Source organism: Peromyscus leucopus, chromosome 5, assembly GCF_004664715.2.
Source record: "Peromyscus leucopus breed LL Stock chromosome 5, UCI_PerLeu_2.1, whole genome shotgun sequence".
NCBI classification, from domain to species: Eukaryota; Metazoa; Chordata; class Mammalia; order Rodentia; family Cricetidae; genus Peromyscus; species Peromyscus leucopus.
This window is the reverse complement of record NC_051067.1, coordinates 32,520,893-32,807,606: the sequence shown is the minus strand read 5'-3', so window position 1 is coordinate 32,807,606 and position 286,714 is coordinate 32,520,893. Positions and strand designations below refer to the sequence as shown.

General features: G+C 43.2%; 3 protein-coding genes across 8 annotated transcripts; 1 reads left to right on the top strand and 2 right to left on the bottom strand.

Moving 5' to 3' along the window:
• Positions 1-38,296: 38,296 nt before the first annotated feature.
• Irf4 (interferon regulatory factor 4) lies at positions 38,297-55,297 on the top strand. Of its 3 annotated transcripts, none has more exons than XM_028881071.2 (9): positions 38,297-38,373; positions 39,544-39,791; positions 40,741-40,927; positions 41,798-41,886; positions 42,546-42,687; positions 44,192-44,299; positions 46,452-46,805; positions 50,303-50,415; positions 52,221-55,297. In XM_028881071.2, the coding sequence occupies exons 2-9, from the start codon at positions 39,576-39,578 to the stop codon at positions 52,359-52,361; spliced, it is 1,350 nt and encodes a 449-aa protein (XP_028736904.1). In that variant the 5' UTR covers positions 38,297-38,373; positions 39,544-39,575; the 3' UTR covers positions 52,362-55,297. The 3 variants fall into 3 exon arrangements, with proteins under 3 accessions (XP_028736904.1, XP_028736895.1, XP_037061743.1); XM_028881062.2 differs by having other exon boundaries at positions 42,543-42,687; XM_037205848.1 differs by lacking the exon at positions 44,192-44,299 and having other exon boundaries at positions 42,543-42,687.
• A 51,973-nt stretch (positions 55,298-107,270) lies between these two features.
• Positions 107,271-284,769, bottom strand: Exoc2 (exocyst complex component 2). Of its 4 annotated transcripts, none has more exons than XM_028881075.1 (28): positions 284,669-284,769; positions 248,789-248,949; positions 244,984-245,160; positions 241,703-241,829; positions 231,927-232,040; positions 230,990-231,114; positions 215,733-215,813; positions 209,175-209,320; positions 208,966-209,047; positions 208,136-208,238; positions 203,521-203,639; positions 189,550-189,675; positions 186,040-186,164; positions 174,931-174,996; positions 174,626-174,783; positions 174,122-174,243; positions 172,793-172,854; positions 165,033-165,113; positions 164,427-164,486; positions 163,650-163,711; positions 160,653-160,719; positions 157,471-157,587; positions 146,914-147,055; positions 119,396-119,451; positions 116,898-117,020; positions 114,524-114,585; positions 111,743-111,802; positions 107,271-108,807 (listed from the first exon to the last, which is right to left on the bottom strand). In XM_028881075.1, exons 2-28 carry the CDS (start codon positions 248,904-248,906, stop codon positions 108,714-108,716), a joined length of 2,775 nt encoding a protein of 924 aa, XP_028736908.1. In that variant the 5' UTR covers positions 248,907-248,949; positions 284,669-284,769; the 3' UTR covers positions 107,271-108,713. The 4 variants fall into 4 exon arrangements, with proteins under 4 accessions (XP_028736908.1, XP_037061741.1, XP_028736928.1 ...); XM_037205846.1 differs by having other exon boundaries at positions 189,580-189,675; XM_028881095.2 differs by lacking the exons at positions 241,703-241,829; positions 244,984-245,160; positions 284,669-284,769 and having other exon boundaries at positions 248,789-248,846.
• Positions 258,646-261,382, bottom strand: Hus1b (HUS1 checkpoint clamp component B). The gene has a single exon (XM_028881114.2). It carries the CDS (start codon positions 259,740-259,742, stop codon positions 258,912-258,914), a length of 831 nt encoding a protein of 276 aa, XP_028736947.1. The 5' UTR covers positions 259,743-261,382; the 3' UTR covers positions 258,646-258,911.
• Positions 284,770-286,714: the final 1,945 nt, after the last annotated feature.

Genomic DNA, 286,714 nt, shown 5'->3' with positions numbered 1-286,714 from the left:
GAGTGATGGCCAAGCAGTGTAATCAGACCTTCTCATCGGCACCACTGGCTTTCAAATAATGACGTGAAGACTTACTATTAATTATAAAAGCTCAGCCTATAGCTTAAGCTTGTTACTAACTAGCTCTTACAACTTAAATTAACCCATTTTTATCAATCTACTTTTTAGTCTCGTGGCTTTATTACCTTTACTGTGTACTGTCCATGCTGCTTCCTCTCTGGCTGGCTGGCGACTCCCTCCTTCTTCCCAGCATCCTATGTGCCTGAAAATCCTGCCTAGCTATTGGCTGTTCAGCTCTTTATTAAGCCAGTCAGAACGACACATCTTTATAGCATACAAAAAAAAGATTATTTCACAACAGGGTGGACCCAGAGCAGCTGCCTCTGGTGCCATGCAGAAGTAGAAACACTAATCCCATTTTAGGGGACAGAAGTGTTAAGGAGGAGGAAGCATCTTGAAAATAGAGAGGCCTCATTTGAGACCTGACACCTAAGTCATAGTGTCAGTTTGATGTGAAGAAAGGAGAGCCCAAGCTGGGACTGCACATGTGAATAAACCTGAAGGTGTGAGAAGTCAGTATTGGGAGCCACGAGCCATCCCCAGTAACCTGAAGGTATGAGAAGTCAGTATTGGGAGCCACGAGCCATCCCCAGTAACCTGAAGGTATGAGAAGTCAGTATTGGGAGCCACGAGCCATCCCCAGTAACCTGAAGGTGTGAGAAGTCAGTATTGGGAGCCACGAGCCATCCCCAGTGATTAGAGAGCAACAATGCAAAGGCAATGGTGAGGAGCTATAGACCAGGCTGTGAAAGGCCTGGCCTGGCCAGTCCAGCACTGGTATAGGCTCACATCCCTTACCTGAAATGCCAGGGCTGGAACTGGTTGGGATTTGGGGTGGTTTAGTGCATAGAACATTTTCATGAGCATCATGAGCTATCATAGGGACAGGGCCCTCCATAAACCTAAAATAATTAGCTTCATATGTACCTCGAGCACAGAGACATGACGTGCAGAGTCTGGAGGTAATTTCCTTATACATTATTGTCAGCACATCTGTATTTTGAGGTTGCTTTTTCCTTGAGATATCAAGTACAGGATTTTCCATTTGTGGAAAATACCAGTGCTCAACAAAGTTGGATCTGGGACCATTGGGTTTCACATTTTTTTAGGTTAAAAGCAGTCAACCTGTAGTGGCAGCCAGCTGCCCCACTGCCCCCACACTTCTCACTGGCCTTTTCTTACCTTCTGTGGCTTAGTCCTGAGCTGAGAGCATCACAAGGAGCTAAAGGCTAGAGATGCATTCCCTGGACACTGTAGGAACTCATAGAACGGTGCTGACTAAGCAGGTGTGTGATCTGTGTGCATGTGGAAGGCTCTCCAGTGTCCACACAACAAAAAAAGCCTTTGCCCCACACAAATGAAATATGAAATAGTCTGTTGTTCATGGCTCAAGAACACGATCAGGTTGTCCTGAATGATATGTTCCACCATGAAGTCAGTTACATTAATGATTTTTTATAGTTAAAAATGAAGGTCAAATTAGCGCAGATACCAAACCCATCAGCAACACCAGATGTGCAGGTTTTAGTGAAGTGGGGAGATCACTGCTGTAGCTCTCAGATGGTATCTGAGTTTGATGGAAGCTACTGATCTGCTAAATCATTTAATCCAGATGTTTTGGCCTGATAGAATGATGCCAGATGTAGAGGTGGGTGATACCTGGCTACTTCGGGGACTAAAGAGAGCCCAAGATGATTTCAGCTCTGGGTCTACAGCATTCCATCTGTCTGCCATCCGTCACTCAGTCTAGAGAATTTCATTTCTCACTCGGGTGTTGTTGAGAATGGATTGGAGGCCCATGAGGAGGCAGCTGTGATCGCCATCCAGATGAGAGAAGGTGGGCACCCTGAGCCAGGTCATGCTAATGGTGATGAGCACCACCAAGCAAGCAAGTAGACTGGAGTTGAGGGAGACGAGGAGAGACATGAATTGAGTGACTGTGTGGAGGAAGTGAGGACTTAGTGGCCTGTCTGCTCCCTAGGAGCTTGCTGCCACCATTGGTACAAACAGCTTTGCACACTAAATACTCAAGCTTGTCCACCCTCCCAGAACACAGTCCCAGGAACCAGAATCATTCACCTTCACGTACAAGTCAGTCTCTAAGTTCCTAATTATTGAGAAGGAAGTACTGGCTTTCTAAAGATTGACTTTGTCTCCTGGCCAGCTATCTCCCATTGTCAGAACTCCTGGGAGATCAACTTAGTCCTTGGGCCACTGTGCTAGTTACTTTTTGTCAGTATCACACAAGATGACGTCATCTGGGAAGAAAGTTTGAGAAAACTCTTCCACCAGATTATCCCGTAAGTAATTCTCTGGGGCATTTTCCTGATTAATGTGGGAGGGCTCAGTTCACTATGGGTGATGCAAGCCCTGGACACATGGCCCTGGGTGTATAAGAAAATAAACTGAGCAAGCCATGGAGAGCAAGCCAGTGAGCAAGGAACATTCCTTGGTTGCCTGTGCTTCAGTTCCTGCCTCCTGATACCTACCTCGAGTTCCTGTCCTGACTTCCCAGGATGATGGACAACAAGCTGTAAGATGACATAAACCCTCTCCTCCCCAAGCTGCGTTTGGTTGTGCTGTTTATCACAGCAAACAGGAAACAAATTAGGACAGGCCTGTGCAGTAAGAATGGAGAGTCGGAATGTGAGCTTGAGAGCTGGGGCCCTTGCCCGGACCTGGCTGTGTACCCTGGCCAGAGTGCTGTTGCTGTAGCCAATACTGTAGATTTGGTTGGAGAAGGGAAGACCTGCAATTTACTGAAGGCTCCATCTTCCCTTGCCAGACAAGGCTGCTTGTTCCAGCAAGACATCTCTGATAGGTTGCAGGCAGATCACCAAGTTCATGCCACATACTCTACCAAAGCTTTCGACAGTCCGTCATTTCTCAGTCGCAACCTGAAACTTTAGCATTTGCAATTTTCCCTGAGGAAAAGCTCCTACTTTTTAGTTTACTGAGCAATGATTCTTTCTCACTTCTGCCTTGGCAGGAAACCTATTATTTATCCACAGATGAATTCGGTTGATGGGGTTGGGGGCATACATGCACACTCTCAAGGTATTTGATTTTATTGGTGCATTTTTGTTTGTTTATTCATTTCAAAGAAATCCTTAACCTCTAGGGGAGAAGCATGTACCATGTTTAGGACATGTCAAGCTCAAATACCTGGACATTCAGGCCCTCAATTGGTTGGTACCTGTCAATAGCCTAGGAAGCATGTGAGCCCATATCCTAGAGCCAGAGCTGGTCACCAACTGTCACTTTGCATGCCAACCTCTGAGGGTCATAGAAATAGGGAACACACAGAGAGTCACACCCTTGCCATCCCACATCAGCTGGCTCCTCCCATCCTGAGCCTGAGTTATTAATAATTTTATTAAGAATGTGCTTTCAACACTCTGGTATTTATATACGTACTTAACAAGAAATCACCAAGACTGCAAAGGGTGGTTCCGCTTCCCTTATTGCTAGAGAAAGGGAGAAACAAGAAATGTGCCCTTGACTCCTTACTTGGAAACTTCTTTCCCTTCTTCCATTCAGTGGCATCTCCTGATTCTGTGGCATCGGAACACAACCAAGGACATGGGCAGTGCTACACATGGGCACCATCTCACGCCCTGAGGGCTGGTCACTGCTTTTTTCACTCCCTGTCTTAGCTCAAGACCTTGAGACTGGTGATACCAAGTAACAGAGTGAGAGTATTTCAGTGTCACAGTGACACTGAATCACCAATTGGTGTTGTCTCTTTTTGTAGCTCAGATTCAGAGGGCTGCAGGAAACATCTGATAGTGCTCTGAGTGCTGCGCACCGAGCCCACATCTTTCCATCATGGGAAAGACCTGCCAGCACATGTTTGAACATCTGCAAGTTGAGGTTTATTTTGGCTCCAGGTTTCTATGCAAACTATTGATCATAAGAGTTAGTAGCTCACAGTTAATTTTCCTGAAGCTTTTAGTTCCATATTAGAATCTGGTCACCAAAAGAACTATTTCAGCAGGTGTCTGAAAGTATGGGCAGTTCAATATTCTAATTGTGAGAGGTGTTGGCTGTTGACTTACAGGCTGGGTTGCTGCAAGAGGTGTTTGGAGTGGACCGTTCTTGGACATACCCATGTGCAAAAGTCTGTTTTTAAACATGGTGTTAGGGCCTGGGGAAGGGTCTTACTGGGACAGTTCCTTCAAGAAATAATGCCCTTTGGGTCATTTTAGGGGACCATGCTGACTGGTGCAAAGAACCAAAAAAAAAAAAAAAAAAAAAAAAAAAATGTGCAAGAGCCGCTACTTGGTGCTCAGCACACATCTTAATTATAAACTCCATGTGCATGGAACATGTCAGAAACAGGACATCTGACTGTCTCACCTCTCAGAATCCTCTAGCATCGTATGCCCTGCTCTCAGCCCCAGCTCTTATCCCCAGGAGCTGCTAAGACGGTCTAAACAGGAACCAGACTTTCTGCTGAGACACTTTGTCCTGAGGAAACCCAGAACATCCGTTGGAAGCCATGTTGGAAAATGGAAAATGATAATCAGAAAGCTGTATATGTGCATCAGAGAAATGCTACTTTCTGCTTTGCAAAGGGCGTGTCCTTCATGGCTCCAAGCCCAAAGGGTGCACATTTCCCTCAGACCTCGAGTTTAGAAAGAACCCTGTCATGTGCCTGGGCCCCAAGGTTAGGATCCTCCTTGGTCTTGTGTGAAGCCATACTGAGGTGGTGGCAGAAAGAAGACAGAGGTGTGAGGAGAGGGGAAGTCTGCTGAGCTGTGGGTGTGGGTTGTTTGCAGATTCAGCTCTGTCTGACATTGTGGGGTGGGGTGGCCTGAAATGGCCTCACAGCTTTCTAGTCACTGCCGTCCTACAGAACGCCCTGTTCTGGGCATTTGGAGCCCCTCCAGTCATCTTCTACCTGCCCAGGAGTGAGAGGCATCGATCGGTCCAGGCGATGATACAGCATAGTGAAAGTGCTTCCCTAGCAGATGGACTGAGACTCTTGGGGTTGACCAGATAGGCCTGGGAATCACAGGCCAGGCAGGCTTGGCTGAGGCCCAGTTTGATCCAGTTCTCTGGAACACTTGGGGGAGTCCCAGAGGAGTCCACCCATCCATGTGAGGAACTTCTACTATAGCCTGCTGCCACAGAAATTCCCTGAGAGAAGAGAGGCTGGATGATGCCCCGTCTACTGGAACAATGATGTGGTCAGAACCAGCTTCCTAGGTAACATTTGCATATGTGAATTTTCTCATCCCCAGACTCCTCCCCTCTAGAGGGCAGGAAAGTCACTGAATAATGGCCAGCTATCATTGAGCATTGAATGTGTACCCTCCGAGCCTTTTCTTCTGAAATATCATCATGGCAGTCTTGTGAGATGGGCCTTACTATTATCCTCATGTAACAAATTAAATTTAATTCTAGTGTCACAGCCAGAAAACAATGAAGTCGGGACTAGAATGCAAGCAGTGAGACTTGCTGGCTAGAGGTGCCCCCAGTCCAATGGTTCTCAACCTGTGGATCATAGCCCTTTGGGGATCAAACAACTTTCACAGGGGTCACATATCAGATGTCCTACACATCAGACATTTACATTACGATTCATAATAATAGCAAGATTACAATTATGAAGTAGCAATGAAATAATTGTATGGTTGAGAGTCATCACAACAATAAGGAACTATAGTAAAGGGTTGCCGCATTAAGAAGGTTGAGAACCACTGGTCTAGTCCATTTAAGATGCCAACACCATCTAGGGGAAGAAGCTGACTCTTGCTAGCAATGTCCAGCTGCAAAGGATGCCTCCTGCTGCATGTGTGCGTGCAAGTAGGGAGAGGGGCTTGCTTGGCTCCAGATGACCAAACAAGATTTCTGCAGCCCGTGCTCCATGGTTACTGCAAGGTAAGGAACGGATTGTAGAAACTTGGAGACTCTTAGCAGGAAACAGTTCCCCTCAGAGAACTCAAATGAAGGGACGGTTACCAAGCCAAAGGAAGCAAGGGCTGATGCAGCTAGAACCTACCTGCAGCTAGAACCTACCCGCAGCTAGAACCTTCCACCCCTGCGGCCAAGGGGAAGAGCTAGGAGACGGTGTCCCCAGAACCTGGTAAGCTCTGGCCCCCATGGAGAGGTGTCCACAGGATGCCCCTTGAGAAGTGCAGTGAGGGGGAAGAGCTGGATGGACAGAAGCTGACTGTCTGGTGCCCTCCTGTCTGCTTGGTCTGGGTGGGATTAGCAGTCTCCTGGATGGAGTCAGGGATTTGATAACAGTCTTGATTGCTGCCAGCTTCCAAGAAACACCTTGGAGTCAAACAACTAACAGTTAAAAGTGATCTGGGGTGGGGTTCTGGTCTGCTACACATTTGCTCCGGAACGTGCTCATTGGAGCTTTTCCTGTAACTGCTTTCATCTTCAGATGAAATGCATTCTAGAAGCATTCTGGTCTTAGGCCCCTCCAACCTGTGCTTTTTCTTGTACCCTCTCTGGAGTGGCGACACACTCCAGGGGAAGTACATGAGGTAAGCAGTGTCAGCCCATCTGCTGTGAACCAGAAGGCATCTTCCCAGGAAGTTCTCCCCTCCACAGAGTAGGGGATCGGGCAGTCCACTGTCTCAGTCATCCCTCCAAGTCACGCCAGGTGCAGTCTGCCACAAGGGAGACCGACTTTTTGATGGGTCTGACTGGAGAGTATTTCATGAGGATACACTAAGCTCAGGATGTAAGCACGAGGCCCTCGCGGACCTGTCTTGGGACACGCACTGAGCGTGGAGGTGGGGAACTTGGAAGAAGGGCCAAGGGCATCCTGAGAGTGGACCTCATGCAAAGGGAGAGCTCAGCATCTGGGGCACTGCCTGTGGGCCTGTTCGGAAGGGACTGTGACCCACAGGCAAGAAGGGAGACAACTGTAGGGCTCGGCGCCACCTGCCTGCTGTGAATTGCGGGCTTTTCTTTTGTGTCCCTTATCCTTGGTTTCACTTGTGATCACTGGTAACTGTCATACCGCAGGATGTCAGATGTACCTGCCGCACCTCTCCTCACAGGCTCCTTCATGAAAAACAAAAGAAACTCCGTGTGCATATGTATTACTTTCCTGTTAACCCCCTTTCTGGGGATTTTCTGGAATGGCCATCTCCCTGTTTTCATTTGCTTTTATTAGAGCTCTCAGATACCTAGGATTTGACCAGCTGGTTCCCTTGCGCTGTTTCTACAGAGAGAAATGAAAATTCTCTGACTCTTCACACGCCCTTTCATTTTCCTGACCCTTCCTCAGAGACAACTGAATATTACATTGGTTATTATGGAGACCTTGGTGAGAACACTGCCGTTGCCCTGGGCAGGGCTCCTGTGCCCTCCCCTCAGTGAAGAGAGCAGGCATGGAAATGTCTAGGTCTCACAGGAAGGAAGGCTGGCCCTTGGTCCTTTCTCTTGGTCAAAGAATTCCTATTGCTGTGGCTTAAAATGTCTATATTCCCTTGAACATTGCAGGCTCACATTTAGAATCATTCTGTGAGGATATAATTTACCTAGACTATCACTCCCGCCCCAGAAATAGCCGAGTTCCTGAGTCTGGAACTGCCATCTATGGAATTACATCTATGGTGTAGGATACCAGCCTTCCCAAAGCCTTCATGCCTGTGAGGGCAGGGCCTGGGTCTTAGCCACTACTTAGAATGGCCTGGGATGTGAGAGGAGCTTGAGAAGGAATTCCAGAGCTCGGTGCCCCACCTCCCTTTACCTATTGTCAGTTAAGGTGAATGCGCCCCGCTGTGCACGATCCCAGCCCGCCAGATCCCCTCAGCTGGTTTGTTTATTAATCAGCGGAGGCCCAGGGCTACACCTAGGGTCAGAGGGAAGCCCAGGGCCATGGGCTCCGTTTTAACAACCCCACTCTGGCTTCTCTAACTTCTGACTGAGTTCCTACCAGACCTTTGACATTCCTCTTGGCACCTTGCACTTACTTTGTGATCGCCTCATCTTCAGGGTTGTGTTCATTCCTTGCCTCTCTCACAGTCTGTGCTTAATCCTCAGAAGAGCCTGTTGCTATGAAGTTAGCTGGGAACAGAGGCCACTGTGCCAGTTCCCAGCGTTCCTTGAAGCAGCTTTTCCGTTAGGAACGCCCTGAGTTCTGCTCTGTTGGGGAACTGAAGGAACTCGGAAGCCAACACAGACGACCACACTGGCTCCTGAAGTGCCCGGTCACACAGCAGAGTCACAGGACCCCCGCAGACAGAGCTGTGCGCAGTGTGTTTCACCCAGGGGTCTTTGAGAAAAAGCCTGAATTCTGAGTTTCCTGCTATGAACGTCTTTCTGAGACTCTATTTTTTTTTTAATTTTCTAAAATAAAAGAATTCCATTTTGAGACTGAGAAAACTAATTTCGTTTGGTCCATTCTGTATGATCGGTTAACTTTTCCATTTGTGGAGCACATTCACATGTATTGATTGGTCCTTTTCTCCAACAGGCCTGTGAGCACCACACAGTTACACCTACAATCTCCAAGTCAATAAACACACACAGCAGATGAAGCCACCGATCACTCGTGCAGGGAGGGTGTCGGTGAGATCCAAGGCCGAGGAGCTATTCAGACAGGGAAGACGGAATGTGGCTTGGGTCAGTCAGATAGTAGCCCCAGCTCCAAGATGCCTGCTGGACTACCCCCACACTGTCAGAGAGAACAATGCCCTGACTATGTTTTCAGAAATGAAAGCTATCCTATCGTATGCAAAGCCATCAAATTTAACTGAAAATAATTGTAAAACCGCAGTGAATGTCCTTCTACCTTAGAGGTGACATTGTTTTGCTCAAAAACAAAAACCTCGAGTCCCTGAAAAAGAATGACTTTTTTAGAGAAATTCTTGGGTAAGAAAAGGAGCTCAACGTGAGTTATGACATGAACGGTTTTAAAGAGAAAATGGCTAAGAATGGAGAATCTACCCCTGACACTTCTCTGGGATGGCCCTTGCTAATGTTATGCCAGTGCCTGAGCACCCAGCATGCACCTCTGCCCCCTGTGGGGGTCCACTCAGTGCAGAAGGCAGGAATCCATGAAGGGAATGTGGCACTTGATAACTGTCCATGTGAAACTCTTCCCAGTGTGACCTCTAAAGCTTACAGTTAGGAGTCTCATGATGTTTCTGTGTTTTATGAGACCTTTGCTTCTAAACCATTTGAATCCTGCCCAAGAGAACAGCCATCAGCAGGAAATTGAGGCACGCATTTTCAGGCAATGCAAGGGAGAAGCCCTGCTGTGTGGAAATCATAGTGATAAGTCTTTGCACCCTTAAGGCCTCTCTGCTGACGCAGCAATTCAAATTAAACCAAATCAGATGGAATTGGAAAAGCCCAGGTTTAATGGGTAAAACATTCCCGGGTGATTTTCCGGCCCCTCAGAGGGGAGACCAGGATGAGAGACCGGAAGAACCACATGTCTATTTTCTGGGATGCAGCTTATATACCCTGTGGGAGTGGTCTTGAGCCTCTCTGAGGGAGGAGCTGTGTTTGGCAGGCTTTGAAGAGGTAGGTTTGGGGGAAGAGAGATGGGAGGGGAGTTGAGGTAGACCTTCCACCAGAACACATAGCAGCTGCTGATCAATGAAAATAAGAAAGAACACCTTCATGGCATGTTCCCAGGAAGCTGATGGGATCTGGTGACTTAGCCGATGTCCTCCTCTAACTCTAGATTTCCTAATCAGGCCTAATGAGGAATGTGTCTTACTGCATCGGCTTTTTCTGAAGTGGTGCAGACACCAGGTGGGCTCTGTGCCTCTCTGGCTGCCTCCTCCTCCTCAAACAGACCCAGAGCTGTGGGGCCCGCCTTCCTCAGTTTTAGTAACATGTCAGATAGACAGCAAAAGAAGAGAGTGTCTTTCTTTGTGTGACTGTTAGAGCTTTCTGACTTACTCTTTTCTTCAATGTCCACAAATAGCTTCCAACTGAAGGGATGAAATGAATTTTCCTTGGTTACCTTTTTGTTAAAAAAAACCTTAAAGTTTACCAAAGTGAGGTCTTGGGGGGGCAAAAAAACTCTAAGCCCCAATTGCTAACTCATTCTCACTTTGTTTAGGGATCAGGCCGAATATGCTAAAAATACTTAGTGTTCTCTCTTATGGGGAACTTCCCTCTTATGTGTCTTCAATCAAGTTAGTGTCTATAAGGAGGCTAGGAGAAGGCCTCCCAGGAGAAACACGCACACACACACACACACACACACACACACACACACACACACACACACACACTCCACTAGCATCCCAGCTATCACTCACCCACCTTGAATGTTTTTATAATAATTTTGACAACAGCTAACATTCCCCAAGACGACCTGTGCTGCACCGTTTATAGGGAGAGTCCCCAGAGTTTCTTTGAATAATGACAGCAGCTGCCATTTAAACCAAAGGACAGAGAAAGAGAAAACAACCATGTTTGGGGTTCGGTTTTGGTTTTGTCTGGCTACGGCGAGGTTTGAATGGGCAATGGGGAATTCTGCATGGCTTCTAACCCTTTTTCCTCTTCAGATATCATGTTGTACCCGATAGACTGGATCACTGGTTTGAGTTAATTCCTATCCTAACAGAGAATACAGGCTGCTTGTAAGACACACCCCTGCTGGTTGCTTGCCACCGTCCTGGCCATGTTGAACATGAGTGGCCATGCATACACACTATTTTCCATAGAAAGATGCAGGCCAGCGCTAATTAAACAGCCCGTTGGGTTGCATCAGGTGCTAACAGACTGCAGCTGTCGGACCAGCAAAAATATTGTGAGCTGCTTTTAACCGTCTTTGGGGCTGACAGAAACACAGGGAATCTGACCCCTGGTTAACAGAGACAGTTCATCATGAAGGATGTCCCTCTTTTGACCCTCTCCTTCTATGGTCAACCTCCTGTTTTCCTCACTTAAAAGAGAAAAACTGGTTAGTAGGATTTTAAATACCAGAAACCTCACCCATTTAAAGTGAAAATTCAGTGACTGCAAAAAGTCTGCCAAGGTGCTTGGCCATCTTCAGAGTCTGATTTCTGAACATATCCACCTAGCGAGACTGGCCTGCCCTCTTGCGCTTAGTTTCCAATCCTCCTGCCTTCCCAGCCAAACTCCAACTCTGTCCCCGTGGAGTTGCCTTTCAAGGACATTGCACTGCCATGGAGTCACACAGCACACGGGTGTGCAGTGTCCCTGACTGGCATCCTGTCGCCGTGTGAGGTTGCCGAGATTTTCCCTGCTGTGGCCTGTAGCAGCAGGCCTTTCCTTTGCCTTGACTAGTCTGTTTGTTTTTTACTTCACTGGATTCATGATGAGTGGGTGGAACCAGTGACTCCCTGCTGGGGCTGATCTTGCCCCCTGGGGGGGACATGTGGCAATGTGTAGAGATGTGTTTGCTTGTCACTCCGGGGCTAGGAGATGCTCTTGGCATCTGCTATAGAGGCCAGGTTGCTGCTGATTTCAGGAGTACAAAGAACAGCCAAATGTGAGCAGTACTGAGAACTCCCTGGCCCAATGTGAGCAGCACTGGGTTCAGAGAGCCTCCCCTGGGTTCCCAGTCCTCATTAGGGCTACTTCTGTAAAGTAGAGGGACCTGGTGCTAACCTTCCCGTTGAGTGGACTTGAGTGTCATCGCATTGATGTTCTGTCCGATTCTGATGTGTGTCTAAAACACAGATGCTTGGGAAATGAATCTCTTTAAGCCATTTGGGTAAGTTCTAGAATCCCTTGACATATTATTCTATTGTATATACTCATCACCAGAGGGGGAGTGGGGGGAGGTATGAATAATTCCTGTCTTCTGGTTGAGATCTTATTATTAAACTATTAAAAATAAAATATTAAAATAGCAAGTATTGGTTGGTACAGATAAAACCCCAAGATGACATGGAACAGTGAGAATTTTGGATTCATGTTATTCTCAATGAGAAAAGATAAAGTCTGCACAGGGGTGGAGTTGGAAAGAAAACAGATCTAAGAAAACAAAACTAAAGCTCTTATCACCAAGCATTTGGCAGAGCATAAAACCCTCTGCGAGCAAGAAGAAATCAGCCAGAATTAAAATATTTCTTTTATCTGAGACCAGGGACTTGCTGGCTGCTTCAGTCTTCTCTCTAGGGTGGCTGAGATGCCAAGAGGTGGAATTCTATCTCCCAGTTCTTTGTGGCTTTATGCAATGATGAATTAGCAACCAAGTACTCTGGAGCTCACTAACGTAAAAGGAGGCTGATGCGTGTGAGTCAGAACGCTGCGCCCGGCACAGGGACCTTTGGGAATCTGACGAGTAAACAGCAGCCTTTCAGCTACCCTGGGCAGCTTCTCCTCGCTCTGACCCCTCTTTTGCTCCAGTGGGCAGCTCTACCTCAGCCCTGTGAGGCTCAGTGGTGACAAGAAAACACAAGCAGACGGCACGTAAATGTGCTGCAGAGAAGCAAGAGAGCATGGATTGGGGATGACCTTTATCCCCCTCCCCTGTCTACAGCAATAATAAGCCCTGTCTGTGCAAATGCTGGAAACAGGTCTGACTCAATGGTGACCATTTACTTAATGTATACAAGGTCCTGAGTTCTAACCCCATCACCACAAAGAGGGGGTAAAAACATATCCTGGAAGTAAACTGAGGGCAATTCTCTGTCTGTCTCTGTCTGTCTGTCTGTCTGTTTCTCTCTCTCTCTCTCTCTCTCTCTCTCTCTCTCTCTCTCTCTCTCTCTCTCTCTCACACACACACACACACACACACACACACACACACACTGCAGACACCAGCTACCTGTGCTGACACATGCATGTACATACACACATTCCTACATAAGTGAAGGCAGTATGCACACTGTCCATCTTGGCCACACACACACTGCCTCTGTGTTCTGTTGAGAAAGCTTTCTCCAGCTACTTACACAGCCTGAAGACACAGAGTCTGAACTGAAAACATTTTTCTCTAAATCCAAACTCCAAAGGAAGAAGCAATACAAAAGAAACTCTTGATTTTAAAAAGATGTGGAGGAGTTGAGGGAAGGGAACCTGCAGTGGGTATGTATTGTATGAGAGATGAATAAATAAAAAGGAAAAAAATGGGGGGGAAAGCCTTCATTAAAATGTAAGATTTTAAAACAACAACTAAAAAAGCAGTATTTTTATTAAAAGGTACATTTGACATACATGTAAAACATATTGAATCATAACTACATCCCCATAGACCAGGCTGAAAAATAAAATTATAATCCACATCATTAAAAATCAGAAAAAAAGGAGCTGTAACTCTGGCCTGGAGATATGACTCTGTGGATAAAAGCAGAGGACCTGAGTTCTGTTGCCAAGACCCATGTCAGGTGGTTCATAACTGCCTGTAACTCCAGCTCAAGAGGATTTGAGGGCACCTATACTCATATATCTACACACACACACACACACACACACACACACACACACAAAAACACACGCACAACTTAAAATATACAATTCTATCAAACATAGAAAAACATTCCAGCTGTGGTTTCAGGAACTTTCAGGCCTCCTTGGGCTGGCTGCACAGTGGGCGGGGGGGGGGGGGGGGGGGGGGGGGGGGGGTGAGGTGATGACCTAATGCTCCATCTTCAAATCAACACCTTTTCTAAAACTAAAAATAGCAGGTGTGTATTGTCCGAGCAGCACGTGTGCAAATGAAACACGAGGAGAAAGCAAGCACTTTCTCCAGCCTTTCTGAGAGAGAAGCAACCTCAACATCTCGTCAGCCTTCCCCCAGCAACTTACCAAGCACTGCTTGGACAGACGGATACAGATGGACAGGTGCACACAGGATACTGTCAACGGACACTGTCCTATGGCAGGCCATTCTCACTCACCAGTGCACGTTGGCATTCGGTGTCCACATGTCTAATTCTGTGTCATTATAATGGTTGTGTGGATTCACAACCAGTATGTGCTCGATATGTACTCTCTTTGAGGTTGGAGCCATTTTTCTAGCATCATGGATTCTTCCAGCAGGTGTTGGCTGTAGCGTGGCGTCTTCTTCAGCGTGCGGGTGGGCCAGCTGGTCCCTGACCTGGTACCTACATTCGAGTGGAAAGAGAGAGGAGGTGTACCACAACACAGGAAGAAAGAGTCAAGGAGGGACTGTTGTTTGGGTGGGCGCTGGCCCGCACCCTTCTTGGAAAGGTGGCACTTTCTCCTTCAGGTAATTTTCCAGACAGAAGCTGCACATTTAACTGTCCTCCAGAAACACAGGACAGGATGAGACTGCGATTAGTGTGTGACAACAGAGCCCAACAGGCTTGTCCCTTCCCTCTCCTCTCCATGCTTGTTCTCACTCCCTTCTAGCCTCCCACTGAAAAACAGAAATGCAGCTCGGCTCCCTCCTCCCTCCTTCCTTCTATACTTTTGCTAGGAATCTGCATTTTGATTGAGGACAGGCCACAGATGTTGGTGGGTGGGGTGGGGTCGGTCTGAGAATCCTCAGCGCCTCTCTTCTCCCTCCAGAGTCTGTGGGTGGGTGAAACTCTGAGGGCGCCATGAAGGAGGCCCTGTTCTCTACAGTTACTCTATTCCCTCAAGAACTCTGTCCCTCTGTGACTGATAGGGGCAGCCTGTCTCCTTGGAAGCCTTTACTGCCAATGGAGACTAAATGGATCTCTGAGCCGGAACCCGCCTCAGCCCTATAGGAAGACGATTACCTTTAAACCCTCCCCCCAAAGCCTGGTTCCTGTCTCCTGACCTCACCCAAATTCATAGATGAAGCCAGCCATGTATTCTGCTTCTTAACCTTCCTTCCAGGGTGCCTTTCTTCTCTGGAGACATTTGATTTTGAAGATAAGAGGGTTTGGGTTACTATTATTTTTAGGTGCGACTCTAGCACTCAGGAAATGTTTTTCCCAGCTTTGGAAGAGGTCTACATTGACCTAAAGTACAACTGGGGGGGGGGTGTCATTCAAAATTGGCAAACTCCCATCTGGCTCCAGCCCTTGGCAGAAGTTGGTTCCCAAGCTGCCAAGTAAGAGGTTACACTGTCCTGTGTTTATAAACGTATCTCTCCTACTGAAGAGCACAGCACACTTTAACCTATGATTTCATTTGTTTGTTTGTTTTTAATTTGACCAAAATATTGTGTTTGAGATGTTTTGAAATATGTACATACCACGGAGTTCAAGAGATTGATCACATATCATGTGACTATAGTTAATGTACTTAAAAGTAGTAGGTAGATGAGGCGCCATGTATGCCAATTAGCTGTTTTTGAACTCTTGTCCCTGTCCTGGGAGATGTTTTCCTTATCTCTGGAAAGGGAAAGAGACGGTCTCCTTTTCGTCTCATCAGAAGGAGGGCATGACCGCGGAGGAAGACAGGAAGACAGTGCCTCTTCCCACTTCTTCCTGCCCACTGCAGGCTGAGGACTTCAGACCTTAAGTCATCCAGTTCGGTTCTCCAGCTATGTCTCCTCTCCAACCAACAGGAAACCTGCTCAGGGTCACTTAGTTAAGCATGACAGAGCAAGGACTCTACCAGAGCCTTGATGCAGAAGCTACCCGTGAGATCCTGCATCATAGCGCAGGCATTTGTGGTTTGCCTGCCCATGGAAGGGACCCCGGGACATCTCAGAGGAGTGGCTGAGGAGGTCTGTGTGCTGTCTTGTCTCCAGAAAGTCAATAGAGCAGCTGGGGGCCCACACTGTCTGCCATCTGGGTTCTCAAGCTCTACTGGATTTAAAAAAAAAAAAAAAATGTGTAGAGTGTTTTTACCTCTGTGTGTGTATGCATACCACATGCATACCTGGTTTCCTTAGAGACCAGGAGAGGGAATCAGGTCCCCTGAGATTGGAGTTATGGACAGTTTGAGCCATCATGTGTGTGCTGGGAACCAAACCCATGTCCTGTGTATGAACAGCCAGTATTCTGAACCACTGAGCCATCCAGCCCCTTCACTTGCTTGTTTTGATGAAAGGAAATATAAAATCTGTAACATATACTATTACAGTCAGCATCCTACTTTAATCACCGATCATATTTTGTCATGTTTGCTCTTTTTGTAAAAGTAAATGTGTATAATATATAAGTACAATTACTGTCAATTTCAAATATATTCTCTATAACCTTTCCTGTTCATGTTCGGTGTTTTGTGTTGTGTTTTGAGATAAGCCTCACTTTATAGCTATGGCTGGCTTCAAGGTCAGGGTCCCCTACCATAGCCCCTGGCATTACAGACATGTACCACCAAGCCCAGCGAATGTCCATAGACTCTTCAAAACAAGCAAAAGAAAGCCATATCTAGTTTATAAGTGCACATATAAAGGTTAACATAGGAGGTGTAGATCAAAGCCACTGGAGTGGTGGGTCTCAAGGCCTGGGGTAGGTTAAAGCAGGAAAGAGACTGCATGCCACCGCCCCTTCATGAGGCCTGGCTCCACAGTGCAGACTATTGGATCCCTGGGAAATTCAGTTACAAACCCCAAAGTCCGCAGGTAATTATCTAAATGAGTTGGCTTGTGCTTGTCACAGGCTTTCAGTCCCTTGACACAGGCTGCTTAGGACAGGACACCAGGCTGCATTGTGGCATGATGGAGCAGCGCCTGGAACCCATCCTGCTGAGCTCCAGCGCTCCAGCCTCCATGCTGGAACTTCTGCTCTCTCTTTAGAATGCCATGCCCACTTAGATGCCTCCCTCCCCCAGCTAACACTTGAGTTGGCCCTTGGTCTGGAGTCCTGTCTCATAGGAAGCCTACTGGCTCCCTCTTCCCCAGGGCTGAGCTTTTCAGAACTCTCTCTTTCATCCCCAGATGCATTCTTTGTTGCCCCACAGAACTTCGTCTGTGTTGAAGCAAAGAAACTCTTCTTGTATGGTACATTACCATGCTGAAGGGGGTGGGAGAACTCAGTGTTGGGAGGTAGGGATGGTGACTTCTTTATCAGTGCCAACCTCCCAAAAGATGCCTGTTGTAAATGCTGTTGAACAGATCATTCATGCAGTGAATGTGGGGCTTTCCTAAGTCTATGGGCTCTGAACCTCTACACCCAGCAGACTGTGTGTGTGTGTGTGTGTGTGTGTGTGTGTGTGTGTGTATACACATCTGTGAGCATGTGTGTGCATGTATGTATGTGAGCATGTGTGGGGGGGGCAAGTTAAGCTCCCACCCCTATCCTGTGAGACAGAGTCAATATCAAACAGTTATTGTGAGCATTTCAAACATAAGGATTGATTTTTCTTGGCTTGAATAGTTTATTTGGGGATTGTTTGCTTAAAACTGGACCCCACAGCTCCACTGAAGAAGGATACTTACAGTGTGCCATTTTTGTCCCTGGGGAAGACTCCACAGCCACCTGCAGGCCTTTAGAAGCCATCTCCTTATAGAACCTTCTCTTGGGACACATGATACCTCACAGGTGCCCATGTGAGGCCGCTGTCTCTGTCTAGTCTAAGGATTACTTCAGTTTACGTTTTAGTACTTCACATTACAACAGGGATAAACAGATGTGCAGATTCTGAGACACCTCCGCTTACTCAGATGCAAGCTCTGAGGGGCCGGTCCTAGCACGGCACGGATACTTGGCACCTGCTTGCTGAGGAAGTGAAGACTTGGGGCCGAAACCAACTTTCCATGAAGCCCAGGCTCATGTGCTGGAGGTAACACAGGCTTACATGGAGTCACTGCCTTCTAGTCACTCGAGGCCTCCAAAGTGGGGCTTCCTAAGGCCAGGAGACAAGGTCCCCTTACCTGGGTCGAAGCACCTTCCCTGTAAATTATTGGCAGAGTTAAGGGGTGTCTAGGATCTAGTCTTCAGACATGCAACAGGATCCCAGATAAAGGACTTTTCTTAGAGTTTCTTGAGTAGAGATCAGTGCCGAGGACAGAGAGCTGGTGGCCAGTGGCCATTGCATCAGAGGGCAGACGCCACAGCAGGAAGCTAGGACCAGCAGGCAGCCTCAGAACGCCCGCAGGAATGCCAGCGACAGACAGCAGAAACAGGGGAAGGAGAGAAAAGCATCAGTCTACTGGCAGAGGCCGCAGAAGCAGAGGTGACAGTGGTGGCAGCGGCGGGGACAGCAGCAGCTGTGGCAGTGAAGAGCAGCATCCCTCTCTCGACACCTCCTGCATGGCGGTGGCCGCACCGACACTAGATTATCACCTTTATGTCCTAAACCAGCCAGGTCCGGAGCCCACGCAGGCTTCCATTCCCTTGGAAGGCATCCGAGTGCCTTCCCTTGCCCCAGCCTCTGGCAGCAGTACCCACTGAGCCCCACCTCCTGGGCGCTTGCCCACCGGCACAGCCTGCGGCTCTTTCGGTTCCTCAAAGGCAGCACCCTCTCCCCTCTGCAGCTCCTTTCCACCTCACAAACCTCTCTCACTCCCCTGTGGGCCCTTCCCGTCCGTCCCGTCCCCTTGGGTCAAGCTTGATGAGTCCCTGGCCTCTCTCTCTGTAGAACCATCGGAAAAGGCGTGCTCACTGAAGGTGAAGAGCTGGCCAGGAGGCGCTCCCATTGGCAAGAATCAGGCCAAGCAAAAGCGATACCATCCCACCCCTGGGTCTGAGCTGGTAGTGTAGAAGTTCCTCAAGATCACATTGCTGTGGAAACAAATAGGCTGGGGTGTGGCTCAGTGGGAGAGCACTTGCCTGGCATTCACAAGAAAAAGTGCAAAGCCTGTTGGGACCGAGGGAGAAGGGTTTCATCTGTCCCACGGGCTGCTACTTATGGTGTCTCCACTTAATAAAGGAGTGTGTGGCAGGACTGTGTTAGCATCATGTTAAACAGACGAGGACGGAAGAAGCGCAGTGGACAGTAGAGCAGGCGGCACCTTCAAAGCCTGGTTTCCCATAAGCTTCCAGAGGTAACCCCCCCCCCATTCCCCACAGGCTTCCAGAGGTAACCCCCCCCCACTCCCCACAGGCTTCCAGAGGTAACCCCCCTGATTTCCTATAAGCTTCTAAAGGTAACCCCCTGATTTCCCACAAGCTTCCAAAGGTAACCCCGAGTCTCCATAGGTCCCCGAGTTCTTGTACTCCAGAGTGACTAGGAGGAGCACTGGATGATTTTATGAAATCCTGAAACCTATGGCTTTTTCTCAGACAATATGAATTGATTCACACTTTGCTGTGCCACACTGCAGGGATTTTTGTGACTCCAGCAGAACATCTCCGAGTGTCAGCGACGCAGTGACAGCAATAGGAGAGAAGGGGTCAGACCAATCTGAGAAAAGCTCACTCACCTGCTTAGAGAGAGGGTTTTGCCAAGCGATAACACACGAGACGCTGTTTTCAGGTGCTTAGCTTTAACACGCTGCCAGCCTGCTCCAGCATTTATTGTCCCCAGCCTGCTGAGCGCTTCCCTATCTGGCCCTCAGTTATTTGTGCATGTATTTGGTAAATACATGCTGACAAATTCTTACACATTTGTGTCCACTAGCGCCACTGCTGAGATGGATGTCCTGTCTTCTGGCTCCCTGCACTGCACTCAGCTGTGTGAGTGGCTTGCCCTGTCCTGGATCCTGTTTCCTTAAGAGCTAATTTTAGAAAAAATGAGGACAGAGGTCTGACTCCTAGCTCCAGGCTCCACAGGCTGGCAGGAGCTGGAATTGCCTCACGGTCCTTTCTCTGGCCATTCTCCAGAACTTCTTGCTGAGTGATCAAAAGCCACTAAAGGAGATGGGAGTGGCTGGTCTCAGTAAGTACTCTGGGAGCTGCTAGGCTGTGTGGGAGCTGCTCTAGGTGGTGTGTGGATTGTGGTTGGGTCCCAAGAGCCAACTCCTTGCCCTTTGGTGCTTGGCATTTCCTATGGAAGGTAAGGACAGAAACCAATGATGATGTTAAAAAAGCTCCAACACAGGATGGTTTTTTGGGAGGAGTGGTTGATGCCAGGGCTTGAAAGGGAGAGAATATGTGATGAGCCTGAGATGTTTTTTGCAGCCAGGGGATCAGGAAGGGCTTCAGAAAGGAAGGGCCATGTCAAGAGGCTGCAGAGCCAATCAGGGTCAAACTGGTGTAATTTGAACAACAAACTATTAGGGCACTATAGTCCAACCCAGGGAGTGAAATAAATGGCCGTGAGCCCCAACTGACATGCAATTGAATGAATAAGCAAGTAGGAAAATGAAGCATTCCTGCTTGTGGAGTACAGACGAGAAAAGGACAAAATCACCGTTGCATGTGACAGTAATAACTCTAGGCAGGCCACCCACAGTCACTGAATCACTAGGCACAGCACGCGGGAAAGACTGTATTTGCATAGTCTGGACTTATCTCTCCCAAGAGAGAGACCGATTAGAAAGAAAAACCCATCACTGATCAGTGGGGAAACCCTTCAGTTATAACCCTAATTGGACTCTGAAGGTTGACAGTGACACTAATGACCCCGTTACTGTCGCATGTCCATGGCCGGGATGCACTGAGAACACAGCATCCCTTCTGTGGGATTTTGGTCAAAAGTGCACTGACCTGAACGGAACCAGAACAAACATCAGGCAATGGAGAGGCATTCTGCAAAATCGCTGACTAGTGGTATCAAAAGCTTTGGCTGCACAGATGACAAGAGAGGACCCAAAACCGCCAGAGGGACCAGCCGTTAAAAAAAAAAAATCTGATCTGCTCCCCTCAAAACCAAAACGAGAGCCGTGCACAGTGGTCCTCAAAAGGCTGAGGCAGAAAGATCACCATGAGTTCAATGAGGCCAGCCTGGGCTACATACCAAAATCTTGTCACACACACACACACACACACACACACACACCACACACACTCACAGTTAAAGTCATCAAAATAATTTGGGATGTTCTGAAGTCCTGGAAGAAGCTAAGCATCACCTAAACCTCTGGATTGGTGTTGGGAGTAAAGCAGAAAAAGAGAAGGTACCTGAGTGGAGCCACTGTATGATAATGAAACCAAAAGAACATATTAAAATTAGCCTTGTTCATCCACAGGGCTACAGCCACTTGACCATCAAAACAGTGCCAAAAACGTATAGTGGAGAAAAGACAGCCTCTTCAACAAACTGTGCAAAAGAGAATGAGTGAGCCACATGTATAAGAATGAAACTAGGTCTGCTGTCTCTCTGTACCAATAGTAATAATAACAACAACAACAACAACAATGATATAATAAAACAATTCAAAGATCTTAATGTAGACCTGAAAATTTTTTAGAGGGAACCACTCTAGATAGAGGCATAGGCAAGGATTTTTCCACAAAGGACTCGGGTTGCACAGGAAATATGCCCAAGGATTGATAAATGGGCTTGAATTAAAAGCTCCCCCACAGCAAAGGAAAGAATAGAGTGAAGAGGCCGCCACAGAGCAACAGGACATCTCTGTCAGCTAAGCATCTAACACAGATTAATATCTAGAATCTGTAAGGAACTAGAAACAACAAACACCAAAGGAGAAGAGATCAAGAAAGAAACAAACTATCCATTTGATGAGTGAGCAATGGGTTGAAGGTTGGTTCTCAAAGAAGAGCAGAGGACTGTGAGGTACATGTCAGTTGTCCACAGCTTTAGCCATCTCGTAGAGGCAAAACAAAGCTCCATTGGGAGTCTCTCTCACCCCACTGAATAGCTGTAATCAAGAAAACACCACCAGATAGTGCTGAGGCTGTGAGGAGAGAGAAACCGCTATACATTGCTGGTAGACACGTAAACTGGAACTGGCACTGTAGAAATGAGTATGCAGTTCTGAAAAAGGAAAATGTAACCATTATATAATCTAGCTGTTCTACCCTGGGGTACGAACCTGAAGGAGTCTAAGTCGCCATACCATAAAAATACTTCACATTCATGTTTCTTTGCTGCATTATTCATAACAGGTATAGTGTGGAGCCAGCCTTGAAGCTTGTCGGCAAGACACAATGGGGTTTCATTCAGCCATAAACAAAAACTAAATACATTATTTGTGGGAAAATGAATGAAACTAGAGATCCTCTCTTAAAATAGAAGACTCAAAAAGACAAATACTGCATATTTTCTCTCATATGTAGAATCTAGATTTCACACACACACACACACACACACACACACACACACACACACACACACACGAGGGAAGGAGGACAACTAGTGGGATGAGGTGTGAGGCGCAAAAGAGGTAGTGGTGAGTGAATGATGTGGGGGGTATGTTGATATACATGCATGGAGATGTTATAATGAAACCCATTATTTTGTATGCTAATTAAAATACAATAAAGCAGAATTTTAAAAACAGTACACAACTTTTTACCTTTTTTTTCTTTTTTGGCAAGTAGTTTTCTCTGTGCATGATACTATTTTAAGTCTGCTTTAAAAAAAAATAAATAAAAAGTATGATCCTTGCTCTTGGAACTTCCCAGAGGGGTGGGATAAGATATAGCAAGAAAAATACACAGATCAAAGATTTTAAAGAATTTCTGGGGCTGGAGTGATCCCTCAGTGGTTAAGAGCACTGGCTGGCTGGCTGCTCTACAAAAAACCGGGGTTAGGTCCCAGCATCCATCCTACACTTACAACCACCTGTAACTGTAATTTCAGAAGATCTGATGCCCTCTTCTGGCCTCTGTAGGCCACCAGGCATGTACATGGTTCACATGATGCACGTAAGCAAACACTCATGCATAAAATATAAATAAAGAAATTTTTAAGAAAATAAGAAGAATGCCCACAGGAGGAAAAGACCCCCTGGCCCACTGATGGTGGGAAGTTAAGTTAGTACAACCATTATGGAAACTAGGGTGGAAATTACTCAAAAAAGAAAAAAATTAAAGTATGTAAGAGTCAACAACCTTGTTACTTAATATATATCCAAAAATTAAATGAGCATGACAGAGAGATAGGTACACTCCTATGTATGTTTTCAGCATGTACAATAGCCAAGACATCGAGTCAAATTATGTGTCCACCAATAGAGGACTGGATGAGGAACACAGTGAACATACATGATAGAATAATATATAACCTTCAAAAGGAAAGAAATCTGGCCATGTGTGATGATGTGGACAAATCTGGGGGCCATCATGTTAAAACAAATGCCCAAGGATAGACAGATAATTTTAAACACTCTTAGAAGCAGATGGTGGATACAAAGATTCAGGGGAGAGGGAAATGTAGGTGAAGGGATACAGAATTTGGGTTACACGGGGGGGGGGGGGTGTTGTGTCCTATTGCACAGTGTGATAAATATGGTTAATACAAGGTGGGCTCATAGGAGAATGAAGTCCTGCTGTTTGTAACAGCAGGGATGAATGTGGACGCCTCATGTTGTGAAATAGACCAGAATAGACCAGGCACAGAAGGGTAACACTGCAGAGTCACATTATGTGCAGAAGCCAAAGACATCCAAGTCAGGAGCAAAGAGCAGAAGAGTGGTTACCAGAGCCTGGGGCCGTGGGTGGGGAGGAACTGGGGAGATGTTAGTTAAAGGACACAAAATGTCAGTCAGAAAAGAAGAGCAAACTCATGGGAGCTACATGGTGACTACAGTTAAAGACAATGAATTACATACTTGAAAATTGCTGAAGAGTAGAGAAGTGTTCTTGGTAAATAAGTAAACAAGTGAGGAAATGCGGATGAGCCAGTTTAATTCAGCTGCTCCACAGTACATGCGCACACTACCATGCACCGTCAATGCTGAGGTTTGGAATGTCTCCCAAAGCCCATGTGTAAAGGCTTGGTCACCAGCTATTGGAAGGGAGCAGGACCTTAGCAGGTGGGGTCTAGAGGAGGGAAGTTGGGCCACTTATAGTTACAACCACTCGAAGGGGCTATTGACGCAGAAGTCTTTGTCTCTGTGCTTCCCAGCTGTCGTGATAGGGCCGCCTTCCCCCTACAGAACTCTGACATGGCATGCTTTGCTATCTTAGAACCAAAGAAACAGGGCCAGGAGCTATGAACTGACTCAGGATCCAAAACAAAATTTTCCTCCTTTGAAGTTAATTATATCATACATTTTGTCAAAGAAATGGAAAGTTTATTAACAATAATAAATATGTACAATTTTGCCGGGCGGTGGTGGCACACACCTTTAATATGGAGAGAGAGAGAGAATTTTATTCAGCCAGAAAGAACAATGAAATTCTGTCATTTGCTGGAAAGTGAGTGGAGCTGTAAAGTACCATGTTAAGCAAACTAAGCCAGACTCAGAAAGAGAGATAACATAATTTTCTCTCATATGCTCAGTCTAAGTAATATTAATAACTATATATGGATAGAAGAAGAAGGGATACTGTGAGAAGGTGGAAGAAGTCTAAAGGGAGTGAACAGGAGAGGTTAATTAGGAGAAGGAAGGAAGACAATATAACATATGCTTTTAAATCATTTGCAAGATACACAAATGAGCAAACATGTGTATGATCACATGAAAGCAGAAGATGAGGGAATGGGAAGAGGTTAGTGGACTGGCAAGGTAATATATATATATAAATGTATAATGGAATCCGTTATTCTATACAATAAATTTTCAAGAGAAAAAAATTCAATTTGGCTAGCAAATATTTTTCAGAGTACCCATAGATACGACATGCTCTATAAATGTTAACTTCAGGTGACCCTTAAAGGTGAGTAGGCTAGGCAGCACCATCCAGAAAAAGGAAGCTGTGGTAGAGCCTGAGCTGGGTGGTGAGAGGCCTGCCTTGTGCTCTGCAGAGAGCATTGAATCTCCAGGAGGTGGAATGGCTGGAGGCAAGAGGCAGAAGTGAGGTTCTGTGGGACAATGATGAGCAGCGAAGGTCAACAGACATGAAGACAGCATGGTGGAGATGGCAATCCTTCAGGTACTGATTCAGCTCCCTGGGACCTACTGGGCTATCTAGTGAGGCCTAGAGGTCTGAGAAGGAGGAGAGGATGTTTGGTGCTCGGTGGATCATGACGTGAGCGCAATTGAGGGTGCAAAACACCCCAGTGACCACAGTGGAGAGATGTCATGAGGGGATGACCACCTTGGCAGAAGCACTGAGAGGCCTAAAGGCTTAGAAAAGGGATGAGGCCACTGGAATTTTGCCAGAAGAATGTCACTGGTGGTTTTGGTAAATACAGTTCCTCCAAGGTAAAGAGCAGAAGAGCCACTCATGTGAGAGTGTGCTCCGGACAGGAACCACGCTCTACTACATCTGTGTTTCCCCTAACACCTAGCACAGAGCAGGACAGTAGGCTCAGCCCAAACCAGATTTCAAGAAATCCAGAAAAAGACACTCAGATGAAGATAGAATCATGGCATCTTGACGTGTTTCAGGAATCAACTATCGAACAAAAAGGAAGAGAAACGGGTTGCCATAGAAGAGGGTTCTGTTAAAACAAAGGTAGAAAAGCTGCCCTTGGGCTCCCTGTAAATCAACCTGATTTAGTTAAGCTTGCTGAGAACTAATTTTCTGCTCTGAAGAAATATCTTTATAGGCTTAATGACATTGTGTGCTTATCCTCAAAGAGTGTTAAACTCGGTGGAGGGGGGAGAAGACAAAAAAATTTATATAAATACTGTGTGACCCCCAACCATGTCGGTAACATGTTGGGGATTTCCCTAACTGCCATATCTTTTTCTCAGAGTTAAGATCACATCATGCATGCAATTTTGCATCTGCTGTCTTCCCTTCACCTCAAATCATAAGCTTTTCCCCAAAATTAACGAAAATTTTCATAAGTATAAGTTTCCAGCTTGTGCAGATGTGCCGATGCATATTTAGTTGTCCCCCATGATTCGGTATTTAAAGTACCTCTTAGTGTCACCTCAGCCAGTGCTGGGATGAGTGTCTTTGAAGACACTGAAAGAAAAATGCCCCTTTCGGCCACATGGTTATCATCTCCTCTCATATTAATGCATGTGAATTTGCTGTCTCTTTTCAATGACCAGTCACTTGTTCATTCATTCAGAGAACAGCCCTACCACATCTCCACATTCTAGTTGGAGATGACTCCAGAGGACAAGACAATCAAAGACCCCTGTGTTCTGGTCAGAGGAAGTGATTGCGGAGCATGCTTAGAGTGACTGAGGCAGAATGTGACCAGCAACCAGGGTTTTGTGGATAAAGCAGTGTGTGAGTGCTGGGAACCCCTAAAGACTCTCTCGGAAGTGGCCTTTGAGTAAAGGTCTGAAGGAAGGCAGGGGGCAGGCAGCATTCCAAAGAAGTTATGGACAATGCGAGTGGGTGTGTTTTTCTTTATTGTTCATGTGGGGGGGATTTCTTAATGAGGCATGTGGCTGGCAGAAGCTACCCTCACTCCCCAGATGGTTCTTTTGACATTGAAGAGCTTGGCCAACCCCCCTTCACCTCACTGGACTCTCTAGGATGGAATTATAATGTTCAGTTATATGAGAAATCACTGAGATTCAGTGAAGAAAGCCCCGTATCCTCAGACAAGCTACCAGGTTGATCCTTGTGCAGGTTGATGCCAAGCCTGATCCAAGATCCAAAGTGGTTAAAGCTGGTACATGGCATCCTCCTGCCTCCCAAGACTTTTTCTCGGTGATGGAACCAGACCCCAGGCTGAGCACCAACTCCAGGTTCCCTTTCCAGAGCTCAATGTCTCAAAGCCAACTCAGGGCAAGAATGCTCAAGTCATTCTCTTCCTAGGAAGACTCCTCAGCCTGTGGCCCACACCCTGCACACCCAAAGAGGATCAGTTTCCCTTTCTTCAGGCTGCTGCGCTTGTGCCTTCCAGACAGGCAGTATTTCCTTCCTGTGCACAGGAGCCTGTTACAAGCTCCAAAAGGAAGTGACCTTCGCTGTTCCAACCCTGAGTGTCTCCAAAGCCATGATGAATAGACCTGCAGGGGTGGGGGGAAGTGATCAGTGTCCATGGTCATACGGGACCTAGTTCCTCCTGACCTCCCCCTGGCCCCGACCTAACCAGTCAGAGGCAGGAAAATAGAGAAGCTGGCTGCTCACCACAGTATCCACTGTGTTCAAGATACTTCACCATCCTCGCGTTCTCGCTGTGTGTGCAGATGAATCCTAGATGCCTGTGTCCAGGCTCACAGTTTCAGGGTATTCTGGGAAGTCATGATGGCAAGAGCTTGAGGCAGCTGGTCACATTATAGCAGCAGCCAGGGAGCAGAGTAATATGCCTGTTAAGGCTGGGCTTCCTTTCTCCTTTTTGCTCAGCCCATGGAATGATGCCATTCACAGTCAAGATGGGTCTTGACATCTCAATTAACCCCCATCTAGAAATTTCTTCACAGATTGTTTTCATGGTAATTCTTTCTCCATCTCATTGGGATGACAATCAATATTAACTTTCGTGCTTCCAGTCTTCCATCCTAAGTATCATCTTTGTCACTATTTCCTTCCTCTGGTAATAACACCACAGTCCCCAGCACTCAACATCCTTAATGTCCTGCCTCCCCTTACTTTTGCCCTCTGAATCCCAGGCTTGTCCTCCTTCAGCATTGTGGGTGCCCAGCTGGGAGACTGGCTCCCACATTTTACCCCAGGGTACTCTTGATGAGTGAGGGATGTGAGATTTAGATAGAATGATAGAGGGGAGAGAAACAGATAGAAACACAGGATAGCCTCAGGAGGGACTGGATCCTTATCCACCATCCCCGTCTGTCTCTTCTAAAGGGCATTTTAAAGGACTGCCAAGGGGTGGAGCAAAAGACCTCCCCCTATCACAGCCAAGTGCAGACCCTTTCCAATCACCTAGAATTCACAAACGTGGTCAAGCAGTCCTCTAATGCAGCCCTGCTGGGTAAAGCAAGCTCAGATCTCACTAGGAACCCTTTGTGGGCCTCCACACAGCATGTCCTAACTTCCCAAAGTTTGCACCTCTATCCAGGCTTGTTTTGCAAATTTGCCTCCCTACAATTCCAGTTGAACTGTGTCACTTATAACCACAAACTTGCCACTTCTTTTCCAACTGTGCTGTTTGAAGTATGTGGTCCCTAGACCACCTGAGGCAACTTCCCACACTCCTGTCCCCTTACTGTCTAATAGAGACACAGATCCCACGTCTACTGGCCGAATCCCAGAGTCTGAGCTGGCCCCTGAGTGTTTCCTATCACCGTGATGTTGAAGAACTAATGTCCTGTCCGAAACAAATGCCTTCAAAGTTTGGAGTTTCTCCATGGTCTTCCATTTCCAGTTCCTCAGTTCCTATGCCTACCTCAGACAGTTTACTCTTCTACTAACATCCCCCGTCATACTTTAATATTTTCCACCATGTTAGTCTCAACTGGGAATGTTCTTTTCCTTCATATATTATATTGAAATCCTGAGAGTCCAAAGTTCAGAAGAGAAGTCTTTCTGATGTTTTCTTTGGTTCTTTCAATCATCTCCACTCCTCCCCTGCTTGGTACTTTTCTAGAGAATGACACCTTTTGGAGAAGAGTGATATGTACCTAGTACCAAGCTGAGTCACTGTCAGCATACTCTTTTGGACAACCCTGGGTCTTGGCCATACCTCATTGCCTCCTCTTGTACCTCCCAGGAGATAAAGAGCTGAGAGAAATCACAGAACCTCAGGAGAACATCACAGTGTTCCATGCAGGTGGCCATTCTAGCTTGAGCTTTAGACCTCAGAGTGCTATAACTGAGGGAGGCAGACCTCAAAGATATGGAGCTTTGGAGTCCCAGCAGCAGTGCCACCAATTTTAGGACTATGTTTTTTGCAAGAACTACCTCTGCAGAAGGTAGCTGAATATGGAAGACTATCTCATTGACCTGTGAAACAATGCTAAGCCCCACACAGGGCAAGGGGCCTCTGCAAAGCAGGGGCACCGCCAACAAAGAGAGGTGCTTACTAGCCCTTGCGAAAGATAATTCGTGGCATCAAGGAGAAGAGAAGGAAGTATGAAAGGTAAGCAGGATCCTGAAATCTAAGAGTGCAGGCACCTGCTTATTTATCTTTTAAAGGCCTGCTACCATAGCGAGTCTGCATGCCCCGGAAAGTTAAGTTTCTTGGAATATTGTGGCATGTTGAGATGTCTTCCCCTGCTGGACAGATGGAAAAGCCAGCAGACAGCTCTCTGTCATTTTCAAGTTTCATTTGATAACAGATGCCCCCAGGGTACCTGAGTCCTGAGGATGAAGCTACAGTGGTCGTTTGTTGAATGCATCTGTCTGGTCACAAAAGGCTGACAACACTCATGTCAAAGATAGTGCCACCTCTGCTGGGTCTTCAGGGACAAACTGTGTTCTGAAAACTTGTCTAGGCTTATGTATTAGCACCCACTGAATGCATACTGATGGAGTGAGTGGCCATCTAAGACAGGAGTCAGAATGAACACATCCTGAAACTTAACTTTGTTGGGGGGATTTGTACTTGATTTTCAATGGGGAAAAAAAAAAAAACTTTGAAGGAACCAGAAAGTTTCTATGGTGAAAATGTTGATTTACGGTTTATAAATGATAGAAGTAAATAAGCTAATGTACAAGTGACCATTCATTATAGATTCCAAGATAAAAAGTAGGAAGGAGTATGAACCTGCTCAATAAAAAAGGTGCTATAAAATTAAAAGTTTATACAAATGAAGTATTAAAATTCAACATGTTAAGTTTCCTCTGTGCAGCTCATTCCCTCTGTGCATGCCCACATGCCACTTAGAAGAATCCATTTTTTCAGCTGATCACACTACCAGGGGCTACATTGCACTATGACTGTTCCCGATCCAGTAGTGTGCATCTGCTGAAGAGGATTCATAAGAATACTCACAGCTGGTCCTCTGAGGACTCCACTTCTGTATGAATTGATTTCTTTTACACTTAGTGGATGATATCAAATAAGAACAACATATTCTGTAGCCACAAAGTAGCCAAGCCCATGTATGTATTCATAAGAAATTGCCTTTGGATGACAATTTTTGCAAAGAGTCAAGGGAAAAGCACAATGTTTAGAAGAGAAGGCGATTTCCAGGTGGAGCGTCATAACCTCAGTTGGTCTGAGCTGATGAGGGGCCAGGTTTCCTTCAGTCACACTGAAGACTTCCAACAGGCTAAGCAAAGAGACCTTTCCAAGAAGATGCTTCCAAAGGCGCATGGGGAAACAATACAAGAGACCAGGAAGGTGTGGAGAGAAGAAAAGAGTACCAAGTTGCTCACAAGTTCAGAATGAGGAGGACTCCATCTCACAGGGGATCACAGGATATATATTTTTTTAATTTGTGCTGTTGATACTGCTTGTGGCTGCTGCTTGGTACAAAACAACACATTTTATATAAAGTAATCTAAATCGCATGTTCCTTTAGAGATTGGCAAAATGGTTTGTATAGTGTCCAAACCTCTTACTATGGCCACATCACTATTAGTACTATCACTCTGTCTTAACATTTTGTATAGTGTCCAAACTGTCCCTAAAATTTGAATGTCCCCAGTATGATCTCTGTCCATGCCCATAGCACCATTGATATTGTCACTCTGTGTTTCCAGAATTCCAAAGGCTTGAGAGGAAATGCCTAAGCAACATCAAAAATGTGAACCTTGCCGAGTAGCTGGCCTGACTGTAGCAACTTCAAGGGAGACAGAACAAGCATCACTTGGTGGACTCCATAAGTCTTTTATTCACTCTTGGATTGTGGGAACAAGCTACAGACAGGCTGAATGAAGGCTCCACGGAGGAGAGTGTGAGAGGGGACACATGGGATGCTTGCCCCTCTCGTGCTTGTTTCTCTAAGGAGGAGGTCCAGGTGGGTTGTAGGTAAGGCAAAGGCATTGGTAATTGTGAACTGTGAAAAGTTAGTCAAAGAGGAAACCTAAGGGACATAATACTTCTCCACAAGTCAGTCCAAATGGATGGGCTTGGGTGGGCCTCCCAAATACTGGGGAGAGGAGCAAATGAAGGTAGACAAAGGATCCCTGGAGGTGACCCCAGAGAGGTATCATGAGCAGGCCAAAGCATCTTCCAAGTTTGTGGTGAGGCTGTCCTCAATCCCAGCTGGTTCCATGGTCTTCTGGGCAACGCCAGGTGAGCTCCCTACTCTCAACCTATTCCTTTCTAAAATAGGGCCATAATCCCCACTTGTCTCCCCCACCTGGTCATAGTAGAAACTGACTGAGGAAACTGTAGCCTGGTGCCTCACAACTCTTGGGAGTATCAGAGATGAGGCCCATCTTCTGCAAGCTGCTACTGGGCTGAGGGTGTGTGCTATGGCCACCCTGTGAGATTAGAAAGACAAGGATTCTCATCCAAAGCCAGGGCAGGTCTGTGGAGCAGGCCTCAGTCCAGTTAAGAAAAACTACACATTTCCCGACTGCTGTGGAAGGTCTGTGGAACTGCCATACCACACTGCCTTGGGGGCCTGCCCCTAGAGAACAGCACAGAGCTGAAGAAATGTCAGCCCTTCATTCAAGTTCAAAATTCAAAGTGTGAATTCAACATTTAGCTCCCAAAGATGGTTTTCCAGAGCTACCACTGGCCCTGCATAGTAGATGTCCCCCACCCCCCACGCCCCTACCCCCCCTGCCACAAAGCTAAGGTCCTGTCCTAAGAGAGCCCTGGATGCCTTGCCTATGCAACCCTCTCTACTTCAAACAGGGAAAAAAATCAGCTGCGTTCATAAATGAGAGCCTTAGGATCCTGAAGAGAAAGCATGTTCAGATGCTTAAATGTACATGGAGGGCAACTGGAAAAGAATCTGCTCTGGGCCATCTAATGCTGACATTGAAACAAGCCTTTCGACTCTCTTGCTAAAATTGGTTCGTTGTGAAAAATCATTTTAAATGTTTGTGTTACGCAGGAGTACAACATGGACTAAGTTGAACTCCAACAGTCTCCATGTTAAAATCGCCTCCCTGAGGCCTCCCTAAGAACCAGGCTGGGAAACTGGGTTATTAGCCTCCAATGCCTCTATCTGGAATTTTCCTCCACCTGCCTGGTCTGGAGAAACCCAATCAAATGTGGCTTCTTACACGAGAGTTCTTTTGCACTCTCTGAATATCCCTAATGCCAGTGTCCACTGTGTGACACATGGGGCATTTTTCTGCCTAAACTTCAGCGAGGTATGATGGTCTCACACAAATCATATGTCATGTGCTGGTACTCACTGGCTTATCACAGCATGTATAAAATAACACTGGGCACGCATGTATCAAAACACTGTACAACACCCTAGTAATACACACAATTTTCATGGTTCTTTTTTTTGTATCACCTAAAAGATAAGTTAAAATTAAAAAATGTTGATCCCTTAATGTGGGAAATAACTTCAGTTTATTTGAATGACATGAGAGCTAAGAATGCTTTGGATCACAAACCACATCCTTTGCCTCTCTGCCTCAGCAGGACCAAAGAAACTCAAGAGACCTATTTCTGTGTGCTCACAATCATCAGATATAAGCAACGAAAGTTTTAATGTAACTGTTTTTTTAGTTTCTCTTTCTGTCCCTTGTTGTAGAATAATCTGCATTAATATACTGTGTCAAGATTTTGAAAAAGATAAGTGGAGGAGAGGGGGGAGAGGGGAGAGAATGGGGAGAGGGGGGAAAGGGAGGAAAGAGAAGGGAGAGGAGAGAGAGGCAGGAGGGGGGAGAGAGAAGAGTGGGGGTGGGAGAGGGAGGAGGGGGAGACAGAGGAGAAACAAGCAGATGAACCCCACAGAGAAGACAGGAATGAAGAGATGCCCTGCACCATCCTGCATGGATGCTGGAGATACTGCCCAAGTGGCCCTTGGGAAAGAAGGGTTCTCTCTTTGGCTGCCATTGCCAGGGCTCTCAGCTCTCCCTGCTATGAAAAGGATAGTGACACTTCCCTTGTGCAAGGCACCATGCTACCATTGTCTGCACCTCTCCCACACCATCCTCGTGGATATGCAGAGACCAACAGCCAGGGTCAAGTGCCTGGGTGGTGCATCGTAGGGAGGACGGGCTGCTTCCGAAAGGAAGCACAGTGTGGATGATCTTCAATTTGTCTTAGTCTGACTTAACAATTTTTATAATGCCATGAAAATTATACACATCCAGTAGGCAAAAAAAAAAAAAAAAAAAAAAAAAAGGATTCAGGAAGAACCATGCACTGGCTTGTCATGCTGGCAATGAGCAGTATTTATAGTGCCATGTGTTCTTGATGATGTGACACCGTCTGCCATGAGGTCCTCACCACACATGGATCTAAGCATCCTTCCCCCACCGTGTATCTGCCTCCTACTACATGAGCTCTGTAGCAAGGACTGAAGTCATCTTGGTCAGCAGCTGCTCAGTTTCTCTCTCTTGGCTCTGCTTCTCTCCCCTCAACTTCAGTGTTATTCATCTCAAGCACTTTCTAACACAGGCTGAGCCTCTGTAGTCTGCAGACAATGAAACCTCGGCTTTTGGTACGGAAGTATTGCATGAAATTACCTTTTGGCTATGAGTCGAAGGTGCATATAAAACAAGGGATCACATGTTTAGAGTTGGGTCCTACAATAGTTATTTTCCATGTTGCTGTGATAAAATGCCTGACTAAAGCAACAGAACGAAGGGTTTATTTGGGCTAAAAGTTAAAATCAAGCTTGGATATCCTCAAATTTAAAAAAAAAAATCAGCCTAATACAGATAGTCCCTCACAGTCAGGCCCAGAGGCTTGTCTCTTAGATGATTCTAGATGTCATCAAATTGACAATATTAACACAGGTCCCAACCAAAAGATATATATATCCATATATTGGATATGAGACACTCAGCCCATAAAGTGAGCCTCCAACCCTGAGTCACACTTCCTCTGTGCGAGTCTGGGAAGTGGATTCTTGGTGGTACCATTTCCTAAGCTCTGCACCTGGATCTTTCGATCCAACCTCATCAGGTCTCATGTCCTCTTCCTTACCACCCCTGTTTCCCATGTGCCTGCTCTGTCTGAGACCTCATCTCTTTCTGTAGAATCTTCCCAGGACTCCTAGTCATTCCTCTCTGTCTGCCATACCCAATCACAGCCAGACAACTCCTCCTTTGCTGTGGCTCTCAGCTCCTAACAGGGGATATGGGTGATGGCACTATACATACTGCTCATTGCCAGCATGACAAGCCAGTGCATGGTTCTTCCTGAATCCTTTTTCTTTGCCAGTGACCAAGGATGCTCTGAACTGACTGGTCTGGAGTAGCCCAATGAATAAGAAAGAACTCACATCCCTAGGCCTGAGGTTGACCATACACAATGTAACATTCCCTGAAAGATATGCTCTACCACCCCAAATGCCCCAGCCTCAGAAATAATGGCACCTCTGTGACAAGTGACGGCACACTGTTTTGCAGTGTTCTGCTGAAAGAACAGCAGATAGAGTTTAGAATAATCCAGAGTCAAGCAATGTTACAAATGGGTGAAGTGAGACAATGCCATTTGCCTTTCACCCGGGGCTTCAGTTTTCAGAAAACTGTCCACAGCGATGATTGCACACCATTTGCATTTCTGTTGGCTTGGGAACAGGAGTTGGCAGAATCAAGTGGTTCCTTGCTTTGAGCCACGTCACTGTTTACGCAGCAAGCACAGCACGTCGGAGAGAAAGGAGTGTTCCAAGGAGACTTCTTAGAATGCTGATGGCAAAAGGCAACGGAAAGGGAACAGCCCGATGTTTACAAACGTGACGAAATAGAAGAAAGGGCCAATGTTGCCCCAGAGTCATAGACTTTGCGACTCCTTATTACATAATTGATTAAAAGGACAACTCTCATTTCCTATAAGCCTGAAAGTGGTTTGTTTTCTGCATAAAAAAAGAGCCACATATATCGACTCCTGGCATTAACTGTATTCACAGCAGCTTCTGCTTCTCAGTGGCTGATAGTCTGGGGGATGTTTGAAACTGGAGATGTGAAGAATCACTAAAACACTCAGCATTTTGCGATTTCCGTTAGGAAGGTACATTCAGGGCTGCATAAAAAAATAGTTGTATGAATTATTGCCCGATAATGCATCGCTTTATTAAGAATGTTCAATTCAGCTCTTGGGGTCTACCTATCTCACAGCCTTGCAATTCTGAGGTTAGACATACACAAAGCTATGCCCAGCCTTTTTACATGGGTGCTAAGGACTTGAACTTAGCGTGAATCCTTATGCTCACAGAGTAAGCACTCTTACCCACGGAGTCATTTCCCCATCCCCTAACTTTAACCCCAGGGGCAGCAAACAGATGTATAAATGGGAAAGACTGGTTCACAAAAGCTGAGCTCATGGGCAAGTCACAGAGATGGCCAATAGCCCTTTTGGATCTCTCTCCTCGTGTGCACAATTGAACTATGTGGTGCCATGAACATCACGCAGGTATGGTTGAAGGATAAAAGTCATTATGTCTGTGACACTTCTCAAGTGCTGGTATAGGATACAAACAGCCACAGTTCCAAGTGAGTGAACACTAGTGATGTACGTAATTTCATGTCAGGACACTACAGAAACGGTTGTCATCACTCTTGAACATGGGAAGTCAGATCACTATCCAAGCTTTCACTCCCATGAGCTCTAATCACCTCCTCCCTGCCACTTACATAGAGTGGTCAGAGGTCATACCTGGCATTCCCTGACACTTACCATAGAGTGGTCACACCTAGCATTTCACACATGTGGAGTCAGGATACCAGATTTTTTTTTAATTGGAAGCAACCTGCATCAAAACAATAGAACATTAAAAAAAAAAAAAACTTTCCTGTTTTAATTTTTGGTTTTTACAAATGATTAAAAACAGTTACATTAATTTTTTCCAAGGACAGAATTTCATTGTTTTTTTTTTTAAACCAATTGTTCTCATTTTAAGGAGTGAATTCATGAGAAAATACATTTATCCAAAAGAAGGTCTCGGCCTCTTGGAAGGGTGACTGCTTTGCTTTGGGTTGCTGGGTTGAACCCAGTGCCTGTCGTGAGCTAGACAAGCATTCTACTGCCAAGGTACAGACAGCCCTGGCCAAATAATGACTTTTTGGGTGTCTAATATGGGCTCCGTAATCCATTTTTCTTACATGTGAATGTATAATTTTAAGAGCTCAACTCTTAAAGTACTGAATTTAGGTCTATTCAGCTTTTCTCGCAGTCTCACCCCTCGGGCTTTCTCTTTTGTCCCACATCCTTAAGGGGTACGTGTGAATGAAAAGTTCACCCCTTTCAGACCTGCTCCCCTGCTCACTGGCTCTTTAGCCAAAAAACCCAAGTAATCTCCGTGTGGACTACAGAGTTCTGCCTTTGGGATGGGTGCTCAGTGAACTAATTTCCTATCACATTTTAGAACGACTGCCCACTACTTCACTGTGGAACGTATCGGTATTCTCGAGTCTCGGTGGGAAAGAGGATGAGGATCTCTTACTCTCAAGACTGTCCTTTTTCTGTCAACTGTGACTTGAACCTCAGAAGTCCTCAGTGAGCAGCTGGCAGCCCCTACGTGGTCACTCCTTTCTCTCCCCCAGTGACGATGCGAACGCCAAGAACTTCAGTGCTTCATAAGGAAATTTCATTCAGCCAAAAAGAGAAACAGAATCATGCTGTTCACGAGGAATAGTTGGGAAGGGACCTCAAAGTGTTGTGTGAAATAAGCCAGTTCCTCAAACATGTGTCTCACATGCGTTCACGTGTTGGGGCAAAAGTATGAAAGTAAAAGGGGGGCCCGCTTAAGGATGTGGGACGAAGGAGAAAGCCTGAGGGGCGAGTGGTAAGAAATGGCAATAGATCTGAGTATTCTATATCTGTGTATGGAAATGTCATAAAGAAACCCATTACTGTGTGCAATTAAAGGGTGCTAATAAAATAGAAAGTTTTAATGGTTCGTATAGTTTATTGTTTGCACTCACCTCATCGTTAAAATATCACTTTTAGGGCACCCATACAACAAACGAGTAAACCAGAAGATGGCGTTGAAGATTAGTAATCATATCTTTAAATGCGATAGCCATGTGAAGTCTCAAAAGGTTTCTTGTAATGACTGTTGTTCAAACTTCTGAAAACAGAGGATGTGGATGGGTGAGGAAAAGGCTGAAACGGTCTAAGTAGAGGCAGAGGATACATGTGTGAAAGTGCAGAAACACCTCTGCTCTGCTGTGTTTGCTCCCAGCAGGCTCCTCTCTGTGCACTCTTTGAAGAAAAGTAATTCCCCAGCGGCAATGCAGAGCTATCTGAAGTAGCAATCTTTACTTTGCTCAGAGATGTGTCTCCAGCGACCAGGACAGTTCCCAACAGACAGAAGGTGTTCAAAGAATATTTTTGAATGAATGAAGCTGTGAAGGAAGAAGAGGGGAAAACGGGTGTGACCAAAATTTTCTTTGAACGAAACTCTGTTGTTTACTACCCAGGCTGTGACAATGGAAAACTGACTGGGGTGCAATAAAGACATAGCATCCTGTTAATTTCTGAGAAAGCCTGTTGGTATCAGGAAAAAACATTACCTGTGGGCATCACTGTGTCTGTTTTGCGGTGGCCCAACTCAGATGTTTCTTCTAAAGTCCAGGACCCATGGTAGAAGATTAAAGGAAAAACCGAGAAATAAGTGAAATGAAAAGGCTTTAAGAACGTTCCAGGTTGTCCTGTGGTGGCTGTGATCTAAATTCATACAGAAACTGGCGATCTGACTGCTTGCCTGAAAATATCAAGTAAACAAACATCTTGCAGGCATCCAATCCAAGCTGGACTGGAGAAAGCCAGGAGTAAAAACTCCTGTTTGGGCATTCATACTCTGCTGGGTAACTGCCTCTCACGAGGCTGAGGTTAAAGCTATCATTTTAAGGTGAACTGACATCCGGAAGTGCTAACTACCTGAGTATTTAGGGATCCCCCATCTCTTTTATGTTGCCACGATTGAAACTTTGGGGGCAGTGCGTTGTCTGAGTCATCTCAATTCATCGGTTTCATACATCCTAAGGGTGTAAGCGTTTCAGACACAGTATATGGACCACGGTTTATGGACTTGCCTTTCTATTTTCTTTTTAATGAGCGTGATATTCTCTCAACACTGCGGAGACACAGGGCTCCTGGTTGACGATTCCAAGGATGCCCCCCCCCCTCAGTCTGTTCTGTCACGTGCTGTGAGAACCAAGTTGCCTGGGCTCCAGACCCTCCACCACTTCCCGCCCTGGCCACGCCGGTAGAGTTGAGCGGTTTCTAGTTATCAGCTAGTCTCGGTGCAAGTTCTAGTATCGAACAGAGATTCCCTTTGGGAGCTTGGTCCTCCACTGGAACAGGCCATAGTGACTGTCCCACTGGGCTGAGGATTTTCGAGTGTGTCAGAGTCCCAAGCTCCCTCCACTAGAGGGACTGGAGAAAGTCAGAGCTTGTTCGCAAGAGCACAGCCTCTGACCCGGTGGGCTACAGTCCGAAGCTCCTGTCCCAGCCGGATACCCTGTTTCGGCCCGGCACCCGCCAGGGATGGAGGGCCGGTCCAGGTTTAGGCTAGCCACGCCCTCGCAGGCGGAGCCGCCCCGCCCCGCCCAGCGCCGAGACCCGCCCCCGGCTCTATAAAGTTCCTCTTTCTCACCTCGCTTTCCGAGTTTCACCACTTGAACTTGGGACCCTTTGCTGCCCTCAGCTCAGAGTGCGGGTGAGGTAAGACCTGGAGTCGGGCAGAAGGAGGAGTGTGAGGCTTGTGACAGAGGACAGGGCGGGAACGAGCAGCCCATCTTCCATCTCCAAGCCCAAGCTCTGAGGGAACGTGGCAAGATAGGGGGCCCCGGCTCCCCCAATCTGCGCTGGCCCGGGACTTGTGCACTGTTGGTTCTGTGTGAGGCTACTTGAACGGGCGTTCCAGAGCATCCCCACGGGCTGGGCGGGACGAGCTAACGGGACTGTCCTGAGATCAGAGGATCACGCACTGGCAGCAGCTTGTCCGCAGGGGTACAGCCACTGACCCTGTCTGCTCCTGTTGGAAGCTCCTTTCCCAATACTGGTTCATAAGGGACCCAAGCTCACAGAGGGCTCCAGCGCGCGATTCCTAGGTCGGATGGCCAAGGAGAGCTAGGAGCTCCAAACTCGGGGCGCTGAGCCCCTTCCCCCACGCTCTCCTTCGCTTCCCGCGCAGGGGAGCTGGTGTTGCTGTCCGCAGCACCCAGTGTTCCTAGTCACGTCTTCATCCCCGCCTGGGGTCGCGCTGACCCTCTGCAGACTGGAGTCTCCCGCTTCTTGAGTCCCATACCCAGACTTCCACTTGTTGCTTCCAGGGCCCATTTAATTGTCTCTGGCTGGGTAGATAGGCCCGGTGTTATCCCGGGGACAGCGTGAGAATGTCCGAGAAAAAAAAGCCGAGGGAGAGGAGAGCTAGGTGCTTCACACCTACAAGGCATGGGCACAGGACCTGGACAGGGGCTAGTCCACGTGCCAGGTCCTTCACGCCGGGGCCGCCAGGGCAGCCTGAAGCCGGGAAAAGGCGAGATTAGAAACAGAGTGAGGTAAAAGTGGGGTGAAAGCAGCGTGGAGCGGGCAGAGAGGGGTGAGTAAGCAGACGGGACGCCCAGGGTGGCACAAGACTTGAAGTGTGTCTAGGAGCTTGCGATAGATGGGGTGAGAGGACCGACCTTGAGGATGGTGCGTGCCAAGGGATGCTCCCCACACCTTCTCCAAAGTACCTTCTTTTGGGGGACCCTGGCGACATTGGCACTGCACGCGAGCACTTCGCAGCCTCAGGGACTCCGGGGGCCTCGTGGTCACTGCAAGAGTTTGGGACAGGGCGCCCCGAGAGCGATGCGACAGTGGCTGCAGGGAAGTTTATCTCCCCCGCAGCGCGCGAGCGCGGGAGGAGGTTGGCACGCGGCATGAACCTGGAGGCGGCCAGCCGGGGAGCAGAGTTCGGCATGAGCGCGGTGAGCTGCGGCAACGGGAAACTCCGCCAGTGGCTGATCGACCAGATCGACAGCGGCAAGTACCCCGGGCTGGTGTGGGAGAACGAAGAGAAGAGCGTCTTCCGCATCCCGTGGAAGCACGCGGGCAAGCAGGACTACAACCGCGAGGAGGACGCCGCCCTCTTCAAGGTTACCAGCACTGGGGATCCCAGGGCGGGGGAGAGCAGGGAGAGGGGGGAAGGCGAGTCAGACAGCTCTGGACTCACTGTGCCTCCAGAGCAAGGGACCGGGAGGTTGGGTGGGCCCTGGGAGGCAGAGACCAGACCGTCAAGCATCAGGTCCTGCTTGACAGAAGCCGCGGGAGAAGGGAAAGAGGCTGCAAGCTCTCCGGGGATCACACAAACGGAAAATCAGGTCCCTACACTAAGTTTGTGTGGAGGAAAGTACTTCGAGCTCCAGGAGCATCCCCGGGCGCAGTGGTGCCCTGATGCTGGGGTCCTGTAGCACAGCCCGTTAGGCTGTTTCCTGTCACTGCCACCACAGACTACCAGGACCACTCTGCTTCCCGCTCCCTATTTCACTACTTTTCTGAGTTCCTCTGGGTTTTGTTTCTTTGGGCTCCCCTACTGTCTGGTTCTAGTTCTGGAAGCTTCCATTTCTGTCTCTGTTCTTTGGGTGATTTGGTCTATCCCAAGTCTTCCTCTGGGAGCTCCCCGCCTCCACCATGTGAGTCCCTTAGGACTGATGTCCCCAGAGAGCTGGCTCACTGGACTGTGAAGCCCCCAGCCTCCACCTGCCAGCCGGGCAGGGAAAGGGGACTTCCTGCGGGAATTTGTTCAAAGTACCTCAGTGTGACTTCTTAGATGTCCTCTCTGGGGCCTGTCCCTTCCACAGTTCTGCCCCTAGTCTTGTCCACACTGGATGCAGGCACTGGATGCGTATAGGCCAGACTAGGGGTCTCCCTATCTCACTGCAGGGTTCCGGGTGAGAAGTTATTTCCTTAGAGAACTCCGGTATCATCATGTTCCACATTTTGGCCAACAGCAAATCTGAGACACCAATCTTCCTTTCAGAAACACAATCCATAGATTCCTTTTGAAGACCCCGAACTTTGACCTTTCCTTCTCTTCATTCGTAGGCCTGGGCACTGTTTAAAGGAAAGTTCCGCGAAGGGATAGACAAGCCCGATCCTCCTACTTGGAAGACAAGATTAAGATGTGCTCTGAACAAGAGCAATGACTTTGAGGAGCTGGTAGAGAGGAGCCAGCTGGATATCTCCGACCCTTACAAGGTGTACAGGATTGTTCCAGAAGGAGCCAAAAAAGGTAGGGGATTTCCCCAATGTAGGTCACAGGATAGAGGCAGTGGGACACTCACGGAGCCTTAATTCCTACTCAGGGTCACTTTCTACTTCTGTTTTGAAGACTGCTACCTCCTGCCCCGTGGCCACTCCCAGCAGCCTCTTTGCCCATGCTCTCTGGGTTATAAGTGAAAACCTTGTGGTATTAATGTAGGGTTATTTCTTTAAAGACTTTAAAGCCCGTGGGTGCGTGGCTATGCACATGCAGGCGTTAGGTATTTCCAGTTACTCCATTCAATTAAGATGTGGACCAAAATTCCAAACAAAAGCTGCAAGATCCATTAAAGTTTTACTTACCTAATATCCTTTAATAATTAAGCAATTTTTAGAGGGGAAAGCACACCACACACCCCATAAGTATTCACATTTATTGTAATAAAAATGCCAGCGTTTCTTTCTATGGCCTGCTGGGGTACTCATGAAAATTTAGATCTTCACTTCCCTCTTTCAAAGATTCCGACTGGTGTGTCTAGATGAGAGGCCAGGAATATGCATTTGTTCCAATCATGCAGGGTGCCTCAACTAGGCACCAGCTCACTGCCTGAAACCACTAGGTGGATCACAGAGTCCTGTGTGGTATTGCTTTCTCTGGCTGTCGCACACAAGTCTGAGCTTGTTTAATCAGTTTAACATCAGAGACAAGTAACTGCCAGAGGGAATTGCTTTAAAAAACAAAACAAAACAAACAAACAAACAAAAAAACCCACCTGATTGGTTAACATGGCTATGCATTCTAAGAATAAAGTACTCAGGTATTTTTCTAAGATTTGCTATTCAGTTAAGCCAGTTCCTTCTTTTAGTGCTATTTCTTCTTCTTCTTCTTCCCCAAACACAGGAGCAAAGCAGCTCACTTTGGAAGACACACAGATGGCCATGGGCCACCCCTACCCCATGACAGCGCCTTACGGCTCACTGCCAGCTCAGGTATGGGGGGACTGTTGAGCTTGTGGAAGGTTAGGCTGAGTCTTTTGGTTGGCTCCACAGAGAGGGGAAAACACAAATGGAAATAGCAGGACTTACCATTTGCTATGGCTACTACAAATGCTAACAAAGCCCTGGTCACAGGAGGATGTTTCGGTTTCAAAGTGGTGTCACTCTCCCTGGTGGTTAAGTTGGGGAGTCTGATGTGTCCCACCTATGGAGATGTGCTCTTCTACTGATGGTCACATCTTCTGGGAATGAGACCTTTTGTGGGAGTCAAGGACTTTGGAAGTAGTACTTTTATCATGTGAAACCACAGGGCAGCTGACTTCTCTAAGCTTCCCCGATGTGAATTACAGTACTGTTTTATTCACTTTGGTGGCTTAAAAAGGGCAGACTTCGCTGCAGTGTTTTTGATGCCAGGCTCAGCCTTATGATGAAACCTCACAAAAATCACAGATTTACACAATGTCCTCACTGTGCTTTCAGACCCTCTATGGCTGTTTTCTACCTAGTGTGGTAGACAGTTCATGCTACTTTTTGGACAAAATGACGTGGCTGCTGGCCAAAAAAGGGGTTCCCTGAGGAGTTGGGGTGGTGAGAAAGCACCCCAACACCCACTGATGTTTTCCTCTTAGCAATGCCCTGTGCTCCGTCAGCAGGTTCATAACTACATGATGCCACCTCATGACAGAAGCTGGAGGGATTATGCCCCTGATCAGTCACATCCAGAAATCCCATATCAGTGTCCTGTGACGTTTGGCCCCCGCAGCCACCACTGGCAAGGCCCATCTTGTGAAAATGGTAAGGAATGTATCCAGGAAGGAGACAGAAGAACAACCTGGGCTCAGGGTGTGGGTGACCCTGGGTGATCCTCCCGGGCAGCACCACAGGGCTTTCCCCTACCACAGAGATGCCAGAGAGACATCACATGAAGTTGGGGTGGGGAGGGAATCTTGCCTTATCCTGTAAGATGCTGAAGTCCTCAGAGCCATGATAGGCATCACTCTGTGTGGGAACTTAATTAAAGGACCCCAGAAATCATTCAAGCAGCTGAAAATGTCCCCATTTTTAATAAATAGAGAAAAGCATGGATATCTACTAGTGTCCAATGTCGATGGATGTGAATTATAAAACTTGTCTTTTTTTTGTCTCAATTATTTGGTTAACATGTTTTCACTCTGCATAACACTCTGCTTTCTTTGTTGTGTTAGGATAGAGAGATAGATTTTGTCAGTTCTCCCTCTGAATTGTCCTTTACTACTGATGGAGAGCTGTAACTTCAGGAGATCATTGTTAGTTCATGTCCCTTGAGCAGTGATGAGTCATTTGTAGCTGTTCTTGGTACAAAGGGAGGGCCAGAGCAAAAGCAATTCACAAAACTTCTCTACAAAGGAGTGTCAGGCTCCAGAACACCCTCAGGGTCCCCCAGGCACTAGATGAGCTCCCACAGAAGAAATACCAACTGACTGGAGACAGAAATTTTCACAAACTATGTTCAGCGAAGCTTTCATTATTTGGTATTTATTTAGGCGAGTGCACTGAGCTATATCCTGCACCCTTTTTTAACTGTGTATTTTAAGGAGAGTCTTGCTGAATTACCTAGGCTAGATTGCTGTTTGATCCTCTTGCCTTGAACTCCTGAGTAGCTGGGATTGCATGCCTGTGCCACCAGGCTAGGCATAAAACAAGCTTCTAGGGGTTTCAAGTTCATTATTTAAACAGAAGTCTTGACACGGGTCACCACACGTGTAGTCCTTTTATATTATCCTGGAAATAATTTCCTTGTCACAATTTCACTGCCCTCCAGCACCTGCATGCCACCCATGCTTAGACTATTGGTTTAGTGTGATGTAACTTCTCTGATGCCAGGGAACATGGTTCAATTTCCCCCAAAGCTTACAAACGGCAAGCAGAATAAATGAGGATCAAATAGTTTATTACTTTTTTTTAACCAGCCTTATATAAATCTGAATTCTGGTCCTGCTGGGAGCTTGCTATGTGAGCTGGTACAAATACCCCCCCCCAACCTCCGGGCCCCAGTTTCCCTGTTGAGAAGTTATGGAGAAAGCTCCATGTTTCCATCCACAGCTGGGCTGTGACACCTTCCTTCATCACCCTGCATTTTTCCCACTGAACTTGGACTTTGGCCTCAGCCTCATAATCACACACTCTGTTGGTAGTGGACGTTTAGAGCCCATCAAGCTTGGCTTAGAAAGTGACAGGGCATGACTCCTCCCAACTTAAGAGCCCCCCTGAACTTGGACTCTCTGTTTAGATGTCATCTGATCTTTATTTGCAAATGCAGGTTGCCAGGTGACAGGAACCTTTTATGCTTGTGCCCCACCTGAGTCCCAGGCTCCCGGAATCCCCATAGAGCCAAGCATAAGGTCTGCTGAAGCCTTGGCGCTCTCAGGTGAGTGTAGCGCTTCCTTTAAGTCTCTGAGGGAGGTGGCATCTCTCCTCTGGGTAGGTTGGGTGAGGATTTAGACTCTTACCTTACAGGCTCTGGGGTCTGGAGTAGGCATGGCCCAGGCTCTGCAAATATCACAGCAAATAAAGAACACTATTAGAAATCTCTGCAGGAGTACCTGCTAGCCAAACACTATTTGAAAGAAGTCGTTAACCTCTACATCATTACCTGCTCAGCTTTCTAGGAATGTGTAGCCAGGCTCCTCCTCCAGCCAACATTCTTCACAGTGCAGAGAGACTTCATAGGCACAAGGGCTTTTCATTACCAAATGCAGTTTGTCCTTTCAGAGTTAGTCACAAAGAGGTGGTCCTGAACTGCTTCCAGGGACACTGGTTCTGGACCCTGGTCTCTCAGAAGTTCTTATGCCCCCAAAGGACCATATTGCTCTGTCCCCCTTACAACTTCAATAGAATTTTTGAGCATGCATGGATTTGATCTGATTTTAAAGTTCTGTTACTAATTAAGACTGCACTTAGAGATGCTGACCTGTTTTAAGGAAGCTCAGACATACTTGAAATATGCATCCTATGTCTATTTAGTCTTTAGATGATTTTTGATGCTTTCAAATGGGAATGAATATTAAAAATAACTTGCACATTAGAATTCTCACCATGCCTATGGCCACCTTAAAAGTCTGTGATTGAAAACATCAACTACATTTTGACAGTTTTAGACACTTCCCTTGTTTACTGGGAAAGAAGTCTGGTCACCTAGTTCCTTCCAAATCTGATGCTCAGGGAGACATTGTGAGCCACTTAAGGGCAGAAGAGGGACACTTCTGAGCATCAGGGCTTGTCACTGATTCTAGAAAGCTCAAGACCTTCTTCTGGAACATCTAAGACTTATATGGGTGCCCCAAGAGTAGGAAATCCATAGCTATTTATATCTCAGCAATCTTGTGATTCTGGTGACATTAAATGAAATGAAACCTGCCTTACCAGTCACCTCAGATGGCCAACGCCTCCTCTCTTTGAGTGCGTTGCCTGACTTGCTGTTTATAGAGGCAGAAATGGAAGACACCATGCTGTGGGCTGTCTCAGAACCTATGAAGAATACAAGGGTTTTGTGGGTTTCTTTTTCTGGTTTGCATAATTAATTATCAACCCGGAGTGCACTTTTCAGAAAGCTATTCTTTCCAGGCATTGTTTGGGTTCCAACCACCACCACGGGCATCGTCTTTGCCTGGGGAGCCCTTTGCACACCCAGCTTGCCCTTTAAGCCTGTGGGTGGTGTTTTCAAATGGTTTCTGAAATCAATAAAATCATCTGTCAATAAATTCCTGTCTTAAAGCTATAGAAAATAGAGTTGTTGGGTTCGTTTCAAAGTTGAACACAAAGTTTAGAGGGGGTTCAGGAGATTTAACGTTGACTATTGGCTCTTAGAGGATTTTCTCATCAGTTCTTTCCTCTGCCCCAAGAACATTGACTTAAAATAAGAAAATAAAAGTATCAGTTTTCATAGGCCAGAAATTCTTATTTCAGTGCTTACCTCCAACATATCTATGTGGGTTTTTTTTTTGTTTTTGTTTTTGTTTTGTTTTTACTTAAACAACATCATGGTGACACTTTAGGGAAGTTCCAAATGTTAGCACATTTGCTTTTCTTCTGAGATGTCTCTAGTTTTTACTAGCAGAAATTAATCTTAGGGTTGAACTCCAAAATTAAAATTTTGGCTGAAAGATGAATTCCCATTCAGTGGTGTTACTTGATATTTTAGACAAAATGCCATCACTACTAACATCATCATCCCAAAACACCTTCATAACAGAGGTGCTGTCTAGTAAAATTGGGCTGAAAATCCAAGCAATACACCCCTCCCCAAGATGAGTAAATGGCCAGGTCAACATTTGAAAATAGCCATGTTAGAAAAATAAGTGTCTTTCCAGTCTAAGAATCTGCAGGGGACAAAGGCAGCTAACATCTCCCAGACTTCCTTGGTCCTAGGACCTCCTACTTGTTCGTGGAGCATCTTGACACTCTAGTGGTCCACCTGCTGTATTTCATATCAGTGTAGTAGTCACTGAGTCTTTGGGCCTCTGAGCATTGTGGTATCTGTCCCAGGTCCATCAGCACTGATTCCAGAGTTCTCTTCACAGACTGCCGGCTGCACATCTGCCTGTATTACCGGGACATCCTAGTGAAGGAGCTGACCACGTCTAGCCCTGAAGGCTGCCGGATCTCCCACGGACATACCTATGATGTCAGCAACCTGGACCAGGTCTTGTTCCCCTACCCAGAGGACAGTGGGCAGAGGAAGAACATCGAAAAGCTGTTGAGTCACCTGGAGAGGGGACTGGTCCTCTGGATGGCCCCAGACGGGCTCTATGCCAAAAGACTCTGCCAGAGCAGGATCTACTGGGATGGGCCCCTGGCCCTGTGCAGTGATCGGCCCAACAAACTGGAAAGAGACCAGACTTGCAAGCTCTTTGACACACAGCAGTTCCTATCAGGTAATACACCTCACAGTCTGCTAGAATGGGGGTGGCAATGGGTGCTGGCCAGGAAGGTCCCATATTGTAGGGTCTGTCTACCCCAGGCAGGGGTCTTCTTCCTGAGGTCAATGAGCTCACCCAGGAATATGGTTTCTGCCTGGTTTGTGTCTTACCTTTGTCTGTTGCATGCTCCCCTTATTAGCAAAGGGCCAGAAAGAGGTCCATATGAGCTGGCCAGGATAGACTATGGTGCAGGTTGATATCTTAAGTTATTATTATTATTATTATTATTATCATTATTAGTCATTTTTTGAGGCAGGATCTCTGTAGCTCAGGTTGGCCTAGAACTGGAGATACTTTGGGATTATATGTGTGCACCATCATACCTGGCTAATGAATTAAAATGTGGGTTTTCAGCAGCACGTGCCTCTCTCCCCCAGCAAGGTTCCACTGTACTGGCTCTACGCTCTCAGCAAATTTATCTGCTGACACTACAGCTTATTAGGGGTTCCTAGAAAAATTGAGAAGGTTAGAAGCACATTGTTAACATTCTTGGTTATGAGATGTGTCACCTTATAAAAGTACCACACTGCAGGTGGGACCAAGGCTGAGAGTGTAAGGAACAGCTTTAGCAAGTGGGAAATGCTGAGAAAGCTTGGCGTTATCTCTGGCATATGAAGCCTTCTAGTCATGTTTTCCAGGACCTATACTTCTTATCGTTTGAATTTTGATTTGGTAAGTCAGCCGGGGGCTGGCTTACACGAAGCCATTAGCTTCCCTGCCTGTCTAGCAGAGGATGTCTTTGGGGGAGTAGGCTGCTCTGCTGGCTGCTGTCCATCTCCCCATTGTATCCTGAGCTTGCTTTCTTCTTGACGCCCTTTCCAAACAGCCCACACCTTGGCTTTCCCTGTGCTTTCTATTTCTTGAACCTGAACTTGTTTTGCTCCTCTCATCCATGCACACCATGGTGGTTTAGAATGTATGTGCACTGTGTTATGGATACATTGCACTAATTAGCATGTGTATCACCTTGCATGCCCATCTCTTTTTATTTTGGTAAGAACACTACTTGAAATCTACTCTCAGCTACTTTCAAGTACATAGTCCATTATTACAATCACGAAGATATACCATTGTTGAGCTTGTGCTCAGCAAACTCCTCTTGTCTTAGTGAGAGTTTATATTCTTTGACCCCCGGCTTCCTCGGCTCTCCCCACTTTGGGTGACCCCCATACAGTGCTACTTTTATGAGCTCAACTGTATGAGTTCACATGGGTGCATCATACAGTATTTGTCTTTGTATGCACGGTTTACTTCACTTAGCATGATGCTCTCCAGGCTCATCTGCATTGTTACAAATGACAGGCCCTCCTTCTTTTTAAAGGCTTAGTAATCATCTGTTATTATCTATACCACATGACAGTCTCCTTATCCGTGTATTCCTTGGTGGGCACATGGGATGACTCTTTATCTGAGCTGCTTTAACTAGTGCTGTTACCTTTCAGGAGGGCAGATGTCTCACCGACACTGATTTACTCTGCCTTGGCTGTGAACACAGAAAGAGGCCAACTGAATCTTCAGTGTGCTTCTTCCTTCCATTCATTCACAGTGAAGACATAAAGCTCCAGTGTTCTTGCTATTAGTAGCATTTCCTCAGCCTTTTGAGCTCCAGTGGCCAGGATTTGCTCAGGCACTCCTTCCTAATGCTCCTTTATTTCCCAAAGCAAACATGCTCCTTGATAAATATCCTTTCCTAAGAAAGGTGAAGGATACGTGGTGAAGATCCTTGGAGTTGGGCATGATCTAAGCCTTGGTGGGACTGTTTTGCCTCCCTTGGGTTGAGTTCTAGTGTTCATAGTCCAAAGCAAAGAAAAGCAACTTCTTGGGATGGTTGTCTGCACATCCTATATTTGCCCTGGGGTTTGGAAAAAGAAACAAAAAAAACCAAACACACATTTGCCCATGTGTTTCCCTAGAAGGCTACTGCCAATTCTCTGCTTGACTAAGGTAACCCAGAACAATAACAATTGCCAGAGACAGGGATGGGAGGTACACAAGTCTTGTTTTCCTTTTCCCAGTGGGGATCCAGGAGGCAGGAGCCATAGCAGAACGGACACCATGGGCTGGAAATTCACTTTCTAGGACTTATTGGTTATCCACAAGAAAGAGCTGTTCATCTTTGTTTCCTTCATCTGTAGTGGGACCTGTTCTTTTTGCCACCCACAGCCTCCACAGTCCCCAAGCCTCACTGAGGCTCAGGGAAGCGAACATGGCAGCTGAGAGGAACAACAGCCCCTGCACCTTGGGCTTCCCACCCAGTGTTCTTGAGTTAGCAGCTGAGGTGGGCTTTCTCAGAGACTTGTACTCACTTGCTGCTCTGACTAGCCTGTGGTGTAGGCGTCTTCCCAGCCACGGGGCTATGCACTTTACTCATTGTGACTAAACCATTTGGGTTTGATTTGAATTCTGGAAGAGGAAAGAGAAAGAAAAGCAGGAAGTCAGTTCTGTGAGCTTCTAGAAGCTCTTCAGTTGCAGAGAGGAATGGAAATCTTTGATATCTACCCATTCAGGATTTGCACCCTATTAGGGACAGTCCCTATAGGCTATAGGGTTGAGCCTTCATATCAGATAAGGGCAGAATCTTCAGGGCTGCTCTGCAAGGGCAGCTCCTTCATGTCAGTTTCATGCAGAAAAGATTCTGGGAAGCCAGCGACGGGAGGAAGAGTAAGGGTTAATGCCAATGATTGGTTGTGGCTTTCTGTTTGTTCTTTGTAGCTGTGCTGGGGATGGAACCCAGGGCCTTGCACATGGAAGGCAAGTTCTTTGCCTGTGGCAGTGCCCCCAGCCATGGGCAGGTTTCTTTTCAACAGTGTTCTTGTCTGGTTCATGTCTCTCGGGTAGGAAGAGCCTCAGGAGGCACAACCTTGCCAGAGGGGCCTCATCAGCCCCCTTCTCGCTGCATCATTCTGTCCCCAAAGTGAGACTGAAGCCTCCTCAGGTCTGTAGTTTGGAGTTTTTGACCTAGTACCAAGTGGGACACAGCTGCCAACAGCTGGTGTGGGAGACAGATGTCCTTGGTGCCCAAACACCACGTGGCCTCCATGGTTAGGCAGTGATGTTTAAAAATAACCGCAGGCCACCAGAACATTGTGACTTTTGAAGTTGAAATGTCTCCTTTGCCTGTGCTGTTTGTTTGCCTCACCAAGATGACTTTTCTTTGTCCTTTCTGTCCTCCCTCATATCTTTCTCTGACCTTGTGCATTTCTGTGAGTCCAGGGCTGCAGAACCAAGTTCTTATGCTTTGGTCATATTCCTCAAGAATAATGAAGTAAAACGAGCGTGTGAGATCACATGTGAACGCGAACATGTGGTTTTGGTTTGGTGTCTGGGGTCTGCCCTAAGGGCTGCACTTAGGGAGACAGAATCACACGTGGCTCTTGTTCTTCATTCAGCCCGATTTACCAGGTGTCTGAGCAGTTTTTTTGTTTTTTGTTTTCCCCCCTGTGGGTTCTCAGAGCTGCAAGTGTTTGCTCACCATGGCCGGCCAGCACCAAGATTCCAGGTGACCCTGTGCTTCGGCGAGGAGTTTCCAGACCCCCAGAGGCAGAGGAAGCTCATCACAGCTCATGTGAGTACCCAGTTACATCACTGCCGAGTCGCACATTGTGGAGCAGTCCCTTTTAGAGAAGTGACAAGTGAATAGTAAATGTCAACTCACCTGGGAAAATAAATGCAGCTCTTAAAATAGCACAGGAGGAAGCAGGCCCCAGTGAGCAACACAGCTCAGGGACCCACAACCTGCTCCCAGCCCAAGTTTGTTACCACTGAAGTAGCAGGGTGGATGTCTTAAACCCACAGCTGTGTGTGTCAGGGATTCTTCATCTTCCCTTTTATAGGAATTTTCAGTAGTTGGTACTAAGAGCTGTGCTCTGACATCTTTGCTTCTCGTGTGCTTTTAAAATGCTGTCTACTCTCCTAAAGCTTCCCTGAGGGGAAGAACTTGCCCTACTGGGCAGATGCCTGTTGTATTCTGTAGGTTCCCTCCAGACGGTTCCCAGGCCCTCTTTTTACTGTGGAACTTTGGGAAGTTATTTAATAACTGGACAAGTGCTCTTTGGAGGATACCTGGTCTTTTCAAGAGTCCAGGTAGGCCAGTCCATCCTCACAGCTATCCCAGTTGAAGATGGATGAACTATGGTCTGTAAATACCTTTTGCAAAGAAAAGATAACAGGCTTATTTAGATAATGTTTAGCACTCATTTAATAATTAAAAGGTAGTTGTAAATAATTAGAAAATTTTTCTTTATTACCTATCTAGAAAAGTATCCAGTACCAAGTAAATGTAACATCCCCAAGTATTCACATTATCTAAATGCAAATGAGATTTTTAGTTTTGATAGTATTTCTTGATGAAAATTGAAGGCTGGGCATCCAGCTCAGTGGTAAGCAATTGTCTGGTACAAAAGCCTTGGATTCCAGACCCAGCTGGGGATGGGCGTGGGACACTGACGTTGAACATCCAGCCTCCCTTCTTGATTGCGAAACAAAATCCAAGAAGCAACAAAACTATAATCCTGGATGTGAGCATTTTCTCAGTTCCATCTGGTGGTTGATACCAAATGAGATTGTAAGCAAGTGGGTGAGTCTAGCTTTGATAAGCAGCATTTTAAAAGTAGTGAGTAAATTCTTGCATCGATCTGATTGTAAGGATTTTTGGTGCAGTGGGACTCAAGGACAGGCCTACAGGTAAAGGGCCTCAAAATGCTGCCATGTGGTCCACAGATGGGCAAGATACTCAGGCGCATACTCATGGACTCTCCTGGTTTTCTTATTACAAACTTAATTCATATGGGTGCTCACAGAGAAGCCATATCAGTTATTATATATCAAATAACACAAAGTCTAAATGTACATATGATTGGTTGATACAGATCATTCAGCCTGCCTTGGTGAAGGCTGGCTTTGATTGGGAATGTGATCTATGCTCATAAGCATAGTTGTGCATATTGCACAGTCATCTGGTCATTCAGGGTGATCCCCTCTCCCTGTCAGACTCATGAACCTAACTTATCCTAAGTTTTATTTAGCCTTTTAATTTGATCATTTCACCTGATAATGTTCAGTCATTTAGTTAAATAAATTCCAAGAGGCAATTGGTTTGAAAATGCCATATTTAGCTTCAATTATAAAACCAAGAATTCTATTCCCAGGATATTATATTCCAGGTATTGTAAGGGCAAACAAAACTGGCTTTTCAAATGGCTCTGAACGTGAAAATGCTTTGCTATGTTATCTTATACAGCTTGTGGTTTTGCTTAGAGTCTGAGGGACATTTCATGATGTGTTAACTGTATGGCGCTAAGAGATTGGTTTTTAATGTCTACTAATATTTTAATGTCTGCTAATGTCTTTTTTAAAAATGTCTAATTAAAGGTGGAACCTCTGCTAGCCAAACAACTGTATTATTTTGCTCAACAAAACAGTGGACATTTCCTGAGGGGCTACGATATACCTGAACACATTAGCACTCCAGATTACCACCGATCCCTCCGTCATTCCTCCATTCAAGAGTGAGCCAGCCTTTGAGCCAGCCACATGAAGGATTTTGTTTCATTGTAAATACTCTGACATGGCAGCTGATTGACGCCCCTTTTCTTTGGAAGAACTAAGAAGTGGGTTCACAGTTGAAGACAACAACGACAACAGCAGGGATTTGTGAAGAAAACAGCTCTATCTGCTCAACAGAGGAGCTTGTCCCACAAGAGTGACTGTCATCCAGGTCTTGACAAGTGCTGGTATTTTGGTGACTGTGCCCTGGCTTATAACTGTGAAACTTAATCAGTGATGTGTTTACATGTACTTAAATGCTGGCTGGAGCCTGGTGTAGACTGGCTTCGGCTTGAAGACTGGAAAACTGTGTCAGTGTGAATCCCTGACTAGAGAAGGCAGACTTAAGTATTATTGGTCCATGTCTCAGGGAAGTCAAGTCTGAACTGGAGACTACTGTGCCCACCCGCAGAGAAATGTGTTCCTGGATGGAGGAGCTGTAGTTCTCCTGGATCACGCCCACTGAGTGAAGGGACCTGAATCTCAGCCCCAGTCTAGGTCACAATGTCCAGGCCATGCAGAGTCTCTCTAAGTGGACCCTGCATCCTATGTGCTCCTCTCTTTGGCCTTCCCTGACAGCCAGCTGGTGAACTCTGTGGTTACCTACTTGAGCCAAAAAGCATCGAGGATACATACGATGGGACATGTTTGTATGTCCTTCTAGCTAACAATGACTAGAAAGCATTTTTTGTGGTCTCCCCTTTTGGTTTTGCTTCTCATTCTTTAGAATTGTTGCTGGCTTTATGTTTTTTTCTTTTCAGAAATGAAAGGAAGGAAGGAAGAGAGAGAAAGAAATCAAGAGACTGAATACTAGAGATAGTTTTTTAAAGTTCTGTGACATTTCCCCTTCTATTTGTTTTGTTGGCCATCAGCAGTCTCCATGGCAACACTGGAGGGGCGGAGCCTTTGCGCAGGTTGGGAACTGTCAGGACACCCGTGGTTCAGCTGACTGTACAGCTGCAGACTCAGGGGGCTGTTTCTGCTTATTTTGTATATTAGATGCTTCCTTGTGCCAATAATAAGTTTGACAAAGCCTCAAAATTACTGGGCTTTTCCAAAAATACATTTTAGTTTTAGTTTTCTACACACATACATGAAGTTGCCTTTAAAAAAAAGAGAGAAAGAGAGAGGGAAACGTGTTGACACACTTTTATGTACCTAACTATGTGGACTTACCTCATCTTTTGAGTGGCATGTGGAATTCTACTTCAGTGTGCCTGGCTGTGGTTAGATATCTCATTAGCTACTTGTTGTGGATGCATCCCAGCAGTCCACTGAGTCTCGTGAACTGAAGTCATTTATACATCTTATAGATGCAAAACATTCTGGGGTATATTATCCCAAGGGAAAATGAAGAAAAAGTTGGGAACTGTTCTTTCCCCAAGGCCCCAAACCATAGCTAGCATCCTGGAGAACATTAAACCACACCCACATCTGGCGCTTCACCAAAGCTCTCTGCCCCATCCTGTGTGACCATGACTCTTCTTCCCCTAAGCAGATGCTTCACCCCAATTGCCATGTGAATTCTTTTCTTTTTCCTTAATGTTATGCTGCTTTAACAGTGATGCTGAGTTTTCTGGAAAATGTTTAATGGTTTGGACCACCAAGTCTTGTCTCACTTTACAGCCATGCATGCTGATGGCTTCACCCTTGAGGGATCCGTAGGAAGGTGAAGCCCAGAATGATCAGGCGAACACTCCTGACATGGGAAGGAATGGCCTCCTCATCCGTATTGAAACAAAGTGGGATGCACATACTGGAATTTAGTTTGCCCTCGTTGGAGGACACCATTGAAGAGGGAGGCTGTGGAACACTCCATCACAGGGAGAAAGTATACAAGTTTCGTGGGAGCATACTGTTAGCTTGTTTCTTGTCCTTGAGCAGTTATTAATGTCTATAGTTTCAAACTAAAAGCCCCAAACCCCTCTGTTGTTGTCCTGGACGAAGAAGGTGATAGAAACCACCTTTTGAGATGCAGCTAGACTCTGGGATTGTAGCAGCGACGGGCCTGCTTCACTGTGAAGAGGCCTGGCTGTACCGCCTGAGTGGCTGTATGCCAGGCACAAGGAATGCCAGCAGGCTGAGTTTGGCAGCTGATTAAGGCACGTGTGAGGTGCCCTTACTCTGTAGAGGAGTTGAGTGTGAGCCCCAGCAGTAGAGGATTCTGGGAGTCTGGGCATCATGTCCTACACAGGAAGGGCCTTCACTACTGCCTTAAGAACTTATTTTTGCATGGGTGACATTTTGACAACAATTCAAACAAGGTTTAACTGCCCTTTCATTCCAGTCAGTCTTGTCCTTCCTACTGGTCAATATTTTTTGTTGTTCTTGTTGGAAATTGTGAAATTGTTAAAGCCTTCCTTTTTGTTATTTATCTCCCTAAGTCAAGTGGCTGCTGCCCTACCACACACATCTTTTTGCAAGCTGCCTCTTCAGTAGCTGAGCCCTGTGCTGTAAGGGGGACTCACCTAGTCTTTGTTAACTGCTGCTCAGTCACATGAACACAGGGAAGATCGATTTCCTGGATCTATCTTCACTGCTTTAAGAAACGTGTCTTCGGGGATTACTACAGTGGACGAGAAGAGAAAGGCAGGCAGGCCAGCTCTATTAGACACTGCTGTACGCTTCCCACTCCTCAAGGTGGACCAACCTCACAGAGAAAGACACCCACGCTCTCCTGCTCCCATGCCCTGTGCACCCACTTCATAGTGTGAGAACTGTGAGGGGCCAGGACTGGCTTAGAGCCCATACTTTGGGGGTTCTGCCATGTCTGAGCCTGGAAGGCAAGGACGTCCGCCATCCTGCATGCACTGCTTGCATAGGCCATGGATTTTGCTGTAAACTTGCTTCACAAAGCAAACTGTGTGTTTTTAAATATTTGATAAATAAAGCATTTCTAGGAAGATTGACTGTGGCGCATGTTTAATGCCATCCTGACAGCCCTTGAAATACTTCCTCCATCTGCTGGGTTCTTGGTGAGGCTGTCAGCACCCCTACTTCCTTCCTGGCTGCCTGTGTGTCCTTGAAATCAGAGCTTTAAAGCATTCAGCTGAAGAGAGAGAGAGAGAGAGAGAGAGAGAGAGAGAGAGAGAGAGAGAGAGAGAGAGAGAGAGAGGAGGGAGGAGGGAGGGGGAAGACAGCACACAGCACGCTAGCTCCACAACTGTGCCATTATGGGCCTGCATCTTCAGCTGTGTTTGAGGGGAGCACCTATTCACCCCATGCTCCCTCTGCCCTGTCATTTCCTCTCTAAAGCTGTGTTCTGAAAGGCCTGGTGAATCCAGGGTTGGTTTGGTTTGTTTTTTTTTTTTTTTCATTTTAAGAAAAAAATTGATTCATAGTGCATGTGCGTGTTTGCCTATGTGCAGGTACATGCACCTGCAGGCGCCTGTAGAGCCAAGAAGGGGATCTGATCCCCCATGGCTGTTGTTACAGGGGTTGTTAGCCACATATGTGGGGACTGGGAACAGAATTCCAGTCCTCTGGAAGAGCAGTAAGTACTCTTAACGAAGCTGAGCCATCTCTCCAGCCAGTCGAAATAGTTTTTAATTAAAACAATGTTTTGTTTTATACTTCAAGTCCCTCTGAGTTTGTTGTCACAGGGGTAACATATAGTGAGCCAGCATCCTGATTTTAGGGGACAGGCACAGGATGTAGGTAGAAACCTGGGTGTTTCCCATAATAACTTGGCTGTAATTCTCTCTGAGAGGCCAAGCCAGAGAATCTCTTTCTCAGCTGAATCTCTTTTCCTGACATGGTTGTGAACTTCCATATCATCTGGTCTCATAAGAAGAATCCTGTCAGCCCACAACTGCAGCCCGGGCTGTGAAAAGCTCAGAGCTTCACAGAACTCTGGGGAAAGGTTTTTATTTTGGCTGTAGGATACCCAGAATATCAGGGTAATTTTGAATTTACTAAATGGTAACCAATTATCCCAGTACTTCTACTTCGGGAGCTCCCTGTGCCCATAAGCATCAATGGATTCAAGTCAGCACACACAGCCAGGATTTCACCAAGTAATTCTGCTACGCGAACCTACACTTGTTCGAAGGGATTTTGCTGGCTTAAGTTCTTAGGTAGTTTTATATTTCTACTGGGCTCCATGTCTTAAAGTTTTCTTTCCAGCACAAGTTTGACTGTTGGTTTGGTTTCCTGTAATCAATCAGTAGTTCCAGGACAAACACTGTTGTGCCTTGCACATGAGCAATACTCACCCATCTCAGAAAAACATGGCGCCCATGCATGCCATTTTTCTGGGAAGGAACTGTAGGGTTGGCTGTGATGTCTCACATTTTCCAGCAGAGGCATTTCTTTTTCAATTTATGTCTAGTTTTGAATTGCAGGGCATCTGAGGCCAACCAGGATGTGCCTTCTTCAGCTCAAGCCAGTGGCTAGAGGGCTGTCTTGAGGATGTCTTCACAGGTACCCTGTTCCTCTCCCCTGGGAGACTTCTCCTGCCACCTGCTCACCTAGGCAGCCCTCTCCCATGAGGTTGGAGTGTCCTTTCCGGAAGCACGTCACCTCTCATGTGTACTCTTGTTGGGTTTTGAGAAGAGTGGCATTTCTGTGCCACTGAAAATGATTTCACACTCTATCTCTGGCTTTGCCTTCTCTCCGTTAGGATCAGGGAGCAAAATGGCCCAAACATTGAGAAAGACAAATTCTGTCAGCCCTGTTGGCCTTCTCTCTTAGCAAAAGAAAATACTTAATCTAGGGAAATAAGACAGAAGATGAGACCAAGTGAGGTGTAGATGCCAGCAGCCCCTTAAAAAGAGAATTATATTCTGCCTTCTGGAAGTAATCTGAGAGAGGTCTGCTGGAAGGAATGGTGGTAACCACACGTGATAAAGGACCACAAACTCCATGGTTGACTGTTGCTGGAGGGCTTCTCTCCAGGTTCCCCAAGCCCCGCAGTCCCACAATCCACTTATAAAATAATCACTTAGATGCTTATATTACTTATAAATTGTATGGCCGTGGCAGGCTTCTTGCTAACTGTTCTTATATCTTAAATTAACCCCTTTTTTTTTTATAACTCTATACCTTGCCACGTGGCTGGTGGCTTACCGGCATCTTTACATGCTGCTTATCCTGGCAGTGGCTGCAGTGTCTCTCTCCCCTTCTTCCTGTTTCCCCAATTCTCCTCTCTCCTTGTCCCGCCTATACTTCCTGCCTGGTCACTGGCCATCAGTGTTTTATTTATATAGAGTGATATCCACAGCAGTTGACTATGTGGACCAGTAACTAAGAATTATGGACATGCTGAGATGGGTCAGAACAGAGCTGAATATGGGGCCAGAATCTACAAACACATGCACATGATGGGGCGTAGGGCAGAGTTGGGGTCCTAATAGCTCCTTCGGGGGCACAGCTTCAATGTCTAGCTTCCTCACATTAGGCCCCAGCTATCAAAGGTTGAACTGAAGATCGTCTCTCCTCCCAGTACTGCTTACCAATCATGGAAGCCGTGTAAGGTCTTTGTCTACAGCGCAGCACTGGCCATGCTTGATGGCAACTTCCAAGTTCCTTGATTTGTCCTTCTGACTGTCAACTCTTTAAAGACAGAGACTGTATATGCCATTATGGACTCACTCAAGATGGAAGGCAGTTATTTGGTTTGAACTGTTTGGGGGGCACCCAGGCAGGGGAATCAGGATCTGTCCCTGGTCCATGGGCAGGCTTCTGGGAATCCGGTACCTGCTGTATGATGCCTTGCACAGCCTTTGTGCAGGGGGAAGGAGCTTGGACCTGCCTAGGCTCAGTGTGCTGGGCTCTGCTGACTCCCCATGGGAGACCTCGATTTGGGGGATGTGGGGATGTGGAGTGTCTCAGGAAAGAGGCCTGGGGGCAGGGGAAGGAGGAGTGGGGATCTGTGGATGGTATGTGGAGTGAGTAGAAAATTTCTTAATAAAGAAAAAATTTTGAAATGAAAAAAAATAAAGCCCACTAAGAAATCATTAAAAAAAAAAAAAAGAGGTATAATCCCCACCACTGACTGCTTGGATGAGCTACATAGTAACTCAGAAAGTATGCTGCTGAACTTGGTGCAGTCTCAGGTGGATGTGACTGGAAAGAGACCTACTAGTTACAAGGGTCAACATAGGCAGGTAGGCATTCCACATCCTCTCAGAGCCTTGGTCACAGGAAGCCCTGTGCATGGGAAAGAATGACACTCTAAACAGCAGAGATGAACTTGTAATTAGAAAGTGGAATATCTCAGACTGGAGAATTCCAGCAGAGTCCCCACAGCAGAAATGCCTCTCCTTAGGAAGGACACACTGACTTATCTTGTTTGAATTGTTAAAGCCTGCAGCCACCACCCCAACCCCATCTAGCAGAGACTGCTACAAAAGATAATTAAGCAGTTGGAAAAAAACATATTATTCCAACTAGGAGGCACCATGGACTAAGGTTATCTCTATTTAATTTTTTTACTTAAAATACTTTAAATGTACACCCTTGTACTTCAATTAGTCGATTATGATTTGGCTTCTACCTTGCCTATGTAGGCATTTATAAATGCCCTTTCTTTCTTTGCATCCATGCCAGAGTATTTTCTTTATTATCTCATGCCTCTTACCCACACACATTCACACTTTACTTCCTCTTCTCTCCTTTTCCCATCCCACTTCATTTCAACACTTAGTTATTTATATCCATTAAATGATTAACCATGTCATGTACAATCAGTACGCCAGGGCTGCTATCTCTGAGACTTCCTGGGACACAAATGAAGTGCATGTGTCTTCTCTGCGAGTTAGCACCAGGACTGCTGTGAATCCGTCACCTCTGGTACTGCAGTTGGCTTCCTCCCTAAACAGTCCTGGGGAGCATGAGTTCAGGTGAAGACAGTTCACCACCAAGACTCGGGAGAAACAAAATAAACACACAAAAAGGGTGAAGGAAAGAATAAAAACTGGAGGACACATCCAACCAGGTAGATGTGTGAACCAAAACAAAGATACACAACACAGGAAACAGTTGCCACTCCGATGCCTCCACAGCTTCACAACAACTTAATTCTGGAAAACAAAAGATGAAATGATAGAAAAAGATGCCATGGTCTCACGTTAATAAAGGCCAATGACAACATAGAGGAGTCTAAAACGTAGATGAATGAAGTAAGGCAACCAACTCAGGTTCTAGATCGCAAGTGTGCAAAGAAAAAAATATTAAAAGCTGTAAGTGATGTAAAAATATTGAACGCTGTGACTAAGGATGTCTGAAAAGCCATGTGGAGACCTACTATTTTACAAGCTTCATACACACACAGGGAATAATGCTTATCCCTGAAGTCATATGCTGCCAGTAACAAGTATGAGATACTTCACCTTGAGTTGTGGGTCAGAGGTGTCCTGGAGACCCTCAAAACAATGCAGATCATTGTCATTGCTGTTGGTTGCCCACCAGAACTTCATGGGGAAACCCTGTTGCTGAAGACATCACACACATTGGTCACAGGAGCAGAGAAATCTAGTCGGTGCTGACTAGGAAACTACCTAGCTTTCATAGTACTTCAGGTTGTTACACAGGGGGAGGGGGGTGTCATAAGCAATCTCACCCAGCCATGAACCCTGCACAATATAGTCATGATTTGTATGACACAACAATGGCATGTACGTTGTATAGGCAACCAACTACTTTTTGATTGGATTTAACGTCTATTCCACAGGAGGAAACTCATGCCTGTTTACTGTAAATCTGGTCAAGAATCCATGGTAGATGAGTAAGTAACCCAGACCCAGAAAGACAAACATGGTATGTACTCACTCTTAAATGGATATTAGACACAAAGCAAAGGATAACCAAGCTATAATCCACAACCCCAGAGAAGCTAGGTTTAAAAAGGAGGACCCTAAGAGTGACACACATGGAGGGCCCCAGGAAAGAAAAATAGTTAAGATATCCTGGGTAAAGTGGGAGGTGGGAGTAGAAGGGAAGGGATGGGGGATGGGAACGGGAGGTACTGAGATGGCCAAGTGGAGGGAGGGACAGAGAGAGAGAACAATGAAAGAGATATCATGGTAGAGGGAACCATGAGGGGGCTAGGGAGAAACCTGGTGCTAGGGAAATCCCTAGGAATCCACAAGGATGACACTAGCTAAGACTCCTAGCAATAATGGAAAGGGTGCCTGAACTACCCTAATTGTCATTATAGAACCTACATCCAGTAACTGATGGAAGCAGATGCAATGATCGACAACCAAGCACTGGGATGAACTCCTAGACTTGAGTTGAAGAGAAGGAGGAGGGATCACAGGAACAAGTGAAGTCAATATCATGATGGGGAAAACCACAGAGACAGCTGACCCAAGCTAGTGGGAGCTCATGGACTCTGGCCTGTCAGCTGGGGAACATGCATGGGATCAAACTAGACCCTCTGAATGTGAGTGACAGTTGTATGGCTAGATCTGTTTGGGGAGCCACTGGCAGTGGGAACAGGACTTATCCTGGGTGCATGAAATGGCTTTTTGGAACATATTCCCTAGGGTGGGATACCTTGCTCAGCCTTGACACAAGGGGGGAAAGGCTTGGTCCTGCCTCAACTTAGTATGCCAGACTTTGTTGACTCCCCAAGGGAGGCCTTAACCTCTCTGAGGAGTAGATGGGGGGTAAGTTAGAGGGAAGATGAGAGGGCAGGAGAAGGGGAGGGAGGGGGAACTGGGATTGGTATGTAAAATAAAAAAAAAAAACAACTTGTTTTCTTTTTTTTAATTTAAGAAATTTTAAAATTCATTTTTACATACCAACCACAGATCCCCCATTCATCCTTCCTTCTGCTCCCCTCCAGCCTTCCCCCTCCCTGGCCCACCCCACAACCCCCTCCTCTAAAAGGGTAAGGGCTCCCATGGGGAGTTAGCAAAGCATAGAGCATTTAGTTGGAGCAGGACCAAGCCCCCACCCGCTGCATCTAGGGGGTGCAAGGCTTCCCACCATAGGTAATGGGCTCCATAAAGCCATTCCTACACCAGGGATAGATCCTGGTCCCACTACCAGGGGTTCTTTAACACAGACCAAGCTACACACTGTCTCCATATGTAGGGGGCCTAGTCTGGTCTCAGGCAGGCTCCACAGCTGTTGGTCTAAAGTTCATGAGTTCCTATGAGCTTGGTTCAGTTGTTTCTATAGATTTTCCCATCATGATCTTGAGCCCTCTTGCTCACAGAATTCCTCTTTACTCCTTTTCACTGGATTCCCGGAGCTTGGCCTCGTGCTTGGCCATGGAGCTCTGCATCTACTTCCATCAGTTACTGGACAAAGGCTCTATGATGACAGTTAGGGTATTCACCAATCTGATTACCGGGGCAGGCCAATTCAGGCACCCTCTCCACTATTGCTAGTAGTCTAGGCTGGGGTTGTCCTTGTGGATTTCTGGGAATTTCCCTAGCACCAGGTTCCTCCTTAACTCCATAATGTCTCCCTCTATCAAGATATCTCTTTCATTGCTCTCCCACTCTGTCCCTCTTCCAGCTCAACCATCCCATTCCTTCATGTTTTCATCCCCCACCCCCTCCCCTCTATTGCCCCCCTCAACCCCAGTTTATTAATGGAGATCTCATCTATTTCCCTTTCCTGAGGAGATCCATGTGTCCTTCTCAGGATCCTCCTTGTTAGCTACCTTCTCTGGAGTTGTATGTTGTAGTTCGGTTACCCTTTGCTTTTTTACCTCTAGTATCCACTTATGAGTGAGTACATGCCATGTTTGTCTTTCTGAGTCTGGGTTACCTCACTCAGGTGGAACTAGAAAATATCATCCTATTTGCCTGCAAATTTCATGATGTAATTGCTTTTTACAGTTGATTAATATTCCATTGTATAAATGTATCATATTTGCTTTATCCATTCTTCAGTTGAGGGGTACCTAGGTTGTTTCCAGGTACTGGCTATTACGAATAATGAGAACCCATGGTAGAGGATCTCAGAGGCAACAGGGGTGAACCTAATGCTATTATTCTATTAAGTGGGAATAGTTTCAAACTGTCCCCAAAATTTGTATCTTTATACCCACAGATCAGTGCAACTCTCATACCTCATCTAGGAAGTTTCTTCATGTAGTAGATGGTGGTTTATGTAGAAAGTCGCACATGGCTGAAATGCAGGGAATAAGTGTCAGTGGAATTCTCAACCACAAATGGGACATCCAAGTCATACCCCTCCAAAGATCAGGGACCATTAAGAAGAAGGAGGCAAAAAGATGGTAAGCTCCAGATACTGAGGAGAACCAGAGCAAAACAGTGTCTCCTAGACACAGAAGAACTCTGGCATGTGGCACTCATGAACAAGATCAAGTCAGTCAACATTATGGCATAGAAGGGAAAGATGATCATGAGCCCCCACTCCTAACTGAAGAGCTACAGACAGTTCATGGTTTCTTGGGGAGAGAGAGTCATTTTCTTTAAAAGTGTGACCTAGTAAGTCAACCAAGCTCCAGTGTATGGCCTCACATCTAGGAGTGTATGGCAGTACTAATCGGATATGATGTGTTATTTTAAAAAGAAGACAAGGAAATGGATTCATAGAGAGGTGGGAGTGGTTCTTGAAGGAGTTAGGGAAAGATCGGGGATTGATGTGTTCAAAATACATTGTATGAATTCTCAAAAAATCAATTTAAAACATTTTCTTAAAAACTGCAAGGGAAAAGTGTTTATTAGCATGTAAAGGAAAATTCACCAGAGTATCATCAGATCAACAACACCATGCCCAGCCTCTCATCTTTCAATAGGTCTCTGTTGCTGTGAAATAGAATATTTAACTATGTAAAGATGTGTTGCATTTGTTTATGTTGCAGAATAATTGTTTAGTTATGTAAAGGTGTATTGCTTTTTTTTTATGCTGCATTTGTTTAAGTATGTAAAGATGTGTTGCTGGTTCACCTTGCCTGCCTAAAGCACCTGATTGGTCTAATAGAAAGCTGAACAACCAATAGCTAGGAAGAAGAGGGATAGGTGGGGCTGATGGGCAGAGAGAATAACTAGGAGGAGGAATCTAGGCTTAAGAGAGAATGAGGGAGAAAGAAAAGAAGATGCCAGGGGCTACCCATCCAGCCAGGCAACAGACAGACATGAAAGAAGCAGGAAAGTAGGACATATAGAATAAAAGAAAGATTAAAAAGCCCCAAGGCAAAATACAGATGAAGAGAAACAGGTTAAAATAAGTTATAAGAGCTAATGGGACAAGCCTAAATTTAGGCCAAACATTCATAATTAATAATGTCTCTGAGTCATGATTTGGGGGCTGGCAGTCCAAGAAAGACTGCTACATTTGTGATGGTTAACTTTAATTGACAACTTAGTGAAATCTAGGATCATCTGGGAAGAGAATCTGGACAAAAGATTGTCAACATGGGCTTAACCTTTGGGCAAGACTATAAAGAATATCTTATTAAGTTAATTGATGTGGGAAGACCCAGCCTACTGTGAGTGGCACCATTTCTGAGGTTCTGCACTGTTTAGGAGTGGAGAAATGACCTAACCACAAGCAAGCTAGTACGTACACATTCATTTCTCTCTCCTCTTGACTGCAGTTTTGATTTGACTTGCTGTTTGATGTTTTTGCCTTGACTCTTCCACAATGGCAGACTGAACCTGGAATTATAAGCTGAAATACAACCCCATTTCCCCTTAAGTGATGTGTGTGTGTGTGTGTGTGTGTGTGTGTGTGTGTGTTGTTGTGTGTGTGTGTGTGAGAGAGAGAGAGAGTTTTTAATCATAGCAATAGAAATAAAAATAAGAGTTTCCAAACTAAGAGTAAGCAAAGAAACTTAACAACTAAAATATACCAGATATCACATTCATCTAAAAGATACAAAACATGTATTCTCATTTTCTCATAGAATCTTCCTTAAAACTAATCACATTATAAACCACAAAATAATCCTTAACAACACAGATGAACTTTTACAACCCCTTGTGCTTCATTATACCATAATAGAATAGAGCTAGAAATTAACAGCAACAGAAACTACACAAATTCTAGGAAAGTAACCAATTTACTCCTGAATGAACCATGAGTCATTGAAGAAGCAAGGGAAGGAATTTTAAATCTCTAGAATCAAACGAAAATAACATATAACCAATCAAAGAGTTAGCGTTTGAAAAAACAAACAAGTTTGATAATCCTTACAGAACAAAGAGAGATAACTCTCAAATCAAGAAAATAAGAGACAAAACAGAGGATGTTAAAATAGACTACAGTGAAATCCAAAGGATCATTAGGCGGTGCTTTGAAAACTACATTTTAAAAGCTAAAAGTCTAAAAGAGATGGATACATTTTAAAATACATGATCTGTTAATAAATCAAGAAGATATAAGCAACATAAACATGCCAAAGCAACCAGTAAGACTGAAGCAGTAATTTAAAATCTCCCCACAAAGAAAAGTCCCAAACTAGATGGCTTCACTGCTTAATACTACCAAACTCTTAGTGGAGACTTAACAGAATACTCCTCAAACTGTCCCACGAAATAGAAATAGATGGAACAGGACCAAAGTCATTTAACAAAGCCAGTAAAATCCAGATTCCAGAACTGGATAAAGATGCAACAACAAGAACTAAAAACTGTAGGCCAATTTCCATTAAAAATTCTCAACAAAATACTTGCCAACCAAATTCAAGAGCTCGATAAGACAACACATCATATTCAAGTTAACTTCATCTCAGGGATGCAAGAGCAGTTTAATATATGCAAATCAATAAATATATAATAAGCTCAAGGACAGAAATCAGATGATTGTCTCAAGAGATGCAGAAAAGACATTTGCAAATGTTCAACACCTAAAAATGTCCAGAAGAAACTAGGAACAGAAGGAACATGGTAAAGACCTTGTAAAAACCTACAGCCAATGTTGTACTAAATGGGGAAAAACTGGGAGCATTTCTTCTAAAATCTGGAAAAAGACAAGGTCCCCACTGTCTCTATTATTATTCAATATACTATCTAAAGTCATAGCTAGAGCAACAAAATAAGGGAAAGAAATAAAAGGGATACAAATAAGAAGAACTTGAGATATCCCTATTTGCAGAAGGCATGAATTTACTTAAAATCAACTAAAGACTCCACCAAAAACTTCTTAGATATGATTAAATATTTTTGGTAAAGTAATAGGATAAGGCTACAAAAATAACATAGAAAATCAGTAGCTTTTCTATATGGAAATATGGAACTAGCTGAGAAAGAAGAGAATAAAAAATAGCTATTCACAAGAGTTTCAAAAAAATCTTAAACATGAACCTAATTAAGAAGATGAATGGCCTTTAAAATGAGACTTTTAAGACAATGAAGAAAGAAATTTTAAAAAGACCTTAGAAGATGAAAATGCCTCCCATGCTTATGGAATGGCATAAATTAATATTGTAAAAATAACAACACTACTGGAAAGGAATACAGGTTTAAGTCTATTCCCAACAAGCATCTAATGTTGTTCTTGACAGAGATTCTCAAGTTCACATGGAAACACAAAAGCCATTAAACAGCCAAACCAATCCTAAGCAGAAAAAACAATGTGGTAAGCATCACAACACCTGACCTCAAATTGTAGTACAGCACCATAGTGACTCAGACAGCATGACACAGGCACAGAAACAGACTACTAAAGGGACGAGATTAGAGTAACCCGAAACAAACCCACACAGCAGCAGCCAAATAATTTTGATAAAGGTGTCTCAAGCAAGCATTTGAAAAAGATAGATTAACACGACTCATCCTGCACAAAAATAAATCTGTAATGGATCAAAAACCTTAATAGAAGACCTGAAACCCTGAAACTTCGAGAGGTAACTACCTCAAGCCAGAAGCATAGACAATGAGTTTCTGAAAAGGACAGTGTGACACAGGAAATACCCCCAAGGATTGACAAGAGGATTAAAGGAAATTGCTTCTCCACAGGAAGGAAACAGTTACTAGAGTGGAGATTCAGACTACAGAACAAAATAATTTTTTGCTAACTACACTTCTAACAAAGGATTATATCTAGGATATTTAAAGGACTTAAAAAAAAAAACAAAAAAAATCAAGTACACACAAAAACATTTTTTTCTAGTCAATAAATGGGCTAAAGAACCGGATAGACAGTTTTCAAAACAAGGAACACAAATGACCAACACATTTTTAAAGAAGTGTTCAACATCCTTAAACATCAGGAAAATGCAAGCTAAAGGTGTACTGAGACTTCATCTCACCCCAATCAGAAAACCATCGCCAACAAACACTGGCAAGCACACAGGAAACAAGACACCTTGTCAGTGTTGATGACATGAACCTATGCAGCCTCTATGGAAATCAGCATATGGAAATCAGGGCTCTCAAAACACTAAAAATGGAACTACCAATAACCCAGTCCGTTTATTATTGGAGGATGCCAAAGGATCCTAAGTACTACCTAGAGATACTTGCCCACCCATGTTTATTGCCGTCCTGTTCACTAAAGCTAAGAAATGGAATGGCCTAGATATCCATCTAGGAAAGGGAGAAGGAAAATCACCAGGACCTTCATTTGGGAATGGGGGTAGAATCTCAGAGCTCCCTTCTCTGTAGGTCCAATCCCAGGGATAGTCTGAAGGCTAGGCCACATCGTTGGCTGCCTATATCTGCCTAGGTCTCACCTGCCCTCCATCCTCCTTCCCTGCTTTTTTTATGTAACTGTGGCTAAGGAGATGCCCACACACACATATCATGAACTCCTGTTCCCACTGAGGCTTCTCTTCTCCAGGCCTGACACTTTATCTCCTTCAAAGATGGAGAGAGGGAGTGAATAAAATAACATTCATGTGAAAAACAGCCCAAGTCTTTGCTCTCACCCATGCTGCCATCACACTGTGGCTATTACCTGTCCCCACCTGGACTGAGCATGCCATCTTCTCAAGGTCTTTCTTATGTGAGTCACCTAGGCTTGGAAAAAGTCTCTTGATATTTAAGAAGTCACATAGAAACTGGGCACAGAGTTGAATAGCATTACCCCAGAGATGTGAGGAAGGTCTTAGACTCCAATTCTTTACCCCAAGAGAAGGATGGAAGCACTAAGAGAGGGGACAGGTGGCCATTCTTCTTTCCTACATTGTTCCTAAGCTTTCCAGAGTAGCATCCTTCCCCAGAAGTAACTAAGTCCAACAGGCAGGGAGCCCCTACCCCATCATTAGATATTTTCCAGATTTATTGTATGGCTACTAAGAGAGCAAAAATAATGTACAAAGGACTGTGTCAGCGAGGGCACCTGTTATGGAAGGTGTGTGACTGGAAATGAATGGAAAATATTACAGTGGGTATGCTTTGTTGTTCTACATCTTTATTCCAGTGATGCTGTCTGTCCTCTTCATTTAGACATCTTAAACTCAGCTGTTATGTCAATATTAGTAATTCCAATTTCTTGTTTAATTTCCATGCAAGATGGGGCTTGGCTGTAAAGTGCACTGACAGAGACAGATTCTATATTTAGTGAAGCAGATGCTATCTACAAATTACAGGGAAGTGATTGCATCAAGGTCCTAAGTTGGTGAAATAAACCACAATAAAGAAATGAGGAGCCGGTGAGAAGCAACATTCTAGAAGTCACTAAGCACCAAAGTTGGTTGACTCTGACTAGCAATGATTTCTTGGTCCCCAAATGTCCTCCCATGCCTGAGCAGCCTGGCCTTAATGCCCCTGGGGTTAAAGGAAGAGCAATCACATTACAAACGTCTCTCTGTACCATGAGAAAACGATTATCTTCTTCACTGGATAGTTAAGTGTCTAAACCTCAAACCACCATTGCAACCAGGGGATTTTAGGAAGGAGGAGCAACAGGGCACACACAGATCTTGTGACTTACTGAAACCCGGGAGCCGTCACAGAGCTTCATGCCACTTTCCCAGGAGAAACCAATAAATAAACAACAACAACAACAACTACAAAACATGGAGGCACAGGGCAGGCATGGGGATGAGGGCCCAGGTGTGCAGTGGCAATGCAGAACCCACTCCGGAATTGTCACCATAGACAAACACAATTCAGCTGCCTGAGTGAACTGCCTTTATAACGGTAAATTGCCCAGCAGGTCTTAAAATAAAAATATATAGATACAATACATCTGTGCAACCCAATGTCATCTTTTCAGTTCATGTTCATTTAATTATTAGGGATTCAGGCTACCTTATTTTTTGGTGGTACTTGCTACACACTTTCATGCAGACCAGCTGCATGTCAAGTCATCAGTAATCACATGTGATCAATGGCTGTCACTGTGCTGCTGGCCTGTGATGGTGAGGACTCAGGCAGGTAATCGGGAGTTACAGCTCTGAGTTCTGAGTCCTAGGGAGACTTAAGGCCACCTCCTAGCATTTTGTCCAGGTTCTCTCAGGTAAGAAATTAGCCCTGCAAAGCCCACAAGACCAGATGTCTGGCAGTGTCTTACCAGCTGCCTGCCTGTCTGTGGTACATCGAGGCCACCACTGTTGAGAGGTGTTCGTGTGGAAGCACTAGAAACATGTTTTCTTGGCTTGCCATTCAGAGGTATTCAGGACTCACAGTGGCAGAGATCATTAGTGCTCAGTAACTTTCTTCAGTGGAAACAAACACTTCTCTATGCAGGAGATATTGGCTTGACTATCACAGCTTGACCATTAAGCAGCCAGATCCTGCAGTGGGTAGAGAGGATGAACACTCTATACTGTGCATAATTGTTCTGAAACTCTGAAGCTGATCTAAAACAGAAAGCCTGCTGTCTACACTTCTTGTTGATTGTAAATAAGGCAGTTATTAGCCTGGGTGGACTAGTATAGAAACAAGACACCTCTTCTTAAACCAATTGAATAGCCAATCACCACAAAGTTGTACCAAATACATATACAAGTATTACATAGTGCAAATCAATGCATGTATGACAATTCTAGTGTAATGAAATCCCTAGACCTGTACAGTATAGACCTGCACCATAGTACACAGTGGCCCTGCCTTATCATCACTTCATTGGAAGAAAGTCTCATGAATCAGTTACTAAAGTAAAAGTCACTGAAACAATCCACTACCTGGAGAAAAACTCTCTCTCTCTCTCTCTCTCTCTCTCTCTCTCTCTCTCTCTCTCTCTCTCTCTCTCTCTCACACACACACACACACACACACACACACACACACACACACACACACACACACACACACACACACACACAAATACATGGGAAGGCAGAAAGTTAATAAATAAGGAAATCAGGCTGAGAAGAAAGATACAAAGAAAAGATGAGGAACAAAATGGGGGCCCTAGGCAAGTAACCAGCTGTGCTGTGCATTAGACACTGGCTTTACCCCACCATGGCCTTCTGATGTTTCCTGTTCTGTTCTTACTGTTCCAAGTGGGCTGAATATTCTGTTGTACCCCTGGGCTGCCTCAGTGCTGGGGACATCCCCAGGAGCCCCACAGTTTATGAAGATAAGATATCAACCTCAGTCTCCCGAGTTCCTGGGGCCACACTTACCCAGAATATGAGTTGACTCCCCAAGAGGGTATCACTACCATGACTGACATCTGAGAAACATGCTGGACTGGCACAGGGAGCCTGGGCACAGGTTAGCATGGCTATTGGGTGACTTCTGTGCTGGAGTCTCTTTGACTATAACCTAGATGTCCATAGACACATTTTAGAGATGATCCATTCCTCATTGGTGTCCACTGGACTCTATATTATGGCTTTGGCCTTAGTCCTATTCAGTAGACAAAGAGGTTGACCCAACCTCAAAGGCAGAGGGATATCACAAGCAGTTGCAGATGGTTCTTTTCTAGTGAGTTAAAATAAGTCCAGCAAGACATGCTCACTAGTGAAATAAGGGTATAAAGACATGGGAATAATCAATTACTTTTAAATTAAATTTAAGTCCATCTCCACAAGATGAAACCCATATTGGGTACATTAATCCTACTGAGAATGTACAGCTAGACAGGTCATGGGCATGAGGGCAGCACCTACTACTATTATTTCTATATATAGCATTTAAACCAACTCCTAATGATGTATCATTATACCTATAGATCAACGCATCTCTCACCCCTCATCTGAGAAGTTTCTATTAGCAGTAGATTGTGATTAACACAGAGATCCACAACCGGCCAAAGTGCAGAGATCGAGAGACTGCAGAATTCTTCATCTCTATAGGGAACATATATACCACATTTTCCCCTCCCAAGATTCAGGGATCATTTTTGAAGAGGAGGTGCAAAGACAGTAAGAACCAGAGGATGACTATAAGGAAACAGTGTGTTTTGGATTCAACAGGGTGAGGAACATATATGAACTCACAGGGGTTGCAACAGTATGCACAAGACCCCTGTAAGACCAAGCCATACCAAATCTCAGCATGATGATGGGAGTTAGGCAGAAAATCCCACCCTTATCTATGGAGCTGTTGGCAGTTGTTAGCTGTTTGGAGGAGGAGAGACAATTTTCTCTAAGACTGTAGCTCCCAGTAAGATGATCACAACCCAGTGAAAGAGCACACATCCAAGAATATTGGCGTCACACAAATAGGTTTTGGTATTTTTTAAAGACACAAAGTTGAGTGAGTAGGGATCTGGGAAGAGTTGGCAGAGGTGATGAATATGATCAAAACATGTTGTACAAAAATCTCAAAGAAATATATACATATTCATATATATGAATAAGAACTCAGTCCAAGAAGCCACAGAAGTGGACACTGACAACTTCCATCCTGTCCATAAGTCAACACCATGGAGAAAGAGCTGCCAAGAAGTGTCAGCCTTCAGGCTCATGGAGTTGGGCTGCTTCAAACCACATGCTCATAGAGACAAAAAGAGCTTTACAAAGGACTGAGAGACAGTAGGTGTGACCACATCCACCAGAGTTTAGGATCTCCTCAGCAAGGCCTGCAAAGAGAAACACATGGGGGAAAGACCCGCCCATGTGGCAGCCCACCCTTGCCCAGCATGACGAGCATAAGAGTGGAAGTGAGCCTGAAGGCTAGGCCTTAAACAGGTGGCCAGTTCTAGCTCCATTAAATATTCCCCACAAACATTCTTCTTCCTTGCCGCACTCTGAGTGCTGATATATGTAGATGCCTTTGAAGGGGGGAATGTTCAAAGTCTTTGAGCCATGCCAACTCTATAAGTAACAACAAACTCATTGTTTCACTAAGATGGACATAGATGGGACCATTTGGGGGGTGTAGCTAGAGTTTTCCTGCCTTGCCCACAGTCAGGACAAATTTTTGTCACCTGCCAGTCCCACAGCCACTCAGACCCAACCAAGTAAACACAGAGACTTATATTGCTTACAAACTGTATGGCCGTGGCAGGCTTCTTGCTAACTGTTCTTATAGCTTACATTAATCCATTTCCATAAATCTATACCTTGCCACATGGCTCGTGGCTTACTGGCATCTTTTCATGCTGCTTGTCATGGCGGTGGCTGGCAGTGACTCCTTCTGCCTTCCTGTTCTCTCAGTTCTCCTCTCTGTTAGTCCCGCCTATAATTCCTGCCTAGCCACTGGCCAATCAGTGTTTTATTTATTGACCAATCAGAGCAATTTGACATACAGACCATCCCACAGCAGGGGGGGGGACTTGTCATCAGTGCCCTCTTTGAGGTGAAGGGACATTAGTTCATATGTCCCCAGGAAAAGTCAGACCGTGTGAACAAGTTCCCAAAGCCCTGCAACATGCTCACCATAGGCCAGGCACATTCCTTTAGTCATATCTTTGCTCCATCCTTCCTGACTATACTGGCTTCTGGATGTGACAGGTGTCTAGCAGCCTCAGAACCACATGAGTATGGGGCAGCTGGCTTCTGCCCTACCTGGAGGTGTGTGCTGTAACAGTCTATATCTTACTCAGGTGATACCCTAGGGACTGCCAACTGACTGGGGAGAATTTTACTGGTGAGTCACTGAGATGAACCTAAAATAACCAAGGGGACAGTGAGAGCCCAGCTTGGATTGTCCACAACTCTGCCTCTCAAAGGGAGGGAGAGAATCTTTATATACATTAACAGCATCTTTAGGGAGAAGTCAGCTGGACCTAGATTATTTGTGTAGACCTCAGATTGTGCCCACAGAATAAAGAGTGTATCATCACAGTGAGAACTGTGGTGTTAGAAATGGTCTAGCAAGAATGCACAGGTATCATTTTTGTGTGTGTTCTGACCCTTCTTTATGAAGTGTGGTAACAATACATACCTTGGCCTGAGAAGCCCTATGGCTGGGCAGGGTAGTAAAGACACACATGAAGAGGCTGCGATCCTAGGGTCAAATAGAGGCAGAGTGGCCATGTGGAAAGGTTGAGCTATGACTCATTTCTATGATGTGCATTTTCATTCTCTGCTGATCAACTGTCAGCTTGTAAGGGGAAAACGCCCAGGTCACACACAGTTCTTCAGTTATTAGAAACGCTCTGTGGTTCCCCAGATCCTTGGCCATAGCTACTGGCATGAGCTGAAACACTGGAGGCTATTTCCCTCTAGCAGCCTCATTTGTTTTTGATTAGGGTGAGTGAGGAGAGGAGAGACACAAACCTCTACTAGCCCGAGGCACTGATGGGTGGAGGCTGGCAATGCTGCAGGAGCTAAATCTGGGGCCCAGGACCAGAGTGCAGATGGTCAGGAGATCAATACTCTCAGTTCTGCCACCTCTTTGCATGTGCTGCAACCTCCGACCTTTGTCAAGATCTAGAGTGGCACTTCGGAACAGTCTCTCAGAGGGACAGCCTAGGCTTAGTCCCACTCATAGATAGGGACACCCCCAAGTAGAACCAGTGACCTCTGACCTCTGTCTCAACCTGGCTCTGCCTGGAAGACATGTGCCATGCTACAGATGTTTCACGTGGTGGTGCAGAGGAATGTCTATCCTGGGCTTCACAATCAAACCTGGACCAATTGTCAACAGCTGACCTGTCCCTGCATGGTAGTTGGCTGATTTCCCCAGCAACTGCAGTGAAGGTCAAAAGAATGCACTGCACCCTGTCTTAGTTAGGGTTTCTATTGCTGCGATGAAACACCATGACTAAAAAGCAAGTTGGGGAGGAAAGGGTTTATTTGACTTACACTTCTGTCTCACTGTTCATCATCAAAGAAAGTCAGGACAGGAACCCAGAGATAGGAGCTGATGCAGAGGCCATGGAGGGGACCTGCTTACTGACTTGCTCCACATGGCTGGTTTAGCCTGCTTTCTTATAGAACCCAGGACCACCAGCCCAGGGAGGGTACCACCCACAATGGGCTGTGCCCTCCCCCATCAGTCACTAAGAAAATGCCCTATAAGTTTGCCCACAGCTCAATCTTATGGAGACATTTTCTTAATTGAGACTCCTTCTTCTCTGATGACTCTAGCTTGTGTCAAGTTTGAGACACAAAACTAGCCAGTACAACTGACCCCTTGACATACAAACACATCACCATTAAGCCATAACCTTTTCTTTCTTATTTGTTCCCAAGATCTCACATTAAAAGCATAAGTAACTCTAAAAGTCCCACAGTTTTACAAATTCAAACACATTAAAATTTTAGTCCCTTTAAAATAGCCAATCTCTTTTAAAATCCAAAGTCTTTTAAAATTCAAAGTCTCTCAGCTGTGGGCTACAGTAAAATACTTTCTTACTTCAATGGGGAAAAATCAGGGTACAATCACAATCAAATCAAAGCAAAACCAAATTCCAATTGTCCTATGATCCACTCACAGTCTTCTGGACTCCTCCAACGGAATTGGGTCACTTCTCTAGCTCTGGCCTCTGCAGCACACACAGCTCATCTTCTAGGCCCCTGCTGGCTCCACTCCACTGCTGCTGCTGTTCTTAGTGGTCATCCCACAGCACTGGCATCTCCAAACCACTGGGGTCTTCTGTTGCAACTAACTGGGCTGCATTATCTCCAATAATCTCTCATAGGCTCTCTTCATGGTACCAAGTCTCAATTTCTCTGCATGACTCCTTCAGTCTTGGGCCTTCAACTGCCACTGAGGCTGTACCTTCACCAATGGCCTCTCCAGGTCTCTCGCAGTGCCAAGCCTCAGTTGCTAGCCATGACCCCTTCATGCCTTCAAAACCACCTGGGTGACTCTTACACATCACCAAATCCAGCTGCCAGCACAAGCTACAACCTTGGCTGCCTTCTGGAATACAATTTCACTTCAATGCTGGTCTCTTCTCAGTCACCACTGATTTCTTATCTCTAGCTAACCAGCACTGAGTGACCCAGCAAAGCAAAAAAAGGTTTCACTTCATCGGTGCTGGTCTCTTGTTAATCATGGCTAAATCTTCAGCCACAGATGACAAGAATGACAGAATCTTAATCCAAAATAGCAAACAGCCCTAATGGAGTCTTTAAACTTCCCTCTGAAACTTCACAAGCCAGGCCCCCATCTTCTGCCCTGCTCTTAACATTCTTATCTTCCAAGCTCACAAAGAACATCCAACTGAACTCTTTTGGGAAGAACTCAATGGTTCTTCCAGCCCAAAGTTCCAAAGTCCTTCCACAATCCTCCCCCAAACATGGTCAGGTCTATCACTGTAATACCTCACTTCTGGTACCATCTTGTACTAGCAAGTACATACCCTCTCTAGAAAGAGTCAACTAAGAACTGGGCTCTGAGCTGTGTGTAGGGAACAGAAAGCTAAGGGAATGTACACTCCAATTTTTTATATATACGTACACATTAAAACGTGTCGTCTTCACCACTTTTGATTACTTAGTTTAGTGGCATCAAATCCATTCATGTGGCTGTGATGTTAACACCACCATCCACCATCAGGACCCTTACATTTTCCCAAACTAAAACTCTTGCACTAGTTAAACACAATTCCTCACCGCTCCCCCACCCCCTGAACCCTGGGGAGCTCCATTCTGCCTTGTGTTCACATGAATTTACCTCCTCTAGGAACCTCACATGAGTGTTTGTTCTTCTTTTTTTTTTTTTTTTGACAACATTTTTTTTATTGATTCTTTGGGAATTTCTCATCTTGTACCCCAATCCTGCTCATTTCCCAGTTCCTCCATATATGCCCTTCATCCTCGTAGCATCCTCCCTCTTAAAGGAAAACCTAAAAAGAAATAATAAAAATAAAACATAAAAAGTAATACAAATAAGAATATTAATTAAAAACAAACAAAAACACTTCACTCCTCCATCTTTCATTCCTTAGTAGCATTGGGAACGGTGCTGTATCATGTAGTATACTCTTTTGTCCAAACAGTTTTACTTGCATAGGTTCATTGTGTAGTGTATTGTTGGTTGGGTTCAAGGCCCTGGCTTCTGGTACACCCTCCACCATCAATGCTGGACCCTCACCAAATCTCCTCTTGAATATTCGTCTGTTTTCCCAAGTCATGGAGATCCCACATCTATGGTTCCACAGGGCCAGTCCCCTCCATGTGCTCCAGTGGGTCACAGATTGGGTAAATGCTAGGGAGTGCCAACTCAAAGCCTTGGATGTGTATGCATGGATGGTAGCTTAGGTAGTCAGTCTGGGCTGCTGGGACCACCTGCTTGAGGTGAGGGGGAGAGCCAGCTCTCCCACACCCGTGGTGAAGGGTGGGGCCAGGGTGGGGGTAGGGAGAGGGCAGCTCTCCTATGAGGGACCAGGCCAGCAGGGGCAGGGTTGTCTCTCCTACTCTGCCATGAGTGGGGGTTGGCTCTCCCTGGGCCAGTGAGGGTCGGTGCCAGCTCAGAATGGCCCCTGTACTTCAACACATGGTCCAACACATGGTTTGCATGGGCCACTATGGTAGCACCAGCAACAGACATCAACACAGACTCCAGCTGCATCAGGACCATGGATTCAGAAATAAGCATCCGCAGCTTGGGCCCAGTTGTCACCGTGGCCCTGGGTGTCAGCACAGGCCTCTCAGATCAGAATGGGTCCAGCAATAGCATGGTCCCCGGACTCCAAGGTAGTGGCCCAGACCCTGAGTGTTTGTCCTTTTTATGTGTACATCCTGTTACTTAGATCATAAATATCTCCAGTTTCATCCATTTTCTCCTCTCTCTCTCTCTTGCTCTCTCTCGGCTAGCTAGATAGCTGAACGGTGTTACAGAGTCACTGTAACTGGCTGCCACTTGACAGATGAAGGACAGAGAAGCCATGAAGATCATGGGAGGAGCTTGAGTTCATCTCTGAGCAGCCTGACTGCAGAAGGAGGGTGTTGAACAGTCCTCACCTGCTCACCTCAGGGTGCATGCAGTGGAGTTGAGGACACAGAGAGTGAATGCACACACGTGTGTGAAGTGGCACAGGGGTGTGGGTTATGCATGTTCTCTGTGAAGGAATTAACAAGGCCCATTGAAATCCCTAGATGCCCTCAAGCTTGCATACTTGCTATGGGCGGGCGGCAGAGAGATCAGTACCTTAACCTTCTCTTTCTCTATGTCTGTCTGCATCTGACAGCTTATCAGGACCACAAACTTAGACTTGGGTTAAGCCCAGTCCTCTGGATTTTATTTATTTATTTATTTGTTTGTTTGTTTGTTTGTTTTGTGAAAAACAATTCTGACATCGTTAGTCATTTTTTACCTGTACAGCAGCCGTCCCAGGGGTACCTCACACACCTTACATTTTAGTCTTTACACTCATCTCAGAAAGCGTAAATACTCTTAAACTACTGGTCACATTCTCCACCTCCCCCACCCCCCACCCCACCTCACACCTGTCACTAACTAAAGTAGAGGGAAGAGCCTGTAGGTCACCCATCAACAGATCCTGTAATTTTCAACTTACGGCCAGAGTTCTTGACTGCTACCACACACCCCCTTCCCCAGGATTGTGTGGAAACAGATGCAGACATCATGCAAATCCATTGTAAAGCACGTAGGTGTCAGCCCATTTCTTATTTAAGAGAAACATACTAAGCAATTGCAGTATCCAAATTTCTATCATTTTCCCTCGTTTGGGTTAACCTGAATTGAGCAGGAAAAACTGTCTTCCTAGTTCCTGAAATAGAGCACCGAACACATTTTACCAATCCATTTGCACTGACAATAAGATTTTTCTCTGTGCATCTGCATCACACCCCTGCCATGGCCCCAAAGAGTGTCTTACAATATTAGAAAACATGAGAAAATGGCATTTTCCCGGGAGAGCCCTGTTGATAGGCTGACAGGGTGTAGCTAGGTCACTCCTGCCAGACGGAGCCTTGGAAGCTGAGGAGCCTGAGGAGAGGGTGTTGTAGAAGCTTATTGACAACAGTTGGGTGAGACCGTCTCACTGCAGCCACACGAGACGTGTGGCTTTGTGGCAACCACCCTTCTGTGACCTGTGACCTGTGGCTGAGGTAGCAAGGAAGTATCTGACATCTGTCCAGCACTTTCCAGTCAGCCAAACACACTCTTCCTAACATCATCACACATGCATATCAGCTTCCAGCCCTTATTTGTGGTTCACAGAAGGAACCCTGTGAATCAAACCACAACAGGCTTGATAGCGTGGGGACATTTGGGACCGGACTTCCCTACTTAGGACTTCTGTTGTCTGCTGAGATTTCTGCTTCTTGTCACATCTTCCTAGTGAACAGTCTTTGCCAGCCAGATGATGTCCTCTTCTTTCAGCAGTTGAGGCTGAGGGCCAGGCATATCACCATGGCCCTGAAAAGGAATGGTGTGGTTTGGCATGTCATTCCTAGGCTGGGAGCTTAATGAGGCTACCTGAGTATGAGAAGCAGGTATTCCAACCCATCCCACCCATCCTATCCTATCCAGCCCAGCCCAACCCAGGTTTCTGTCAATCTAATAAATAACTAAGACAAATACATTTTAAAGCAAAAAGGCTTATTTTGGCTCACAATTTTGGAGGTTTATGTTGTGGAATATTAATTTAAGATGTGTTACATTCATTTATGCTATAGAATATTTGTTTAATGATGCAATGGTGTGTTACATTTGTTTGATTAAATAAAATTAACCTGGGCTCAGGAGGCTGAGTCAACAACTAGCTGACTGGAAGTGGTAGAGAGGAGCCATGTGCAGTTAGGGTTCTTAAGTGGGGGCTGAACAGAAGGACACTCTGTTTTGGGGGGAGCTGCGAGCTAGGAGAGGAGGTTAGCTACTTGCTATCCTCTCTGGACAAGCAAAAATTCACCTCATCCTTTGAATCCTGAGTTCTAATAGAGGGACAGAGATCTAGATAAAGTTCCCTTCAGCAGCTGTGATAGAGCTGGTGCCTGAGGGAACAGAATTCCTGCCTGGCTATGGCCAGTGCTGCCGAACAGCTACTGGTAGCTGTGGAGTTGTGATCGCCGATTAGGACCGCTGTTGCTTAAGGGGCAGCTACTGAGTTTAATGAAGAACAACAGTTTTAGCTCATGACTGACTGGCTGCATTGCTTTGGGCCTGTGGGAAGCAGCACACCATGGGGGTTCAGTGGAGCAGCCAGGAAGGAGAGGGAGGAAGAGGAAGGGGTGGTCCTCTAATCTTCAAGGGCAAGTCCTTAACCACTCTGAATCTTTCCCAAGGTCTCACCTGCTCAAGGTCCCGCCATTTCCAAAGCCTGCCACCCCAGGGACCACAATACCTCGGACATGCGGACCTTTGGGAGACAGCCAAACCACAACACCCTGTGTCTCATCTGACCTCATCCCATCTCCCCCCAGATGCATCAGTGTGTGTGCCTGTGACCACGATACTTGACAGGAACAACTCAGGGGAGGAGAAGGTTATTCTGGTTCTAAATCTGTCCAGGTGGAGAAGGCGTGGTGAAATTATGGTCATGGGAACATGAAGTGAATGCTTCTCACCTCACAGTGGACTGGGGAGCAAAGAGAAGGACAGAACCAGGGGCTAGGTGTAGCCCTCAGAAGCCCACCTCAGCAACCGACTTGATCTAGCCAGATCCCACTTCCTACAGTTTCCTACATTTCCAAAATAATGCCACCAGCAAGGGGGCAGACACATAAAACATTAGCCTGCATATGTTGGAAGCCATTTCAGATTCAAATCACACCATTCTTACACTGATCCTTTCTTATTCCTTCCAGGCACATCCTAACCCACCCCTTCTCTTTCTATGACATCCTATTGGATTACAACTCCCCACCCCATCTACCTACCATCATGCTGGATTCCAACATCCCGTCCCAGACTGCCACTGCCTAGGGAAGTCAGGAGGCTGCAGGCCACCAAAGAGGCCATCTACAGCTTCATTTCCCTTTGGGGATAGTCTCACGGACATTGTGGCAAGACTTTACTTCTTTGAGGTATAGCTTCCCTCTGTTACCTACTAAGACAGAAGGCATGTGAGAGGAAATGATATGTGTCATCTCATGTGGATACTTTAAGAGTAGGTCACAGTGTGCCAGTGTCTCCTTCCCCTTATCAAGGGGCACATACTTGTATTATGTGCTCGAGGATCCTGTCTGCTCTCAGCTCACGGTTCAGTCCCTGCCTCTTTACTTCCTCCCACAGTCCACTCAGCTGACCCAGAGTGTCACCACACATCTCAAGGCTCTTCCATAAGGGCAGGGTGCCCCTCTGTCTTGGTTTGCCTGGCACCAACTGAAGGCCTCCCCACACATTCTGTCTCCTCACAAGGCCCTCTTGTGACTTTAAGCTCAAGAAATGTGGCCTCTTTCATGCTCCACTGGGAAGTTCTGGACCAGCCTCTCTCCGGACAGGATGGCTGTTGAGTCACAGCCTGTGTGGGAGCAGTCAGGATGCAGGCTCAGAATGGAGGAGATGTGCCACATGTACCTGGCCCCACTCCTGGGAGTGCCCAGGCCTGGGACATGTGCTGGGCTGGCAGGAACAGCTGTTTCTGATTTTCCCCTTACTGATTCACCGTGACAGGTTATTACAGCTTTCTCCTGCTGTGCCGTGCCCCAGAGGCATTTCCTTCATTGAGGCTGCTCCGTGGAAGGAGGCGTCCAGTGCCACAGTGAAAGCCCCTTCCCCATGGGCGGGATGCTGCGTCTGCCATCACTGAGCCTCCTGGTCCCACATCTTGCAAGCCTGGTCTTCCAGAAAGTGTCCCTGCTCTATATGTGCTTCTAACGGCCCAGGGACACCTCCTGTGCTGTCAGCACCCGGGCTCAGTGGCACACCATGTATCCTTCCCTTGTGTCCAAGCCACAAGTCCACCAATGTGAGGGGACAGTCCTGGGCTCCAGGGGAGTGGGATGCAAAATCACCACTCTGAGGGAGCACTGAGTCTGAGTGTGGACATTGTCTGGCCTCCCAACATAGGGGCCCTGACTGTTTCCACTCTCCCATCAGACATACACTCACAAAAGGGGCAACCAGAGATGACCCATCATCGCGGATGAGTCCAGCATTGTTCAATGGACCATTTATGCACAGTTGTATTTTTAGACCCTTGGGAGCAAATCAAGGTCACAGATTGCATGTCTTATGAAACAGGCCCTCTGAAAAATCTTCTCTCAAAGCGTTCAGGTCACCTCCATGGCTTCTAAGCCTCTGTGATAGCTGTATTTGTCTGTGAGTTTCCTGATGAGACACTTAAGTGATCATGAAGAAAATGCTGGGGTGGTAGTCATGATGGTGGTCATTGAGGGGCATATGTATGTCTTTCACAAGTTACAACTACACAGTAGTTGTAACTAAGTCCTAAGGTCTAGGAGGGCGGATCTGTTTCTCATGGGCACCCCCACCCGCATAGTGCTGGGACATCACAGAGTGCAGCGGGAAAGGAAAGAGTGGAAAGCCAGGAGCTCATCCCTCTCTCTGTGGGGGTGCTCCTCGGCACCACACCTTTTGGGAAGGGTTCCTTAACATCGTACCCAAGTGGCTTCTTTGTTCCTTTCCAAAGCCTGTGCATATTCATGTGTTGGCTGTCATCACAGTATAAAGGCAATTTTGTTGTTTGTTTGTGACTGTGTGACAGCGAGGCAGTGTTACTAAGCACCACACTTTGTTTCTGTTGCTGACATTTAGGTTGGCTCTGTTAGTCAGCTCAAAGCATTAGTCAGCTTTCACTACTGCAATAAAATACCCAGGGCAGTTGATTTAGCTCTGTCTTGGACGTGTGGGGGCGTGGCACCTGCAACAGCTCACTTCTGGAGAAGAACTCCCACTACAGTTACAGCAAGTTGGAGGTACTTGAGCATGTGCATGCGTGCGTGCGTGCATTTGTGCGTGCGTGCGTGCGTGCGTGCGTGTGTGCGTGCGTGCGTGCGTGTGTGCGTGCGTGCGTGTGTGTGTGTGTGTGTGTGTGTAGCTTATATCTCTGGCAGGAAGTTATTGAGAAGCTGAGATCCCACAGTCCCTTCAGGGGCATGGCCCCCTGATATAAGAACCTCACACTGGGTCCCTATTCCTAAAATTTCTGCCATTTCCAAATGGCTCCACCCTGGAAACTCAGCCTTTAATGACGAGTCTCCTTGAAGGACATCCAACCCACAGCAGTTTTTGTCAACTTGACACAAACTAGAGTCATTTGGGCAGGAGAAACCTTAACTGAGACAATGCTTCCATTAGATTGCTCTGTAGGCAAATGTGTGGGGACATTTTCTTGATTAATGATTGATGTGGGAGGGCCCTGCCCACTGTGGGTGATGCCACCTCTGGAGGTCATGAGTTGTATAAAAAGGAAGCTGAGCAAGCCATGGAGAACAAGCTAGTAATCGTCTTTCTCTGTGGACTCTGCTTCAGCTCCTGCCTCCAGGTTCCTCCTCTGACTTCCTTCAGTGATGAACTATGACTGGAATGTAAGTCAGTAAACCTTTCCTCATTGCCCACCTCTGGGACCTTTGTAATATATAATTGCTTTGTCTATCTTTGCTGGGATTTTCCTTTATAAACATACTCTCTCCATTTACAGGTGCTGCATGGCCCTTAACAGTGTCTTTATTTTAGTCTTAAATGGTTGGCCTTCCATTTTCTAAGCAATAATAATAATAATAAACACTGCTGTTACTAATAATAGTAATAATAATTATTATTATAGCTGCTAGTTCACACAGCTCATCAAGCTTATGGAATTCCTAAATGTCTTTTCTATTCTCACAGAGATTCTTCATGAGAACAAGAAAGAGGTTTATTATCCACAAGGATTTGGCCCAGGAAGCCAACATTATAAACCAGTTCTTCTAATTCTTACAATAGAAATCTAAAGGGCTGGAGAGATGGTTCAGACCAGCGTTTGTTTCCCAGCACCCATGGGGGTGCTCACAACTACCTGTAAGTCCAGCTCCAGGGGATTTGATGCCCTCTTCTGTCCCCACAGGCACCTGTACTCTCGTGTGTGTGTGTGTGTGTGTGTGTGCGTGCGCGCGTGCGCGCGCGCGCGCACGCACGCGCACACACACACACACACACACACACACAATTAAAAATAAAGTAAGTCTTACTTTAAAATAAGTTATGGAGGCAATATACATAAACTCCCAAGAAGTACAGCAAGGTTGACCACAGAAAGGAGTCACTGCCAAAGCCAGCACAGGGCATTCCCACACACCTACTGCTCCCTGACTTCTTCATTGACGGTCCACTGCAGTGAGTGTAAGAACTTGCTGTCCTGCCTCCATTTCTCTGGCCACACTGCTGACGCCAGCTCACTTGCTGGATTTCCTCCTCCTTATCTTGTTGGTGGCATCTTCCATCCTTGGTTCCCCCATCTCTTCAGATCATTTAGGATCTGTGTGTGATCAAATTGCAGGTGACAAATGTTCTTTCTGCTTGGTCACCAAATAATCCCTCCTCAGCTGCTATTACATTTCCTTTCTTGTGCAGCCTTCTCACTTTATGGATTTATGTATGTGTGTATGTATGTATGTATGTATGTATGTATGTATGTATGTATGTATTTATTTTGAGTTTCTGACTCACTACTGGGGACCCAACTAAAGCAGACAAATGGGAGAAAAGCAAAAGGGAGAGAAAGGACTAGGCATACTGGTATTTCAGGTCATCTTCCTAAAGGCACTATCGACGTGTAGTGACGTCCACAGGACTTCATGCCGCACCGTAGCAGGCCCTGTCCTCCTCAGCTATGGCTCCAGCCTTGTGGTGAGAGACAACAGGGGAGCATTTAGGAAATGATTGAGCCCCACAGGCTGGAGGCACAAAAAGGAAAGAGGGGGGTTCCAACACAGACACAGGAGACCCTGGCTGACACATCTGTCCATGGAAGGAGGTTTGACCCAGCGGAGTGGATGACATTCTCTCTGGCAGGTGGAATGAAAAGAAAGGGCTGGGACAAGGGGACTTGCACATCCTTGGCCACTCTGCCTTCTGTGCTGACTGGTAATAGGTCAAGAGTACCTGACCTAGGTGGTCCCCCTCCCAACCCCCAACTGATCCCCAGGACTAGCCTATTCCTAAGGCCTGTGATGAGAGGCCCTGGTGGTCACAGTGCCCAGTGAACATGGGGATTTCTTACTCTCCTCTGGTCTTCTGCGCCAGCCTTGTGTCACTGCCAGAAACAGGGCCATCCCTCTAGTGGGAATAGGTGAGAGGGGCTGGCACTCCCAGCAGATCCGATTCCTCTTTTATTATTCTCCTTTCTTTCTTTAGACAAGGTCTTGCTATATAACCCAAGCTGGCCTCAATCTTGTGATACTCCTGCCTCAGCCCTTCTGAGGGTTTCATTGACTGAAAAAAAAAAAAAAAGACAGAAGGAGCCATAAATTAATTCAATAACAATTTACGTTTGTCTTTGCTATATTGCAACAGAATTGCACACATGTAAAAATAGGGGCATCTTATATGTGCTCCCCCACTACACCGGTGCCCTGTTTTTTAGACACCAAAACCAAATAGGCCTTTTGGATCTTGGACCCACTGCAGTGAGTGGCTTGGATTTGGCCTCTGCATTTTTGGTCCATTGCTGTGAGATGTTCTCACCTCCCTCACGTTGTGGTCAAGTCTGCACAGTATGAGTCCTGCTACAGAGCAGCTGTGCATTTGGGGAGTCCCTGCCTGACTCCCATCATCTGTTAGGTGCAGAAGGCAGAGTACACAGCTGTATTCTCAGGGCTGTAGTGAGCATGTTCTGGGGAGGTACAGGACGGTGATAGCTCATGGCAAGTGTTCATTAAAGGAAAGTCTAAGTAGTACAGCATTTTATACCCAGGGAACAAATACTTTCTGGGACCTGAGATGGGGCCCCAGCAGTGGCCCCTGCCCCAGAGGGGGCCAGTCTAGGGGAAGAAAGTGTTGGTGGCGTCTGAAGAGCTTGGCTGGACACAGAGGTCCCAAGGTGTCCAGGTGGACACACAGCAAAGCGGACTGCCAGGAATTAGCTGGTGAATGGATTTGGTAACATGCCCATTGAGATTTTGCTGAATGGAAGGTGAATGAGTTTGAAATCAAAGAGTAAACCACAACTCGTGAGGAGGAAACAAGAGATGGTTCTAGAGAGGGCGAGGCCTGCGGAGCGGCAGACGGTGGAAGGGCAGCCGCCCATCCAGCGCGCACAGAAACCCAGTGTGAGCTGCTTGGTTTTCCTTCTCAGATGACTGCGATGACTGCATTCTGGTTTTTTTTTTTTTTTTTTTCTTCCTCTGGTTTTTCAGAGTCTGAAGCAGCACACTGGTGGGTTTATTAGAATCCCCGTGGATGACTGAGCTGGCTCACTCACCAGCTACTTTGGTTCTCTGCTGTTTTAACTGTGGAAGATCAGAAACAGACACAGGTGGAAGGCTGGGAGGGCTGTCTGGGCCTCATGCCCCGGGGTGGCCTCCGCAGCTCTGGGAGGCGCCAGAAGCTACTTCTGAGGAGACACAGGCCCAGGCCCACAGGGCCCTGGAAACACAGGCGGACCATGCTAGAAATATGTCGCCTGTAATAAAATAATGACTCTCTGTTAGCCTGTAAGATTCAGGTCAGACAACATGGCCAGGTGGTGGCATAGAGATGATCAGAAGCCCAAACACAGGGTGCTGTTGATGAGCCGTCGGGAGATCTATATCAATCAGGAATAGGAAAGTTGCCTTAAAGCTGCAGGGCCCCATGTCCACAGCACTGTAGGGAGCCGGGGCAGTGGGTGCTTGATGACAGTCATAAGCTGGGGGAGCTCTTCAGTGCATCCAGCCCTGAAAGCGGGAGCAGCAAGGTCCACACACAGAAGTTTGCTGCAAAGGCTTGTCACGTGGGACCCGGGAGGTCTCTTTGGGCCTTCAGCAAAGTCCAGTACAGGGCCTGAGCCTGTGGTTGGAGGTAGAGGCAGATGGCTGGGTGGAGGAATGACCCAGGACATGGGTTTGCAGTCATCTAGATGAGGCCCTGGGTGGAACCACCCTACCCAGGACAGCCTAGCCATAGTTTATGTGCTCGGCTTTGGTGGGATCGGAGAGGCCACCTGCTCCAACGCCGCTGCATTTTCTTATGATGACGTTTTGAGCCGGTCTCTTGGCCTCCTGCCCAGATTCTGATTCTTGCGACTTCCTGAGTTTCTTGGTTAGGGCTTCCAGACCCCTCTAACACAACTCTCAGGAGCCCCCTTCCTTGCCTGGCTCCCTGAAGAGGACCAATGGAGAGTGGGAAAGCGTGTCTTGAAGGGGAGGCAGGGCTCACGGCAGAGGTGCTTCTGAAGAGGAAGTTCAAGCAGATATCACCCTCCACATGCGGTGGGGGCGATGGTGAAGGGCCCTGAGTAGGAGCGGCTTGGGAGCCCATTCTCCCCAAAGCAACGGGACAGTTGTAGTGTAGACAGAATTCGGAGAGCAGAGGATGGTGGGCAGGAGGGACGCTGATGACAAGGGGCCGTGTGCCTTCTGCACACAGTCTCCCCACTGCTTGGCTCTGCCCTCTTGTCCACCCATCATCCCCTGGACCTTTCAGCTTCCCACCTGGCATTCAAGAGGCTGGACCCAGTGGCCTCCCGAGTGTGGGTGTGATGGGCCCTCCTGAGCTGCCTCGGGTTGGGGACAGCAGCCAGCACACGCTCCTCACCTCTTTAACCTACTTAGTGAATGACTTATGCAACTGAGAAAAAACCCAAACCAAACAACAACAGAAACACAAGCCACAGCCCCAGTGACTGAGTTCCACCGGGAAAGTCAACTTTCTTGGTGGAAACAGTGATGCAGTGCTCAATCCTGTTTAGCTGGCACAGGCAGCTGCCGCAGCTCTGCGAAAAAGAGGCGCGGCCGGCCTGACTCAGTGGAAGGAAGTGGTGTGTTTCCATCGCTGAGCTCAAAAACAAGGTGGTTTGAGGAACGGCCTGCGTGTCGCTGGCATTTCCCTGTCCTGTTTATGAAACAAGGTGGGAATAAAGTCAGGGTTACTCGAATCTCGTCTTTTACAAGAAACCAAGAAGCCCTCAGTGGAAGGTAGGCTGAGGCAGGCTGGAGGCACTGGGGAAACCCAGGGGCAGTGGGCAGGCAGGGGGCTGATGCACCGCCTCGCTCTTCAACACCGCATTTTAGATGGCCAGCCAGCCGAGCCCGATCATTGCGTCCTAGGCCAAGGATAGATCTTATCTAAAGCACGTGCACACACTGTACACGCATGCACACACACACACAAGTCTCACACTCGCAAGACAAAAGAACACAGGAGCACACCGAGGGGGGGGGGACCAGGTGAGGACGCAAGGAAGTAACACCACCTCCAAGCCAGAGAGGCCTCCAGAGCAAGCGGCCCTGTCTTGAGTGTCAGCCTTCAGGACCATGAGCAGATGGACTGCAGTTCTCAGAGCTGTGCGGTCCTGGTGTTTCTTAGGGCAATGCCTCACTTTTCTAGAACCTGCCTCTTGCAAAGAAGCCTAGAGCCTATTGAACCGAACCCTCATTTTACAGCTGAGGAAATTGAGGTCCCCAAATTGGGTCCTCACCCCCAACGGGAACCAGTCATATTTCCTGAGTGTCCCATAAGGGCCTGATCAGAGGAACAACCCAGAAGCACAGAAAGGTGTGTGGCTGGGTGGGGAGGCGCTTCCAGGGGGGGCCAGGAAAGCCCAGCTGCAGCTGGAGCCCAGGAAAGGGGCAGAGGCAAAGGAGAGAGCCTGGACTGGCAGGACAGCAGCTTTGCCAGGGTGCCAAAGGTGGGCAGAGATCCAGCTTCCACGGTGGAGGGATGCCCTGACTGGTCAGGAGGCCATGGCAGGAAAGGGAGCCGCCACAAGTGCCCGTCAGGATGCCATGAGAGCAGTAGAAAATCTCCGGATGACACTGCCTTACAGAAGGATGGCTGTGACCAGGTCAGATGTGGGTAGGAGACAGAGGGGAGAATCAAGGAAGCTCCTGAGCGTGGACGTGTGTGACCACGCATCTGAGGACGGGAGGCCAAAGGAGCTGCACTGAAATACCTCCTGGAGCCGAGGCACGGCTACAACGCCTGAGGTCATCTTCGAACCCTCAGTGGGCAAGGGCAATTGAGATCGGAGGACAGCACAAAACAGGGCCAGGGAGAAAGGGAGACGCAGGCTTAGGGGTGAGGAGGAGAAGCCCGGGAGAAAAAGTGACCGGGAAGCCAGTGAGGGCTAGAGTTCATGGAATGCGGCCAGGACCCTGAGTCTGTGATCTTGGCAGTTTGAGGGTGACGGATGAACGTCAGTGAGACAAGATGAATTGTCAGGATGACGAGTTTGGGTGATTCAAGGAGCGACTGACTATAAGGGGGGGGGGACTGAGAGACTCAGCAAGTGTTGGGGTGTCCTGAGTGGGGAGAATGATTTTAGTGGGAACTAGTGAGGCTTGCACACCTGTGAGAAGGATGCTGTGCAGAGCACATGTGCTCATGTGAGGGGGAGCGCAGGACCAAAGTTTAGATGACAGCCTGGAGGGAGGGCCACAGGCAAGTGCCACCTGCTACTTCTTCACCACTAGGAAGACCCAATTCTGTTCTCCTTCCAAGAAGCCATACCACTTAGGGAAGGCCCCTAAAGTAAGTGAGTTCTCACCAAAAGGAGATGTGACACTTACTGGCAGATGAAGTGGGTTCTGGAGGGGACTCCACCCTCCTATGAGCAGAGACACTGCAGGAATATGCCCTTCCCTCTCTTGGACCTGAATTTAGACACTTCTTGCTGCAGCAACTGTCTTGGGATCTTAAGGAGACTATTTTAAAACAAGAGCAAGCAAGCAGAACATGACAGAACATTGGGCCCTTGGCGTCCCTGTAGCCACTGGGGACCAAACTCTAGCCTCTCATTTGGTGAGACCGTGAATCCCACGCGAGTCAGTAACTTTCTTTTCTTCCGTACATCTTTGATCTTAGAACTAGAGAATGAGTTGCAAAGTGTCCTCTCCTGTGTTCTGAAAGAGAGCTGATAGCATTGCATCACATCAAGAAACACTTGAAAACCAATCCTATTACAAAGAAGAAAGGTTTTCCCCGGCTCACTTTGGAGGGCTTAGCCTGTGATGAACTGGTTTCCACTGTAGTGAGTACCTGTGAGAGCCTGGCACATGGTGGAAGAATACCATTTCCATCATGGCTGGGGGTGGGCACAGAGTCAGAGACAGGTTGGGGGGCTATAATCTATTTCAAGGACACACCAATAAGCCCTGCTGTTTAAGAGTCTACCACCTCCTTGGGGAACCAACCATCTAGTACATGGACCTTTGGGGTTCATCTCAGATCCAAACTATATTGGAATTTTTATTTCAAAATAGTTTAATTTTTCTTTAAATATTAAAAATTTGTGAGGGAAGAAATCTATGTCTAGAAGTTTCTTTGTGAGAGGAATGTTAACTGATGTTAATGTTAACTGTATCTAATTCTCCTTTGAGATAGGATCTCACAATATAGCCCATAGTCTCTAATGTACGATGTGCCCTGGGCTGGGCAGGAGAGGCTGAGGTGGGTAAGGGAAATGATGTGAGACTTCAAGAGCCCCGAGAACCTAAGGAAACTTTGGCCAACGGAGATCTTGAAGGAAAAGGACAAAGGGAGACATGGGACCTGGTTTGCAGAGCTTGGCTCTGACATTCCGAAACATGACATTCTCTTGGATAGTGGAGACAAAACACTTGTCACTAGAGAAGAGGAGGCCCCATGAATTCCCTTAGAGAAGTGCTTCTCAACCTTCCCAATGCTGCGACCCTCGTGTTGTGGTGACCCCCATCATAAACTCATTCTGTTGCTACATCATAACTGTAATTTTGCTATTGCTATGAATCATAATGTAGGTATCTGATATGCGACCCCTAAGGGGTTCATGACCCACAGGTTGGGAGCTGCTGCGCTACAGGTTGCTGGGTCACTGAGGGCCACAGGGCTCCCAGAGTCCAGGGCTCTTCAAGCTCACCGGAAACCATGTGAGAGCACCTGCTCATCTCCAGGTACTTTTCTAAACCATCCCTCTTGCGGCCGGGACTGGTCCCGATGAGGCACCCATACTCTAAAGCTCTTTAGGGGTAGAGCTGCTTAAGCATCGGTTTAACTTCCAACATGCTTAAATGGCACTCAGTTCTTCCTTGCAATTTATTTTGAGATACATTTAGACAAACAGAATTGTGAAGATCACAGAGGGTGGCCACACACTCTTGATTTCCTTTCATGTCAACATTTTTTTTTTCCCCACAAGCATTGTAGAATCATGGGAACTGGAGCCAATGCAGAACTTAAATACAGACTGTGCATTCAGATCTGTATAACACTTTAATGAAAGCCACTATGCCATTTGCAGGGGGCAAGTTCCAGCGCAGCCACCAACAGGAGGCTTGACTTTACTGTCCCCAGATCCCAGTGCACTTGGTACTTGTTGAGACTGCAGGCGCTGCTGAGTGGGATGGAGGAAGGAAGCCAGTCAGGTGGGAAGCATGCTCTGCCACCTCTGCTCTGCATCTTGACGGCCCTCTGAGGGTGAAAGTGCCAGCAGAAGAATTCTGTTGTGGGTTGTTGTGGGGAGAGACCAGCTATCCGATAGAGAGGGAGATAATGGTTGTGGGATACTTCATAGTTTACAGAGCTCTTCACAAAATGACTAAAGGCTGTCCAGAATCTGGAAATGACTCACCTTAAGTGGCTCCTAGAGAGAGCTATGGCAATGACCTGCTCCATCCCCACCAGGCACAGAGACTGACTTGGGGTTGGTGCTGGGACTTGCTTCTTCGGGGTTAGAGCTGAGGAGGGAAGGCCTGCTTGGACATTGCAGCTTCCAGTGTTGTCCTGTTAGACATTTTCAGCCATAGCTTCAGACTACCAGCTTCTGCAGCAGAACTTCCAGTAAGACAAAAATCCGACGGCCATGCTCCGCTGTCCCGATGAAGAGTAAAGGTATGTGCACGAGAGGACTGCAGACATGATGCCCAGAACATCCAACGCTTGCCAGCCCAAGAAGCAGAAATTCTGCCAGAGCCAAGGGAGGCTTAGGGAATCTCTAGTTTGGGAATACGAAATTTTAATTCTTTTCCATGTTTTTCTGAGGGTTCCTACTCATAGAGCTGACAGAGTTTTGTGAAACCCTGTTTTTACTTAAGACATTTTTATGCTTAATGGCTTAATGCTCCTTGGGTTTTTTTTTTTTTTGTTTGTTTGTTTTGGTTTGTTTTGTTTTGGTTTTGTCTGTTTTTCAAATAAGTATCATCATGCTTTTAAAATATTCAGAATTACTTGAGATTGATTTGTAAGGCAAGTTATCAAAGGCATTGTCTTTTTTATTTAATAAATAAACACTTTTCGGAGTGAAGCAAAGTATTTATGACATTTTCTTCAGATGGAACGCCACTGAGGTCTTCTGAAATGAAACAGTAACAGTCCACTCGACCTGGGGGTAGGGAGGAACTTGGAACCCATCGGCATGGCGGTAGAACCACTTGCTTTGGGGACCAAACAGCACATCTCTCAACCTGGCCTTCACTGTCTCCATTAGGTGGTGACCCTCACAGCTGGCGAGCAGGAGTGTGGGTGGGGTAGTGGAGGCCAGGCTTGTCACATATATTGACTGCATCTTAACAAGCTTAATGGCTCATGGCCTGAGTGACTTTCCTACAGCAAGAGGTTAGCTAGAGAGAGTACTGTAGACAAAGACAAGGTGGTAGGTTGCACTGAATTATAATCCATAAAGACAGACTCTTCCCCCGAGTGGAGAGAGTGTGCGGGTTGGCCCGTAGGCTCTGGGGCTGACTTCTTACATGTGGTAAAGCTGCCCCTACTGCCACTGGGGGTGACTTGGAATGGTCTGAAGGGGATGCTTCAGCATACTCTGAATTTTCTCTGAGTTGTGTTTTTCCTGAAAAGGAAAAGCAGGAAAAGCAGTGCCTCTTATTAGCAAATGTCTTTTCTCTAAAACTGTAGGGAGCGTGAGAGGGGCAACTGTCAGCTTAATGCCTATCCGCAGAACCCGCTGGGTGTTCCGGGTAAGATCCAAGTCACCAGAGGTGAGGGTGGTCTTGGGACACCTCCTCTTCCTCTTTCCTTGCAGGCAGCCCCTTCTACCTTGCTCACTTCAAGCTCTGCAAACAAGATGAGCCTTCATTTAGAGACATGATCAATGTCCCATGACCAGCTGTCCTCAACAACCCCCTCAACCCTGCCACTCCATCCTCTGGGTCAATCTGTCACTGGGGAACCCATCATGGTCCCACACAGTGAGCTCTGGGAGTCAGGTGGCTTCAGGAACACTGGTGGAGCCTTGACCATGGGATTTAGAAAAACAAGTTAAGGAAGCTCTTAAAACATCAACCCCAGAGGTCAGAACTGTTGGTCTATTAGAGATGATGTCTCAGACTTTGGTCCTTCAATGGCAGTGGCTCCTTAGTGTAATAAGCAATAAGTAGCTGTTTACACCCAGCCCAGAAGAACTGTTTACTGGTAAAGTGTGATGTTTCTTTGTAGTTCAAATCAATGTTCAGGGAATTTCTGAAAAAAATCAAAATATGCAAAACACAATTATCTGACATTTAGGAAGCAAAGTTGCCATCTACCAAGGATGTGTAATTGATCTCCATAGGCTTCATGCTGTCGCATCGTCACTGACACAAAGCCAAACGCCTGTCATTTCATGCCTGCATACATGTAGCACATGGAGAATAAGGCTCCATGCTCATGTGACAATACCATTATGACATGAGACTTGAACTGACTTCGACATATCATTAACCCCCAGTCCATGTGTAAGCTTCCTCGGATTACATCCAAATCCTCATTGCATGCTTTTGCTTGGCAGTTATAATATAGACTCAAACTACAGTAAAGACACAACCCATTCAGACTATGAGTTCTGATGTGGGTATGGCCAGTCCCCCCAGAGGCGGGAGAAAGACTCAGTGGGCAAAGTGCTTGCTGCACATGAGGACCTGACTGCAGACCCTCAGGGGCACATAAAAGCTGGATGAGGCAGTGTACACCTGTAATCCCAGCACTTCTACACAAGGTGGGAGACAGGAACAGAATTCTTGGAAGCTGTGGGCAAGCTAGACTGGCATACACAGCAGAGGACATCAACAAAAATCCTGTATCTCAAATAAGGGGGAAGGCAAAGACTCATACCTAAGGCTGTCCTCCAAGCTCTATTCTGCCCTCTGGCATGTACACACACACACACACACACACACACACACACACACACACACACACACATCTTCCAAGGAATACTCCTCCTTCTAGACTTCAGGTTTGTGCAAGAGCTAAGGGCAAGCAACTAATCCCAAGGAGACCATCAAGGGGAACTCTCTCTTGTCCTCTTCAATCAAGCTCTAGGCCCATGGTAGGAAAGGCTCCATTAAAGTTTACACCAAGATTCCACGAGTTGTGTTTTTTTCCTCTCATCCCTTTCTCAAATGAATTGGTGACTGATTATAGGTATTCTCTTGGCCTGTTTCCTCTGTTCAAAAATACAGGTGTTAAAAATATTCTGATGAAATTTGGTACCTGGAGGTTCTTGAAAAAGTGCCATGTGCTACACCTATGAGGTGCTGTCCCAGTCAGAAGCTAGGATAAATATAGGTACACCTGTGCAGACATGTAGGCCAGGAGCGGCTTTGGGATGTCAATGGTGATGGTATCTGTATTGGGACTTACACAGCTGAGTAATTAGCTTGTTTCATAAGACACATTGCCATCACCAGCATCTTCTTCAGTTGCACGGTGGCTCTCCTGCAAATACCAGGGGTTGCACTGTTGAAGCTAAGGTGGCATCCACTGGAAAGGTTGGCTTGAAAGATTTTCCCCTAAAAACCTGTTCAATGGCTGTTTGAGCTCCTTTCTAAATGCTGGACTGTGATGCCATGTGTTCCTTCTACCTCTGCCCTGACACCTCTACACTGATTCTGTCCCTTGCTATCTTAGTTAGGATTTCTATTGCTTCATGAAACACCATGACCAAAGCCACTTGGGGAAGAGAGGGTTTAGTTGGCTTATATTTCCTCATCATTGTTCACCAACAAAGGAAGTCAGGACAGGAACTCAAGCAGGGCATGAACCCAGAGGTAGGAGCTGATGTAGAGGCCATGAAGGGGAGCTGCTGACTGGCTTGCTCCCCATGGCTTGCTTGGCCTGCTTTCTTATAGAACTTCAGACCACCAGCCCAGGGATGGCACCACCCACAATGGGCTTGGCCCTCTACCATCAACCACTAATTTAAAAAAAAAAAAAAAAAAAAAAAAACTGTACAGGCTTACCTACAGCCTGATCTTATGGAGGCATTTTCTTAATTGAGGTTCCCTCCTCTCAGATGACTCTAGGTTGTGTCAAGTTGACATAAGACTATCCAGTAGACCTGTCTCTGTGAGCTGCCCCTTCAGCCTAGGCTGTCTGGAGTCCTGTCCCATGCCATCTCTCTAGTCATCACTTACAAGCACAATCACATCCACTCTCCATGGTTTCTGCTAGCATCTGAGTAGAACCCACAATTTCTTCAAACCCCAACAGGAAGTTCAGAAAGCTGGGAAAATAACTTCAGAGTTTCTAGCAGCCTCACTCTCTGGTTAAATTGCTTCTTTCCTTTGAAATAATGGACTTGCCAACAGCAACCAATCCAAGGACCAAGAATGGACGCTTTGTTTCCTGGGAGGCCTCCTCAGCCTTCTGCACTTCTTATGAGCAGAGCAAATGTGATCCGTCTCCAGACCTCTGGAGCCAGGGACTCACCCACCTGCCTGGGGCTGCCTCTCGCTCTGACCAGGACTCCATCAAGCCCAAACACGTGCTCTGTGCTGGCCCTTTGCCACCACGGGAGACAGCTTCCAATTCAGCAAAGCTTCGCTGCGTTAAGGTCACTCCGAGCCAGAGCAGAGGGCTGCTGGGTGACTGGGCTGTGCTGCAAGCCTCCTCAGAGGCTGCCTTTGTTCCTTACTGTTCCGGCCTTGGGCGGGTCATTTGACCTCAGTGTACTTCAGTCTCCACGTGTAAAGCAAGGACTGCACTGGAGACCTGGAAAGACCTGAGTGTGAATGCTCATCGGCGTCAACTTGGAACAATGCTGCTTAATGTCAGCAAGGTACCAGGGGACACCCTAAGGTGACACATCACAGGGGCGGGAAAGTGGAGGTGCTGAAGCCCTCCGCTGTGCACATCTCAGAAGCCCTGGGAAGTTAGCAAAAAAGCACAGAAGCCGGGGCTTCTCCGAGTACCAAGACTTGATGCTGTCCAGTGGGTAATTCCAGTCTTGGTGTCCATGTTCTTAGATCATACTTCTGGATCGTTCCCCTTCCCTCGAAAAATAAAGCAGGAGAAATAACCGGGTTCCCCTCCCCTCCCCGCTTCCTTCATCAGTGAATGTCTGTGGAGAAGCTGACCCATAAGGAGGGTTAGGGGGCATATGAATGCAGCTCCATGCATCTGGGCAGGCCATCATCTGCATGCCAGGAGAGAGAAGAAGCAGGCAGTTACGGTCTTACACATGGCCCCATTTTCCCAAGGCTCTGGCTAGGAACTTACATTTTTCAAGAGCCATTTGTTATTCAAAATGCCACCTTGATAATATCCTACCCATCAGCTCACATATAATAGGGTTTCATGTTGTGACTTGGCACTGTCAAACACAGGATAATGAACCTTCAAAAGAAAAATCCCACATGGCAGCTTCTCATTCTCAAAAGAACCCCTTTCAATGAGGACCTGCAGTAAGCTCTAGGTGGCTGTTTGCAGTGGTGTGGGGGAGGGGCTCCCTGGTGAGGCAGCTGAGTTTCCTGTTCTGTTAGGATGGCAAGAAGGTTAGGAGATAGTCGGTGGGGAGAGAGGTGGCTCACTGGTATCTGTACTTCCTGCCCTGCCGAACTGGCCCAGGTCTACAGCCTGCTCTGATGGAGATCTGTCTAACTGGGAATGCCATCTTTAAGAAGAGCTTCCGGGATCATTTCTCTCCTCATCCCAGACATTTAGCCTCAGCCTCTACTTTCCCTCCTTTGGCCCACCGTGCCAAATGTGGTCCCTAGTCTCCTTTAAGATGTGGTCAAATGTTTTATCGGCCATCACCGCTTCATCTTTCCTTTGCACCGCTGTCTTTAACTCCCTCCCTCTACTTTCTTTGTACTCACTCTTGTAATTTTTTTCAGGTTTTGTGTTTGACACCCAGCTCATGTTCACTAGCTTCTCCTCTTGCATCTTAGCAATGAAAGGCGCACATTTCCCCGGATGGCTTCGCTTGATTCACACATTTTCCTGAGAACGTGCGTGATTTTTCTCTTTGTAAAATTCAATGCTGTGTCTATCTGTGTTTTGCATAGTTACACCACGTTTGTGCCCGGTGCCCATGGAGGCCAGAAGAGGGCATCAGATTCCCTGGACTTGGAGTTAGGGATGGCTGTGAGCCACGGTGTGGGTGCTGGGAAGTGAACCCAGGTCCTCTGGAAGAGCCGCCCCCCAGTGCTCTTAACCGCTGAGCCAGCTTTCTAGCCCAGTTCTTGATTCTCCTATGTTTTGGAGGCTTCTCTTTTTGGCTCCTGCAGTAACCGGAAGTGGGTTCTGAAGCCCCCAGATGTGCAGGTTGCAGTTCCTGTCTGTCTGTCTGTCTGTCACTGGTCTCTAGCGTGCTGTCACTATGGCAGGAGACTGCACTGCTCTCTTCAAGACTTGCTGTGTGGCTGCTGCCCAGTCACTTGTCACTGAAGACCCTGGAACTTCTGCCACATCGAGCTTGCTAACTGCTGTTCAGATTTTCTTCCAATTAGATGATGATGATTTTTTATTTTTATTTTATTTTATTCTTTTCCAGTTTAACTCATCAATCCTGAGGAAATTTTGTTAAAAATCCACTAATACAAATACTAATTGCAAATTCCAGAAATTTAAAAATTTTCTACCGAGGTTACATTAAGTCATTTTATCTCTTAGAAAATTGTTTTTTATCGATGCGGTAGCTTTTACTCCTAAGTAATTTTGCTTTCAAATTTCTTTTGTGCCATGTTGACTCTTAGCTCTCTTATCATGAATGTCCTTGATACTCATGGGATCTCAGCTAGCAATAACAAAGTGGCCCTAAGGCAGTGGGTCTCAACCTTCCTACTTCTGCCACCCTTTAATACAGTTCCTCATGCTGTGGCGACTCTAACCACAAAATTATTTTCATTGCTTCTTCATAACTAATTTTTCTGCTATGAATTATGCTATACATATCTGATATACAGGATATCGAATGTGCAAACCCTGTGAAAGGGTTGTTCAAACCCCCAAAGGGGTTGAGACCCGAAGGTTGATAACCACTGTCCTCAGGGCTCTGGTGAGTCAGTGCATCTACCAAGGCCTTCCTTCCTCTTTCCTCAAACGCATAGGCTTTGTCTTCATGAGGGATAGGTAGGTACATTATGCTCAGACTGATCCCATCTGTTCCTTGTCCTGTAGCTTCATGAACTAGGTTGTGAGACCTTCACTCATTTCTTGTTTAAGAGTATTTCCCAATTCCATGCCAGGTGTGGTGGCATATTCCTTTAATCCTAGAACTTTGGAGACAGTGGCAGGAGAATCTCTAGAGTTCCAGGCCAGCCTGGTTGGTGAGTTCCAGGCTAGCTAGGGACTGTTTCCCCATTATCAGTTTCCTGGGCCAAGACTGATGCTCCCCTTTGCCAGGAGTGCCATGGGTTTTCCCTTCCTCTGTACTGAAGGTCAACCACGGGGGGTTGGGGGGGCTAGGGGGGATGTATCTTCTGTCACTTCAGCCCTATCTTGTCCTCACTGCCAGTTCTTCCCAGGAGTTTGGGATCCAGGAGGGCCTATTTAGCACAGATCTCATGTGGACTGTTTCCCTTTTGTGCTCCCCCTGGCCTGGCCACCAAAAATGGCAAGCTAGCACCTCATCTCATTCTTTTTACTTTTCATTTTCCCATCAGTTCAGAAGCTATTGCCAAAGGTAGCACCTGCATGTCTTCATCTCATTGTAATCCACCCCCCTTGAGGGAAAGTTCTTTTGGGGAACACAGCCGAGCCTCAACTGCATGTTTTGTTGCTCGTAGAAAGGGCCACAGGACTGAAGCTACACCCTGTTTACAACCTTAAAGTGTCATTTTTAGGGACTGTAATAGATTCTCTAGTCTGCAGTTTGGGGGACATCCCCTATTTGTCAAGATGCTACCCCACCCACATAGAAGCAGCCGGCCACCCCAGGATTCCCAGCCTGGACACTCCTCCTCCAGGCAGAGGAGGCTTAGCTGCCTGTCTTTTCTCCCACAGCAGGGTCAACAGAACTGCCACCACAGCAAGAAGGCATGCTATTCCGGGACCCACCAGGAATGGCCATATTGGGGTTGCTCCTGCAGAGGCTCCACTGTATGCACACCTCGTCACCCACAGCGGGGGTGCCCCTCCCAAACTCAGTGTTGCTTTGGTCATGTCTCACAATCAAGTGCCAAGTTTTGTGAAGAACTCTTTCCTAGGAAGATAACGAATATCTCTTCGCCTCAGATAGGTCACTAACCACAGACCAAAGAAAGAATTCTCCTCAAGTCTAGCTTCGTGAAACAGTGAATTTGATTAGGGCTCTTTACAGTAACAGATAGCTTATCCCACTGAAGCAGAAACCTTCCCAGCAACAGTGAACTGTCTAGACATCTGCAGTAGTGAGGGGCGTAGCCTTAAGCCCGTCCCTTGGCTATGATGGAAAGTTAATGGACAGTTTTGTGGGGGTCCCCTTTGAGCAATCGGTTTCTGACAGTTCAAAGGAAACAATAGCCACATTATGTCCAGAGGACAGGAGTTCCACAACTACTTAACTCCACACAAACTGCCTTATTTCATAAACTATTTTTCAGTTCCAAATTTTTCATTATCTTTCTACTTTCTGCTGAGATTTTCCCACTAACTGATGGCTAGAATATTTTACTTTACTTCATTATGGACAGTTAAAATACTTCTTCTAAACAACAATTACTTACCCTTATGGTCATCCCTGAAAACATACACACAAGTAACACTATCTAGGCTGAGCAGGTGGTATTTCTGTGTTTAGGAATACATATGTATACACATATATGCATGTAACAACAAATGATGAAAAATGAAATCGTGAATTTGAAAGAGAACAAGAAAGGGCAAATGGGAGGGTCTGGAGGGAGGAAAGGGGATAGAGCAATGATGTATTATAATCTCAAAAATAAAAATAATAATTTTTTTTTTTTTTTTTTGGTTTTTTTGAGACAGGGTTTCTCTGTGTAGCTTTGTGCCTTTCCTGGAGCTCACTTGGTAGCCCAGGCTGGCCTTGAACTCACAGAGATCCGCCTGGCTCTGCCTCCCGAGTGCTGGGATTAAAGGCGTGCGCCACCAAGCCCGGCTAAAAAAAATAATTTTAAGAAGTCCCTTGCTAATTCCAACATCTGGATCATTTGGGGGTCAGTGTCCATTGACTCATGATTATTTTGAAAATGTGTTCCAATTTTTCCTTCTATTCTGCGTGTGCCAGGTGATCTTGGCATTTGTCCTTGACACTCTGAATGGCAAGTAATGGCTGATCTGGCTCCTGCTTTCTTTGCAGTCACCTTGTGTCTCGGATGCGGCTTTTCAGCTCAATCACAGCCTTTGTCTTCAGCTAACCTGTTCTGAGTCTGCTGCACGCAGGCATCCTCCAGAAACTGCAGTAGACTTTGGGGATCTTTTCCCTTTCCTGAAAACCATCTCCCATGTCACTCCAGGAGCTGCTGTTTTCTGGATTCAGTTTTCTGGGACCAGAGACCAGAAGAGCAATGTCCCCTCTGGTGCCTCTGGCACCTTTAGCACTGGGTCCATTACAGTGGATGCAGACTAGAAGCCATGGGAACGGTAGGCCTTTCTGCATATCTGGGTGTGGTGGCTTAAGAGAAAAATAGCCTCCAAAGGGAGTGGCACTATTAGGAGGTGTGGCCTTGTTAGAGGAAGTGTGTCACTGTGGGCAGGCTTTGAGGTCTCTTTTGCTCAAGCTTCCCTCAGGGTGACAGTCAGTTGACTTCCTGTTGCCTGCAAGATATAGCACTCTCAGCTCCAGCGCCATGTCTGCCTGCTCACTGCCATGCTCCCCATCATGATGATAATGGATCCAACCTCTGAAACTGTAAGCGAGCCATCCCAATTAATGTTTTCTTTTTAAGAGTTGCCATGGTTGGCTGCCATTTTGTCTTCTTTACCGTGTCCTTTGCCTTACAGAAGCTTCTCAGTTTCAGGAGGTCCCATTTATTTCTGTGCCTTTGGGTAGCTTTTCCTGTGCTACAGTCAGAGTTCATGGTTGTCATCCCACAGAATGTCAAAGGTATGGGATTTTACTCAGTAAAGAGAATTACAATGCAGTTCTCTCTGAATCGAATTATTAAGTTTTACTCTGAGTCTAATAATATTCATTAAAATGCTAATTCTAGCTTAGTGATGTAACTTGGTGATGGAGCACTTGCCTAGCATCCTGGGCTTGACCTCAGGATTGTTGAATGAATGAATGAATGAATGAATGAATGAATGAATACACTAATGTTCCTAGCAGCCTTAATTGAAAGGATATAACTTTTCTTTATACAAAACAATGTCTTGTAAGGAGATTTCTTTTCTGATATTTGCTGGTACAGGTCACTGACAATAATACGGAAGGGAAAAAATGTTTCATCTGCTAACCCAAGGCATGATTTCTCATAAAGTGATCAATGAACATTGACTCTTAAGAAACACCCCTGCATTAGTCACTTGGTGCTGTGATCAAATCCGTGGTAAGAAGTGACTTCAGGGAGGACAGGTTTATTTTGGCTCCAGTTTAAGAAGGGACACATTGCATCATGTCAGGAAGGCATAACAGTACGTGAATGAAGTGGCGGGTCACCTTGTATCCACAGTCAGGAAACGGAGAGACACATCTGGAGTTTACCTAGCTTTTTCCTTTTCCCTTTTTCATTCAGTCTGGGATCTCAGCACATAGGATGGTGCCATCCATATTCAAGGAGAGTCCTTCATCCTCAGTTAAGCCTTCCTAGAAACACCCTCACAAATATGTCTAGAGGTGTCTCCAAGGTGGTGCCAAATTCTGTCAACCTGACAACAAAGATCAACCATCATAAGCCATTGGCCCACATCTGCTTGGTGCCTAGACACAGCTACACATCCCTTTGCCCCTTGCTGGTGCCCAATACCCAGCAGCTTTGCCATCATCTTTTCCCATTATGAAAAGAGTTGATACTAGTTACCTGCCCTTGTTTAACTGATTATCCTTTAGAACAATCTAAAAGTGTAATCTGAGTTTCTCATAGTGAAGTATGTAACATGTGACTCAAGACACCACCATGACTGGCTCTGGGCCACTCATTCTTACATGTCTGCTCATCATTTCCTTATCGATAGCCTACTCTATGTCTTCACCCACCTGTAGTTTTGAAGCAAACCCAAGACCTTTAAAGGCTAAAGACATCATATGCACAGCTGTCCCTCAGGACTCCTGTGGTATTAGTCTCAGGACCTCCATGGATATGCAAATTTACAGGTGTTCAAGTCTCTCATAGAAAAGTGACTTGTTTCTACATACAACTTACATGCATGCATCCTGTGTTCTTGAATCATTTTCAACGCATATGTAACACCTAGTCCTCTATCAATGTCAGGTACTTAGTTCTCACCTGCATCGTTTAGGGAGCGATGACAAGAAGTCTGCAAATGTCTAACCCAGAAGTGACCATTGTGACTTAGTACTAAGAGCTGTGGGAACATGGGCAGTAGAAACAGCAACAGGACGGCAGAGAACTGACACACTCCTCTGTTTGTGCCCACTCAGCATGGGGCTTGGGGCACATCAAATTCAAGTTTTGCTTTTGAAACCTCTTAGAGGTTTCTTTGTGACTACTTTGAGCCTGCCGTTGGTTGACCCTATCTATGAGTGTGAAGCCAGGGAATACAGGGGGCTCCCCACTATCTATCGTTTCCAACACCTTTTCCCCCAGGGATGTTTTAGGTTCACATCAAAACCGAGTGGGAACTATAGAGTTCCCACATACACTGGCCTTTCAGACCCCTAGTTCCACCCAAGAAACATTACCTGCCGCATGGCAGGCACATCTGCTACAATAACCATCTACTGACGACACCTCATTATCATCCACTCAGAAGCGCAGAGTTCAGGCTAGGTACTGCGTTTTCTATAGGTTTTGAGAAATGTGCAAGGACGACATCCATCACTGCATTTGCATAGCACACAAGGTAGTTCCACTGCCTTAAAAACCCTGAGCTCTGGCTACTCACTTCTTCCTCCCCTCTAGTCCTGGAAAACACCAATTTTCTTGAGAACTTCATAGCATTTCCTTTCTAGAATGTTACTGGCTGGAATTACACGCATACAGCCTTCTCTGTTGGTTTGTTAATATATGCATTTGGGATTCTGCCCTGTCTTTTCAAAGTTTGATATATGCCTCTTGCTGCTGAATGTTCTTGCGCTGTCTGGATGGACCATTTCATTATGCAGCTACCCACAGGTCATACAGGTTGTTTGCAAGTCTGGGCAATTTTAAGTGTCTGCTGTCCCTAAAGTCATGATCACAAACTCATAGAATTTTTCTGTTATTTTCCAGGAGCTCTCTAGTTTTCATGTTAAATTTAGATGTATAATCCATTTGAATGCATTTTGTGAGGACTGAGAAGTCTGTGTCTCTATTCACGTTTTCCAGTTCGATATTCAGTTGTCTCAACATCATTTGTTTTAAAGACTTCCTCACTGCATACACCTTTGCTCTACTGTTTGAGACCACATGGCAATATCTGTGGAGGTCTAACTCTGGGCTCTAGTCTGTTTTATTATTTATTTTTAGCAGTTGCTTAAAACTCATAATCATGCACATAAAATATTAACAAGTCCTTACTATAATCAATACTGCTTAGAGATTTTATTTTTTTCTACGTGTATGAGTGTTTGCCTGAATGTATGTCAGGGTCAAAACCCAATGACATCTTGACCTTCTGCCCCAGAGGTCAGGGCTCTTTTTTTGGGGGGGGGGCAAGGAAATGCAGAGAATTTAGGAATGCCACTGCAAGCAGGCTCTTGCTTGTGAAAAATGACTCAGAGACTTCCTCCTCACTTGGCTCCCAGGGGCTCCCTCACATGAAACTCTATTATCTTTCCCTTGGAATCTGACCAGCCCCAGAGAAATGACCCAAATGTGATAATACTGGAGATTCCCTACTGAATGCTCATTCCAGGATGACTGGCCCCGCCCACTGTACAGTATCACAACCTCAATCAGCTTTAGAGACCCCCTACTCTTAAATACCATTATGTGTCCACAGTGGTTATTTCAATGTACAGTTAGATGAAAACAGAACCCTTCCTAGAGTATTATCATTATTTCCAGGGAAATAAATAAGTAGGTCCTAAGAGAATAGTCAGAAGACAAAGGGCTTAAGTTAAAAGATTCTCACAAAGTAGAGTAAGCACAGAAAACAAGGAGAAGACTTTTACATTAAGACACAGGTAGGGGATCCAAATACGAGGAATGAAGGCAAACAATAACCGAATTAACTAACCATCCAGGGCAGTTGAAGATGTATAGAAACAACTGAAGGAAATTTCCCAGAATTGGCAATGCTCTACTCCCTAGTAGGAACAAAAGAACATGGATCCAGAAAAGCATCATGGATTTCAGAAACTAGGCAGAGGAGAGTCTGTAAGCAGACAGAGGGAGCAGATACTGGAGGGCAACTGGGCAGACTTCTGAATGCTGAGGGCAAATGATTTCCAGTCCAGAAGTTGACATCCATCCAAGGAACCAATACAGATTGTCTTCGGATATGAAAGCCTCCAAGTTTTGACTTCCAACACTTTCCTGCTGCAGGAAGTTACCAGAGGACAGTTCTACCAAGTGAGGGAGCAAACCAAAATGGCACAAAGTGGCTGACCCAGCACAGAAGAGGAGTGAGGGTGAATTCAGGATGTGGACTGTGGCATGAGGTGCTAGCTGGAGGCCTGCCCAGCTCAGTGCAGATGGGGACCTGCTTGCCAAGTTGTCAGGAACTTGCCAGAAAGATACATTTGTAAATACACCACAAAGACATCGGAATATTTGGGATGTGGTAGTTTCTGAGAAAGTGAAAACAACCCAGGATACACAGAAAATACGAAAAGCACAGTCAGAAAAGGATGGGTGGGTTACTGTCGAGGCCTGGGCAGCACATGCACAGGCTTAATAATGTAGTCAGGGAATATCAACCTACCCAAAGCAAGTCTGCTGGAGGAAGGGAAGGGAAGTCATAACAAGAGAGCTAAATTCTTTTTTCTTTCTTTCTGTTTTTTTTTTTTTTTTTTTTTTTTTCCAGACAGGGTTTCTCTGTGTAGTTTTGGTGCCTGTCCTGGATCTCGCTCTACAGACCAGGCTGGCTTCGAACTCACAGAGATCTGCCTGGCTCTGCCTCCTGAGTACTGGGATTAAAGGCGTGTGCCACCACTGCTCGGCAGTGAGAGAGCTAAATTCTTACATCCACAGTGACCCAAACTGAAAAACTGAAGAAAGAACAATTTAAAGCTGTTAGAAGTGGCACGGAGGTCATGGACAGGCCACTAACTAACTAACTAACTAACTAACTAACTACAGCAACACACTTCCTCCAAACAAGGTCACACCTCCTAATATGTGGGTGCCACGCCCTCTGAGCCAAGCATTCTCTCTCTCTCTCTCTCTCTCTCTCTCTCTCTCTCTCTCTCTCTCTCTCTCTCACACACACACACACACACACACACAAGTCTATGGGAGCCATACCTATTCAAATCACCATGGTGATTGAATCTTTATTTTTTAATGAGAATTTCATACATGCATAAGTGTTTGACTCCCCATCCTTCTTCATGTCCTTCAATTCTTCCTCAATTCCTCCCCTACTACCTTTCTCTCCCAACTTAATGTGCAGTTTTTAAAAACACATGGAGTCCAATGAATGCTGCCTGCATGTATACAGGTGCAGAACCATCTACTGTAGCATGGGAGGCCTTTCAAGTACCCCATCCCTGAAGAAAACTTATTCTCCCTCACAGAGTAGCCATCTGTTGCCAACAGCTGCTCAGCTGGGGTGCAGGCCTTCATAAACCCCTTCCCATCCATGTTGGGATTTTGCCAGGCTTGATCTTGCACAGGTCTTGTGCATGCAGTCACAGCTGCTATGAGTTAATGTAAATAATGTCCCTGTCATGTCCAGCAAATGATCCTGCAGATGTTCACTACCTGTGGCCCTTACAAGCCTTCTCCTCCCTCTTCCTTGATAATCCCTAAACCTTGGGGGAAAGGAGATATGACATAAACATCCCACTTAGAGCTGAGCAATCCAGTCTCTTATTCTCTAGATGACTACCAGTTGTAGGCATCTGTATTAATTGCCATTTACTGCAAGAAGAAGGTTCTCATAAACACTGCCTGATGGAAAAGGCATTCTAAGCAGATGGAACTAAGAAACAAGCAGTGTGGCTACTCTAACATTGATAAAATAAACTACAGAGCAAAGCTAGTCAGATGAGACATGGCGGGCCACTTCATGCTCATCAAGGAGCAATCTACCGAGAGAATAACACAATTCTAAGCATATACTCACTGCAGTGGTTAGTTTATGTAAACATATGTAATCATATGTAGACATAGCTTCGGAGAGATCTCAACAGAAGATCTGTCTCCATTAGATTGTCCTGTGGGCATGTGTGAGGGGCATTTCCTTGATTAATGATTGATGTGGGAGGGCCCAGCTCACAATGCAAGGTGCCACTCCTGGGTGGAGAGCAGGCTGAACAAGCCATGAGGAATAAGCCAGTAAGCACAATTCCTGCCTGGTTCTGCTCAGTTCCTGCCTCTAGGTTCCTGCCTTGATTTCCTATCCTGACTTGCCCAAGTGAAGGACAGTGTGACCTGCACGATGAAACAACTCTTTTCCTCTCTAAGCTGCTTTTCGTCATGATGTTTATCAAAGCAGCAGAAAGCAAAGCAGAATACCCACAAATCACAAGTGCAAACAAGTTCATAAAAGAAATACTATTAGATCTAAAAGTCATAGAAAAACCCCAACACAGTGACAGTGGATGACTTTGATACTTCACTCCCATTATATCTGGTGAGGTCACCTGGACAAAAACTAAACAGAGAAACAGTGAAGTTAAATGATAATCAGGGCAAGAAGAAATCAAGGAGGAAATTTAAAAATCCCTAGAATTGAATAAAAATGAAAATACATCCAAAATCTATGAGACACAATGAAGGTAGGCCTGAGAAGCAGGCTTACAGTACTAAATGCCTACATTAAAAAACTAGAGATCTCAAATGAATAGTTTAATGATAAACTTGAAGGCCCTGGAAAAAACAAGAACAAATACCACACACAAAACAGTATTAGGAAGAGGTATCAAAAAAATCAGGGCTCAAATTAATGAAATAAAAAAAGAAAATATCAACACAAAAAGTTAATGAAATAAAGAGTTGGTTCTTTGAAAAGATTAACAAGACCGATACACCTCTGGACAAATGAACAAAATTAGATGAAAATGGAGGCATTATAACAGACACTGAGGAAACTTGAGAGAATCAAAAGGACAGACTTTAAAAAAACTGATATTGGGGGCTGGAGAGACGGCTCATCAGTTAAGAGCACTGACTGCTTTCCAGAGAACCCAGGTTCAATTACCAACACCAACATGGCAGCTCACAACCGTCTGTAACTCCAATTCCAGGGGACCTGACACCCACAACAAAACTCCAATGCATATAAAACAAAAAAAATCATATTCTACTAATCTTTATTTTAAAGTAGTTGAAACATGAAAAACTACAACCACTAGTAGGATTTTCTACAGCTCACATTCAAAACCGAAATACACACCATTACTTTGTACTCAAAGCAGAACCATAATGCACCGTAGTCCATGCATGCTCTGTGGGGAACTGCGTGCTGGGCCGACAGAAACATGAGGTGAGTCAGTGGGCTGTGCTTGCCAGTGGTGCTTGTCCTGCAATGCCCAAATCATTTCTAGAACATGCCACTTTCAGGGTACATTGATCTAGAAAGTCTTAGAAAAACCAAATTGTTTCTAGTAGTCCTTTAGTCCTAGAGGTGAGACCAGGGTGTAACTTTCATGAAGCCGTGTGGAGCCGCACAGGCATGGACTTACTAAAATCAGATGTTCCCTAAGGAAGAGCGGGTCACACGTCACAAGGACTGGTCTGCCTCTCCACTTCCCTCTCACTCCTGTCGTGCTGTTGCTGTCTCCTCTTCACCCCAAACTCACCACTCATTACAACTCACGCTTCTGAAATCCCCTTCTTCCAAGAAGTCCCCCATGACTTGTTGGAAGTTGTCTTCAACTCCCTCATTTGGGTATGGGGTTTTTATGCCACTGCTCTCCAGTCTCTGTGCCATACATGTTTACATGCTCGAAGTTGCTGGAGTTTTATCAGCCCTCGTGCCTGAACTGTGGCCCCAGTGGAAGGATGACAAAAACTGTGTTGATCTGGAAGGAAGAAGTGGGTTGTGGTGAAATTCATGCCTGGCCAGGAAACCAGAATGTTCTAAGTACAAGCATGGGTCTCCAGCCACCTCCCAGCCTTAAAGTCTCAGAAGCACTTACTTCTTGCTAGGGCTGCCTATGAGGCCATCCTAACCAGTGTCTGGGATGGAGTAACTTAGTGTCCATGGTGCATTCCTAACGAAATTGATAAGACATTTGATAAATGAAGACACAAACACAGAATAAAACAGAGAACTCAACTATTTATTGTGAATATTAAAATTAGAAATATAAACAATTACAGAGTTAATAAAAATGTTGAAGTAAAGACACTTAGAGGTAAAATTTCAACTAAATAACATCTTTTAGAGAAGGAAGATTATTGGCTTTGTGTACTGTCTTTATTAAGTATTTAAAATAACAAGTCATTCCGTATTTCCGTTTTGAAATTTAGTTTGGTTATGTTAGATATAATACTAGTGTACCGAGAGAAGAAGACAATGTTACACATACTTATCAGCTTTATCAGCACATTTGTCAAAGATTAAATCTGTATTTCCAGTTACTGTGACAAACAAACAAACATACATACATTTACTAACCTCAAATAATCCATATTGTGTACACACTTGTATTCTGGAATTACTTGAACTAGGATTCTGTCCACTGAAAGAGAGGAGTCTACACTATCCGTAGATCATTTTGAAAAGCGAACTACAACTGAAGCCGAAGACAGGATGGAGTGAGCTGACAGAGCTCCTTGCAGGTCACCGTGACCTGAATCCACTGTGCAGGCCAGGCAGCAGGGAGTCACTGCTAATGCGTGGTGACCCGGGGCACCTCCAATCTTTACAAAACACGGCTGTGACAGAGCAGCACCTTCCCAACTGTGGAGGGGACACTTCCAAGTTGGGAAGGGCAGAAGGAGTGACCTGTTGGAGGGAAGGAGTGCTGCCATGCCCAGGAGACCACAGGGCTTCCACGGGGCTTGTGGGTGTGACAAGGCCTCCACATGCAGGTCCCTGTGCGCCCTGACTACACCACTGCACACTGACAGATCAACTTAAGGGCGAGTGAGAAGCAGAAACTTCACAGTTTAGCACTGAGAAAAATTAAAGTCAGACTATAAAATTCAGAGTTCATTTATGGACATTAAATTATCCAAAATTTAACAATATTATATGTAGACTATATATTTTTCTTTAAAAAATTAGGTTTAGAAGCATTTGTATGAAATGATGATTTTTAGGTTTAGGACACAGCTCCAAAGCCATGCCCATAAATCTCTTCTCAAATGCCTCACCTGGGTTGGAGATTGCCAACACTGGCGGTGAAGGGGTGCTGAGAAGCATATTCACACACACCACGGGCCATTCCAGAACATTCTGGAGAAGACCCTGAAGCTCACACCATGCAACACTTAGCAAAGAAAACACATTTTGAAGAGTATGCTATGCAGCCGTACAGGACCAAAGCTAGTAACAACAAAACTTGTCTCTATGTACATTTAAAATAGGGGTATTTAAACAGGCTGAAGTGAAATACCCACCAACATCTTTTTCTCGGGGAAAAGAGAGAAGTTAAACACCGTGAGGGTTTGGGCACGGGCTATCTATCCCTCTGGCACAGGAAGAGGACGGACGGTCTCCCACTTGCTGTCTCTGGATGCTCTTCCTCCACAGGCCACTATGTTTTCATCATGGTTGGAGACGCAGCTTGGAAACAGGTGAGCTGCAAGTGCATACTGCTCTTGAACTTGTTGAGAAGCTCCTCTAGTAACCTGAAGGGAGGAGATGATTTAGCATTCTGACAGCAAAGGTCTGTGCTACCTAGCTGCAGGCCAACTTGACACAAACCAGTCATCAGAGGAGGAAGCCTCAATGAGAAAATGCTGTCGTAAGCCTGTAAGGTGTTTTCTTAATTACTGACTGATGGAGGAGGACCCAGCCCACTGTGGTGGTACAGTCCCTGGCTGGTGGTCCTGGGTTCTATAGGAAAGAAAGCTAAGTAAGCATGTTGAGCGAGCCAGAGAACAGCACTCCGTCATGGCCTCTGCATCAGCTCCTGCCTCCAGGTTCCTACTCCACAGGAGTTCCTGCCCTGATTTCAATGATGAATAGTGACATAAAATAATAAGACAAATAAACCCTTTCCCCCCAAGTTGCTCACAGACATGGTGTTCCATCACAGCAATAGTAACTCTAAGATAAAGTGGTTTCCCTAGTTTGCTTTTCTGCTGCTGTGATAGAACAGTGTGAACAAAAGCTACTTGGAGAGATTTATTTGGATTACAGGTTACATCCATCCATCATTTGGAGAGCCCAAGGCAGAAACTCAAGGCAGGAGTTTAGAGCAGAAATCACAGAGGAATGTTGTTTATTGGCTTGCTGTCAGGACCATAGCAAGCCACCTTTCTTACAGAGGCCAGGCCCACCTGCCTAGGGATGGTACAACACACAGTGGACATCAATTAGCAATCAAGAAAATGCCCCGGAGACATGCTCCAGGCCAATGTGATGGAGGCAATTCCTCAACAGAGATTCCCCTTTCCCTGGCCGTCAAGCTGACAACCAAGAATAGCCATCACACTAGCTTAGCAACTCTGCAAATATGCAGGGAGCTGGTGGGCCAGGTCTGACTGCCATGCTGTGTTTAGAAGAAAGCCAAAAAAGCCAGTCTATGGGATCTTAATCAGTAATGGAAATATCTCAACCAAAAAGAAAGAGGCTGCTTAGAGAACACAGTAATACAAGTCTCTATTTTTCTTTAGATTTTCTCTCTACATCCTTCTCTAGAGTCCTTCCTCAAACAGGGTAATGCTTAGGTCTACTCTTTTATAATTACTCTAACAATCAAGAGAAACGAAAACTCACTCTTTTGTGTTGTCCAGTTCTATGACTGTTAGCAAGCACACACAGTAGGGACAGTTCCAGGAGACAGGTCTTTCTCTCACTCTACTCATTACATTTTCCACTTCATTTTATTTATTGTTATTATTGTGTGCATGAGGGGGGGATTGGCCTGCATGCCACATCACACATGCGGAGGTCAGAGATCAACTCTGTGAAGTTAATTCTCTCCTACCTTTATGATGTTGCTGCGGACCATCCAGTACCAAGCGCCTTTACCAAACTGAGCCTATCTGTAGGCTGCAGCCCTACTCCTTTTATGACATCCCTCTGGTGCCAGCCCTTTCCTTTAGTCTCTACACAACTCAGTTATTGTTGTCTGCACAGTGGTGAGCAGATGTGGTGACTTGGGCATGGCAGGGCCTAAGTCAGTTCTACCTCCACTAGAGAATGCCATGTCCCTATGAACATATCTAAAGTATTCCAGACAAGGGAAATGGAAATGCCATGCCATGTCCATTTCCCTAGTCTGAAATACTTTAGATATGTCTAAAGCCAGAAGGACTCTCAGAGCTCATCTAGTACAGATGGAACCTAGAACTGTGCTTGATACCATGAAGATCAGTGGAGCCTGTCACGATGAATAATGATCAATACTGGAACATCATCCCCACAGTCTATCAGTCCTGATCTAAGACACACTAGGTTTCTGGGTCTTTGTTTTGTTTTCTTTTGGAATTTTGAGACAGACTCTCAGTTCTAGAATTAGAAATTTAAATTAACATATATATTTATTATTATTTTGAGTGAAAGAGAATGTGTGTATGGCATGAGACAGGGGTGGGCACAGGAACATACATGCAGGCTGGAGGACAACTCGTGGAGAAGCTGATTCTCCCCTTTTTATATGGGCTCTGTGGACAGAGCTTAGGTTAGCAGACTTCCACGGCAGCTGTTTGAACCGTTGAACCATCCTGGCCTAGACCTCCCAATCTGCTTGCTCCTGAGCACTAACACTACAGGCACACAAGACCTGAAACACACAGCAGATCAGCTCAAAGTGTCAATCTTGGTTGTTCTTGATGCTCAGATGCATCCTTTTGAAACACGTTTCATGTATTAAGAACAGTGGTAACTATTTTTATCTTTTATTTTAAAGAAATGAAAAGGGCCTGAAACGAATTCCCAAACAAAAACCAAGTAGGGATTGGAAGCAGGGTGTTCTGTGTTGTGAGGCACCATTCTGCTGCCTGCCTGTCTGTGTGGAGACACACACAAGGGGCTGCACTGGGGTCACACATTAAGGAAAGCTGCTTTGCCCCCCTCTCCCCAAGCCCAGGCACTCTTCACGACCACAGCTGGTCCAAGCACTTTCTCTGCACAGCATTTCTCTGGGCTGTGCACAGAGCCCAGCACTGTGCATTTTCCCCAGGCAAAGGCAAGTGGATTTTAGGAAGGGCGACAAGGTGAAGAGCTACAGGGTCAGTCTCCGCCGAGCTGAGGCCGGATGTATGTAAGCTGTTCTGTATCATGTGTGCAGCTTGACTAACACTCGGTTTTACAGGAGTCAAGATTAGAGGATGGTCCTCATCGCTCTTCTTAACGTGGAAGCCAGTGCTGCAGCTGACTAAGTCCATGGCTTTCTCATGTTCTCTGAACCTGCCACTTGCAGCAAAAGTCAAACCTAAAAGACAGACTTGATCCTGTCATTTGGAAGATCAGTGAGGCACGGGGAACCCAGCAGGCCACATTACAGGGTAACCTACACTCCCTTACACCCGGGCCCTCTCAGACTCCTTGTGGGTCCTTGGCCAGCAGAGCTTGTGTGGCTCAGCTAGAGGGCTGAGGAGAACACACAGAACTTACTTTTTGTCCGCGCCACTTGCAAGCTGAGGCAGGGCTTCCAGGGCCTGTTTAAAACTAGACCTGAAACACAAAAGCACATCAGCTCAGAAGTCCACAGTGCTGAGCAGAATTCATTAGAAGATCATTGTAAATACCCTTAAGCACATTGGAAATATAAAGAAAACCAATGAAGGCCAGTAAACTGAGTGGAGATGTATAAGAAAAAGTAAAAGTGAAAAACAAGAGAAAAAGAAAAAGGAAAAGAAAGGCTATGGTGGGCAGACAGGCAGGGCTTCAGGGGCAGGCCAAAGAGACGCAGCCAGGAAGTGGAGTCTGACCCATACAAAAATGCTGCTCAGGGGAGCAGTGAGGCTGCTGTGACTGTGCAGAGACGGGGTGGGGGTTGGGGGAGGGAGGACTTAAAAAAAAACTATAGCTAGAGCAACTGTGAAGCAGGAGGGCAGTAAGAGATGGGTGTACAACAGTCCTCAGACAGTCACAACTGACAAGGACAGAGTGTCCTTATAGCCATGTCTTCTCAAAGTGGACATGGGACAGTTTCTAGTTCTTATCAGAATTAACATGGACAGGAAAGGAAGATATTTCCATGTAATTTTAACAATGTATCTTTACATGAGAAAGGTAAAATGAATGAACTGAAAAACTATCTATTTAGTATTTTAGTTTTTTTCAAGAGAATCAGAAGGAGAGGAGTGAGGATCACATTGGAGAACTTATTTAATAATAACTACTGCTCCTGAGAACAGTTCTGAACTTTTCATGGCCTACTTTTCTAGTGGAGTTGAAGAAATACATGTAATCATTACTGATCAGGGAAGTCTTCAATCTTATATTAAAACTATATTCTTCAATCGACCAGGACACGAACGTCTAAACAATGTTATCTTGACCTAAAGGCATGTAAACCGACTGAAAGTCCCCACAGAATGATAAAAGTGCCTCTAGGAATCCTCCATTCTCCCTAGCTGAGGAGCAGTGTGGGTGGGTGGGGACAGTGTCGGCTGGCATAGTAGGCTGCCTTTCCATGTTCAGTGGGCTCTCCTCTTTCCTGAGGGAGAGAGAAGTCCCTTCCTATTTCCTCTATCACATCCTGTTTCCCATGAGGCTGGATTAACTGAGAGGAACATGTTGCTTCATTGTTCTTTGTTGTCAGGACAAGATGATGGGGATGAAAATGGCGGGCATCTAATATCTGTAGGACACTAACAGCTCAGGAGATGCCCGGACACATGCTATGAACCTCACAGGTCTGTCTCAGAGTCCCCAAGTTGGGCGTCTCTAATCTGAAATCCAATGTGCTCCAAGATTTAAAATGTTTTAAGCACCAATCGAATAGGAGGTTCATTATTAAACACTAAATTACTTTTCTTTTTCATTTTCTTTTATGTGCATGGGTATTTTGCCTGCATGTACGTCTGTGTACCACATACATGGCTGATGGGTGTGGAGGGCAGGAGAGGGCACTGGATCCTCTAGGACTGAGTGGCAGACGGTTTGAGCCACCATGTAAGTACTGGGACTCAAACTGAGGTTTTCATCTGCCAGTACTTTTCCACTGAGCCATCTCTCCAGGCCCTCAATCATTAAATGATTAAGAAACTGTATTAAGCCAGGCGGTGGTGGTGCACACCTGTAATCCCAGCACTCGGGAAGCAGAGGCAGGTGGATCTTTGTGAGTTCTAGGCTAGAACTACAGAGCTAGTCCAGGACAGGCTCCAAAGCTACAGAGAAACCCTGTCTTGAAAAACAAAACAAAACAAAACAAAAACAAACAAACAAACAAAAGAAACTGTATTAAGTTATCTTAAGTCATGTGTATGGATGTAATGAAACATAAATAAATTCCTTGTTTAGACCCGAGTTCCATCTCCAAGATAACTCTTTATGTAACTCAAATATTCCAACACGCCCACACAATCTAAAACTTAATATATTTTGGTCCCTGAGTATTTTGAATACAGGATACTCAATCTGTATTATCTTGAACCTAGGTTCCAAAGTGTTACGTTCAAGGAGATAAACAGGCACCCACGTTACCATTTTAGGCAGAAAAAGGAGTGGTTGGGAAAAGGTGTGTTTAAACAATGAACATAGGATCATCCAGAAATGGTTTGTGGTACACCATGGCAAGCAGGAAGAAGATAATTCTGCCTGTTAAGAAAATACTGAATGTTCTCAGCTGTCCTGGTGACAGCCATGCTGTCAAAGGCTGGGGATGCATGAACGGTCCCGCACTGCCCTCGTGCTCACAGCACAGACTGACTTCCCCGGTAATGCTGTGGCTGTGGCCAACAGTTCTGAGCATGCGGGCAGTAGGTCTGCTCATTTCACCTACTGATGTCTCAATAGTAGGAAATCCTGACTTTCATTCAAAACAGCTAAAAGTTACCATCAAATTTCCACTACAAAACTTTGCAAGAAACCACAGGTTTCCTCTTACGCTGATATTTACAACACTCAAACTGTCCTTCAAGTCTGATGAAGATTTAATTTTTTTTTTGTCTTTCTTTTTAAAGGAGTATGTCATACTTGGCCATATTATTTAAGAGACTAAGATTATAAGTAATGAATTTAAAAAATTACATTTATAAAGTGCTCTAAAGAAGTGGCCTTGAGTGTCACTGTCTTATTGCAGGCTTGTCCTTTTAGTAAAAATCTCTGATGACGTATCAGATTTATCGCAACACAAACGTAAGAGCATCTCACTTTGGTAAGTTGTCTGTACACAAGTAAAGCCATTTTGATGTAAAAAGAACTAGGCAGCAACACTTGGCATCTCACCTGCTTTCCGGGGTCAGGTAAATGGCTACAGTGTCTCTCAGAGCACAGATTTCAAGTCTCGCCTAAAGATGGGAGAAAGGCAAGAGTGACAAGTGTCAGTTACCAAATGATGGCAAGAGCTGAGGAGACGGCCTGAAGCCTGCTTACTGCAGCCCAGGCTGCTCAGAACAACAACACGGTGACAATTTGCTGTGAAAAGACTCTCGGAGAACAGCACTAATATCCCAGTGTGTCCTTTAATCCTGCTGTCAGATATGACTGTGTGGGGAGGAGATGGACATATCGCATGATAATTACTACCTGACTAGTACTTGCTTTTTAGTTTGCGTGTGTGTGTGTGTGTGTGTGTGTGTGTGTGTGTGTGTGTGTGTGTGTGTGTAACATTAGCCGGAGTGGCTGGGCTTGCTTCCTGGCACCTACATTCTTTAAGGTAGTCTCTTCTCCAGTAAAACCAAGCTCTAAAAAGTCAATGCAATCACTGTTAAATTCACGAATGAGCTTTTAAGAAAAAAATGCAAATTGACAAGTTAATCCTAAAATTGATAAGGAAATGTAAAGGCCCCAGAAAAGCTAAAATGATGTTGGAAAACAACAACAGATTTGGAAGCCTCACATTTTCTGATTTCCAACATTCACGCAGCAGGTTATGCTAAGTCCCGTCAGTGTGCCTCCACACATGGACAGGCACAGAGCTCAGTAATGCAGAATAAAGCCAACTGATTTCCACTAGGGTCATAAACATCCATTCAACGAACAGAAACAGCACAACTGGATCCACACATGAAAGAATGAAGCCCAAACCTCTCTTAACATAACTCCAAACAGACCACAGGCAGACCTAAACATAAAGACAAAAATGGACTATAAGCTCTTAGAAGAAACAGCGTAAATTTTTGTGACTTCGGCAGGTCTTCTGGGAAAATGCAAAAGTACAAGGAACCAAGGGGAAATCAGCTGGCTGTCATCGAAATGAAGCACAGCCACCCAGTAACAGATGCCACGGGGAAAGTGAGACCACAGTCCACAGCACCAGACACCACAGCTGGGACAATAGCCAAGGTCCACAGGGTGGTTCGTTAACAAGTGTTGATAGGGCAAGGAAGTAACAAAAGGCCTCGTTAATAGACAGCAGAGTCACTGCTTTGGAAGACACTGTGGCGCTTCAATGAGGGGCTGTGCACCATTCATCACTCTCGCTGAGCCACACACCAACCTTTTAATCTTGAGACAGTCTTGGTAAATTGCCAGGCTGGCCTTGAACTCACTGTACAGACCACACAAACCCTGATTTGACACCTTCCTGTCTTGGCCTCTTGAGGAGCTGGGATTCCAGGTGTGGACCACCATGCCCAGCGGTAGATCCATGTTGACTTAAGTTTCCTAGTCTGAGGCAGCTTGGTCAGAGTGGAATCGGACTAAGCACATGTGTTTACAGGACCAGCCAGGAATGTGGGCAGTGCTCACAGAGCTGTGATGCTGCTCTCTGGAACACTTGCCTGTGTTTGGGGCTGCTCCCAAATCTAAACCACAAAGATGGGAAGCGCTGTATTGAAGTGGAACAACTTTCAGGCTAAACATCCAGAAACAATGGGAAATGGGCTGAAGTTCCATTTCTTCTAAGTCTGCTCCCTCAGTGCCAGTGTGTCCTTTGGGGTCATCAACTGTGATGTTTATTTAAATAGAGACGCTAAGTTTGCAAGTGGTAACTGCAGTGGGCATGTATGAGAGAGCTTCCTCAGCTATCAGCTGAAGAACTGCCCCTATATCTTTTTTTAGTGCGTGTGTGTGCACATGCATGTGTATTTTACTGAGGAGTAACCTCCAGGGTCCCATACAAGCAAGCACACCTTACACCACTAAGCTCCACCCCCATGCCACCACTGCCTCTTCAAATGCACACCCACTGTCTCAATACACAGAAAGCTCACAAGCAGGAGGCCACTGTCTCCTCTACAGGCGCACTGTGTTGTCACAACAGTTACCTCACTGAGGAGGAGGAGGAGGAGGAGGAGGAGGAGGAGGAGGAGACAACTATTTACACCTCTGAAGTATACAGCATTGAATGCTTTGGAAAGACATGGAAGGACTCTGTGGATCTGTGTTCAAATAGTTTTATAAAACTCTTGAAGGTTTTCTTCTGGTTTAATGCCTGAAACAGAATGTCTGGGAACTGCACAGATCACACACACAGTGTGTGTGTCAGTATGTATGTGTGTGCATGCACAGTGGATATATATGCATGCTGCACAGCGTGTGTGTACCTCTGAAATTAGCAGGGGCACTGGAAACGCCAGCTGTGTTATAAGGCAGGCAGCTAACACACAGTTGCCTTTTTAAAAACATGTATCTCTATGGAATCGGAGGATCTGGGTACCTGCAGTGCTCCATTTCTGCTGAAGGATGAGACGCACTGCATCAGCCGGCTCAGCTCTTCGGAGACTGCTTCCACCACCCTGGCCAGGACCCGTGGCACCAGGTCTTTGGAAATAGTGAACACCTGGTGGGAGGTTTAGAATAAGAGAAACAGTGCATTACATATACTTTTCCTGACTCCTGTCCGTCAAAACACAGTAACAAACAAAACAACAACACATCTCTTAAGTTTTCTAAGCTGTAATTTTGAAAAAGCAAAGTTATGAATGGAAGATACATAAACTTTTGTTTTTAAGATTTATTTTATTGTGTAGTATGTGAGTGTTTGGCCTACACATATGTATGTGTACCACATGTGTGCCTGGTGCCTATGGAGCTCAGAAGAGGGCTTCGGATCTCCTGGAACTGGAGTTACCAGTGGTTATGAGCCATCATGTGGTGCTGGGACCAAACCTGGTCCCAGCAAGTGTTCTTAACTACTGAGTCATCTCTCCAGTCCCCAGATGTATACTTTGGTTACATTTACTGATTAATGACAAAAACAACTTTTAAAAAAAGGTACTGCAGATGTTGACTAAAAATTTTTTTTGAAAATTTTGTCTTATAAGAAACAAAATTCATAAAAGGGATAAAACCTCTGGGTAAGTATTTGCACAATTTAAAAGATTAAGTGAGCTGGTTATTGGTGTAGTGTTGTGCACCCGCTATCCTGGCTACTCAAACAGGTGAGCAGGAAGAGTTTCAACCCAGAAGTTTGAGTCCAGCTTGGGCAACACAGTGAGACTCTGTGTCTTATAAATAAATATAAGTTTCATTAACTGTATTGATAAACATTCCAGTTTTTTGTGTGCTATAAATACATTATTTCTTTTTATTTGACATACAACATTGTTAAATTTTATTTAACAACACACACACACACACACACACACACACACACACACACCTTGGCATGTATGTGGAGGTCAGGGGACAACCTATGGTAATTGGTTCTCTCTTCCATTATATGGGTTTTGGGGATCAAACTTAATTCATCAGGCTTGGCAATAAGTACTTTTATCTGCTGAGCCATCCTGGTGACCCTATTTCAAATTTTAACATTTGACGAAGTTATATCTGCAGGTTTAGTATTTTACCCTGCTAATTCACCAATTAAAGCATGTTCTCTTTTTAGTTTTGCCTGTTCCCAGTTTGAGGCGCTAGTGTAAATTAAACATTTGTGTCAACACAAACAATTTTGGCAATTTAAAATTTTATTACAAATGACAGTACTGGTGAAATTCTATTTTAGTTACTGGACTAAACTGAAAGGGAACTTGAAAGGCTGATACTTAAATAACCTCACAGCTACTGATAATGGCTAATAGCCAACCATCAAGATAGGAACAGAGTGATCCTTACAGTCCTTATGTCCTTAGTTCTTCTGCTTTATGCAAACAGGATTCCTACCCACCAGCCATTTCTTTTAATGCTTTAATCTTAAAAGAAACTAACACAAGAATTATCTAGTATGTTTAATAAAATTACAGAGATCTATGAGACCAACTCCTGCCATAGTTAAATCACATATGATCTTCCTTTCTAGAGAGATACTCACAAGCACCTTTCCTAAGAAGTGAAAAGTGAGGAGGCAGTATCACCCCTGTTTCCTCTGCTTGCTCCGCTCTCTGGCTTTTGCTGTCCTTATCCATATTTTTCCAGATACCATGAAGGCCTCCAAATCTTCTAGAGGGAGAAAGCCACCTAAGCACCTGCCTGGACGCCTACAGCTAAGCTAAGGGGCACCTGAGCCACAGTGCTAACTGGCTTGGCCTTGCTTTGTTTTCCAGCTTCCCACCGCTCTGCGAGCCGCCCTTAGAGCCCGCACTGGACTGAGATCACTGCATGAACACACAGCAGCAACAGCGGCTGTGGCACCCATGGTGGTAGCTTGTTTTCCATGAACCTCAGAAGAACGACTCTCACGCCTAGGATGTCCGGTGAGGATGCTAGTATGAAGCTTCAGATGATAACTGTGGGGGACAGCTTGTGTGGACCATGGGCAGCAACATCTACACACCCCGAAGCAATACAACTGATTGACTAACTTCAGTGTTAAGGATTACAGAAGACATGGACAATTTCAGAAAAAGACTAAGTTACACACACACATATGCACACACAAAGACATATGCATACACAGACACAAACACATGCACACAAACACACATGCACACCGACACAGATGCACATACATATAAACGTGCATGCACACAGGCACACTCACACATCATGAACACAGATGCACATGTAAATAGACATATATACACAGACACACACAGAGAGATACAATCACACAGACATACACACAAGAAAGTTGAGCTTTATTTTACTTACATGCCCAAGATACATTCTGAGGGGGAAAAGAGACCTCTCTCGTGAATAATAATTGAATTCACTTCTCTTTCTTTCTTCCCCCTCATTTACCTGCTTTTGTAGGAACAGTTAATGACAGCTTACCTCTGCATGCACAGCAATCATATTCACCAATGCTTCTTTTAAATAGTTTCTGACACCTGAAATCAAGATGGGGGAGGGAAAAGTACTCAGGGAGATCCGCAGCCAGCGCTCTGCCCTGCAGCATCAGCATGCAACTACCAGAGCAATCTGAGGTGAAACTGAAAATAACACCATCACTGTCCATTTCCTTTGGAGATCAAAAACGGTGAAAGGACATTTCCAGAGAGGTTAAAACCAAAACAGCTTAAATGAGACATTTTCTTTCACTCTTTTTCATTCTTATCACTGGTGGCTCTGAAGTTACTATCAGTTGGTCTCAGAATCAAAACTTAAAAGTATCCTTCTAGTTCACATGCATTTCAGACAACGTGCAGAGGACAAGAGGGGGTGTTGAAGTCTGTATGATTCTTGTTAGACATCCACTGCAGCATTATACACAATGAAGTTTTGATTCTGAGGAATCACTTTATTTTTCCTGTGTGTATGTGTGTTTACGTGCACCATGAATGTGCGGTGCCCGCTGAGACTAGAGGGCCAGGGGGCATCAGATCCACTGGAACTGGAGTTGTGAACCACATAGCATGGGTGCTAGGAACCAAAACAGGCCCTCTGCAAGAGCAGCGTACCCTAAACTGCTGAGCCAGCTCTCCAGCCCATGAGTGACTTCAAAGAAGAAAACCTTAAGGTCTTGGAGATCACTCAGTGAGTAAGGGTGCTGGCCATGCAGGCAGGGAGACTCATGCTTGAAACCCAAACACCCATGTAAAAAACCCTAGGCTGGGCAAGGCTGTGCCTTTAACCTCAGTTCTGTGGGGGTTGGGGTGGAGATGTGACCATCACTGGGGCTTCCTTGATGCCAGCCTAGCTCCAGGTTCAGTGACAGACTCCGACTCAAGCGAGTAAGGCAAAGAGTGCGAGAACAAGATACATAGGTGTGCCCCTTCCCCCCATGTGCCAAACACCCCACTACACACAGGAAAAGCCTGTCACAAAATTAATTAGACCTGATTCTATAAGGCAGGTTAAAGACTAGACAAAATAAAGATATCGGAATGTAGTCCTGAATTAACGAGCATAGCTTCAAGTTAACAGTAGCACCCAGATTATGGGTGCAGAGTATGTGGTCAGAGCTTTCTGAAGCAGCTCCGTTCTAGCTGTGACTTTGGTGAGAAGGCCTTCCCACGTGTCGAGTGAGTGTAGATTCTGCACCTCTTCTGTCAGACTGCAGTGAATATTAACGGTGACCACACACATATTTTACTGTTCACCATGCTCCTTAAGAAATTGCCATGGTGTAAGAAAAATGCAAAAGCACGGTGCTTTTTTCCTGTAACTCCAAAATGACAGCTTTCTTCTGGAGTGGAATATTCTAGACTGTCTTCTAGAATTAACCACAAAGGCTGAAGGACAGCATTCTCTCATGCATAGCTTGGCTATGCACAGACCATGAGCTGTAATCAACATTTTCTGGTTGTTTTGAGACAGGATCTTGTGCAGTCTAACCTGGTCCTGAACTCACTATGCAGTCAAGAATGACCTTGAACTGATCCCTCTGATTCCCCTTCCTGAGGGCTGGGATTACAGGTTAAATCCAAGGGAAGCAGAGAGAAGAACACAAGAGACCTATGAAAGTGAAATACCTAGCTTGCAGAACAAAGCAATTGCTTCCAGTCAAAGTAGCTGGGCCTGCAGAGCTAGGCCTTCTCTGGACAGCACGTTGAGCATCACTCCAGGTGTCAGAGCAGCAGAACGTACACCACTCACACTCTGGCCACTGTCTGGGGTCTAGGGCAATCTGTGGGATTGTGTGTTCATATCTCTCTATATAGGGCAATCTGTGGGATTGTGTGTTCATCTCTCTCTATATAGGGCAATCTGTGGGATTGTGTGTTCATATCTCTATACCTCAGAGGGAGACTGGTGGTGCTCTAAGGAACTAGGAGTTAAAACCCCGCAGCCTCTGTCCTGGGATACCAGCTCTGTTGGTGCCACTGTAAGGCAGATGTCAGCAATGATGACTGGAAATCTCAGGGCAGTTTTACATTTTTAAGAACTCTTTAATGCAAAGTGAGAGTGGGGCTAGAGTGCTGACCACTACGCCAAAAATTAAACTTCAACTCAAGCAAGGCAGTCACATGCCCAGCAACTGTATACTGTGAATTCACTCTCCCTCTGACTCTGATAGGAAAAACATCTGGCAAGACCATTAAGTATCACCAACAAAATACTCCATATCAGAGACAGCCATGGATTAGTCAAGATAATTCTAAAGATGCAGCTGTGACAGAGAACAGTAAGAACACCAGCAGAGAAATCAGGCTCCTATTAGCCCGACTACAGGTTTTGCATGAATAGCAAAAGAAGTCTTAACCTTGGGGAAAAATGCATGAGAAAAGAATCTATTTTCAATAAAAGAAAAAAATACTGAAAAAATAAATTCTATAATTTTTGGAGTTTTTTATCTCTATGACTAGGGAAAAAAACTGCTTCTCTTCACAAAACACCAAATAACTGCTTTGGGGCTAAGGGACATGATGGGACAGAGAAGGGACAGATAGTTTAGGCTGGATGGAAACAGCTCTTCTGCTTAAGCGATGTGTCAGGCCAGTGAGGGCACTAGTGACAAGCTGATGTTGACCACCTCTGCACAGGGTAACCAGCCTCAGCTGGATCTTGCTAAAGCAAAATATTAACCTCCCAAAGCAATGCATATGCTACAGGAATAACAATTACAAAACCAAGCTGCTTAGGATGGGGCATTCCTGAAAACCCTAGAATCTAGGCAGCCAAGGCAGGACACAGTGAGAAGTCTGTTGAAAAAAAAAAAAAAAAGGAAAAGGAAAAAGAAAAAAAAGGTTAAAAATATTCTGACTCTTTTGCCTGCTCTTGGAACTCTTTTCCTCCTGTTGGGTTGCCATGTTCGACTTTGATATGAAAGTTTTTGCTTCATCTTATTATATTTTATTTTGTCATGTTTTATTATCATCTCTTAGAAGCCTGTTCTTTTCTAATGAGAGACAGAAAGGGAATGGATGGGGGGTGGGGAGGAGGAAGGGAGGAATTGGGAGGAGGAGAAGAAGGGAAAACTATAATCAGGATTTATTGCATGAGAAAAGAATCTATTTTCAATAAAAGAAAAAAAATACTGAAAAAATAAATGAACCATAGGCTTTCTCTTTCCAAAGAACAACTCACTACATCAAAAAAGTATCTTTCATTATCAAGTTAACTATATAATTCATTCAAAGGAAGTGACTACAAATATTCACTCATTTGTTAACACAAATTTCCTGGGATTCTTATGTGGTGAACTACTAGGTACATATCCAGCACTGAGCCCTTAAAGGAGAATATGTTGATAATCCCAGAAAGAAGACCACAAAATAACCAAAAGTTTGACCACAATTTACTGCTGTTGTTTTTTTTTCTATAAGCACATGTAGCAAATTCATACAAGGCAGTTATATGAAAAGGTTTTAGGTCGCCAAGAAAACCAGTTTCAAGGAATCTGTAAATGAGTTTGGCTGCTCTCTTCATTTTGTGAAACTCTTAGCTGTTTAAACTCTAGTACTGAGGTAGAGGTAGAAAAAAGTCACGGCGACAGGCTAGCCCAGGTAGCATCTATGTTTGGAAACAGTCAGTCTGCCTGACCCATCATGTGGAGGCAAGCAGCTGGCAAACGTGCTTTTTGATGACTGGGCAAAGGAAAAGTACAGTTGGGCTTCCATATCCAGAGACACCATGCCCACAGACTCAAGCAACATGTAGACCACGGCAAGCATCAACACATATATACCTTTCCCTGTCATTATTTCCTAACTAAAAGCCTGTGACAGTTGTCTGTGTTCAGCATTGTAAGGAGTCTAGAGGTGAGTGACAGGCAGGAGAACACACACAGTTCCGGGCAGCTCTGTGCCCTTTCCCAGAATGGACCAAGCATCTGGAGCACTGGTGTCTACACCGTGGATGCTGTGGGCAAACGGTGCTTGGGAATGGGAGGCTGGCCCTCACCTGTGGCCTTAGGGACAACGACAGAACCTGCCATCTCTTCCTTCAAGGAAAAGGAAAGAAAAGGAAGGCAGAAGCCAAGAGATGTCACCCAAGAAAGATCTCAGGAAAGCTGTACAGATATGCACTGTCTAGAATGAATGGCTGTCCTCCTGAGGTGGAAGGCAGGATGGATTCCAAAGGTCCCTTGGCTTTGGTGCCTGGGGCAGGATCAGAATTTGATTTTTGGTGAGGAGGCTATTTCTATAGGACAGATGACCGTGAGGAGCACAGACACTGCAGTCTACTCTGGTGGCCAATGGTGTTTTCTGTCCTTGTCACATTTTATTCTATTTTAATATTATTGACAATTGACTAATTATTATGTTCCTTGAGGTGACAAAAAATACATCTAGGACCCAAATTGTGACTTTCCAATCACTAACCACATGACCTCAGACAACTCAGTTTGCCTCTCAAGTGACTGCCAACTCTGAAAGGCAGTGATTACAGTGTGTCCTTTGCTAACAAAGTCAAGTCATTATAAAAATGCTGTTTGCTCCCTCATTCTTCAAGAGCACCCATCCACCCTGTGTGAAGAGCACTGTGTGGTGTAGGAGTAGCCAGAGCACATACAGCCTGCAGCCCCAGGAGAGATCACTTTGGAGGAAGAAGTGTTCTGCTGAGTCGCAAGCAAGGTATACATTCCAAGGGCTACCGCTTCAGATAAAGACATCAGCAGCTGGCTAACAGGCACACTGGGCATACAACGCACTAACTGCACTGTATCTTCTGAAACTCCAGGTGTACATGTGCACACTCTACCCACGGTGACTGCCCTCCAGCTGCAGCAGTATAGGAATTGATTAACCGCTGAAAACTTGTTTGTAACACATGGTGGCAACAGGCGGCTTGACATGACTTCCAATGGGGCTGTGGTGGGGTCTGATAGGGGATCTGTCTCTGATAAAACTTTTGTGCCAGTTTCACACCAAGTGTGAAGGTGATACATTAGTGGAATTCATTTCTCATATTTTGCTTTGGCTTTCAAAAAATGGCAGAATATCATATATTAGTATGGCCAGGGGAGACCATGATGTCTGGTTTGACCACTAGATTTTTTAGGGCCAAAGTGTCTAAATGAACTGCTAAGTGAATGTTGTATAGAAATGGTGTCTAGAAAATCAATAATTAAAGAAAAACTGTACCACGTGTAAGATTTAAGCTCCATAGTTAAATAGCCTCAGCCTTCAGCAGGCTGCTAACTAAAGACATGTATGTGAGCCTGTTATAAGGATGTCCTCTGGCAGGGCAGGACATCTCTTACTTTTCATAGGACACAGGAAAGCAAGGACAATATTTTTGAGATTAAGCACCAGGGCCCATTTAAAAACACAGTTAAAGAAAGCAGAATACAGTGTTGCCGAGACTCAACCAATTGGCTTCCCCAAACCAGCTTTGCTCGTCCTAAACGATAAGCACTGCTGTGCTCAGTGCCCATGGTGTGCTAGACACCACGGCAATGCTCAGGTGGATAAGAACACCTTGGGCACACCGTGTGTGTGTGTGTGTGTGTGTGTGTGTGTGTGTGTGTGTGTGTGTGTGTTAGAAAACCCTGGGTTTTAGTTTGCATTCCGACGGCAGTATGCCATGAAGTGTTAAGTGGACAGTATAGATCTGATTAGGAAAGGATGGCCATCCGTGTTGACAGTGTGCACAGGGGTAAAGACAGAACACTGACTTGTTTCTTAGAGCTGCAGGAAAGTGCCAGGGTATTATGATGTAGTTGTGAGTGTTGTTTTTAAAACAGCTCTGCTCAGATAAACCCCCACAACTTTCCATGTTATTTAAGTGAGGGAATGAGAAGCAGTTTCTGAGCATTCAGAATATCGACCTTCTCTGCTGTGAATATGAAATTAGAATGTGTCATGATATTTGACCAACAAAGTGTCCCCACCCACACAGTATGAACCTAGACAATCACTTAGCAATTAATTAGAAGTGTGGAAATTCCCCAAGGAGAACAGTTTGCCTCTCCTCTGAGCGGGCTCTTCTAGGCTGCTGCTTGTATGGTGGGCTTCCTGTTAGTGAGCTTGTGTGACTTGACAGCTCCCACGAGGACAGTGTTTGCACACATCAAGTTAAAAAAGAAGCTTCCTGATCAATTTGTCAGATTCTTCTTTTTCATGTAGGAAGGTCACATGATTGGGGGGGGGGAGGTAGGTACACTATTACTAAAAACACAGCGAGCGCTTAATATTAGTATTCCATGCCAGATACCATGCCAGATCCTGAGGAAAAAACAAAGACCTTCTCCACAGAGCTCAGAGCTGAGTGAGGTAACACCCAGGTTTAACATAATAAATACTCTGACTTGACTGTCTTACAAGAAAAAGAGCCCAGTAAACTATCCTTAAATAGGAAAAGAGCTGCATGAGATAAAATTAATCAGGCAACCAGGAGAAGCTGGGTTGGCAAAGGCAAGGCTGCTGCACATGAGCATGGCACCATGGTGACAAATGACACCACGGACTGTCAAAGGGACACCGGTGCTCCTGTGTGTTCATTACGGGAGAATGCTGCCAGGCAACAATGTGACAGCGTCTACTGCGTACTGCACCCAAGTGTTTAAAGGGTGGCTGGAAATGAGCTAGTTCATTGGAGCTTTGAGTTCTCTGAAAAAGGGAACATGTTCTATTAACTACAAAGCATTACACAGCCAGATGTCATTCTTCTCATTAGTAAAAACTGCTGGGCAAACTGCTGAGGATGTACCCACATGAAAGATCAGGCCTTTCTTCCTATTACTCTTTTATTTTGAAATTTAAAAAACTAAATGTCTGCTGAAATAAACACAGAAGTGTAAGTTTATTTAATAACAATTAAAAGTTCAATAAATGCCTTCACTACTTTCCCCAGTACAATTTGGTATAATCTTTCAGACTTCTGCCTAGGAATATATGTATTTTTTTTTAAAGGCTATACTACAGTTCTCTTCTTGAAACTTAATTATATCATATTCTTTTCAGAAGAGTCAAACAATCTGTTCAGAGCAGAGTTGGGTCTTCAGCAATCTCAAGCAGAATACATAGACACCCATATACTCCTGCTCCCTCAAGGAACAGGTACCTTCCCAGCCAAGTACAGCTTTCCTACTGGCCCTCTCTCTCACTAAAGGGGTACAGTTGGTACAGTGATGGCCCAGAGGCCACAGTCTGCAATACGGCCACTGTTGGATACGCACAATAGATTCTCAGCGGCATATGTTCACCGCTCCACTGTGATGTGGATGGTCTTTACAGCCTGGACTTCAACGCTGCCTCTCTCCTTCACGACTCTCTCTCCTAATCCTGAAGCTGCTAAGCTTTCACTCCCTCCACTGTTCTGCCCTTTCAGAATGCCATGGATATGGGGTCATATAGTATATAGCCTTTGTAGACCAGCTGACCCTGAACTTGCAGTAATCCTCCTGTCTCAGCACCCTGAGTGTTGAGATTACAGGTATGTACCACGTGGCTCATGTATTCTCATAGAATAATCCAGAGGTGGAACTGCTGAGTTCAAAGGTTTTTCAATCTTGGTAGATTCTGCCCAGCTGCCATTCAAAAGGCCATAGGAAACTGAACTCTTGCTTCTTCATGCTTTTGAACCATGAGTTGCCTGGTGCTGTAATGTGTCCCAACTTAGTTGTGATGGCTCAGTGAAAACTCCTAAACAGCTATTTGACAAAACTTTTCATTGAAACAATCAAGCAGAATTTTAAGCCAAATTTAAAGGTCAAAGATGTGCCAAAGACACGCAAACCTTCCCCTCTTCTGCCTGTGTGAAGTCTCTGAAGGAGTTACAGAAAGCACGCTACATCATGCGAACCTATACCAAGAATGTGGACCTTCCTTCCCATGAAGCATTTCCTGGCACAACTGACATTACTTCTCTACAGACAGACTCACTCAAGGTACTCTGCCTAATGTTGTTTTGAAACTCGGCACTCCCCAGTAATACTTGAAGAAATCGAATTGGAAAGTCTGGAGACAACCTACTTCATATACCACATTTCCTGTTTTTAACCCCTGTGCCCTAAATCAGTTAGTACTCCTAGTCTACAGACAGAAATAGATCGAAAAAAATACTATAAATATCTTACAATGTACTTTTTTAAATTGTCAAACTGAAACAATACATGAAAGAAACCTGGGGTATTTTTTTTCAAGTAAATTATCTACTCAATGATACTCTAAAGGCTCATCAAGATTACTGCCTGTTCTATGAAAGAAAAAAAAAGGAAGAAGAAAGAAAGAAAAGAAAAGGGTAGCCAGAACCCAATCAATATTGGCATAACAGACAAAAGAGCCTAAATATCACACAAGCCAGGGAGCTTTGGTTACAAAGGGGAAAGCAAGTTTCTGCCGGCGCTCTGGGTCTGCGTGTCTGAGTGCACAGCCCTACACTGCCTCATCAAGTGTTTAAATGTGTACCCAAGGGCAAGGTGGCCCTCCTATGAGCGTGGGAATAACTTCCGCCTCTACGCTGTTCTGTCTTCTACCCCAGGACTTTATCCTTTTGTCAGCAGGCTGTCCTACTGATCAGTATGGTGGGTTTCATAGGAAAAGTCAATCCTTTAGAAAACAGAAAGCATTACCTGCATTGAAAATGCTAATGAGTCCATGGTTTATTATTATATTCATATATACTTTTATATTCATATATATGCATATAAAATTCAGTAGAGCTTAACATCAATAAACTGCATAGACAAACAGCTTTCAAACTTAAAAATAGGCAAGAGGAACACAGACTCACACCTTTTCAGAAGTTTACTTGGTGAGTTAAAGGGACCATGAATCACACTAATATAACACATTACAGAATACTTCATACAATTAGCACACAAAGTCATTCCATCCTTCATAAACCTGATGTACTGAATATCAGACTTAAAAGGAGATAGAATTACCATGAATTGAAAAATTAACTATCCTGTTTCAACTGGGCTTTGGTCACACAACCCCAGCCCCCATGGCCCCTACCCCTAACCCCCAGTAAATTTTTCATTAGAAGACAGCCTCAATTGGAAAAGTGAAAGTACCAAGAAAATAAGATTCATTCTCTACATGCAAATGAATGTTTTCATTCACACTGTGAGCTGCCACTTCTGGAATTAATATTGCATAAATAGGAACTGTTTTCAAACTTTCAAAATCTCAAGGAGACCCATTTAAAGAGATGATGATTTCACTAAAACTGAACACCGACACTTGGGATGGAAGCACGGCCGGGAAGCAGGCTACTGAGCTGTGGCCTCTGGGATGAAATGTGAGCCATGCGGATCACATCCACAGCCTGGTACATATGGAAAGTACAGAGCTGCTTATGGGCTTAGGACAGCAGTGGAGTACCACCGCGGGGTGGAAGAAGCAACTAGGTGCGGCCCTCATCATCCTCAACATCTAGCTCCATATGCTGATCTTTGGTAAGAAGAAATAGCCCAGTGTTGCAAGTTTTAGTCATTAAATCAAAGGAGAGATCTGGAAATTAAAGCTTTAGTCATGTAAAAACTGAAAGTCAGTAGCTGTGAGAAGCTCACTCCCATGGTAAGAAATCAAGGTAGAAATGTCTGTCTTTAGAGTCCCAATGTTTTTGTACAACCACTCATCTGATCAGAGTATTAAAGCTACAAAGTGCTGGGCTTGCACCCTGGTGAATCCAGTGGCAGAAGGAAGAGGCTGAGCAGAAAGGGCATGATAGTGGATCTGAGTGTGTGTCTCAGCTCCCTGCAAGTTCTCCACCTGCCTGAGCCTGCATTTGTAGAGCTGTGCTAACAACTTTCAGAATGGTTCTGAGGACAAAGCACATAGCCCAAGGGCAGCAAGAGATTTTTCAAGATAGTGGAGTGGTTGACTCCTCATTTCATGCTCAGGATTTTGTTTTTGACTCCTTATAATGCAGTCTTCCTTCCAATGTATTAATTCATGGCTTTCTCACTCCAACCACTGAGCTGCTCTTTGCCTTTACGTGAAGCGTGGTGCACCTGTCACTCTGGCAAATGCATCCTGAGTGACCTGCAATAGCTCAAGCCGAGTTTTAATGCCAAAGAAATGCAATGCCTTTACTCTTGCTGGTATCTCTGCCATTCCTATGAGGGACTTGCTAGTAGCACCCCAAGGTGATTAAGGCATGGTACCTGCCACCAGGAGGCACAACCTAAGAAAGATTTTCAAATCTATCGGATTGTTCAAATCAAAGGTGGGCAAAATTTAACCCTCTCAACAAATGTATATTTACATCTAAGTCTGTAACATGACCTAAATATAAAATGTCTATTTTATAAAAACATATGTCATATGCTATGTCCAGCACTGATAATGGGGTCTCATCACTGTGGTGGCTCTGTTCTAGATTCAGGAAGCTCCACTGGAACATAAACTTTCAAGGTTACAGATGTAGGGAGATAGAACAGAACCCTCTCCCAGGGGGGACCAGGTGTTTAGTCAACAGTAGCACAATAGATGGTTTCAAACTTATACAGTATGAGAAGTGTTCTGGAGTTAATGTTTAAATCAACTGAAGGTCTGATTCCAAATCCAATTTATTTTGCTGTCTAGATTTAGTGGCTTTCCGTTCTGAGAAATCATCACACTAAGGAATGCAGGTGTATTTGAAAGAGGTACCTTTACCTTTCACCAAATCACTATCCCTAGCTCTCAGGGTCTTTCAAAGGAGTTTTTCCTTATTTCTTAAAATGAAATATAACTTCTACATAATGAACTATGTAATTTCATTGTATACAATTTGATTTTCCACATGCTTCCACAATGCATAGCCCCACATGCACTGGCAGGATAAGGATAGGAAATAGGATCTCCAGCAGACTACAGCAGCCCTTGCTTATGTGCAATGGCACAACCTTCCTGACACCAGTCTCTGTGAATGCACACACATGTTGTCTGTTCTGTAGTGGGCAGTCACTGCACAAACACACAGACACACAGACACACAGAGACACAGACACGCTGGTCTGTAGTGGATGGTCACTGCATGCGCGCGCACACACACACACACACACACACAGAGGCTGATCTGTAGTGGGTGGTCACCGTTGTTCACATGCATGTTGAGCTGTAGTGTGGTCACTGCACATGCCAATCTGTGGTAGTATAATCAGTTATCTAGGGAGGAGCTGGGCAGCAGGGTGACAATCCCACCTGAAGGGCATCCCTGTTCAATAAGTTACTTTCAGGGCTGCTCCACGTGGGCTTTCATTTACACAAGCAGCACTGCCTCTGATGAAGATAAATCAGGAACTGCCAGACCTTTTTCTTTTTTATTGGTATACCCATTTCCCAGCATAATAGAAAGACATAAGCCACAGCACCAAGCTACAAGGAAGAGAAATAAAAGCCCAAGAATGCAAACCATTATTTTTTCTTTTCTTTAACACCACCCAATAGCAGAGTACAAGATATTACATTTTTCATTTCCATCATATTTAAAGCTTGTAAAGATAGTTTCTGTAATTTTATAAAACCTATTATTAAAGCTCTTTAACACACAAACTTGCTATAAAAATGATATGTATTCTACAGAAGACTCCCCAAAGTCCTTGTCACCATAATCACAGGCTGTTGCAGCATTTGCAACTAGAAATGACAGCAATTTCAAAAAGCAAGAATGGGTTTTCAAGTATATTGTATTTATGAATTTACTGTGGCTGTCACTCAAACATTCTGATTATTAGTTTGTGGTATTATCAGAAAATTGAAGTCAATTGATCAAAAAAAGAAGGCATATTCTGAGTATCCTGTACAATGGAGGTTTTATTAACTTGCTCTGATAGACACAAACTGCTTCATTTTGTTCCAAATATTTATAACATGGCCACTTGCTGAGGTTTTCATTCAAAGTATCTATTTTTTTTTTTTTACTGCTTATCCAGTGCGTAGATCAGACACATTTAAGAAAGTATTTTATGCATCTACTTTTGTGTGTGTGGTCATGAGAACGTGGAGATCAAAGGACGACTTGCAGGAGTGGTTCTCTCCCTCTGCCATGTAGGTAGGGCTTTGGGCCTGAACCCAGGTTGTTAGGCTAAGCCATTTTCCTGCCCCTCGGGCACACTAATTAGCTTGCTGATAATGGTATTTTTGGAGAAGCCAAGAGAGGGAAATTCCAGGTTTGTCAAGCACAGGCAACTCCGTGGCTAAGAGGACATTTCAACTACAAAATGGGGGGTCCAAGGCTTCTCTGCCCACCCCAGACCTCTAGCTTTCTCCTTTATTATGGACTCTTAGGAAATGTTCAAGATCTTATTTTCAAAGGTACAGAAGTTGGCACCTTGGCATTCAGAATAAATAGCAATCACAATGGCTAATTGCTGTGCTGTGCGGGTGGCTTTCAATGATTTTCACTCATTAGTTGGAGAGAGCAGAACATTAGAAGTGATTACTTCATTAGATACTAAGTACCTTTATCTGTGGTGCTGGAGGATGCACACAGCAAAAGTCTGAGTAGGGACTGGTCCATGGAAGACACGGACAGTGAGGACAATTCTAATCTGAGTAGGGATGGCTTCACAGAAGACGCAGACAGTGAGGATAATTCTAACATGAGTAGGGGCCGCTCCGTAGAAGACACGGACAGTGAGGACAATTCTAACATGAGTAGGCATTGCTCTCTCAAAAATTCCTATCAGCTGTTGCTCCATCTAAGCACAGGCCATTCGCAGATATGCAGCTAATGGTTTACTAGAGGCTCCTTGGGTGATGCAGATTCCCACCTCAGCTTTCAGGAAGCTGATACTGGAGGAAAGCTTCAGTAGGGTCCAGACCCACGGGGTTCCAGATACTAGGATTGTACAGGAAGGGCAGAGAGGTAGAGAGGAGACATGAAGGATGAAAAGAATCCTTGAAGGAGTTTTGAAGGGGAAGTGAAAGGAACCAATACTTATCTTACATAAAAAACAGAGATGATAAGCAATGGAAGTTCCATTCTGAATTAATCATCCTTAAAAAGGACTGTGGGGAGGGGAGCTCTGCAGGAGGCTAACAGCTACTACAAGAAGGAAGTGTGGGAAATGGGGGGCTTTAACTGGGGAGGTGGGAGGAAAGCAATTCAAGGGGAGAGGAAAAGGGGCTAGATTAAAAATACCAAAGATGTTTGAAAAAGCAATAGGGAATCATATTGTTTTATTTAGAAATACATATATAATGTGCATATGCATAAACACACACATATAAATATAATTTATAAGATGAATTTATGCCACTTGGGATGATAACACTCCCCACAAAAGCTATAGACTATTTAACAGAAACCCCAGTAATAGACATGAGAATCCTTCCTTAAAGAGTTGTTGGTCAGGGGAATCCAAAAGACTCTCAAAATAATATAGGCTATTGCTGTAGCCCTTGGTTGCTTCCCAGAATCTAAAGGTAAAATCCTATTGGCAAGACACCCACACTTCAAACACAGGACTTGGAGGAACTGAGATGCAAGTGTCCTGAAAGCCTGACCCCTGAAGACTAACTCTCATAGTACCAGAAGATGCTGTGCAAGCTGTCAAGAGGGAAAAGCAATCAACAGTCCTACCCATTGGTAAAGCCTAGGAACAACAATGACCAGCACAACGAGATACCCCCGATGACACAATAGAGGTGCTTCTGTCTTGAGTGTAGCCAACAGATGTCTAATTACAGATAAGGACAACTCAATAGGAGGGAAATCATGCCTGCTACTGTAAACCTAGCCAACTACTAGTGGCTGGAGGGGACACAGACCCTAAAAAGGAACCTGCCATTTTCCTCAACTAATACAATTTCTAACTGTTTTCTAAATACTTAATACCTGCAGGTAAGAGCAGCTCTCACCCCCCAACACACACACACACACACACACACACACACACACACACACACACACACACACAACTTCTTTCTGCAACAGGAGACTATCTAATGCAACTAGTCAAAATGCAGAACGTGAGACCCAGCCCCAACTGATATATCTATAATGCAACCCCTGTACCTAAGGCTCAGGGTGCATCATGGAAATGGGGTCAGAAAGATTGTGAGAACCAGGATGAAGATACTTGCTGCTAGATAGTATATATGACAAGGAAGCTGCACCCATGAAGTCTCAACGTGGTTGCCTACACACACACATACCTTAGATAGTATATATGACAAGGAAGCTGTATCCATGAAGTCTCAACATGGTGGCCTACACACACACACACACACACACACACACACACACACACACACACACACACACACCTTCATAATGGTAATACCAGCTGACATGACAACATGGGTGGGGAAAAAATCTCACAAGATCTAGGAGAAAAGCTACAGGAAACTAACAGCTGCCAGGAGAGGGAGAATCAGTCAGCCAACCCCGAGTAGTCAGCTCTAAACACATTTACACACGAACAACACTAAGTGGAAAATATACTAAAGAACAGTGAAAGAAGAGGAGGTCATGAATTTAAGAGGGGCTGTGGGGACACAGGAGGAGATGGAGGAGAAGAGGGAGGGGTAGAAATGATGTGAATACAATACACATGTAGGAAATTTTAAAAAATTACATAAAACTAAACAAAACTGTCTTTTAGTTCTAGCCACATAAAAAAGCATCTGAATGGTGCTGCTTTTCATCAAACCAGAAACAAATTTATAACAGTTATATATAAAGGAGAGGATACTTGAAATACAGATTTATTTTTTCCAACTCAGCTCTCAGAATTATTTTAATTGCTCAAAATTAGTAGCTAGGAGCTATAATCTATTTTACCCTACACCTCCGTAATACAAAGAAAAGCAAAGAAATTTAAAAACATCCCAAATCCAGAAAGGCGGGCTAAGAAATGTGGGTGGTGGAAGCAACTGAAGAAAAGCCATAGCTTCACATCTTCTTGTCTCCTCAGTATCCCCGATGGCTCTGTCATCTCTCATGCCCAGTAAATTATCTACTGCACACCCATGAGGACCTATGTAAAGAAGCTGAAGGTGGCAGCACACTCCTAGAACCCCAGCACTAAGGGAACAGAAACAAGTGGATCCCTGAAGCTCACTGGCCAGCCAGCCTAGCAAAAACAATGGGTTCCAGGTTCAGTGAGAGACCCTGTGGCCAAAAACATAAAGAAAGCAACCAAGGAAAGATACCTAACAGCAACCTCAGGCTGCCACACTTGTGTGCACCCATGTGCACATACATTAGCATGCAAAGGTGCACATATCCAACTAACAAGGACAACTCACCAGCCTGAGTTGCAAAATACCCATGTTACACAATACATCTAAAAGCCAAGAGCAGCTTTACAGCTGACTGCAGCCACTCCAATTACAGTGTGTTAGCTGGGAAGAGACACCCTGATCTTGGGGAGGGCAGAGCTAGCAACAATTTCCATTACACAATGGTTTTCCATTAAAAATATTCCTCTCCCCCCCCCCACACACACACATGAGTGGCCCTAAGCATCTGGGCTGAGGACAAAATGACCTCTGGGTTTCTTTTCAGACAATTCTGTCCTGAGCCTCACTACTGTGACTCTAATCTCTTAGATCCAGGAAACGGGGCTACACTATCAAGGCACCTTCAGTGGTGACATAAACCCTGTAAGTGGTCCAAATTTAACATTTGGAACCTATCTGGACTTTGGCTTTCTGTTGTGATGAGTGTTATAAATCAGTAGGAAAGCATAGCACTGACCCTTTTCCCAGTTCAACTTAACAACGTGGACTTGCTTATGTCACAGAAGGCAGTACACCCACCCATCCAAATCTCATGGCAATGTTCAAGTGTCAGCCAGCCTCACCTTCAACACCAGTGAATAAGCCTAGAGGGTTTTCTACAAATCTGCTTTACTAGACCAGGATTCTGACTACTGAACGAGGCTTTAGTTGTGAATAGGTGTCTGGTGATAACATGGCAACTCCCAGATTAAACACAGGAAACCAACAATCCAAATTTTAACATTCGCTGTAAATTTTTGTTCTCAGACACAGAGCTTGTACCCCTGTGCAGACAGCTGGCCATCTGAGAAATGGGTCTGCTCACTAGACAAAGATTGCTCTCAGCAGATTGAGTTAGTTAGACAGCACCACAGGTCAGGCCCTCAAATGCTCTGAGAACACTTTAGACGTTAGAACTACTGAAGAGAGACAGCCAGTTCAGGGCTAGCATTAACCTAGGGTAACAGGCTACAAAGGAGCACTGAACAGACACATGGAGAAAAGCATGCCCAACCAGGGTTCTCGCAGGACCTCTTCCTTTTACCCTACTGTTTACTGCTGTGCAAAAGGCTGTAAAATGTGAAATCAGTTTTGGAAAGAGCCTCTTAGATTTATAGCTAGACAAAACGGGGTAAAGTGAGGGGGGAAATCCCTAACACTTTCCATACTACTGCAGAAGCTTAAGTTCCACAGTTCAATACAGATACAGATTACTACAGAACATACACATATACTTTTTCCAGTGCCTCACTACCTGGAAGGGACGGCTGCAGAGAGCAGCGACACAGCCTCTACCACCCGGCCGACAGGAATAGTGGTGTTCTGGAAGTGCTCAGCAGGTGCCAGTTCCAAAACAGAACCATGGTATCCGTGGTGCATAAGAGGCACTAGGTACGAACACTGCTCAGCCAACTACAGAAGAGATTTCTGGATGAGCTTTCCTAACAGAGACCACAGAAGTCTGGGCATGATCAAGTAGGTAGAGATACTGTGTAGAAAGAGGAAGAGAACCGAGAGGAAGATTTCCTTTCATATCCCTCCTGCCTTCCAGTGGCTGGTCCTTGTTGAACTGAATGTGGTACACAGTCCTACATCAGAACACAAGATCATGGGGACAACAGCCTTTGAGACCAGAAGTCTATTCCAGGGATTGAATAAGTAAACAAATACAACAACAACAACTACTACTACTACAATGAAATGAAACATCAGATAATTCAGATTGAGTCCCTAAAATTTTAAAGCTAAAACTATCTTGTTGGTGACCCTTGTTTGGAAATGGCTAAAGAAAGGACACATTGTCCTGTCCTTCCCATAGGAAGGAACCAAACAACTTATGGAGAAAAGGTTTTTGAAAATTTGTTTAGTTTGCTAGCTAAGAGTCAATACTTTGCAACCCTTAATAAGAAATAGATTATCTAGGTGAAATGGAGGGAAAGGAAGAGACATTCTTGCCTCAGGTGGCCGTAACTCAGGAATTAGGGCACCAGACACTTCCTGTCACCCACAACTTCAACTGAGTCAGTGGTTCTGTTCCAGGTCCTGGCTTACTGACTCTAAGACTGAGGTCTAGGGAAAAGCAGAAAGGTGGATTTTAAAAGGAGTTTCCACTACAGAGAGAAGGCTTAAAGAGAAAGATGAAAGCTCTGTAGCAGAAAGCATAGCTCCAGAAAGCACCTGAAACTCCGGAGGGCCCAGAGAGGGTCTCCAGAAATGGGAGATGAGCTCCCACATAGGAGGGGCCCCATGAGAGGGGAAAACTTGCTGGGCGGTTTTTCAAGGGTCTTCATATTGGACTCAGGAGAGAAACCTGACGAAGACTGAGATGGTTTCTATTGAGATTGGTTAGTTTCTCTGGGCTTACTCTAAGCCCAACCAATTAGGGCACCACTGTTCTGTGTATTTCTCCCTGGCTCAACTGGATTCTGAGCTGCTCAACTCAGTCAGGGAAGAAGCCCTCCCGAGCTCAGCCCTACTCTGTCTGTCTCTGACTTGCTCTACTGCTGCTGAGCTTGACTGTCTGCTAGTCATTAGCCCTCTCGGCACTGCAGGGCCTGCACCCTGCAGGACTGTTGGGCTTAGAGGATGCTGGGTCTGCTGGCCATGAATTAGACTCTTCCCTTTGTTCTCACATTTACAGTATCAGCGTGTAGTTTATCATGGATCTTTTTCCTCTGTTGCCAATGGGTAGTTAGCTCTTTTATCACGGTTACCAAAATGTAGCTCTAGTTTTCCTTGGTTACCTCATGTTTAACTCCTTGTCCGTGGGATGCTCTTCCTGGACCAAACGGAAGATAAATGTTATAACCCATTTTTACAGTTTGCTCTACCAAACTATATTATTAGCTGCATTAGAAGCAGGAACATATGAAGGAATACAACACCCTGTTTATGTTCCATGAAAAGTGGGAGTTGGGGTAGGGGTGGGGGTGCTTTGTGGGAACTAGCCAGCACTAATCTTGCCTTCCCAGAACCCCGTCCATCCTCTTATCTAGTCGGCTTGGCTTATCTCATACCCAGCCTCCTCCTTGTTTATCTTCCTCAGCATTCCTGGGCCAGCTATTTTAACCTTCATATCCCCTTTAATTCTAATGTCTGTTCTCCCCATAACAGTGGGTTGGGGATGTAGCTGTGTGGTAGAAAACTTGCCTCACATGCAGAAGGTGTAGGCACTGGATTTGACATCCAGTAGAAGGGAGGAAGAGAGTCATTTTTATATTTGAGTTGTATCTCAAGTACTAACAATGACATTTAAAAAACAAACAAACAAACAAACAAACAGAAAGAGGAGCAGGTGGGGCAGCCCAATGGGTGAAGGACTTGCTGATGACCTGCACTCAAGCCACATAACCCAAGTAGCTAGCACTGTTACAGTGAGATGGGAGGCAGACAGGAGAAACTTCTGGAAGCTATTGTGCCAGCTAATCTGGAGTATGCAATGTGGCAGAAACAAGTGAGATCCTGCATAATAAAACCAAGTTTGAAGGAGGGAGCCTGCTTCTGGCCAGTCTGCTGACTTCCACACCTGTGTGAGGGCACATGCACTCTCCACTCTTTGCACACACACTGAAAAAGAAATAAGAGATCATGGCGCAATCTTCAGTGGGGATGAATCATTAGATACAAGTTCATGGTGAACCATTAAAAGGATGGTCCAAATAACACTTGGATTCAATTCTCAACCCTAACACCACAAACAAGAAGAATAACAACAAAACCTTGGAACTATGGTGCTTCCACTGTAAGTAAGCTTACATGGAAACAGAATTTAACCTAACACCTTTTTATTAATTTATGGGAAACACAAAGGACAGATAACAGCATAGAGAAACAATCTTAAAATCTAGGACTTCTAAAAATCCACACAACGAAGACTCTAATTTATTTAACAAATATGCTGGAAAGAGAGACCCTAGCAAGTTAAACAAAACTAATCAACCAACCAACCAACCAACCATCCAAAGCAAGGATGCATCAACCAAAGCAGGACAGAAACCCAAGGGAAACCTGTGAATACCTTCTGTGTAATAAGCATCTAGAATTTGAACAGTGACAGGGCATTTGGTGAAATTAAGGAATTACTATTAATTTTCTTCCAAGTCTTATGAAAGTATTATGATTGGTTATATTTCATTTGGAAAAATTAGTCTAATTCATGGTCATCCTTATGTGATTTACATATAAATGACATGATCTAATATCTGTGATTTACTTCAAAATAACAGATCCTGGAGGCAATAGGAGTCCAGGAGTGCAGACAGAACACACAGGGCAAGGGCTGGTAACTGCTGGAGTTGGCCAACAGGTCAATCAAGATTTGTTGTTCTGTTCTATTCTGAAATTTTCTATGATAAAACCTAAAAGAATGAGTTAGATTTGCACAATAGGACATTAGTTTACCCTTACAACATAGTTTATAGCTATCAATTTAATACATAATAAATACTTCAGCAGATAAAACATGCAAAGAAGAAATATGCAGGCCACAGTCCATCTCAAGGTTAATCAATTACACATTGAGGACAAGTAAGGCCAAAATTAAGCTTTATTGAAAAATGCTTGGCAGACACAGAAATTATAACCAAATGTCCAAAGCATTGTACAAATGGTCTTATGGCACTGACTATAATATATTAAACTGTTTGTTAAAAGGAGACAAGGTTTGAAAAACAAAGTGAGTTTACCAATGAAGTTGTGATCTAGAAAGATGAAGAGCTAGGCTTATCCTCTTTCAAAAATAGAAAACTCTTTTCCATTTTTTGAACAGATCAAATATAGGACCATTAAAACAGCCTCCCAAAACTTCTTAGGTGAAACAAGAGACGTCCTGGGAGTTATGAAAGCTTTTCCTTCAGAGTTATGGATAGAGAAGGATAAAGAATTGGGCATTTCTTCAGGGATGAGGTTCACTCAGTTGGCATCTGTTTTCATCGAAAGCAGCATTCATACTGAGCTAAGCTGCTCACAGCAGGAGTCCAGGAACCCAGGAAGAGTGGACCCAGCATTAGCACACATTCCACACCCAGAGAAGAAATCTACTTTTGAAAAGTACTCAAACATATAACATATGATCTGTAAGGCTCAAAGAATTATCACAAGTGTTCTAGAGAGGTGGTGCTGCCTTTAGGAGAGACCCTTAGTGCTAAGTGCTGATTCACTGTCTATTATTTTTGTAACTGCTATGATATTTAATAACAAAGTTCCCTTCTTTGACATTTACTGAATGAGAATAGTTGATTTCCCTTACTCATAGAATCCCTCTTCCCTCTTTTCAACTGGACTTTTAGAGCTTGGCCTGGTGCTTGGCTGTGGATCTCTGCATCTGCTTCCATCAGTTACTGGATAAAGGCTCTATGATGACAGTTAGGGTATTCACCAATCTGATTACTGGGGTAAGACAGCTCAGGCACCCTCTCCACTACTGCTAGTAGTCTAAGCTGGGGTCATCCTTATGGATTCCTGGGAACTTTCCTAGCACCAGGTTTCTTCCTATCCCCATGATGTCTCCCTATATCAAGATATCTCTTTCATTGCTCTCCTACTCTGTCCCTGTTCCAGTTTGACCATCCTATTCCCTTATGGGAAACCTACAGAGGCAACCCAACCAAGCTAGTGGGAACTCATGAACTTTAGACCAACAGCTGTGGAGCCTCCATGGGACTGGACTAGGTCCTCTGCATAAATAAAACAGTTGTGTAGCTTGGTCAGCTTAAGGGGTCCCCTGGCAGTAGGATCAGGATCTATCCCTGATGTATGAGATGGCTTTTTTGAGCCCATTACCTATGGTGGGACACCTTGCACAGCCTTGATGCAGAGGGAGGGGCTTGGATCTGTCTCAACTGAATGTACCAGGCTTTGCTGACTTCCCATGGGAGGCCTTACCTTTTTGGAGGAGGGAATGGGGGGTGGGTTGGGGGATAGGCTGGGGAAGGCATGGGAGAGGGGAAGAGAGAGGGATCTGTGGTTGGTATATAAAATGAACAAAAAAATTCTTAAGAAAAAAAGAATAGTTGATTCAATCTGACATTCTGTTGAAAATATCTATTCACCTAAAAACTAAAGTGTTAATTGGCATTTTAATTGCTGTTAATTTTCTCACTGTACCTTGCTGGAGGAACTTTGTCAGAGTGTTTCTTGTGAATCAACACACTAGTTGCTAAGAGTCTGTTAGAGAATGCATATTGTGAGTTGGGTCCTACAGGGTGGACACAGCATAGGATAAAACAACTTCAGGCAGGGCAAAGAGCCAGGGGAGAAGTCCTGGGACAGGCTCAAGCAATTGAAGGTGTACTCTGTGTCCCATCAAGAGGCCTCAGCTGGAGCTGACAGGGTAGTGAGAAGTCCAGTGGAGGAAACACTATGTACAAGGACCTCTGGGAAAGAATGCCACACACTGGGACTGAGAATAACTGCATGGCTGGGTGCTAGTTACAAGAATAGCTCATATTGAGCAATGAGGCTGGAGAGGGACAGTGGGTCAGCTCATGACCAGCGCTGAAGCTGACTATGTCCATGAGTCTGGGGGTGGGGAGCTTTTGGAAACCTCCAAACATCTCAGGCTATTGCCAAGGCCACTGGTTGCTCTCTATAAACTGACAGTAAAACCCTATTGCTGATGACAACACTTCCATATTTCACTGAACATGGAGAAGTCAAGCTGGTGGGTGTCTAATTAAGGCTTTCACTCCTATTGACTAGTGTTCACAGAAGTATTGGAGGGTATTCTGCATGCTGCCAGAGGAAAAAGTAAACACCAATCCAACTACAAACCCTTCCATCTACAATGGTGACTGCCTGTGTGGTCTGTGGATGCAACAGTGGCACAAATGTGGGAGTAACCAACCACTCTGATGGGACTTAAGGCCCACTCTGTGAGATGGAACTCATACCTGACACTGCTCAGGTGGCCAAGAACCTGAACCTGGGCAGACCACAGGAACCGGGAAAACCCAATACTATTGTTCTGCTACAGGAACAAAGCAGTAAGACGATCCCTAAGGACACTGCTATATCCACAGATCAGTGCCTTGCCCAGCTGTCATCATCAGAAAAGCTTCCTCTTACAGCAAATGGGAATGAATGCAGAGACCCACAAATGGACAATGTGCAGAGAATAAGAGGTTTGGGAACACTCAGTCCTAAATGGGATGGTGTAATCAAACCTATCCCCTCAGGGCTCACGGAGCTATGTGGAAGAAGAGATGGAAAGATTGCTGGAGCCAGAGGGGATGGGTGATTCCAAGGAAACAGTGTCTTCCAGACCTAACAGGAATGATGTGTATATGAACTTACAGAGACTGTGACATCATACACAGGGCCTGCACAGGTTCAAGCCAGACTGTGTCCCAGTGCTGAGAAGGGAAAGTGGACATGGGCTACCACCCTTACCCAAGAAGCTATCTCTGATTAACATCTGCTTGCAAAACAAACAAACAAACAACTGGTTTTCTCCAATGAAGTCTCACAGGGAGAGAGGCTAGGGCCTAGGAAAGGGTATAGTGAGTCTCCACAGCCTAGTGGCAGGCAAGGGAGGGAGGGAGGGAGGGAGGGAGGGAGGGAAGAAGGGAGGGAGAGGGGCACACACAGGTGCAAACAGAGGGGACTGACTGCTGGGTTCCATTACCTAGGAAACCAGAAGGTATTTAGGGAGAAATACTTCAAAGTTCACTTATAGTTTACAAGTTGTCATTACAACTGATCCTTTTGAAGTGTTAGCAGAAATATTTCACTTTTATAGGAATTAATACTGAAACATTCAGCTGAAATAAATGCTTCATTAATGGTGTAGCATAATTTTATTTGCTGACATCAACTCTACCTTTTTTTGTATACTCAGAGCTGGATATTAGTCACACATTCATTATGCTTACTGACTACAATTAATGCAGCAATACAGTGTATCGATAATTACAAATAATATTAAGTCACATGAACATCACTTAGAAAGGTAAATTGATGAGTGCCTTACAAAGGGTCTTGAAGAGTAAGTTAGTTTCTTCTACCACTTCCTGTGAGGATACAGGCATTGTCCTCTCTGAAGGACACAGCTACACAGTACCACTGAATCTACACCTTAATTTTAGACTCCCAACCTTATTCTCCATAAACTACCTAGCTGGAGGCATTTTCTTATAGTAGTACAGAGGAATGAGAGCACAGAGGAAAAGGCAGAGCCACAAACATTCATTTTAATGATTAGAAAGCAGTATCAAGAAATATCAAGGTTGTCTTTAGTGTTCAAATTTGTCTTTAGTGTTCAAACATATTCAAGTCAGGTAGTGATGGAACATGCCTTTAATCCCAGCACTCAGGAGGCAGAGACAGGCGAATCTCTGTGAGTTCGAGGCCAGCCTGGTCTACAAAGCAAGTTCTAGAACAAGCAAAACTATACAGAGAATCCCTGTCTTAAAAAAAAAAAAAAAAAGGAAGGAAGGAGGGAAGAAAGAAGGAAAAGAAAAGAAAACATTGGATGCTAAGCTATTAGGGAAATGCAAATAAACACTACACTAAGATTTCATTTCACCCTAGCCACAATGATTATCAAGAAAATGATGTCAACAAATGTTAAAGAGGATTGGGAAGGGAGTTAAATTAGCTCAGGAACATAGAAATCAGGGTGGAGGGTCCTTGAACACTAAAAATACTGCTATGCAATCTAAGTCTACTCCACACGCACACCTCCATAACCATTTGCTGTGGCATTCTTTGTACAACTCAAGTTTTAGGATCAGCCTGGGTGACTGTAACAGCGATAAAGAAAGGGTTTCTGTTGAAGTGACTTCTTTATAAAAAATCAGGTGTCCATAGGAGTGTGGATTTATGTCTAGGTATTCAATTCAATTTCATTGATCAACATGTCTGTTTTTATGGCAATACCATGTAGTTTTTAATACTATAGTTCTTTACTACAGCTTGAGATGAGGGATAGTGATACCTCCAGCAGTTCTTTTATTGCTCAAGATTGTTTTAGCACTCCTGGGTTTTTTGTTTTTCCATATGAAGTTGAGAATTGTCCTTTCAAGGTCTGTCAAGAATTGTTTTGGAATTTTGATAGGGATTGCACCGAATCTGTAGATTGCTTTTGGTAAGATGACCATTTTAAATGTGTTAATCCTACTGATCCATGAGCATGGGGGATCTTACTGTCTTCTGATATCTTCTTCAATTCCTTTCTTCAAATACTTGAAGTTTTTCTCATGTAAGTCTTTCACTTGCTTGGTTAGTTATCCCAAGATATTCTATATTATTTGTGGCTATTGTAAAAGGTGTTGTTTCCTTAGTTTCTTTCTCTATTTGTCATTTGTATATAGGAGGGCTACTGATTTTAAGTTAAACTTGTATCCCACCATATTACTGAAGGTATTTATCAGCTGTAGGAGTTCCCTGATGGAATTTTTAGGGTCACTTGTGTACCCTATCATGTCATCTGCAAATAACGATACTTTAACTTCTTCCTTTTCAGTGTGTATCCCTTTGATCTCCTTCAGTTATCTTATTGCTCTAGCTAAGACTTCAAGTACTGTATTGAATAGATACGGAGAGAGTGGACTATCTGATTTGAGAATAATCACTTTGACTTTCTCTCCATTTAATTTGATGTTGGCTATAGGTTTGCTGTAGGTTGCCTTTATTATGTGTAGGTATGTCCCTTGTATCCCTAATCTCTCCAAGAGCTTTATCATGAAGGGGTGTTGGATTGTGTCAAAGGCCTTTTTCCAAATCTAGTGAGATGATCATGTTTTGTTTTCCTTTCAGTTTGTTTATTTGGTGGATTACATTTACTGATTTTTGTATGTTGAAACATCCTGGCATTTCTGGGATGAACCTTAATTGATCACGTAGGATGACTTTTTGATATGTTCCTGGATTCAGCTTACAAATATTTTATTGAGTATTTTTACACCTACATGCATAAGGGAAATTGGTGTGTAATTCCCTTTCTTTGTTGAGTCTTTATGTGATTTGGGTATCAAGGTAACCGTGGCCTCATAAAATGAATTTGGCAATGTTTCTTCTGTTTCTATTTTGTGGAATAATTTGAGGAGTAATGGTGTTTGTGCTTCTTTGAAAATTTGGCAGAAATCTGAGCTAACACCATCTGGGCCTGGGTTTATTTTGGTTGGGAGACTTTTAAAGACTGCTTCTATTTCCTGGGGGGTTAGAGGTCTATTTAAGTTGTTTATCTGATTTTAATTTAACCTTGGTTGGTAAGTGATACCTATCAAGAAAATTGTCCATTTCTTTTAGATTTTCTAATTTGGTGGAGCACAGGTTTTTAAACTATGCCTTTGATTTCCTCAGTGTCTGTTGCTTTGCCCCCTTTTTCATTTCTGATTTTATAATTTGGATATTCTCTATCTTTTAGTTATCTTGGATAAGGCTTTGTCAATCTTTACTTTCTCAAAGAATCAACTCATTGTTTCACTGATTCTTTGTATTGTTCTCTTTGTTTCTATTCTATTGATTTTAGCCTTGAGTTTGATTATTTCCTGCTGTCTACTCCTCTTGGGTGTGTTTGCTTCTTTTTGCTCTGGAGCTTTCAGGTGTGCTGTTAAGTTGCTGGTTGAGATCTCAGAGACTAAGGCAGCAAGTACGGGGCCTACAGGAGTCTGCACCAGTTCCCCAGCGTGTATGCTGTGGCTGTTACTTTGCTTGTGTGAACTGCTGACAGTGGAAGCAGCTGTGTCTTTGACTCTTTTGCCTGCACCTGCGACTCTTTTCCCATTGTCGGGTTGACTCGTCCAGCTTCGGTTTGACGGCTTCTGTCTTGTCTTATTGTATTTTGTTTTGTCATATTTGGTTGTTGTCTACTGGTGGCCTGATCTTTTCTGAAGGGAGACAGAGGCGGACTGGATCAAGGAGAGAGGGGAGACGAGGGGGGAGCAGGGAGGAGTGGAGGGAGTGGAAACTGTGGTCGGGATGTATAGTATGAGAGCAGGATCTATTTTCAATTAAGAAAAGAAAGTAGAGTTTTACTTGCTCATAAAGAACAATGAAGTTATGCGGCAAACAGATGGAACTGGAGGTTATCACAAAACAAGCCACTGTAAGAAAAACAGATGTTGCATGTTCTCTCACATGCAGAGTCTAGATTTTATTAACACACATGATGTGAAAACAGAAGGAAGGGAAGACTTGGTGTGAGGAAGGGAATCAGCAAGAGAGATGAGACGATGTCAAGAGACCGTCATTGAGGGGCAGGGAGTATGGTACAAGTCCAGGATACACCTGTATGAAAACACCGCAGAGAAGCATGTACAATGATTGCATGCTAATAAAAAAAGGGAGTTGCTGTTTTAAAAATTAAATAATCATGTTCATATTAAAAAGGTATTTAATGATTCTGGTTTGGGAATTACTAAATGTAAATAGTGCACAATAAAAACCAAAGATAGTTCAACAGTAAATAAGCTCACTGCCATCTAGTAAGAGTGACATATAATAAAAAGGACAATCACAGTGAGAATGATGATCAGGACAAACTCCTTAGCCAACAGCCACTGGCAGACCCAAGAGGAACTGGGGGTTAATATCAGCACGGCCACTCCCACAGAAACAGGAGTTCATGCAGTCCATAGTAGTTTAGAAAAAGAAACAACTATTTGGTCAACCAGAAAGTTTATAAGAGGGCTCAGATCATGGTGCACACACACACACACACACACACACACACACACACACACTTGTACACACACATAGAGTAATTTAAAATATTTATTTGATTGAAAAAGCAATAGCTATTTAAAAAAGATCTAAAGTGACAGAAGTTGCTTTCAGCTATCCCACAAACTTAACACTGGTACTCCACCACCAACCATCCTGTGCACTGATTTTTTTCTCCTTGAATTACTGTAATAATCTTATTTCTGCACGTTTCCCTTCTATCTTTTACACTTTCAGCAACAATTAGGTATTGCAAGGGACTAAATTTCTTTAAATTTTTTTGCCAACACTCACAAGATCACAGAATAAAGCTGTCAGTCACTCTAATATCTACGTGGAAAGGGAGTAATGTAGGAAGACATTCTGCATCTCTAAGCCACCCATGATCATAAGGTATAATTAATGGTTCTCAGGAGGTAAAGAATAAGCTACTACGTATGCATAAGGAATAGTACTGAATTCCACTATCACAAATGATTTAAACCAGTAGTAAAAATAACAAATGTCCTATCTTTGGTAGGAATATGAAAGCATGAATATAAAGAAAAACAGTTTAAACACATCTTGGTTGACAGAAGACTATCTACAACTATCACCCTAGCTAACATGTGGAGAAGCCGAGAATGCTTCTAGACTTACCTGCTGGAGGCAAGCAGTCTTTCCAGTCAAAATAGCCTGCATATATCCCAGGTTCCAAGGATCCGACAATAGGATCTGCTTTTAGCTCAATGTAATTTTCAAAGAGTCGTTGGTCTAGTTCTTTCAGTGATGCCATGCTAACCTACAACACAAAACAAAGAGTATAAGATACCCATTTAAGAGTGAAGGAAAAATGAAATAATGCAAGTAAATATACAATGTATTTTAAAAAGAGCATTGTCTACAAAGTTCAGGTTTCCAGCTTATCTACCTTAGTAATAAGAACTATTAGAGTGGCTATTTTACACAGTAAGAAACAGTTCCCATCTATGGAGTAGAGGTTATGCTTCAGAATACTTTAAACTTTCATTCTGTAGGCAGAGCAAACTGGTAGTATTGTGGAGAACCACAGAGGCTTCCTAGTGGGCACTTACTCATGGTCAGAGAATCTGGGCTTGCTTTACCCAGCAAGCTGCATAATAGGATGATTTGACCATGGGCATAGTTACCAGGTGTTTTGAAGGGTCTACACTTGGCTGTACAGTGTGCTTGGATCTTGCAAGAGGGAGGTCTTTTGCCTCTCCCCTTGGCATTTGTATAAAAAGTCCTTTTGAATAACCGCCTAGCATGGCTGGTTATTGAACCAGGGCCCTCCCGAAGCTATCCTGTGTCTGTCTTTCTTATCATCTCCTTCTCCCAATCTATCTAATATTTCCTCATTCCTCTCTCCTCCGCCCAAGAACCCTTCAAAAGGTGGGAGCAGGTTGGAGGTGGACTCCAGCAGACGCCCACATAGTATAAATACTAAATAGCCAGTAACCTACAATACAAAGGGCACCAACTGCAGTGTTACACATCAGTGATGTCATTTCAAGGCATCCTGCTCTAATAACCTGTCTGTGGCTACCCTGGCATCCTCCAATCACATGTTGGCAAGACTGAGATGTGTCTAAGACCTGAGCAGTCTGAATTTATACTATAGTTACTCCACACAGACACAAAATACAGGTCTTGCTCCCTCGTGGTTCAAACAACACACCAAAGATGCTACTAGAGAGTCCTGGTTTGAGTATTGCAGAGGCCCAGAAGTAGGCATAGTTCAGCACAGGACAGCTGTAGCTCCTGTTGGCAGTAAGGGCAAAGCAGACAGAGAGGTTGGCATCAGCCTTACAGGAGTGGGCTTAGTTTCAATGGCACTCAAATGACTAAGATACCATCTGACAACAAAGGTGTGCTGGCCCAGGGTACTCTGTAGTGGAGCATGGCCAATCTTCTTTCATGCCATTTACCCGAGGGACACACAGGTTTTTGGAACACCATACCTCAACTTCAACAAACTGACAAGAAAGTGGAATGCACATCTAAGGAGTTTACTTACTAGGAACCCAAGTACCCACCAACCAGTGATGAGAGCAACAGCAGGAACAGAACACAATGGCAATCCTTCAGAAGGGAGCTAGAGTCAATCACAGAACATGATTTTATGGAGACATGACATATAATTTCCAAAGGGACTGAAGTGACAGGCAGCTTGTCGTTCAAAGCACAAAGTGACACACAGAGAAATCTAAAGCTGGAAGACGGGTTCCAGGTGGCTGTATAACACAAACCCACAGAAAGTCAAGGGGGACAAATGAGCAACAAGAGAAGAGCACCAACTCCACAAGCAAAGACGACATTTTCACTGGAGTTTGAGCCAGTTTGAGCTATAGCAGATCGCTGAGCTCCAAGCTAGACTGATGACACTACATATCTAGGCACATGCTACAAGTTTTCAGTTTCTAAGTGAATATGGGGCAGAGGGAGGTGAGAATCTTTCATGTTTTGAGAAGAAAGTAGCAACACCTACAGAGAATAAAGGATCAGTGTGAGTTCTGAAATGCCATCCTCAAACCTGAGATCACTGCAAGTATCTACAGGAGTAAAAGAACCCAAACTCAGAACCATGTCGATCCCTTAACTAAGTGCAGAAATGCACATTTGGTTATGAAAGCATTCAAGGAATGTATCATATACATTTGTGAGAAAGGGCACTGACCTAGAGTCAAACAAATCAGACTGGGGAAGAAGGAAAACAGTGGCAGAAAATGAATCTAAGTTCTTTCCCAAAGTCCTCCATGCCTACTATCTACAAATATAAACCGAAAAGATTAGAACCATCCTAGAAAAGTGAAATATAAGTTCTAAATAAGTATTTGTTTAAAAAATGTTTTTGTTTTATGTGTTTTGTCTGCATGTATCTATGTGCACCACTTGTATGGGGGTGCCTGCGGAGGCCCAGAATAGGACATCAGATCTCCTGGAAGTAGAGCTACAGAGGGTTGTGAGCTGCCATGTGGGTACTGGGAACCAAACCAATGTCCTCTGTTGTAACAGCAAGTGTTTTTAACTACCGAGCTATCTCTCCAGCTCCAAAGATTCTTTAAAGTAATTTTTTTTTTTTTTTTTTTTGGTTTTTAGAGACAGGGTTTCTCCGTGTAATAGTTTTGGTGCCTGTCCTGGATCTTGCTCTGTAGACCAGGCTGGCCTTGAACTCAACAGAGATCTGCCTGCCTCTGCCTCCCAAGTGTTGAGATTAAAGGTGTGTGCCACCACCACCTGGCCTAAAATAATATTAAAAGAGGGTAGGGAGTACAGTTCAGTGGTAGAGCATATGCTTAGCATGTCAAAGACTTGCTGGTCCTTAGGAATGGCCCCCTCCAAGCCCTCAACAAGAAATTCTTAAGCAAAAAGTGGCTGACAACAGAAAGGGGTCATACCTAAACCCATGTGGAGATGAGGCAGCGAGGAAAGAAACTTGAGCTGCAGATGTTTAAGAGAGAAGTTTAAAAGAAGAAAGACTTAGAATTAATGGTTTAAACTCCCAAGCAGCAAATAAAATAGAAAATAAAGTGGAAGGGAACAAATTCAGTTGGAAAACCATTAATACCAAACATAGGTTTCAAAGTATATGGGTTTTTTGAAAAAAGAAAAATGTGGGATGTAGCTCAGGAGTAGAATACCTGCCTAGTATGTGCAAGGTCCTGGGTTAAATACCTGGTGCTGCAAAAAGCGCTAGGGGATGAGAGGGCAGGTGGGAAAGGAGGGAGGGAGGAAGAGATGAGGGAAAGGAAGAGCAGGGAGGAAGAGGAGGAAGGGATGAGGGAAAAGGAAGAGCAGGGAGGAAGAGGAGAAGGGGATGAGGGAAAAGGAAGAGCAGGGAGGAAGAGGAGAAGGGGATGAGGGAAAAGGAAGAGCAGGGAGGAAGAGATGAGGGAAAGGAAGAGCAGGGAGGAAGAAGAGGAAGGGATGAGGGAAAAGGAAGAGCAGGGAGGAAGAGGAGGAAGGGATGAGGGAAAAGGAAGAGCAGGGAGGAAGAGGAGAAGGGGATGAGGGAAAAGGAAGAGCAGGGAGGAAGTGGAGGAAGGGATGAGGGAAAAGGAAGAGCAGGGAGGAAGAGATGAGGGAAAGGAAGAGCAGGGAGGAAGAAGAGGAAGGGATGAGGGAAAAGGAAGAGCAGGGAGGAAGAGGAGAAGGGGATGAGGGAAAAGGAAGAGCAGGGAGGAAGGGGAAGAAGGGATGAGGGAAAAGGAAGAGCAGGGAGGAAGAGGAGAAGGGAAGAGGGAAAAGGAAGAGCAGGGAGGAAGGGGAGCAAAGCAAAGTTTCTGGCAAGGCCATTCTGGAAATGAAGCTGGGGCTGGGAGACCACTCAGTTGATAAAGAAAATGTCATGTATCTACTTAGAAAGCCACTCATGTCAAAGATCCAGGCCATAAAAAGACAGTTGTGGTGACACAAACTTTTAATACCCACAATGGGGAGGCTGAGACAGGCAAACACCCGGAAATTACTAGCCAGTCAGCCTAGCATGATCAGTGAGCAACAGTTCTTGGTAAGAGACTCTGTCTCAAAAAACCAACATGGACAGCTCATAAGGAATGACATATGAGGTTGAACCCTGACCTCTATATGCAAGTGCATTTAAACCATGCACACCTGCACACACACAAATATAGCTGCATACATATGAACATACATACACACATTCCTGCACACTTACTCCCTAAAAAATGGGGTGGGGGGGAAATGTCCAGTAACAGAAATGAAAGTGAATACACTACACTGGCAGGCTAAAAAGAGGTTATTACAGTTTTATTCCAGGAAGTCTGATAACAATGAGAAAATGGACAAACTCAAAAGTCAATCGAGGTCATTCTTTTAAAAAGCTTTGCACTTGCTACAGGACCAGGGTTCAATTTCCAGGGCTTTCATTTGTTGGCTTACAACCATCTGTAACTCCAACCCCAGGAGAGCTAATGCCTTCATCTGGCCTCCGTGGGCACCCAAACATACATGGCATATACAGACATATATCAGCAAGATAAATCTTCAAAACTTAATTTGAAGAGCCAGGCAGTGGTAGCACATGCCTTTAATCCCAGCACTTTGGAGCAAAGGCAGGCTCTGTGAGTTGGGGGCCAGCCTAGTCTACAAAGCAAGTTCCAGGACAGATACAGTTACACAAAGAAATCATGTCTCGAAAAACCCAAAATAAATAAATGAATAAGTAAATTTGGAACAACTGAATATTATTGTAAAATAAAATAAATAAATATAAAATAAATAAATAAATTTGGAACAAAAAACTAATTGATAATAAGAGGTGTCACTATTAACTGAAAAAAAGCAAAGAGGATGACGCAGGATGCAAGTCAATGGCCCTGGCCACTAGCCTTCCCTTGCAGTGGGTCTCAGGGACTTACTAAATCTGAGTGGTGAATATAGCTCCACCCCAAATGGTGTATTCATTTTCTGTGACTGTTCTGTAACCCATCTTATACCCAAGGATGAGGCTTTACTCTTTCGCTCCAGTCTCCTTCTCAATGGCGTGATCACGAACCTTCATAGACTGTTGGATTTAGCCCCTCACCCCCATCTGAAGGATACTTTGAAGAACTTCACTACCAATTACCTCTACCACTGGTGTTCAAAATCATTCCACAGTAAGTTAGTTGTTTTCCCTTCCTTGCTACTCCTCAGAAAAACCAAGTTTCTAGAGATGAGAACTAACTGAAATATAATTCTAATGAACAGTCAATTTCAGCAAGATGAGACACACGTGAAGATATAATGAATGAAAGAGCTGAAGAAACATCCCTAATCAGTACTGAGAACTAGTGATGAGGATCCATGAACAATGGCAAAGCTGAAGCACTGTGGAGACTAAAGGGGAGGATGTTTTATGGCTGATGAGCTAATGAGAGTGTACGGTTGGGTACCATCCAGTGGTAGGAAGGAAATGTCACATGATGAAAAGGTCAATGGTTCAGAAGGCAACAAGACTTTGTCAAGCTGAGATTAATTAAAGAAAGGCCAATCTTCACAGACAGGGAAAGCCACAGGCAAATGTTCTTTCAACAGAGCACAGGAATCTGGTGTTGAATGAGTAGCTGAAAGAACAAATGAATGGGAAAGACGGATGGATCAAATGAGGTGAATGACAGTACTCTAAAGTTTGGGAGAGGGATGAAAGCCCCCACAAGCACAAGCCAGGGGCATTTAGGTTTCCTTCTCCAGGCAAGGAGAGGCTCAGGAATATGGGAAGGAGGAAAAACTACAGTCAGATTTGTTTCTGGATGCTCACTGGATACTCTGTGAAGGATGAGTTGGATATCAGGGGAAAAGGGGGGGAGGGAGGGGATAAAAAGTGCATCTGCAAAGCAGGTTCTTGAAATACAACAGGGTCAGATGAGGAGAAAGGCCAGACTCAAGACAAGAACAGGAGTGCAAGTGAGTAGAGGATGATCCAGAAGATCTGGGGCTTCAGATGACAAGTGTGCAGCATAAAGTATCATGAGGGATGCAGTCAAAACCAATTCCCATTAGCAGAAGAATACAGACGAGTTGGGAATGTGACTCGGTTGGTGGAATGCTTCCCTAGCATGTGTTGGGTGCAGTCCCCAGCACTGCATAAAACTGGTTATATTTATGTATGCTGTAATCCCAACACTTGAGAGATGAAGACAGAGGATCAGAAGGTCAAGGTCATCCTCAACTACATATTGAGTTTGAGGCCAAACTGAAATATAAGACCTTATTTCAAGAAAAAACAACCACAAAAGCAAATGAATAAATAAAGAAAAGGTGGTAATTACACACAGACTACTACACAGCCTTATAAAAATAGAGGACACTGTAGTTAGTGGCATAAGCTAGGCACAGGAACACAAATACTGTGTAATCTCACCTATAGGAAGAATAGTTATCTTTGTGAAGTCAATTTCATAGACACAAAGCAGACAGCTGTCCAGAAACTATGGGAGGAGAGGCTGCGGTATGAGAAAAGGAGAGATTTGATCAAAGGCATGAAGATTGAAGTTTCACAGACTGGAGGAATTTGGTTCAGGGAACTACAGCATGGAGTACCTAACAAGTATTTTAGCTTTAAAAATTACCCAGATAATACATTTTTAATGTTCTCACCACAAAACATGGTTAATGAGTGGATGGAAATGCTAATTAAACTGACTGAATCTTTCTACCATGTATCACAGATCAAACCATCACACTGTACTCTACAAATATACATAATTAGCATCTAACATTTAAAACAGCTATATCAATCAATAAAGAAAAGGGTTCTGGCTGGCTGACCCAATGGTGACTGTCTCTGACAGGAAAGACATCAAAAGAAAGAGGACTTTAGCTTGGGGATGCTGGTCAGAAGCTCTGAAATCCCACTAGGAATGTCTAGTGAAGATGTGTGGTAGGAAACAGACATCGAGTCCAGGGAGGAGGTGGAAGGTTCATGCCTTTGGGCATCACTGGCATTAATGGTAAAGCTGTGGGTAGATTTGATCACTAAAAGAAACTGTGCCAGGGTGATGAGGAAACAAAAACCACACGTTCAGAGTATACAAGTGCTGTAGAGATAGTGAAAGATAGGTGCTTTCACCTGCTCAGATGAGAGGTTTCCAACTTGAGACCCTCCCATTCTACCCCGGAGAGGTGGTCATTGCACTCACTTGTTCCTATCCCTTCACAGCTTTGTAAAGACACAGAAGGCAACCCAGTCTCTCTTACCTCTGAAACCATGTCCTGAGCCTGAACCTTTCATCTCCTTTTCTGAAAGCTTTTCTAAAGTCTGCATTGGAGACTACGCTGTCAATGATAGGTTCTTGACTTGACTAATGTATATTTCTCTTTTTTCCTCTCCCTTCACCCTCACTCCTTCCTCATTTCCTACACTTTTTCATTTTTTTTTCTTGTGGTACTGTGGATGGAACCATGAGGCAAGCAAACCTACTCTACTGCCGAGCTACATCCTCAGCCCCCACTGTGTGTTTATACATGTATGGATCTCTTTGCCTTTCCCATACATAGAAGGAGTGAATGTGAGGCAGCTAAACAGTCAAATTTTTAGTTCAGTATTTGCTACGAGGGAACACATTTGCTCAACTTACTTGTCTAGAGAACCTTAAACTCTAAGATGAATTAATTTACAAGTAATTTATTGTACAAAAAGAGCTTCTTAGCAAAACTTAATGTACTCTGATGAAGAAATGGGGAAGCTAAAACAAGCATAGACACATATAACACAGCAGGAAAGAAACAAAGCTGCATCCATGCCCATCAATACATTCAAAGGGCCACAAATTTAAAATATCAAATAAGTATACTCAGTTAAGCTAAAAATAATAAACTATGTTACATCTAGTACATAAGGATCAAGCAATAGAAAATACTTTAAATTGGTGGCTGGATATAAAGGATCTTCTCTGGATTTGTGACAAAAAGAAACTGTCTCCTTCACCCTCCTGAGTGGAGTTTCTGAAGTTAGAAGCATTTAATACCAGACTTGATCAATGTCTGCATTCTCAAGTCAGGAAGAATCTACAATTATACAAATCCTAAATCCTATTTTCATTTCCTTGGGGTATATCATCATGAGACCTGTTCCATTCTTGGCCTTAGGATATAATATGAGGCTGGAAGCACTCAGGACTTGGAATCAAAAGCGTTATTTTCAAGTCCCTGCTACTTTCAAGTGAAGTCCACACACACACTCTCTGCACCTCTGCCCCTATGAAAATCACAGAACTAAAATATCATCCTCATTTACTTCTCAGAGATTCTACATTAAATAAGATCATACGAGGGGCCGGGGAGATGGCTAGCTGGGTCAGTGCTCCATACACAAGCATAAGGACCTAAGCTTGAATCCCAGTTACAGTGGTGAGGACCTATGACCCAGGACTTGATGGCCAACCAGCCTTGCCAAATTGGTGAGGTCTAGGTTCAATGAGAGAACCTGCCTCAAAAAATAAGGGAGAAAAGAGGGTCAAACCCCTGACATGTTGGCCTGTGACCTACACAGACACGCCCCCCCATATGAACACATACATATGAATAACAATACACATGAAAAATACCATAAAAGTAAATACAATTATATCTGTGAAATCATTCTACCTTTCAATTTTAATAATGTATATACTATTTCTATATTAAATCAACTCTACTTTGAAGATAAAGACAAAATGAAGGTGCCAGAGAGATGACAGGGCTGGTAAAGGTGCTGGCTACCAAGCCCGATGACCTGAGTTCAAGCCCCGGGACCCACACAGTGGAAGGAGGGAAAGAGCTCCACGAGCTGTCCTCTGACCTCCACCGGAAGGTCATGGCATGCACACCATAATAAATGTACAAAAGAAACAAGATAATTAAACAATTAATTAAGAAACAAGGTGAAAGGAATTTTAGAAACGGTTGTTTTCAGGCTTCTACTGGCAGAGCACCAATAAGAAACTGGGACGGGAAAAGGAAAGGCAGCAGGAAAGGAGGAAGAGAGAGGAGGAGGAACAATCGTGGAAAAGCCTCTTCTCCTGCCCCACCAGGCAGCACAGCCCACAGTAGGAACTGAGAGAAGGCCTGGCATCCAGTGAAATGGGAGAGAGACCCTCTAAGAGAGCATGACCCACCATACAGAAACAGGAGAGACGGCTGTCCACAGTGACCTCCCCATGATTTTCTTGGCAGGCATCTAGAGTTATTGTCACTGGAAAGGGAACTGTGAAAAATAAGGGCTGTGAGTGACCCTTTCTCTTCAGAACAGCAAGTGGGTTTTACCTGCTTGACACCATGGAAATAAGAGCTTCGGCCCACAGTAGAGTGAGCAGGTGTGCTGTGGTCCAAACCACGTTACTCTGTTCATTTCAGACACAACCGAGTAATTTCAAGACATTCAAGAAGTAATTTTTAAAAACAATGCTGAGTGGGCAAAAACCCTATTGCTTCTTCTGAGCTGTCCCTGGGTCCTCATAGTACCTTTCTCTGTGATTTAGACAAAGATAGGAAAAGATATCAGAAACCTTCCTTTGCGCCAGCTTCGTTCTGCTTAACAGTATAAACGAAGGCAACATAATTTCTGCTTATTCCTTCACAAAAACTGAGAGTAAAATCACAGTGCTTCTAACCTATGCAAGTCTTCATCACTTCACATATTTTAATAACATTCTTTATATAGACACATTAGCATGACTGAATAAAAACAAAGTACCCATTTTCCACAGATCTTGTAATTATGAACATGAAAATTTTCTGGAAATAAAGTAGACATTTGGCCTCAAAGCCTTAAGTCACAGCATTTATCAGCAGGGTGATTAATCTTTACGAAAAGGCAGGAAAACAAGACAGAGCCACCCACTCTGACATTTTCATTCTAAAAAAAAAAAAAAAACCCAAGCTAGTTTATGAACTGGAAGCATCATTTATAAAAAGTAGATCGTCCACTGAGAGTAAACTGATTACATGATTAACAAGATGCTTATCTTGCTTGTTTTCTTCGCTGAGAAAAGTGCACTGGCATTAGACAGTTGGCTCAGTTTTACCTAGAAATCTGATAAACTTTGCTCAGGAACTAGCAACCTTTACAACAAGGTACTTCATTTTTTCCTCTGCTGCTTATGTGAAAAATTATAAACAAGAGAGTGAACATTCTCAAACATGACAGCAGCCCACCGATCTGCACATACACTTTTGCCTACATCCAGCAGGCGGAGCGCAAAGCACATACAAGTTCTGGTTAAGCCAGGAAGGAAGGGGCCAGAGGCTAGAGAGCAGGATGTGCGCATGCCCGGGCTTAAACAGTCAGGCAGGGCTTCAATGACAGGGAGAGGAAGAGGGGAGGAACAGGCTAGATTAACAGGAAGAGGTCTCCCTGCAGTCAGGACCAGGGGTGCTGTCAGTAGTGCCTAAAGGTTTAACCCCAACAGGAGCCATATGGCAAGATTCTTAAAGATTTACTTTTGATGTTTTCTCTCCTAATTGTCTTGCCTGACTTTTGAACAGCTCTGACAGGGTTAAGCAAATCACTTCAACCAGGAGAAAGCTTTGCTCCAGAAAAAAGCAGTGCTACATTAACAGTTCCAGGCAAGGAAGGAAATCATTCCCTGATAGGTCAGGTGAGGGTAATGGGTGTGGACGGCTGAGGAATTGGAGCGTAGGGGAGCCAAAGAGGCGCTGAGAAAACTGTGTGGCAAAGCACTGGACTTGTCTACTGAATACCAAAGTACTCACCTGTGTTATTTTTTCTATTCCTTGGAAGTTGTGCTTTTCAAAATGTTCTGCTATGTTTAGGAAGGTGTGACGTTCTAAATAGCAGCAATTGCTCAGGACTATCAAAAGCCGCTGCTCCTAAAAGTCAAACAGGCCATTAGAAGTTTACATTGACAGTACTGGTGAATGCAAAAGGTAACCCTGATCCCTGATCACACAGTAAGTGTAATGATAGGCGTCTGCCCTTTAACATCAGTTAAACCCAATGCCCTGATTTTCTTGCTGTTTATTTCTTAAAATTGACACACAGAAAAACATAATACAATTCCACCAATTGTTGATTATTACATTTACACTGAAGAGTTAAACAGAGACTTGGGGTACAGCTCAGCAATGAGTTGTTCTCTAGAATGCTCAAGGCTCTGAGTTCTACGTCCAATATGCCCCGAAGAAAAAAGTCAAATGTTTCCTTGAATATTTTATGTAGACCAAAGACCACACAAATTGATAGTATGAATAAGTACATAAATGTAGGAACTATCAGAAAGTGGTTTAAGAATCTTTCACAACTTGAGAACATTTCAATGTCCTATTATCCATATGCAGGCAGGGCTCCTTGTTCCCTCAAGGAGTTTCTGCCTGTGAGGGCCTGTGGGAATGTTTCCTATATTCAGGAAAAGCCTCCTTTGAATGGGGAATAAGTGTTTCTGAGCACCTCCCCGCCCCCACCCCAGGAAGACAAGGAACAGGGAAGAGAGCCTCTTGCTGTTACATCTTCAAGGCTTTACCTACCTAAACAATTTCCTACAAAGTTACTAGACTGCAATAGCAATGCTATGAATACAACAGGCTTTCTATAGTTCAGAAGAACTATATCTGTACGTAAGATTCTAGGAATGGCCCTACTGCTGCTGTGGTTCACTGCAGGGCAGCCCAGGTCTGTGTTCCTGCAGGTGGGAGGCATTCTCTGGAATAGTGACTCATCCAGGCTTTCAGTCAAGACCCTTGACTAAAACTAAGGCAAAGCCACTTTCCAGGAACAGCTCTCACCCACAGCTGGTTACTCTTTCTGTGCAGAATCAGAGTAACTTATAGTTAAGTACTCCAGGGGGAAAAATGCAGAAAAACACAGGATCGTGTTCTTTGAGGCATGTGGACTATGGCAGGAACTGAAGCCAATAAAGGCTCTAAAGTCAATAGTCAAGCAAACCTTCTAGTAATTGTACTGAGCTCAGCCAAATGCCCAACATCATCTCACTTCTTTATTACAATTTCCTATCTTTATTTCCGGCACAATGCTGCCTACTTACCACCAGTTTTGGTCATCAACAGACATAAATATAAGATTGGAGAACTATTACAGTAACCCAGACAACAAAATGCTGCAGGTGGCCCTGAATTGACTTTTAGATGGGAAATGGAATATGAAAAAGGCCAGAGGAGGTCATACTCTATATGACATTATTTTTCCATAGTGAACACATGGCAGAAACAATACTGGAAAGTAAGCAAGTTGGGCATGGTGAAGCCATATTCCCTCTTGTCACATCAAGACACATTCCTTCTATAGGGCATGAAGTAAATGACTTTCCAGCAGCCGCTCCCAACATGCTGAAGCCCACAAATGTGTCAACTGGCTGGAACCCATCCGTTACCACTCTTTCATGTAGACTTGAACTTCCATTCCAGCTGACTGAGCCTGCAGGTCTTTCCTGCCCTGGTCCTCAGCTGTCCTGACTTGCTTTTCCCCACTACAGCATGTATGTAGAGTGAGAAGAACGACTTCAGTGATCTGAAGACTAACTCTTAGCGAGTATAATTTGTTCATCATATACATCAGATGAAACGCTGTATGAAATGAAAGTGGGAAGAACAGAAGAAAGGCACAGTCTAGTTCTTAGCTCGGATATTAATCTGAAGCTTGTCAGCACCTGGTGGAGAGACATGCATTTGACCGTAACAGTTCAGCTGCCCTGCAGTCCCTGCATATGCAGGAATGGGCCTTATACATTACTTCTCTGTACTCCCAGACAGCACCAGAAATGAACACTCTTGCCCTTTGAGGGTTGACTGAGTAAGGAGACTCTTCTGATTCTAAATCTAGATCTTTCTTACCAAACCAGTTTTTATTCTGGTTAGCACAGCCCTGAGAGGATCTCGATCCTCTGAGAAGAGGAATTAGATCTGATGAGACCCCCTCCATTGGGGAGAACACTGGAACAAATTTTGGAAACCAATGAGTATCTCAGGAAGTGAGTGGACAGGTAAAGATGCTGTGAGGAGCAAAAGTAAGTGCAAAACCCTGGGAGATTGCTGAGAACCTTCTGGGAGGAGGACCACACGGAGCCACCTTCTCTCCTCTCTATCCCTAAAAAGGGATGGGAGGCTCAGAGCAGCACTCCCTATCAGGGCTGCCCACAAACCAGCTGAGAAATGAATGATGGGTGCCACGGTGTGTGCTGGGAGGTAGGAAGGGAACAAAGGTCATCACTGTGTATCAGTTCGGCTGCTTCTAAAAGACCAAGGAAACAAAAGCATAGTTGGCCCTGATGGCTGCTGGGATCTTAGTTTCAAAGGCTTTTTCCCTCAGCCCCACCCCTACTTCCCCACTTCCTTCCTAGATTCACAAGGGAAGCCTGGTTCCAATCCACTTTATGGCTTCCTTAAGCTCTTGCCACTTGTGCTAGCTGATTTGTTTCTTAGCACAGGCTAGAGTTATCTGAGAAGAAGAACCTCAACTGAGAATTGAGTAAATGCCTCTATTAGATTGCCTGTAGGAATCTGGTTTTGACTTTGCCATGTAACCTACATTCAAATAAAACAGGAGACTTGCAGAAATAAGGCAGAGAAAAGCGGAGTTCATCAGGCTCAAGAGGCGAATAAAACAAAGGAAATGCCTTGTCCTCTGCCTCCTCCCAGGCCATGCAGGCAATTCTGCAGCACCAATGAACAACCAGGCGCTTTTAACACTCAAGACGCAGTGGATGTGTTGGGTCTTATGTTTAACTCCAGTTAAAGATTTTTTTCAGTGTGAAATACACACAAATCTTTATACAACATAATGTAGTCCTAGAGTGTCCCTCAGTGTCCAAAGAGTCCATCTCACATGCGATGATGCTTTCCGTTCAAATGACAGACTGACTGCCATAGCCATTCCTTCTAACATGACATACTTTACTTTCTGTGTTTGGAACTTTACTTACTGAAGTCAAACTGAAGTCTTCATGGATGCTTCCAAACAAATCAGGAGAAGAAACATCAACAGAAAGACTAAATGCAGAAGAGACAAGAGAATAGTCACAATTAAAACTGACTTAAAACTGCAATGACTTCAAATGTTTTGAGAAAAATAGCTGTACAACTTTCTGTACATTTTCTTTGTATTTCACTATTAATATCACAAGGAAGCACTAAGGACAACCTCTTATCCTGGGCCATATAAAACTTATATGAAGTATTCCCAATACTCAATTGACTGTATTAAATTAAAAAACAAATTATCAATGGGAAAATGTCAAATAATATTCATATAATTAAAATGTTTTTGACTATCAGAATTTCCAGGGGAAGGTTTGAAGCTCACTTTCACAGTGACCTACTTACAGGTAAGCTAAGAAATTAGTTGATAACTCAAAAGCAATCAAAAACATAAAAAGGTGAAAGGCAAGAGTGTAGTGGGTAGCTATTCCAGCTTGGTTCTGGAAGTTCCAACCCCCATTGAGACTCTGGCAACTGTCACGCCTACGAGGCGGGGCCAAGGGAGGCGTCTGGAGACCCGAGACCTGGATGGGCAAGCGCTCTCTCTGTTCCTGGACCCTGGACGGTGGAGGTTGACTGAACAGAGCTCCAGAGAACACCGCTGGATTGTGATACACCTTCTCCAGACCCCCGCAACCTATCTATTCCTTCATTTGTAAGTCATCCACTAAATAAATCTTCCTTTTAACTACGTGGAGTGGCCTTTATAATTTTCCCCAATATCTGGCGCCCCATGTTGGGTGCCATTTATTGCTGGAGGGCTTCTCTCCAGGCTCCACCAAGCCCTGCAGACCCACAATCCACATATAAAATAATCACTCAGATGCTTATATTACTTACAAACTGTATGGCTGTGGCAGGCTTCTTGCTAACTGTTCTTATATCTTAAATTAACCCATTTTTATAAATCTATACCTTGCCACGTGGCTGGTGGCTTACCGGCGTCTTTACATGCTGCTTCTCCTGGTGGTGGCTGCAGTGTCTCCCCTCTCAGCCTTCCACTTCCCAGAAGTCTCCTCTCTCCTTGTCCCACCTACTTCCTGCCTGGCAACCTACTTCCTGCCTGGTCATTGGCCATCAGTGTTTTATTTATATAGAGTGATATCCACAGCACTTAGCTACCCACTACACAAGAGCAGGGTAAGTAACTCACTAATTGATTTATTGATTTAACAGAATCAGAAGAGACACCTTAGCAGAATTTTTCTTTAAACTTGACTGACTTGAATTCATATGGACATCTAACATGATGAATATCAAATAATACTTCAAAATAGATAATAAAAAGATACCAACCACAGCTGGGAGGTGGTGGCACATGCCTGTGATCCCAGCACTCAGGAGGCAGAGGCAGGAGGATCTCTGGGAGTTCAAGGCCAGTCTGGTCTACAGAACGAGTTCCAGGACAGCCAGGGCTACAGAGAGAAACCCTGTCTCAAAAAACCAAAACCAAACCAAACTAAACAAACAAAACAACAACAAAAAAAGATACCAATCTGAAGAGTTGAAATATAAACAAATGGTAATTAAAACAGCATTAATTGATATATTTGAATGATTAGAAGATAAAGTTCAGAAATGCTGCACTACCCATTAGAATCCAGCAATGTAGGAAACAGAAATTTTAAAGTAATAAGAAAAGACTGATTTAACTAGATCACAGATCTGGCTGTAAATGTAACACAATGTTCTAGTGAGATAATGAATCAAATACATGCAATCAAGTCAAAGAAGACCTACAAGCATTAAACACGTGGGATTGGGGAGATGACCGTGGGTACAGTGCTTGCCCCTCAATGCGAGGAGCAGAGTTCAGATCTCTAGAATCCATGTAAATACCAGGTGGATATGATAGTTCACCTGTATTCTCAGGATTTGTGAGGTGGAAATGGACCAGCTAGACAAGCTGAGTCAGTGAGCTCTGGGTCCAAATGAATGACCCAGCCTATATGTATGGCAGAGACATATTTGAGACAAACAATCATCATCTACTTCTGGCCACGAGCCCTCCCCCCCCCCCACACACACAAACATGCATACACTTGCAGGTAAAAACACTGGGTATGTGCACATACACACAAATTTTAAAAAAAGTATTTGGTCACTGGAGATGATAGTTATATATACTGAAAAGCAAAAGTTAATGCTAGGTACAGTGGTTTGAAAAGGAATGGCCACCATAGACTCACTCATGTGTTTAAATGCCCATAGGGAGTGACACAATTAGGAGATGTAGCTCTGTTGGAATAAGTGTGGCCTTGTTGGAGGAAGTGTGCCACTGTAGGGGCAGGCTTTGAGGTCTCATATATACTCAAGCTACCCCCAGTACACAGTCTCTCCTTCTGCTGCCTTTGGAGCAGTTGTAGAACGCTCAGCTCCTTCTCCAGCACCATGTCTGCCTGCACACCACCATTTTGTATCATGATGATAATGGGCTGAATCTCTGAAACTGTAAGCTACCTCAATTAAATGCTTTCCTTGATAAGTGTTGCCATGGTCATGGTGTCTTTTCACAGCAATAAAAACCCTAACTAAAACACAAGTAAACGGAAAAATTCTCAAATTGCAAATTAGATTCAAACACTTATTTTGATACTATCTGTATTAAACAGGAACCTTAGGTGCATAGGAGTTTCACATGCCAAGTGTCATCCAGAAAGATTGCCACATACTAAGTGTCAGCTGGAAAACTGCACGTTAGAAACTAAGGACAACAGCACTATGTGCTGCTCCATGTGACAGTGTTAGGAGAGAACTACTTGTGTCCGTCAAGAGTCAGGGCTGGGCCTGGTCTCAGAAGGCTTAAGATTGCAGAGAGCGAGGGCAGCCAAAGCATATAATCAGTTCACACCAACCTAGATTACATGTGAGACCCCACCTCAGTATGGAATTTACGTCTTATATTATATTACTTTTAAATGCATAACTACATTTTTACTTACTGAGTAGTATCTATGTCTGCATCAGGCTTGGTGCTCAGTTGTTCCAGACAGTATATAAAAACCTGGATTAAAAATAGCAAGTTTCAGTGATAAGAGTTTTCAGGTATCAATCTATTGGAATATTAAAACAATTTTATATAAATTAAAGCTGAACTGTCTGGCCCATAAAAAATGAGGTGGGGAGAGAGGTATCTAATAATGTAGGTGAGTAGGTGTGTGTGTGTGTATGTGTGTGCGTGTGTGTATGTATGTCTGTGTGTGTACATGTGAACTAAGAAGTAGAAATATACACACCCCATCAATGTCTACATAAGTGACAGAATATTAAAAGCACCTTGTCTAAGTCAATTGTTATGTTCTTGAATACATTTTAGGAGAAAGACTCTTTTTCTTTTCCTTATTTACTCACAAACATGCTCAACTTCATTTATGTACCTATGAAGCATTGGACCCAAAAGTTTTTAAACAACTTTACAACTCTAGATGAATTATAAGCAACCAATTTTTATTTAATTTACTCTGCTATCTAAAGGAAATGAATACAAAGTACCATGAAAATAGACAGAACACAATATCAATGAAATACACAGGTATTGCTAAAACAAGCAAGAACTAATCCTACATTAAGCTTCATCTGTATAGCCGACTTACTCTAAATGCTTATGTACACAGATGAGATTTTAAAAGAACCCTTATTTAACAGTGATCTGAACATTATCAACGGTGAATGACAAATCAGTTCATGGCTTCAGAGTCTATACCACTGCTTTTAGTTACCTGCATGATATTGATGCTTAGTTGGCAAACCTCCTCCTGCGTTTTAGGCTGTTGAAATACCTATGAGAAAGAATTTAGATAAAAAAAAGTTCTAAATTTGCTAAGAAAACAAAACATTTTGCTTGAAAAGCTAGATATAAAAGCGAAACCACAGAACCCCCCCCCCACCCCCCCGGAGTGTCATCAACCTTACTTCGAGGGCTAGCCTTAGGTAGCTTCCTACTATGGTAGTTCTGATCCCGACTGGCTGACATACCCAAGTCAGTCATTCCTCAGTCCACAAGAACCCTGCTCTGCTCAAAGCTGGCAGACTCATTTTTAACTGCTCAGCCCACCCTGCAACCAGAACTCAACACATTTATGTAGGTAACTAAATGAGTGCATCTGGGAAGACAAAACAGCTCTTGGACATCAATGACTACTGTTTACTCTGATTCTCAGGCAGGAAATTCCTTTTCTTGTCCTTTTCTTTTCTTTTCCTTTCCTTTCTTTTTGTTTTTACATCCCAACCACAGTTTCCCCTCCATTCTCACCTCCCAGTCCCTTCCTACCAGGCACGGATTTCCTTAGACCAGCTAAAACATGTAGAACAGAACAGAAACTCACGCTGGCTTCTCCAGGCTTACATTCGACAACGCCCTTCAGTGACTGTAGGGAGTGCACGATGCTCTGTTCAAACTGACATGGCTGAAAGAAAGAAAACCTCCTTAAAAACAGATGCTGCACTAGCTATGAAGATGTATTTATGGAGCTGAATACGGCCGAAAGCTCAAGTCCCCAGAGTTACAGAAAAGAACAAAGACGCGATTTGACCAGAGTCTCCACTCACTGAGGCTGAGATTGGCATGTTTTAAAAGGGATACATTTTCAGACTAAGGCTTTTCTAATTCATCTAGAACTGAGTAAATATTTTCATCAAAATTCTCTTTTCATGGGAAACTGACAAGGAGCAAATGCAAGGCATTCATACTTGAGGATTATATTGCATGGATATTATGTATGAGCTCAATTTTCTAGGTGGGCCATCTCTTATATTATTCAATCAAACCTAGTGTTATTAAACCAGATAACAACTATCTGGAGGGGTACTAGATCCTTGAAGTCAAATATGTCATTGCACTCATTTTCTACATAGACTAGGTCAAAAACTGAAACTTGTAGCCCACCTTTCATCCCAGCACTAAGGAGGCAGAGGCAGGCAGGTTTCTGAGTTTAAGGCCAGACTGGTCTACAAAGTAAGTTCTAGGACAGCCAGGGCAACACAGAAAAACCCTGTCTCAAAAAAAAGAAAAAACAAAAACAAAAACAAAACCAACCAACCAAAAAAACAGAGGAAAAAGAAAAGACAAAAAACTTACACATATGTTTAATCAAAGGGACTCTAAGAAAAGTGGGAACAGATCTCAATATCCTAGTGCCTGTGTTCTGTGTTCACTTGAAGTTCACATGAGTGGATCTGATAGACAGAATTCTCATTACATGATTTTCCAAGTTGAGAGACACCAACATGACAGTCACAGGTCTGGTTTTGTTTTGATAGACTGTAAATTAAACAATAAGAAGCATCATGGAGAAAACACTGGTGCTCACAGAAGAATGATGCCAGAGGGGCTTCTCTCTAGACATGATGGTCAAAGTCCTGAGAACAGGGAAAGAGAGGTATGAAAACATCATGGCACAGAAGGGGACAGCAAACCACAAGGACTGAGGGCCACAGGAAGGACAGTGGATTGCCAGCACTGAACACCAGTGCAGAGGTGGGCTTAGGACCTATGATTTGCACAGGCTCTGAGCAAGGCCAAGACAGACTAACACTGAATGACCGACTCTGGACAGGACATCTGCAGTAAGAACCAGAGCCACCAGGTTTTAAAAGTTTGGGAAAAAGCAGAAGAAAAATCCATATATATCAAAACCCAAACAAAACCAGTTTACTTTACTAAAATAGGGCCTTGGTATTAGTGTCACTACATATTGATGCACTTTGAAACCTCTGGGGGCACCATGAAGAGTGAGTTAAAGTCGAAGTGGGAAAGGGAGACTAGGCTGAACCACAGATGCACAAAAAGCATCAGGCGTCACATTGTTCATTACTGCCCAACATGTGGGAAACCTGGGGTTTGATCCCAAAGATTATAAAACAAAGAAAAAACAACCAGTCAGACGAAGACCTGCTTAGTTAACCTACATTCCACAGTAGGCACAGCAATCTAAGATATTAAAACAAAAATAGCAAGCACAATACTGAGAATAAAAACTGAATGTCACCTGTGGGCAGTGAGATGCTGGTGCTTATCCGTGCTCACTTAGACATCCTGTATTAGGATTTGAACTAGCTTTTCTAAATCTTTACACCCATATTAATACCATGAATGGGCAGGAAATACTAGACAGTTTAGAGAGCAGCTTCAGTCAAGGCAGAAGTAAACAGTAGTCTAAACAACTGCTCTTCCTAGTCTAGAAACTCCTCTCTCTCTGTTGTCAGTGAGTCACCCACCTATAAGAAGTCATCAAAACCGCTCTAGTTCTAAAATAATTCTCTAAGTTAGAAGAAAGGAAGGAAGGGAGGAAGGGAGGGAGGGAGGGAGGGAGGGAGGAAGGAAAAAAGGAAGGAAGGAAGGAAGGAAGGAAGGAAGGAAGGAAGGAAGGAAGGAAGGAAGGAAGGAAGGCAGGCAGGCAGGCAGGCAGAATGTGTTTTTGACAAAACAGCACTTTCCACTGAGCTGTTGAGGAGCCTTGGTAAGGTTCTAGCTAAAGACACATTCCAGATGCTAGAGCAGCCATGACCTCAAAGGCTCAGCGCTCACTTCCATAACACACAAGGGATCCTTCCTAATCCCAGGCACAGCAAAGGAAGAACAGTCTCCCCACAGGGGTTAGGTAAAGGTCAAGGTAATATGAATTAGTCTGTCCCCTTCAAAGGTTCAGTATGCAAACACACAATGGGTTGAACTGCTCAGAGCTGGGATGTGGGCTCCTGCTCCATCTTGACCCTCCTTTCCTCTTGAGAAAGCTCTGTGCTGAGCAGCTACAAAAGTCATCAGCATCATCAAGCCCACCACGCTGCCTTCTTCACCTGCACCTGACTAGAGGATGCTTTGGCTGACTCCAGATGCGCCACTTCAATTGTCTGTTCACGTGACCCACAGTTTATTCTTTTTAACCCTGTGTATACTCATGTGGCTTTTTTGTGTGTATGTGTGGTGTGCTGTGGGGTCAAACACAAAATTAATTATCTTATGATTATTACTACACTACAGAAATCCAGTTTTAAAAACAGACTATAGCCGTGTTCCCCTAATAATCAGTCTAGTCATTTTTCCAGGGTCCCTTTACAATGGCCAGGCTACCCAGCACAGCTCTACTCTATGGGGCAGGCCATAGGAGGCTGCGCATGCTGACTTACTGGCCAGGAAGGCTCTAAAGCCAGCACCTGTTTTGTGCTGGAGGACTGAGTATTGGGCAGTTTTTGTTCTTTTTTTTAATGAAACAAGGACTTTAACCTTCTCAAACTGAACATATAGCTTTCTTTTTCCTTTGTACAAAACTAATTTCAGACAGAGATCAAGCATGGGCATTAAGGTGACTTTATGTCTAACTTCCTACACCTATTTCTTTTTTTTCTCTCTCTCCCTTTTTTTTTTGCCTTTTATATATATTTTTTTAATTTTATAATTAATTTAATTTTACATATCAGCCACGGATTCCCCTGTCCTCCCTTCTCCCACCCCCACCCCTGCCCTCCCCCCAATCCACCTCCCATTCCCACCTCCTTCAAGGCAAGGACTCCCCTGGGGAGTCAGCAGAGCCTGGTAGATTCAGTCCAGGCAGGTCCAGTCCCCTCCTCCCATCACCTAGGCTGAGCAGAGTGTCCCAGCATAGGTCCTAGGTTCCAAAAAGCCAGCTCATGCACCAAGGACAGGTCCCGGTCCCACTGCCTGGGGGCCTCCTAAATAGTTCAAACTTATCAACTGTCTCACTTTTCCAGAGGGGCTGATCCAGTTCCATAGGGGCTCCTCGGCTATTGGTTCATAGTTCATGTGTTTCCACTAGTTTGGCTATTTGTCCCTGTGATTTTTCCAATCATGGTCTCAATATCTCTTGCTCATATAATCCCTCCTCTCTCTCACCGATTGGATTCCTAGAGCTCCACCTGGGGCTTGGACATGGATCTCTGCATCTGCTTCCATCAGTCACTGAATGAGAGTTCTATCACGACAGTTAGGGTGTTCGGCCATCCGATCACCAGAGTTGGTCATTCAGGCTTTCTCTCAACCATTGCCAGTAGTCTATTGTGGAGGTATCTTTGTGGATATCTGTGGGCCTCTCTAGCACTTTGCTTCTTCCTATTCTCATGTGGTCTTCATTTATCATGGTATCCCTTTCCTTGTTCTCCCTCTCTGTTCTTGACCCAGCTGGGATCTCCCGCTCCCCTAAGCTCTCTTTCCCCTGACCCTCGCCCTTCATTACCCTCCCTCACGTACAGTTGGCTCATGTAGATCTCATCCATTTCTCTGTCGTTGGGCGATCCCTGTATCTCCCTGGAGTTGTGAGTAGCAGTCTAGTCATCTTTGTTTTACATCTAGTATCCACCTATGCGTGAGTACATACCATGTTTCTCTTTCTGCGTCTGGGTTACCTCACTCAGGATGATTTTTTTCTAGATCCATCAATTTGCCTGCAAACCTAATAATGTCATTGTTTTTCTCTGCTGAGTAGTACTCCATTGTGTATATGTGCCACATTTTATTTATTCATTCTTCAGTTGAAGGGCATCTAGGTTGTTTCCAGGTTCTGGCTATTACAAACAATGCTGCTATGAACATAGTTGAGCATGTGCCCATGTGATATGATTGAGCGTTCCTTGGGTATATGCCCAAGAGTGTTTTTGGGTCTTGGGGAAAATTGATTCCCCATTTTCTAAGAAAGTGCCATATTGATTTCCAAAGTGGCTGTATAAGTTTGCATTCCCACCAACAGTGTAGGAGTATTCCCCTTGCTCCACATCCTCTCCAGCATAAAGTGTCTTCAGTGTTTTTGATCTTAGCTATTCTGATGGGTGTAAGAGGGTATCTCAGAGTCCTTTTGATTTGCATATCCCTGATGATTAGGAATGATGACTTTATGTCTAACTTCCTACACCTATTTCATTAGTGGCTGATATCCCACTGATATCTGTGGAGGGTTGTCTTGTTAATTGATATAGTAGGGCCCAGCCCACTGTGGGCAACACCACCCTAAACAGCTGTACAAAATGCTAATGGGAATATAAGCCTGCTGCCAGACATCAAATGTTGCTTGAATCCTAAATCGTCTTATAATAAAAACCTGGAGCCAGATATTGGGGTAAATGCTTAAAGATCAGAGGAACAAGCCACAGCAATATCTCACTTCGCCAACTCCACAAATTCTCTGACTGAATTCCCCCAGTTCTCAGCCAAAAAGGACCTAGTTTCTGTCTCCTCACACCTTATATGCCTTTCTCCACCCAGCCATTTCAGTTCCTTCCTAGTGCTGGGATTAATAGCCTGTGTGCTTCCCAAATATTGTAGCAAAGGCACGAGATCTCAAGTGTTGGGATTAAAGACACGTGACTCCCAAGTACCGGGATTATAGGTGTGTGCCACCACTGCCTGGCTCTATTTCTCTCCTAGACTGAATCAATCTCATGTAGTCCAGGGTGGCTGTGAACTCACAGAAATCCAGATGGATCTCTGCCTCCCAAGTGCTAGGATTAAAGGTGGTGCCACCACTGCCTGAACCTCTATTTTTAACTCTGTGCCTGGCTCTGTCCTCTGATCTTCAGTCAAGTTTTATTTGATACACAATATATCACCACATTTCCCCTTTTTTGTTTTCCTTAGTTATGATAAAGGGTAAATTAGATATAAAACTTTAGACTCACAAATATAGGATAGATAGAATATTTTCTTTAATTATATCAAATACAAATAAAGTAGATATTGTAACTGTAATTCTTGCTTGATAACTTTTGTTATATGTAATTTTACTATGTTAAAGTTAAAACCTTTCTTTTTGATTAGACAGAAAAGGGGAAGTGCTGTGGAATATATTTCTGTATGCTGTGAATATGTTTTGCTTTCATTGGTTGATAAAGCTGTTTGGCCAATGGCAAGACAGAATAAGGTTAGGTGGTACATTCAAATTGAAGAGAGAGATAAAGAAGGGTGGAATTAGGCAGAAGCTGAGAGCCACCACCAGGAGAAGTGAGATATGAAAGAACAGGTAATACCATGAAGCCACAGGACAAAATGTAGATGAACAGAAAAAGGTTAATGTAAGAGCTAGCTAGCAAGGAGCTTGAGCCATAGGCCATACAGTTTGTAATTAATTTAAGCCTTCCTTGTGTTTACTTGGGACCGAGCAGCTGTGGGACTGGGTGGGACATAGGAAAACTTCTGGCTACAATCAAACATTCTCTCCCATGGTTCTTGCTTGACTTAACTAGCTGTGAAGTGAGTCCTTTGACTGAAAACAATGCTGTGTGGAACAGCCTTGAGTTCCTGCCCTGACTCCCCTCAATGATGAACTGTGACCTGGACTTGTAAAATAAAGAACTTCAGCAGGGCAGTGGTGGTGCACACCTTTAATCCCAGCACTCTGGAGGCAGAGCCAGGCGGATCTCTATGAGTTCTAGGCCAGCCTGGGCTACAGAGTGAGTTCCAGGAAAGGCGCAAAGCTACACAGAGAAACCCTGTCTCAAAAACAAAACAAAACAAAAAAACAAAAAACAAACAAACAAAAAAAAAAAAAGAATTCCTTTCTTCCCCTAAGCTGCTTTTGGTATGAGTATTTTAACACAGCCACAGAAATAAAACAGAATATTCAAATGACTTCAACATATAATCAACAATTAAAACTATCTTATAGTCTTTTATGTATCTCAGAAAGTGATGAGCTAAGTACTATATATATTCTTTCTCTACAGATTTAATGAGAAAACCAATCAAAGAATACTTTTTATTTAAATGTAAATAATGCAATCAACAGAACAAATACAACCAATTAGAGATCCTCTGTAATAGAATCATAAGTGATTTATTAAAAATAATGAACTCTCCCAACTCATCTCTCGCATGATTTAACTTAGAAAACACTGGAGGTGGACGTGTCTCTTCTAAACTCAGGGAACACTAACATCCATTTATACTGACTGGAGCAGAGCCTTGAACGTTAGGAGACAACCAGCCCCAACATCTAAAGTAAGGCTGCTCAGAGCCCATGAAGACTCCAGGAAAAGGAAAAATGCTGTGTGTGTGGATCTCTGTTCCTTACTTACCAGTGGTTTATAATTTGTGGGACCAAATCCACTTTATTCTTGGCAGAAACTTTAAGTTCCAGCCTCAGAATTTATTTTCTCTCCCTTGCAAAGGAGGACATGGAAGAAACCAGCAGTGGCTACATTGTTAAACAGCTATTTCCTGGGGCATAGGGACGCTTTCTGGCCAATAGGCTCTGAAGACAGTGGCTGCAGCTGCTGGGAGACTGCGCTACTTTCTTTCCAACAGGAGTAAGGCCTAAAGGAACCACAAAGACAGCCATCCAGAAACCAGTGCAGAGGGTCACAAAGACAAACAGTGACCCTGGGCCCTGGCAGCATGCCAAGCTGTCCAGCCAGTGTAAGGAACAAAGGCAATCACTGTCCTCCTAGGTAGTCTCTGTCTCGGCAGTGATACAGTCCTTGTCAGACTGTTAGGGCACTCCTTGGACAGGCATGCAAAATTATGAAATGCATTTTCAAAGGTACTTGAAATGCTAAACCCACCCAAGAAAAGCATGGTGAGTCTGTTTGCTACCTGACCTGTGTGTAGCTGTCTGCAGAGGCTTATGCTTGTTTAAGTTTGGGGGGCCGAACCACCATTCTTCTACTTTGCTTTTCTGAAAACGTCAAGTCGTTAAGTATTGCAGAATTAGGCCGGGCGGTGGTGGCACACGCCTTTAATCCCAGCACTCGGGAGGCAGAGCCAGGCGGATCTCTGTGAGTTCGAGGCCAGCCTGGGCTACCAAGTGGGCTCCAGGAAAGGCGCAAAACTACGCAGAGAAACCCTGTCTCGAAAAACCAAAAAAAAAGTATTGCAGAATTAAGATACTCTAGTTTTAAAATGTAATGCAAACAAGTAGCGATACAGGCCTACATGACTCACTGTTTTCATTCATTTTAAACATCTGTGATCAGCAGTAAGTAAAACCGACTTTGGGAAATAAGATTTTAAGATTATGTTACGATTTCTAGAAGCTAGTTAGAGTTATAATGTAAAATGAGTATGATCCTTATTAATATAAAAGCATTTATTTTGTATATAACAAACACTAATGACTAACAATAAAAAATAATGTAAACTTACTAGGGAAGTCAGTCCTTCATTATCAACAATCCAATCTTCTTTTTCAGCCAATCTCTTTATTTCTACGTGGAAAACAAGGACACAAATACTTTCTATTATAATTATCTACTGAACTTCAACAGAGACAAAAACATCCATGGGTTGTGGCTTTTAATTACTTTACATAAGTTTGTGAAAAAAGATATACAATGTAGTATTGATAGATTTGAAGACTTAGTTATGTATTGTTTACATTTTCTAACAAAATGGTTTTTTGTTTGTTTTTTGAGATAGTTTCTCTGTTTAGCTCCGTCTATCCTGGAACTTGCCCTGTAGATCAGACTGGCCTTGAACTCACGTCCACCTGCCTCTGCCTCCCCAGCACTGGGATTAAAGGCATGGGTCATTACCATGCTCATGCACATACTTTTGGGTTTTTTGTTAGTTTCTTTTTAACAGCACAGCCTAATTTAGAGCCTTCTAGAGCATAGATACCGCACAACAGTGGTTACTCAGTATTCTTCACAAGTGAAAACTAGGCCCTGCAATACTTCTGCTCTGGACTCTGTGGTTTAGCTTCAGTGTGAGTCTCTTTTCCATTCCTGAATGGATGCTGGCTCTCACTTGAGGAATGACACTTGCCCAAACTTCCAGCAGGGAGGCTTGCTTAGGTGAAGGCGGAGGGGAATGTTTCAACTGGATTCCATTCTCTTTCCTTTGATACAATGTATTAACTACCAATTCTACAGTGCAGGGCCCTCCACAACTAAAATCCTGGCTGCAGACGATAATGGCCTATGCTGTTTATAACAATGTTCTTGTTTTTCTATTTTTGTAAACACATTTAATATTTCAATGGTCACTTTATAAAAATAACTTGGTGGCCTTCTGGTGGCTCTATATAGAAAATTCTGGAAAAGTTTTAAAGTATAAAGAAAAGCATGTATAATTTCTAGTATCCATAGAAACACTGCCAATGGTGTTCTGATTTCATGTGAATTTTAAAATTTACTTAGAAAAGATCCGCATGTTTTTAAACAGGGTCCATATTTTACATAAACTTTTCTATCCAGCAGTTTCTATTTAAAATTTGCTATAAAGATGTTCTTAAATTCTTAGCTTCAAGTACATCCACCTTAACTTCTGCAGTGTCTTAAATCTCAACCTAATTATTTTTAAAACACACTTTAAAAAAGAAAAGAGAAAGTTCTATTCTACAGTTAGAAATGAATAAATACATGGAAATTTCCCTAACACTAGTTTTCTCTTATTTTTCAAGGCTTTGGAAGCTAGAAGGAAGCCAACTCAGGTAACTTTGTTGAGTAGTAGTTATTAATTTTCCTAACATACCTTCTGCTGTATGTTGTAATGTCACCATTATACAACGTATACGGAGGTCCAAAATTAGGTCCTGGATAATCTGTAACATGTCATTGGGAATTTCCAGGGCAGTCAGTGATTCATAAGTCAGCCTGGCAAACAAATAGAACCCAACACAAGTGAGTAAATGGGGCCCCAAGCAACCCCTGCCACTGCTTGGACGATCCCGTAATTACACCTTATAGAGTTTATGAGCAACAGCATTAGGTTGAAGGTTGAAAGTGGAGAGCACAGCGGGGTCTGTACAGGGTCCCAGCAAAGATGGGTGCACATACAGTACGACACTCTCATCCAGCACGGACACCAGGAATGTTTAATAGCAGCTTGGTTAGATTATAAGTGAGAAATAGGAGAAGCAGCAGGACAGAGAGATAGTTAATTCTTCACTGACAGGTGAAAGCACCAATGCAAACAGATATACGTAAACCCGCCAAGCCCGTTCACTGAGCATGACTCCCACGGGTCCATACTTACCTTATGGTCTGGATAACATGTGCAAGCCACTGCCCCGAGAGCTCTGCCTGCACCTCCCAGCCTCCGTATTGCCTTCCATCACCCTCTCTGAGGCTGAGTGGGAGCAGGGCTCCCCGGATCAGCTTCACCAGGGAGTGCATTACTTCCTGAATCATTTTCTAGAAAATAAAAGGCAAAACTACATTATGATAATCTGGTAAAGACTGTGCTGAATGATAAAATGTATCTTGCCTATAAAGTCTTCAGTAATGCTGGGAGAGAAAACTCAGTACTCTGAAAAGTTGACATTCTCATCTCTCACTTACCTTGAAATCATTTTGTCTCTGCCTTACATTCTTTGATCTTTCGATCTGGCCTGACTTCTCAGCAGTCTTAGAAATTGAAAAACAAACAAATATTAGCTCTCTTTTAGAAATAACTTAGAAAAGTTAAGAAATGCTTTAACATCTATACATGAAGACATGAAACTTAACCTGATTAAATGAATTGCTAAGACATAACCAGAAAAACCTTTCTTATTCTAAAAGAAGTTAGCTTGCCTCTTTCTAAGTTCTAGTCTAAATCTATGTACGAAACCAATAATCAAGTTGAGACTACAAATTTTGTAGGTGAATTGGGTGTGCCATTTTTCATCAACAATCTATATAATTAAACCACAGTGTATGGTGTCCATGATGGTGTTCTTCCCATCATGCCTCACTGTCTGGCACAGGAACAATCGAAGAGTAAACTCTGAATTAATGGAATGCTCCCCAGGACATCTGCTCCATATCTTCTGTAAATATTTAATATAAACAAAAGCACTGCACCTGTCACTTTATTTTTATTTATAAATCACTGTCTTCTTTACAGTGTACCTTACAGAATACACTCTACCATTCTAGAATTATTTATTTCTGTTTACTCATAAAGCCTATGCTTTTCTTTACTTAATGTGTGGATAGTTTTTATAGTTAAGAGAAATCTGTTCAACAGAAATTCTTCTAGTTTCATATTAATAATGTTCTGACAACCAAATATTACTACATAAAATACCCCCAAAGGACAAGCTTATGACCTCTTTAGGTAAAGAAGCAATAACAAAATTAAACACTACAAAAATAAACTCTGATACTTCATTTACACAATACAAAACGTAACTGTTAAGTTTAAATTTTCAGGTATTGTTGGTTAAGGTCAAAGACACGTCAAAAGACCTTTCAAGTTAAGAATAGGCATATCATAAATCATTACAATATTACCTTGAAGTTAATGTGAGAATATAAGTAATGCTTTATATATGCATATATATTACACACGCTAGAGACACAGCATGTGGAGCTGGCTTATACATGAACATTATTGACATGAATGAGTAAAAAGAGGGTTAGACTGTTTTAAGAACAAGTATTCAACATATATACAGCACATACCCTTTAACTTATGTGTCTTAAAATTTCACATTAAGCTGTGCAGGTTTTATCATTTTTAATTTGTAAGAATATACCTTTACTTTGAAACTTAAAAATGTAAATCGCAAATTTACCTCATAATCATTGAAAAAGCTAACTCCTGGGGTCACTGCCTTCTGCCATTTCAAATTCTTTGCAAAACAAGATGTTTTATATCTTGATTTTCAATACAAATGAGAAATACCCAAAGTGTAGTAAGCAGGGAAGTGCTAAGATTAGGTGTTCAGTAATGATAAGCAAGCTCTGGGTCAGCCTGAATGCTGCAAGGGGGCAGCCATGTGCACAGGTGAGCTGCTGCTGCAGCAAGAAAGGGATCACACCAAGAATGCTCCTCTTCCCCCGACAAACCACACGGCTCTACCACCTCATTTCTGCTTTGTCCAGCTCACTAAGTGATACACGGCAGCCCTCTGAACGCTATCATTTGTCAGATCTTAGCTGGGACACATTTTTCTCTTCTATCTTCTCTCACTAATTTTGCCTATAATTTTAGATATTATCTCCCATATAGGTATCTGTAGCCCAAAACCTCTGAGACTCCAAGCTCTCAATTACCTACTATCTCTTGAATAATTCACAGAAACCTCACATGTAGCACAGTAAGAAACAGAAACCTGGCAAGTCTCCTCCAAGAAGGACTTTGTGAATGGCACCTTCTTAGCCAGAAACCTGTTTCATTGCTGTATCTGAATGCTTGCCTTCATCTCTCCCCACGATCCACCAGCAAGGCCTGCACACCACCTCCACTGACAACAACTCTCCCATCCCTACTCCTCCTGAAACACAGCCCTATGGCTTCTTCCCATGATTCTCTCCAAAAGGCAGCTGGCCCACTGTGCTTCCAGGCTGACCCCAACCCACTGATAGCTAAGCCTGCTAGGACTGTGAATTCCAGGGCTCACTCGGAGCCTTCCCCTGGTGATACATGTGCTGTGTGAGCTCCTTTGTCTACTTCTTGTATGCTAAAGCTCAGCTGAGAAATGATGTCTTCTGAGTCCACTTTCCTCTGCATCCCATTGATCATCTTCATTAGAAGCTTGGCTTTGTTCTTTTCATAGACATTCACAGCATTAGGATGAATTCTTAAAAATGAACTTTTAATTGGCTTCTTCAATAGAGGAAGAGAGTAAAGTTTATCTCAGTCACTGTTTTATTTACATGGTATGAGTACTTTAGAATGCATTTATGAATGTATGCTACGTGTGTGCAGATGCATAGCATGTAAATAAAAGTATGTGCATCAGTACCTGGCATACTGTGGTTAAGATCCTGTTCTGAACACGCTTTCAGAAGCATTCCTATCTTCAATTTGCACTGATCTAAATGCTTTCCCAAATCACCTAGGTATCAAGTCTTGTAACAGACTAGCCAGACACCAGGGTATAGCATACTATACTTACTGTACTATACATAATGTACTATACTATATACTACACTACACTATGCTACACTTTGGCTCCTGAAAAGCCTGATGAACTCAGTTCTTTCCTAGAGACCTAACTGTCAACAAAATGGAGAGCAGAGGGGCTGAGAGTTTTGAGTGATGGGAACAGTTTATGAATGTTTTGATATTACAGAACTGAGCAATCCCGATATAGAATGTAGGTTCATAAGGTCTGCCCTATTTAAAAGCAAATCTAATTTTTTAGCTTTTAATAACATTTCAATTTGCTTAAAGTTCTAGGACTTTTAAAATGTTGATTCCTAATGATTACCAATTATTTGATGCTTTAAAATACACTACATTTGAAGCAACCCCACAGAAAGACAGTATTATCACCCATTTCGTTAACTAAAGCCTCAGCTCTTTCCTGCACACACAGACCAAAACCAGTTTGTGGTAAGCCCAACGGCAGACTTCACTGTTCTGATTCACATGGGCCCAAATCGTTTTAAAAAGTGACTATTGTTTAAACTGCTAGAAACTTTTCACGAATGAACTCTTAATAAACCACCATAGTTCTACAATAAGAAAAACAGGACATTTAAGTGAAGTGTGTTGAAAGCTCCTCTATTATCAACTATCTAAGTGCCAGCCTTCTCCCAATGTCCACTTAATCAAGTTTCTGCTTTCATTCATAGACTGACCGCACAGGCACACTTTTCAACTCTTCTACTTCTTGCTACTTTCCTGTGGTGGCTTCCAGGCTTCTCCATAGAGAATAAATGCTCTAAAAACATGCTGAGTTTCTGAAGAGATTCATACTTGTTCCAATAAACTTTAAAATAAAGTTATGAACATAAAGAGAAAGAAACATCACAGGCATAGCCAATTCAGTAGATTAATTAAAATACATTTATTTTCATTTCAACAGTATGCCGTCATGAAATCTAAAGTAGGTCACAGTTTTCATCTACAACAAAAGATTTATATATTTACTCTAACTAGGTAGAATAAGGAAGTATGTTCTCTTTTAACTAAGTTAGCAAAAGATCAAAACCATTTGTCAATTTTATGACTCTTGAAAGACACAAAGCAACTACTCTTCATGTGAGATGTGCCATCTACAAGAAATCCAGCTGGGTGGTGGCGGCACATGTCTTTAATCCCAGCACTCAGTAAACAAAGGCAGGCAGATATCTGTATTCAAGGCCAGCCTGGTCTACAGAGTGAGTTCCAGGATACCCAAGACTACTCAGAGTAACTCTATCTTGATCAAAAACAAAAACAAAACAAAACAAAACAAAACAAAAAGAGAAATAACTCAAATTACTGGAATTAAACACTTGGCTGGAAATAAGTAACATGGCTTCAAATTCATTGTCTAGTGGACTTGTTGTTCATATGCATTAATCTACCTTGACATTCTTTTGTGCTACTGTAGAAGTTCATCAGTCCACTACCTTCTGATGCTATTAGATCTTGTTTATACCTGTACGTGCCAGGTCAATGTCGTTTCAAATACTGGGATAATTCTGATGAGGACATGACCCCAGGATCAAACTCTGGGCTTACTGCTTTTTAGACAAGACTCTACCATTGGACTGCATTCTGAATAACTTAGCACACAGCTTTCCATGGAGTACTAGTCGTTTCTCCTCAATATCTGTACTTGAAGAGATAACAATGGCACTTCTCACCAGACCATAAAGTGATTACAATTCAAAGTGCATTTCTCCTGGATGCACGATGCACATAGTTTTCACACCCTCCTAAGTGGGGACAGATGTACAGTGTGATGAAGACACTCAATAAACGTGAGAAATGGCAAGGGAAGTGCTGCTCCTCACATACACAAGACCTGCAAGGCCAGAAGAGGCCAGGGTGGAGTGCAGAGGTCCAAAGAGAACTACAGAAAAGGACTTACAACCTCCCCTCCCTGACACACCAGAATCCTAAGACTGCTGAGTCTGCAGAGACCACAGACTCCCATTCTCTCCTCTACACAGCACCCTAAGGAACCTGCTAGAGCTCGAGATCTGAGAACTTCACCTTTGAACTCAGAGCAGCTGTACCAGCAAACCAGTCCATAAGTGCTGTTTTTACTGCTTACTTTCTATTACACTCTTGACTGTATAACTTAGGATGGTTTTGCTTTTGTCTATTGTTCAGTAAGGCCTTAGGGCTGATGTGTATTTTTTCCATCCAGTTTACTATGGCATTCAGTATACTCTTCAGCCACATCTCAAATATTCACTCATTCCCACACCTTTTCTTCTTTCTCTCATACATACCTCCTCATCTTTTTCCTTCTTGATTGCAACCTTCCACGTATTTAATACTTCCTATGATATGTGGACCCAACAGTATCCCAACTTTCCCCTCCCAGCTACTTTACCCACTTCAATTCTTTTAAGTCGATCTAATCCTCAACTCTTCTCTTTATCAATCCTACTTCTCTCCCACTCCTAATCGTATTAACTAAAATCCAAGTTCACTCCATACCATTCTCGGTTGTTTATCCTCCAGGAGCCATTGAAGTCAAAGGGGCCACTGTTATGAATCGGCTAATAGGACTTTTGCACAGTGGTAATCACATGCAGATGTGGCTGCTCTCCCTACTAACAACTTACTCAAGGCATTGTTTACTCAAGGCGAACACTTCAGTAGCTGATAATATAATATACAAAATATAATATAATATACAAGACAAAATAACACCAGATGTATAAATTATAATGCAGTAACAAAAGAAATTGAATAAGACAACATAGCTTCTCCAAATATTATTAACCCTACAGCAATGCCATCTAGTGAGAGTAAGTTAAATGAAATCCCAGGCACAGAACTCAAAATAATGATTTCAGGTATGTTCAAAGGCACAAGCAAATAGCTGAAAAAAATAAGGAGGGTGATAGATGACATGAAGGAGGAATTCAACTAAGAGAAAAGCTAAAATGTTGAAACAAAACCATCAAGTTAAAAAAAAAATTCTATGGAGTCTCAGTGATAGAATGAATCAGGGAAGGAGAGGACAGTATCTGAGGTTAAGGCCAAGTAGAAGAGCCTGAACAATCCAACAAGGACAAAGATAACAAATAGGAAGGTACTAATGAGCATCTGAAGATACACCTGACACTCTGAAAAGCCCCAAACCAAAAATACTTGGCATAGAAGGAGAAAAATCTTGTCCTAAAGGCACAGGAAGCATTTTCAAAAGAATAATAGAAAACACCCAGGGTTAGGAAAAGCAATGCCACTCCGGACAAAGGAGGCATTTAGGGTACCAGACAGACAAGACCAGGAAAGAACCTCCTCATGTCAGATCATAATAAAAACATTAAACATACAGACAAAAAAAAAAAAAAGGATATTGAGAGCAACAAGAGAGAACACCAGGTCACATGAGTAGACTATTAATCTGAAACCTTAAAAGCCAAGATGGCTTCCACAACTATCTACACAGACTACAATATATATCCAATAAAGTGACCTATCATAACTAGAGGAACAATAAACTTTTCATGACAAAAACAAAATAAAGGAATTTATGACACTATGTTCTACAGAAGACACTTGGAGGGATACTTCAGACCAAAGAGAAAAACAAGTCCATTGACAAGGGCACAATAAAGAATGAGCCATACTAGAACTATAGTTAAGCAAGAGAAAAAGGGAAGAAACAAAACACTACCAGATCAACAAGATGGTAGGAACTCAGGACAGCTTTCAAACAAAATTCAGAATACTGATGGTCTCAATTCCCCGTTCAAAAAGCACAAGCTAGTACACTGAATCAAAAAACAAGGATTATCTATCTGTTGTCTCCAAGGAATGTTCCTCCCCTAAAAGATAGACAGTACCTTCAGATAAAAGGATGGAATCTCATACTCCAAGCAAACGAACCTAGGAAACAAGCAGGTATCACTTAGCTGATGCTCCAATTTAGTATTGTTTTTAGGTAATACATAATGGTTTTCTGAATTTCAGAGCTATCTGTTGTATTACCAAACAAACAAACAAACAACAACAACAAAACCAACTTAGCCAGGTGGTGGTGGCCTGTGCCTTTAATTCCAGGTCCTGGGAGGTAGAGGCAAGTGGATCTTTGTGAATTTGAGGCCAGCCTGGTCTACAGAGCGAGTTCCAGGACAGCCAGGGCTACACAGAGAAAACCTGTCTCAAAAACAAAGAAACAAAAAATACTCTACTAGACTGGAACATCTATAAGAAATGTATGGATTCCTACAGGCATGTGACTTATCAAAATTAAACCAAGATGAAATCATTTTAAAAAGATCTATACCATGCTGAGTCTAGCACCAATACTTCTCAAGCTATCCCATAATAGAAAGGACATTACCAAACTCTTCTAACCAAGCTAGTATTACCCTGATATACAAACCAAACAAAGATTAAAGAAAAACAAAAATTACAGATCCATCTCCCTGACGAACAACAACCTAAAAATTATCAAAATACTTTCTAACCTGGTGGGAAGAAACTCACCCCCACCCCAAACAGCTAAGGCTGATCACTCAAGGGCATAGGCAGCTGGGGGTGGGGTGGGGTTGGGGGAGTGGGGCTCTCAAGGTCCTGGCTGATGGGAAGACATGCAAGACTCCCTTGATGCAGTTCTGCTCAGGCAGGAGCTAGCCAGACACAGGCCAGCTGGGGCCCTCAAGGACCTGGCTGGCATGAAGACATCCATGGTCCCACTCAGTGCCTTCAGGTGCTGGTCAGGTAGGCCCCATCATAATGAGCAAATATGTGGTGGAGAAATGGAAGAGGAAGAGAAGCGGAATGGTTCACATGCTGTGGAAAGAGGCAGAAAGGAAGAAATGAAAGTGATGAGAAGTAGGGTGATATGGGAGATCTGCTTGCCACCCAGGGCTATGGTAATGTCCAGGCCAGGCTATAGCCAAGGGCCATGGATGGGTCCTTGGTCCTACCACAGCCAGGGTCTGTGCTAACGTCTGTGGCCCATGTTGCCACCAAAAGTCGCATGGAAGCCAGGGGCCTGGGCTGCAACCAGTGGCCTTGTTGGGGTCTGAGAGCCATGCCACTGTCGGAGCCACACTGGTCTGGGTGACCTGTGCTGCCACCAGGGGCCCTCGTGTTGTCCACGTCTGGGCTGATGCTGAGGGCCATGTCTGGGCCCATGGTCCTACAGCAGCCAGAGTCTGAGTCGACGTCTGTGGTTCCTGGTGCAACCAAAGGCTGTGTGGTTGCCTGGGGTTTTGATCAGCCACCAGGGACTATGTTGGTGCCCAAAGGTCATGCTGTATTGGGGGGCCATACAGATATGAGTGGCACATGCTACTACCTAGTGCCATTGTGGCGTCCAGGCGTAGAGGCCATGTCTGAGTCCATGGCTCCTTTGCAGCTCAGGTCTCAGCTGATGTCCCCGGCTCCTGCTGCCATCAAGGGCCATGCTGATTCCAGGGGTCTGGACTTCCAAATGGGGCTGTGTTAGTGTCCAGGGACCACACTGCCACTGGGCCATGCCAATTTGGGTGGCCTTTGCCACCACCTGGGGCCATGGTGACATCTAGACCCGAGCTGCTGCCAAGGACCATGTCTGGATCCATGGTTGATCCTACCACAGCCACAGTCTGTGTTGAAGTCTGAGGTCTATGTTGCCACCAAAGGCCACATGGAAGTCTGGGCCTGTGGCCTTGTTGTTGTCAGGGGGCCATGCTACTGCCCGAGTCATCCTGATCTGGAGTGGCTGCCACTTCCACCTGGAACCAGTATTGAATTAGGCAGAGCTACTGCCTAGGGCCACATCTGGGCCCGTGGTCCAGCTGCAGCTGGGGTTTGTGCTGATATCTGTGGCCCGTGTCATGCCAGGGGGCCATAGGAACCATGAGTGATAAAATCAGAGGTCCATCATGAGTTGGCCCTGCCCTTTGCTGGCCCAGGGAAAGCTGGCCCTGCCTCTCACTGGACACTGCAGCAAGACAGCTGGCCCTCTCTCTCATGAGAGAGCTGACCCTTGCTCTTAGGAGAAATGGCCCCACCCTTCACCACAGCTGAGGGAGAACCACCCCTGACAGCATGGGTGTAGGGGAGCAGCCTCCACCCTCTCACCTGAGGCAGGTGGCCCCAGTGGCCTAGACTGACCAGCTCAGCTACCACCCAGGCCCACAGTCAAGCCTGGGTTGGCCCACCCTAACATCTACTCCATCTAGGACCTGCTGGAGCTCATGAAGGGACCAGTCCTATGGAACAATACCCACAGGATCACCATGACTCAGGCCATGGAATATCCCAGAAGAGTTCCATTGAGAACTCAGTGAGATGGTGTACCAGAAACCAGAAGCCTTGAACAGACAGACTAGTGACTCACTGCGATGAACATTTGCTAGTAAGCTGAATGGACAAAAGGGTAGACTATGTGACACACTGAGGCCCAAATGCCACCAGGACGGATGACGAGGTGCTGGAGAAACAGGAAAGAAGGAGAAGCGAAGAGTTTGTTCTTGTTTTTGTTTGTTTGCCTGCCTGCTTTGTTTTGAGGTTTTTTGTTTTTTTTTTTTTTAATTTTCTTTTTGGGGAGCACTGCAGGAGTAAGAGGAGGATATGGGGGGGACGAAGAGGTAAGCTGAATTAGGGTACATGATGTGAAATTCCCAAAGAGTCAGTAAGGAAATTATGTTAAAAAAATACTTCCCAACCAATTCAAGAACACATTTATTTATCACAAACAAGTGGGCTTTACTCCAGAGGTCTGGAGATCATTAAATACACATAATCAACTAATGTTATAAATTACATAATGGTCTCAAGGACAGAAATCACAAGGCCATCTTGATAGACACAGAAAAGTTTTGACAAAATCCAGCATCCTTTTCTGTTAAAAGTCTTGAAAATTCCAGAGATACTCTTCAATAGAAAAACAAAATCTTAAAATTCATATGGCAATAAAAAAGATCCCAGAGAGCCAAAGCAATCCTGAGTGAAGATAATACTGCTGGAAGTATAATCATCCCTGATTTCAAACTATACTGTAGAGCCACAGTCATAAAAACAGTACAACACCGGTACAAAAACAGACATGGAGGTCAATGGAAAATAACAGAAGACCCAGATATAAGCCTACATACCTATAGCCACTTGATTTTTGACAAAGATAACAAACATACATTGGACAAAGCACAGCATCTCCACAAATTGCACTAAGAAAATCCAACACCTACAAGCAGATGAAACTAGATCCTTATATCTCATCTGTACAAAACTCAACACCAGATGGCTCAAGGACCTCAACATGAAACCTGACACTCTGAAACTGCCAGAGGAAAAAGAGGGAGCACACTTCAAAATAGATAGAGATAAAGTCTTTCTGAATGTGAATTCAATTGCTCAGGAAATAGGCTAGTAATTGTGCTGCTATCAACCTTGAGGAGAAAAGCTTCTCTCTGTAGTGGGCAGAGACTCATAATTGGTCAAAGTGCCAAGAATAAGTGACTGAATGCTCAGCCCTAAGTGGGCCACCTACAGAAGAAGCTGCAGGATGACTGAAGAGCCAGAGGCCAGGAAGAAGTGCTGTGATGTGATGTGAGAAGTGCTGCCTTCTGGGCACGCCATGTCTGCTGCACTCATGAACTCACAGCGGCTGTGGTTACTCAACCATGACCTACACAAAGTCAAGCCCATGAAATTCAAGCAGGACAGGGTACAGCTCTCGAGGCCCCAACCCTACCCTAAGAGCTACTGACAGACATTGGTTGCTGAGGGAGAAAAACCTTTTTTTTGGAGATATGTGTCCCGGAAGGTTACACCTGACCCTAGTGGATGTCCAACTCCCATGTGCATAGACATCACACACTGGGCTCTGTGGGTGGTAGTGGGAGACAGGCAATCAGGGCTACTTGATGAAGCTGGGAGGGGGACTGTTGTGGGCAACCAGGGTGAGTTAGAGGGAGAAAGGGTATAGATATGGTCAAAATACATTATATACATATGTGAGATTCTCAAGGAATAAATTGAAAACATTACGTTAAAAAGATGCTCACTAAATGTTGACCCTGAAAGTGTACAGGTTTATAAAACGTACAAAGTAAGGGACCAGATGATTTGTGATTACTAAGTTCTTTCCACTGGGAACTCAGATCTTTGGCCCAGCTCCAGGGTTCCTCCTTGTCTATGGTCATACATAACAACATCCACACAGTTTGGTCTGACTGGCACTCCAATCGATTCTGAATCTCTAAAACAACTTCTAGTCTTCTTTCTTTAGATGTGTACCTCATTTACCCTTCAGAACCACTTGCTGAGCCAAGGAAGCTTGCTAGTCCCCGTTTACAATAAGAAAACTACATTCCAGACAATCACATAACAAGTCCAAGGTCACAGGGATTTATAATGCATTTGATTGATCTTAAAAATGTGAAAATGGCTCATTTTTGTAGGTTATGTTTTTATTTATTTGAGAGTTTCTTTTATAATAAAGTTTATAAATTTTAAAAAATATGAGAAAATGGATAAAGGTGTTAGACTTCTGAGTCTTGAAAAGAGAACCACAAAACCTTAAGTTTTAAGAGCAGCTCCACCTGCAGTCAGAAGTGTATACCTACCTCACTGAAAAGACTTCCATTAACATACGAAATCCAGAGTTTCCAGAAGTTAGGCAGCTGACTTAACACAAGCTTGGTTAATTTTTCAACAAATGCCACTCTGTGGGGAGTTTTGTACCTCCATGCTAAAGGATAAAAGAATAACACTATGAATACATATTTGAATCAGGAAGAAAAACCTACTGGGGTACAGTGACCGCCCCCACCCTCACCCCCTTCCCTTCTTTCTGACAAGGAGGCATTTCCCTCAGCATCATACTGGCAATGGCAGGCACAGGGAGGGTACAGCTGCCAGCGCCTGGGAGGACAATGCCTCACTTTTGTTCCTCAGAGTGTTAGTTCCTCTTTAAAAAGCCAAACATGGGGGCTGGATGGATGGCGCAGAGGTTGAGAGCATTTGTTCTTGCAGAGAACTGGGGTCCAATTCCCAACACTCCCATGGTGGTTCACAACTATCTGTAACTCCAGTTCCTGGGGATCTGACACTCTATTCTGACCTATAGGGGCACTGGGCATGCATGTGGTGCAAAACACATAAAAGTGAAAAAACCTCTAAAAATAAAACACTTAAAAGTAAATAAATAAAAGTCAAACCTCAGTCAGTGAGGAAAAGGCCAAGTTAAGGCCTGCTGACAATGATTAGAGACAAATCTAAGTCTGCTGGAAGTTATCAGTAAACACCCTAGGTGGTAAAAATTCAGTCAAGAATCAGGAACACACTCAAGTGCAATCCCATAAAGAATAGCATCCCGTGACACAGAAGTATAAGATGAAAAGTGTACTAAAACCTCGGTTAACAATAGAAAACAAATGGAGAAATTCAAGAATACAGGCCATTTCCCGGTTCTCCTACCTTTAGCTATGAGATCATTGTGCCCTCTGCCTATGGGGTCCTCTCTACCTCCCTGCTGCCTGCTGGCTGCTTCCTACACAGCCACAGGCAGGCCAGTACACAGCAGCCACCAGGAGCACTGTGGGGTCCAGTCCTATCCCTTACTCAGCCTCTGGGTAGGGTGTCCATTCACTCTATTGCCAAACCCAGGCTTCTTTACAAGAAAACCTAGGCAGGGCTGCCCTGTGGCTCAGTGTCAGAAATTTGTCTTGCCTGCATCATACCGTAGGTCCTTCCATAATAGGCAGAAAGAGTGAAGGCAGACAGAGATAAAGAAACACCAGACAGAAAGTGCTGACATTTGTATTCCAGTGAGGGAGGGTGAGGCTGGTTTAGTTTTAAATGTTTATTACCATCCTGACTTGATAATAAACCTCCAGAAAATAAGCTTTCAATGGCAGACGTGGAAGGCTAACTCTTGCCCCTCCCCTACATGCTGGTGATAAAGAACCACTGTTACTGGTTTCATGTAACTCTTTGCTAAATGCTTTTTATATATACAAGCAAATATAAATATGTTCTCATCACTCTCAAATGTCCTATAATTACTTTTGAAACGAAGTTTGCTCTCTCTACTTCTCATTACTGGTTCCTGTAGTTCCATATTCATACAGAGAGCACTTCCTTTCTCTGAGATATAGACTATTTCATTTGAAATTATTCAAATTAATAAGCTTCCTTCTAACAGATAAGACTATCTTTCATGATTTAGTTTAAACTGATGCTTTCACTAAAAGAAATCCTCTTCACTTAGCACATGTGCAAAAAGAATAAATCCCCCAAGAACCGCTGGTTCAAAAAGTACAGCTACAGGGAACATTGGGAAGGGATTGCATTGCCTGTGAAGGGTGTCTGCCCACTTGCAGAAGAAACAGGAAAGCAGCAGCTTTGTGATACTCTCACCAACAAGCCCCCAAACCCAAGACAAAACATAACAAGATCCCCAGGGGCTTTGTGGGGCTGAAATATTAACTGTCTTTAAAACTGTTATTGCCATGAATGAGAGCACGGACCTGCATATGCTTAAGAACCACTGAGGCTTCCTTCTGCCAGCTTAGGGCCCCTGCATGCTAGGCAGCATTTCTATATTGTGGGGGGATAAACTCATTTTCACGAGTAAAGGTACAGTTCTTTATATCTAACGGTACTGTAAACTTTGATTTGTTCTCTAGTGGAAACCTCAAGACTATCTGTGAACTTATCAGACAGCTGTCCTGATCTATGTGGACTGCTGAATAACTGAGCAAACTCTGCCTTCAAAGTTTCTAGAGCAGGCAAGTCTACCAAGAAGCAGATTTCATCTGACAACATGGCTATTTTCCCTAAAAGTAAATGATAACGCCAAACTATTTTACAAACGGCAGACAGCATGTTGCCTGGAATGCACAGGCCATGGCCAGGAGAGTAAGGGGTCCAAAACAAGAAAATCTTTGAAAGAAATTAATTTAAATCCATTTTTAAATGACTTGTGTGAGTGTGTGTTTTGACTGCATGTATGTATGTGCATCATGGTGCCTGCTGCCCATAGGTATGAGATGAGGGCATTGGATCCCCTGGAACTGGAGTTACAGATGGGTGTGAGCCACCATGTGGGTTCTGGGAACCACACCTGAGCCATCTGCAAGAACAGCAAGAGCTCTTAACTGCTGAGCGATCACCCCAGCTCCCAAATTAAACTCTTTAAGCTGAAGCATTAAAGATTTGCCTGACCATAGCAGTTACATGGTATTTTCTCCAAGAACAGTATTCAAAGCACTGTGGTTCTACCATGCAGCTCTCTGACCTCTGCTCTGCATTCCTACTGTGCAACACTAACCTGTCTCCTTATCTCATGTATTCTTTGCTGGGAAATAAATGAAAGCAACATGAGCAGAACCCAAGTCCCTGTGGTCACTGGAGCTGGCAGAGCTCTGAATGGTCCAACATGTCCCTGTGCACTCTACGCATGCATGTATACAGCGGGCAGTGCAGACATCTAATCACCCATACTCACACACACTCCACACACAAGTCTCAAAGCAGCTGATCGTAAAAAGCATTCTGTAGCACCAAAGAAAAAGAGGGAATCCTGATTTCTCGCTGACTTAAAAACAAACAAAATAGGGGCGGGGATAAAACAAACAAACAAAAAACACAAGAGAAAAAAAAAAGAGAGCGTAAACTCAGCTCCTTTCTTAAATCCAGTAGTAAGTACTGTAACTGAAACCATTTTATGATGGGAAAATGACTTAACAGTTAGTATGTAAAAACAGCAAATGGATTCCAAAAGCTTAATTCACCGGATTTTTACAGCAGATTAGTGGGTAAATGATATTGTCCCAGTTCACAGCAGTGGCAGAGGCTGACACAGCGGCTGGACAGTGCTGTCAGACACTCTGGAGTGCTAGAAGGGCTGCAAGTACTTAGCATTCTGTTGCTCAGTCACCCAGGCCTGTACCCAAGTAGTGTGGTTCCAGGGCCCACCCCATGCAGCAGGGGGAACTCAAGAGTACCATATTCTCCTTCATCTTTTTACCACCTGCCAATTTTCTTAAGTATGAGATGGAGTCTTCTTTACCACATCCCCTCAGAGGTGTACAAATATGAATGATCACGTAGAGGTAGGGGTAATAACTCACTGTCATCCCGACCAGACTGAAAGCTGCTACCTCTCTTCAGTGATGCAGTCTGGCTGAGATGACCCAACACCGAGGGGCGTACATCATTATCCAGGTCCAGCATGGGGCTGTGTGGGCCTGGGTTACCTAGAAGAGAGAATGGTATTACTTATTACTGTGTGGTCTGAGCTAATGTAGAGCTTCTTCAAGGCTATTTCTTGCTCAATCATTGCACGTGCAGAATTTAAATAAAATTTTCTCCAAATAGTTTTCGCTTTTTTAAATTTCTTATGGTGCTGAGGACTGAGTTCAGAACCTCATTAAGTGTTCTGCCACCGAGCTATGTATAGCCCTCAACAGATCTACAGAGTCATTCCATTATGACACATGGGGAAAATGCGATCCACCATTCTAACTTAAAACAAAGTTCTAAGAGACATCTTGGTGCAGTTAATGAATAATTTAATGATGAATGCAGCAACATGATATGCCACGTTTTGGTGATACTCATGGAGACCTGTCCATTACTAAACAGAAATGGAGGAGTGGATTGGGGAAGATAGGAACAGAAGAAGGGCAGGGGGAGAGATTGGGAGTAGAGGAGGGAGGGGAAACTGAAGCCAGGATGTAAAATTAATTAATTAATTAATTAATTTTTAAAAAAGAATGACTACAGCAAAATTAGATGTGGCTAAACTACAAATGTAGACATTAAGAAGTCAACGTCTTCAAAATAAGATCCAGGCTTAGAAAGGAAACTACCAGCTTCTGGCCCCTGCTTCTCATATTGCTGCACAAATACATATTTACATCATAAATGCCACAACTGTGTGATGGTTGCTATCAGACGGTTGCTATAACTGTCAGGATCTGGAATGGCCTTGTAGGTGAGTCTCCTCCATAGCCACGAGGGATCATGTTGACTGGGTTAACAGAGATGGGAGGACCATGCTAAAGTAGGCAGCACCATTCTCTAAGTTGGGTCCTCGATTGTACGGGATGCTAGCTGAGCACAAGCACTCCCTGCTCTCTGCTTCCTGACTGTGGACAGAATCTGCTGCCTGCATCTCACCATCATGGACTGACCAGGAGTAAACCTTTGTCCCTGACAACTGCCTATGCACAGCGTTTTGGAATGGTAACAGCAAAAGGAGCTAAGTCAGGTAGGATGGAACAACTTATACTTGATTCCTTTCCACATTAAATAAAAAAACCTATGTGAAACTTTTCATGATTTATGGCATTTTGCATTGTAGTTTACACAGTCTTCACTGTTACTAATTATGGAATTCAAGAAATGTCAAAACACAAATTTTCTGATGTACCAGAAAAATGTAAAGGGGCTTAAACTTAGTAACATATTAAAAATACCTGAAAATTCCTAATGTTTATAAACACGGGTATTAAAAACTTCACAAAATGCATTTATTTTATAAATATATGTTGTACATTACTTTTATAGGATCTGAGGCTATATATTTATGATTAAGAAGGAAACATTTCCAGGTCTCATGAAAATAAACTATCTACACTCCTACAAATATTACAATTACCATTGCTTAAGTGAATTCTCAGAAAATGTTTTTCTCTATAACTGTTATTTTAACTTAAATGGTTTTCTATTATTTGGAGTTTAAGCAAGGCTTGACTTTTGAAACTTAAAGATTGGTTTATCATTCCTTTAATAACAGAATCTGTATTTGGGATATTCTGTTGCATCAGAAAGCACTTCATCAGTGCTCTGTTGGCTACACAGGAAAGACTTTCTTAACTGGTCATTAGCATTACCAGTAAGGATAACTCAGAGAAGTTAGATGAAACAACATGTGCCCTGCCCAGCAGGTCCAACTGGCACCTGGAACATCTTTGTAAGCGCTGTGTGAGTTGAATGACCAGAAGGTGGCGCTGCAGGGCTGCAAGCAAACTTTAAACCCTCCAACTAAGAGGTGGGCACTAACCAAGGAATGAGTTTCTTTCCCCAAGGTTTAGTTTCTTTGCTCTGACAAAAGAAAGATCTTACAGTGTGCTACAGGAAACTAGAAGGGTTATGCTTTGGGGAGGAAATTTATTCAAACATTTATTTAAAACAAACCATTTATCACAAACTATATCATGTTAAAAATCAAAAAGCCTCGCAGATTCTGACGATTCTTTTGAAGCTTCAGTTACAGGATTCAATACTTTTATTTCTCAATGATTACAAATATGAAGTTAGTTTGACAGTGAGTATTCCTATAAGACAATGAAGAACAAAAGAAACACATTTGTTTTAACTATAAAATCAGCAAAAGACTTTAAAATAATTCAGAAAAAGTTAGCCTTTTCCCCCTTGATTGTTTTTACCTTAAAATACAAGTACCTCATGATGGGTTTGAAATAACTTCATTATACAAAGTCTACACAACTGGGACAGGAGAGAGGACTCAGTGGTTAAGTGCACTTGCCGCTCTTGCAGACCACTGGACCAGCTCCAGGGGAGTCTTTTGGCCTCCTAGACACTGGCATGTATGTGCACAAACCCACACACAGACCCACATACACATACATAATTGAAAATGAAGTAATTTTTTAAAGCACATACAACTGAAGACGATGTCACTTTGCCTATTTTCTTTGATACTTTACGGACCTGGCCACTGGGAATCAGCCGAGGAGAATGGTCTCCAGTGCCACTCAAGCTTAGGCTCTTATTAGAGTAATTGCACTGCGCCCGTCTGTAGACGAGAGGGAACAAGGCTTTGTAATGCCATGCTTGGCCCTGTTCTTTTCAAAATAATATTAAATTAACATGAATTTTGACCAATTGTTTTCTTGGACATAAATTTTCTTAGAAAACAAACTCTTATGATTTATGCTGAATAGAATTGGGTGGGGGGTTACTGGCAGTACTGGGGATCAGGACTGTCTCCTCTTAACCTCTGAGCTACATCTCCAGCACACAGGAAACTTTAAAAGCCTCATCATCAAATATGAGGCTATTACATTTATTTAATAACTGTCCCCCCACATTAGGAACAGGGGCAGGAATTCATGTGAAGAAGAAGTTATATGGATATTAGTAGCAGATCAGTATGTTGAAAAATGGAGCTACAAAGATTAATGCTTTAACAATGCAACCATGGCCGGGTGGTGGTGGCGCAAGCCTTTAATCCCAGCACTCGGGAGGCAGAGCCAGGGGGATCTCTGTGAGTTCGAGGCCAGCCTGGGCTACCAAGTGAGTTCCAGGAAAGGCACAAAGCTACACAGAGAAACCCTGTCTCGAAAAAAAAAAAAAAATGCAACCATGAAACTATTCTACCTCTAAAATACGATTTTATGATCCAGAGTTTCAACTGCATCATTAGTATGAACAAAATGGTAAATATACTTTTTTTTGCTCCCCAGCTCTACAATTTGGGGCTTGACCAGCAGTGTTATATGATTATAAAGTTTACACTTCACATTGAACACAGATGCAAACTATGCCCTGAATGAATGAATGAGTGAATGAATGAATGAATGAGGTCACCTCCCTGCCCTGAGATCTGTGGAATCTATCCACTGAAGAACTACCATGTAGAGATGACTCTGGAGATAACACAGCCCTGCAGCACAAGTCATGAACACAGTGTTTCCTTCTAACAGCTTGTGTGGTACACGCAACAATACTGACACAATTCTAGAAGGAAACCTCAGCATCTAGCTGCATCCCCAGCTTCCACAAATCAGTGTCTAATTTACAGTTTTACCAAATGTCTGAAAGAAAAAGACCTTTAAAGACGCTTTACATAAACACATACACGATGACATTTCTTCATTGCTGACAATCAATTTGTGGAAAAGAATGCTTTTCTTTATATGTTTCTTTCTTCTAATTTGAAGCATGCAGATATAAACAATTTGAAACAAACATTAAATCTGGAAATTATTTTTGAAATAATATAAACACAGAACAGAACTCTTGTTTTATTAAGAGAAAACCAGTTGGAAATTTGTATTTAGAAGTAGCAGCTGGGCATGATGGCTCATGCCTTTAATCCCAGCACTCGGGAAGCAAAGGCAGGCAGATCTCTGTGAGTTTGAGGCCAGCCTGGTCTACAGAGTGAGTTCCAGGACAGCCAGAGCTGTTACACAGAGAAACCCTGTCTTGGTGGGGGTGGGGGTGGGGGGGGAGTGGCAGCACAAATTACTTTCCCAGGAACACTAAAGGCAGTCAATCCCAGTCACATCACAATTTTGCACAATTTGCTATATATTTGAAAATTTTCTGATTTTATTTTTGCAAACTAGAATTTCTACTAGATAAAAGCTCTTCAGTTGCCGGGCGGTGGTGGCGCACGCCTTTAATCCCAGCACTCGGGAGGCAGAGCCAGGCAGATCTCTGTGAGTTCGAGGCCAGCCTGGGCTACCAAGTGAGCTCCAGGAAAGGCGCAAAACTACGCAGAGAAACCCTGTCTCGAAAAACAAAAAAACAAAAAACAAAAAAAAAAGCTCTTCAGCTTTTAATTGTTTTAAAAAGAGCTCGTGTGAAGCTCACAAATGTAATGTGTGAACTTTAACAATCAGTTTCAAAACAGTGATGAGGACTTTCAGAAGACTATAAAAAAGAAAGCCTCCAAAGGCTTCCGGAAACCTTAACATGTGTCATATATCCTGATTATCATGTATCAAATTTTAAAAAGCAAGGATTTTCCTATTTTAAATGCAAATATTGGTTAAAATTGTTTTACAGGCTCTATACATAAAGAGCGTAAAGGGCAAGAGAGTACTTAATGCAAGCTTGCAGATGTGGAGTCAGGTGAATACTTTCACTGTATTTTCATGCCTCCTGCCTCCTGTGGCAAGTTTCTCACAGTCTACAATAGTGGGGGAACAGGGATCCACGGCCCCAGACTCAGGAGGGCAGCCTACTTCCTCACCACCCTTAAACACCTTTGAAGACATTTTCCTGTGCACAGCGGGCCCTTGTCCTGCGCTGTGGCCCGACCACCCACTGTTGCTTGTTGACCAAACATGCAGGGCCAGGAGCCTCCAGGCAGAGGCAGGATAGGATTCCTTTCAAGCATCACACAGAGGAATTTCAATGCCAAGGCTGGGTGGGGGTGGGTGTATCAAGGCGAAATTACAAATTCCTCACGAATTAGACCTGTGTCAACAGATAAAAATGCTCTTTGATCTTCTGACTCTATATATTTGAAGCTCCAACAGAGAGATTTCCTCAATTTAAAGGGAATAATTTAATCCAAGGGAGCCACCGTCACCACACATTTACCTCACTCACAGTGGGGCTTCCCAGGCTGGTTCTAGGTCCTGTTTCTGGTATGTGTTTCACCATCATCCAAAACAATCGTTTAGAAAAGGAAATGCATTTTGAAAACAAAATTAAAGATGTGAACACTCAACACACTAGTAGAGCTAACTGGCCAGTTACACAGTTTGTAATAAGCGGGTACAGGAATAACCCACAAGGATTATTTGTGCTTTTATTAAGATCTTATACTTTACAGCAGTCATAAGTAGATTATATAGAGAAAATATGCTTATATTATGCAAGCCAAAGAATTATAAAAATGACAGAATACAGAATAAAAGCACTTGCAGAAGTCACCATTTTAAAATTACCAAGTAATATGTACACATTTTGAACTGATGTGTACTTGGTGTTTAGAGTTAAACTTAATTACTATTAGAAAGGACGGGATTAGTTAATCATAAAGCGGCTCTCACTGCAAGAAGTCTTCCAGCTATATAGTAAACCACAAAGAACCAGCTGCTGGGGCACCCCATGGAAAGGTGCTCTTACAACCAAAGAACATGCTCCAGCTGTTCCCTATGGCATGCGGCAATTCTCACCTCTCTGTGCAGACCCAGAATGCCAAAGGCAAACCACATTCTTAGTCTTTACCACTTTTTAAAGTGTCAAAATTACTGGCACTAATTATTGGTCTCAATTTTTATTTGAAAGGTAAAATTGTCATTAAGCTCATTAGTTTTTTTGTCAACTTAACACAAGCTAGAGTTATCTGGGAAGAAGAAACCTTAATTAAGAAAATACCTCCATCACATTGGTCTGTAGGCAAGTCTGTGCAGAATTCTCTGATTAATGATTGCTGTGGGAGGACCCAGGCTACTGTGGGGAATGCCATCTCGGGGCAGTGGTCTTAGGTGGGATAGGAAAGCAAGCAGAGTAAGGCAGGAAAACAACAATCCTCCATGGCTTCTGCTTTAGCTCTTGCCTCCATGGTTCTTGCCTCTGCCCTGCTAAGTTCCTGCCTGATTTCTCAATGATGGACAACAGTTTGTAAGCTGAAATAAACCCTTCCCTCTACTATAAGCTGCTTTTGGTCAGTGTTTTTTATAGCAACAGAAAAGTAAACTAAGATAGTCATCAAATATATATAAATCAACAATCGTGTTAAAAATGCCTATGTCACTTTCAGACAAAAGTGGCAATTTCTAATGTGGGTATTCTGAATCCAATTCATGATGCTCTTCCTCCTGAAGAGGACAGGAGAATGGAAACGCTTGCCCTCTCCTGGCTGGGGAGAAGACCACTTTGGGCTCAGCACCTCCCAGGCTTCCCTCTCCTGCATCCACTTTATCCTGCGTGTTCCTGTAGAGCTGCCAGATTGAAAGCAGGTACCAAATCCTGCTAAACATTCCCTCTTCTGAAGCCAAATTAAACACACTGTTATCACTCAGCAACCACTGAGGAGAAACACCACTTTCCTTCAGTCTCCAGGAAATGAACTCCATAATGAACCCTCCTATGCATAACCACATTACAACTTTCAAATAAAAAGTAGTTTATTAAAATATTTAATATGTGTACAACATATATCTACTGCCTCAAGTAAGGAAATATTTTTTTATAATTCTAAAGAAAATTCAATGAAGCTAACAATTTCCTAATGGGGACTGTGATTTAATCTAATACAAGGAAACCAACCTATTCTTCCATTAGGACAATATCAGAATTTTATTACTAGCTCCACGATTTAAAAGGTTAATATATAAAATGTGTATATAAGGTTATATTTTAGATAAATAAATATCAATAAAAGCATAGTTAAGTTATACTGTATAAATACAATCAGCTTCAACTGAAAATGGAACCTTTTATATCTTAAGGTCCTTGGAGAAACAAGTATTTTTAGTTTTTCAGCGAGTATTTAACAATCTGCTACGTGTTTAAAATCATTAAAAATCTTATTTTGTTGGCTGCTTGGTTTACAGTGCTGGGCATCAACCCCTGGGCCTTGAGCACTCGAGTCTTAGGCACTTCTGAGCACACTGCCTACAGCCCACATGCCACTGTGAATACTAAGAAAAGGCTACTCAGGTGTGACATGCGCCTCCAAGTCTTCAAAGAACCTTAGCCCTGTCTGAATGTTCCTTCCTTCTGTTGTGTGTCTATTTTTAAGAACTCGTTGCTTACATAAGCTCTGGCTCCTCTTTTAAATGTCCCTCACTGAGCCCTAATTCTAGGAAGTCCTTCTGGAAGTCCTAATCAGAGCACAGATTCCAAGATGCCAGAGCAAGCTCATGGCCTTTCCCCCAGTTTACCAGACAGCCAGCTGCTCTGAAGAGTTAAAATCAGCCACTTTAGGAACAAAGAAAAAGACACCTTTGAAGACCACCTTTCAAAGTCCGTTTGAGAATTCCAGCAGGGGGTTAACCAAAGGCTTTTCCTGCCAGGAAACCTTAAGACATACTCTAATTTTGGACCTATTTCATAGGAATTCCTAGAGACCAATCCTTATGCAGTGCAAAAAGTTTAACATGTGCAATAGTTCAGAGCACTGGGTACTTTACACTCAGGGCACCGGAAGCAGGATGGTCACTCAGTTCAGGCTGGAAAACACAGTACTCAAACCCCCATCTGCATTTAAACTTTCAAAATAGGGTTTTATAATGTAAACAAATCACTAAATTTTGAGAAAAGTAAAAATACTGAAGTTTCTCCAACATAAAACATTGGTTTATCCCCTGACACTTTTCCTCAATAGAGAAAAGTCCAAAGATCACACTTGGGCTTCAGGGCCAGGACCAGGGTGGGTGAGGGGGAAAGAGAAGGGGAGAGGGGAGGAGGGGATCTGGGGTGCCAGCTAGGTGAGGAAGTCCTTAAGCCCTCCCACTGGCTCTGTGTCCTTGTCTTCCTTTAATAAGCAACATCTGCCAGGGCAACTGTAACACTCATGTTGTTACTGATACAGTAACAACTGAAGTCCTCAGGAGGGCCTACCCCAGTCCTCAATACAGGTCACTGTCAAAAAGATGCCAAGAATTCTTTCCCTGCTTTTAATATTCAGTCTATCCATTAAAACTGGGTTTTATTTCACAAAATGTCTCAGTTCTTAGCCACTGTTTTGTCTGGGTTTAAATAACTGGATCCATTTCTCTTCTCCAGAGTTAGAGTCTAAGTGCAGTGACAATAATAGGAAGCCTGAAGACCCTTGTTTTTCGATTGAAAAGACGCCCTTTCATTCTGAAATGATGTTGCTGAAGATACCTTTGAAAACCATGGCACTCTGACAACAGAGTTCTAGATGAAATACAGGCATTGTATTACAGTATCTGGCAGTATCTGACAGCTGGAATACTAATCACCTTCCCACATGCAGGAGCCTTCAACAGAGAGCTACAATCAATACCACCAAGCTCACATCTGCCAGGCAATCAGGTACTCTGTCTCTGACAGATCAATCAAGCCACAAGTGCTATCAGGTACGCTGATGGCACTGCCTATTTCCACCCCTGCCACCCCTGAGTCCTACAGCACAAGAGGGAAAGGAAGAGGCATCCTGCTCAGATCCAACTACTACTTCCGGGCCCGTTCTAGCATCACCTTCATCTTCTCCAGAGTGTCAACTCAGAGCAATTACTTATACAAAGAAAACCACTTCCGAGATTACTAAATAGTACTGTACAACCTTTCCTTAATCCAATCCACCTAGGACAGAAAATGAACACCCAAACCCACAGCAAGTTGAAGCGGCTCATCTAGCTTGGGAAGTTTCAGCACAGGTCTTCCTACATAGCCCATGGCCAGCTTGCCTTCCCACCAGAGAAATCCAGTGTGTTGGAATACTTGCTGCAACAGTGCAGACCAGGGAGATGAGGAGTGATGTGTTGTGATTCACAGGCCTGGCAAGGGCAAGCAACAAAGACATTATCTGGACATGCGCTCCTTCTTCCCATCTTCAGTGTACGGAGAAGGTATGTCTGTCATGGGCTCGTGTGACACCTCCTCACAAAGGAAATGGATCTGCTGTCAGCCACTGCTACAGTTTCCTCCAAATCCACCACATCACCATTAGGAAAGTATGACTGATGGAGGACCCACATACTTAGTGGACCTTCTTCCACTTTGCCTTACATTACAGCACATTACTTAAGAAAAGTCTAAGTATCTGTTAAAGGAGTTCATCAACAAATATGGATTACATGAAAAAACAACTGTTTATTCCCTCTAAACTTAAGACATCCACCATCATTATACTGCCTGTCAAACTGTAAGTGTGCTAAAGGGGCAACATATTCAATGGCACATACACATAAAATGCTAACATGAAAACATCCATGTGCAAAGGATCAAAGCCAATGTATTCTCCCAGTGATGGTTCTTCTATGCCAGGAAACAAACTACACTGTGTACAGGGGATGGTACCCTTGCTTCTTGGCTTTTAGCTAAGATCAAGTGTAAAAAGGGAAGGCATAAAAATGTAGAAAGGATACTGGAGAAAATGAAACTACTTGAAAATTAACAGATACTTGTCATTAATAAGTCATAAGCATCAGGAATGGTGGCACACAACTGGAATTCCAAGACTCAGAAGGCTAAGACCAGAGGATTACTGCAAGTTCTAGGCCAGTCTGGGCTACATAAAAAGATCCTGTCTCAAAAGAAAACAAATAAACAAACAAGGAACCCCCAAAGAGAAATAAATTACTGATATTTCAAGCACTGATATTGGTATTTTAATTTAAAAATTTTAAATATCCCTTACCTCTGAAAAATTTATAGATAATTATGTGACCTACTTCAACTAATACAGAATGAGTAAGAGGGAAGTAGCAGGTGAAGGATCAGCTATATGTTAACAACTAATTAAACTAAGGTAGGTATGTGAGAAATTTTTTTTTGTGTGTGTATGTGTGTGTATACACATATACATATGGGGGGGGTCAGTGCATGTGTATGCGTGTGTCTGTGTATGTATGTGAATATATATATTCATGCACATATACACATATGGGGGGGGTCAGTGTGTGTGTGTGTGTGTGTGTGTGTGTGTGTATCTTGCTTTCAAATATGCTTGGTGGCTAGGAGTATATGTAAGGTCCTGAATTTAGTTCCCAGCACTGTGTGTGTGCAAGCGCATGCATGTGATTTTCTAAAATGAATAAAAACTGCTTCTTCAAAAGATCACATCAATCTTTTAATTAAATGTTGTATGTTAAAATTATTTACAGTCAGCACTATTTGGACTTGGGGTTATCAATAACAAAGAACAATAAAAAGAAGTCATGAAGTTGAGAGGGATATGGGTTGGGGCACTAGGGGAAATTGTTGGAAGATAACGTTGGATGGATATGGTCAATATACATTATATAAATGTTAGGAAATTTCAGAGAATAAAAACTATTGCTTAAAAACTATTTAAATAATTCACGTTAGTATTTACTGGCAACAAAGGTATATTTAAGCATATTCAAAACACTAAAGGAAAAATTAATTTCAACAATAGTTTTCACTTAAATTTGCCTACTGAGTTTAGGAAATTACATGGTAATGCCATGAAGTCTGCAGAGTAGGTTCAAAGAGCTGTAAGGCACCATCTTTTACTTTCAATTAAGAAAAACAATTATGAAATGAACTAGGTAAAGCTTGTAACTAACATTCTCTCAATTAATGAGGAAGTTCTACACACATTTTCAGGAAAAAAGCTAGAGGGATCTGATTACATGCAAGCTTTTTCACTTTTTCTCTGAAATGCTGGTTTTCAGTACATAAATACAAATGTATATAGCAATACATAACATTAAGACAATAGGAAAGGGGCTAGGCATGCAGTTAGGAGACAGAGCGCTTCCACCCCTAGCATGGAGGAAAAACAAGATTCAGATCTTTCAGCGACAAAATATTGGTGATCAGCTCTCTCAGGCAGAGGTGGCATGAGACTTTCAGAGATGTTGTTTTCAAACAAGGCTACAGAAATATCCCAGAGATTCATATACATTCCTACTAAATTCTCTCTTCAGACTGTTTCTAAGAAGGCTAGGTAAGAAAATCCACTGTCAGAACACACTTGGTGCCGCCAGCACACAGTGACAGTGTTGAACACCATGATCATGGCTCCAGAACCCTTTCTTGTCCTCCTGCCTCCAGCCTAGGTACTCCTGCAATAGGATTTCATGAAAGGCTCTCTGCACTTACCAATCTTTTCAAAATTACCATCAAACATGTACTTACAGCATTTGAAAATATTACATGTTCCACAGACCCAAAGCTCCAGCAGGTCTGCTCACTACTGTGTTGTGCCTCTAGCAGGACATCCAGAACACTGATGATGCAGCCTGGCTGCATGTAACCTGTACACTGTGCTTTGCAGTCAGAAAATTAGCAGGCACATCCAATCTCTTAATGTGTGGGTTGCCTGAGCCACATGATAGCCATGAATGTAGCTATCACATAACCATACATTTACATAAGACTGGATTTTTTTGTTGTTTTGTTCACCTGCGTGTTGGATAGATTTGTTTGTTTTGCTTTTTTAACTCTCAAAGTTGAGAACTTGAACTTTGTAGACCACAATTTTCTGTCAGAATGCCAAAAGGCTGGACATGCCCATGAGTACTAGTAAATGACAAATGTTAAAATCACTCTGGGATTCTGATGGTCAGTCAACAGAATACAGTAAACTAAAAGATGACTGGCTGACTGCACTGTTAAGATTTCTAAAAACTGTCCATATCATATGCTTTCATCTCCTCTTGCAACAAATATAAAACAAGTAATGACAACTGAAGTTGTGATATCAGTTCAAAATACATGGGGTTTCCAAAGTATAAAACATAGAAACAGAATTGGAACTGAAAGTTACATAAACCCATGGCAGCACATTAATGGCAAATATATTAGAAATGAAGGCCACCTCTCCATGATGTCACAATGCTGGCCTTGTGTTGTTTGTTCCCTCATATTCCTGGGACCTGGTTGCCATTACTATTCCCTTTCTAGTTATCTAAGGCACAGAAGCTACACTTCCTAAGGACACCAGCAGCAAGCGACTCAGTGTCCAAGCCATTGGAAGCTCTTTGTTCCTCCGTATCCTTGTTTTTTCAAACTCTGCTGTCATGCTGTCCCCATGGCTACCTCTTCACTGTGGCCGTTCCAGGCTTCTCTTCTTCTCCCAGCCATTTACTGAGGATTTTGTCCTTGGTTTTCTTTCTTTTTCCATCATCATGAATAAATGCATGAATTTCAAGGGAACATCTGGGTACAAACTATTTCCAAGCCTCTGAATCTTTAATCCCAACTACCTCTTGGATAGATCTATCTTCTTCATGACAGACTATCCAAACTCACCTGTCAAATTCAAGCTGGGGGAAGCACTAAGTTCCCTAGTTCTCAACAGCACCACCATGCTAATAACTATTTCAGGCAGATGGAGACTTCTAGGAGGCACCATTCCTCCATCTCTTCCTCCTGTTCCTACTTCCAGCCCTAGTCATATCCATTCTAGTTCCCCAAGAGCCCTGACCCCAGCCTCATAGTTCACATTCCTCACCCTATGCTAGGTCAGCTGCTGGCACCTGTCTGCCAATCTCCTCAACCTTGTTACAGAATTACTCCTTCTTGTCCATTCTTCACTTGGAAGCCAAAGATCGGGTGTTTCCCTGCTTGTGGTCATTCCATGCCCCCCTCGCTGCTCTCTGGACAATCCCCACACTCCTCCAGGCAGCTAATAAAGTGTATTACTTGATCTTCTTAACTGTAGCCTGAACTCTTGTAGCTTTTAGCAGGGCTCAGTTCCAGCCACAGAGAATGCAAGGCTGTCTCTGCTCCCTTATGTTCTTCCTAGAATAGTTTTTCATCCAACTCAGACCTTTCTTCTTCCTTCCTTCACTGACCCTCAAAGCCTTGCTCTTATAAGCTGCCATGCCACTCAGAATTTCTCTTGTCTTAGGAAATGACAGATTCTACAGCATTCCACCTAGCCAATTACCTCTGTCTCCTTCAGCAGATCCTTGTGGCTATACTGATAACTAACAGTATCCGAAGCACAGCCAGCAACATGTATTTGTTGAATGACAGAATTAAACAAAGAAACATCAACAAGCCTGCACACAAACACAGCTTTAATTTCTTTCTTTAAACTTACCTCAGAGTCCTGGGCAGTGGTTCCTTTATCAAGCTAGAGGTTTCTGGGAAGCTACTTCCAATTCTTAGCTAATATAGAGCCTCTCTCTGTAAGCTATCTTCACAAACCAACTTCCTGAAATAATCTCCTCAGTTACCTTCCTTCAAAATCTTTGTTGTTTTTCTTGTTACCACTTGTCTCAGCATTTTAATGCCTAGCTGCATGTTTAGTACTTTACCCTTCCTCTGCGGTGACTCCAGGAGGCAAGGCCTGCTTCTCTTTCATTCACCACTATCTACCTAGCACTAGGTATCCACCTGATCCACAAGTGACTCCAGATATGTCTGATGAAGAGGGGAACTTATCAAGGACGAATACAGTTTTACAGCATCATGTCCACCCCTTGTAAAATTTAACTCTCCCATAAAATAAAATAAAGTTTTGTCAATATCGCTAGACAACCAAAACTACAGACTTATTAAGAGTGCTCTCCCCTACTTTTGGCATCCACTTTTTGGTGTAGTGCTGAACGTGGGGTGGTGGGCCAACAACAACAAAGACAGCTACCAATCTCCAGAAAAGCTGGTCACCATTCCATTAACTACTAAGCATTAACAAGCAAGTACGTGGGAAGAGAATCCCTTGCCTTTTAGGCTCTTCATGTGGCCCTCTTTGCAGTCTTGCATGAGTTTGAGGGTCCATTTGTGCTGCGCTCCGATACACTGCCAAGCAGGGTCCCCAGGGGCATGGAGGTCAGAGAGATACCTGAAAAAGCAAAGCGCAAGGTCCCTCCTGTTATGACAGCAAAAGCAAAGGTTGGTGTTGTAACATCACTACCATTTTTGAAAGAAAAGATAAAAACCTAACAAACTATTAAAACACTTGCCAATATTTGTCTTCAATACTTTGTTCATAATGAAATATATTAAACTGTTTTCATTCGATAGAAAATGATAAAGTTGTAAAGTTTTTCTTTTTTTAATTTCATGTGTATCATGTTTTGCCTACATTATGTATGTATACCATGTGAGTTACTGGTGCCTATGGAGGTCCGAAGATGGCCCTGGGTTCCCTGGAACTGCAGTTATAGGCAGTTGTGAACTTCCATGAGGTTACTGGAAATTAAACCCAGGTCCTCTAGAAGACTAGCCAGTGCTCTCAACAACTGAGCAATCTCAGCAGACCCAGCTGTAGGTTTTTAAATGATCTCTTTGCCTGGGAGTCAACAAGAAAGACAAAAACAACTTGACAAAGGCCAAAACTTGTAAGGATTTGGTGAGAACACTCCTTTATATTTAAACTTACTTTCGCTTTCTTATTTAAAGAAAAACAAAAGGTGTAGGTAGAGGGTGAAGAAGGGAGGAGGGAGAGACAGATGGAGAGAGTGGGGGAGGAAGAAACCAGCTGACCACTAGTGGTCAGAAGCAATTATACTTCCATTTATCAGTCATACCAGATCCACTGGACGTCCCTTCCACTCTCCTCCACTCCTGCAAACTCAGAAGTGGTAAACACCACATCATAGTGACCATTAACCATGACCCCGCAATCCAAAGCGGTTCAATCTAAACCTGGGGTGGGGTGGGTTTTTTGTTTTTGTTTTCTGTTTGAGGAAGAGGGAAAAACTAACTTTATATTTGAATTACTTCTCTCAAGTGTTTCTATCACTTGAGAGTCATTTCATTTAACCTAGCTGGGAGCCAGCAGAGGGCACTGAGTGAAAAAATTTCCCCCTCTCTAGTATGAAATATGGCCACTGGATGGCAATGTGACACTGTTCTTCAATGACTTAAGTTAGAGGTCACTGAAATTTGAGCTCTCTTTGACAACATGCACTTACCTCCAGGGTGTAAACTAATTCACAACTGAAAAACTATTTCTCTATAAAATGTAGTGCAGATGGACACTTTCTTAACTTTCAAAGGTTCTTAAAATATTTAAAGTTTTCTTTGTGCAAGAAATACCCACATCCATGTAGAAAATTTAAATATACTTCAACTGAAATTTTTCTTTCAAACATGATTTGTTTGGCCCTAGCCTTTACATAATACACACATGTACCAACTCCAGAAGCAAGTTCAAATGAACTTACTACCCTAAAATAATTTTTAACCCTTAGCTTCTTTTGTCTTGAGGTTAAAAAATTGTGGTCCATGATAAACATTCATTGATGGTTACAAGCTGTGACCTTAGCTGAGTCCTAATCACTGGGGGCATACCCACATTTCTTTAGTAGTGGGCACTCATTACTCAGACATGATGCAATTAGCAGCTAATTAGAGGAGAAACATATCCATTTTGTAATAAGTTCACAACAAACAAGATGTTGAGCAGAAACCTGGCATGCATTTAGAAATGCCCCACACCAACCCTGACCCTCAGGAGCTAATGGCTCAGAGGCCTGACTCCCCAAGAGCAGCAACTCTGCCTGCAAAGCACTACAATGGCTGCCTGCTCTCCCTGCAACTGTCCAGGGGCTGCAAACAGCTATGTCTATATGCTGAGAAGGAGGACGCCAACTTAAAGGAAGAATTTACTCATATAAAGAAGGCACCTAGGAGCCTTCTTCATTTGTGAGAACACACTCCTCAGAAGGAAACCACATTCCAGCAAATTACATTTACCTTAGTATGAGGAATTCAATCCAAACAAGCTCCCCAAATCCAATCTGATTTTTCCTCTCCCACAGAGCTTTCTCTTTTATTGTCTGGGATATAAATGCAGTAAACAGTAGCCTGTGTCTTTCCTTCCCTGAGAAACACGTTCTGTCCTTTGCTGCTGAGAGTAACTTGCACCAATCTCCCTCCATGGCTGCGTTGCATCTGGGTACTGCAGAGCAGCACCTGGACTGTCACTCACCCTCCAGATCGCTGTCCACTACGAAGTACAGCAATGTTCTCCGACAGAGCTGCTTCCTTCGCTGTCACTGGCTGAGACTGAGGAGGGCAGCACTCGGCCCTCGAGCAGCAGCCAGCAAACTGGCTTTGTAACTTAAAACTGTACATCTCTTTAACATAGACACGACGGCCCTGAAATTCTTAATAATCCTCTAATCTTACATGAAAAAACATTTTATGAAGAAAAATGAAGTTATTGTCTCAGAAATTCTAGAGAATGTTTCAGTTAGAAAGTGTGATGTTTTGTTCTTGACTTCAGTAAGTTTCTTTTTAACACCAAGCTTAAAACTGGCAGTTTCATTACAAAGATCTTTGCTTAGATGGTGCAGGCTATTGCTTTTTCTTTTTAAATGACATATAAGAGGACATTTTTGGAAAAGGCTTTCTAGAAGGATAGGGAGGGAAAGAATCTTAATTCTGATGAGCACAGATTAATAGTTTTAGAATTTAAGGGGGAACATTTTCAATGAGAATGGGCTTAATCCTCAGGAAAACAAAACAAAGGAGACCCAAAAGCATTTTCAGCCACCCTCTCTGCTGAGGGAGTAGGGCCACACTGCCACAGAGAGAAGAGAGGTGAGCTCTGCTTCTTACTAAGCTACAGAGAAGAGGGTGCCTTCAGTTATGCCTGGGGAGAGCTAGGCAGTACAGCAGTGTGCATGGCAGAGACCCTCCGACACGCCCAGCTGTGCCCAGGCTGTCTGGCTTTACTTGGTGCTCACGGGACCTATCACCATAGACATAAAAGTCAAACAGACTTGACCTGACTCTGATCTTATTTTCCTGTTCATTAATGGCTAGAAACGTAAATTTTAAAATTAATCATCAGGTTTCTCAGTGCCTTCTCAGTGTTGTACCCAGGAGTTTAGCGTACTGCTGTAAGCAAATTTAGCTTGCTCACATGTGACAAGGGAGCTAACCTTCCAAGGCACAACGAAGCTTCCCTCAGACACTTGGCTAACTCACGCCAGTTTTATTCCCACTTTAAATCTGCAATTCTGCAAGTCAGGAAAGTTCCTCGTGTATATATTTCCTCAGAAAGGCAGCCGAAGAAAGGCAAGGGGGGGATCTGGCACCAGAAAAGCAGGTGTCCTGGTGTGTCTGCTGGACAAGCTCGGGTTCCTCAGCCTACTCGGGCCCTTTGGCCAGAAAGGAAACACAGTTAGTAGCCAGCCCAGTGTGGGCACAGGGCCTGCATTTCCCAGCAGCAGCAATCAATTACAGTGCTCTCTGGCTCCACTGCTAAATCCTCTGTCCTACATCTGCTCTCACCATTCCCATCTTAAATGCAGTCCTTAGTCCCTCCCGACAGTGTTCAGGCCAGGCCATCTTCCCAGGCCTACAGACAGTATTTTCAATGACCACAGGCAAACACACACATATATGTATATATTATATTTCATTTTCAAGCTACTGAATTTTTAATAAATTTTATTAATTAAAGAAATCATTGAACTTGGAAAATAATGGCTTATTCTGAAAACACACCACACTTAAGATAGCCCGCAGAAAATAGGTCAGCATTTTTAAATCTCGGATACAAAAATCTTATGGTTTATGTTTCATCTCCAAGTGCAGGTATAAGCTATGTACAGATAAAACTTACTGCCTGCTCCTAACGTGCCAGGTTTGAGATAACTCCTTAAATAAATCAACTTCTCACCAACCCTGAGACTCAGCTCTGCTGCCTGTGGTGTTCGCTTTGCAGATGAATAAACTCAAGTGCAGGACTCATGTGAGCTGCCCAGAATGAAAGGCCCACTCCTACAAACAAGCTCTGACTCCTCAGCTGCTCTATCACCCTGGGAGGTCCATCTCTTCTAATTGTGCTCGTTATTTTTACAGTATTCCCAACTGAATATTCCCACAACTACTTTTCTCAATGATCACTACAGGCTTAAAAACTGACATACATTCAAAGGAAAACCTTCCATATCCTTTGCTACCGTCAAGCATGGCACATTCCTGATCTATAATTTCCCACCTAGCAGTACTGTGCACTAAACCACAGTGGAGCACCCACCTTATGCAGCATGGCATTTGCAGGGTACAGCACCCAGTCCACCTGGGAGTCAGATGGTCACCATTACTCAGCAGGAGGAACAGGTGATTGAGCAATGAGACTGCTTTTCCACTGACATAGCTGGCAGGTCATCTTTCCTTCAGAGAGGGAGCTCCCCATAACTGCTCCCAATTTATTCATATTGAAGGAATATCCATGTTCTACAGCAGATACCTCCACATTTCTATTGTCTTTCCTCTCACCATCTCACCAGTCTCCTGACTGCCCCGGATAACCTTTCAGGCTTCACAATATATCCCATCAATATACTCAATATGTCACAATTCTTGCAAAAGTTTTACCTTATATAACGCTTTTGGTCATGTAAAGTTGATGGAGTCTCGAGCAATTTCTTTAGAAGTAATTCTCTTAGATCTTCAATTCCTGCTTCTACTTCAGCATAATCTATTTTTAAAAGATGCAAGATTTACAGAACTGAACTTAAAATCAAATTTAGAAAGCAGAATACTGGTTGCTTTTTGACTGAGAAAGAGACACAAGGGACCTTTGTGGAGGGGTCATAACATACCGTCCCAAGTGTATGGGAGGGCATAAGCATCCATCAGAATTCAGTGACCTGTAACATGTAAGGTCTGTGCATTTCACTGCATGTAAATTTCACCACAGTAAAGAAATAAATTCTGCTTTTTGAGACCTTCTGGGTTTCATTTTTTTAATTTAATAAGACCTATGGTATTTCTCCTAGTTAGTAAGTTTTTAACCATAAGATATTTAAGTTTTTTTTTTTCCTGTAAACCTGGTATTCGGAGTAATTTTTTAAAGTATTGAGTTTGTTTTAGAGTAAGATTAGAACTCACAAACGCACTGTTTTAGCTTGAAGAGGGAAGACTGAACTGCATGTTTCCACATCTGTAAAAGGCTTGTCGCTGCTTCTTTCTAGTATGAAAGCTTTCAATAGCACTGTGGTTAATAAACAGCAAAGAGTATCTGAGACTGACCCCACCCACCGTAAATGCTCATTCCCACTACACGGCAGGAAGAAAATGTGGGAGGTAATGTTGAACTAACTGTTTCACATTTTAAAGAAAGCACCACATAAACAAGGTCTAAGATGCAAGTAGCACTCTTTGTAGAATATACACTCCACATAGAAGTAGCAAATAATTCTTACATTTCTTGAAAACTTGCACCTCTGTTTTCCCAAAGAGTGATTTGGCTTTTTCATAATCATTAATAACCACATCATAATCACCCTTGAAAAGAAGAAACACACTGTGAGATCATCAGAAAAGAACAGTAAGCACACTGGTTAATATAAAACATCTTAATGCATCCTTAACATTGGCAGCATCTATAACTGTACATACACATAGACTCTACCTTTTGAATATTCCGTTTAATATTGAGAGGAAGGTTGAAGAGAAATTTGAACCGCTGAAGCACATTGAGTGCATTCCTAGTGGAATCGGCCTTGTCTTTTCGACCTAACACTTCTTGAAATAATGTGTCAGCAGTATTACTTGCTCCTGTTTTCAAAAGAGAAAAAGGCATACAAGTGACAGTGACCGGAATTTGAACACTAAATACAAATGTTCAATTGCTACTGTATCTTTACACTGGAATTCAGTAGACTTTTTAAAAAACTACCTATATAGAGATCGTTCATAGTTGGCTAAAATAAAGTTTGTTTTTTAAGTCCTTTCATATGTTAAGAATGCTATCTAATTAAAAGCAACAACATTTACTAAGCCCAAGTAATTTTCTCCAATGTGAATCTATATTTATTTTACTCTTCTAAATTTTGAAACAATTGTGGGGGCTTGGGTTATTTCATTATTTTGAACAATGAGGAACACACACACACACACACACACACACACACACACACAGTTAAGTTCTATTAATTATGTATCAAACTATCAGGTAATAAACCAGATACAGGAAACAGTGTTCAGAAAAAATTTTCAAAAAAGTCATTACAGCTAACCTTGCTTCTTGACAGAATTATCCCTCTATGTTGCAGGCACAGAGAATTACATAAACCCGAATGACAAAACCTTAACACAGCATCATTACTGTTTCTTAAATCAGCTGAATCTTATAAAATTGGGTACAAACAGGACATTTCATAGGATTCTTTCTTTTAAAAAGTACAAATTATATGTATCACTTTAATGAATGCTGTTTTTCTAGGGCAAAATATGCTATAAACAAAAATAGTTTAAATTTTGCAACATGTGAACTATTTTTAATTAGCTACGATGAAGAGGGGGGCAGAAAGAGGGGGAGAGAGGGAGGGAGAGAGAGAGAGAGAGAGAGAGAGAGAGAGAGAGAGAGAGAGAGAGAGAGAGAGAGGAGAGAGAGGACAAACTACTTTCAGCTGTCTGACCTGCTTGTAAAAAGTCTCTACATTATCTGGTCTAGTGACTATACTTTAAGCAAAGATGAAAAACTCACCTCGTCTCACTGGGTGGCTTGCACACCATAGCCACACTGTGGGTGGCCTGATCCTGTTAAAAGTCGTCTTTGTAACATGATTGTTTTATCTAAATAATGTTTAAATTCTGTTGAAATTTTAAAGGTCTGATATAAAAACTTCGTTTGGTCCAGAGAGCTGTTTTTCCCACATGCTATTTAATGTGGATACTAAACTGCTATTGTGGGATGAGAAATACATTTGCTTCTTGCCACCAAGCCACGGAATGAAGGCTTGAGTGAGTATTTGAAATCGGATTAGAATTTAAAAACGTTCTTCAAGAAAAACTATCTTAAAACATTTGCTTATCATTCTAAAAATACAAACTTCATGAGTTTAAGCTTTGTAACTGGATAAGCACATGGACAGAATCTTTTTAAACGGCTACTTATTTATATATGAAGTTTGGGTCTTGCAAATTCCTTTTTCTTTGCAATGAAAGAATTCAGAGCAAACAGCCTAAGTTCAAAATTGAATTATTCTCAACATTTTAAAGTAACACGAAATTTCCAGCTAATAATTTTAACTCCAAAAATATGAAAACAAGAACTGGTGGAAAACATACTATTAAAATATATACATTTTCTAGTGATAACTTTGTAGGAAGAAATTATAAACTATGAAAACAATTTATGCCAAATTTGTGAAATGAGAATTTGAATTTATACAAGTTTGAAAATTATATAGACAACTTCTGTCAAAAAATTATGATACTGTTGTGATTTTTACTACATTCACAATAAAAATATAGTTCACAATTCTGACAACTGGGAGAGACAGTAAATGATAAAATATATGAGAGTAATGAAACCAAGATCTACACAGCAGATATAATCACCAGCAGTCACAAAATGCTCTCTCTAAGTATCTTTCCTTCCCAGGACTGTTAGGAGACAAAAGCCCTGTGCAGGAGAGTGGGACTCCTTGTCACATGAGGACTAACGATGCAGACAAAGACATCAGCTGGGTGTCCAAACACTCATCTGACAGAAATCCTCCACATATGCTAATCCACACACACCTTGCTCCACCTTCACACCAAGAACCCTCAAGTCTAAGGCAACTGATAGGAGTTTGGATGTCCAGCAAGTGAGCGCAGAACAAATGTATCTAGGTTGGACGGCCATGCCTTTGCTCTCAGGTGCAAACAGACCCTAGTGCTGGGTCTCAAACATCCTTCCTCCTTATCAGAGAATGGCCTCCCCGCAGTTGATCTGGACAATGAGTATCACTGTGTCACAGTTACACTTGGGTCCCAGAAACTAACTAACGGCAACCCACTATGCCCCCAACCACAGTGGCCACTACAGTGGCTGGGCTCACAGAACAGTAAAACATACCCCAGTGTATCAAGGGAAGAAGTTGCTATACTACACAATGGTCCATTACACTCATACCTAACTCTTACAGCCACCTAGAAAATCTAGTTTTGTCATTCAAACGGTGTCTTATAATTTCAGGCATGTTTATTTAAAGTAGACATTATGCTGTCTCCTATTTCAAAGTGACCACACTGGTCCCTTTCCTTGTACTGACAACTTGAGATGTGAGATCACAAGTGGTGTGTGTGCGCGCGCGCGCGCTGTGTTGTGCCTCATGGGAATACAGGGGCTGGATCAACACAGGAGTTCCCAACCATCACACAGTTTGTTCCCAGGGAAAGACAAGCTGTTTGAGAGTAGAAAAGCAAACGTAAAAGCAGCTGGACTTTAAAGGCCCTCAAAAACGCACAATGACATTTGGCAAAGGCAGGGCCCCCCAAAGACCAAATCTACTTTGAGTGCCTCTGTTTCAACAGGCACCAGGATGACTAGCTAGCTGCTCTCTGTAACTGAGTGCTAGAAGAGAATGCCTGAGACGTGTGCACTGCTTACTCACAGCCATGCCACACCCTGGGGCCTTACAGACCCACATCATGTGCACACACACAGGTCTCACCACGAATGAGAGAGCTGAAGCTGGTAGCTCTCATGAATCAATTTGTTTCAATACAAGTTTGAGAAAGGCTAAAATTAGGGCTGGTTCATCTTTTTCTTTTTTGAATGAAACTTCCTAAATATTTATGAGCCAATCAATTAGTAGATCTCAGTTTCTCATAGACTTGATTCTTAACAGAGAATTACTGATTCTTACTTAGAACACCTATTCAGAGTTCTAAGTCTCCAGCCTGGTCATTTTCTTTTTATATATAATACTTAGATTACATCACTCAGTCTCATCACCCCAACTCTGTATCTTGGGATGTGTCTGTGAACTTAAGAGTAAATCTTTAGACTGCCTTTACCAGACATACAATGACAGCTCACAGGCTTGCTTCACAGGGCATGCTACTATAAAGGCAGCACACACACCACTGGGCACATGCTCACACCACCAAGACAGACAATGCTTCTCCTCACTTCACAGGAAAAGCAACTGACCTACAAGTCACCTCATCTGCCCAAAACTTTTAAAAATATTTTAAATTTATTTTTTGAGAATTTCATATATGTATACAATGTGATCATATACACTCACCATTACACCCCTTTAGCCCACCCAGATCCTCCTAATACATGTTCCCCCAATTTTATATGTTTTTTTTAACCTATCAACTTCATACATTTTTTACTAAACTCACTGAGTATAATTAGTGCTGCCCATATACACAAGTGTGGGGTCATCCACTGAAGCATGAAAATCCTACCAATGGCCACACCTTCACAGAAAATGACTCTCTCCTAAGGCAGCCATCAACTGCGTCGATGGGATATCACCTCAGCTAAGGGTGGAACCTCATGAGCCCTCCCCAGTCCATGCTGGAATTCTGACTGGCTTCATCTTGTGCAAGTCCTGTGCAGATAACCACAGGTACTATGAGTTCATGGTAACATTCCATACCTTTATTTAGAAGGCACTTTGCCAACAAAAACATTTAACAAAACAAGAAAATAAGTTTCCCAGCAGGCTTTAAGGCCTTTCCAGCCATGGGCTTCAGACCAAGTTTAAAGTTTCAGGCATGAGTCTGAAAATCACAAAGAGGCTGGTTACCCTATAATAGTCACTCCACTGTTGCACTAATGTATATATCCTACCTGGTGGATCAGTTTGATTGCATGCTGGGTCCAGTTCTAGGTAAGACTGTATTGATATATTTCCTACTCCAAAAGCATTCAAAACTCATTGCCCTATTTAATACAAGGAAGTAGTGAAAGTCAGGAAGATATTCAGTGATCAACTCTCAGGAATCCCAGTCTCAGGTTACACATAAACTGAAAAGAGTTGTTTCTTCTCCTCTCTCCTTGTGTCCTAAACCAGCTCCCCTTTCCTTGATTTGAGGATAGAAATGTAAATGTCTCACAAACCATTTCCCCTTTTTTATTGCACATATACAAGCAATGATCCAATACTGCCATCTTTATTTCTTCCCTGCCATGGGCTCCTAGTCTATTTCATCTGTTGAGCTCACTATGACTGCTGCCCTTTATCTGGTCTCCTTTTGAATGTACAGTGGTACCATCTAGGCTACTCTCCTCAACACTCCATCAGATAGCTTCCTCACTGCACTCCTTTAGGGGCTCACCATCTTCAAGACTAATTCTACACTAAGGAGAACTTTGGTGGGCACAGCAGGCATCTTTATCACTCCTGACTCAGCCTATCCCCTTTCTAGAACCACTGCCCTTTCACACTGGTGACCAGTCAGGACACACACTTGTATCCACTTATTTCACTGCAGACCTGTTCATCTCTGCTTAACTATCTGGCTGTATCCTACTTCTCTTTCAGGGTGCATGTGATGATTTTCATATTCTCCACGTTGAGGCTAGGGGAAAACAGGCACTATGCTGGGGATGGAACCCAGAGCCTGACTTGTGAGAGGCAAGTGCTATACTACTGAGACACACCAATCCTTACATTTCAGTTAGGTGCTCTTTGTGTGAGTTCCAGATATACCCCCAGATTATCACCAGTAAAACATGTATTGATGCTGATACTAACACAGCATGATTCAATAACCTGCTTACATGCCTATAGTTTCCAAGCACTTACACATACTTAGACACAAGGCACAGGCTCTATCTTTATATTCCTGTGATATATACTAATGAGTGCTCATTAAATGCTCACAGAGCCAAGGACTAAAGCTCAGGATTTGAGCCAATGACAAGTATTCTTTCTACCCAAAGAAGCACAGCACAGTATAGGAAGGCCTTCTGAGGCACCATGGCAACAGATACACAAGATGAAACACAGCAAGGTGATTTTTAGGAATCAGTAGGAGTAACTATGTCAGTGACTGTGCTATATCACCTTTAAAGTTACTCAAGGCATCTCATTCTTTTGTTCAAACGCTGTAGCATGATGACAACTCCAGTGACGCAAAGAACACCCTTTGAGAGGAAATACCCTTCCAAAGCTCGAACGGATCTAGCAGCCCTGACACAGAAAGGGCTTTGGTAAATATTTGTTTGGGAAAAATTCAGAACATATTCATTTTAACAAAGTCTGTGACTTGGTCTCAGTAGCAAAAGCACAGCAAACCCCAAGGCAAGCAATAAGCACAGGAGTAATAAACAAAAGGAAAGGTTTGAAGTCCTGTTTAATCCACAAACCTAGAATGAAATGTCCAAGTATTCCAATTCCAACACCAAGGAAAGCCTACACCAGAGCTAGCATTCTTACTACAAAATACTTTCTTACTGACATCACAGGTCTATGAAGAGATGGTTACATAAGGGCCCAGAATGTTCTACTCAAGGTACTAAACCGACTATAAATACAAAATTAACTTTGTATCATAATCCTGCATTTAAAAATCTCTAAACATCTATGTGAGGTTGCCTGGGTTTTCTTGTCCCTTCTTTATAAAAATCATATATTCAAGGAGATTCTTATGGACATCATTGCTTCAGATTACACATGGACTACATGTGTGATATACATTTAAAACACTTCTATTACAACAAGAATTAATCCACCTGATGAGTTTCTTCTAAGTTATTAGGGCTGGCAGCTTGGAATTTCAGAAAAGGAACAAAAGGGAAAATGGAGGGAACAGCAAACGTGGGGTTCTACAACTTCTACAACATGTTCCAGAGTATAACCTTGTGGGGAAACGCGAAGTGTAAGGAAATGGGCAGCTGTGGTACAGGAACCTGGTACAGAAACCGAGGCTCTGCACTGCGCACTGGCACGTCCCACCATGAAGACTCAGTGTCTGCTCAGGGCTCACCCTGGCTGCCGTCTCAGTGCCCCTGTCTCAGGGGAGCAAATGACAGTTCTTGAGAAATATAACCAGGTTACAGTAAACCATAAACAGATTCATTTCCCTCTTCCCACTGCCCTCCAGGTCCCTAAGTCCTTATTGAGAAGTGAATGCTAAGACACATCTCCCGACGTTGCCCTGGGAAACCCCTCAGAACAGCTCTCGAGTTTGCTATCAAGGTCATTCACAGTCCCGGGTAACAGAGCAAACTTACTGTTGAGGACATTCTCCAACTTCTGGGTCATGGATCCTTCCACCTTTTCTGTTCCATCTGCTTCTAGCTTTTGATGGATAGCTAGGAAGAAACAAACAAATCTAGTTAAAATGTGGGCTACTTTAATGGACAGAAAGATATTTCATCAAAATAAGATTTTAAAGCCATTTTTACAAATTATTCTATTATTTTCACCACTCAAGAGGAACATATCTATGCAATATTCTAGAATGGACAAACACACACAGATGACACCATTTACATGGTTCACAGCTTAACATTATTCAAGCAGTACATAACACACACTCATCTGGTCTTCAAGACACAGTGAAAGAGAAGAGGAAAAGGAAAAGTGGGATTTCAGGCCTTTAGCTCAATTTTCAAATGTGACCACAGGAAAACAGTCTTATTTCTCAGATTTACTTTGTAAAATAGAAGGACTACCATTTGGATTCTACCAACCTCAAAAAATTTAATTTCCAGACTATAACATGGGGAATATATAGTACTCCTCTTATATTCACAGTAATTCCTGCAAGTTCCAAGGGAACATTTCACAACACATATCAATGCACCAACTCTGGACAGATAACAGTGTGTTGTTTAAATTCCTTGACTCTGATAAAGAATATTGGGGAATGAATCACTTAGTAATATAGGTTTAAAGCTACTACCTAGTGAAAAGGGAAGGTTTAAAACAGTTCTCAGGCTTCTTTGGGTAAGGGATTACAACTATGATTTCAGATTTTAAAACTGTGACCTCTGCAGTCAGCACAGCACACGTGAGATAACCTGTGACTGGCCACTAAACACTGCATTCTGAGGCGCACGGAACACCCACTGGCAGTGATGACATCCTAGTATTTCTCGTGAAAGGAGGAAAAACTGTGGCTCCACACAATTAACGGGTTTGAAAAGGTCACAGAGCAAGCTTGGGATATGAACTCAGGCAGCCTGGTACCAGGCCTTAAAACCTCATCCCATGCTGCCCACAGTCAGATCAGTAACTCCTGCTACCTAGGCTTCTGTTTTCATGTCTGTAAAATGACACCAGTAAACTTACTGTGCCTTGGGGAACTGTATTCACTTGTAATAAAGAAGTTTCTCCTCAAAACAGTGACAGAAGCAGCCTAGATTTCTACTTTTCCACACAATTTGCTCAAGTGAAAACCCAAATCCAAGATGTTTCACTCTGTGGTCATTCAGAACTAATATAGTGAAATAAACATCACTCTTAAATATTAGGCACTCACTAACATTCCAATGGTGAGTCTGTTACAGATTCTGCTTGATTACCTAGGCACAGGTGCCAGATTTATACTACACAAACAATCAAACAAGCCTGCTTCATGCAAATGTGGATGTGTTTATTTCTTTTATGAGATCTATATAACTCATTTTGACCTACTGGTCTTTTAAAGAACTCAAAAGTTAAATCCAGTGTTCAAATACTTAAAAATATGTTCTCAACTCCAGAGAACATTTATTTTTCTGCTCCTTATACTTAGTTTTTAATCCTAATTTTGTCCTTAATACTACATTTTCCTGTAATGCTACCTCAGTTTTGTTTTAAATTCTAAAATAGACAGACTGTTCCTGTATTGAATTGAACAAACACATTCATAAAAAGAAAAACAAATACATGGAAGAGGAATAGTCACTACATATGTTTAATTGTCTTCACTGATTTGAAATAAAGAAACAGTGATTTCTTTACTGTCTCAAACTTAAATTATATGGTAGAAGTGACCCAGAATACTCCTGCAGATCAAAGCTTAAACTTACATTCAACTTGTAAAGTTGAATGGAAGAGAATGTTCCTACATCTAAGCATTCAAAGGTGAACTGGGAAGGCTGCTCCAGGGGAGGAGAGCTGCCCACACCACATTCCAGGCTGCTGCAATGCTCTGACAAGGTTGGATGCAAAAGCAGAACCGACACGTGTGTGGCTCACTGTGCAGGGCCGTGCGTGGCCTGTCCTGAGCAGGAAGGTAGCACATTTTACAAACGATTGTTATTCTCTTAAGTCAAAATTAACATTAAAGGAAACTGTGCCGCCACATTTTCTGATGCTGACATAAGCCATCAGCAATCAGCAGGTCAAGATGAGGTGACCTGGTTCCCTGAGCTCAGTTTACAGCCCTTTCTGCTGACAAAGCAATTTCCTCCAGCCCATCTCTACCACAGCAGAACCACTGTCATGCTGTCAGCCAAGCATGAGGACTAAGAGACACTGGGATCTGATAAAGGCAATCCTATTTTCCAGAAAATTAAACCAAATAACCCAGTGTCTGGTTCATTTGACCTTTTATTTTCTCTGAAAACATTTTTAAATAGAATAACTCAATAAGCAACTGGGTACATGATCACAGGTTTGTTATTGTTTCTAATCTATTAAAAACTTAAATATGTGCAGCAGTTGAACATCACAAGTTTAAATTTAGGAAACAAAAAGGTATTATAAAAGCACCAAAGAAAAATTGAGGTTCTAGGAAAGTGTCTATTATTTCACTGGAACTGTATCATCATTTCATTTAACTTGAGTAAAATATGCACTAAGTAAAATATGAAACTGCATTTCAATCAAAAAATTCAAAATGCCTCAATGTCTGAACATGCACTTACATAGATGTCATTGTTAAATGAGTCAGCAAGAACGGAGTATGTGTGTGTCTGTGTCAGGATGTCAGGATTGATAAGAATGCACTGCTAGGTAAGGAGATTATATATATATATATATATATATATATATATATATATATATATATATATATACATATATCTGCTCTAGACACCATGCTTGCTGCTAGCCTTCTTTAAGAAAGAACATTAAAGCCAGACCAGAAACAATCAAACTATTTCCATAAGCAACCACGGAGCAAAGATGTTACAGCCTCTATCCTGTAGTCATTATCATCATCACTTTTTTTTCCCTTACAGCCACCTTAAAAGGATAGCTATGGTTAGTTCCAGGCCTATATAGCTAGGCTGTAGCTTCATCATGTTAATGTCCCAGACTCTGAAAGTTATACTTAACAAAAAACAAAAACAAAAAAAAAAAAAAAGGAAGGGTGAACAATTAACTATATTGTTAATTCAAATTCATTAAAAAGCCTTTTATACATATAGTTTCTATTAGCTATCACAGAAAACTTCTGTCAGTGCTATAGTTTAGGTGTTGAATGTGAAAGGTTTGACTGCACATGGTGGTACTAGGAGGTGCTGTTGCTTTGGGTCCGTGCCTCTGGCTCCTTTTAGCTTTCTGTTCAGTGTGCTCTGCCATACACTCCCACCATGATGTGTTGCCTCATTAGAGGACCAAAGCCACACCTACCCCCAAACCTAGGCAACTCCTGAAACTAAGAGCCAAAATGAACCTTTTTCTTATAAGTCAATTATCACAAATATTTCATTACAGTAACAGAAACCTAACACACACAGTGGTTAAACCATATATGCTACATTTAAATTGACTATGCAACCTCTGAATCTTTCTTCTCACTAATTATATTGCAAATAAAAAATAATAAAACAGTCTCAGCTGCCACATAAAGACAACAGGTAAGACTGACTCACTTGGATAACTGAGTCCTAGGACAGCATGCTGCCCACCTTTCTACATCAACATACACCAACCGTAGTAAATGCCAAAATCCCAGTTCTGCTTCAGGCTTCCTGGAGTTGCTACAACATGCACGCAATGCACTTGTGTATGGCTCCTGCTTTGGTCTTTTTCTGTACTGCTAAGAGTATTCATTCAATTTGGCCATAGTTCTTAAAAGAAGCAAAACACTCACAGTTTTGGTTTGCCATTGTAACAAGTGACTGCACAGATCTAAATGCATGAGCTCTAAGGGCATTCAGGGAAATGGTGATGGAATGGAGGAGTCGAGCCAAAGGTGCCAAGGACCTCAGAAGGGCCTCCCAGATCAATGTATGCAGCAGAAGCATCTCTCAAGCTAGAGGCTCGCTAGGGGCTGGCCTGAACGGCAGCCTGAGACCCTCAGGTGCATCAAGACTTCCAAAGAGTAGGAGGAAACAGCAAAGTGGAAACCAGGAAAAGAGTTGCCTGGTACTGGAAATGCTTTCTGTAGTCTATGGTAAAGAAAGGTGGTGTCAGACACAATACTTGTTAAGTTCTGACTAAATCAGTGGTGGGCATACACAGGGGCAATAAAACTAATACATGAGAAACAATCAGGCAAAGGGAATAAAGATTCAGACTGAGAAAGCAGACTTGGGCTGGCTCTCCAACAGTCCACACAGTGAAAGGAAGACAATGACAACCACCCGGCGAGGACATCTTGGAGAGGAGTGGGCTTTGGTTTATCACGCTGCCCCATTATCTAGTCCTACAATTTCAGGACATCACGGAGCAGCGGCAGAAAATCTGCAGAGCTGTCTTCAGTCTTGCTCCCCACTCTCTCGCCTCCAGCAAGCCTTGCCTTTTACAGCCAGTTCAAGACCAACTCCACACACAGCACGGTAAGAAAAAGAAGAACAAGGGCTGAGCAGGCTGGGCACCTCCTACCAAGTGCAGAAGGACAAGACTACATTTTTGTTTACGGCTATTTTGAGATTTGAAAGCTATGATTTATGACATCTAAAATACTGTTTTTGAGAACTGAAGACACTGGTTGGCAGCCTCCAAAGTTTAGCAAGCACTGGAATAAACAAACGGGAACAAAACACTTTAGTATGTCCTGTAAAGCACATGCCATCTTGTCTCCCTTCTGCCTTCCTCCTTTTTAATGCAAGGCTACACAAATATCTTTTAATTATTTTGGTGGAGGTGAACAACTAATTTATATACAGATAAAAGAACCATGTTGGCTCAGGGTTTCTTCTCAATAACACCATCACTGGAACCAATGTCTCCTGGGAAAATTATCTTGCAGTGCAGTGGCTTAGGTAGATTCCTCAGCTGGCAGTCCTCTGCGGATATCATTGGCTGTTACCAGAAGCCAGGGCTAACCCTGAATCCTCTGGAGGTAGAACAGAAAGCTCCACCCACAGAAGTTCCCCAAACTCCATTCAACACATAATCTCTCCCATAGCTAACCAGACTGCACTTTCCCCAGTGATTAGCAGGACTATAAGAGCTCTAAATGAACTCTGTGAGATACTCTTGCAAGTGGCCAAGCCAGAAGGTCACCCAGAGACTATCCTTACCTTTGCAGTTGCTATAATCGTAATATTAGCATCAAGAAAACAGACATCAAATTTTCAAAAAAAATTTACCTAAATTCTATGCACAAAGAAAAGTGACTAAGTTGAAGAGAGAGATTTATGTGCCAGTTTTATTACAAATAATGTGGATTTAAGTGATGTCATTAATCTGGGCATCGATAACAAGTCAGTCATACTAAAGAGACTGACTTCTTCCCCACTTCCTCTCTTTCTTCCTTCCTTTTCATGGGGGGTGGGGTGGGGTAATAGTGAGCATAAAACCCAGAACCTAGGGGTCTAGGGAAATTATCTAATAGGTGATATATTCCCAGGCCTTTCCTTGCTCTTATTTTTATACAGTTATGTAAAATTGGAATATACAAAAAAAAAAATCACACTCTGTTGACAGTAAAGTTAGTCAGAAACACACTTTAAAGACAAAACTGATGCAAACTACTAGTCTAAGAGCAAATATTACATATTTTAAAAGGAGGCCAAAAAAGGGGTACCAATATGAGAACTAATGTAAAAATATAAAATGTGGTATGTATTCACTTATATGTGGATATTAGCCATTAAATAAATGATAAGCAGCCTATAATCCATAATGTAGCTGAAGTTTTCTCCAGTCCTGCCTGGCCCACAGTCAGGACAAATCTCTCTCACCAGCCAGTCCTGCAGCCACTCAGACCCAACCAAGTAAACACACAGAGACTTATATTGCTTACAAACTGTATGGCTGTGGCAGGCTTCTTGTTATCTAGTTCTTCCATCTTAAATTAACCCACTTCTATAAATCTATACCTTTCCACATGACTCATGGCTTACATGTTGGTACTCATGGCAGCGGCTGGCAGCATCTCCTGACTCAGCCTTCCTGTTCCCAGAATTCTCTGCTCTGTTTGTCCCGCTTTTACTTCCTGCCTGGCTACTGGCCAATCAGCATTTTATTTATACAGAACAATATCCACAGCACCATAGACCCAGAGATGTTAGGTACAGAGGAAGGGACTTGGGAGGACACATGGATCTCCCTGGGAGGAAGCATAGTATAGATTTTATAGATGGACTAGGGGGGACAGGTATGAGAAGATCGGATGGGGAGGAGAGATAGGGTTGAGGGAGGGAATGTGGGAAAAGACAGCTGGAATTAAGGGACATTTGAGGGACAGTATGGAAACCTAGTGCAGTGGAAACTTCCCAAAATGTATGAAATGTATTTCCAAAATCCTAATGAGGTCTCCTAATAATGAGAGAGATAGAGTCCCAACTGGCCATCTCTTGTTACAAAACAAGGCTTCCAGTACCAGGACTGGGTTGCATTCAGTTGAGTTGCTGACCAAAGGGATCCCGTGGAAATCTCCAAACAACACAGGCTGCTGCCAAGACAATGGGTTGCTCTCCACAAATTGAAAAGTGGACCCAATTGCTGAGGCCAACAACTATACAACTCACTGAACAAAGAGAAGTCAAGCTGGCATCTACAAAGAGCCTTCACCCCTACATGCTAATATCTTTGCTACAAGGTTTTTTTGTATACTGTGAAGATTTGTCACTCGGGTTGGTTTGATATAAAGCTGTATGCCAATAGCTAGGCAAGATTTTGGGAGCAGAGAGGATGCTGAGAAGAAGAAGGGCAGAGACACGGAGAGTCACCAGCCAGAGATGGAAGGAGCAGGAAAACATCATGGGCAGTACAAAGTAAAGGTAATAAAGCCATGAGGCAGAAAGCAAATTAATAGAAATGGGTAACAAGAGTTAGAAACAAGCCAAAGCTATTGGCCAAGTTTTCATAATTAGTAAAAAGTCTCTGTGTAGTGAGTGATTTGGGAGCCAGAAGGAGGGACAGAAAAATCTGCCTATATACTCTGCATACTACCAAAGGAGAAAAGTGAATACCAATACTGCTACAAACCGACTGATTTACAATTATGTTCTGCCTACAAGATATGCTAGTACAAAGTGGCACAAAGCTTGTGAGAATAACTATCTAATTTGACTTAAAGCCCACTCCAGGAGATGGACACATCAGACACTGGTTGGGTGATAGAGAATCTGAAATTAGATAGCCCAGGGAACTATAGTAAAACCAAATACTACTGTTCTACTAAAAGAATGTAGCAATAAAATGACTCTGAATGATATTTTGCTATACTCATAGATCAGTGCCTTATTCAGTCATCATCAGAAATGCTTCCTCCTGCAACATATGGGAACAGATGCAGAGACCTGCAGCCAGACATTATGCAGAGAGAATCCTTGGAATGCATAGCTCTAAATAGGATGTCTACATCAAATCCCCCTTTACCCTCTACCTCCAAGCTCAGACAACCGCAAGAGAAGGTAGAAAGAGTATAAGAGCCAGAGGGGATGGAGGACACCAGGAGAACAAGGCCCTCTGAATCACCTGAGCAAAGCTCCTATGAACTCACAGAGACCGAGGCAGTATGCACAGGGCTGAAACATGCCTGCATTAGGTCCGCTATGTATATATTATAGCTTTCAGCTTAGTGTTTTTGTGGGACTCCTGAGTGTGTGAACGAGTGGGTCTCTGATTCTTCTGTCTGCTCTCGGGGCTCATTTGATTCTGTTGGGTTGCCTTGTCCAGTCTCAATGTGATGGTTTTTGTTTTATCTCATTATACTTTATTTTGTCATATTTAGTTGTTATCTCTTAGAAGCCTGTTCTTTTCTAAGGAGAGAAAGGAGGGGAGTGGGTCCAGATAGGAGGGGGGTGGGAAGGAGTAGAGGAAGGGAAAACTGTAATCAGAATATATTTATGAGAAAAACAAACTATTTTTTAAAAAAGGAAAAAAGTAAAATAATATATACAGATAAACTAAACAGACCATGACGAGGCCTATAACCCAAATTTTAAGTAATTTGAAAATTATAATGCAATACTGAAAAAAAAATCTTTTTTTCTAGGAAATTCTGTATTTGTCAAACTAAAAAATAAAATAAAATATAGACAACAGAAACTCTGTGTGTGTGTGTGTGTGAGAGAGAGAGAGAGAGAGGGGGGGGGGAAAGAGGGGGGAGAGAGAGAGAGAGAGACTGATGAAGCCTAACCATCACCATCACCAGCCCCACCACACACGAAGCCCTCTGGTGTAACAAGAACAACATGATCTCAGACCAAGGTACTAAAATTGAGACCAGAAATGCAGTGACAGTAAACGACAGAATGGGGCGTAAGTCAGTGGAGTTCCCAGAGTGGAGCACCATACCAGGCAAATGGCCTTGCTTCTTCAATGACACGAAAATTAAAAGGGTAGGGAATAAGAGGAACTATTCCAGTTCAAGAGATGAGCTGAAAATGAAGAAGAATTCTCGCTAATTTTATTAGTTGTTATAGAAGTATTATAGTTACAAATGTAAATGGTCTTAAGAAAGGGACTTACACAAAGGCATAAAGGAAAAAAAAACATGCTACTTGAAATTGGTTTTAAAATATATCATAAAATATAAACTAACCAATCTCAAAAGCACTGATGAATCAAGTATAGAAAAATACTTGTAACTGTGAAATTCTGGTATATTGGGGTTGGTTACACTAACAGCAAACACAATGAAAAATCAGAGAAACAATCTCATTCATAATAGTCACAAAAAATAAAAATAACAACAAAAAAACAAACAGAATCTTGGTATAAATCCAATGACATTGAAAGACATAATAAACCCTTTAAGACACTGAAGAAAGAAACTGAAGAAGATAGTAAAAGATGGAAAGACCTATGAAAATGGCCATCCTATCAAAAGGAACCTACAGAGTCAATGAAATTCCTATCAATCCTCTAACACAATTCTTCACAGAAATTGAAAAAGATCTTAAGTTTTATATGGAAACAAACACAAATTCAGAGTAGTCAAAACAATCCTGAACAATAAAAAGAACTGTAAGAGGTATCAGCATCTTTCATTTTAAGCTCTACTGTGGAGCTGGAGTATTAAAAATTGCATAGTACTGACCGAAAATAGAAACACCGATCAATGGAACTGAGCTGAGGACCTGGATATGTTTATGTATCTATACCTGATTTTTTACAAAGAAGCCAAAAAATACACACTGGAGAAAATACAGCATCTTCAATAAATAGTGCTGGTTAAAATGGATAGCTATGTGTAGAAAAATGTAAATAAATCCTTATCTCTCCTCTGAATAAAACTCAATTTCAATGATCAAAGATTTCATCATAAGACATGGGAAGAGATAACTAACACAGGACCTTTGAAAATGCAATATGGAAACTTAATTCTTGTAGAACTTTCATAAAACATATACATCTATACATATACATATGTGTGTATCCACACACATGCATGCATGCACACATGTACAGGTAACAACTATAGAGTGTTACTCTATAGTTGGGGGGAGGGCTCAATGCCAGAAGCCATAGACTATCAAATAAAAACCCGAGTGCAGGGTCTGGTCCACTTCCGTAAGTTGTTGGTCAATGGGGTCCCAAAGAACCCCTCCAAAATATTTTTTCTCATTACCATTCCTACTGTCATTGTTCTTGGTTCCCTCCTGAACCTGATGGAAAGACATGGAAAAATCATGCTGGTACTAACCTAGAAATATCGTCTCTACTATCTAGCTGTCTTTCATAGTGCTGGAAGGTGCTATACATGCTTGTTGAAGAAACCGCATCAACATTCTTACCTGGATGTGAATTCTGTGAGCCATAATAACTGGCAGAATATGGCCACTGGTGCAATAGTGGCATGAATGTCATGGGAGCAACCAACCCACTTTCCACCAGAACTCTTATCTGACTGTTAAGTGGGGCAAAACACCACGGCTGGCAATGTCACAGGCCGTGGAGGAGAACCAAGTACTAGTATTCTGCAAAATGGCCATTATAAAAACCTGCCCCTAAGTTCTTATCTATATATACATAGATTAGTGCACTTCTCAATATAGAGACCTACAATTGGTCGATGAGCAAGGGGACTGGACTGCTCAACTCTAAATTAGACATCTGCATCAGAGCTCCTTCCCCCAAGGCTAAAGAATCTTTGCAAAGAAGGCACAAAAAGATTGTAAGAGCCAGAGGGAATAGACATCTGCAGTGAACCAGTATTTGTGAGATATGACAACTCTGTTGCACACATGAATTCACAGGGGCTGGGATTGCATGAGCAAAACCTATGCAATATCAAGCCAATATAGATATGGAAAAGTGGTCATGAAGCTCCACCCCTATCTGAGGAGCTATTGGTAATTGATAGATGTTGTGGAAGAAAGGGTGTATCAGTGACTTTTCTACTGCTATAATAAAACACCATGACAAAGGCAAGTTATAAAAGAAAGGGTTTACTTGGGCTTATGGTTCTACAGGGTTAGGAGTCCATGAGGACAGAGTGAAGGCATGTTTGCAAGAGAAGGAAGCTGAGCGCTCACATCTTGAACTAAAAGTATAAAACAAAAAAGCACACTGGGAATAGTGTAAAGCTCTGAAACCTCAAAGCCTGTCTCCAGTGACACACTTTCTCCAACAAGGCCACACCTTCTGAGCATCCCCAAACAGCACCACCAATTAGGTCAAATGCCTGAGACGGTGGGAGACTTTTCACTCAAACCACTACAGCAGGTAGTGCTGATCAGAGATGCAGGCCCTGAGTGCTCATTCTCCATTAGATGCCCCTCACCCACCCGTGAACATACAGGTAGAACCAAATAGACTAACTGATTTAAAGGAGTTAAAAAAGAGCACACGGAGTTTGGAGAAAGAAAAGTGATAAAGGGAATAGGGGAGAAATTGGAAAGGACAGAATGCAGGTGGATTAAATCAAAACATATTATATGCACTTATGAAATTCTCAAACAAAAGTAGTACAGCACATGAATAGACTCAAGGAGAAAAATCACAAGTTCATCTAAATAAACATAGAATGGCTTCTGACAAAGTTCAATGTCACTTTACAATAAGGGGGTGGGGAGAGAAAAAGAAATAGAAGAAACATTCCCTAGAATAAAGATTATATCCAACAAAGCTGTGCCAATATTATGGTAAACAAGAAAAGGTGGAAAGCATTTCCTCTAAAGTCAGGGCTGGGATAGGCTGTTTGGTTCTCTCCACTGTTATTCAGTACAGTGCTTGAAGTCTTAGCTGGGGGCGGGGGAGCAAGAAATCAAGGGGAAAGAAATAGGAATGGAAGGAGTTAAATTATCCCTGTGTGCAATTGTTGTAGGAATGTTTTCTCCAGAACAGAAAGGGAGGCTCATGAAACTCAGAAGACAAAAAGCAAAACAAACAAAAAACGTCACAGCTGGAAAACTGGACATGTGAAAGAGTCTCTCAAAAAACCCTGCTTGGCTTTAGGGACAGAGTTAATAAGTGCTGGGAGAGACTGATCAGCTAAGCTCCTGCGAGAGGGTTTCTTCAACCTGTACAGCTACCTGCAAGCTGAGCAGAGGGCACTAAGGAGGTATTTTGGGGAGTTGTCACCCATGTTGGGATTGGCTTTTTGGTGATGCAGTTGGGTTTTTGAGTCACCCCTGCTCCTCTAGGCAATCCTCATCCATACTTCTGTTAGTAAACTCATTAATAATTCATGGTTCACCAAGTTTGACTTGTTGCAATCATTACTTTGGTCTGTCATTGGTTCCCTCTCTGGGATGAACAGACATGCATGTGTGTGTTGTTAAGATCCTATATTTAAAAGATGTGACTCTATCAGAAAACTCTTAGATCTAGAAACCCTTTCAGCAAAGTGGCAAGATATAAAAATCAATATCAAAAGTCAGTCACTTTAGTATACATACACCAATAATGAACTAGACAAAATAGAAATCAGAAAAAGAGAATTCCAATCACAATGGCCCCATAACTGAACAAAATGAAACTAATCTAGGAATAATCCCAAAAAACTAGAAGGGCTCTTCAGTGAAAACTTCAAAACACTGGGAGAAAAAAAGTGAAGAGACTATTACAAAATGGAAGACTCTCCCATGCTTACACAGTGGCAGTATCAGTACTATGAAAAAGGCTATGTTAATGAAAGTTATTTACACAGTCAATGCAATCTCTATCAAAATTCGATTATCATTCTCTACACAAATAAATAATTCTAGGTTTCATAGGGCAGCACAAAACACTCTTGAGTAGCCAAAGCAATCCTGAGCAAAAAAAGAAATGGAGGTATCATATTGCTGAAGTTGTAAAGCCATGATAAGAAAGACAGCATGCAGCCAGCACAAAAACAGACAAACTAATGGACCCCAAAATAAATCCACACAGCTACAGGTATCTAATTTTTGACTAATGTGTCAAAGACATATACTGGAGAAAAGACAGCTTCTTCAACAAATGGTGCTGGGAAAATGATATCCACAAGTTGGATATACACAGAAAGAAACTACATCCCTATCTCTCACCTGCTTAAAAAAAAACAAAACAAAAAAAAAAAAAAACAAAAACAAAAAACCCCTGCACAAAAAGGATCAAGACCTTAATGTAAGCCCTGAAGTTGTGAAATTGATCAAAGAAAAAGAGAAAAACCCTTCAAAATACAGAATTGGCAAGGAGTTTCTAAAAATGACTAAAACTGTTTGGAAAATAAAACCAGGATTTGACAAATGGGATTGCATGAAATTACAAACGTTGGCACCGTAAAGAAAATAATCTATAGAATGTAGAAAATCTTGGCTGACTATTCATCTTACAGGGTATTGATATCTAGAATATATAAAGAACTAAAAAAATAAATATCAAACCCCATATAATTCTGATAAATAGAAAAGGAAAGGAGAGGGCATTTCTCAAAAGATGAAGTGTCAAGGCCCAACAGACACAGGAGAAAACGACTACCATCTTCAGTCCTTAGAGAAAGTCAAATGGAAACTACACTGAGATTCCACCTCACTCATCAGAATGTGGCCATTAAGAAAGACAAACAACAAACAGTACTGGCAAGGAGGCAAGGGTTTGGCAGGAGAAAGAACCCTCATACACTGCTGGGAATGTAAACCAGTGCAGTCATGAAGATTCCTCAAAAGATTAAAAATAGAGCTATCATACAATCCAGATATACCACTTCTGGGAATATATCCAAAGGAATCTAAGTCGGCATACCAGAGAGATGACCTGCAAATTCGTGTTTACTGCAGTGTAACTCACAATAGCCAAGTTATCAAATTGGCATAGGTGTCCACCAACAGATGCAAAGATAAGAAAATGTGATAGATTAGATAGATGATAAGATACGTAAATTAGATAGATGATAAGACACAGATAAACAACAGAATTTTCTTCAGCTACAGTTAAGAACAAAATTGTGTCTTTACAAGAAAATAGACATACTGGAGATCTTATTAAGTGAAATAAGCAGATCCTGTCACTCACTCACTCTCTCTCTCTCTCTCTCTCTCTCTCTCTCTCTCTCTCTCTCTCACACACACACACACACACACACACACACACACACACACACACACACAACTTTGCACAATGAATATAAGCAGGTAAAATAACTTAATGAAAAATAAAAGTTTTCTAGTACATACAACTCTATATATGGTATGATCTCATTTTAACATATACTTAACATTAGCAAAGAAAAATAGACCAAAAGAAAATACATCACAATGTTAGTATGATTACCTCCACCAATAAGTAACTCTTGTTAGTTATTTCTGTTTTTCAACAATATGCTTTCTCTTTCTATAAAAAAACAGAGAAGCCAAATTTATGGCATGTTGCTAATTTTTTTAAATTGACCATGATAAGTCATTAAATTACTAACAGTTAGTCAGTATGATCTTTGCTAAATCTGAAGCTCTCAACATTCTTCTAGAGTAAACATCTGATAAATACTGTATGTACCTTACAACACAAAACTATTCACACAAGCTCAGGTCTCTCTGTTGCCATAAGAACTACTACTGGTAATGCAGAGAGACAGCAATGGCACACCAGTAATCACAGGGCACCATGGGTCATTCAAGAGACTCTCCTGTTCTACTCCCTCCCAGCATGCACATGTCACCCAAACAAAGTCCTACCTCCCCCTACAAGGAAGGGGCGATACAAGATACACACTTAGTCAAGAGAGGGACAGAATTATTTGATTGTTAAAAAACAATGAGTTCTTAATACATGTTAAGTATTAGAAATCTGTCTTTCTGAAGAAGGTGCAGGCTTTTAATATGCAGTGAAGAAAGATGGATAGTTACGGATGGGTAAAATGGCTCAGTGGGCACAAGTGCTTGCCACCAAACCTCACAACCTGGGTTTCATCCCTAGGCACAATAGGATGGAAGAAGAACTGACTTCCACAAGTTGTTCTCTGACCTCTGGACAAGTGATATGGTGCACACACACACACACACACACACACACAACTAAATAAATGAACAGAGGAATTATTAATAGCATATAAGTAATTAGTTATAGGGACCTTCATTTTCAAGAGCAATTATGGTAAATTTTATTCATGTTTATTTACATATACTAATAATATGTAAAAATACATATTGTATTCTCACCATATACAAATGAACTCATTATATACAAAAAAACTAAAGGCAGTTTTTAGAATCCTACTCAGTGTCTTTCAGTGCAATATCTAAAGCTCTTGATAGTATAATTTTCCTTTCTTGTAATAATGATGTCAGAGAGCAGGCAGTTGATTGTGTATGTTGGGGGCCTCTGGGGTAATGGCTAAAAATAATGCCACATTATCATCAGTCCTTCACAAATGAAATACATAATGGGGAACATTTTTAGAATTAGGCACATGAATAAGATGTGATGTCTGTAAGAGGATTTTAAGAATTCTAGAATTTTGCCCATTGGGATTCAATTTCTTATCAGCCCCAAAGACTGAGCATCATGGAGAAGTATAGGAGTCTCCTGTTTCACATGTAAGATGGGTGAACAGACCCTTTGAGACAAATATTTACAGTATTTGCCTTCAAAGAGATTCCAGCTTAGTCTGCAACAAATATTTATGGAACGTTTTAAACCTCTACTTTTATAAATACAGACTGAATGTCACACCCCATAAACATGAGGGAGCACAGTGTCGGGTTTCCACAGTGGAAGTCCCAGCAGATGGTTCTCAGGGTTGCCTTACCTGAGAGAGCATCTTGAGCTTCAAAGAAGGTACTGAGGCCACCCTTCACATAGGCCAGACTGCCCTCACTCTTCTTATTGGCCTGCCTTTTGAGGTTGGTGACTGCCATCTTGAGCTGTTCAAAACTGAAATCAATTAAAAGAAATTAACTGTCTGAGATTCCTGACAAGATTCCATTAAATGTAAAGCAACAGGAATGCTAAAGGTTCTGTGAAGCACATACATTAATAACCACATAAAAACAAAAATCTTACAAATTCTTATCTAGATTTAAACCTTTTATTTATTGTGATGCCTGACAGATATAAAACAAGTCTTATAGCTTCAGATGATAATTCCAAGTATGTCAGGCCCCTAAGAAGTAAGTACAAATGTAGATATATATGATTTGGACCGATAGAGGTTCTGAGTATCTATTACTGACAGGAGACTCAGCTGGCCCACTTAGCAGTTCAAATGGGCAGTTGTTCAAAGGTAGATTTCTCCACTCACTCATGCAAGTATTCTGGAACACTTAGCACAATGCTCATCTCACCCTCAATACACAGTCCTCTGTCCTTAATGACAAAATTACCTTAAGCCTGTGGGCAACTCACAATTTAAACAAGAAGCAAGAGACAAAGCACATGAGATACATGTGTGAAACAGCATGATGAAACCTGCTATCATGTATGCTAGCTTAACATTTGTAATAAAGCAACAAATAAGACCATACCATTTTATTGAAACATCAAACGGTGGGGTGAGGAATAAAAATCTAAGAATGACATTTTACAAACAAGGAAACAGATAAACTGAAACTGTCAGGAACTCACCAGAGCCAAAGAATTCACAAACCTATAGCTCTGTTACCATCTGCAAAGCCAGACTTAAGACAGTTATTGCACAAGCCCACTGTCTGAAGCCCCTCAGAGTTCAGGGTCTGAAGTCCACTAACCTGGTGGTGGAGTGATTCTCTATGAGATACCAGGCAGCTGAAAAATTCTCACTTGTAAAATCAGCACTCATGCCATGGAACAGCACTTCTAATTCCTTCTGAGGAAGTTTACTTCTAGAGAGAAAAAGAGTTAAAATTCATTACAACTGATACTGATACTAGCATCACCAAGTACTACGCAATAAACTAAAATGTTTATATACAATAAGCTATCAAGAACATATTTGAACGCAGTATGGAATATACTTTCTATATTACAGCTGATTTCCTACCATGTAAACAGTGTTGTGGCAAGCTGACATTTAAAATTAACCAGTGCAGATGGAATCATTTCTTTAACCTGTCATTGTCCTATCTGAGGGGAACACTGCCCTGTCATTTTCCTATCGAAGGAGAAGAGACATTTGTTGCTCCCCAGGAAAAGTCCACACTGTATCTACTGTGACGGGACCCTGTCCCTAGTCATGCAAATTGGCAAGCTTTGCTGCTGACTCACCTCCCTGTTCTCCTGATGAAGTCAAGTTCTCAGCTCCACACTCAAGGGTTTCCCTGTACTGAATCTGCTTATCTCTTAAGATTCATTTCTGCAACTCTAGTTCTCACACTAGAAGTGTCAGAGCCTCAAACAGATTATATTCTCTGGTACACATCACGCTTGTGTGTATTTTTTTTTCTTATTTGCAGAACCCTTTATCAAAAATGCTTCCCCAGCCTGATAAACTTCCCAAGCCAAATTATAAGGTATAAACAGGACATCACTTTATAGATATTTACATTTTATTCAATGAGAACTACTCCTATGCTAAAAGAAAACATAGACAGTTCCAGCGTTTCTACATTTATGTCCAGAGTCTTAGTATCTGAGTATTACATATACAGTGCGTGCGCGCACACGCGCGCGCGCACACACACACACACACACACACACACACACACACATACACTAAGGAGCCTCACCGTGACCAATGCTTCATCTTTTGCCTCCTTCTCCCAGCCATGATCAACACTTGAAAGGCTCACTGTTATAGGGTGAGTAGATGGTGACAGACTACCTTTCCTGTTAGCTACTATATCACATTGTAGGCTTTAACGGGCATTTAGAAACTGGTTTTGCAGGCCAGACATCATCCAGCAATCCCAGCAATCAGAAGGCAGAGGCAGACGGATCTCTGAGCCAGGTCTACAGAGCAAGTTCCAGGACACACAGAGAAATCCTCATCTCAAAAAAACAGAACAAACAAACAAACAAACAAAAAACAGACACACAGAGAGAAAGAACTGGTTTTGTCCTGACTTGTTACTTAGGCCAACAAGGTAACTGAAGACAGAGAAATCGTTACCCTAAATCTGGGGTTACCTAGGAAATCACCCCCAGACAAGTACTGTTGTCCATGACAGCTAAGCTGCATCCTGGAGCAAAAGCAATCACCTTCTAGGAAGCAGATTGACCCACTCACCAGATAAGAACTTCTTCCAACAACCTGGCATAATCTAAACTGAAACAGTAACCATTTAGAGCACACCTTGGCCAGGGCTAATCATATACATCTATTGTCCCTTACCCCAATCCTGCCTCTTTTGAAACCTCGAGCTCATGCCAGTAACCTGAAAATGGATTTGAGATCATTGGAACCCTTTATCTGTCCCTCCTAATGTGGTCATATCAGAGGCAACAGGAACTGAGACACAGCCACCTGCAGCAGCCTGAGATGTTCCCTTACATTTTTAAAGACCTTAACTCGGGTAAACTGGATCCTGGCCTTCAACACAGAAAAGAATTTCAGGATGAGCTACTATGAAGCAGAGATGGGTTTCTTAAAAGACATCTTCAACACAGACTGACACATGGTTGAGAGAGGAGAGGGACCAAGAAGAGTATAGCGCACCCGACAGAGTGTGATGTGGGCTTTTCTAAGGGAGAGTGGCACTCCACTTTCTTTACAACAGCCACATGTGCCATTCTTGGGGCTTCTGATGCTATTATTTTCAAAGGGTTAACTACAAGGGTTGGTAGCCAAGGCTACCTGCTGGGTACAGGACCCAATAATTTTGCTCTAAAAACCCAGGTTCTGGGCTAAGGCAGGATGGAAGGAGAGGAATATGTGATATCTTGAGCCCTCCTTAGTTACTGCCATAGGAGGCCTGTACTCTGCCCACTGGGTACTGAACCCTATTTGAGCCATGTGTACAATTTCACATGTTCCCTGAAGGTGGCTTTCGGGACCCACACCCATGGCCTTTAGATTCATTCCCTTCCTTCTTACATTCACGTATGGGGGTACCACTCCTAGGAGACACCACGAATGTAAGCACTAGCATCTGCACTGGAAACAATAACTTCTGCAAGCCAAGCATGTGTCGCTCTCCTCTTACCCTTTATTCTATGGCCCTGCTCAGATCAGTGACGTCTGAGAAAGACTGATGGGAGTCTTTCTGGAGAAGGCCTTTAATTTTAAAGAGGACTCAGAAGAAATAGACACTAAGCCAGTTTTCTGCCCCTGAACATCATTATGCCAAGTTTCAAAACCAAGGATTGTGAAAAAACATTTTATAATTATGAAGGAAACTGGTTTATCAGAAGAGCAAACTTGAGTTCTGCAAACCTTAGTGATGTGACTAAGAGTGTCACCTTTGAATTTTATAGATTACGAGGACAGAAATGTCCTTTTTGTTTAAAACAAATGAGGTGGCATTTTGTTACATATAGCTGAAAGCATTTTGATTTAATATTCTAAAAAAATAAGCTAAAATACACTGATCTTTTACATGTATATCTAGAAAATGTGAAAATGCAGCTGACTTACACCAGAACTCACAGTGGACAGGTAGGGATCAGGTACCCAGGTACCCAGAAGGCCCCAAGATCCCTCCACCTGTGTGCACAGCTTGGGAAAGCAGCAAACCTCTCCAGATTCCCTTTGCTCCTGAGGATCACAACAGCTTACTCTTGGCAATATTTTGAGGAGTAAAGTGGATGGTAATTCTGGAAAGCTGCTCAAAAATGTTTGTAGCTGTTAAATTTTCTTCTTTATATCTAGTTTTTTATATTTTCAAGATTATTTTCTTAAGTACCATTGTGCTTTACCCCCAGTGTAGCAAGTAAATTAAAGATTCTCATTTTGGCAGAGGAATAAGCACACTTAGAGGTTACATGTCGTTAGTCATTTCGCTTGGTACCTCTGCTGAATAAAGATCCAGGCTTAGAGCTTATATAAAAGCTCTGCTAAAGACCTATGAAGACTTAAAATGCCCCTGATGCTCCTCACAGCAAAAGGAAGGAAGGAACACTATGTTAGGCTAGCCAATGGGGCACACAGTTACACGTTTGTCCAGAGTAACAGGATGTTAGGAGGTGAGCCTTCCAAGTTAAGGGACAGCTCAAGAAGCCTGTGAGAGAGAGAGCAAGATGAGTATTCAGACTTTTCCCCCATCTGCACTTTCCCCCACTAGCTGGGAAGGAGAGACTGGGAGGCACCATGAAAATTCGCAAGGTATTTTCATGAAGGAATCAAAGCAGTTTAGTCACTAGCGACTCTTGCTGCCCCTAAAACTGTTTCCATTAGATGGCAGTGTAAACTCAGAATTCATCTTAAAAAGGGTCAGCCCCAGACATCTGACCAAGTAGACAGATACATAACAGGAATGTTCATAAAACACATACTACAGAACACACTGTGGGCTTGCACGCTTTCCTTGATGTGGCAATGGAGGGCAGGAGGGCTGCTGACAGCTAATGGCCTGATGCTGCTCTTTGAAGGTATGTGCTACACTCATTTCTCTCGGCGTTAAGTTTCAACAACATAATTTACAATGTTACATTAAATATTATAGGAAAAGTTTTATTTTATCTGGTATAGTTTCTGTACTTAGGCTCTATACTATAGCCCACAAATCTACTTCTACAAAGTTCTAAAAAGTAAATTTGAGACACTTGTATGATCTTCCTAGGAGTGACTCTGCTGTCACCCTGTCTTTTTTGTAAAGGCAGCTTTCTAAATGACCTGGGGAAACTGGTCACTATTTCTTTCTGTTGGAAATCTGACCCAATAAGAAGAGAGCCAGATGTACACTGCCCAAAAGCCATGTAGAAATAAAACAGATAGTACGTATGCATCAACTGAATGCTCTAGACACCATTCCCCAGTAATGGCTCACTCAAAAAAGGGGAGGTGATTGAAAACAGGAGCCACACTCCATTTCTCTGCCTTCACTTCATACAAGCACCACTGCCAAGACTTTCTTGATAAACATTCTCCTTGGGCGAACAGGACTTTCAAGAAACAAAATCTAGTGAAGACTTTCACTTACTAGGAGCCTATTTTTATCTTATTTTACAGCTTGAATAGTTTGTATCCATTATAACTGGAACCAGGCAAGAACATATATATTTGTGACAACCAGCACAGTAAATCAGAAATACAGACCTTTTACAAGCAAAGCTTAGTCTCGGTCAAAGTGAAGTTACCTTTTCAGAGCAATTAGTAACATTTTTATAAGTACCTTGGCACCATGTGTGCAAAAACATTAGTTAAAAATTTAGGAACATGAAGGACTTTAACAGTCAAAGACACCAATAAATGCCAGTTGTTAAAAACTTGTGGGCTGAAAGATGACGGCATGCATGCTGGGTCCACCAATAAAATATATTAAAACCTGACTCATACCAAAAGCAACAAGGAGCCTATATTATGTTATTCTCACTTGCTTTTTCATAGTCAAAGAAAGCAGGCACAGCACCACAGGGCTCCTCACCCTTCCACTGTACACACCTACGTGGCTACAGCGAACCTCTAACATTCACAGGCCATTACCAGGCACTGACTCATCTTCCAAAGGCCGCCTCCCACTAGTCTGAGGAGTCACTAGGACCACAGCTGATTATTTTATACTATGCATTTATACTTCTTCAGACCGTGTTAATTACTACTTTTCCACTAGCAAATAACAGTACAATCCCCATGTTCCTCACTTAATGGTTTAAAATTCTTAAATGACTTAAGAAACATACACAACATAGTAAAAGCAAAGGCAGTAAGGATTCTAATCCGAATGCCACATCACTCTCCACAGGGACAAAGGGTTTTACTAAACACTATTAAGTGGGCTAGGAAAACAGCCTCAGACTAGTGTTTGACATTCTGCCTCTCCTTCCCCTTACTCTTTTTCTACCTGGGCCAGGGTAGGACTCAGTATAGAGCTCATGCTTATTTCTACCTCCAGCACACCAAAAGGAGAAACAAATCCTCAAGGAACAGAATTCAGTAAAATCCATGGAGTTTTCTTAGGTGGGAAGGAGGGAGCAATAGGGAAGGAGGGGAAGGGGAGGAAACTTATTTGAATAAATAGTATCTATTTTTAATTTTAACAATTTATTACTGTATAAACTTACTTGTGATAGTTTTAAATGTCAACTTGCCACATCCTAGAATCACCTTGGAAGGCTTGTCTATGGGGGATTGTCTTGACTGTTAATGGAGGTGGGAAGAATTACCTTGAATGTGGGCAGTGCCATGTCATGAGTTGGGCCCTGGACTGCTTAAGAGTGAACTAGCTGAGTACTGAGCAACAAGCACTCTTACTTTGTACATGACTGTGGATATAATGTAAAAGGACCAGAGTTGGCGCAGGATACACCAAGACCAAGTTCTCAGCACAAAAGAGATTTATTTGCCATGCAGGGGCAAAGACAGGGGATGGGAGACAAGAGAAAGAAGAAAAGGGTCAAGGGAGAAGAGGGTAAAGTGATATCTGCCCTGGAGGGAAAAAAGACGGCCTCTGGATAAAGTAGAGCAGGCACGTCCCATAGGCAAATGGCAGTTTATAAAGAGAAAAAGGGGTTCCCACGTTAGGATGGGTTGAATTGTTTTGATGGGGCATGTTAATTAGGGTAGCCAAAGGGGGCTCTTGATTGCTGGAGTCAAGACTTTGAAACCTGGACCTTGGTGGTCAGCCTCAGGAATGAGTGTGGAATAAGAAAGTGTCCAAATAAGGGAACAGACCTTGGTGGTTAGCTTTAGGAATGTAATCTAACAGTTTAATAAGGAAGAGGGAATGGGGGTGGGGGAAGGACTGCCAGATCCATGTTTGCCATGCTTGAGCCTACTAAAACCCTTCATGATGTTTTCAGTTCCTGCCTTGACTTCCCCACAATAATACATTATAACCTGGAATTTTAAGTCAAATAAATAAACTCTTTCTCCCCTAAGCTGCTTTTAGTCAGGGTATTTTATCATAGCAATAGAACGAAACTACAATTTATTTAAAGATGTTTGTCCTGAGTCAGGGAGAAGCGAAGTATCACGGCAATAATAAGCACACAACCCACCACGGCTGCAGTGCCTACCTGTCCTCATGCACAGCCTCACACCAGCCTGAGGGAAGGCCTGGGCTTAAGCGATCAGTAGTAAGCCCTGGATGCCTAATTAAAAGCCAGGAGGTTTGGTTCCAAGTCACACAACATGACCTCTTCAGAGAAAGGTAAAGAAATGCTGGAGCGAGCTGAGCCGTTCCTCATGCCATTTTTCTGCCTGCCTTCATGACTTTACAAATGCCACTAGACATGGTGCACACCCAGCTGCTCTGCGGCTGGCAGCAGCAATGTCAAAAGGTAAGAGGAGGACAAGACAGCAAGCACAACTAGAGAAAAGACACCCACCAAAATGAAAACGAGGGCAGCAACTAGGACAACGAGTATCAGGCCAAACCCTAGCATGGCTGTTGTGTTGGTCGGTTTTATGTCAACCTGACACGACGAGCTAGAGAACAGGGGGCTCTCAAATGAGAAAATTCTCCAGAAGACAGGCCTGTAGGCACGCTTAGAGTGCATTTTCTTACTTAGTGACTGAGGTGGGAGGGCCCAGCCTGTTGTGGGTGTACCACCCTGGGCTAGTGTTGTATAACAGTTTCCTCCAATATTAAAACATTCTACCCTCAGGAAAACTCCTTAAGCAGGAAAGTAAACAATGAAAAATAGCTTCAGGAAATCCCTGAAACTGACCAGATTCACTAGGCACCTATGAGCCAGAGTAAGCAGTAAAAGCTGAGAGTCCCTCTCAGACAAAGAGATGCTGAGCAGCAAAGAAGACTCTCAGAGGAGAAAAGCTGCAAAGAAGACTCTGAGACCAGAGCAGCTGCCTGGAAGGAGCAGAAACCATCCTGCAAGAGGTTTAGACCAACTGAGGCACGTAGAAAGGACATTCTCCAGCCTGTTGAGCTAGCTGCAGGCTGTGCAGTGTGCTCCAGGTTCCCAGTTGTGTGAGCTGTCACCCAGTCTGAAGTGGGCCTTAGTAATACATCTGTCTTTGAGTCATTTCTGCTCCTGTAAGTAACCCCAATAAAACTCATTAGTTCACCAAGTGGACTTTGGTGGTATCCATACTTTGGTCTGTCATGAAATTCCTATCTGGGGTGAGTAGACATGGGTGTTGTATCTTCCCAGGAAAAATTCTGTCACACAACAGCTGGAGGTGCTGGGTGCTGTAAGAAAATAGGCTGGGCAAACAAGGGAGCAGGCCAGTATGCAGCATTCCTCTGTGGCCTTGACATCAGTTCCTGCTTCGAGGTTCCTGTCCTGACTTCTCCCAGTGATGGACTGTGACCTGAGAGTTGTAAGATGAAATAAACCCTTCCCTCCCTAGTTGCTTTTGCTCATGGTATTAATCACAGCAACAGAAGCTCTTACTAATACAGCTGGTCTGTCTGACTCCTACACAGCACATGCATCCCCTCAATCTCCTTCATCCGTGAGCAGTCCTCCAGGCAAAGGATGATCAGTCAGAATGATTCCTCCCTCACAGCAGGCTCATGAAGGGCTAACTTTCTCCCAGCCCCTCATGTGTAGCTGGAAGTTTTCTCCAGTCCCACCAGGCTCCTACAGTCCCATGGCCCGCTAATAAAATAATCACTCATAAGCTTATATTAATTATAACTGCTCAGCCATTAGCTCAGGCTTATTACTGACTAGCTCTTACACTTAAATTAACCCCTAATTCTTATCTATGTTGATCCATGTGGCTTGGTGCCTTTTCTCAGTTCTGCCTTGATATCTTGCTTCCTCTGTGTCTGGCTGGTGACTCCCAACTCTGCCCTTCCTCTTCCTGTCTCTCTCCTGAATTTCCTGCCTGGCTATAACATGACTCACCATAGGCCAGAGCAGCTTCTTTATTAACCAGTCATAGCAACACATATTCACAGTATAGAGAAACACATCCCACAGTACTCATGGGTTTTCTGTCAATGGCAAGCTTATTTATCCACGCTTGGCAGCCCCTTACCCTGCTAGTTGGAACTGTCTCAATCTTAATTTACAGGATACTGAAACCCTTGAAATAGTTCTAGAATGTCCCATGGTTTAAATATGCTACCTAGACATCCCAAGCTCACTAAAAGCTGCTAAATGTCAGGGCTTTTCAATAAACAATTCTGGACCAAAACACACCCCACACCCCACACCCACATCCCCTTGAGCATACTACAGCAGTAAAAATGCACTTTTCCCTCAAAAGCATTAATGATCTTCAAGTGTAGGCATGAAGGTTCAGTATTTAAAGATTAGTAAAAATGTTCCTCATTCTTAGAAAACCAAAAACACAGATATGGTTAAGGGACTAACAGAACTTGCTACCTTCCATAACTATTCATAAGGTAACACTCATCGTGGAATTCTGTAAAAAGAATCACTAAGGCCAGAAAATAGATGAGATAAAATTAATATGTTAGATGACTTGCTTAAGATATATGGATAAAGGTAGCTGTGGTACTCTGAATGTGGTTGATCCCATAAGTTCATAGGGAGTGGCACTATTAGGAAGAGTGGGCTTGTTGGGATAGATAGGCCTTGTTGGAGGAAGTGTGTCACTGTGGGGGTAGGCTTTGCGGTCTCTTTTGCTTAAGTTTTGCTCAGTGTGACTGTCAGGAGATTTCCTATTGCCTGAAAGATGTAGGACTTTTAGCTACTCCTCCAGCACCACATCTGCCTGCATGCTGCCATGTTCCCCGCCATAATGATAATGGACTGAACCTCTGAAATTGTAAACAAGCCACCCCAATTAAATGTTTTCCTTTATAAGTGTTGCTGTGGCCATGGCATCTCTTCACAGCTATAGAAACACTAACTAAGGCAGTGACCATACTTGGGATCATGAAAACCAAACTTTAAATTCACTTGTAAAACAAGGTATCACTCAACTGGCACAATTGTGACAAATAAAATTAAATAATCTGGGTTATATAAGAATTTAGACAGGACTCATTAAACACAAAAGATCACTTTGGACCAAATTATTCTAAAATATTTCTAAGAAAGTAAAGCAAATGAATAGATTATAATGCTGTTGATTTTAAATATCATCTAAACATATTAAAATGTACTAATGCTCATATCATTAATTAAGAGTGTGTTACAAACCAGGGAAGCTCCATAGTACAACAGTTGCCTAGCATGTAAGGGCCCTACAACCAAAACTCCAAACCAAAAGCTAGTAGCTATTAAAATTTCAAAACATATTTTTAATCACAAAATGTAAACTCCCCGCAAAAAACCAAAGTAATTTTGTCAAAAATTTCATCTAGTGAAAACATTGAGGCAAAACTCATCAAGCGTAAAAAATATTACAAAAATAATAGTTAATAATCAAAATAAATAATAACAGTAGACAATCCATTTGGCTGACTTGCCTTCACCTGTGCTCTCCAGGACATCCCTGAATGTGACTCCCTCCACTGCAAGAACATACAACACTTAGAAGCTGGAAATGAAAGAGCCAGACGGTACTCACTTTTCAATTTCAATGCCAAGTGGATTCGCAGGACGGAGAGACAAGGGAGGAATCCCTTTATTCCTGTCAGTCCGCATATCATAATAATTCATTTCATCCACCCACACTGCAGACTGATCTAAAATGCCTGTGAAAGTTAGGAATATGCACTCAATAAGATAAGGACCATCCAGGCACCTTTACATCTTACCACACTGCTTTATTTTTTTAAGAGATTTAAGGGCACTATAGCTCAAATTCTTTTCATGCTCAGTGGCTTTGTAAAAAATACTGAGAATCTACAGAATGGCAAAAGTAACATCTCTTGGTGTCACTATACATTATTCAACAAAGATGATTTTAAGCCACTCACAAAGCATTCTGAAAAAAAAAAAAATGTTTTCCCAATAACACATAAAATTATTTGTACACTGTTAAGTATTCATGATTAAGTTGATAATAACATTTGAAAAGTAAAACATAAGATACAATGATATGATTTATAATAACTCTTTATTCAAGAAAATACTCCGAACTCTGTCAACTTTTGGGGAAAAAATGGCTGAGAAATCTCAAGACTCAAACATTCAAGCTAAGCATTAACTCCATAGAAAGCTTCTTGAACATGACTAAGGAGAAGCAGTCACATGTATGACTTGTATTTAATACTGAGGTTCTTTTCCTGACTTCCACAATCTATTTCCTGACTTCCACAATCTAAAGTCATTTTACTACAGGTGAAATGCACATGTTTTTAACATCGTTTACATGAATAATTATGCCAAAAAAAGTCTTTGTTATTTCTCATTCTCTTCATTATTCAGAAGGCTAGAAAAGTCCTACATGATATTTAAAAAAAAAAAAAAAAAAAAAAAAAGCATTTTTCCCTAGTTTAGGCTGATTTGATAAGTTCAACAAAATATCAAATGAACAATTAAAATGGTTAAAGAATGCATGGCTTCCATAATGGAAATAGCTAGATTATTCAGGGCAAGCTGACTGGGTACAGACCTGCAAACAAGACACAAACTCCAAGGACCAAGCTCTGAACTGCCCTAGTCAGTACAGCACATGCCCATTACCACTCTAGGGACTCTGGGCTGCAACAGAGCAGGAGCAAGTGTGCCCTGCGGCCGCACCGGGAGTAGCAGAGGCTGAGGCTTCCCAGAAGAAGGTTGTCTGAACACCAGGCAACAGGACTGTACAAACAGAGCACTCCGGCAGCCATAGTAGACATTAACAAGGGCTCTGTACAGAAGTCCAACACACTGGGGCTCTGTCATTCAATCTGCATTGCATTGCATCTTCTGTGAGCCATTCTAAATACCCTGGGCTGAGTGTTCAGAAGACAATTGTACTTTCACCAAAATTTCTTCATGTGCTATATAAACAAATATTATAAAATATGACTTTTCTAAAAAGGTATACACTTCCTCCAGAAAGCTGTAAAACAGGTCCATGCTTTGATTTCAGAGTTCACTTTCTGAAGATGTGAAAAATATATACATATTTATATGGTGTTATATTTCTATATATACATATAGAAATCATATACTAATTCAAATTTTAGCTTTCCTCTATTCCTTACATTGTTACTTCAAAGGTCTATATAAGTATTTGTGGAGGACAGCACTTTAGGAAAGCTCTATGAGCTGAGATAGATAAGAAAACCTCATTTTTCACTATACTGAGATCACCGCCTGAATTTAATCAGGACTGCTGTTCTTACAGTACACAAAAATTTTCTATTTATTTATGCAAGACCTTACAGGATCACAATGAGGAATTTAACAATATTTTATTGAGAGATAAAGTATCCATGGGAATAATTTTAAAATTACTAATTTGTTCTTTAAAGTGCTACACACTTTACATTTATGCTCTAACTTATCTAATCCCATGAGGTAGATGTTACCATTCTTCATTTATTCACAGAAAACAGACATTGGCGCTAAACAGCCATTGGTGTTAAGAGCCTAGGTTTAGAATCTGAAGTTTGGTTCCTCAAACCCAAATCTTTTTTTTATGTTAATGACACTCTCTTTGTGCCAATTTTCTTTTTAAGAGTTATAAGGAATTTATTAGGATATAAATCAGAAAAGATAATTCACTAAACAGAATAGGTGAATCACCACAGGGTTCTGGAAGGCTGAGGTCCTGTTCTTGCCACGTGAGCCAGTCTGCACCATCCAAGCCCAAAAGGGGAGAGAAGAGCTTGGCCTATGTGGCTCTCTCTCGGGGTCTTTTTTTTTTTTTTTTTTTTAAAGATTTATTTACTTATTATGTATACAGTGTTCTGTTTCCATGTATCCCTGCAGGCCAGAAGAGGGAGACAGATCTCATTACAGATGGCTGTGAGCCACCATGTGGATGCTGGGATTTGAACTCAGGACCTCTGGAACAACAGCCAGTGTTCTTAACCTCTGAGCCATCTCTCCATCCCGCCTCTTTTTTTTTTTTTTTTTTTTTTAATGCTGAATGTTGTTTATTGAAGGAAGGAGGAGGTCTTAAATACAGGCTTACAGCACAATGGGAGAACCCCGGAGGGCAGAAGTTCAATACTGATGTTTTACAATCTTGCATCTAAGCTGTTAATGCCCAATATGCAGGATACACAGACAAGGAACTTCCCTTAAGCATTCAGGAGGGTGGAAACCCAGCAGGGAATTAGCATAGGGAGGACATCAAGGTCAATCAAACCCAAATCTTAAGTGCTGCAAGGTAGCAGGAGGTAAGTACACAAGAAAAGAGGAAGCATACATAACTTCAAGGGGACAAAGAAGAGCACAGAAAGCTAGAAGGCTACATTTCATCTGGCCTTGGAAGGACACAAAACATAAAAAAAGGGGGAATATGTTATAGATAAGACTGCCACAGATTTGGCCAAAGTAGAAGCTATAGCACTCTGAATCTTAACCGTATAACAGTGTTAAAACAATGTCATATGCTCAAGATTAAGAAGCCAAAACTAGTATTCCAAACTGCCAAGAGGACAGATTTTTATCAGTTGTAAGACATTTCTTTACAACTGTCATCTTTATACTGACAGGCAACTTAGTAAACCGCCTTTCAAAGAATGGTGCACAGTGAGTTCAGAGCCAGTCCACAAGGCTCTATCATGAGAAAGGAAAAAAGTCATGAACCAAAAAGGTAATGCAAACTCTGAGACGCATCCTGGCATCATCAAAATGAACAGACTACATCTAATGAGACAAGACAGTTGTGTGTTTTACAAATTCTACCGGTTTTAACACCTGACAGCCAATATTCTTTCTTTAGGATAAAGTCACTATGAGTCTTACCTATTTTTTCAGGTTTGAGTAGCTTAAAAGATACTGTTGAGGTTCCTTTGCCCCCTGACTTGGTTGTGACAATAATGTCTCCTTTGTCATTTTTGGCTTGCCCCACTCGACACACAATTTTACTTGCAGACATCCATTCTGCCGTGAGGAGGCAATTATGTCCACAAATTGTCAAGCCTGAAAGTAAAAGCATGTATACGAACAATTAAAAACAAACAAACAAAAAAGCCCACATTTCCTGTTCCAAGAGACACAGGCAGTGGGGCGACAGTCATACCTGACAGACACAGCGGTTTGTTGATTCACCACTACTCCACTTCATCTCCCTGGTTTTCTTTCTGACATCTAAGACTTCTGCTAGACTGCATTACACTGTCAGCAGAATTAGAATAAGCAAGGATTCCAGCTAAGTCCAGGCACTCACATTACTTCGACTCTAAGACTTAAATGGTTTCCAGAAAGCACTGCTACCATTACAAGTTGAAGTTACTGACACAGGGTGATAAAATACACGGAGACATTTAGCAACCATTTCCTAAAGGATTCTAAACTTAGTCATGTTCTAAAAAGAATCTGTATGTGCTTCTTCCAGTGTTCAGCTACACACAGTCTTATTGAGTGGACTGAACTGGGTATTGAATGTATTTCATGCATGGACTAGAACACAGTGACTCAGAGACGCACTCTAGGTCACCACTGGATTACTCAGATCTTACACCTCCACAACAGCTGCTCAGTGGTAGTTTATCTGCTTTAGTGTTTTTCTAACGAAACTGTCACTATCCTAGCCTTTCATTCTTCAGCTTCCCAGTAAACCAGCACCCCAACTCAGGCCCATCTCCATGCCCTGACAAGAAGCAACTGAAAGCAATGCCCAGCCAGGCTGTCTGAGAGAGAATGACTCAACTCTAAATGCCAGAGCATGGTGTAGAAACAAAGCATTGTAAAGCACATTCGTAAGATAACTATCCTGCCAGGTAACAACTCTGTAATTCAAACTGAGGAGAGAGTTCAGATGCACTTGGTATGAGTAACTATGAAAGATATCAAGGAAGAGACAGGGGGCATCAATTACTCAAGAACAAGGTTATGCATCTGCTCATACCTGCTTTCAAGGTTCCTTTGATTTAGTATCTAATCTGCATTTTACTCCAAAGATTAATAATCAGCACATAATTTAGATACAGATTCTAAATTTAGATATTATCCTCAATATCATAGATGAAAATAGATCATGTGATCTTTCTTTATTTCTTAAGCCCATTTTTTGCTTACTTACAAAAAACTAACGAATCTATCTCACCAAATATAATAGCATCATTTTTTATTGTTAGGAGAGCACTGGAGTTTTTTGTTGACACTGTTCAGTGAGATAGGGTCTCACTATGTTGTGCTGCCTGGCCTGGAACTCCATGCTGACAGGCTGGGCTCACTCTCATGGAGAGCTGCCTCCTCTGACTCCCAAGTGCCGGACTCAAATGAGCACACCACCATTCCTGGTTTAGCCTCAGGTTTTAAAAAGTAACTTGACTAATATAGGTGTCATCTCAGTTAAAAACATGGAAATTATTTAACAAGTTGTGTTTGCTCTTTTATAAAAATGGTTTCCTGGCAACAGATGAGACAGAGCAAAAACTAAATCAGCAAGGTTATGAAAGTAATATCCAGCCGGGCGGTGGTGGCGCACGCCTTTAATCCCAGCACTCAGGAGGCAGAGCCAGGTGGATCTCTGTGAGTTCGAGGCCAGCCTGGGCTACCAAGTGAGTTCCAGGAAAGGCGCAAAGCTACACAGAGAAACCCTGTCTCGAAAAACCAAAAAAAAAAAAAAAAAAAGAAAGTAATATCCATTTGGTCACATAAAAATAGCACCATCCAAAAATGAAGCAAGATTAAATGTACAGAGACTGCTAACTCATATTTTGACACTATAGGTTACAATTTTAATAATGAATTCCATCTATATGGTATGTTTTCATGCATTCCAAGGTCCCCCCCCCCAACACAGATAAAGAAACAATTGGACTGAACTATGTCAAAAGATCCTTCAGTAGAATACTTGCCTCGCACATACAAAGCCCTGGGTCTGATCCCTCAAACAGCATACATCAAGCATGGTTGTGCATGCCTAAATCCCAGCACTTGGTAGGAAGAGGCAAAAAGATCAGGGTCATCCTCTTCACTCACTTATCTTTGTAAGAATAAATTTAAAAGATGTTTCCTAACCATCAAAAACTATGGGAGCAGGAGACAAAAGAAAATTATACATAATATAGTTAAATAACACTAGCAAAGATGATTATCTGAGAAGCACAAACCTCAATTATTAGCTACAATGCTAAACTCCAATTTGCTTTCTCTAAAAAGAAGAATTTTCTGGATAGTCAAAAACTAGTCACCATCAGTTAACATGGGAAGGCAGTTCCAGCTCAGACTCTAGTTATGAAAACAGTCAAAAGAAGGTCAAGTCTAGAATGAACTCATGTGAAAGATTAGAACTGTATCCAACAGTATGGACTGAGAATGTACCTCTACACCCTCCTTTGTAGTTCATACATCGATCATAAGATTATACATTAAATTTGCCCTCTAACCCAACTATCCAACGTTCAATTCTATTTTTAAAGCTGTATTTAGCTTTTATCATTAGCAAAATAAGCAGGACACTCCCAAATTGAAGGATCAGGAACAAATCTCAGGCATGACAAATTTCTGAAAGATTTGGAGAAAGATGGCATAAAGATCATTTGATAAATAATGACTTATACACACATACGCGCGCGCGCGCGCACACACACACACACACACACACACACACACACACACAGTGATATTTTGTTGTACTCTATTAAAGCTTGCCTGAAGAGCAGAGGACAGAGCTAGGCTAGCCACAGAGTTAGGCATAGAGGTCAGGCAGTGGTGTCACACACCTTTAATCCTAGCACTTAGGAGGCAGAAGCAGAGATCTGTCTCAATTTCAGAGATCTGTCTGAGTTCAAGGCCACACTGGGCTACAAGAGGTTAATCCAGTCTAAAAGAGAAACAGAGCCAGATAGTGGTAGCACATACCTTTAATTCTAGCACTTGGGATCACACACCTTTAATCCCAGCACTAGAAAGATTGAAACAGAAAGTGATATGGCTGGGCAGAGAAAGGAATATAAGGTGAGAGGAGACAGGAAGTTGGGCTCTATCAGGATGAGGAGTTGGTAAAAAGAGGTGGTGGCTGTAGCTTGCTCTGCTTCTCTGATCTTTCAGCTTTCACCCTGCTATCTAGCTCCAGGTTTTTATTATAAGACCATTTAGGATTTGTGCAACAACAACAACAAAAAAGAATTCATTTTTATTCAGGTCATTTTATAGAGATCACTGTAAGGATTCTGTCCTTAATTACATCATCAGCCTTCGATGGCATCCCAGCCTAAAAAGTGTGTGGGCCCTCTGTGCGTCCCTCTCTTTCCTTTCTGCTTCTTCCTTCCGTCTAGGCCTCCTCTCTCTCTCTCTCTCTCTCTCTCTCTCTCTCTCTCTCTCTCTCTCTCTCTCTCTCTCTCCCTCCCTCCCTCCCTCCCTCCTTCTCTCTCTCTCTCCCTCTCCCTCTCTCTCTCCCTCCCCTCTCTCCCAATAAAGCTCTAAAAAATGTAACCATGGCCTGTGATTCCTCCTCCAGCACTCTCCTCCGTCAGTATGGCCGCAGGAGCAGCATGCCATTTAACCAACAATCAATCACTACTTCAAAACTATGTATCCTACCTTAACAATTCAAAATAAAAGCCAGCATGCCACAATGCATCAGAGGCCATGCCCTTACCTATAAGGTCAGTGGGACCAGTACCCAGGTTCTCCCCTCTAATTGTGACCTTGGTCCAAGGTATCCCTTCATTCGGAGAGATGCCTGTCACAAGTGGGGGCTGTCGGGATCGAGACATTGTGCTTTATGCAGCAAACACGTGATCAGGTTATAGAAGCAACCTGTTAAAAGAAAGGAAGAAAGGTTAGTGACAATTGACATAACACTGACTACAAGCATACAGATGTTTGACAGTTGGTATCAACACATAAAAAGTATTCATTCACTACAGTTGTAGAGTTTTCATTGGTTTGGACATTCAGTGTATCTATCAACATTTACTAAGGATGAAGTTTATGATGGACACTTGTTAGCACTGTGAAAAATATTCCAAAGAAACAAAGGGCTAAGCCCTACATTCCAAACGTTTTCAACATAGTGTCACTGTGTAGCTCTTGTCCTACAGAACTGAATCTCAAATACACACATAAAATCATCCTATTGTTCTACTCTCCAAGTTTTCTCAGAAACATACTCTAGTTGTAATTAAAATACATTATATTCTAATAAGTGAAGGAATTCACTTTATTTTGAATTATTGTACAGTTTATATTTTCTATGACACACTAGATACATATAGATACAACTCATAATACAAATGTCCTCATATGAACTACCAATGCTTCCTGACAACTTATGGCATAGATTTATGGGCAGAAGCACATATTTCCTTACTGCTTAGAACAGGCAGCATGAATAAAAGTGCACATTGGGAAGTCAAATGGAGGTATGCTCAAATCCTATACTCAGATTTACTAATTCTGTTCTAATTGAGTGGTGCTTTTCTTGTATGCAAAATGAATCTAATGGTAGAACCCATTCCATAAGGTTATCATACAGATTACATAGATAATCCTTGGAAACAGAACATGGCATATGGGAGGTAACTAATAAACCCTGCCTTCCCCAAAGATTTGGAGATTTAGATGCTTCAGAAGGTAGGGACCAGACTCACAGGCAAAAGCAAAAACTTGCTGGTTATATGCATGATTATAGACCAGGAAGCTGGACCCTGGTTCCCTCTTTCCTTCTACATAGTCAGGAGATCAGAAGTTTGGTTTCTTAAGTCATAGGATGGGTGTGGGAGGGTCAGGGCAAGTTGAAAACAGGGATCAGAGGGAACCTGGGTAGTAAAGTGGAATCCTTAAACATCTCCACCTCCTGTTCTTATAGCACTGTTCCTGGTGTAAGAACCCATTCCACTCTTGTATAGGAGAAAAAACCCCAAAGTTCCTGCATGAACATGTCCCTAGCTATCACAAGTAACATATAGGTAAACTATGCACACACAAACTAAATTCAATCAGTTGTCAACAGTCTCACTCTAAAATATAGGACAACCAACATATCAAAAAAAAAAAAAAATATGGGAGAGATGGAAGACAAACCATTGCAAGGTCACATGTGTTGAACTGTGACCTTCCCATGTCCTTCATCCAAACTTAAGACACTGAAGTCTAAACCCAGATACCTCAGAATGCGACCTTGGAAACAAGAGACTTTAAAGGGGTAAGAAAAATAAAATGAGGTCACTGGGGTTCTGTAATCCAATATGACCAGTGTCCTTAAAGAAGCATTCAGGAAACACGCTGAGAGAAGACCATGTGAGGATCCAGGAAAACATCACCTGCCAGGCAAGGAAGGAAGAGCCTCCAAGGAAACACAGCCTGACCACATCTTGTCCTGGAACTTCCAGCCTGCACAAAAGTGAACAAATGAATTCCTTTGGCTAAGACATCTGTCTATAGGAATTTGTTATGGCAGCCATAGCAAAAGAAGGTAACAAAAGGATTAGAAAATTTAAAAACAAACAATCATCTGCTAAGAAAACTTTTTAACCCTGAAGGAAAAGCATGCCATGAAAAAAAAAAAAATCAACACAAAAAAATAAGAGCTCTTAAAAAATTCCAAAAGCAGCAAGATTTGCACAGTCTTAATAATATAGGAAAAGCTCACTACTTTGTACACCGGAAGTCTCCAAGAGACAAAAAGGAAAGAAGGGGGGACTATTGCCCAAGCTTCTGCAACAGGAGGCTGACAGATAATGTCTAAACTTAACTGTCGAGAAATGGGAGGTGAGAAGAAGAGGCACGCAGAGTTGAGTGCCAGGAGACAGGGCTCCGGGAGTCTGGCTGGGTTGTCTGATCAAATATTGGACTAGCCTTCCCCCTTGGTTTCTGGAAGGGAAAATTTAATTTTTAGGACTTCCCAAGCAATGGATGAGGGTGTCTTTGGCATTATTGAGCCCCTCAAACCACACTTGAGCTGAGTCCAACAAAATGACTGTGTCCTGCCAGGTGGCCATGATTCCAGGACTGAAGTTTTGGGCAAAGCGAAAGCCATACATCTACCTATAGAGAAGGCCATGGAACTAAGTTCATGACTTAATGACACCTATGTAAATCCTTTTACATACAAAATAGCCTAACACCACTTTTTTTTAAAAGCCAAATGCGATTAGCACTCATTCAACTAGGATGATTTAAGGCTATCTTGAATCCTCTCCTTTCATGTGTCACCTTCCCCATGCCCTGATCAAATAAACAGTCAAAACCTTTCTGTCAGAATCTAAATGTCAATATCTCTTACATAGTTTATTAGGCTTTTGTTCTTTTCTGGTTGCTCTGCCCAGTATCCTCCACTCTCAGAAATGATCAGTTAGTTCTCCAATTAAGCACCTAATCATTTTCATCTTTTGTAGTTGGATATTTCTCAGGTCCCACCAAGCCCCCACAGTCGCGTGTAGTGGGTAGTTGTTCCAGCTTTGACCTGGAAGTACTACCCCAATTGAGGCTTCAGTAACTGTCACACCTACAAGGCGGGGCCGAGACAGGAGCCCTTAAGACCCCAGATCTGGATGTGCTAGATCTCTTGGTTCCTGGATCCCAGATGCTAGAGGTAGATCGAGCAGAGTTCTCCAGAGAACACCACTGGACTGCGCTACACCTTTCCCAGACCCTGTATCCTACCCCTTTACTTGTAAGTTACTCCACAAAATAAACCTCCCATTTAACTACATGGAGTTGCCTTAATACTACAACCAATAGTCCTGTGGCCTACTTATAGAATAATCACTCAGAAGCTTATATTAATTATAACTGCTCAGCCATTAGCTCAGGCTTATTACTGACTAGCTCTTACACTTAAATTAACCCATAATTCTTATCTATGTTGAGCCACATGACTTGGTACCTTTTCTCAGTTCTGCCTTGTCATCTTGCTTCCTGTGTCTGGCTGGTGAATCCTTACTCTTCCCAGAATTCTCCTCATCTGTTTGCCTGCCTATACTTCCTGCCTGGCTACTGACCAATCAGCGTTTTATTTATCAACCAATCAGAACAACACAGATTCACAGCATACAGAACGACATCCCACAGCAATCCTTGCTTTTAAAAACCTTTGTAAGATACCCACAGTTCACAAAATACTTTGTGCTGTATTTAAAACTTGTCAGAACTAGACTCTTCTACCTCTCCTCATCCATCTTCAGCCACTTCATTCATACTCAAAACCAGAATAACAATCTAATTGTTAGTTAATTCTAAAAATGCTGAAGATGCTCTACATCCTACAGCAGCAAATGGTTAGCCAATTCTTAATTCCTTATGTAACATTAACAAACACATCCATTTCATTAATATGCAAGTCGATATTCATCCTTAATAACTGGCAAAATTCTGTATCAAAAGACTGTTTCAAAAAATAATTTCTGGTTTTTTCTTTTCGAGACAGGGTTTCTCTGTGTAGTTTTGGTGCCTGTCCTGGATCTCACTCTGTAGCCCAGGCTGGCCTCAAACTCACAGAGATCCACCTGGCTCTGCCTCCCGACTGCTGGGATTAAAGGCGTACATCACCACCTGGCTCAAAAGAAACTTCTTTATGCTTTGTTATCAGAAAATGTTTATATTATCAACTTTATGTGCTTACAAACATCTCAGTAAATAGAGGTCACAAGCAGAAAAAGTGCATAATCAGTCGGGGCGGCGGCGGCAGCGGCAGCAGCAGCGCAGGCCTTTAATCCCAGCACTCGGGAGGCAGAGCCAGGCGGATCTCTATGAGTTCGAGGCCAGCCTGGGCTACCAAGTGAGTCCCAGGAAAGGCGCAAAGCTACACAGAGAAACCCTGTCTCGAAAAGCAAAAAAAAAAAAAAAAAAAAAAAGTGCATAATCAACTATACTGAATCAATTCAGCATTAATAACTGAGGTTAATTGTATTAGAATTAGCACCTATATATAAAAATCAGTTGTTTAGGGCTGGAGAAATGGTTCAGCAGTTAAGAGCACACACTGCTCTTGCACAGGACCCAAGTTTGGTTCCAAGTACCATGTTGAACAGTTCACAACCACCTTTAACTCCAGTTCCAGGACGATTTGATGCCTCTAGCCTGTGTGGGCACATGTACTCACATGCACATACATATACATAATTAAAAATAATACAAATGAACCTTTAAAATTCAGCTATTTAAAATATTCTAGGAGGAAACTATTAGAAAATAAAAATTTTTCAGATTCTATTTATAAGCTACAGACGTAGTTCACCTGATAATGCTTGTCTAGTATGCATAGAGACCTGAGTTGGATCCCCAACACTGCATAAACTGAGAGTGGTAGCCTTTGCTTGTAAGTTCAGAACTTGAGAGGTACAGGCAAGATGATCAGAAGTTCAAGGTCATCCTTGGCTACATAGTGACTTTGCCTGATACGAATAAGCCTTTGTGTCAAAAATTTTTTTTAATTGGAAATATAATTATAAGCAATGAAACATACAAGAACTTATACAAAAAAAAACTACGAACAAGGATAGATGAAGATCTAATTCATGGACCAGAAGTTTTTTTAAAACTGATTTTTTTTTCTTTACTAAGTTTCCTGGGAAGGAAAAAATTTCATTATATATATATATATATATATATATATATATATATATATATATATATATATATATATATATATATATATATAAAACTAAGTAACTTATACAAAGAATTGGTGCAACTTAATAGAAAAATATTTTTTTAATAAGCAGAAGATTTGAAGACACTTCACAGAAGATAAATAAACTCAGTTTGGGGATATGATGGCACACATTTGTAATCCCAGTACTCAGGAAACTTGAAGAAGTAGTATGGGCTATACAGTGAGAACTTGTTTCTAAGTAAGTTTTCTATGAATAATATAAACATATCTATAATGCATAAGTTATATAACTAAACATGTATATAATGCATACAATTGGTAGAAGTACTTAGGCACTTGCCATAGTGAGTATTTCAAGCTGAAATCACCTAAGGAATGATATCTTCAGAAAGGCCTTGTGCTCTGAATCACCTTGTATACAACAAACTATTAAAATTCTTTCCAGAAAAATGGCCCTTATGTATAAAGAGGATATATATAAGAAAAGCTCTGACACACTGATATGCTCCAGTAAAGAAGTGGTCAAGAAAAAATGGAGACATGTCAAGGGTGTAGGGTCCTCATTAGAAGACAACTGGTGTCCAAACCTGGGAAAATTTAGCATCCAAAGGAAATTGTCCAGGTGGCTCTCCTGTTCTGTCCCTCAGTGTTACAATATTAGGCCCAATATAAGAAAGGTCTCTCTTGGGTCTCCCTGCACCCCTTGCCTGCTTTTAAAAGCACACACTGAAGAAAAAACAAAACAAAACTAGTTGCAATAGGTTCTCTATGTTTTTAAAACATACAACTCTATCTTAGTAATATAATCAGTGAACAGATTCACAGAATGATTACTGTGGAAAGTCTTTTACTATCCTATGACCACTAATACATAATTACAAAAAAAAAATCGCTCAGGGAACACTAAAATTAACAAGTACATGGTTTAAAAAATGGATAGTTACATAGCATTTAAACATCTCTTTATAAATGAACTTCTAAGGGAAACTGGTATATCGCCCAAACCAAATTAGTAAGAATATTAGATAAACCTATAATGAAAAGCAATTTTATAAAATAATTGCAAGGTACACTCAGAAAGTGCCAGGGTCAAGAAAAAATTTTAAAAGACTGAGTATCTATCCTCTGTTGGTGGATCCACTTACAGAACATTAGAGTCAAATATTCATTACATCTAGTATGATTACTGGATGGGATCCCAGATCAGGACATTTTCTATCAACTACATAACTGGAAGGATTGTCACCTACTGTATTTGAACTTGGGATTAGGCAGTATAGTATCAGTGTTAAACTTTCTAAAGCGGATAAATGGTACTGTGACAATATGAACCCATGTGCTTAGTGATTCTATACTGAAGTATTTAGGAAGTGGTGTATTTGATATAACTGCACTATGCAATATGAACCCTAAGCTTAGTAAGTGCATACTAAAGCTTTTAGGAGGTGATGTACTTGATACAACTATACTGTGACAATATGAACCCTGTGCTTAGTGACTACATACTAAAGTATTTAGGAAGTGTTTTCTTTATTTTCAAATGCCATCAGACAAAATAAACAGGTAAATGGAAAAGATAAAGAAAATGGACCCAAAAGGAAGTATGTGATAATCTGGTTAAGGGCTTGGCAAGAACTGTTACTTTGAATATTCTTGAGGTTTTTTTTTTTTTTTAATTTTGAAGTTATCTCAAACTTATAAAAGAGATAATCAGTAGCCTAAAAGTAAATAGTTAATTTATATAAAATAGCATTTTACAAATAATTATTCTTTTAAAGGGATAAGTACTGCTGACTAGTCCTCTAAAAGCAGACATGAGTTTTTCAAATATTTAAGTATATGCTTGGAAACTACAATGAGGAATTTAGCCTGGTAATGTATTAATAAAAATTTAAGGACACACAAAGACATATATTTGGGGGGTGGGAGTTTAACTGTTTTAACAAATAAATAACCATATTGTCCCAAAGAACTATAACACTTAATGCATGGAAAATAGACTAAGAAAGGCTGAATAATTAATTTGTATCATGGATTACCATCCACAGACCAATTCTTAACAAAAGAAACCCCTCCTTTAATTGGCATAGGGGGTACCCACCACCCCCACATTTCCCAGAGTGCTCTTGAGTGGGAGCAGCAGGAAATATTAGACAGAAGGATTTAGAGTGTGGAGATAAACCAATAGAAAATACAGGATACCCTCAAGAGGGCCTGGAACTTATTCCATCGGGCTGTGACTGTCTCTGCCCTAGGGTATTTATAGAGATACCAAGAGGTAGAGCAAAAGACCTTCCCCCAGCACAGCCAAGTGCAAACCATCTCAGACACCTGCACTCAGGTCTGTGGTCCAATCATCCTCTCTATGCAGACCTACTGAGTAAAGCCACTAGGGAACCTGAAAATGGGCTCCCACAGGCATGGAAAACTTGAGTGATTTAATTAGCTCACTGACACACTTGAAGTTACAGCCCAAATTGGATAAGCATGTGACTTTTTTGGACTACTTTCAGAATCTAGTCTAGTTCACGTGAATAACCAAATTTCTAAGTACCAATGCTCTGCTTCCTTTGTTGCCAGAAAAACAGTAGCATGACAACTTAATGAAAGTATGTAATTACCATTGACATTAGAGGAGAAAGATGACTAACAGAAATGTTACACCATTGATAATCCTTTAGAATGGTGACTTTGGTTAGCAGAAAGGATGTACAGGTATTCACGAAGAAAGAAGACATTCATTGCATCAATCCAATGAATGCCAGGTCCTTCTGAACAAACTGTGCCCCAGTGATATGCAATAAATTTTAGCTATCTGCACCTCAACTGTCACCTTCTGCCAACATTCCCTACCATGATGGACTCTTATCACTCTAAAAGCCACAAGCCAAAATATCCTCCTTTCTATAAGTTGCCTTGGCCATGGTGTTGGACCTTACCAAAAGAAATCACCATGTCTGTGTTACAGAAACACACACACACACACACACACACACACACACACACACACACACACACACAACCTGGAGATCCCGAAGCTTTCCAAAATGGCTTTTACACATAATCCTCATATTTTTTAAAATATTCACCAAAATAAATGCACCCATCTAGCTCAGAAGTGAGAAAGTAAACTGTTTCAGAGTTTAAAGTCTCTGAAATGGCTATTCACCAGTAATATAAAGACTACTATTGAGACCTTTAGAAAACAACTGTTTATCTCCCTGAATCAAGAGACTTTAATGAGACAATTTCAACTTATTTGTCTAGGTTCAATGTTTGTGTCCTTTCCATAACACAGGTGGAATTTAGAAAAAAGCAAAACAACTAGAAATAACTCTAAATATTCCATCATCAAAACCCATATGAAATTATTCATTACTGATCAAAATATAGTCATGAGAATTTGCTAAATACACAAAAATAAAAGCTACCAAGACCACAGTCTTAATTTAACTATTATTTGTAAAACTAAAATTTAATATGAAATAACAAACCTAATCTCAATGAGACTGTTCATCACTGCACTAACACTTTATAATATCTTCTATTCCTCAAGTAATGAAATACCAAGATTTATTTTCAGGGGCAATTTTAATAGAACTTGCTCTTCCAGAGGACTCAGGTTCAGTTCCACCACCTACATCAGCTTACAGTGGTCTGTAACTCCAGTTCTGGGAGATTCAATTCTCTCTTCTGGCCTCCACAGGCATGAGGCACATACACACAATGCACTTACATGCATGCAGGAAAAGGAAAAGCACTCATATACATAAAAATAAATAAATAAAACAAATAATTATTCTCGAAGTGGAAATAATGGAACACCATGGACAAAAGGAAAAATAAAAACAGGAAACTTGGTCTACTCAAAAATTACCCATAAGCAACATCTTGATTCAAGATGAGCAGGAAGTTCCAGGGATTCGGCTTTCCTGGGTGGACTTTTCAGTGACACAGCTGCCTTTCAGTCATCCATGCTCCTATAACCCCAAATACACTCCCAGATTCTCTAAGCTATATTTGAACTGAATCCCCTTAGGCTTTTAGATGTCTTCCCTACCTGCAGTAAACATATACTATTCATGTCTCCCCAAGAAAAGTCACACAATATTCTCCTAAGTAAATACAATATGAGAAATAAATAGCCAACTCAAACTTTGTATATGATAAATCCAAAACCATACACTGTTTTACCTTGAACAGCTAGAGGTTATAGGTGCCAACTCTATGCAACAGAAAATTTGTAAATAACCTCAGACTTCCCACAACATAAGAGAAGGTGGCTACTAATTTACAGTACTGTAGTATGTACCACAGCTAATATTATGTGGCCATATTGCATATCTACATTTGTCTCCATTGTGAATGGCACCATGTTTAGTCTGTATATTTAAGCATTGATAAATGTTAACTTAGCAGATATATATATATATATATATATATATATATATATATATATATACTTTATAGTACTGAATGTCAAGACTATAATCTACATATATTTATGTATTTTTGTTAAAGTATTTTATGCTGCAGGGCTCCTCTGAATTAAAAAAAAAAAATCGTTACAAATATCCACACACAAAAAACAATCTATCAGTGGACCAAAGCAATTCAAATCTATATTGTTCAATAGTCAAATATATACTGTTCCAGCATAGGCACAAAACCTGAAGATCTTGGAATTGTCTCAAAATGGCCCCCCCAAACTGAAACCAGACAAAACATATTTTAACAAATATGTGATATAAGCAAAAGCACAAAAACCCATCTTATACCTTTCGGAGAGACTAAGTTCATTAAATTAAAAGTCTCTCAAAATAATGTATGTTTATTTTAAAAGGAGAAATTTCTCATTTTTCACAATAGTATTTCATAATAAGACAATTGTTTCAGGATTCAGTTATTTTATTTTATTATAATCCTTTTTTCCAAAACAACTAAGTTGAATATAATTTAACTGTCAAAGCCAAAAAACAAGCACACGAACTATCCAATTATTTCTCCATTTGTTTCTTAACATTTTACAAAGGGATCCCTCAACAAAATAAATACATAATCCACGGGGGTGAAGCCTCTTAATTCAAATAACTCAGCGTTTCAGTTCTGGAAAGATCTTAAATTAAGATCTCTTTGAATAAGAAAATTAGGACTGCTTGAATATTTATGAAGCAGGAATAAAATACTGAAGAGAGATATCATCATGAACCAAAACAAGATGAAGCAGAGTATTGCTCAAAATATTACATAAGGCCATTGTGGGGTTTATCTGCTGTCCTTCGAAAAACAGAAGAAGCTTCCTATTGTCCACCCTCACTTGCACCATGTTCTCTGGGTCTTTACCTTGAGTCACACCCAGAACGGACTTTGGAGGATTTCCAAGATTTTTAAAATAGCTTTTAATAGTCACAACATCAGTTTCTACACTCAAGTTCATTTTGCCGTTTAGATTTGCTTCCACCAGCACCCGATCGCCCATGTTTGCCATCCTCTCCACCATGTTCTTCAGGGTCTTCAAAGCTGGCAGATAAACACTCACATCCGAGGCCCGAACTCGGGGCTCTGTGTACTCTTTCCACCACCTTCTGGGAAGCACCTTCACAGGCAAATCGTGGACCATGGCACGAGTGTGGCCGGGGCACGACGCCAGCTCCACCACCACAGTGAGGCAGGGACGACGCTTGTTGGTGAGCTGGAGCTTCAGGGATGAAGCGCTGCCCGCATTCCTCACGGCTCTGGCCAGATGCTCAGACTTCAGCTCTAGATAGATTTCATTGAATTCCTCCGAAACACCCTCCATGCAGAAGTGGCGGAAGACTCCCCGCCTCACCTCACCCCACAGCTGGCCCTCACCCAGTGTCCCTGTGGGGCAGAAGCACAGACTGTCAGGACACATTCGAAGCACACAGACCTTCGTCAGCCTCGCTACGGTGCCGCTGACCTGGATGAAGAGCTCTAGAAAACTCTTGCTGGTGATCCTGGCCCGAAACTTCATGGCGCCTAGCTGGTAGACCGAGTGCTGTGAGGAGAAAGCTGACAGACAGGACAGCTGGTTCACGCTTCCGGCCTGGAGTGCGCCCTCTTACCCTTCCGGTCTGTAGTGCAGCCCGCTTCCGCTTACCCTTCCGGCCTGGGGTGCCCTGCCGCCCCTCCCTCCAGTCCCAGCACTGCCTACACTTGGGTTCCACCTGCATGCAGGCCCACTTCCACCTGAGGCCACTTAGGGCAATCGCTATGGAAGGATGGCCTCTGGACCTATCCTCACCTTCCCACCTGCCTGCCCTATTTGAATGTTTCACTGCTTCTGGTCTGCTCATAAGAAGGACACTCTTCACAGTGTGACCACAGTGAGATAACGAGCCCTTTAAAAACATTTTGGTACATACATACACCAAATATATACAGCCTTGTTCAATCCGGACATCACTTGCAAACGTCACTACATGTGTCATACAATGTGGTAAATTAGACATGCACTTCACAACCTGATATTTGCACCTAAAATACATATATATAATGGGCATCATTCCATACCAATAAACAGTAACTGGCTGCTTGGTGTTCCATTATATTGATAAAGTAATTATTTCACAAGAGGAACTCACATGGTCCAATTCTGACCTAATTGTAGGATAATAATGAATGTTATACAAAATACCTTTGCTTTTGTCAATATTTACTTGCATTAAATTTAAAGGGAAACTCCTGGTCACAGCATGTACACATAAAATTCTTCTATGTTACCAAACCATCGCAGAGGAAATTCTATCAACATACCTTCCCAACAGCTCCATTGCATAACAATCTATTTTGCATGTAGCAATGTGATGGGTAGAATAACATAGCTTCAACTTGCAAGATATGTATGTCAATTTTACTTTCATGACTTTTTATGGAGTCTGTTGCTTGATTTTTAAGGTCTCTGGTAAGGTCCGGCTGATGACACATGCCAATAATTCTAACACTGGGAGCTAGAGGCAGAGAGGATCACAGGTTTAAGGAAAGCTAGGGTTACGTTCCAAGGCAAGTCTAAGCTATATAGTGAGATTTTATCTCGAATAAACAGATGGATAACAAAAGAATAAAGTCTCTGGCAAGAACATTAACCCTCGGTCCCTATAAACACTTCCCAGATTAGTCCTTAACCTTCATATTGTTTATGGTGCTCTTTGTACTTAAACAATATTAGAAATGTACATGTTAAGTGTATTTGTCTTTTCTCTTGCTCCTAGAGTCCTGAGTCATGTGACACACTGAGCGTGCAGCTCAAACGTCTGTATTCACTCGATCACAGCAGAGCGTTTGTTCAGCCCCACTGCTCCCTAGACAGGGATTCCACAGCAACAGCACAGCCTCTCACGAAGGTCTCTTAGAGCCCACAATCTGACAACTGGCTACTTCTTCACCTTACTTCTGGCCCAAAATGAGTCCTGAGTCGCATCCCAACCTTAGCCCAAAGACAGCAGCATCTTGGCTAGGAGGTTATAGCAATCAGTAGTGCTATGTAATCTTTCAGTTCCTCTTTGTCTTGGTTACTGTTCTGCTGCAAAGAGACTGAGACTAAGGCAACTCTTTTAAAAGAAAACTTTTTTTGTATTGGTTTGGTTTGGTTTGGTTTTTTCGAGACAGGGTTTCTCTGTGTAACAGCCCTGGCTGTCCTGCTGGAACTCCCTCTGTAGACCAGTCTGGACTCAAACTCAAGAGATCCACCTTGCCTCTGCCTCTGGAGTACTGGGATTAAAGGCTTACGCCACCACCACTACCACTTAAAAGAAAACATTTAATTGAGCGCTTGCTAACAGCTTAAATTAGTCCATTTATCATCATGGTGGGAAACAGAAAGACATGGGGTTAGAGCAGTAGCTGAGAACTTTATATTCTTGGTCCACAGGCAGCAGCAGCAGCGAGAGACAGAGACAGACAGACAGACAGACAGAATGAGACTGGCTTGGCTTTTTCAAATCTCAAAGCCTGCCAGCAAGGACATATTTTCTAAGCCTCCCAAAGAGTTCACCAACTAAAAACTAAGAACACATATACATGAGCCCATGGGGCATCTCATTCGAACCATCACACTCTTCATGACCTCCAGTGGGTACCCTCAGGATTTCCTCTAACATGCTCGTTTTCCTGATGATCAGATTTTTGAGGGTCAGATATTTCAAGTTTTCATACATCACAGACACAAGGGAATGTATTATAATCTTCTGTCTGCTTCTGTGCTTACACTATGTTCTATCCATTAAAAGGCAGGGGCCCAGTGACCTGCCTTTTAGAGGATATAGAGGATGACTCCAAGACTTGCTGTATCTACCACGGGGCCCTTGTATTTTCAGTCCCAGAAGAAGGGGGGCATAGTATATGGTACCCAGCCTGCTTCTAGAACTGAACACACTGCAGATACCAAAGTCCATGAGATGGATGTTCAGGTCAGCATCTACTATAGCTTGGACATAAAGTGTCCCACAAAAGTCAATGTGTTAAACTCTTAATGTCCAGGGTGGTGCTACTGGGAGGTGCAGTGAACCTTTAGAAGGTGGGGCCTAGCCCTCAGGCCACTGGGGCATGCATTCAAGGAGACTGTGGGATTCTCACCTTTGTTCTACTTCTTTCTGCTCCCTGGAATATGAGAGAGTTGGTGTTGCTCCTCTGTGCATGCCTGCCATAATGTGCTGCCTGCCCTCAAACCTTCAAGAGTATGAACCAAAATAAACCTTTTCTCTTTGTAATTGTCTCAGGTGTATCATCACAGTGACAAAAAGCTGACCAACACAAGTGAAAGGGTGGGCTGTTGGTATGGAAAGGAATTTTGGAATGGGATGAAATTTTAGGACGGGATGGAACAAAACGACAGAATGTTGGGAGAGAATGGGATGTAGAGATGGGATGAAATGTTGGCTAGGACAGGATACAATCGGATAGAATGGGATAGAAAGAGAAGGGATGAACTGTAACACTGGTATAAAAAGAGGTGAGAGGATGAGATGGAATGGAACAGGATGGGGTAGGATGTAATGTCTACTTACATTACTTATCTGCTATTATATCAAGTACTACTTTCACTAGAGCCTTCGACATATAATTGTAGTTGTAAGCTATTAATTCTCACATCCATGTCGCACCTTAGCATGGTTGTAATGTTTGCTTTTTCTCCAAATTGTTGCCCATGGTATGCTGGCTAACCCAGTGCTAAGTAACCATGGAGAGGGGGCTACTATGCTGGCAGTGGCAAACCTCAGTATCTACCTGTTTGTCTCTGTATGTTTAGGGCAGCAGTCTGCCTTGTGATAAATATCAGAAGGAGATAAGTTAGGGACTTTCATACTAAAAAATTTTAAAAACTGAGTTTTTTCTTACTAGAAGAACACAAGGGGGTGATCTCCAAGTTTCTCACATCCCAGACAAGAAACTGCAAAGTATTTTTTATATTTATATAACTTCAAGAATAGTCTTTATACTATACCCAAACTTTAGTATATAAGGGCAATGTAAAAATTAAAGGTATTTTAACAGAATATGGATTGAATTAAAGTTGAAAAGCAGAAGTGTGTGTATTGTGTTTTAAAATTCATATTTACCAAAGAAAGATTAGCAGAAAGAAATAACATATTCTGTATGTATTTTGTAAACTGTATATATTTTTATTGGTAAAATTAAAGCAGTACCATCAAATAAGGCTTTGACCAATGTAGCAAATGAGCTACAAACAGCAGCAGTATACTGTAGTATTTTCAGCTATTCAAAAATTAAAGATAAAATGTGGTGGTTTGAAGGAGAATGGCCTCTATAGGCTCATATTTGAATGCTTGATCCCCAGTTGGTGGAACTGTTTGGAAAGGATTGGAAGGTGTGGCCTTGCTGTGTCACCGGGGAACAGGCCTGATGTTTCAGAAGCCCACAACCATTCCCAGTTCCCCACTTCCCTCTCTCCCTCCCTTCCCCACCTCTCTGTCTCTTTCTCTCTCTCTCTCTCTCTCTCTCTCTCTCTCTCTCTCTCTCTCTCTCTCTCTCTCTCTCTCTCTCTCTCTTTCTCTTTCTCTCTCTCTCTCTCTGCTTCACTGCTGTGTCTCAGGATGTAAGCTCTCAATTACTGCCCCAGCACCATGCCAGCCTTCTTGTGTTCATGCTCTCTGCCATGATGCCATGACTCATCCTCTAAATTGTAAACAACAATAAACTCTTTCTTCTGTAAGTTGCCTTGGTAATGGTTTCTCTTATCAACTGAAAAGCAAATAAGACAGTGAGGGCTGGAAGATGGCTCAGCTGAGCATAAGGACCCGAGTCCAGATCCCCAGAACCCTTGTAAAAAGCAGGGCATAGCAGTGTGTACTTGTAATGCCAGCCTTAAGGTGGAAGCTGTCTCAAAAAGTAAAAGTAGAGACCAAAGAAAGATGTGTGATGTCAGTCCTAGGCATCTACACACACACATGCATGCACGTACACACACGTGAGATAAAAATACAAAACAAAATTTTTTTACTACCTAGAAGTAGAAAAGATTTCTTAGACCCACAAAACACTTAGGATGAGGAGGGACAGAAACTTTCTAATAGTTTTGAAACTGTTTGCAAACATAAAGCATTATATAGCAAGGCTTTACTTACTAGAGGCCAATAATAATGAGGGTTTTTGAAAATGTGTTTGTAAAATATAGCATAATAAAGCAAGGTTTCACTTACTAGAGGTCACAAATAATGAGATACTCTATATAAAGGAAATTTCTAAATAAGAGGCTTTGTAGTTTAAAAAACATATCTGTAATTTTCAAGGATTTTGGCCAAGATGTTTCCACTCTGCATTTGCCTTTCTAGTACTATATGGGACAAAATTCACCTTTAATAAATCTGGGCTAGAATTGTGGCTCAGTGGTAAAGCATTTGCCTACCATAGGCAAAGCTCTGGTTTTAATCCCCAGCACAGCAAGAAATGAAAAATCATCACAGAAGTTACCATAAATTTTTTTTCAGTTACCATGAACATTAATGACTGTTCTGGGCATGTTCCTAGATTACTGCTTCAGACTGCAGTGTTTAATAAGCTTGTTTTTTTTTTTTTTTTTTAATAGTCTTACTTGATGTTAGACTCTTACTGATTATTAAAACCATGGTGCCGGCCAGCCTCCTCCAAATCTCTCAACTTCTGCACTGTTCTTGCCTGATGGCCACTCTCCCTGGCTCTCTGCTGTCTAAACCTTCTGTTAACTCCGTTCTGGAAGCCTTCTCCAGGATGGGAGCTCTGATGATGTTCATGATGTTCAAATGCCACTCAGGCCTGTCTTAAGTCAGGAAGAACCAGAGCATCTCATGCTTCTCATCCCACACTGGAGTTCTCCACTCATTCCACACTGGAGTTGTCCACTGCAGCAATAATCCAAGTTTGGACAGGACCAATCTTTGTGGTAAAGGCTACTCTGTGAATGGCAAGACATTGAACAAATAGTTCGTCTCTATTCACTATGCCAGTAGCTCAGCTCAGGAGCTGTGTAAGAGTGGAGAAATTAAGCTGAACACAAAAGCAAAGCAGCATGCTCACATCCATTTCTCTCTGATTTTGGCTGTCAGTGTAATTCGACTAAATGTTTCAATCCCTGCTGCCTTGACTTCTCCACAACAATGGACTTAAAAGAAATGGTAAAATAAAAGAAGTCTTTCTCCTCTAAGATGCTTTCTATGAGGGTATTTTATCACAGCAACAGAAGAGACACTAAGACACAGCTGAAGACCAAGCACTCAGACACAAACCAGTAGGTAAAACTTGAGGTTCACAACACAGCACTGCCCCTCAAATTCACAACCTTATGGTAACATCATGACCTTTCTGAAATTATGTCTTATGTTTCCTTTGGTCACAGAAGGAACCTAACTCCTCGAATCCTATATGCCCAGACTCTAAGCTCCATCTATAATACCTTCAGATCTTTTTCTAAAAAGGAACAAGCAGAGAATAGGACAATGCTATGGCTGTGGTAGCATCTATTCTGTATCAGTTTTAGTCGTTAGGCTTCAGACAGGTAGATGTGATGTCAAACAATGACCAAAAAGCATTGCTTGTGACTTACATAATTAAACAGGAAGCTGAATATGTCCCATAATTCAAAAAGGACAAACTAAGAACTTGTGGAATCTATTCCTAATTAAGCTTTCTATTGCTATTCCAGAGCCTAAGAGAACTAATAAATTCTAAACAAGAAATTAAGAAAAAAAAGTTAAATTAGTCATAATTCACATATAATTGTTACAGGGAAATCAAGGCTTACACTTTAAATTCTTAGTCCCACTAATGGGAGAATTTAGAAAGACTTGGAAGAAAGCCCAAGGCCAATTTTATTAAGAGTCTGAGAGATAAAAATAACATGTCCAGCAAGCTGAACACTTCACAAGTCACCAGTAGGAGGAGGATGGAGAAGAGGAAGAAAGACATGCCTTTAAGAAAGCAGCCAGGCAGTGGTAGCACACACCTTTAATCCCAGCACTCAGGAGGCAGAGGCAGGCAAATCTTTGTGAGTTTGGTGCCAGCCTGGTCTACACAGTGAGTTCCAGGACAGGCACCAAAAGCTACACAGAGAAACCCAGTCTTGAAAAAACAAAACAAAACAAAACAAAAAAACAAAACCAAAAGCAAGCAAGCAGGCAGCTTAGGTAATGAAGAACAGCAAGTAGTTATGACAGAGGGGAGTGGGGCTTCTGAGAAAAGGGGTGAGAAAGCAGAGTGTGCAGGAAGCATGCCCAAGCTTTAGCAAATACCCAAAAGGAAATAAAACAATCCCAAAGAAGAAAAGGTTAAAAGTATCACTTTTCTGAGCAACCAAAAAATGCCAACAGGTATCCATGCTAGATGATGGAAGCTATGCAAATGACTGCACAAAGGACAAGCCTCTTGGAAGGGTAAATAAATTATCCAGTTGAAGGGGTAATTATTACTGCCTCCTTGGCTTGGCTTTAGGTGAACCAGGCTTCCTGGAGGGTAGTCCCTTGACCAGGTGATTGACAAGGCCAGCTCTCAAGGGAGGAGACAATAGTGTGCAATCTTCTAATCTCTGGAACAGATCAGAATGGCATATCTCCATCCAGGGTCAGAGGTGGATAGCATTCCTTGACCAGGAGGCAACAGCTTGTGTTAATGGGCCTCAACAGAGCCCTTACGTCTTCAATGGCCTCCAACGCTAGGGTAAGTAACACAACTAGCCAAATTTGAATCGTTAAAACTAACTAAATGGATCCAAACATCAAACTTTTGAGTGACCCTGCTCCCTGACCTACAAGCAAAAACCAAGAATTGAATCTTTAAGGGGTGATTTCTGGAGGGAGCAGTCAGAAACCTGAAAAGACAGTGTAGTATCACCCTAAAGCTCTTCCACCTCATCTTTAGCCAGTAGTTTAAACAGAAAGGGGAAACAAAGGTAGTCAGTCATTTCCAACTTAGTTTTGTCCCTCTGGTCAGATGGTCCAACTTAACCCCAAGATCTGTGCGCTATGGGGACGTTTCTCCTCCTCTCTGTAGCAGGAAGGAGTTCCCAATGCCAAGGCCAGTGATTCCTTCCAAACCAATTCTCTGAACAACATCTCAATTGATGAGCAGCTCAGAGCAAGCAAACCTTTAGCAGTGTGTGCTCCTTCCTAAAATGGAGGCAAATGCCTTACAATGCAGACTGCACAGTGCTCCCGACACTGTGCCCTAACAGGACAGCAGTTCAAAATAAGTGATCAAGATTTCTTCGTGGTCACTCCACTGCCCTTCATAATTCAGTAAAAACAACTTACAGCACGTGCTTAGCGGTGGAAGTAGCCTGTTACATACTCTTAGGTGATGGCCATGAGCAAGAGTTCCTGGAAGGAAGCGTAGCTGCCATGGAACCTGCTGCAAGGTCTAGTGACTGATGGGAAGCTAGGCTGGAATGCTGCAGGCCCAGAGCCTAACCACAAGTTATCACAGTTTACCTCCGGCCTCCTCAGTAGCCATCCTTGCTGACTACACATCCTTATAACTACGAGACAAAACTTTTATGAATCTATTCACAACAGACCACTAACTCTACCAACCAAAAGGCAAATGTCTTCAGATAAAGTCTGAGGCCTGAAACAGATTTCCTTGCTTTGATTTAACCCTCATACCTAATGTTTCCACCAATGTATTTAAAAGGTGCCTTGATTTATGACTTTGTTCTTTCACTATAAAACTTCATGAAACTATTACCACACTGGAGCAGACAATCTATGTTCCCAGGCCATGGTCACTCACATTTGGATCCAGAATAATCACTCTTACACTCTTTGAGGAGAGAGTTGTGTTTTGCTTTGATAATTAGAATTTAGGTCATGCTTCCTTGGAAGAGTTCAAAATACTCTGTAAAAAAAATTTTAAGAAATCACCTTGCATAAACTGTGAACATTTCTTAAAGAGTCTAGCCCAAAATGAAAGGAAAATCTGCAAAATAAAGACTCCCAAAGTGTCTAGGAGCAGCAGGTGGCTGTCGGGCTCCCCAGGCTCCCTCTCCCTAGGCTAAGGCATGCCTCCTGGGGCCCATAATCCCCTTTCTCTCTACACTGCTTCTAGATCCTGAAGCTGCAGTTCAATGTCTTTCCAGTAGGATGGAGACTGTTGAGATGGATTACCTGAGCCATCTCTCCAGCACCAGTCCCCAGCACCTACATGGTAGCTCACAACCATTATAACTCCAGTTCCAGGGGATTCGATGCCTTCTTCTGACCTCCCCATACACCAGGCACACATGTGGTCAGACACACATGCAAGCAAAACACACATAAAATAAATCTTTGGTTTTTTTTTAAAGTCCTCTGGGTATGAGAATCATGTTTTCTTTTCAGTGATTCATGACAGTTAAACAGAAAGCTGGTTAGTTCCTAGGAACAGAAAACATCAGGAGTGAGATGTTACACACCTTTGATACGCAAACCAAACAATCAGGAGTCCAAGCTCCCTTTAAATCAGGAGCCCATAGTCCAGACACTTAGAACCTCCCTTAAACATCCTGGGTACCAACCAACAAGAGCAGCACAAGACAGGAGCACATAAGAATAATAATTAAAATGTACAATCCTAAACTTGCTTATATGGTATGGCCTATCCTTGCTTGCCTGTTCTCTCTATAATAAGGGCACTGGCCTAGGTCGTCCCCCACCCTGGCTCCTTCTGCCTCCTGATTTATCTGGGTGCTTCCTGGGAAGACTAGCACAGCCCTGTCTCTTAGGAATTACTAGCAGTCAACTACCTTTGCAATAGCAGCCCTCTCCTATTCCACTGGACTCACCACACCTCCATTAAAAGTCTCTTAGAGCAGACTGTAGTGAGTGACTGACTCAGAGACTCCAGCCTGTGATCCAGCACACTAGAAACCAGCTGGGCCTACAGAAAGAGGCAGAAATGGTGAAAGTATGTTATTTGCATCTATGAATGTGCCAAAATGAAGCACTTTATTCCATATAAAGGCATCAATAAAAAATTTAAAAAGAAATAAAGACCTGTCTAGGATCAGATAGGATCAAATAATAACTGAACTTACATTTATAAAATGGATTTCCATTTAATTTTAGAATAAATGTATTTCATTTAATAAATGAAAACAAAAGAATTTCCCTGTCCAATTTTTCCCTGGACCACTAGGTCAACGTCAACCCTCTCTTCCTTTTCTCCAAAGAAGGAAGGTCTCAAGTCAGAGGAGACTGGGAAAGGGACAAAAAGCAAGCTATTATGAACTTAACTTCCCAGGAAAAAGTGGCACTTTATTCTGAAGATTTTACAAGGCTCACTGATAAGAACCTCCTGATTGTGGTGAGTTGGAGGCAAAATTATACTGACTACTCCTTAGTCCACTTAATGTCCATCCATTGCCTTCCTTGTAGATCTGACCTAACACCTTGGTCAGGGGTGGGGGGGTTAAAACGTTTGGAATGCAGTAACTTAGTAAACCACTAGCTTTAGGCAATAAAAAGCTCAGGAAGGGTGGAGGCAGAGAATGCAGAGATTACCAAATGAAAGAAGGCTCAGCAGGGGCCACTGGAAACCTGGGCTGCTAGCTCCCCTTAGGAAACAGCAGAAAAATGTGCACAGTATATAAATAAATCATAAAAAGTCATATGGCCCTGCCTCTTCCTCTCTTGGAGAGAGACCACCCAGGTGCAGGTCTGGCATGCAATGCCAAACTCACCTGTCTCTCCACTAAACTATCTCCTTCCAGTAACTATTCATGAGTCTGCACAACTCCTCCTGAGGCATAAGTCAGGCAGCACCTGAGACCTACCCCACAGCTGTCCCCCTTGGAAACAGTCCTGCTGCAGATGATTGATTAATAAATAAAACAATGATTGGCCAGTAGCCAGGCAGAAAGTATAGGTGGGACAAGGAGAGAGGAGAATTCTGGGAAGTGAAAGGCTGAGTCAGAGAGACACTGCCAGCCGCCGCCATGAAAAGTGAGATGTAAGATACCAGTAAGCCATGAGCCACATGGCAAGGTATAGATTAATAGAAATGGGTTAATTTAAGGTAGAAGAACTAGATAGCAAGAAGCCACCATGGTCATACAGTTTTTAAGCAATATAAGTCTCTGTGTGTTTACTTGGTTGGGTCTGAGCAGCTGCAGGATTGGAGGGTGAGAGAGATTTGTCCTGACCATGGGCCAGGCAGGAAAACTCTAGTTACACAGGCAATTCACAAAAGAGAAGTTGCAACGAATGTATGTGAAAAACAAACTCAACCTCAGAGGCACTAGAACCAGAGTGGCACTGTTGGCTCTTACCTGAGGTCTGAAGGCTCACGGCTGCCCACTGACTCTGGGGAGGGAGAACCTCTATTACTGCTGGCAGCAACACAAGCCCTTTCACTACTGCAGAGAATTACAGTTCAGCCAAAATGTGCCAAGTCCTCAGGTAGCTATGCTTCTATACTGACTTCAAACATTCTTGAGAAGTGAACAATGATGAAAATAATCTACACTAAGAGGATCACTAGGCACAAAGATTCCTGCAATCACATTCATCTATTAGAGCCAGGGGCTGGGGAACATCCTCAACAAGTAGGAAATTCTTTAAAGCACCAGGAAAGTCCAGCCAGGGAAATGCTTCACAGTAAATAAAACATGAAAACTATGGAAGAGTAGAGGGGACTTAAATCAAATTAGTAAATAAAGATATAAATTTAGATTGTGATAGGCAGGATTAGCTAGATGGCAGGCTGATCCTCAAAGTATTCTAAAATGCTTAATTGTCTCACCAGCAGAAACTAAAAAACTGATCATAGTTACAGTTGGAAATATGCATGCATGCATACATACATACACTGAGTCCTTATGCCTCAGAAGCCAAAGGCAGGAGGATGGCTCTAGCCTAGGAGTTCGGGCCAGCCAGGAGAAAAAAGTAAAACTTGTCTCAAGCACATCACTATAAAGTAGCTATGGTGGTTTGGGTAAGGAGGCCCCACATAGGCTCACAGATTTGAATGTTTGGTCATTAGGGAGTGGTGCTCCTTGACAGGCATTAAAAGGTGTGGTCTTATTGAATGAAGCATGTCACTGGGGGTGGGCTTTGAGGTTTCAAATGCTCAAGCCAGGCCCTGTGTCTCTCCCTCTCTTCCTGCTGTCTGCCAGTCCAGATGTAGAACTCTCAGCATCAATCCTGATGTAGAGCTCTCAGCTACCACTCCAGCACCTTACCTGCATGCTGCCATGCTTCCCATCAAGATGATAATGGACTAAAGCTCTGAAACTGTAAGCCAGCCACAATTAAATGTTATTCTTTATAAGAGTTGCCATGGCAGCAGGGGAAAGATACCCTCCATCCCACCCATCAGGTGGGAGAGCTGACCCTGAGATCCTAAGAATGGGAGAGCTGTCCCTGCCCCCCACCAGCTGCAACACTTGGGAGAGCAGGCCCTGCACCTCGCCTGGGCAGCACAATAGAGCCAAACCTGTTGGCGGAGGATTTGTGAGCATGGGAGAGCTGTCCCCACAACTAGTCTGTCATGAGGCAGTGTGGGTGGAGGAGAGATGCACCTTCTTAGGACCCCTCACCCCTGACTACCTGCAACACATGAGCAAGCTGATCCTCCCCCTTACCAGCTGTAGCACTCGGGAAATGGATCCTGCACCTCGCCTGGGCAGCACAATAGAGCTGACCCTGTTGGCAGAGTTGTGGTTGAGCCAGCCCCAAAGTTGTATTAGAGAGCTGTCCCCATTATTCATCTTTCATGTGTTGGCACGGGCAGGGGACAAATACCTGCTCCCTCTCCCATCAATGCCTGAGGCAGGAAGAGCTGGCCCTGAGATCATAATAACAGGAGAGCTGCCTCTGCCTCTCATCAACTGCAGCACTCAGGAGAGTGGCCCCTACACCTCCCCTGAACAACACAGTAGAGCTGGCCCTGAAGGTACAGGTGTGGGAGAGCCAACCCTGAGGATGTGAAGGTGGGAGAACTGGCCCTGCCCCATGCTCATTGCTGTAAGGGGCAAACTAGCCAGGGCAGTGCTGGAGAGCTCCCCCTGGTGGTGAAGACAGGGGAGAGCTGGCAGACTGAACAACCCTGCAACTACCCATGCCCAGAACCAGGGTTATATGTTGGGACACCCTAACACCATCCCATCTGTGATCTGCTGGAGCGTGGAGGTGGGGAGTGTGGATGAGGTTGGTCCTGTGGACCCAAGGCTACAGGATCTCCACGACACAGAGAAGCAACAGGATGTCCAGGAAGAGTCCCAGTGAGGGCCCAGGGCCAACAGTGTAGTGGAGACTGAACCAGACCAATGATACTTTTTGATAAAGATATATGGATAAAGGAGTTTACTGGGTGACTCACTGTGTCACACTGCAGCTTCCATGACAAAATTTTCCCTTTCCCCCCTTTTCTTTTTCCTTTTTTCTCTTAAATTTTATTTTGCTTTATTCTGGGAGGGAGGGCTATTCATGGGATCAGGAGGTATGATGTGAAAAACACAAATAATAAATAAAGTTAAAAAACATTTAAACAAGAAAAAAACAACAAAGAATTGCCATGATCATGGTGTTTCTTCACAGCAACAGAACACTGACTAAGAGAGTAGCAGAACTGGGATTTAAAATTAGGCCCACACTATCTGATCCTCCTCTAACTGGTTTATGTTCTACTATGAAAATCTTCAATATACATAAGAGCCTCTACACCCCATCATCCAGCGTCTTCTCTCCCCTTTGAGCCAGTCCCTCCACTTTGACAAACTTTCATCTTGTTTTCTGAATGAGTACTTCAAAACATGTTGCCATATCCGCACATCTCAGTTTGTATCCTTACAAAGGACTATATGCACAGCTCAAATATAAATGTTTTACATATTATCCCCATAACTATCCCAGTTCATGTGTCAGAATCAGGATCAAATTAATACTATCTAACTTTTTAGAAAACAAAACAAAAGCTACCTTACTACAAATATGTATGTATGCTGAATCAACACAGAGAAAGGATGAGAAAGAGCCACACCACAGGTTAACACTAGAGAGGGATGGAGGGGTCAGAAAAAAAAAAAAAAGATGCTTTAAATAGAGTTCTATATACTTTGCCTGCGACTGTGAGTAGGAACATACAATTTTAGAAGTTCAGGTGGGCCTTGAACAAACACGCCAAGTAGAGCACACCCTGAGGCAGCACTCTGGAAGGAGACCTAAGGCAGAGAGTCGAGGACCAGTGACCATGTGAGGTTGTCCCCTTTGTCATTCTGCCCCACACTTACTCATTTCTCCTGTGAGGTATGACTATGACATTATCTCAGCAGCATGGCTAGGACTGTCATCTGAACTCCTACATCCAGCACAGTGCCAGACCCCCAGAGAAAAGTGCTGGGCTGGGCAGCTCCTAGGACACAAGACTCAGCGCTTTGGCTCTCTTATAAGTTTTTCAACCAGAGCAGCAGGGACCTCAAAGACCACGTGAAATTTCAGCTATGCAAAATCATGAAATGAGGCTTTTGAGGGAAACACCAGCTAGATGGTCTAATGTAGAAGAGATGCCACTCTTTGAGGGAAACACCAGCTAGATGGTCTAGTGCAGAAGAGATGCCATTCTTTGAGGGAAACACCAGCTAGATGGTCTAGTGCAGAAGAGATGCCACTCTTTGAGGGAAACACCAGCTAGATGTTCTAATGTAGAAGAGATGCCATTCTTTGCCTCTGGATTGTGCGCCACATGCACTGTAGGTTTTTATTTTGGGTATTTTTTTGGTGTGTGTGTGTGTGTGTGTGTGTGTGTGTGTGTGTGTGTGTGTAGGGACACATGATCAGTATGTAGACATGCATGTGGAGGTCAGAGGTCAATTCTGTGGCTTCAGTTCTCTCTTTCAGCTTTGATGTGGATCCTGGAGATCAAACCCAAGTCATGAGGTTTGCACAGGAAGCTCCCTCCCACATTGAGTCACCTTGCCATTGCCTGCCAACATCTCCCTCCCTCTTCACCTCCCTCCCAGTCTCCCACCACCATGTGTCTGTGTCTGTGTGTGTGGGTCTGTGTCTGTGTCTGTGTGTCTGTGCCTGTGTGTGTGTCTGTGTGTGTGTCTGTGTGTGTGTCTGTGTGTGTGTGTGTGTGTCTGTGTGTCTGTGTGTGTGTCTGTGTGTGTCTGTGTCTGTGTGTGTCTGTGTGTGTGTCTGTGTCTGTTGTGTGTCTGTGTGTGTCTGTGTCTGTGTCTGTGTGTGTGTGTCTGTGTGTGTGTGTGTGTGTCTGTGTGTGTGTGTGTGTGTGTCTGTGTGTGTGTCTGTGTGTGTGTATGTAGGTCAGAGGATATCTCTGTGGAGTCAGTTCTCCCTTCTACTTTTATGTAGGTTAGGTTCTGGGGACTGAACTCTGACTGTCAGGCCTGCATGGGAAGTGCCTTTTCCCACTGAGCCATCTTGCCGATGCTAAATCAATAAGTCTTCATAATAACAATCACCAGAAGCTACCATAGAAGCTAAGTTTGCTAATCACATCTTACACTGGCAATCAATCACGACAGCTACTCTTGATCACCAATACAGAAACATGCTACAGGAAAAAAAAAATGAGATGGATTCCACTTAAGCACCACGATCTGAGACGAACAGATGAACAGTTCCTTTCCTAGGGCACAAGAGGTACAAAGATCAATATTCTGTTGTTCTCTGATCACCTGAAGAACCAAAAATTCAAATCTGTAGGTCTAAAACTTTTTCTTAATTATTTCACTGAAACGAATCCTACCCCTCTACCAATCTTGATATCAGAAAATCTGCTGTTCTCCAACCTGGTGACCAAAGCCTATAAACCCAGCTACTCAGGAGGCTGAAGCAGGATCACTCAAGGCCTACCTGGTTAGAGTGAGTTCCAGGCTGCCCTGAGCAACTTATATCTTATCTCAAAACAAAAAGCAAAGAGGGCTGAGGACACAGCTCAGTGGGAGTCCACTTGCTTAGCACAAGCGAGACCTTGTGTCACTAGTATCACAAAAAAAAAAAAAAAAGTTTGTTTTTTCAGTTTCAAACAGCCATCCATGTAAGAGGAAGGGACAGTACTGACAATTTATCTGTAACCAACAAGCACTTGAAGTGCAAAGCCCAAAGAAGGTTTCAAAAGGCGCCTGTACAGCTAGCTCTTCTGTGGGTGGTAGGCCATGAAGAGACAGTGCACTCGCATGGCATTTCTGCCATGTGTAAACCTAAAGTCATCAGGTTCCCGAAAGACAAGTTCACTGTCAGTTAGCATTATGTGACTTAGCCACCATTTGTGGTGGTTTTTTCTTTCTACATAAAAAAAATTTTTACTTCTTAAATAAATGTCTCAGGTCATGACTAGTACTATTCATTTATTTTACCATAATTAACACAAATAGCCAATTACCATAAAGTAGAATGGTGGGGCCCACAAGATGGCTCAGTGGGTAAAGGTGCTTGCTGCCAAGTCTGACTACCAGCGTTTGATTCCTGGACCTCATGCAGTGGAAGGAGGGGACTACGTGAGGTCATCCCCGTGATCACTCTGCCCTACACTTGTTCATTTCTCCCGTGAGGTGCACCTCTGGAGTCATCTCAGAAGCATGACCATGAAGGTCATGAGAATTGCTAGTCCTCCATGAAGCCGGACCCCCCGGGAAGAGAGCTTGGACTGCACTGCTCCAAGAACACAGAGCTTGTCGATTGGCTCTTTTATAGGCTCCTCAGTCACAGCAGCAGGGACTTCATAGAGTAGGATTGTCCTCTGATCCCTACACATGGACCGTGGCACATGAGCCTCCCCACATAAATAAATAAATGTAAAAACCACATTTTAAAAAGCAAGTTAATCAGTTGTAGTTATAGGAACAAAGGATGTTAACGGACTGATGATAAATTCAGGTCTTTCTTCTGGATTAAAGAAAATATTCTAGAATCAATGATGAAAGCCACCCAACTTTGAGAACATACTAACTGTGCTTCATGATTTTTATATTACAGTAACAAACATCATTAACACCACAAATACACAATCCCAAGAAAGTTGAACACTAGAAGAAATATCAAGATGGCTGTATTTAAAAAGAAAAAGTTTTAAAAGTATCCAACACTACTACATACTTTAATTCTTCTGATTTTAGACACAGAAGCTAAGGAGAAACATGTCCTCACTGAAGAGACACGGGAGGAGGACGGGGAGGTTCCCCCTCTCGTGGATGCCAAATGAGTTCATATACTACAACTAGGGGCCCAAGATAGGTGGGGGTGCAATGGGGTGCAGAATAGAGGGGCCTCTCTGAAGAGATGCCCTTGGCCTAGAATTGTTGTTCTCACTGGACAACTCACCAACAAAGGAATCTCACTCCAACAAGACTTCCAGGAGGACAGAAAAGAAAAGCTAAACAACACACAAATCCCAAGGAATGTTCAAAAGTCTATAGCTATTTATTCAAATAACAATGCACTTGAGCACCTCAACAAAAATGTTCAGAAATAACACCAAATATTATTGAGATATTCAGAACCCTAGCACTAGAAAAAGAGATACTGCCCTAGTGTATACTACAATATAAGACAAAGTTTCGTTTGTCTCAACTTGTCAGACATTTAAGACGAAGTAAGGCAATATTCCCTGACAAAACAGCGGTAAACAGGCATGCCAAAATCAATGGGCGTTTCCACAGAAGGTCAAGAAATCAACCATCAGCTTAAATTGGTTTATATTATTAAAATGGTTAAACATGGCAGATGTCACCTAACTCCCAGATTCTTTTACATGACCACAGTTGGATTAATTCGATCCAAATTTTGAATAATAGCTTTCCCAATTTCTAAAAATACATCAACGTTGTTGCTATCTTACAATTTCTGCTTTATTTGTCTAGCTCCAGCTCAAAAGAAATTTCTTCAAGGCCATATATCTTGACATAGTGAAAGGAAATAATCAGCACTCAGCAGTGCCATTAACATTTCTGAGCCCCAGGGGATTAAACAGGCAGATGCTGAGGAAAGTGCCTGTCTGAGAGGCCAGGGCAGTTCAGCCTGCACTGCAGCTGTGAGGGATGGAAGCTGCTGGCAGTGCAGGGCAAGCCTAGGAGAAACCCTGAGCACAATTCCAGCATCCGAAATAAATTAAAGTAAACAGTATTGCTCGCTCTCATCCACCCTGTTAGCAGCCTCTCTGCGGAGCCGAGACCACACACTCGGACCACACAGCGCCAGTCCAGCTCACTCGCACGCAACATCTACAAGCTGTCACTCTGCAGATGGGGGGGAGCAGAGGGAGGGGGTGGGGAGAGCTAGAGGGATGAAGGGAGGGGAGAGAACAGGAAAGGAGATGGAAGAGGCCCCTGCACAGACAGCTGGAGAGCAGTGTGGGCTTTGGGGGAGATGGGGAGGGTGGAATCTATAACCCTCCTTGAGAAAACAATCTGGTCGTGGCCCTGTGCAGACTGACCTGGACTCCCCCATACCAATTTAGTAGCTGATGAAGGATTAACAAAGCATCCATTTAACATCAATTAACCTCCTATCCATCACAGGTCAAAAGAGAAAATCACTACTATAAAAGCATTTCATTAAAATTAAGTCAAAAGGCCATCTTTCCTTATAATTTATAATGTATAATTGCATGTTCTTTATAGATTTATATGGGACGGGTTATACAGTCTATCTCTTCACCATTAATGACATACATTAAAGGGTTTTTGCAACAGAGATCAGGAGGAAAAAAAGGGTGTGTGCACGTGTGCCTGCATGTATGTATGTGTGTGATATGTGTGCAGGTGTGTGCAGGTGTGCTCACCCATGAATGCAAGTGTGGAGGCCGGAGGTCAGTGAGATATCTTCTGTTGCCCTCCACCTTCCTGGTTTACAGTCTCTCCGACTCAAGGTGGAGCTCACCACTCTGCTAGGCTGCCTGCTGGCTCCAGGGATCTGCCTGTCTCCAACCCTCAGTCTTGGACTAACAGATGCCAGGCTCTTCCACGGGTGATGGAGATCCAAACCCAGGTCCTCACATTAACACAGCAAGCACCTGACCTGCTAAGCCAGCTCCCCAGCTTGAATCAGAAACTCTTAATTTTATAACTTGCCTTTATTGCACTGAGGCATAAACTTAATTTTCCAAAATACTTATTAGTAGAATAAAAGAAAGTAAATTGCTATTGCCTGTTATAGAATTTCAGGTTAAAAGTACATTTTAAAATTAACTGGCAGAAATAATATTAGGAAAAAGTCAGGAAATTAAATTATAACCAAGAAGGAGTTCTAGGATCAAAAAAATAAATAAATAAAAATAACCTTTTTCCTCAGGCATCAATGCAAAACTATAGTTAACAAAAACAAAAAATTAATTCCTAGGATGTCAGAAATTGTACAATAATCAGTGACTAATCTTTTTCCTCAGGCCTCAATGCAAAACCATAGCTAACAGAAACAAAACCAACTCAAACCTCAAAGAGGCCACAGAGTCCCAAGTGGACTGCAGCGGGGCTGGTCAGACTCTGGGTCTCAAATGGTCTGCAGAGAGGCAGGTGAGTGCCACAAGCTTCCTGCCTGGCCTTCCCCCCTCTCTCTTTAGGACATCTTTCTTTCTTTACCTCCACAAACGAGAAAGAATTAAAATATGTTATCTACGGTTTTTAATGAAAATATTACATTTTAGTTTATATCTTAGACTGTTATGGGGGAAATACAGTAATTAAAATAACAATAAATGAATGGCACGTAATTATTTTTAATTTTATCTCATGTCTGTTTATAGATGAAGAAAAACTATTACCTCCTACTCCATTTGGACATATGGAACTGGGGAAAAGAATGCACCTGGGTGGCCAGGAAGCAAGAATGACCAGAACAAGAGAGCACAGGCAAAATCTGACAAGGCCTTCAAAGTTCCTATGCAATTCATCTTTTGCATAAGCCTGGATTATCCAACTTTTCTCACAGAATAGCATGGACTCGCTGGGAAGAGCCACTCAGAATCCACCTCGTTCCCCAGAGCTGGCACGGCAGCTAAGCATCTTCCCACACTGCAGTCAAAGCCCGAGGTCTAAAGCTGTCTGGCTGCTCCTCAACCCACTGGACACTGACCAACTGTCAGCAATGAAGTCACATTGCTTAAGGAAAGGAAAAGGAGGGGCGGCTTCACATAAAAACAACACTATTCACTGAGAGGGGGTTGCAGATTATATCTTATGTACACAACAATCTCTTCTTCTTAGGTCCACGGGGAACAACAAAAATTAATTTCTGGGATGTCAGAAATTGTATTTCTCAGAAAAAAAAAGTTCAGGTGTCACCCCTAAAAGACAAATCATCCACAAAAGATTGAAGAAGCCATTAGCAAATAAAATCACTTATTATGCCACTGAGACAATTTGGGTTCTAAAGAAAAAGATCATGTGGAACCTCAACAGGTTGGATCCCCAAATCCCAGGGACAGGGAGAGAGCTAAGGATAAACTAGGACTGTGAAAAGCTTTGTTCAATAAAAACACTCACCAACGGCTTGCTGTGTATCCAGGCACTACAGTAGACAGAAGAAGTAACATTAGGAAACCGGGAGGCCAAGAATGACCATGGCCTTCAGAAGGGTCATGGCAGTGAGACAGCTGAACAGAAAAAGGATATCAGCAATTGTTTTTTAAAATATGGCTTGGAAGGGAAGAATTACAGAAGCAAATGAGTAACAAGAGTCTGAGATCAAGGGAGGACAGATTTCTTCCTGCAGGTGCCCTTCTTGGTGCAGCCTCTAAGCACACACAAAGGCCAGAGCCAAAGGCTGTTAAGTTAGCAAGACCAGAATGACAGTCAGGCAGAAGCAGATGAGCTACCCAGCCAGGTACAGAGATGTGTCTCTGTCCACAACTGGAGAAGAAACTGTCTTAGCACAAGGACCATGGGATTCTACTCAGACAGTTCTATTTTTCTGGAGCAGGTGGCAAGATCACCTACTAAGAGTAGAAATGAATGGATGAGCAGTTTGAAAAGCAGGAAAAATGCTCAACTGGATTTTGCATAGATCAGAAAGTGGGTGATAATCTAGAAGATTCCTTGATAGCCCAGTTAAATCTTACTCCTCCCTGCCTCCAGCCCTGAACAGCCTCTACTTCCTCCCTCTCTACCTTCCAGCTATTTGCACTCTTTGAGACTCTCCATCTTTTAAATAGCCACACCTCTCCAAATAGTCCCCTCATTAAAGTCTCATTTGAACCATCTGGCATGAATTCTGATTCCTGCAGAGTCCCTGACTTATATACACATACATCATGTCACTCACATGGGGCTCCCATTATGAAACCACAGCAAATGACTCAGGCTATTTGTCTTGCTTTCTCGCTCAGTAAAATTATAATATAATGAATGTAACCATGTAACTTCCAAAGTCACATTAAAACTGAAAATGACCTTTATAAACATATTGAATCCTAACACTTGGGAGACAGAGGCAGGTGGGTCTCTGAGTTTGAGGCCAGCCTGGTCAGTCCAGGCCAGCCAGGGCTACAGGGCTACACAGTAAGACCTCAAAAGAAAAAGGAAGGAAGGAAAGAAGGAAGGAGGGAGGGAGAAAAGGAAGGGAGGGTGAACGAATCATTAAAGCTTCCAGAGGAGCCTCCTAGCAGAGCAAGGTAGCACCTTCAACACTCTACACAATTCTGGGTACTTGGATCCACCGAGTAGCCAATTTTCTCATTAACTAAAATCTAGACCTTCCTTAGGTCCAGGAGAACAAGCTGTACTCTAAAAATAAAAACAAAATGAATATTCCACTTCAGTGGTAATTGCCACCAACAGTACTGAGTTTAAGAACGTTCAGGAAGCTTTTTTCAATGACCAAATGTATTTGGGGGGCAGGGAAGCTGTCTAGCAAGTCAATTCCAAACTCCATGCCTGACCAAAGGCACTCAGTAACCCAAAGAGCACCTGCCCATGCCTGCTCACCGGCCACTCAGAGGCAGTCCAAGTTACACCCACACTCACAGGCCCTCCCTGGCTTTTTGTACTCCTCAGAGCTTCCCTCTCACTCCACCCCACCAGACCCTTTCTTCTCTCAACCATGACAGCAGTCTGGTTCAAGCCGTTCTTTGAGAGGACAAAAACGGCCCTTCAGAATCCAGGCTGATGTCATTTTGAATGCCTCTATCATATGCTAGAATTGGGAGATGTAGGGATGACTACAACTACTTCCTGTATCAGTTGAGTTTTCTTGATAATCACAACACTCATACTAAGAATAAGACAAGTGCTAAGTGAGAATGTGATAACGTGATTCACAGGAGTGGGAATTTCCAATGTTCAAAGATTGAGATAATCTAGTTGGTGGTGTTTCTTGCTGTTCTTGTTTGTCCATTTTGTTTATTTTTGCTTTGAGACAGGGTAACATTTGTAGCCCAGGCAGATCTTACACAGCATCCTCCTGCATCAGCCTCCCCAGTACTGACAATACAGGTATACACCATTACACATGGCTGAGATAATCAAGTTTTATATAGTGTCTGAATACACAAATAAGGGAAACTGAGGCCCAAAGATGCTGAGTACCACAGCTATTGTTATGCAGCTGGCTGGTGGCAGTGCATGGGACACTGAATGGTCGCTTTCACTCCTATACCAAAAGAGTTTTGACTCTAATTTCCAAACTGAGACCAAAAGGGCCTGCATGTGTATACACAACTTCAAAACTCACAGTGTCGCTACAATTATTTCAAATTTGTGTGTTTGTATCACTAGCAATCATTCCTCTAATCAACACAAATATACTGTATACTGTAAAGTGTTTGATTATAGTGGACAGCCTCTACCATTCCAGCTCTGCAGACAGTCCAGGGGGTCCACACATATACTTCCCAGGGTTTAAGATCATTCAACACTTCCATATACGGCTCAGTAATCAATGTTATTTCCCACTCCAATCAATCTCAAAATCACCTACTATCCGATTAAGCCTCAAACTCATCCACTGGGTAAACATTTAAAAAACATACCGTGTATACTACGCAGTAGGCACCACCAGGAACCTGGGCCCAATAAAGGTGAGCAAAGAAAAGCCAGGCAAGGTGGTGTGTGTCCCAGCACTGAGGAAACTCTGCTCTAAGGATGAGCTGAGCCAGCAAGTTCAAGACCAGCCTGAGCAGTGGGACCATCTCAAAAGAAATAATAAAGTAAACCAGAAAATATGTGCAAAAGTAACTGAGGGACAAGTTTATCACGAGCGTTTCCTGTGTGGTCAGATCCTGATGTGGCTACACACTTAGAGATTGTGTAGTCAACACAAAGTCTTCTACCAGAATGCAGATTCTTAAACTGTGGGTGGTAATCCTGTAAGTTACACAGGGCCATGTAACCGAATGTGGAGGTAGCAAAAAAAAAAAAAAAAAAGAAAAGAAAAGAAAAGAAAAGAAAAAAGGCAAATGAAAGTCTTCTGAACACACAGGATCAAAAACAAATTCAAAAATCAAACCCATAGTGAATCCAAGGTGTTGCTAGCCAGCAGTACCCAATCCAACTTCATCAGCCTTTGTTCTGAACTTCTCTCTGTACATGCACCTAATATCCAAGAGTATTAAACTGAAGCACTTCAATTCAGGGTCAATTTACTGTATGTGATGAATTGCAGTGTTTTCACTGTTTGTTACTATTTGAATATAAAGCACCCCCTGTAGGTTCAAATGTTTGAACACTTCATCCCCACCTCCTAACGCTGCTCCAGGTAGTTCTGAACACTTATAGGATGAAGAGCCCCATTGGGAAAGGAAGTCACTAGGGGCAGGGACTTGAGATTTTAAGGCCCAGCCCCACAGCCTGACTTCTGTCTGCTTCCTGTTCCACCAAGAGGTGAGGAGTCCAGGACACAGTCCTGCCACCATGGAGCTGCCTGCTGCCATGCTTTCCTCTCTGGAAGCCCGAGAAAGGCCTTCCTCCTTGAAGTTGCTTCTGGCAGGTACTTGGTTACAACAACGAAAACACTAACACACATGTCTACCGAGGGTTCTGCTCCTAAAGAAAGAAAACCCTTTGAATACTGAAAGCAAAAACTAGATACATTTCCCTATCTATTCCTCAGCATGCAATCATCAAAAGACTTGGTCTTTGACTTGAGTTGTGTCAGAATTTTGATCTGAAGAAATGCTGTTTGAACTGCTAATATGAAGTTCTAAAAGATCACCAATGGTTTTTGCGTGGCAGTAAGGGCATATCTTCAACAGTTTCCAAAATGTTCCTAACTGTACTTCCACAATTCTGTACTACACATGTATACAGAGCAATGTTCTTAGTATTGATGATTATAAAATTAAAATCTCAATCAACTCTGAAAAACACTAAAGATGCTCCATGTCCTGTAGTATCAAATATTTAACCAAGACTTAATTCTTTTTTGTTTGGTTTTCGTTTTTCAAGAGAGGGTTTCTCTGTGTAACAGCCGAGGCTGTCCTGGATCTCTCTTTATAGATCCACCTGCCTCTGCCTCCCGAGTGCTGGGATTAAAGGCATGCACTACCATGTACGGCTACTACAATTCTTTATGTAAAAAGAAATGAGTACATCCAGTTCTATACTTTCATCTTTAATAAATGGTAAAATTACATGTATTCAAAAATTGTTTTAAAATAAAAATTTGTGATTTATAGTTAATGAATGCTTACATTGTCTACTTATTTTATATACTTACATAGATACTTACAAGGTCATGGAAATTCTTTGAAAAGTTTTAAGTGGAAAAAGTTGACAAAGCCCCGAATTAGAATACTACATTTACAAAATGTTTTGAACTTAATCTACGCGGTTATTTATCACCTTTTGAAAGGTAATAGTTCAAAATGTCTAGAACAGGAAATTAAATAATTGGCAAGAAAAAAAACGTCACTTTCTAACGACTCCAAGGGTTGTTCCCAACAGATGAGGGAACATTCGTTTCCCCACTTAAAAATACTGTCCACTGAGTCAAACAAAAGAGAACATGTAAGCAGCGAGTACGCATCAGCGTACTTTACCTTGCTAATCTCTAATTCATTCACACTTAGGTCATCCTTGTTTTCACTTTCAGTTCCTCGCCACTGACTGAATCTGATACCAAGCATGGGCCATCACATGCTAAGCTTTATAAACAAAGTCTTACTATGCATTAGTAGAGTGATCCCAGTTGACATTAGCTTTTCAGTACAGAGCACCAAATGGCCTAATGGAGGTGTGGCTGGCTTAGAAACACGCACTTGCTGCTTTTCACCAAGTCCGGTTCAGAGAGTCGTGAAGATACCACTCAGGCTTCCCATCCGCTTTAGTGCGGAGGTCTTCAGCAGATTAAAAGCCGGCCCGTCCACACCCCAGGGATCCAGCCCGGCGGTCTGCGCGGAGGCGGACGCGCGGCGGGCCGAAGGCTTGGTCGGCGGCTCCCACACGCAGCACCGCGCCCCGAGCTCCTCACCGCACCTTCCCAGGTCGCCCAGACCCAACGGTCCCACACCGCGCGGCTCCCCGCCGGACCCAGGGCATCCACTCACCTCCAGCGTCCACTGCCTGCAGCCAGCGTCAGGTCCCCGCCGACCCGCCCCAGCTCCGGGCCGCCGCAGCCAGCCGTAGGGCCGCACTTCCGCACGCCGCGAGCGCCGAGCGCGTCGATCCGCCGCCTAGCCGAGCGCCGAGCCCTGGATGGACTGCCTCTTCCAACCCGGAGGGAGGAGAAGGGAAGTGGGAGGGAGGTGACAGACAGACAGAATGGAAGTGGAGAGGAAAGGGCTAGAAGGAAAAGAAGGGAGAAGGAGAGGAGGGTGAAGAGATGGAAAGAAGAAGAGGAGTCGGTGGGGAAAGGAGAAAAGGGAGGAGGGAAGCAGGAAGGAGGAGAGAGAAAGTGGAAGCCTGCGGTTAGGAGAGGAAAGGGGGGGGTGGAGAGTGGAAGAGGGTACAGTGGGTTAGGGTCACTGTAGACATTGGTGGAAGGGTCCTCAATGAATCAGAGGTCAGCACCAGGTCAGGAGGCAGACCTCAGTCAAAGGACTGCATCCAGCTTGGAGTGCCTGCCATATTAAGGGACCCAAGGGTCAGAGCTCTGGCGTTCCAAAGGCTTGAGAGGTAAATTGACTTGCAAACTTCCAAGACTCCAGAATTATAGAAATGACTCCCATCTACAGCCCAGAAGTACGAAACTTTGAATGTGCCCTCCTGTGGGCTGGGCTCTGTAGCTCTGGAGATGGCCAGCTGAATAGAAGCAAGCATTCCCTGTGGCTTCCTCCATAGCAGTCCAGGCAACAAAGGACAGTGGTCTGCACCAGAGGACAATGGGGGAGGCAGAGAACAGTGATTCCGGTTGTGTTGCTGTGGCTGTGGAGGGAAATAGCTGCAGGGTGCTGGTCAAGAGTGTCATTATTGAAGACCAACAACAGCCTAAGCTATTGCTTTTCAAATACCTTTCTGTGCTGAATTATGCACTCAGTACATACATGGAGGGGGGGTGTATGTACAGATAACAGGTATAGTATGTTTTCATTTTTCTCTCCTTTTTGTGAGAAGATCTATCAAAGTGTTTCCAGAACCATCCATCTTAAGGAGCAGGGGGACACTCTTTAAATGTGAACGAGAGACTTGGTAGCAGAGGTCCTAAGGAAATACTGTAAGAAATGTCTGGCAGTCATGCATCCTTTCACAGTGAAACCAAACCCTTTGGGTCTCAGTGACACGCCGTTTCTCAGGTTAGGCTGTCCTGCCATCAAAGCCAGAATGTTGAGTCTTGAGAACTCACAGATTTTTCCTGGATCAAAAACTAATAATAAATATGCCATACTACTGAAACAGAAACACTCAGAAGAGGAAAGGAACTCTTTTGTTAATATAAAGAACACTGGTACAATTCCTCAACCCCCCTCCACCTCCACCCTCAAGTTTCTGGTCCTGACTCTAAGCCAACTAACAAACAGTGGTGCAGAGGTTGCCAGAAAATAAAATCATTAAACCTAAAATTGCAATAGTAGCTGCTGGGGCAATTACAAACCATTGTATAGGTTTATGTTTTCAGCACTGTTTCAGATTTCATTAGAACTAAAAAGAAGGACTTTGACGCAGTTCTTCTCATTCTCTTCAAAACAATCTTTGGACACACTGGGAGACTCTGCTCTGCTCCTTGGAGAATTTATGTATCTGTTTTGCCTTACATCAACCCCTTAAGTACTCAGTACTGTGAGGCACGTCAGTTTGAAAGGGGCCACAGTTAGCATGCAACCTAGCCCTCAACACAACTATTAATGTGCCATCTCTTAATGCTCCCTTTTAGCAGAAGCTAATGATTAGGCATTTAACTCACAGACTCCAAGGTCCTTACGCATTCCTGCCTTATTTATTGTCATAGTATATACCACAGAGACCCACTATGACAGTTATTCAGTCCATCAAGCTAGTAATCCAAAGACCAGTAGCCATAGCCTGTCAACAGAGTCCTGTCTCTTGGTTTACTTTTTTGTCCTACTCCTGAACATCTTGAGGGAAGGGATTTTGTGTGCTTTCACCCTAGATAAATACCTGTTGGATGAAAAGCTGAAGTTCAAGTGTTTGTTATG

What these genes read in the sequence shown, in the direction of transcription:
- Irf4 (XM_028881062.2), top strand. Translation starts at nt 39,576, where the DNA reads ATGAACCTGGAGGCGGCCAGCCGGGGAGCAGAGTTCGGCATGAGCGCG. An exon ending in AGGACGCCGCCCTCTTCAAG is followed by an intron (nt 39,792 to 40,740) that starts GTTACCAGCACT and finishes CTTCATTCGTAG; the next exon opens with GCCTGGGCACTGTTTAAAGG. An exon ending in ACGGCTCACTGCCAGCTCAG is followed by an intron (nt 41,887 to 42,542) that starts GTATGGGGGGAC and finishes GTGCTCCGTCAG; the next exon opens with CAGGTTCATAACTACATGAT.
- Exoc2 (XM_028881075.1), bottom strand. Translation starts at nt 248,906, where the DNA reads ATGTCTCGATCCCGACAGCCCCCACTTGTGACAGGCATCTCTCCGAAT. An exon ending in GTTGGAGAATGTCCTCAACA is followed by an intron (nt 209,321 to 215,732) that starts GTAAGTTTGCTC and finishes TTTTGAAAACAG; the next exon opens with GAGCAAGTAATACTGCTGAC. An exon ending in GCAGACATAGATACTACTCA is followed by an intron (nt 160,720 to 163,649) that starts GTAAGTAAAAAT and finishes TTCTGCATTTAG; the next exon opens with TCTTTCTGTTGATGTTTCTT.
- Hus1b (XM_028881114.2), bottom strand. Translation starts at nt 259,742, where the DNA reads ATGAAGTTTCGGGCCAGGATCACCAGCAAGAGTTTTCTAGAGCTCTTC.